The sequence below is a fragment of the Spermophilus citellus genome, assembly GCF_964194105.1.
Source record: "Spermophilus citellus genome assembly, chromosome: 5".
Lineage (NCBI taxonomy): Eukaryota > Metazoa > Chordata > Mammalia > Rodentia > Sciuridae > Spermophilus > Spermophilus citellus.
The window spans coordinates 144,546,531-144,814,062 of NC_138186.1; the positions used below are offsets into that span (position 1 = coordinate 144,546,531).

Genomic DNA, 267,532 nt, shown 5'->3' on the forward strand with positions numbered 1-267,532 from the left:
CATCGTAGCCCGGACGAGTGAACATATAAAATTAACCATCACAAAGTCTTAATCATTCTCAGAATTCAAATTATAATATGGATTAAATGTCACTAAAGAACCATCTTTACCCTTTCCAAAAATAAATTTTTGCTGTTAATCTATAAATTTTCGAGTTCATTTTAATATTATTTGGTCCTTGTTAATTCTGATTGAGTTTATTGAAGTGCTCAAAAATTCCACTTAAATTTCACTTAAGAAAATTTGTTTTAGAGCCAACAGGTTGATGTTCACTTAACCTATTGTTGTTTATCAATGCCAAATATCATCCAGGTTTAAACAGTACAGAGTGAAATAAAAAGTTGAGAAATTTTCTACGATGGAGTAACAATCCTAAATTTAATTCCCATACCTCTAAAGATCAGAAGGAGTTAAGATAAGGCCCTGGTTTCCAAGGTGTTTAAAATCCAACAAGTTAATGAGGAGGCAGTTTTGTAGAGTTGGGGACAAAGCAAAGAGATGAAGCACGTGGGCTGTAACAGACATACCAATTGGGACCAAAGCAATTTTGGAGCTAAACTGACAGAATGCATTTAGAAAACCTCTCTCACAAGCATGAGTTGAACAGTAAATGAGAACATAGTGTGTAGTTCTCACCTGATGGCTGGTGCAGAGAAAGTGGCCAACAAATAGAGCCTGCTGCCACTTTGTTCATATTTGCTTTTTGTTTTGTTTAGGATCATTTTCCTCATTACCCTTTAGAAGGGGTTTGGGTTTGCTCCCATTACTCTCTTCCCAGAGCCCATATTCAGGAGACTCTTTTCCTTGAGCTGTTCTTTCTATATGTCTGTTCAGGGAACAAAACCTCAAGGTGGCAGAAATAAAATTCAAAAAAAGGCAGAATTTTTGGAAAATTAATGGTTAAATAGATTCTAAGGATTATATTAATCACCTCATAATGTCTCTTGCCTTCAAGATAGAGCAAGTAGACATAATTACTCAGATTGGTATCAGAAACTAGTGACTGCATTTGTGTCCTGTGCTAGAAAAGGAAATCTTCTTGGTCCTTCTTATTCATCTCCAAATCTGAGAGAGAAATCAGGCCTGTGTTAGTCAATCTCTCCTCATAAAAGACTAATATAAAAATTTAAGCCCCTTTTAGCATCTGCTGAAGTGCGAATCCACGCTGTACCCCAGCTGTGTCTACTGTTGAAGAAGGCATCAACAATACCAAGTGTCCTTTTCTCCCTTTAGACCATTCCTCCTGTGTGTGTGTGTGTGTGTGTGTGTGTGTGTGTGTTAGAAGACTTTTTCATCACTTTGACAACATACCTGAGAAAATTAAATGAGTAAATATTTATTTTGGTTCAATTTCAGGCTCCATTGCTGTGGCCTAAAGTGAGGCAGATTACCATGGCAGAGAGCCTGGCTTCAAAACAGAGCTGCTCAACTCATGGAGATCAGGGGATCAACTCATGGAGATCACGGAGATCAGGTGAGGGGAAGAAAGGACTGAGGAATATGATGTACCCTTCCAGGGAATCAACTCCAATGACCTACCCTCCAACTAGGCCCTACCGCCCACAGTTTTTACCAACTCCCAATAGTCCTGTCCAATCGTGAACCCATCAGTGGATTGATCCACAGATGAGGTTAGAGCCCAGGATTCAATTCACCTTTCTGTAGAGTCCGTTCTGAATGCTGTTACATTGGGGTCCAAGCTTTCAACACATGACCTTTGGGCAACATTCCAGATCCAAATTATAGCAGGGTGCCTCCTTCTCTTTAGGTGTTCTGTGTTTGTTTATTGTTTTAAATCACAAATAATGATCCTTTTTCAGTGTAAGACCTATCACATTTGGCTTGAATCTGGTTCCAGTGGTTGTTGCTCCTACTGCTGAAAGGCATTTCTGATCACTCAGATTCAGTCTTCTAGCATGGTTCACTCTGACCACAGCTGTTTGTCATTTTATATTTCAATCTGAGAGAGATACCTACCTACTGTATTCAAAACTGACCATCCAAATAAAAGCATTTCTCTTCTTCTAAGTATGTTTGGAATATTCCTGGAAACTATGGGGGATATGGAGGGCAAACCCTGGCTCATTCGCAAACACATGTGACAAAAAGCATCCAATAATCATAAGTGTATCCTTATACATGTATTCAGTGCCCCAAAAGTACAAGGTATTGTGGTAGATATTGTGAACAACATAAAGCTGTGTGTGAGGAGTCCTGAAAGTCACGAATTCTCTGTAAATACATCTTCTCTGGTCTTGGTGAATTTGAGGACATTATGTGACAATTTTTCCTAATTCTTTTGACCCTCAGTTTAAATATTTGTTTCTCTGGTTGAATTACATCTAAAATTTAGCAACTGGTTAATATCTTGCAATGGTCAATGTTTTGACAAATGCCTGTATGATGCTGCCTCAAAAGCAAATTACCAGTTAAATAAACTATTGGATAAAATACAAAAATAAAGAAACACAATCTACTAAGTATTTGCTGAGTAATCTTGCCTGTGGCTGGACAAATATATATGCCAGCTGACATCTGTTTCGATCTATCCTTCTAAATATAAATGGGCAGTTTGACCTTATAGTTCTGTGCTGCTATTAACTGTGATCAAAGCATCCTATGACAAATTTTAAAGGGATCCTCAGGAAAAATAATGTCTGCTAGAGACTAGTAAGATCAAATTATGGGGAGGAGGAAAGGAAACATTTCTTTTAAGTATAAAGTTAGAAATGTCAAAAGGTTTTTATGTTTGTTATCACTACAGTGAATGCAACACGCTTAGCACATTACAGTGAATTATGTTACTTTCGATAATTTCATGTTGTTCCTTTTCAGTTGAACAACACAGTTAATGTTTTATCAGAAATTTATAGTTAATCTTTTATCAGAAATTTATAGTTATTCTTTTTCAATATGTGATTAATTTTTTTCTTGGTAAGTAACATAGTTTTATCTAGCCAAGTATCATCTCTAATTTAATGGTAAAATAACAAGAAAAATAAAACCAGAAACTTTTACCAAAAATTTGGATAGCAAACTTTTAAATTCTATTAAGGGAAGGGTGGGTGAGTGGTCAAGTGTAGCTCAAACTGTCAGATACCTTCTGTAATTAATTAAATGCTCATTTATATGGCATCTACAGATACCTAAGGCACATGAAGAAAGAATCAGAAGTACTCCCAACAGAATTTTCTTTAACTTTTGATTCGGGCCAAGTTCTTTATCCCTGAGAAATAGTTTGTATAGAGAAGTGTCCTAAATTCTTCCACAGTGCACTTCCTAGCAGCTCCAAGTAATACATCTTGTCCTCGTACGTGAGAAAGTGTTTAGTAAAACCAGATGGCCAACTGTTTTCATGTCCCGAGGCACTAAAAACTGGGAAGAATAGATTTAAGGTCAAAAAAGTTACAGATTCTAAGTACATGAACAGACTCTCAAAAACTCTGGTTTGCCCATAGTTAGATTATTTCATTTATTCTCCACCCAACCCGTTCTAAGGCACAGTTTGCTATTTGAAAAATATTATTCTAACACACATTGAGCTCAAATCACCTCTATCCCAAACTTTGTGAAAGTCTATAAAAGATCTATTTTGTTGTTTGAAGCACTAAGAAACCATTGGGGAAATAAATGTAAATTTTCAACCTGCTGTTATAATCAACTCAGCTTTATTATTGGATATCTTCAATGTCATCCCTGAATACTCAATTCAGAGATGTCCAAAAATAAATGGGTCTTCTAGGCTAGTCCTTTCCAAAAACAAATCACCTAAAGATCTTGTCACTAAGAAGAGTGCAGCTTCAGGATCTGCATTTCTAATAAGTTCCCAGATGATGTCCATGCTACTAGACTAAGGGCCATTTTTGAATAACAAGTTCCCAGGGCTAGATGATATTCAAAATTCTACTGCTGGCACTGATTCCAGCTTCTCCCACAATTTTCTTACAACCTTCTTATTCTCTTCTCTATGAGCCATCTTTTATAACCCCTACCCCAATTCCTCTTCTATTTTATATCGATGTGTCTGTCCATGGAGTGTGTAGCTTTGTCTATATCTCCAGTATCTATGTTTCTTATTTCGAATGAAGCCTTCCACTTCTAGTTTCTGCTCTCTGGAATTCCTGCTTCATTTGTTGTCATCTCCAGAGCTCCTCATAAATAAACCAACATTTGGGTAATAAGAATATAAAGAAAGGGTGAAAGCAGACTCTAAAATACCAAAGGAAGTGCGGTATAAGATAGCAATGGTGTCTTTGGGAACCTGAAATCTATTAAAGAGAGATCCTATAATTAAGATTAAAATGCTATTAGGAACGTCAGATCTCATGTATGGGTCAAGAAATCAACCAGTACTTACGAATTCAAAGAGAAGAGCAATTAATCACAGCAATTAATTCTTAGTAGGGAAACTTAGTAAGAAATATAAATTCTAAAAGTTGTATGGGAATATATCTTGGGTTTATAAAAATAGATAAATTAGCTAAATATCATACAAACTTATAAATACAGTTTGTTAATCACTAGAACTTTTCAAAACATGAAATTCAGAGTTGATAAACAGATTTGTAGAAAGTTAATAAGAAGGAATCTTCATCTGCTAGAGTCTATAAACAAGATGGCGCCTGGCATTTTGCAGAGGGAGTGGTTTATGAAGTAATGCCAGTGAGCCATTAAGTGTGGAGATTTCTTATTGGTTGACTGCTGTATCTAGTTTATGTTAATTAAGATAAGCTGTGTGGAATGTATATATACCCCTCTTGTCCAACAATAAACGGCTCCCACTCCTGCTGTATCAATGTACACAAGTTGCTCGTCACCCCCCGGTTATTTTGCTGCAGCCAGACTGCGGCATTCATCTTATTAAAGTATGTCAAGAATTAATGAAGAAGGCAATGAGCAGTATGGGGAGCATATATGGGGAGCTGGTTAGGATGACAACAGTCATGGAAAAATAGGTTAGATGCCAGATACATTTTAGTTGGAGAATCAGTGGGGCTTAGAACCTGCCTGGCTACAAGAAAAGCAAGAAGTGAAGGATGGATTTTGAATTTTAACCTTGGATGCCTAAAAGATATTAGAAATGCAAGAGGGACTGCAAAGCAGGAGAGAGGGTTCAGCAGACATATTGATGGCGTTATCTTCAAGTGAATGTATCCACTAGGTACTTCAATTAATCACTTAGCCTAGAAGCTGCTTCATTTTTCATTTATAGAAGTCATGTGGGTATTCTCTGTTATCTCTAATGTATCTATAAATCCAGAGGGGGGGGAATCTCAATGAGAATTTATCCTTTCCTTTTGTAAATAAATCAAATTTCTAGCTTATGTTCTCAACTTCAGGTCATCCTTCATGGATGTTCAAAACATTGACATTATCCACAGTACTTTTCATGAATTAAGAGGCCATCAATAGGACAATTATCAATTTAAGTTATGCTTTACACTATGTGACCTTAATATCAATCTGTGCCCAAATTCAATGGTATATTAAAAAAAACTATCTTCATTAAAAATTGTAAATGAAAGACAAAAATTGGTCTGATGTACACATTTAAGGATGAATTCTGCTACTCTATTTTCCCAGACTCAATTTATATGAGCTATATTCCTGTTTTATTTTAAACCTGAAACAAATGAGGTTTGATATTACCTGAACCATAAGGGTGTAAGGAACTGGGCAGACAGTATTACCCCAACTATTGAAATTTTCTTGGAGATGCTGCCTTAAATTGGTCCTTTTGTTCATTCACTTGCCCTACACTTCAGGCTTTTATCAGTGTCTTAAGCAAAGACAGCTCAGACTTTGAACCCTCTGGTTTCCCTTGTGCTGGTATAACATTTTCTCCCGTGTTATACCAATATACAACTGCCATATTCAAGGATGCCTTGACTCTTGTTTTTTGTCCTAGTTTCTAACATCATTTCAAACTAAAGCTTTTGTACTCAAGGATGTTTCTGGGCTTTTCACCAGCAGGAAATTTGATGATCTTTACACACAACCTAAACCATAATGTTAAAGTAGTGAGGGAAACATGTGGAATACAGTAATTTTATAGGTGACAATACTGAAAACAGATAGATCTATTAACTAAGCAGGGCCGTAAAGCAAATTTGTGCCAGTTTTAAGCCTTGGAACCAAATGTTATATCTTCTACTTCAATGGTTTGTTTACCACAAAAGTTTATTTATTCTTTACCTATGATCCCAGGGCTAAGACCAAATTTAACAGTAATTTTATGGTAATCATTTGTACATACATCATTCTATATTCCAGCATCTTACTAAGCTTCATTACAAGGTATAGCTAATTCATTTTCACTTCTAAAACTGAGATCTTCCTGGAGTGAAATATAATAGCTACTAAAGCTATTCACTGGGAACAAATTCAAGAAACAGTTAAGTAGCAATATCCATTTGAAAGGATATGGAGAATCTAAATGATGTTGAGTAGCTATCAAAATGTATAAAATGGATACAGCTCAGATATATTGTCACCTTAGTAATGCTCCTGGAGAACTACTACCATCAAGGAGAAGTTTCATGGGGTTTTATAAGAAATTAAAACTTTAACACTTCCCAGGAGCACAGAACTAATTAGTTTGTGTAGTCATGATTCAGTACTATTTCAAAAGGATAATTCTGCATCCCAAATTGCCAAAGGGGTGGTCTAACAAGCTGGAAGCTCATTTTGTCTTTGGATTTCAATTCCTTTTGAAGATAAGTCAAACGGATATCAACAATGACACAAGCATGTTCAACCCTGAGAGGCACAGTGGGTTAAAAATCATAGGAGAATTCCAGAGTCTCAAATCACAGCTTGTTCCAGCAACAACCCACATGAATTTCACCCTTCCCCACCAAAAATCCAAAAAAAGTGCTTTAAAACTAACATGGCTTTGTGTAAAGCATTTATTGGATGCTTGTCATGGAAATAAATCAAGAGATGGTAAGAAAAATGTCTTACACAGAAGAACTAGGATTTACAGTTCAGGTCAATATATCCTTCCTCTACCTTTTCTATTTTCCACAAGTCTCAGAGGAGAATAAGCTCCAATAATGAAACAGGAAGAATAAAAGTTGGAACATCTGACTTTCCAAGCCCTCAGGAGAAATTTATCAGTAAAAAGGAAAGATAAAAACTGAGTCCTGCTTGGTTTCTCATGTACACAGGAAGGCTGACTTTTTACTTTGAACTTTTTATGTGTGCATTTTTAAATAAATTACATAGGGATATAAACAACAAAGTTTCTTATTAAATACCTTCAGAAAATTAACAAAATTAATTTAATCAGAAAGCTTATTAGTTTCCTGTTTTGTTGTTTTGAGACTGGATACAGACTACTGAGTTAGTGAAAAGATAAGAATGTATTTTGCATTTTTGACTAACATTAGAAATTGCTGTTTCTCTGTTGAATGGTTTCTCCATTGTTAAGTAATTTTGGCATTGATGATCTTTTTTCTTATAGTTATACTATTTGCAATATTCATGGCAATGACAAAAATGACTGCACATATATCAATCCCCCTTGCTAGACTTATAAAAATCTCAAGAGGAAAAGTAACCTAATTGATTAAACAATTACTGTGTTCCTCTACTGATGCTAAGGGTATTAAGTACAAGTTTTACAGTAACTTTAGAAAGTATATATTACTGACCTCTGATACCAAAGAGTCTACCATGACACAGCACTCTACAGCCACTAGCAATTGCAGGTGGTCAACCAAAAATGTCAATTAGACGATGATTTTAATAAGCTAAGCTATGAAATCACCATGATGTTTTATTAAGATATCACAGAGCACCTGAGCACAGTGGAGCATGCCTGTAATCCCAGTAGCTCCAGAGGCTGACGCAGGAGGATCTTAAGTTCAAAGCCAGCCTCAGCAAAAGCAAGGCACAAAGCAACTCAGTGAGACCCTGTCTCTAAATAAAATATAAAACAGGGCTGGGGATGTGGCTCAGTGGTTGAGTGCCCCAGAGTTCAATCCCTGGTACCCTCCCCACTCAAAAAAAGATATCACTGATGCACAAATAACTAATAAAACTATTTAGAAAAATCCCTAAATTACTCAATGCACCATTTTCTGAATATGTATTTAATGGCTTTTATCATTCCCCCCATATTTCCCTACTAGAAGGGATAATTAATGGTAAGATGATTTCATAGATGAAATTCCACAGAATTGTCATTAGATGCAACTCTGAGTTGATTTCCAATAATAGATATTAGTTCCAACCTTCAATTTTGAAGAAGTATGTAAGGGATAGCTAACCAGAGATTTGAAGGAAGCCTGTGCCAAGGAACAGTGTGTGCTTCTGTGTGACACTAACTGGCACCTACAGAGAACTAGTCATGTTGCCCTCATAGAAATCAATCTATCATCAACGAAAGTGTCTGGCTCAGATAATCTATGAGCTCCTGACACCCCTCCAAAACCCCACATGTTAGCTATATGTATTAGTTCCCAACAGTCATATATTCAGTTACCAAAAACCTCAGTTGACAAACATGAAAATGTTGAGAAAAATCTTCAAAATTCACTTTCAATTCAGAACCTCCTTCTGCTTTGTAAGAAAATGAAAATATTGTTTGCTCTTTTATCATACTGAAAAAGCAGACATCCACATAATATTCAATGATCAGAAACCTCTCAAAGTGAGAAACTATTCCTTTAAAACCTGAACTTTGCTTTACTTGAGAAAAGAGTGTTTGGCATTAAGCTCATCTTCCTCAAAGCCACATTACTGCTGAGTGAAATAACAAAACTAGATTATTTAGCATGACAACCTGCTGGGCACACTTTTCTGAGTGGTTATCACAAACCCTACCTCAGGTGACGATTGCAAGGCCCACGGCCAAAAGCAAAGTGATTTCCAAGTACTGTACAAATCAACCAGAAATCATTTTGCTTGGCTCTCATATTACTATTATGAAATAGAACGAATACAAACTAAGAAAGAAAAATCTGCTGCAGGCTGAACACTCCCTTTGCCTTTTCTTCATGTTCATGATAGACTTTGGTTCGTAAAGTACCATGGGATTGAAGACGTGTATAAAGTTCTCCAGCTTTATAAGGACATTCTGCAGCTTATATCTGGTTTCTGGTTACTGGCATATACCTGCTTTGGTAGCTCAAAGGACAGACTAATGGGTAGTATACAACTGTATCAAATGTGGAAGTAACTTTTGCTCAACTGGAGTATAGTATATTTTCAAAACATATTGAAAATTAGTTATGTACCAAAAATAATTTGTTGATAACTTCATAAGCATATATTATGTTCTAGGAACTTGGCAATCATTACTTCATTTTCAGTAGGCCTATTTTAACACAGCTCCATTTTAGAGTTGAGGAAACAGGAGAGATCAATTAATATATTCATTCACTTAAATATTATCAATATGAACATAGTTTAATTCATTTATGAGTTGCTAAAAAATTAAGCATACAGTAGATGTTTAAAATATAATTGTTGTTGAATTGATCAATTCCAAAATTGAAGGTAATTTTCTTTGTACTATGCTAATTCTCTAAATAATAAGGGAAAAAAATGAGAGAAAGGGGGAGGGAAGGAGAGAGAAAATATCATCACTTTAGTAAAAAAAAAGATGAAAAAAAGAAACTTCCATACTTTTAATTGTTCAGAACACTCAGGCAATTATTTTTCTATCTTTTCCCTGTCCAGCTAATGTAGTTGTAATTACAATGTAGTTACTGAGTACTGTCAAAATCCTTTTTATATATTTTTGAAACTTAAAAAAAGTGCTTCAAATTTGTTAATGAAGTACAAGTTGAGGCAAAGTTACATGACTTGCTCAAGATCATCATATAAATAGCAGAGCTGGGGTCATCTGATCGTTCATTTTTTTATATGACTATGTACTACACAATGTTCTAAGTGTTGGAGATTTATATGTAAGTGCAGTACAGTGCCTGCCTCAAGAAGTTTACAGGTCTGTGAGTAATACTCTAAAGTAACTAAGCAATGAATATAAAATAATTAAAACCCCAAAGAATCAAAAACATAAAAGAATATCTTCATGACCTTGAGATGGGCAAGAAAACTTTAATCCAGACACAAAATCTACTAATGATGAAGAAATAATCATAAATTAGACTATAACACAGTTAAGAATTTCTGTTCATTAAAGGATAATTAAAAGAGTGATGGTTACTTTTATGTGTAACTTGACTGGACTGAGTTAGCAAAGCATTATTTATGGATGTGTCTGTGAAGGTTTTTCCAGAAGAGATTAGCATTTAGAATCAAAACACTGAATAAAAAAGGAGATTCTCACAAATGTGGGCAGTTATCATTCAATTCACTGAGGCTCTGTACAGGATAAAAAGGCAGCCAGGGGAAAGAGAAGAGTAAATTCACTTTCTCTGTTTGAACTGAAGCATTTGTCTTCTCCTACCTCTGACATTGGCGCTCCTGTTCTCTGACCTTCAGGCTTGGACCAGAACCTGGCACCATTAACTCTCCTGGTTCTTAGTGGTTCACACAGGCTTTGGAATTTTGATTGAATTATGGTATCACTCTCCTGGTTCTCCAGCTTACAGCCTACAGCTAGGATTTTGCAGCCTCTATAATGGAAATAACCAGAGTTACAGGAGATATTCACAAGACATTACAAAATGATAATATTTGTAACATACAAAGAACACACAAATTCATGCAAAAATTATGATATTTCAATAGAAAACACTTCACAAAAGAGGATAGCCAAATGCCCAATACACATATGAAAGATGAGACACTACATTGTGTACGACCAGAGAAATGAAAAGTTGTGCTGCAACTGTGTACAATGAGTCAAAATGCTTCTACTGTCATATATACCTAATTAGAATAAATAAATAAATTAATTTTTTTAAAAATAAAAATTGCTGAATCAGTTCTTTTAAAAACCCCTGTTCCTGATAATGGGGAGAATCCTATCCTTTAGGACAGGAGTCCTCTGTGTTTCTCCTTTTCTAGCAAAACAACAAACCTTCTTTTTCCTTTTTCTCAAAAAGAAAGAAAGAAAATTGTCTGGTGTGGTGGTGCTTGCCAGTAATCCTAGCAACTTGGGAGCCTGAGACAAGAGGATCACTAGTACAAGGTCAGCCTCAGCAACTAAGCAAGGCCCTAAGCAACTTAGTGAGACCCTGTCTCAAAATAAAAAATAAAAGGGCTGGGGATGTGACTCAGTGGTAAAGTGCCCTTGGGCTTAATCCCTAGTACCAAAAAGAAAAAAGAAAAAGAAAGAAAGAAAGAAAGAAAATGAAAACTACAATAAAATATGACTGCATATACACTAGCCTTGATAAAATTAAATAGATAAAATTTAATATGTACAAAATGTATGACAATAATGTGAAACAAAAAAATCGTACATTGCTGGTAAGAGTCAAAATTGGTATCAAACCTTATGAAAACCAAACAGCACTGTTTATTAAAGCTATATGTATATAGCTTTATATACTCTGTTACCCAACCATCCAATTACTATTTATATTCCCAAGAGAAATATATTTAAGGCGTGCATGGTGGTATACACCTGTAATCCCAGTGGCTCAGGAGGCTGAGGCAGGGGGATTGCTCAAAACCAGCCTCAACAACTTAGAGAGGCCCTAAGCAACTCAGAGAGATCCCATCTCTAAATAATATATATAGAAAAAGCTAGGGATGTGGTTCAGTGGTTAAGCATCCCATGTTTTCAAAATCCTTGGTACCAAAAAGAGAGAGAGAGAGAGAAAGAGAAAAGAAAAGAAAATGTTCACCAATACACATGTACCTCCTCAGTATTTATCCCAAAAAGTTTAAAGTCAGCATACTATAGCAATACATAAATATCCATATTTATAGCGACACAAAAAAGTACTTGCCACATAATTGCAAAATTAAAAAGGAGAAGAACCATAGAAAGAAATGAATCTATGCTAAGACTTCCACATTCAACCAAGATATAGTAACAGGGAATTGATTTAATGTTCTACCTGAAACAACTAAATCCTCAGATAAAATATAGGATATAATGATGGATTTTGTAACACTAAGCATGAAGCAATGAAGAAAAGTGATCCTGAGAGATGAAAAACAAATGAGATAAGCCATACCATTGCCCAACTCTAGCCTGGAGAGAGATTTCTGGCCATGGCCCAGGGAAGAAAAAAAGAGCCATATTGCAGAAAGACAGGTGAATTTCCCAGGAACCACTGGTAGCTGGAGTTTGCAAAGCAGAGTAGTAGAGAGCATGGAACTTCACACAGAGAGTTCTCCAGAGCTCTGCAGAGTTTTCCTCCACTCTCCAAACAAGTATACATTATCATAGGATATCTAAAGTGCTACCTATGGCTAGAGAAAGAACCATCAGAAAGAAACAGAGGGAATATTATTGGAATTTACAAAGAAACTGAGACCGTTACTGTTCCCCTACCCAGAGTGCAAAACCTCATGGTTCATGGGTTACTGAGGAGACTACTCAGAAGAGTTTTGCCCAAGTAGTGGGGCAAAATAAGTCCTAGGAAAGGCTGTTCTGGTTCTATCTAACAAATTTTACATAGAAAATATAAAGATATTAATATGTTTCCAAGTAACTTAACAGTTGTCCAGAAGAAAAGTTCAAGAATATTTATAAGAAAAAAAAATGTTCAAAAAACATACAAGGTTAAATTCCTGATGTCTGACAATCAACAACAACAAAAAAAATCACAAAGCATGCAAAGGAACAATACAATCAATAGTAAAGAAAATATCAATTAAAACTGTTAGACAGTTATTAGACATGAGCAGTGGATCAGGAGTTTATGAAAATTATACAGAGCAAATAAATTGATCAACAGCTCTGCTTCAATGGCATTGCAAGGTCTAAAAAGTATAGCTATTTGGGACCTTTGCCTGACCTCAGCCATATAAACTATTCTTCTTACATCAGGAGGAAAATAGATAAATCAGGGGAAGACAAAGATGTTTGCTCAGGAGGACCTAATTATTAAGACATCTTAAGAAAAGCCCTACACAAACAACACAGACTAGAGATTCTCAGACGTATTAATAAGGGTTCTCTAGAGGAACAGAACCAATGGGGGGATATTTGTGTATATATATATATACACATATATGTATATAAAATATATATAAAACAACATAAGGGGGTTTATTTATTAGATTGGCTTACACAACCAGAAGCTGCATAGTTCCATAATGGCCATCAGCAGGCTGGACAGCAGGAAGAACTAGTAGCTGCTCAGGATAAGAAACTGAGCCTCAAAACAAGAGACATCAATGATGCAGCCCCAGTCCAGAACTGAAGGCCTGGAAACTCCCTGGAGAGTCACTGGTCAAGAGTCTACTTTGGAAGCAAGAAGGATCTGGAGATCTATGATCTCAGGTGATCACAGCAGCAATCGAAGAATCCACTCAAGAACTGAATTTTTACTTGCTGCTGCTTCCTTGTTCTTCCAGCTTTCATTCCATATATGCCCCCAACTTATTGGACTATGCAGCCCACACTCAGTGTGGTCTCTGTGTCAGTCTGCTGCCCCATATGGCAATCTTTCTAGAAACACCCACATTAACACACTCAGAAGCCTCTAAATCTTGGACATCTCTTAATCCAATGAAGTTGACAAATCAGATTGACCATCATGCCTAAGAAAGCATGATGATTAAGACTGGAGATCACTGACCATAAATTCTGAAAAACCAGTTTCAATTAGGACCTGTCAGCAATGAGCCAGAATGCAGCACCATCCACTGCCTTCACTAGAGGCCAAACCAATGGAGTCTAGGAAATCTTGGATTCTAAACATCTAAAATTCTAAGATAACCTTTTCCTCTTTATAAATTAGCAGCTTCTGGCATTTCATTATAGTGATAAAACACTAAATAACACAGTAGATTGCTAAGCAAAGAATATTACCAACAATTCAAAGATTCATTTCACAATGATAAAGGGATAAATTCATTAAGATAATATGATAATTGTAAGTTTTTTATGTATCTCATACATGAGTATATGAAATTACATAGAGCAAAAACTGAAAGAACTATAAAAGAAATAGAAAAATTCACAATTATGTTTAGAGATTTCAGCCTTGAAATCTGTCTTGATAGAATGAGCATACAGAAAATCAGTAAAGAGCCAAGAATGTAATCACCTGTCAATCAGTAAAGTGCCTGTAATCCCAGCTCCTCAGAAAACTGCTCCAAGAGGATCACAATTTCAAGGACAGCCTGATAACTTAGTAACACCCTCTATCAAAACAAAAACTTTAAAAAGGGATGAGGATGTAGCAAGGTAGTAGAGTGGCAGGGGGCTTGCCTAGCATTTGTGAGGCCCTGAGTTCAATCCTTAGCACCATATAAAATAAACAAATAAAGTCATTCTGTCCATCTACAACTACAAAAAACTTTTAAAAAAAGGAATCAATAAATGGGATGGAATCAAACTAAAAAGCTTCTTCACAGCAAAAGAAACAAGCAAGAACGTGAAGAGAGAGCCTACAGAATTGGGAGAAAAACCTTGTCACCTGCACCTCAGATACAGCTTCAATATAAAGAACTCACAAAAACTTCACACCAAAAAAAAAAATCAATAAATGGGCTAAGATACTTCATAGAAGAAGAAATATGATTGGTCAACAAATATATGAAAAAATGTTCAACATCTCTAGTAATAAGAAAAATGCAAATTAAAACTACACTAAGATTTCATCTCACTCCAGTCAGAATAGCAATTATCAAGAATACAAGCAACAATAAATGTTGGCCAGGATGCGGGGGGAAAGAGGTGGCTTCTTAATGAAGAGTTTTTGCAAATATAGAACTTATTGCAAAAGTAATTGGAGAACAACTCCTTAGGGTTATGATAGATACATTAAGTTGGTAAAGAAAATAAAAATCTGCATAGCTTGGAGGGCACATAGTGTGCATCATCACAAGGAATAATTCCAAGAATTATTAGGTGAGTTTCAGAGTGCCCTGGAAGCACACACCAAAGGTGGGGCATATGAAAACAGAGCCAGGAAAAAGCACAAATCTGTGTTAGATGTTGGTCTGATGGGAGAATATCTCCTGGGTGGGATTATCAAAGAGTTTAACTTGAACAATATTTATATAAGAAGTAGCTGTTTTGATGAGTCTAGATGATATCACTATCAGCATCTACAAAAATCTGGAGGAAAAATCTGGATTATTCAACAAAAATAATCTTGAGGGAAAATGCAATTACATGAAACAGTGTCAGAGAATGAAAGGAAACAATTTTATGATGGAGTTTAAAATTCAACAGGGCCTCTCTGAAGGTGAAATACAAGAAAGGGAAATAAAATTAGAGACAAACACCCTACAGGTGCAGAACAAGATGTGGAAGAAAATATTGTTACTCAAGACCTGGAACATTTGAAAACTGAGCATAAGAAATAATTTTTTTAAAAGACAAGTATAACGTTTCAACGTGCAGGCCCCTAAGGGGCAGAGCTTTCAGAATAATCAAAAGTAATTTCAGTTTTGAAATCTATTAAGAGTAATTCTTAAATAGGTACCAGTGGAAAACTTCCCTCTCAGCAGGTTTCCGGAGTCATGCAATTTATATCACATAGAAATGAAAAGATACAAAATGAGAAAATGCCTGTTCACAAGATATTGGAACTCTGTACCTGTAGGTACAGTCATCCTCACTAAGGTCTAGGATGCTGGACGTACAAGACTCAAAGGGGAAAACAGAAATTAAAAAGGTTTAAATATGCAAAAGGAAAATAAAGCACCTGAAATGAGACCCATGGGCCAAAGTTACCACCATCATAATTTCTGAACTTGGAAAAATGTACAAAGGACCTGGATCCCTAAATCTGATCATGAGATAATGCCAAAATGAATTCCTTCTAGAAGATATTGCAGTCTTTCAAGTTCATTGTTTAAATTAGTCAGCTTTCTGTTACCATAAGAAAATACCTAAGATAACGAACTAAAAAAGAGGAAAGGTTTATTTTGGCGCAGAGTTTTGGAGTTTTCAGTTCATATTTAGTTGGCCTTTGTTTTGGGGCCTGGGGTGAGGTAGCACATCATGGTGGAAGCATGTGGTAAAGGAAACTGCCTACCTCACAGCAGTCAGAAAGCAGAGAGACGGGCAGGGAGGGGCTGGAATTTCAGTAGGAGTACACATACCTAGTGACCTAAGTTTCTCCCACTAGGCCTTATATCTTAAAGATCCTACCATCTCCCACAGGCTGGAAACCAAATCTTTAATACATGGACCTTCAAGGGACATTTCAGATCCAAACTATGACACTAGTCATGGATTTGAAAGAACTAAAATTATGTATGGGAATCATTTGAGGTGTGAACCTCCCCCCAAAAAATCTACATCTAACTTCCTTCTCTAAAATTACTATTAAGACCTTAGGAACACTAAATTTAAGGATCTGGGAATGCACTTCTTGGGACAACTACTCTAGGAGATAGGAACCAACCCGTTTTTCAAATTGCATGAATGTAGGATTGACGCTCAGATAATATTTTGTTCTACTAACTCTTTCATAAGTGTTTTCATTTAAAGCAAGATTTAAGACTTAACTAAAACAACTGAAAGAGTCATACATATTATAGTGAAAAACTCTGATCACAGATGCTAGTGGAAAAAAATTGACTCTAGACTGGGATTGTGGCTCAATGGTACAACACATGCCTGGCACATGTGAGGCACTGGATTCGATCCTCAGCACCACATAAAAACAAATAAATAAAATAATTAATATTACTTAAGTGGTATAATTTGATTTGGGACTTAAAATCTGTGGCAATTCCCCCAAATTCAATAATTAGAAAGCACTTATATTCAAATTTGGGATATCTCTGTGTGATAGTTTTCTACCAAAAAGTCTTAATGTATCATTGAATCTCATTGCAAAACTTGGACAAGGAATTTTGGACTATCATCATCCTTAGATGCAAAATGTTAATTTAGACAGTAAACTGATCTGACTTATTTCAGGGCCTTGTTCCAAAATGTTTAAAAATTGGTAAGAGGAGACTAGCCCCACAAAGAGAGAAACCTGTCTCAAAAAGCTCATTTTTCTCCCAAAAGGAAAAGCCACACTTCCCAATGAGCATAAGCTAAATGATTAAACCCAAAGGGTTAAAAGCAATGAAGATATTCTATATACTAAGACTATGGTAGAGTGTTTTGGTCCCTTCAGTCTTCCATAGTACAATGTCATAAACTGGGGAACCAGTAAGCAACAGAAACGTGTTTCTTACACTTCTGGAGCCCGGGAAGTCCAAGATAGAAGCACCAGGAGGCTCAGTGTAAGATGGGGGCTTCTTCTTTATAGTTGTGCTTCCCTTAACCTCACATGGCAGAAAGGCAAGAGACCCTCTGAGGCCTGTTTTAAAAGGACACTTACCTCACTCGTGAGTTTGCTGCTCGTGAGGCAATCGGCTCCCAAGACCCTACCTCCTAACACCATCACCTGGGGGCTGAGGATTTCACATGAATTTGGTGGGGGGATATAAATATTCAGGCCATGAGACAGAAGTAGAGGGAAACTCAGCACATTATTATATTGATAAATTTGGGAGCAAGCACTGGACAAGCTGAGTTGAGATTCCTCCCGTACCCTTCTTCCTTTCTTGGGAACAATCCACCAAAGGAGCACACGTTATTCTCTATTCTTAACACAACTAAAATTTTACAAATCTGCCTTTTGGGAAGTGGCCTGCTATAGTACAGGCATGTGGGAGGGAAAACTGGCCTGTTTATGGGTTCAAGATTTATAGGGTTTAATATCTTTATCACATACCCATACAAGTGTCCCAATAGCTCCAGCAGTTAAAAAAAAACAAAAAACAAAACAAAACTAACATTCAGATCCTCCCCAGCTGGACTTCCTTGTCCATTTCAATTTAATCAGAATTAAGACAAGGAATTCTGAGTGATGTTATGTACTGCTCCTCTTTAAACCCCAGCTCTTAAAGGTTCCTAAAGGTCAACCACATGCTGTTGCCCCACAGCAGATAGCCCTGCTACCTGCCTAACGGAAGATAACTTCTGAAAGTTGCCCTTGTACCAGAGTAATCACAGTGGGAGTGAAGAAAAGTTTACTAAATAAGCACGGATAGGATTTGGTGATAGATTATTACAATATTACTGGGTAGTAGATGATGTCAAATGTTTCATTTGGGAGCACAGCGGAGGAATCAGAAAAATGATGGTGCTTCCAATAAGAGAACTAAAAAGAAGAGAAAACAGAGCTCAGCCTGGTATCACTCTTCTTTCAAAAAATTGAATATCTACTTGGTACATGCTGTGTGCTGGCACTGGGTTGTTAGTTAATAGTATACAGACAAAAGTGGATCCAGGGGTGCCTTGCCAATTACCCTTTGCTCCTGCTGGGCTGCACCAGCAGCAAGAACACTGGCATACAACATACAATAAAATACAAGCTCTATACAAATTCTTTACTTAACATTCATTCAGTATCATGAAAATACCAGGCACAGTGGCACATGCCTGTAATCCCAGCATCTTGGGAGGCTGAGGCAAGAGGATTGCTGGTTCAAAACCATCCTCTACAACTTAGCAAGGCCCTAAGCAACTCAGCAAGATCCTGTTTCCAAATAAAATATAAAAAAAGAACTGGGGATGTTAAGTTATTTTTTATATTTTATGGTTAAGCTCCCCCTGGGTTCAATTCCCAGTACAAAAAAAAAAAAAAAAAAACATACAAAGGAGAACCAAATGCATAGCCCACAACATAGCAGAATCCCTTTATATATGATTCTCTTCCTCCCTTCATGTCTCTAAAAACTCTTATTCCCTAAGATCCAATTTCTCAACCCAGAGTTTGTTGTCATTTATTTTTAAACTCTTCCTCTTCCTCCTGGTTCTTCCTCACTCTTCATTTCTGTCTGTATATGATGCTTCGGAGCCTTCCCATAAATCATAGCTTCCCGAGAGATGCCCCCTTAGCATGCATAGATTTCCTCCTGAGAACCAGCCCACTGGCCTGGTTCTTTCCATATCTGCACTTGTTCTCCTGACTTAAAATGCTTAAAATGCTCTCTGGAAATGTCAGAACCCTTTGTAAGGTGGAGGAGGAATGAAGCCAAGTGAGCAGACCCAGAATCCTTTTCAGGGGAAACTAGAGGGGAGAACTGAAAATGTTTAATCAGTTTTTCCCAATCACAAGTCACTAATTAAAGCAATAATTAAGCTGGACTGGTGGCACATGCCTGTAATCCCAGCGGCTGGGGAGGCTGAGGTGGGACAGCATCTCGAGTTCAAAACCAGTCTCAGCAAAAGTGAGAGGCTAAGCAACTCAATGAGACCCTGTCTCTAAATAAAATACAAAATAGGGCTGAGGATGTGGCTCAGTGGTCAAATGCCCCTGAATTAAATCCCCAGTACTAAATCATCATCATCATCATCATCATCATCTTGAATACAAGGACTTATACTGAACATTCTTCCATGGAATTTTCCATTTATTGCAACAATTCTTTGGGATAATTAGTGCTATTATTCACATTGTAGATAGAAAGGAACTGAGATTTAGGGGTCAAACATTACCCAAGTCCACAAAACTAAGTAGAAATGAAATTAGAACTAGAACTTGGGTGTACCTGACATAAGAATCCTTAAAATCTTAATGTTGTACGTGACAACATATTTGCCCCTTTCTTCTTATCACCCTCCAAAAAAAGAATACCAATTTTTTCAACTTTTTCTCACACTAAAGATCAGAAATTTTAAAGCACTTAGAACAACATGACATATAAAAGCAAGCACATGGTGCCAACACATTGTCAGCACTCAACCAATAGTTGTTCATTTGATTTATAATGTCTAAAACAGAATCATATACCTCCATCCAGCTTTACCCTCCAAATCAGTTTCTCTAAGTTTTCATGCTTTTGTTAAGAATATCATCTACTACTACCCTCAGCTTAGGCCACATCACCTTAGACCTTACTGATTTTTACATAGTCTGTTCACTCAAATCTCCTCTAATTCTTGTTTGAGATAGTGCCTACCATTACATGACTACCACCACACATAGCCTGAGGTCTCATCTAGTTTCTAAATTACAATAGATTTGATGAACTGTTTATTACCTTTATACAAACCCTTTAATTAATTCATTGTCTTTAGATGGAAGTACATATTCTTTGATCAGAATCTGGCCCCTGCATCTCTACACTGTAACTCACTCAGTTTCAAACTACCTCACTCATTATTCCCTGAATATATATTTACATTTTCCTAAGTAAAATATGAACAAAAATATATAAAAATGAGCTAATCTTCACTTACTAATTATAACATACTTATAATTAAATATGTATTAACTAAAACCTTGAAGTAACAAGTTTTGATTCGATAGGCAGAGATAAAGCTAAAAGAGATATAACATTCAATGTTAATAAGAATATAAGAAAAGAAGCATTCTCGTTGGCAACAAAAATTACTTCAGTATTTGGCGAGCAGCATCTCTATCAAAAAGACAAACCCGAATCGCGCCCGCAATGTTGGCGCTGCCGTTGCGGCTCCCGCCTGTCTGGCCTGCTCCCGGTCCCTCGCTCCGCGCCGCTGCGCCTCTCGGCGGCCCGCACCTGCAGCAGTGGCGGCGCCCACAACCCACCCTCTTCCTCCTCCGGGAACCCCCTTGTGTACCTGGATGTCGGCGCCGATGGGCAGCCACTCGCCGCGTGGTGCTGGAGCTGAAAGCAGATGTTGTACCAAAAGCAGCAGAGAACTTCAGAGCCCTGTGCACTGGTGAGAAGGGCTTCGGCTACAAAGGCTCGACCTTCCACAGGGTGATTCCTTCCTTCATGGGCCAGGCAGGTGACTTCACCAACCACAATGGCACTGGGGGCAAGTCCATCCACGGGAGCCGCCTTCCTGACGAGAACTTCACGCTGAAGCATGTAGGGCCAGGTGTTCTGTCCATGGCAAATGCAGGCCCCAACACCAATGGCTCCCAGTTCTTCATTTGTACCATAAAGACAGACTGGCTGGATGGCAAGCATGTTGTGTTCGGCCACGTCAAAGAGGGCATGGACGTTGTGAAGAAAATTGAATCTTTTGGTTCTAAGAGTGGGAAGACATCCAAGAAGATTGTCATCACAGACTGTGGCCAGCTAAGCTAACCCGCAGCCAAGGTGCTGGGACGGCAGCTAGGACTTGCCCAGGTTACTGCCCAGGGCTCTTAGTGGAGGTGCCCCAAAGAGCTGCCAGTGCTGGCTCCACTGTCATTGTGTGTGAGCTTGAGGAAGGCTTGGGGACACGCCCCTCCGCAGGACCCCAGGGCACTCTCCTGATGTTCCCCCCTCACGACCCCATTTCTGGGCATCTAATATGACATCAGGCCACACACCCCTCATCAAGCATTGCTGATGATCGCCCAGCCCAAGTTCATCTGTGTCATGGGTGGTGGTGACAGGTCAGCGTCCAGTGAAGGTTTCTACCTTATCCTTGACCTGGGGGACAGCCACTTGCTGCAAAAGGGCTGTGATACCTGTTCAGTGTTGTCTTCCTAATTGTAATAATTTTATAAAATTGCCTAGAAATGAAGCTGTGACACTATAACATGCTGTGATGTGACTGAGTTGGTGGCACAGGACTCAGAACCTGAGAGCCTGACCTTTGAGACATAACTCAGAGCTTTTGTAGAAGCTTCCAAGATGCCTTTCCTTCCATCACTGTGAATCCCATTGGTTTGCTGCTCTCATTTTTGAGGAGGGTCTGCGGGTGGAAGCAGGTGACTCTGGGAACAAACCTATTGCTAGCTGTGCCAAGTCAATGTGAATCACTGTGTCAAAAATGGAAGTGGCTTGTAAGTGCCCTGTCCTCAGGAGGAAAGTATTTCCTGGTGGGCTTTGCTTTTTATGTGTGTTGAATAAATTGAAACTACTGATGATGTATATAAAAGATTTCTAGAACATTTAGTGTTCACCTTAAATGTGATAATAAATCCTATTTTCTACAAAAAAAAAAAAAGACAAACCCGTAACTAAGGATTTGTTCTATAAATATTTTAAAACAATTAAACAAAAAATACAAAGTTATTTACTAAGCACTGTGCTATTAAAAATACTATCCAGTTCAGTTCTATGGCAAGAAGGATGACTATAAATAACAATAATGTACTGTGTATTTCTAAAAAGTTAAAAGAAATCATTTTGAGTGTTTTCACTAGAAATGATAAATGAAGGAATGTATGTTTCTACTGCACATATATCAAAACATTTTATTTTAACCAATAAATATTAATGATTCCTATGTGTCAATTAAACAATTACTACTTGGGAAATAATAATATGTCAAGTAAGAAATAAGCAAGGTTGGGAATGTAGCTCAGTGGTAAAGTGCTTGCCTATCATGCACACCATAGCTCCAGATCCCAGATTCAATACTCAGTACTACAAAAAAAAAAAAAAAAAAAAAAGGAACCAGTGAAACAATTTATGGTGTATACTTCACTTTTGCTTAAAAAGGAGATATGTATAAAATATATATATGTGTATATATATATATATATATATATATATATATATATAATTGGTCTTTATGTGCTGATATGGAAAGATATTTATGATATAATACTAAGGGCAAAGAACAAATTTCTTCAGCAAAATCAATGAGTTTGCAGGAAAATTATACCAAGATAGAAGAAAAGACAACCTCAAAAAAAAGTTTTATACTGTATAATTCCACTGATAGAACATTCATAAAATAATAAAATTATAGAAATTAAGAACAAATTTGTGACTGCCAGAGGTGAGGGATTGGGGCTAAAAGGGGTAGCATAAAGAAGCCTTGTGGTCATGATGGCATTCCCTATATTGATTGCGGTGGTAATTACAGGATGCTACATATAAGATAAAGTTCCATTGAAGTATATACATAGACATTAAAAAATGGGTGCATATAAGGGTTGGGGATATAGCTCAGTCAGTAGAGTGCTGCCCTAGTATGCACAAGGCCATGGGTTCAAACCCCAGCACCACCAAAATAAAAAAAAAAAAAGGTACATATATAGTTGGTAAAATCTGAATAAACTCAAACTTTGTGAATTTTATCAATGTCAATTTTCTGGTTCTAATACTGTACCATATATGGGAGAGAATGGATGAAGGGTGCACGGGACCTCCCTGTACATATCTTTGCCATTTCCTATAAAGATATGATTATTTCAAAATAAAAACACTTTAGAAAAGCATAGGGAACTCCTCTGTGTTTACAACAAATGCAGTATTAGAGTGAAGCTCTTACTAGAATAGAAGCTGAATATTGATAATACTTGAAGATGGTAGGGGTATTATATAAAGGTTAGAAGTGTTAATACATGTTAGCATAATCTTAATAATTCTTCTTGTAAACCTCTTAATAATTCTTCTTGTAAATATGTAAGAATAAAAAGAATAGTTGTAGAATAGATGTATGATTATATCTCATTTTCAATATGTAAACATTTATGTAATTAAAATAGCAGGAATATATGCACCTAATTATTAATGATGTTTCCTTCTAGGAAATGTGAAAGGGAAAATTGGGAACAAGGAGTGGAAAATTTTATTTTTTATTAATTTAATAAAAATTTTATGTTTTCTGTAACATTTAACTTTACTTTGTATTGGTGTATATTTATTTAGTAATTTAATATCGGTCAGGAAATGAGGAGGAAGAAACCAAAAAGGGAAAATAAATGAAAGGAAAAGGAATTCCTCCTCTGAGCCTTTGCCCATCATAATTTTTCAAGACCTGTTTGACAATTTCCTGTGAGAGAGGTCAACAGAACTCTGAACACTAGAGGTATTAGACTTACTGTTCAACACTATATATTTGGGATTTAGGAAAGTGTTCTGTGATTTTATACCTTCAAGTAGTAGGTTCCTAAGAAATGTTCATAATGATAATACTAACACAACATAGCTATAAAAAAGGAGGATAAGTTTTTTAAAATGTTAAAATTATCATATTGATACTTAAAAATGAACTCCAAACATCTAGTCGAATGATCATTAATCCACGGCTGTATCATTTCCTACAAGAAGCTGCCCTGCACTCTTGTGGTGGTTTCTCTCCTTTGCAGCAAACATCCTCAACAGTGTTTATAGTAAAGGGAAGATAACCCTAAATGCATATGCTGATCATTCAGACTTCCTGTACTTATGATCAGGGTTGGGGAAAAGACAAGGATTGTTTAATGTAAATGGAAGTAGTAGACCTTTGAAGAACTCAAACGAAGTACTTGCACTCATATACATCTTCCATTTTGCACTGATAGCTGTTTTGTTATGGTGGTCTTGATATTTAGATATTCATCATTCATTTGAAATAACTGAAAGAATGGATCTTATGCATATCAAATTTTTCCTTATTAAAAATGAAGAATTAGTTTTATAATACCAAGAAAAAGATTATACTAGCAATTTTCAAAAAAAATATTGTATACATTTCAATATCTCAAACATATGATGTAATATCATCTCAATTATTAAATTATAGTGGATAGATAGAAAGGATTTGGTTTTATTCAGATACAGAATAAAATATAGAAAGGTCTTAAGAATGTTCTACTGATTTTCTAGCATAACTGTGCCTTGTGCACCACCTACAGGAAAATATGTAAGATTTTCACTGAACATAACCGCTTGTGTGGGTTATAGAAACAAATCTGATTTGTAAAATAGAGACAATTTCATCTACCTAAGATGATTTTCATGTAGAACTGATAGAATATGACTTCCAATATTATATATATGAAGTCAGATATCAATTAGAATCTAGCACAAATATTTGCAATTACTTAAATTTATCACTCAAATATATTTTAAACTCTCCTTTAATAAATTGGAGACAGCACAACTATATTTTCCTCTAACATTCAAATCTATTGTTATTAATTAAATATATCATTTGTGCTGTCAATAAATAGTTTACACAAGGAAAAAAACCTGTCTTTCCTTTTTTTTTCCTATCTAAACAAGGAAACTGAAACATAGATTAGAAAAACTTCCAAACCTGAACATTTTATTACCAAAAAAAAAAAAAGAAGATCTGAATTTTTCACCAAATATTTTTAGAAATTATTTTTCTAGGCCTCATAGCATCCCTGTAACAAAGTGAGTTGCTTTAATGGTTGAATCACCTCCTATGAGGTGATTAATACGAAACTCTGTACTTGTGGTGTTATTATTTTCTAACAATATTTATTATGAACACATTTTTAATGAGGAAATACCATGTTATGCTATATCAAAAACACCTAATCAGGGCTAAATCTATGCCTTCATTTGTTCTCAGTATTTGCCCTCTCCCTAATAAATCTCATTTAAAATTTCAGTTATATTCCAATGACTCCGAATTAATATCTGAAACAAAGATCTCACCTCTGAATATCTAAAAGACAACTTATGACAGAGCCGCCATAGCCGCCCGCTTTCTTTCTTTTTTTTTATCTTTTTTTTTATAATATTTTATTGTTAGTTGTTCAAAACATTACATAGTTCTTAATATACCATATTTCACAGATTGATTCAAGTGGGTTATGAACTCCCATTTTTACCCCGTATACAGATTGCTGTGTCACATCAGTTACATTTCCATTGATTTATAAATTGCCTTTCTAGTGACTGATGTATTCTGCTGTCTATCCCATTCTCCACTATCCCCCCCTCCCCTCCCCTCCCCTCCCCTCCCCTCCTCTCTCTCCACCCCCTCTACTATAAATCCTTTCTTCCACTTATATAATTTTTATCCTACTCCGCCCGCTTTCTTTAACCCAACGTCCTCGCCGCGGGCTCCGCTCCTCCGCCATGGCCGATGTGGAAGACAGCGAAGAGCCCTGCGCCTTGTCATCCCACTCCGGGAGCGCAGGCTCCAAGTCGGGAAGCGACAAAATGTTCTCGCTCAAGAAGTGGAACGCGGTGGCCATGTGGAGCTGGGACGTGGAGTGCGATACATGCGCCATCTGCAGGGTCCAGGTGATGGATGCCTGTCTTAGATGTCAAGCTGAAAACAAACAAGAAGATTGTGTTGTAGTTTGGGGAGAGTGTAATCATTCCTTCCACAATTGCTGCATGTCCCTGTGGGTGAAACAGAACAATCGCTGCCCTCTCTGCCAGCAGGACTGGGTGGTCCAAAGAATCGGCAAGTGAGAGCGGTAGAAGGCTTTCTTGGTGCAGCTGTTCCCAGCCCTGGTAGATTTGCTGTCAAGTGCCCAGTGAAGGCTAGAACACTCCAGGGAACTAATTCTTCAGATAGGAGTCGCTGGATCTATGGTTCTTTGGGACTCATCAAAGGCATGGTTTAGCATTTCGACAGTTTTAATTTTCAAGATTCTCTAACAATTAAGAAAATAATTTATTAAAGATGGTCTTTCCTACCTCTGTGGTATGTGTCACACACGCTGCTTTTAAAAGTGCTAAAAAGGAGAGAATCCCAGGTGGAATGAAATTTATAATTTACCTATCTATATACAAGGAACCGCGGAAACAGTTCTATTCACAGGAGAACTTTTTGCATGCTTCTGGTTGATCAGTTAAAAAGAGAGAGAATGTTATAGTGACAAATAAAGTGCAGTATAAAACCTAACTCTTTTTTTTTTTTATAAAGAGAGAGTGAGAGAGGAGAGAGAGCGTGAGAGAGAGAATTTTTAATATTTATTTTTTAGTTCTCGGCGGACACAACATCTTTGTTGGTATGTGGTGCTGAGGATCGAACCCGGGCCGCACGCATGCCAGGCGAGCGCGCTACCGCTTGAGCCACATCCCCAGCCCCTAAAACCTAACTCTTATCCTCAATTTGTTACTAATATTTTTATGGGAAGAAGGGACAATTCATGACATCTTTATTTGATATAATGATAATTTTGATTTTGGACCAGTGAACAGGGTAAATAAAATCTTTCAGGCAAATGGAATTTTAATTGCCTTTGAAGTTATTCTCTTATCTTTGACTCATCAAGAAAACTAGAATCTATATTTATCTCACAGTTAAATCATTGAGTGTTAAAGGACAGAGCTATTTTCTAGTCCAGGTCAGATTATGTTGTTATTGTACATTTTAGACAAAATACTAATGAGGGGGAACTGTTTACCAGTGCAGCATTGGATTAAAAAGTTAATCACACAGTGTTTTAATAAATTATTTATTCTGTTTACTTTGAGTTGTTGCGATTTTGTGTATAGCCTTAAACTTAATAAACTTACTTAAGTAAATAATTTGAAAAAAAAAGACAACTTATAATTTATATGTGTATGTCTGAAAGGCATTTCAACTCAACATGCTCAAAGGTATTATGTTGTGTCTCCCAAACTTCAAGTGCACCTCTTTATTCTGTGGCATTATTGAAGTCATCCTTGGAAAACTCTCTACTTCCTTATTTAGTGCATCATCCAGATCGCCAATTTCACTGTAAAGTCACCCCCAATCTGTTCACTCCAGTCCATCTCCACTTCTGCAATTCTAGTGCAAATTATTAACACTCCACACGTGAGCAATTGCCTTAACTATCAAATTCATCTCCCTTCCACACCATTGCCTGTGTCCAGTTCACCACACAGCAGCCATGAACAAGAATGGTAATTTTGTTCTTCATTCTAACGGGAGGAAAAAGATAAAGGACAAAGTTATCTTCTCTCTTTGCCACAAACCAACAAAACTGGTAGTAAAAGTATACACATAATCTCTCTCTCTCTCTCTCTCTCTCTCTCTCTCACACACACACACACACACACACACACACACACACATGCACACACAAAATAGGTTAGGCCAGCAATGAGAAAAAGAGGGGAAAAGAGGGCATTTGAGAAGTAATTTCAAGAAATACTGGGAAGAATGAAAAACGATAAACCAGTGCCTGATAAATAAGGCAATGGAAAGTACTATCAAGTGCTCACATAGAAAAGGCAGAAGTAGCAAGATGTTCTGCCCCACAGAATCCGGGGAACTGAGAACTTTGAAGGGTTGATCAACTTGGAGAACAGAACTAAGGCATAGGCTAAAAATGGAGAGATTAATTGAAAGATTTCAAACAAAGCATGTCACCTTCCCCCAAACCCATCTCTTTCACCCATACGCTTTCTTAGATGGTTCAGCTGCTGCCTAAGATTTACCCCATCACAACTAGAGAGAGAGATAGAGAAGAGAAAAGAAGGAAGAAGGAAGGAAGGAGTAAAACCTGCCATTCTTCTCTATAAAATCTAACATGGTTCTTTGGAAGAAGCAGGACAGCTTGTGTGGGAGTTGGAACTTTGACATTCAGGAGTCTAAAACTATAATATTTAGCTCCCACCCACATATCTTAGAACAAAGCTTGCTAGTGCAATAACAGCACCTGACAGAAACTCACCTGGTTTTTCTGTTACTGCTTTCATAGTGCAAACGGACAGCAAGAACCACCAAAAATGTGGAGGGAAAAAATGCAATATGAGAAAGCTCAAAATAAGCAATAGTGACTCCAGAAAAAAGAGATAATTCATCAACACAGAAAAAAGAAGAAAAGGAAGAAGGAAGGAAGGACGGATGGACAGATAGGTACCTTTCTGATGGTACCATCAAAGATATTTGGGAAGATATTTTTCTTATCTACAGAACAAACAAAAAGTACAAGTACCAGATGTTCTTAGAAATAAGAAAGCCAGGCTTAGTGGCACAGGCCTGTCATCACAGTGACTCAGAGGGTTGAGGCAGGAGGATCACAGGTTGAAGGTCAGTCTCACTCAGCAACTCAGCAAGCCTTGTCTCAAAATAAAAAGGGCTCAGGATGTAGCTCAGATGTGAAGCATCCCTGGATTTAAGCCCCAGTACCCCCACAAAAAAATCAGTATGTTCTTGCAAATTAAAATATTAATATTAAAAAATCTTCAGAATAATAAAATTAAATATGCAATAGAAAATATAAGAGAAAATGAGACATGGTTTACTTGCAGATGTCCAACTTTAGAGAGCACAGAATAAACAGGAAAAGGTGAAAATAATAAATAAAAATAGAAGGAATCTCCTGCAGCTAAAATGCTTCTTACATGGAAGCCAGCAAATTGAAAACATCCATGCCGACACAGGGGCGCATCTCTGTAATCCCAGCAGCTCAGGAGGCTGACACAGGAGGATCACAAGTTCAAAGCCAGGCTCAGCAAAAGTGAGGTGCCAAGCAAATCAGTGAGACACTGTCTCTAAATAAAATACAAAATAGGGCTGAAGATGTGGCTCGGTGGTCGAGTGCCCATGAGTTGAATCCACGGTACAACAACAACAACAAATTTAAAGCATCCATGATGTATCTGATTCAATAGCTAAAAGAAAGACATAGGCTGAGATATATCATTATAAAACTTCAAAACTATAAATATAAAACATACAAATATAATTTATAAATAAGTTGTCCAGTGTGGAGATAAAAACAAATTCCCTAAAAAAAAAAAAAAAAAAAAACAGACTATCATCAGAATTACCAGCAGTACTAGATATCAGGGAAAATCATGAAAGGATGTTTTCAAAATTTTGAGGGAAAATAATTTTTCACCCAGCAAAGTCATTCACCAAATATGAGAGCTGGAGAAAATCAATATCTTCTGACATGTAAATAATGAGTAAGTTCAGTTATTATAGTGCTTTCTGATGAAATTTCTTTAGAATTGATGTAACATATTCATCAAAAGGAGGGAATACACTAAGAAAGAGGAAAGTTCAAAAAAAACAATGAATCCTCTTCGGAAGAGCAATAGTGAGTCCCAGGATGACAGCAGGGTGGATCAGGAAGTTGGAGAGCTCCAAGCAGGAACGAGGTGGCAAAAAGACCTACAATACCAGGGACTTGTGACAGGAAGTTCTAATAAAATTTAAAATCCAAGAAGGATAGATGATGCAAGAGAAAAAAATTAGAAACTACAAGAAAAAAAACAGATATAAAAGAAAGGAAATACAAATATAATGCATTCCTGACATTATATTTCAACAATACTTACAGGATCATAATAGTGTTAACACTCTGTTGAATTTTGTACTTTAGAATCAACTTACAGAGAAAGTATGAAAGTCTTGGTGGCTATAGAGTAGAATGCAGTGGTGTGAACCTCATTAAAAGTGAAAGGTCAAGAGGACTGGGGATGTGGCTTTGTTGTCTGGAGGTAGAAAGGAAAGAAGGGAAAGTAGAACTGACCAGATAAGCAGGGAGGCTGCTCCTGTAGCACAGAGTGGAAAGAAAAGACACTCTCCACAGTTGGAAAAACGAGAGGTCGAGGTAGCATAAAACTGAAAATGGCAGGAACTAAAGTGATTCTATAGAAGACAGATTTTCTTATTAAAACAAATTGCAAGATCAGGATATAGAAGAGCTTGGTAAAAATGAGCTAAATCTTCATCTATCATTGCAAGAAGCCAATAAAGAGCCTTCACAATTGGTAAATCTAGGAATACAAAAGAATATTTTGAAGATACCTTAGTGGTATGCTGGTTGTGTGACAGCTAAGATAAACCACTGTGCATCATTTACTTCATCTATAAAATGAGAATAATAGCGGTACATGTTCATTTTGTGTGGCCTCTTCATGTTTATTAGGAACATTAAATAAGTCAATATATGTAAGTCACTTATAATGTGGTCTGGTGCATTATGAGTGCCACATACAAATTATATATATATATATATATATATATATATATATATATATATATATATATATCAATGTCTTTTGATGAGTGATATGGTGGAGATGGGAAAAGCAGTTACAGGGCTCTTAATTTTCATTAGTCACCTTTCTTTTTTTTTTTAAAGATTACAAAATTGGTTTATTGTAAAAGCAATTCAAGAATAACCAGTTAAAACCTTATCCCCATACTACCCAATACAACCAAAAAGCATTAAACACTTTTACATCAGGAACAAGAACATAAAACAAGAAAGACCACATCAAAGCTATGATTCAAACTCAAAAAGAGAAAGGACTCTTAAATCTCTTCCAGGTCACTACAAGGGTATGATAAGATCAAAGCACTATGTCAGGTACACAGCACTGCTACAACACTGAGGTATAACTGGGCAAATTAAATTTGGGAGGAAACGAAGACTATGTATTTTTGCTTTGTGGGTGTTCTTAAGTGATTGAAATTTTAGGAACAACTGCCTTTAATGATAGCAAGATGCAAGATAAGTCTTTATTGAAGAGAAAGTTTATAAAGTTTTCTATCAAGGTCCCACTAACTCTTCACAACCCACTCCCACCTTCCCACCCTCCCCCTAAGCTAAAGCTACTCTGCTGATATATAAGATATGATTTTAATTTGTGACTTACTGGCAAATTATAGGCACTAAGTAGCTCTGATCTGCACATTAAAAACAACATGCTATCTCATCCAAATGCTCAATTATGCATTCTAGGTAGAATTTCATTATTGTTCTAAAACTCAATGCATTTGCACACTGGCCGTCCCCACCCCAACTTGATTCAACACTGAATCTTTCTGCTATTTTTAAAATAAAAGCTGAGTCAAATTATTATGAATAACAACCCATGAATCATTATATATAATACAGTGATTGCATTTTTCTTGAGCACTGAAAAGTACTTAAAATAAAACTTCTTACTTCCACTTTTGCACTCCTCTAAATTGAAGGGTCAAAATGCTTGGATTTTGTAACTGGAAAAAGGAAAAAAAAATCTACCTTCCAGAGCTGAAGCTTTTTCATAGTAGCTGAACCCAGGAAAACAGATTCTGTCTGTTATAAACCCTTGAAAATAAGGGCTTATGCTAGAAGCACTGAAAGACCCTTAAATCACAGAGATACTAGCTGGTACCACTCTAATTCATAACCACTACTTTATAGCTTATATATTGAAGAGTAAATTCATGCTCACTTTGTTCATTAAAAAATAGTCTTTGGAAACCATTATTACTTCTGTAGACACATACTCTAGTTATATCTCTTCCTGTAAAAATAAAGGTATAATCATGATTATCTCTACTACTTTGCTAAATTCAACAACCAATATACATTTATTAATCTGACCACTTTACCAGCTAACTCATGACCTTATACTAGTCTACATACTACCTAGAGGTTTAATGTTCAGCATGTGAAAGTAGGAGCAAGTTTTGTTAAGAACAATCCTGTAGGGGCTGAGGATGTAGCTCAAGCACTTGCCTAGCACAAGCAAGGCCTCAGATTCGAGCCCCAGCACTTGGGATGGGGTGGGTGGAGGTGTGGCTTCGGGAGGGTTGTCTACTCTGTTTACAAGAACAATTTTATAGAAAATATTTTAATCTAGTTTTCAATGTACTCATTATAAATGAGAACTGAAGTACCAGAGTTTACTTCCAAAACTAAGGCGAGTGTAAATTTCCAAAGCTGAAGGAAGGTGAGTTGCTGTAAAGCTCACTTCTGTCACATACATCATAAACCTACTCAGTGATTTCTAAGACTCAAACTTGTTCAAGGGAGAAAATAAAACCATTTCTAGTCTGCTCCTTTCCAATTCATCAGGTATTTATCTTGTGCCCAGAGAGCAAAGAGTATTCCTTTAGGCACTATCCTTAGTAATAGCCCTTTTAGAAGACAAAACTGTCTCAAACATCTGCAGATTGCCCCAACCAGATTAAAACTGCTTGTGAGATATGCACTACTAGTCATGTATTATAAATGTATACATTCAAAGCTACCATTTTAAAAATAAATTGGAAAGTAGGGAAACTTTAAAAAAAAGTACATTCTGCTATCACACTATTATAAACACTGTGTATGTGTGTGTGTTTAGAGAGCAGATAATCAAGATTTAAATAAGATGGCAAAAAACTCAGGAAATGTAAATTTTATCAAAAGAACTACAATAAATGTCCCAAACTACAACTATAAACAGATTAAACAAATTTACTAATAGAGTAACTTGCCTAAGTTTCAACAAAACCAACCAACCAACACAAACAAACAAACAAACAAAAAAACAAAAAAAAAAACCCAAAAAAACAAAAACAGAAAAACCAGAAAACCCAAAACATCCACAAAAATATCCACCCAAACCTATACTAGAGTATGTGGCAATAATTAATATATTTCTATGGAAATTGTCTCATGCCTTAAACTCCTAAAATAAAATCAAGGTCACTATGTGACTAATGATAGCACTAGGAGGAAAAAACAAAACACTGAAAATAAGTCTTCAGCCTTGGTTTCAACTACCTCTTCAAATTAGCATTAAGTACTTAATATCGGATACAACATTTTTGGCTTGTTAGACCAGTAAGATATGTTTTTCCACTGGCCAAATGCAGCTGAAGAAGCATTTGGTTGATAGTATCACCTAGTTGTGAACAAACTAAACGCTGTGACATGAAGCATCTGATTTCCAAGTCTGAGTCAAATATCTAACTGGGCAAAAGGAATGACATCCATCATCCAAACAGGCTCACTTCCCCCAGCCCCCCAAATAAACAGTAGTTATAATAGCAAAGAATTTTTTTGTTGTTTTGGGTTTTTTTTTTTTTTTTTTGATTCTTTAGGGCCAACTGTGAAAGAGGTCAGCAATATATTAACAGCAGCAATGGACAAGGAAGAGCAAAATAGTGGATGAAAGAATCTTGCTGGACGTTTGTTTGTTCATATATATATATATATATATATATATATATATATATATATATTTTGTTTGTTATTAGCCATAAAATTGCAGCTGGCTTATTTGGAAATTTCAGGCACACGTCTCATCTCCTTAGATCCTTCACAGATTTAGAATTCAGTCTACCTGAGGGCTTTATAGCCATGTAAGAAAGCTTTCTTTATCTAGCTTGGTGGCAGCCAAAACAGATTCCATGTCATTAAGGATGTCAGAACTCAGAGCTTCCTGAAGACTGGGCATCAACTCCTCTCCTTCTATGTTCATTCCATCTCCTTCCAGTGTTCCAGGGTCCACATTTGTCCCAGGAATGGCTTCAAGGTAGTCTGGGAAATGGTTCTGCTGTGAGGGCAGGGTGCTTTGGTTGATAGTATCACCTGTATCCATTTCATCAACACTGTTCAGGAAGTCATCTGGGGTTCGAGGGACACTGTAGCTGCTCATGCTTAGTCCACTGTCTGTACTCTCATCTTGAGAGTGATAGGTGCCACTGTTAAGAAAGGGATCTGAGCTATTGGTCGTCATTGTTCTCAATTCCTGAGACATCCCAGGAGAAGACACCGGATTTTGAGTCCCACCATCCTGCTCCAGTGTTGGTAATTGGCTACGAAGAGCTAATTCCTGACATTTTGGAGAATTTGCTGTGCTGGGATTGATATTCCGCATTGCCTGCCGAAGCAGTTCTTGCTGTTTCAATCGCAGTCTCTCTTTCTCCATCTGCAATTGTTGCAGCCTCATCTGTTGCTGCTGGTTGGAGTTGCCACTACCCATAACACCTCCTTGTGGGCTCTGGGGAGCCAAAGGTGGTGGTTGTTTCACTGGAGCACTCTGACTGATTCTCTGGTTCATGGCAAAACGAGGGTCAAGCCTTGGGTCTAGCCAAGAGGTGGTCTTGTTCTTATGGTTTATATAGTAAATTTCTCCATCCTGATTCATGGCTTGCTCCCATCCATCAGGAAGAGGACCTGAGGGCGTGTTCATCAAATTCTGCTGCACTGGTGGACTGGTTGGGGCTGGAACATTCATCTGAGATAGCATGGCCTTCCTGGGGTCTTGCCATGTTGTAGTCTGATCAATGTGATTTAAGAAGTATCTCTGACCAGAAGATGTCTTGGCCATCTCCCAGCCTGCTGGCAGAGGTACATCATCAGGTATCTCAAAAGAAGACTGCCGAAGATGTTGAGCTGTAGGTGTAGCTGCTGGGCCAGAGACCCCAGTGGGGGTCAGTGTCCCAGGAGAAACTGCTCCTAGCTGCAGGGAAGCTGGAGAGGAATGAGCTCGAACATGCTGTGGAGTCAGGGCTCCTGCAGTGCCTGCATCAGTACTGGCCTGTCGGGAGTGAGATTTGGGCTCCGGCGGCTTGAAGAAGGAGTCAGGCAGTTTCCGGAGCCTCATGGGCACGGTCTGGGGCACGTTGGCCGTCTTGGGGTTCATGACGGCGTTGAAAAGTGCCTCCAGGTCGGTCTCCGAGTCCCCCCGGACGTGTATGATCTGGTGCCCGGCTGGGGGGGGGGGGCCTGCGGCGCAGCCTGGGACGCCGGGGGTGCCGGCTGCCCAGGCCCGGGCGTCGGGCCCTGCCCCTGGGGGGGCTGTGCGGGCGGCTGCCCTTGGCCCTGGGGGGCCTGCTGGGGCTGCGGCTGCTGCCCGGGATCCATGGCTTCGGCCTCCCGCGTCGCGCACCCCCTGGCCAGGCGGCGAGGGCTCCGCCCGGACGCCCCTGCTCCACGGGCCGAGAGGCGAGAATCGGCGAGGGCGGCGCTGGGCGGCGGGAGCGGCGCTATCCTAGCTCTCAGGACGCGGGGGCTGCGCCGCGGCCCCGCATCCCCCGCCCAGGCGCCTCCGCCCCCGCCCTGCGCCCTGGCTCCCTAGTCACCTTTCTTATTATTTTTTGTTCTAACAAAAGATATGTGTTGCTTTGATTACCAAAAAAAAAAAAAAAAAAAAAAAAACTTTTTAAAAAATATTGAAAAGAGTCAATTCCAAAACCTAGAGATGCCAAATTTACATTTATCCCACATTTTTTATTTTTGGTGCTCCCAGCTTCACCCAGGTCTTCACACATCATGCCTGCTGGGGAAGTATTCTACTACTGAGCTACATCCCCAGCCCCATCCCATGAGTTTTTAAGCTCTGCTATAGAACTAATTTAAAAATCTACATAAAGTAAAATTGAATTAAAGCATTAAACATGAGTGCTATTAAATTAAAAAAATTAATTTACCATAAATCTCTTTAATTAAATTGATCAATTTAATTAAACTTGAAATTTTTAATATAAATTTATTTTGGAATAAAATTTTATTTGTTAAAGTTCCAAAGATAACACAAAGTGTTCCTAAATATTCTCCATCCTGTTTCCCCTTATGTTATTTTTACGGTGCCAAGATATATTTGTTAATACCAAAAGACCAACATTTGTTCACTACTATTAAATAAACTACAGCTTCATTCACATTTTATGTTTTCTAACTTCAATATATCTTATTGTATTCTAAGATCCAAGTCAGAATATCACACTACCTATAGTAATTTTGTTTCCTGAGTCGCCTTCATTTTGTGCCAGTTTCTCTGTTTCCCTTAGTATTTTTTCTTGATGTTGGCAGGCTTGGGGAGGACTGGTCTTGTCATTTCTAAAGCATCTTTGTAGTTTGCCTGTTTTTAATACTCAATGGATTCATGCCTATAAAGACAGAATTTCAGACATTTTATTGATTTCTGTAACATAGTTATTAATGTAAATAAAACATTAAATATTATAATGTGCTGTACTTGTTTCCTAACATCTCAGAAGGGACCATGTGTTTTTAATTTAAGAGAATAATTTTTAAATGTATTTAATGATATAACAACCATAATATAGAAATATTCTGAACTTCCAATATCCTAGTGAATCATTTAAATAAATAGGAGAAATCATATGCCTTTAACATCTGTATACTTTTTTGTAAAATTATACCTTCAAGAGAAGCACTTGCTATGTGTTCATATTTTATCTTTTTTTAGTATTTCATTCCAGTTTTATTGTAGAATGATATTACATTGTAAGTATATATCACAGTTTCCTTTTAAAAAATGTTATGAGCTTATTATAAATATAAATAATAGGCCATTGTGTATAGTCGTACCTGAAGTGAACAGTATTTAGTCAGTTTCATTATTTTTTATTTAAAAAAAATAACATTAAGGAAGGGAAGAAAATCTGATCTTAGGAAATGCAACACTCTAAAATACATTCAATAACATAGTTTTTCTAATAATGAGAAATTCTAATGGAAATTAAGAAATTAATCATATTAAAGGACACTAGGGGCCTAGAGAAAGTGGAAACTAGGAAATTAATCACATTAAATGCCATTTGGGATCTTTGAAAATCAGGTTCAGGTTTCTAGTAGACATTTCTCTTAGAGGTGGTCTTTTTCTTCTTGTATTTACAGATCACAGAAGTAACAAATAATGAACACTAGAGGGAGCCAGAGGCACAGGCCAGAGGATAAATGTCAGCAACTATGTTTGGGGAATAGCCTTAAAGGAATGAATCAGGAAGATCAAAATTAAAAAGGCATTATTTATTTTTTCTATCGCTCATAATATAAGAAAGAAATAAAAATAAGTATCCATAAAAATGTATTATGAGTACCATAAAAAATACAATAATTTTTCTTGGGATATGTCATGAAAAATGTTTATAAGGAAATAAGCTTTGTGACGGATCTTGGAGAATGGTAAAAGATCAGTAAATATAAACGCAGAGGTCAAGATGAATAACACTGAGGCAGGAAGAAATAATTGTGCTGAAGCGAGAGATAAATATGAAAGAGTATCTGGAAATTGTGTACCTTGTTAGATGATAAAGATTCCTTCCCTACAATAGATTCCTTCCCTACAATATTCATAACACACTCTGTCTTTTGGTAAACCTCTTTTACCCTTCTGTAGACTTGAAGAGGAAGATTGAAAACTGCAATTACCAATCTTCACTCTGCTTCTTTTATCATTTATAAAAAATTAAAATTGTACTAATTCATAGGGGTATAATGAAATTAAGCAAGTTAATAAAGACAGAGAATTTGTAACTGTTCCTGGAGCATATTAAATACTATAAAGATGCTTCTTCTTGTTGATGCTATTGTTGGTTATTTGGTATCCATTCAAATACTCTGTTCTTTCCATGAAGAGTTTTCTAATCTCTCCAATCCACTCTGATCTTTCATTTCACTGTACTCAAATTCAATTTTACCTAGATAATATTTAATATTTCTCCAATTATTTTGTATGTCTTCATGTTGTGCCTTCACTAGCTCATATTTTTCTTGGAAGGGACCATCAAATACTGGATACTCATTTGATGTGTTGTGGAATCAATAAAATTGAGGTCAGCTAATGGACAGTGAAAGAATGTCGTACATATCTTAAAAATGAAAAAGTGAATAGCATGAGATGTAATTACCCATTAGCTAACGGAAAGTGAACATTATAAATAAGCTCAGGAGACAACTGAGCAAACATGCTCAAATAAACACAGCATTTTACTATTTCAACATTATTCAGTAGTATCAGGGAATATTTATTTGACATCTACAATTTCCTATACATTTACTCACAATAAATTTGAAAATAAATTTATTTAGAATTTTACAACAATCTTAGAGGGTTTTGTAAATGATTGAGGTTCATAGAGTACATTTTTGTTAATAGTGATAAAGTTAAGATTTAAATCTATGTTTACCAAACTTCAAGTATGTACTGTTTTGCCTATTACATCTTCTACTGATATAAATAAATTGGAGAAAAATAATTTTCGTTTTTTAGATTAAGATGGCATATAATTATAGTGAACAAATAAAATGAAAACAAGAAAAATAAAAATGAAGTAGGAAGGATGGATATGATCAAAACATGTATATGAGTTTATGAAAACGTCACAGTGAAACCCTCCATTTATACAATTAATGTGAGTTTATAAATAATGTTTACAAATAATGTATTACATAAAAATCTGCTCTTTTTGTTTATCATTTTCCAACAAATGTTTATTAAGCACTTATACTGTTCCAAGCACACTTCTAGAATTTGGGATTTACATCTGTGAAAAAACAAAGATCCCTATCCTTGAAAGAAATTACGAGTATGTGGGATGGGACATTGAGATAGTTGTAGTATTGAATAGGTTGATCAAGATAGGCCTTATGGAAAATATTACATTTGAGCGAAGACTAAGGGGATTTTTATCTCTAGGAAATATAGGCAAATAGTATTCCAGATGGAGGAAGCTGTCATTAAAAAATTTCTAGGGAAATATGCTCCTGACATGTTTAAGAACAATAAAGAGTCCACTCTATCTGGACAGAAATGAGAGTAGTAAGAGAGAAGCTGGAGGGGTGAGGGTACAGGTCATGGGGAGACAAATCAGGTAGGCTCTTATGGGCATTAAAAGTTGTTTCTTGGAGGCAAATGAGGACCTTTTGCAGAGTGAGCATAGGAGTGACATCTTCTGATGTACAGTTTCAGTTTAAAGTAAATAACATAAAGTCATAGAATTATTTATTTAATTCAAAAGCAGGAAGCTAGCAAAGAGGAAAAATTGGTTTCACCTCTAAAACACCCAGGTAAATTTTTTTTCTTAGGTTATCAAGGACTTTTTATTGCATATTCATTAAACTCTTTTTAAATTAATGACAAATATCACACAGATAATTCTAATTTTAATAAAGGTAAATAATTCTTGGCTCACCTAGGGCAAGAATAATACTTTAATATCTAATCACTATTTTTTTGTTATTAAATACAAATATTAATAATAATTTAAAATGTGTATTAATTTATCCAGTCATTATAAATCAACTGTCATAATAAAATATTTTGGTTAAACTTGTTCTAATATGCATAATAGTTGGGCTTTGGGGACGTCTGGAGAATTTGGTGTAGTTTGAAATCATGAACCTCCTGCAGAGCATACATGAGCAGTCTTAACTACAGAAGTTTCTAGTAATAACAGTGTGCAAGGGAGAGAGAGAGAACAGGAAGAACCAGGACTAAAACTGGCTACAGACCAGATGGGAGTGAACACTGGCAGATCCGGTGTTCGCTGTGTATGGCGAACTTCTCTACTGAGGACAGCACTGACAGATAACCCAAGGCAGGGAAGCCAAATAGGCTGCTACATTGTTCACCTACTATATTAGTGTGCTAGAGTTACTAGGTGGATTAAACAACACAAATCTGTTCTCACAATTCTGGAGATTAAAATCCAAGATCAAGGTGTTGGCAAGTCTGGTTTCCTCTAAGGCACCTTTTGTTGGCTTCCAACTAGCTGTCTTTTCCTTATGTTCTCACATAGTCACCCCTTGCTCTGTGTGTTGTCTGTATTGTATGCTCTTCCAGTCATATTGGATTCAATCGATCCACATGTCCTACTGATATAAATAAATTGGAGAAAAATAATTTTCACTTTTTAGATTAAGATGGCATATAATTATAGAGTGAACAAATAAAATGAAAACAAGAAAAATAAAAATGAAGTAGGAAGGGTGGATATGACCGTAAAGGACCTCATCTCCAAGTATGGTCACATTTTGAAGCACCAGGGTGAAGATTTCAACATATGAATTTTTATGGAGCATGAATCAGCCTATAACACCTTGCATCAAGATCCAAATGATCTATCTGGTTGAAACAAGACTCAGGTCTGGAGTACTCAGTTACCTAATTAAGCTCTAGGTAAAACAGGAGACCCAAAATAGGTTTTTGTTTGTTTGTGGGAGTAGCATATTTGTTATTGCAGATTTTGGTAATTAAAAAAATGTCAAAACAGTTATCCTGGAAAAAGCAGAATTTTGTTTTACTTTCTTGTATTTATTATAATAGTCATAATTTTTTTTAGATTCTTAAGAAGCATTTAATTAATTTTTCTTTATAAAAAGTCTAGGAGAAATTGGAGTAGAAGTCACCTTCCTGTCTGTGACCAGATGGAAGCCTTTATCAGAAATCAGCAGCAAATACCTCATGCCACGGTCGACCAATAAATGCAATTCCATGAAAACCAGGAACAAGACAGGGCAACATTTTTACAAGAATTCTGGAGATTTTAGACAATGGAATAAGGCAAGAAATTATAATAAGTTCCGTAAGTGTAACCACGTCAACGACCCAGTGCCAGGCACTGTCCTGAGTTCATTACATGAGATGGAGAAACTAGAGCACAGAGAGGCACAGCAACTCTCCCAAAGTCACACAGCTTCTGAATGACAAAGCTAGGATTTGAATCCAAGAGATCTGGTTCCAGGACACGGATGTTCCTGACTTAGGAGACGTTGTCTCTCAGGTGTTGGAAGAGAATAGAAAACATCACTTTTTGTAGATGATGTAGAAACCCGGTACCAGACGATCTCGCGCAGGCGACCGTCCGTCTTGAAATTACACTTCAAGGTCACCGCGTCCCCAGCCACCACAGGGGGCAGAGGCTCAATGTTAAGGGTCAGGTAGCCGCGCGCCAGGTCCAGGATCGCGGCGAGCAGCAGGCAGACGCCGCCGCGGAGGCTCGGGGCGGCTCGCATGGTGCCCGGGAGCTGGCGGCGGCGGCGGCGGCGGCGGCGGGTCCCTTCGCCATGGGCTCAGGCGCGCTCCTGCTTCCAGCCGCCGGCGAGGCGGTGGCGGGCAGTGCGGGGCGCCGCGGGGGCGCCCCCATGCCGCCGCGGCCGGGCCGCCGGGCGCCGGGCTCCACTCGGCTCGGGCTCGGCGGGGCGCCGCGACCCTCTCGCCGGCGGCGTCCTCCTCGGGGCGCGCAGAGGCTCCGGGTCCTCGCCGCGCACGGCGCCCACCGTGGCCCGGAGTCCGATCGGCGGCGGCAGCGCCGGAGTTTGGAGCCGAATCCAATAGTCTTAATTTTTAACTGGCCCCTAAAGTCAGTCTGCCTGTGACAAACCACGTGTAAGAGCTAAGAGAGCAGCCAAGCCAAGTGGGTATACACTGGTGGCCCAAATCTGCACCAAATCAGAAAACTGCAGCCCAGTTATAGGCTTGAGAAGAGAAAGAGAAGCAAAGGGAAGGCTACCACTTTGGACTGGGGATGGCAAGCACTTATTCCAGACACATCAGACTTGAGACACCAGGTTTCATCCATCATAGAATAGGCCCATCATAAGATAAATCCTAAACAACATAGTGGAAAGACATAGGCTTCAAAGTGGAAATATTTTGCACGCTTCCAGTATCCTCTCATATGTACATACATATTTCCATACGTAAACATGCTGATTTGTGAGCCTGTGGGAATGTGACCAAAATTCTCTGGATCTCAATGCCCGTAAGTATCTCCATAAATATTAGCTGCTTTTCTCCTCTTGCAGTTGAGTAAGTTTACAGGAGATAGTTACCATAAATTATTAATTGAACTAGTGAAAAATAAAGCATAAAGAAATTAGTCCAAAACAGATATAGAATATATCTTCAGCTACCAATTCCCAAAAAGTTACAAGTAAGATTTAGTTTCCTGATGTTGCATTAACGGTTATGAAAACACCAAAGAATAAAGGTATTTTCTTTCATTTATATCCAATGGTGAAATCTCCCCTGAGCACCAAATATTAGATTATTTTGTCAAGCTTAAATATTTGCTATTGCCATAGAAGCATGATGTTGACATTTCTGGTTGCTAGGAGCATCATAGCCTTGGATGCATATACAATAGCTTTCTCTTGGCTCAAATAGGGGAATTTTTTTTTAATCAGTGTTACTTTCTTTTTGTATGCTGGTAATAATGGAAAATATAGATTTGCTATGTAAATCATTCATGAAGATCTGAATTCACTAATCCAAAGAAATAAAAGCACCAATATTTAAGGATTTAAGCTTGAGATTTCTTTCTTTCAGCCAGTCTTTCTTTCTTTCTTTCCTTCCTTCCTTCCTTCCTTCCTTCCTTCCTTCCTTCTCTCTCTCCCTCCCTCCCTCCCTCCTTTCCTTACTTCCTTCCTACCTTCTTTACCCTCTTTCTTTCTCTCTCCTTTTTTTTTTTTTCAGGATCTTTAAGTGTAAATAAATGCTGGGCATGATAGTACATGCCTGTACCCTAGCATCTGGGGAGGCTGAGGTAGTAAGAGGATCACAAGTTCAAAGCCAGCCTCAGCAACTTAGTGAGGCCTTAAGCAACTTAGGGAGACCCTATCTCAAAATAAAAAATACAAAGGGCTAGGGATGTGGTTCAGGGGTTAAGTGCCCCTGGATTTAATCCCCGGTGGAGGGGGGTGTGTAAATAATTAAATAAATAAGCTCCTTGAAATGAAACAAATGTCCATCAGTAGCCTGGATATATTCTGCTCTAAACACATTGTGGAGCACCATGATATTATTAAAAAGAGTAAATTATAATTGTGCCAATTGAAATAATTTTCACCAAGTGTTGTCAAAATGAGAAAAGCAAAATTCATCAAATTATATATATCAATGTTCATGGTAACACCATTTATAACAGCCAAAAGATGGAAGCAACTAGCATGTCCATTGACAGATAAAAGGATAACAAAATTCAGTGGTGTGTGTGTGTGTGTGTGTGTGTGTGTGTGTGTGTACATATAGGATTCTACCTTATAAAGAAAGAAAATTATAAAACATGCTACAACATGGTTGAATCTTGGGGACATTATGGCAAGTGAAATAAGCCATTCTCCAAAATGAATACTGTATGAACAGATATATATGAGATACAGATATATGTGAGTAATCTAATTTATAAAGTCAGAAAGTAAATGGTGGTTTCCAGAGACTGGGGGAGTGGAGAAATGGTAGTTGTCATGAGAATACAGTTTTACATTTATAATATTAAAAGAGTTTTGGAGATTGTTTACACAACAATATGAATGTACTGAACTACTAAATTGAACACTTAAAAATAATTAACATAGCCAGGCCTAGTGGTGCAAGTCTGTACTTTCAGTGATTTGGAAGGTTGAGTCAGGAAGATCATAAATTCAAGGATAGACCCAGCAATTTAGCAAGGTCCTAAGCAACTTAGACTCTCTATCAAAATAAAAAAAAAAACTAAAAAGCTGGCAATGTGGCTCATTGGTTAAGTACCCCTGGGTTCAATCCCCAGTACCAAAAAAAAAAAAAAAAAAGTTAACATAGTGAACTTTATACAATATATATTTTACCACAATTAAAAGTAAATATAGATTTTTTTTTAGGCAAGTGCAGTGATACACATTTGTGGTCCTAGCTACTCTGTAAGAGTAGACAGGAAGATCACTTAAGGTCAGATATTCAAGACCAATCTATGTAACATAGTAAGACTCCACCTCAGAAAAAAAAAATGTTAAATACCTTTGTATAAAAATAATCCACAAAACCATCTACATGTATGTGAATATATATGTCTGTATATATACATATATATGTGTGTGTGTGTGTGTGTGTGTGTGTGTGTGTGTATATATATATATATATATATATATATATATATATATCTGGTATTAGATTACCAATTATGTCAAAGTTGAAAGGATGCCACCAGGTGTCAAATGAGGTAATTTGTACAAATGTTTGGTAGGTTGTTCCAGTAGATCAAGAAAATAAATGGTATAGAACTTATACGGAGGAAATGGGAGTTCTTCACAGAGTGATGTTAGGAGGTCTTTATCCTAAGAGATTGGAAATATATCTTGGAATATATCCTTAACCACTAATATCTCAAAGGTGCCATGCAATTAAACCTACAATCCAGCACTGAAATTCAGTTTTCCATCTAACTGAACTCATAGTTCAATGTAAGGATCTGTTTTGTTGCTTCAATCTGGAGAATTTTGCCAGATTTACATTCTTGATGACTAAGCTAAGCCAATTTGACTATTTCAGTGATTGGATTTTTTGTAGTCCCAAAGAATCAGAATTAGTGAAAGTCGACTCATTTTCTTTTCACAACGGTACCATCAAGTAGAAGAACTAAGAATCAGTTGCTATTCTGCCATGGTTACAAAGATATGTTACCAAAAATATGCAAAAAGCTAGTCCCCCATTCTATAAACCAGGTGAAGTACACTGATGTTGCAATGTTCCAACATTAGGTCTCAGCAAATGTTCAAGAGAGTTGGTAAAATCTAGATGTATTACTTTCATACTCTAGAGCAGTTCTCTGCCTAGAACCCAGGATTTTAGAAGGCCTTGAATATCCTAATGCATATACTCATTAAGAATCAAATAGGCGGAGGTGGTCTCCTGGAATAAAAATTGGTGTGCCTAGAAGCATATTTTAAAGGTGGTTGCTCTTCAGAACATCTTTCATCATATGGTCTGATCATCTTTATAACACCATGGCAGCGATAGCATTCAAATGGATGATATCAAAGAGAATTCTCTGGAAGCATTTATTTCCAGTTCAAAACAGTGCTTTTTCTGGTGTTTGTCATAAGTCCACATTTTCTTCTCTTCCAGATGCCTATAATTGCAAAGTAGAGCTTGCTTTGACATCTGATGGCAGGACATTAGTATGGTGTCCTATTCTGTGGATATCCCATGTGAACATACACAACCTATTTCTCAACCAGATCCTGTGCACAGTAATGAAGAAACACATGATCAAGTGCTAAAAACCAGATTAGAAGAAAAAGATGAACACCTTGAGCAAGGACCCATGATAGAAAAATTTAGCAAAATGTTCTTTACTACTAAACATCATTGGTATCCTCATGGACAGTATCATAGATGTCATAAGAATCTGAACCAAAAGACAGATGATATTGAGACTCCTGGGAGAATCAAAGAAAAATGTTATCTGGTGTCTCATTTGCCATTTGAGAAAATGCAATCTAGCGTATTCACTAATATGTTATTTGGTAATATAATAAAATGTCTTTTCATATATTAAAAAAAAGAAAGAAATATGCCCCTCTATCACTTGGGATCTAGCACCCAGTGTTGGCATCCTACAGTTCTTAACATCACTCTATCTCCTATGCCTTTGAAATACAAGATTTTAGGTTACTCTACTTTCTATCCATGCCAGAGACAGAACTGTTTCAGAGTAAAAGAGAGTTTATTTTTTGAAGCACTTAATCCATTTGATTTTCTTTCAAAATATTAAATTTAAAATATGATATTTATGTGAATAGTTTTTAAAATTTAAAATTTATTAAATATAATTTATTGAATTTTAATTTTGTAACAATTCTGAATATAACTTAAATTATGAACATACCTAATTTTTCAACATTCAACATTTATTTTTAATAATTTTAGAAAATAGATTGGTTTTTAAATACATTTGTGCTTTTTACCCTTTAAGTGACTTGTACGCTGGATTCAAAGGGACCAATGGGACACCTGTTACTGTGCTAGGCGGGAAACAACTCCTTTTTCCCTATAAAAGATCTGTACCCCAAAGCCCGGTGTGCCAGTTCACCAAAGCTTCGGCTGAGGTTTTGCTGTGCACCCGCAGGCGCCTGTGTATTAATAAACTTGCCTCTTGCTTTTGCAGCCAGTGTGACGCTAGTTCTCTTTTGGACGGGGGATTTGAGGGTCCGGGGGTCTTTCACTTTGAGTGCAATTACATTTTTGATCAATAACATCAATAACATCCATACAACACAGATTATGTAACAATTTTGATGATGACAGCCTAATCAGTGACTTTGTTGAAATAAAATCAAGAAAAAATAATTATATGGAATAAACATGATTTAATAATTATGTCTTTATTCATTAATGATTTTAAACATCACTGTTCCATTAACAGAATACCAGACAATAATAATTAAATTTGATCTTCTTGGATATTTTACCAAACATGTCTTTTTTCTTTTTCTTTTTTGTGCTGGTGATCAAACCCAAAGACCCATGCTACCAGCATTCACTCTACCACATCCCTAACCTATTATGTCTTATGAAAACTATGGCAAAAAAAAGTGTAGGAGAGCCTCCATTTTTACTTTCGCCCCAGAGCACCCAAATGCTTTGATTAAGAGGATAAGAATCCTAAGGTCAGGGACAAGGGCACCTTCAGAAGAAGGGTGTTATTGCTCAAGTATCAGGATTCCCAGTTTAGTCCAAAGTGGAGGTGTACACAGTTTTTAGTAAACACAAATATCCTGAACTTCACTCATTTCACACACAAATTCATTTTCACATATATTATTCTAATTAACAAAACTTTGATGCTGATTTAAAAAAAAAAAGAAAGAATGGTTTCAGAGAGTAGGAATTTGTTACATCTTTCAAATGCTAACCAAATGCCTCTGGAGTGTGTATTCTTAATTAGAGTATTTTAACCATTAACTATCCCCAGGGTGCAAATTACAATTAAGGGTCACACTACATATTACTGTTTAAGTAGGAGTATTTTAGAGTAAATTATAGCAAATCTAACAATCACCACGTATAAGGGCTTTATAAAGCAAGAGTTCTGTCATTAATTAGCAAGTCTTTAATGTGTCCCAGGGAGTCCTTGATTCAGACTTTGATCTAAAAGGTCAGAAGTCATTCAGTTCTATCCTGGCCTTTTCAAGGAAAAGGAAGCTTGACTAAATGGATGGTTAGCACTTATCTGTGTATTCATTGATTTATTCAACTAATACTTATTGAGTTTAATGTATACAAAACACTGTGATAGCTTTGTAGGTGAATGGATGTAATTATGACAGTCTTTATATTAAAAGTATTTTCATAGTCCAGTATAAAAAGGCACATACATTTCAATATGATGTAATAAGTGCTATAATAAAGATCACCAAGGAAGATTTCACCAAAGAGATGAGATCTGCATGCAACTGACCTTGAACGTTAAGGAGGAATTTAGGGTATAATGGGGAACCAGAAAGGCTCTCCAGGAGAGGCAACAGTGGTGGAAATATACAGAGGTGTGAAAGAATGTGACTTGTAAAATAACATCGGTGAAGCAGTCAGGTGTGGCTCAGGCTAAGGTGTGAAGAGTGCTGGACCATGACTCCAATAGTAGGTAGTATCAGAACACTGAAGGTCTTTCATGCCATCTTAAAGGTTTAGACTTAGTTCTGGAAATTATGGGAAGCCACTGAATGACTTCAACGAGAAGATAAGGTTTTCAGATTTGTGTTTTAGAAAGGTATCTGTAGGATTGTGGAGAAAAATGTCAGTTCGTTGAGTTTCACTCTGTGAAGTAAGTATAAGAGGTATTTTCACTCACATTTGATGTAAGAGGCACTAGATCTGGTAAATACCATTCCAAAATGGAGAAAAATCAACACATTGTCCAGAAAGGAATGTAGGTAGAAACCTCTGTGTAGTTCATCTTTGGCTTCAGTCTTCTTATCCTTGAAAATAATTATTAATCACTAAGTCAGGTTACACTGTTGATACCAGATTTTTGCATAATTGATTGGATGAGAATCTGAATCAGGTACTCTGAAGCTTCAATTTCAATGATTGGATGGTTGTGGGGATTGAATAAGAGCTGTAAAGCCCTTGTCATATATAAAAGCTAATCAAAAATCCTTTATTACTTGTATCCCTTCATACATCTGATTTTGTTTCAGCGAATAAGCCAGTGCTGAACACAAAGTCAGTATTCAATCAATATGTGCTCATTGGAAATTATGTACATTTTTTAAAATAGACTATTTTACATATACCTAGGTAGGAAACTAATTCTATAGTGAATTATCTTTATTTGCAAATCTTATTTTTTGCTGACTATTGTAAAAGCTAAAAGTTTAATTTTGCACAATTCTTCATACTTTCAAAGAATTTTTCAGCTATATTATTAGGGAAACTATGGGAAAATATATTCTTATCTCCAAGGAAGAAATGGGAAAAAACCTTTGCAGATACATTAAAGAATTCTTCCAAATGACACAGTACCAGTGTAATTTAACATACATTAAAGTGTCCCTGAAGCTGAACCCAAACTCAGACTTACTTTTTCCTTGCCCAATAATTTTTTCCATATGCCAAACTATTTCGGGTAAATAAAAATGTACCTACAGTGTACCTGAAGAAACAATTAATTTGACTAAAATAATATAAAGTATTAGACAATGAGCTGGGCCTGATGGCACAGGCCTGTAAACCCAGCAGCTCCAGAGGCTGAGGCAGGAGAATAAAAGTTCTGCAATTTAGTGAGGCCCTTAGCAATTTCGGAAGACCCTACATCAAAATTATAATAATAATAATAATAATAATAATAATAATAATAATAATAGACTGGGGATGTGACTCAGTGGTTAAGTGCTCCTGGGTTTAATTCTGTTCCGCCTCCTAAACTCCCCCTCACTCTCCTTACCCCCTCCCCAGAAAAGAATTAGGCTAATTCATTTTAGGCTGGGCACAGAGTAGGCACTGATGTTTGCATAATTATAAACATGTAACAGCATGCCTATTACAGTGCCTGGTTTACAGTAATCCGTATATACAAAATAGTTATTGTTTAAATTCCTCTTTTCGATAAATATTTTAAAGGAGTCGCTTTCCCCTAATTAAACTTTAAGGATAAGGTTCATTACTTTAACAGTTTCTATTTGGGCCTAACACATCACATTGGAAAGCTGCCCTGTGCCTCACGTGATTTATCCCTTCCACTACCCAGATGCAAATTACACTTTGCTTGCTAAACTAAGGACTCAAAAGCCCCTGATGGCTTTTTGTAGCCCTTTCTGACACAGCCAGAGAATTCAATGCCCTTCCCAATAGAAACAACTAAGCGCCTTCTCCTAAGCTGGAGGTCCGCTACAGTGAAACCTCCCATATAAAAGGCAAATAAGGGGCTGGGGATGCGGCTCAAGCGGTAGCGCGCTCCACTGGCGTGCGTGCGGCCGGGGTTCGATCCTCAGCACCACATACCAAAAAAGATGTTGTGTCCCCCGAGAACTAAAATATAAGATATTTCCCATTGTTTGTTTTGTGTATTTTCTGTTTTATTCAATTACTTTAGTAATTTCTATCAGGATGAATAAAAATGAATGAAATCCTTATTTTGAAATAGATCATCTTTATGATACAAAGTTTTATAAAAGTTTGGCCCATTATATCTATAAAAAAATGTTAAAAATTCTCTCTCTCCTCTGTCACTCTCTTTAAAAAAAAAAAAAGGCAAATAAGAAGGCAGCGTCCCCTTTAACTCCCGCCCATCACACCGGCAGCATCTAGTCACTTTTCTCTGTGGCGCGGCCGGGGCCTAGGTCTGGCTCCGCAGAGGACCCGCGCGAGACAAGCGCGCATGGGCGGAGCACAGAGATTTGTCTGTCAGTGCGGTCGCCGGGCCTCCTAGCCTAGCTGAGCGCCCGGCAGGGCTGGGTGGGGGGCGGGGCCCGAGAGCTGCTGCGCCTGCGTGGTGGGCGTTCTCCGGGAGCAGTTGCTGCAGCCGCCGACGCCTCGGCCAGCACCGCCGCCGACGCCTCGGCCAGCACCGCCGCCGACGCCTCGGCCAGCACCGCCGCCGACGCCTCGGCCAGCACCGCCGCCGACGCCTCGGCCAGCACCGCCGCCGACGCCTCGGCCAGCACCGCCGCCGACGCCTCGGCCAGCACCGCCGCCGACGCCTCGGCCAGCACCGCCGCCGACGCCTCGGCCAGCACCGCCGCCGACGCCTCGGCCAGCACCGCCGCCGACGCCTCGGCCAGCACCGCCGCCGACGCCTCGGCCAGCACCGCCGCCGACGCCTCGGCCAGCACCGCCGCCGACGCCTCGGCCAGCACCGCCGCCGACGCCTCGGCCAGCACCGCCGCCACCACCGCCGCCGCTGCGTTGGGGTGTAAAATTCGGAATTTCTGCGGCTGGTTAACGATGAACCAGAGTTGGAACGTGCCGGCTTTCCTCAGCAAGCTGTGGACGTTTGTGGAGGAAACCCACACCAACGAGTTCATCGCCTAGAGCCAGGTATGGTCGGGGCACTGCGGCCTCCGAACGCCTCCTCCCGCTCCCTCCCGCGGGGTTGTCCCTCGCGGCCTGAGGTTCGACGCTCCCTGCCAGGCGCGGGGCGGCTGTGCGGCACCGCGCGGCCTTTGCGCGCAGCCTCTAGAGGACCCTCCCAACCGCCTCCTCCCGCTCCCTCCCGCGGGGATGTCCCTCGCGGCCTGAGGCTCGAGGCTCCCTGCCAGGCGCGGGGCGGCTGTGCGGCACCGCGCGGCCTTTGCGCGCAGCCTCTAGAGGACCCCTGGTATTGGTCACGAGGGGAGCTGGGGCCCAGCCGCACCGCTTGCCGCGGGCCGCGGTGGGGGAGGGGCGGCCCGTAACGGTCCGGCCGGGTCGCGTTCCTAACCGGCCCCGCGCAGCCTAGGCAGAGGACGTACCTAGGGCGCGGGAGCCACGTTATTGCACACTCATCCTCCATCCGGCTCCGGTAGGGATCGGAACCGGAGATCCAGGCCGGGCTCTTCGGCGCGGGGTTAGCTGGGGAAATCTGTACCCTAGGACCTGACCACACGCACACACCCCTCGCTTTGCATCTGGGACCTTTTATGAGGAGAGCTGTCGGGGGAGTAGACAGATGTTCAAACGCAGGCTATTGCTTATCAATCCCTAAAAAACAAATACCAAATGTCTTGTTTGATATAATGAGAGCAATCATGACTAACTTTTTAAGACTGAATATTTCAATGTATATACTACATTTTGTTTATCTATTCAACTGTTGGACATTTTGGTTGTTTCTACCTTTTGGCTATTATAAATAATGCTATTGTGAGCTTCAAAGTTTATGCTTCTTTTTCTTCTTTTAAGTACATATCTATAACAGGAATTGCTGGATATTATAGTGATTGTTTTAATTTTTTGAGGATCTACTATACTCTTTCCATAGTAGCCACACTTTTATATTCCATTGGCAATTCACACGAGTTCAAATTTTTCCACATCTTCATCAATACTTATTTTTTGTTTTTTGCTCATGACCATCTTAATGGCTACGAAGTAGTAGGTATCTCATAGTGGTTTTGATTTTATTTCTAATGATTAGTGATATTGAGTGCCTTTTCATGTGCTTATTGACTATATTTATAAATGTTCTTTGGAGAAAGGTCTACTACAGTCCTTTGTTTTGTTTTGTTTTAGTTAGGTTGTTTGATTTTTGTTGTTGAATTGTAGGAGTTTTGTATGTATTGTGGATATTTATTAGATCCTCCTCCCTCAGCCTTCCTACCCTCTGGGATTACAGGCTTGGGCCCCCTCACCTGGCCACTGTTAACTTTCAGTGTTAATGTAGTAAACATATAGCTTCGAGTTTTGCAGTTGATTTGTAATCAGTGCATCTTAGTATAGTGTCTACTACAGATACTGATAAAATGTGTTTCCTTTTAATTTATCTTATTTATTTTATTGTTATACAAGATAGCAGAAATGGTCTATTTTTCTTATTTAATGGAAATGCTAATGATATAATGCAGTATTTGGTGTCAGGTAGATATCGAAAAATTTAATTGCAGTTTGGCACTTAATTGCAATTTGTTGTTGTTGTTGCCATTATCAGGAATAGAATTTTGATTTGAAGGTATCATGGAAGGACTGGTCAGGACAGATTTGGGATTCATACATATGAGTGTGCCAGAGAACCTTAACTAATTGACCTTTTCTGGTTTTCTTTAGAATGGCCAAAGTTTTCTGGTCTTGGATGAACAAAGATTTGCAAAAGAAATTCTTCCAAAATACTTCAAGCACAATAACATGGCAAGCTTTGTAAGGCAACTAAATATGTGTAAGTATGGACAGCAGTTTATTTGTTCTGCTAACCAATTACTGATTAAACCATTTTTTTTCTCATTAAGATAGATGATAAAGGAAAATTCCACACAAGCATTGTGACTTTTTGACTGTTGTCTAATTCCAGTGTGATTAAATTTTCAATTTTTTTCAGATGGTTTCCGTAAAGTAGTACATATTGACTCTGGAATAGTAAAGCAGGAAAGAGATGGTCCTGTTGAATTTCAGCATCCTTACTTCAAACAAGGCCAGGATGACTTGTTGGAGAACATTAAAAGGAAGGTGAGTTGTTGTTAACATTATTTAGCTAAGATTTTGACATGTATGATTGACCAATGAGCAATTTTAGCTATTGTAATGCAGAATGTACAGAAATTACACAGGTGTTCTTTGTTAGAATGAATCAGACCAATAAAATTTAATTAAATATTCTATCCTCCACCTTTCCCTGTGTTCATCTGTAGTGAGAGCTCATTCTTTATTTTCTTGATGAAAGGAAAATGCTTACAACATTCTGATTGAGGATGAAGAGTCATTATTATATTAGGAAGGTTCATTCCTGTGTTGACTGAAAAAAAGTCCTCACTGTAGGACTTTTTTTGTTGTTTACTGATATATATCCGTTGTACAGAATAAGTACTTTGTACATGGTAGGCATTAATTATTACATTTTTGAATGAATATCTTTTGCTGAAATAAGATATTTTTACTAAATCCATAAAAGGGCTGTAAACCATGAAAGAAAATGACCTGCCATGTAGCCATTACTGTATAAATTTAATTAAAAGTGGAATGTGGTAATAAAAAGGCTTGAGAAAATTACAGGGAATTTGGCAGAAGGAAAAGAAAAAAAAAACCCTAAGATATTACTGCTCATGGAAACTTAAAGAAATTTTTTTTTGTTTTGTTTTCTGATTATTTCTTGCTTTCTCTCTGGATGAGCTGTGAAGTGTATTCTTTTCCTAGAATTCCACCCTGGGCTTTTAGAACAAAATCTCCCTTTGAGTAGATCACAAAAAATTCTTATAATAGGGAAGCTTTGAATTATAATCATGGGTGTGCAGTGTATTTTTGATTTTCTAAATTTGCTTTTTGAAAGGTTTCGTCTTCAAAACCAGAAGAAAATAAAATTCGCCAGGAAGATTTAACAAAAATTATAAGTAGTGCTCAGAAGGTTCAAATAAAACAGGAAACAATTGAGTCCAGACTTTCAGAATTAAAAAGGTAAACCATTCTTCCAAATATAGTACTAATGTGTTGGGTGTTGGAGTTGTCTGGTGCATTGGTTCTTACTACTTTTGATTTGTAGTCATAGACTTAACTTTAATAACACGTTTTAATTGTGATGGTCAGGATCACGTATGAACCTAAGAACATCAAAACAATTTGATAAACAAATATTACTGAAGAAACAATAAATCTCTAGTGTAGGAAATACATTTCTACTTAGGTGTTCACAAACAAAAGAGGGCACACACAAAAAATCTTATGTACTACTCCTCCTCCCCCCCCCTTTAAAATTCTTTCTTGAGTTCTATTAGGAAAAAGTAGGACACAAAAAGTAGGGAATAAAAGAACCCGAGATTTGCCCTACTTGATATTTGCTCTGCATAGGTGTGGGAGAATGTTATTTAAACCTTTTTCTCCAAAAAGATGCTTTGTTTTGTTTTATGACATTACTTGATAGGTTTTCCTAACTTACAAAAGTAATAAGTTTATATATATATATATATATAGAGAGAGAGAGAGAGAGAGAGAGAGAGAGAGAGGGAGAGAAAGGTATTTTACTACTCTTAGTAAGCAGCTGAGATTTTTCCCTTTAATAGTTTCCAAGGGCTTGAGAGTAGTTCCTTGAAGTATTCTTCACCCATTTCAGTTATATTCCTAACTATATTTTAATAGTAACCTTGGGCTTTGGTTCTTTTTTTGAATAAATATAAATTTCTCCATTTTGCATATTTTATTTAATCACTGAGGATGTGTCTGTTCGCTATACTTTGACCTAATTCTTTGAATCTCAGTATAGCTCTTAAGGAAATAAATCCCCAGATCATCCTTTAAGTGTTAGAGGCAATGATCTCCTCCTTTAGTAGGCAGATAATAGCATCTTTAAAGGTGCGTCTGAAAAAATATAGCAGTTATTCAGTAAGTAAGTATTAAAGAAAATCTCCTTTTCATATACCTCTGTATTTAAATCCACATTTCTTTTTGTAATAATTCAGACTGAGAAAAATAGCTTTTGTGGAGATTAACAAAAGTTGAAAATTATTTAATTGGTAGATTATCTTTTATATCTTCTCACCATTTTCACAGTGCAATTTCAATTAAGAAACAGCAAAGGAAAAGAATCTTAATATTGGGCAAGTTATTGGTTTGACATTGTTGAATATTCCATCTTTTAAAAAAATAAAACAGTGGTTTGCATATGCTTGTTTGAGACAGTTATCAAGGTAGTTTGAGAGTCTCACTTTAGTTTGGCTTTAACAGTTATAGAATTATCTGTGTGACACTGGGCAGGTTCCCACAAATTCTCTGTACCTCAGTGTCCTAATCTTTCAAGACAATTATTCCTTACTTGGCTGATTTTAGAGAAATTTAAATGCTTAATTGAAACGTTGAGCATAGTGCCTGAAGCACATCAAGTGTTCAGTAAATGTCACTTTTGTTTCCTAAGGTGATTCACAAATTCTAACCTCACTTAAGTGATGAACATTAAAAAAAGTAATGAACCACATTATCCAAAGGAGTAAATTGCTTTCTACCATATGCATATAGAAGTGTGTTTCAAGTGTTTTTTTTTTTTTTTTGTATATTTTGCCATGAATAGCAGATAATACATTTAAGAAGCACTTGTGTCCTCCGCGACAGGGGAGCCCAGAGCCGGCGGGGCGGCGTGGGGCGGAGCGTCCCTGCAGCGGGAGCAACACGCAGGAGCCTGGGACCCGAGAGGGCGGCGCACCGGCAGCTGGGTGATGCTGAGCCTGGCCAGCTCCGTGCACCCCCGCCCCCGCGCGCGCGAGACGGTCACGTGCAAGGCGCTGCCCCCGCTGGCGGCGGCGAGAGAGGAGGGCGGGGCCGCAGCACTGCGCCGCGCCTGTCGCGCAGGGTCGTTTTGGGCCAGGCGCGCGCCAAGCGCATTCGCCACGCGAGAGTGAGTGTGAGCCTCGCGCGCGAGCCGGGCGCCGCAGCCGGGGTGGGCGGGGGCGGAGCTAGCGCGCGCGCGCCCGCCGGAGGGGGAGGGGCGGAGCCGCCGCGGCGCGCGGGAGACCGGCCGCCGCGACTGTGGGGGAGCCTGGACCGCGGTGCGTTGGAGCAACTGTCTTTCCCCGCGCTCCTCCCCGGCCCCGGTGAGGGCACTCTGCAGCGGCGGCGGCGGCGCTGGAGCCCGCGAGGCTGGAGCAGGCAGCCGGGCTCGGGCATGGTGGTCTGGGGCAACGCGGAAGGTGAGCGACCCCGGGCCGGTGCGGGGTGGCGCCGGACACGCGTCGTCCTGAGACGCCACAGACCCGCGCGGCGGCGGCCGGCCTGAGGTGCGGGTGGCGGCGGGCGCGCCGGCGCGGGCGGCATGGGCCGTGCTCTCGCGGCCTGGGCTGCCCGCAGCGCCCGCCCCTCGGCCGGCGGCCGCCGGGTTATGTAACGCGTGACCTCCCCTTCCCCCTCCGCCATGGCGCGCCGGTCCCTCCGCCGCCGCCGCCGCCGCCGCCGCTCGCGGCCGCCCCGACCCCAGCCCGCGGCCCTTCCCTCCGCGACCCGCCGCGGACGCCGCCCGCCGCCCCGCGCCGCAAACTCCTTCCTCCTGCGCCGGCGCCTCGGCCGGCCATTGAGTCCCGCGCCATTCATTCGTTCGCGCGTTTGGGCGTCCGCTCGTTCGGGCGTACGCTCCCCGAGCGCTGGCAGAATGTCGGCGGGCGCCGCGCTTCTCCGCCTGGCCTCCAGTCACTGCCTGTCCCCCACGCCCGGCCCCGCAGTCCCTGTCGGAGTATCCACAGGCAGTTTTTATCATTCGCGTTTCCATGATACTTCTCTGGCCCTTAATGTGCAGCGCACCTTTCCCCAACTGTCCTTACAAGTGTCCCTTTCACACTTGCACACACTGTTGAAATGACTCAGCCCCGGTGTGGACGGAAAGTGGCATTTCTGTGTGTTTCACTGCTCTTCCTATGTATTCCCAGTTGGAAAAGCAGGAACCTTAACATAGCCTAGCTCCTTCATTGAGCCCCCTTGTTTAATTAAAAAGTGACAGATGATCTAGGTCCAACTCTGTCTTCATCCTCTCAGGTCATGTAGTGGTAGAAATGGTACGTGGGTGACAAGAAATCGTGTAGACTGGCATGCCATAAAAAGCGCTTGTAACTGTTAGCACTTTATGTAACAAGTCTTCATTCTGTGTATCTGCCTAGCCTCTCTGGCTCCTCTAATCTCCAAGAATAAGCCATTATTTGCTCCTTAAGTTGAGTAATACATATCATGGCCTTGGTTCTTGCTATGGAGTGCCCAGTAACTCATTTTTTGGTTTTTACAATCTACCTGCTTTCCAAACGTAGATTTGTGGTTTCTTATAGGCTTGGCTTTGCCTTTGCAAATTCTGCTAGCATAATGTTACCTCATGTCTTAGACTTCTATGCTGGACACTTGGAAACTCACTTAAAGTCTCTCTTTCAAAGATCCAGTCTAAAGGTTATCTTCCCTTCAGTGGTTAGGCTATTTGCCATTTTTCATGTGTTGTGATAATTATCTTTTATCCCTATCCTGTTATAGGTCCTTTAAGGTCAGACTGTACCAAACTCATAAAACTTTACCCTAATTTTATAGTAAACAGTACCTGTGGGTGCCTTTGTATGCTCATCTATCTGTAAGATGACTATAAAGGATTACAGTGAGTAATAATTTGAATTAATACATGTAAGGTGTTTCTGTGAGAGTTATTTTATACTTTTTAAAAAATTACTTGGGGACTGGGAATGTGGCTCAGTTGTAGAGCACTAAGGCCTGGGTTCAGTCCCTAGCACTGCAAAAAAAAAAAAAAAAAAATGTTTTGACTTAAGATTTGGCATGAGATAAAATGTGAAGTAATTGATTTTTTTTATACTTATGACCTTTTTTGGCTGAATTTTTATGGGCTACCAAATTATATTTATGGATTTATGGAACTTGTTTAGTTTCTAATAAGTAGATTTTGTATAGGTCTAGAAAAAATTGAAAAATAAACTCCTGAGAATGATGACCTGTATTTGGTCTTAATGTGTAAGTCAGGTTTTTATTCTCGGATTTGTGGAAGATACTAAGAGTGATTATCTCAACAGCCACCCACCAGAGTGGCTTTTATATATTTCCCTTTGAAGTTCTGCTGGAGATATGATTGTGGTGATGAAAGGACTTGCTGGAGGCTTCCTGTCTTTAGATAGGGAAGCCCTTGATGATCCAGTTAAGGTATGAGTCTTGTAGTATTTGGAAAGGAAAAGATGTTTTATCCTCTTTAGTGTGTTGAATTTCTGCCTTTCATTTTGAGTTTTTCCCCTCAAATTGTGTTTGGTTCTTAATTGGAGCTTAACACAGTCCAACTATACTGTATATCTTTCTTTATCCTTCTGTTCTTTGCATAGTGTAATTGCTTCTTCTTTAGCATTTCCAGAAATAGTAAAGAATTTCTAGACACAGTGACTTTGTAATAATAAATAGTTTGAGCTAAGACAACTTGAGTTATTTTTGTAAACTTAAGATTCTTCTGTTTTAATTATATTTGCATAGTACCAGTTATTTTTACTTGATCCACTTGTCCTCTTTGTAGTAACATGTTTTATTTCTCAGTCTGCCTAGAATCCTCGACTTTGGGCTTTAACTTTTTTAAAAAATTGAAATACTGCTTGTATTTACATTTGTCCAAAATCTAATAATTACTAAATTATTAAATTATTACATTATTAAATAATTACTGGGCTCTTTGCTAAGTGCATTATCTTGTTTAATATTCACAAGACAATATATATAAGGTAGGCACAGTTGTAAAGAGACAGATTTATAGAGATGATGTTGCTTGGCTGGATCACACAGGTAGGTCAGAATATAGCCAGGATTTCTACCAAGTTCCACCTCATTCTGTATTTCAAGGTCATAACCACTCTTCTGTGAGCCACATTAAAAATAACAAGGTTTCTGTTTGGAAACTTGCCATTTTATTTTATCACATTATTTGTGAGTAGGTAGCCTCTTAAACTACTGGCAGTTTTACCATTTTTTATGATTTTAGTTTCTTTGGATTTAACTATCACTATACTTCAGTGCCTACATGTTCCTTATGTGTGAGACATTAAGTTGGTAATATGCAAAATCATTTACATTTTTTTCTCATTCTAAAAAGCCATTAAAGATAAGTCAAAGCATCATACATCTCATGGTACATCAGCTTTGTAAATAGTTTGGAAAGGTTTTGAATGTAATGGATGTGATAGATTTGATTTAAGAAAACAATTGTCTTTAGATTTGCTGAAAATAAGTTTCAGGTAACATAAATATTTAATAAAATATTAATGTCTTTCTGCTGATTACCGAGCAAATCTTTTGTTATCTTTTTTTTTTTTATAAGGAAACATTTGTGGAATATTTTAACGTAAGTTTTAATGATTCTTGATGTCTATTTGTAAAACTTTCTTTTGTAAGAACAACTAAAATAAAAATTGTTGAATTGATGCTTAAGTAGAGTCAGAATGCTGGTGCTAGAAAGAATCTTAGATTGTATCCCTAGCCTTCTGAAGGAAAATGAGATCCAGATAATTTTCAGCTGTGAATGAGGAGAAATTTAGGGCTAGAACCTAGATGGTTTTTTTTTTTTTTTTTTAAATTCTAAAAGTGACGTTTTTTTTTTTTTTTTTTTTTCCTATTACATTCTGCTCTGTGCATGTATCGTCCATGGAAAAATCAACACTTTGAAATCTCTTATTTAAGAGGGCAGAATATTGAACAATATGTTTTTGTAAAATTGTGATTTAAAGGCTTGAATTGTTTTTTATCATTGGAAGTGAGTAGAAAAAAATTTTGTCCTCTATTTATAATGCAGTAAGAAAATATGTTCTCTTGTGTAGAAAGGTAGTTGCTTTATCCACATAGGATGGTTTGAGACTCTTATTAAAGGGCACATTGGTCTCATTAGGCTTAAATTAAAAGAGTGAGAATGGGGGAAAAATATGGCTGTTAAGTAAGTAGTTTGTACTTGAATCCAGTATGTGAATAACCAAAATATTGCTTACTAGCTTCTGTCATTCTTGGTTAGACCCAAGACTTAAGAGAAACTTCTTAGAGGTTTAGTCACAAAATAATGAGTGCACATTACATTTTCTAAACGCCATCATTCCTACATTTGATATTACTCAAAATTGACTTAATGCATTTTTATCTTTTAGACATTAGTCTGAATTATGTAGTTTGAAATTATAATTATTCTTTGCCCTTTCAAATGCCTTTTACCAAGTTAGGAATCTTATTATTATAATAACAGGCTCTAGTTCTTGATGACTTGTTGGCTTGCTATTTTAAGCCTTTTTTTTTTTTTTTAAGCTTGGATAGTCAATTTTATTTTAAACCCCCCTCCTTTTTGGTGGAGGATGAGTACTGGGGATTGAACTCAGAGACACTCAACCACTGAGCACTGAGCCACATCCCCGGCTCCGGTTTTTTTTTTTTTTGTATTTTATTTAGAGAGAGGATCTCACTGAGTTTCTTAGCTATTGCTTAGTCTGGCTTTGAACCCTCAATCCTACAGTCTCAGCTTCCTGAGCTGCTGGGGTTACATGCATGCGCCACCATGCCCAGCTCTCTTTTTTGTTTTAACATGGATGATTTAAGGTAAATTTCTTTAATTTAAAAAACATTTTAATAATTCTTTAATATATTAAAGAACATAGCTTAAAACAAAAAACTTGGTACTAACTGGGATGTTTTATAGCTTAAAGAATGGTTTCACTCAGCTTTCCTCCTTTAAGTCCCAGAGTCCTGGGAAGAGAAGTAGGGCAGTATATTCTGTATTTTAGCTGCTGAGTAATTCTGGTACCAACTTCCCAGAGTTAAGTTAGGCATCACACTGAGGGCAGGGCCTGCCAGAATCCCCTCGCTTTAGTTATCAGTCACAAGCTCTAGGATTTCCAGGCCACTCACAATTCTGATCAAGGCACTATAACTTCTAAAGTCCCCACTATCCCCTAAGCTTTGTTAATTTGCTAGAATGACTCAGAATTCAAGAAAGCTGTTCTTGGAAGAACAGGATCCGATAAATGAGATGTGTGGGGGGAGGATAAAGCTTTCATGCCCTCAAGACTTTATGCTCTCGGTACACCAGCCAGAGAAGCTCACCCAAACCTAAGTGTCCAGAGATTTTATTGACGTTTTATTATATAGGTAAGACTGAACTACGTCTTTAGCCTTGTTCCTTACTTGGAGGTCAGGAGGTCAGGCTGGTATTACCTATCTCAAAGTTCCAGTTCTCTAATAACATGGGTTGACCTTTCCAGCATGACAGCCCCTGACCTGAAACTAGGGGTCCACTGGGAATCACTCTGTTAATATAAATTCATATGTCAGATGTGGTTTGAGGAGCCCACATGGGTTACAAAGACACTGTACCATTTGGGAAATTTGAAACATTGAGTCTTTCAGGAACCAGGGACAAAAGCTAGCCAAATTCATTACTATACAATATTAGCTGAAAAAGTGAGAACACATACTTGCCAAATTTGTTACAGCTAAAACTAGTAGTAATGGTAGAAGCCTAAATTCTACTCATTATATATATTTTGACATATTTATATTAAATATTGAAGCAAGTTGTATTAAAGTATATTTATATAAAAAGATTACCTTCTGTTGAGGATTATAACATTTTCTTTCATTAATACAGTAGAATTAAAGCCTGGGTTTATACTCATTTAAGTCATATATCTTATTTATGTAAATTTTGTTGCAGGTTGGGTTGTAAACTAAATATTTCTTGGTATTTTAAAAGTGCACTAATTTTTTCTGTGAAAAGTTTGATTTTTTATTTCTTTGTGAATTGTTTTTTTTAGTTTTAAATGATTATTTCCTACTACTAAGTGAAAAGAAAATAAATCTATGTGAGATTTTTGTGGGTGAGGTAGAGAGGTTGATGATCTATTTGTTTTTAGAGTTGCAGAATGTTTTGTAGTAACTTAATTGCTGTTTTGAATTTTAGCACTTGAGAGAAAGTTACCAACATGTTTAACTTTATGCTTTTGGAGGAGTTTTTTTTTTTAAATAATTTTTTTTCAGTGTAGTTGGACACGATACCTTTATTTTATTTATTTTTATGTGGTCCTGAGGATCGAACCCAGGACCTCGCACATGCTAGGCAAGTGCTCTACCACTGAGCCACAACCCCAGCTGGAACAGTTTTCTTTTGCATGTTGTTTATGCCCAATTGAAAATCTTATTTCTGATTGTCATTTAAAGATTGTTTTGGAGCTCTCACTGTTACATGGAGCTAGAGTCTATTAGTCAAGTATAGAGTGCTGAATAAATTGTTACATCAAATTAGACTTTTAGTGTCTTGAAGAATGTAGTATGTTGCTGGGGCTGTAGCTCAGTAGTAGAGGGCTTGCCTAGCACATGTGAGGCCCTGGGTTCCATCCTCAGCACTACATTAAAAAAAAAAAAAAGAATGTAGTATCTCCTTATAATGTTATATCTATAAAACTACTGTCTCTTATGTTTTAAAATATATGATAGGGAGTTCTTGGCATGAAGGCAAGGAAAGAGTCCAGAAGCAGTGGCAACTTTTTAAACATTCTATACCTTTTATATTCACTTGCAATTACATTTAATGTAAGGATTTGTGAGAAAAGAGATTGGTGAAAGATGGAACTGATAGCAGATCCAGAAAAGAGTGTTTGACCATATATTTTTAGTTGCATTTGCTCAAAGTGATTTGTTCTATATCACCATTTGCCAGTTTCCTATGTGAGTTCAGAGATCTAATGAATTATATGGGTGGAATGCACAAGACAAGGACATCCGCTAAGACAGGTTTGTGGATCTTCATGTAGACTGGACTCATGAGGCAGAAACTCTCCATATGTATCCAACTCATTGTCTGCTGTTTATATATACAATTTTACAGTTTCCTAAAACTTAAAAAGTAAGGCTCAACATGCTTGGAATGACAATCAAGGCCTCAGTTACCTTGGTTAGTATTACATCTGGCCATGTATTTTGTAAACCAGTCAATTCCAGAATGTTTTCTGTGGTTTTGATGATGAATTTTTCTGACATTGTTGCTCTCCTCTTCTTAGTTCCCTTTTGCTCCTTCAGATCATTGTAATCATTCTCAGCTCAAATCTACCTACTAAGTGATGCTGACACTTAAGTGATAAGGGAGTCTGAGGAGACCTCATCAGAGCCAGAAGAGACCCCCTCCTCAGACCTTCCAGGCTCTTAACCCTATCACATAAAAGGATTTAAGGACAGTCATGTTTTAGCAAACAGGAAAGAGCTTTATTAGAAAGAAAAATGTGAAGGTGTACATTCTCAGAGCAGAATGTGGGCTATCTTGAGAGTGAGAAGTGCTTTGTTTTGTTTTTGTTTTTTTATTGGGGGCATAATAAGGTAGACTATGTTCCAAATGGGCCAGACTTCCTCTAGATTGGGAAATATTAAACAAGATTGTGTTTCCTTTTTGGGTGGTCTGGACTGTTAGGTAGGTGTATTAGCTTTTTGTTGTGATCAAAATACCTAACAAGAATGACTTAGAGGGGAGAAAAGTTTATTCTGGCTCAAGGTTTCAGTGGTCCCAGTCTACGCCCTACTGACTATTGCTCTGGACTTTGGACGAGGCATAACATCATGGTGGAAGCGTATGGTGGAAGAAAACTGCTCAGCTCATGGTAGCCAGGAAGCAGAGCAGGGAAGTGCATTGTGTTCCAGGGACAAAATATAATCCCCAAGAGTATGCCTCTCCCCTCATCCCCCCCCCCCCGAACCTGTGACCTACTTCCTCCAGTCACCCCACCTGCCTACAGTTACCACCCTGTAATCTGTTCAAAGTATTAATCTGTCAGATAGGTTAATCCACTGATTAGATTATAACTCTCAAGATCTAATCATTTCACTTTTGAATAATCTTCATTAACACATAAACTTTTTTGGGGACGCTCATATCCAAGCTGTAACAGTAGGTTTCAGCTTATAACAGTGTCTGGCTTTATTTTTTTTTAATATTTTGTTTATTGTAGTTGGACCCAATACCTTTATTTTATTTTTATGTGGTGCTGAGGATCGAACCCAGGGTCTCGCATGTGTGAGGCAAGCGCTTTACCTCCTTATAGACATGCTGACTTTGAGGTGCACCTGAGATATCCTAATGGAGATGTTTAAGAAAAACTTTTGGGCCATGTGATTTGGAACATAGAAAACAGAAAACTGAGGGAGGGTTTTTGGAAACTGGATGAAGAATTCTCTCCAGCTCTGGAAAGCCAAAAGAGGAAGTCCTCCTTGGTGATTCGTTAAAACAGTGTCTATTTCTTTTTTTTTTTTCCCTTCGGGAATCTGTGATTCCAGGAAAGAAAATAATAATTCTTTCAGAATGCACCCTTCAGTTTGTATCACATGGCCTTGTTAAATCAAATATCATTTTGTATTTTTTTTGTAGTTATATACCAAATGATGAGAGAGAGAAAGCTCTTTTATTTTGAATTGTTTGGGATGGAAATTTTCCTTTCAATAAGATCCACCTCAGCTGGGTGCTGTGGTGTACACTTGTAATCCCAGCAGCTCAGGAGACTGAGGCAGGAGTCTCATAAGCCTCAGCAACTTAGTGAGACTCTTGTCTCAAAATAAAAAGTAAAAAGGGTTGGGATGTGGCTCAGTGGATAAGTGCCCCTGGGTTCAATCCCTGGTATACCCCCCCCAAAAAAAAAAAAAAAAAGATCTGTCTCAAACTAGGGCATTTTACAAGTGTTTCAAATTTGCAACTTCAGTTTTTTTAATATGTGTCTTTTTATCTTTATTTCCTTTAATCTGTTTGGTTTACTTAAATATGGAATCAAAATCATAATAAAATGCTTAAGTATTTTTACATTTTAGGGGACAGGCTAAGCCTCTATAACAGAGACTTCTGCATACAGTGAAATCAATATTGGAAGTTTTCTTCTTGCTAGTAATAGTCTAAAAGTAGGCAGAAAGTACATAGCAGGTGAGCAACTCTGCTTTTTCAGGTCATTCAGGGTCTGAGGTTCCTTCTGTTTTTTGTTGTTGTTTTTTTTTTTAAGCTATTCCTAGGTTATTTTATTTTATTTGGTTCTCGGGATTGAACCTAGAGGTGCTTTACACTGAACCATCCCCCAACCCTTTCTTATTTATTTGTTTGTTTATTTGAGGCAGGCTCTCACTAAGTTGCTTAGGGACTTGCTAAGTTACTGAGGTTGACCTTAAACTTGTGATCCTCCTGCCTCACCTCCTGAGATGCTGTGACTTGAGGCCTGCACCATTGCAACTGGCTATTCCATTGGTTATTGTATTCTTTTCCCATAGTTGAAACTGGGTTACCGCACAACTGTATTCCTGAAAAAGAAGTAAACAACTCCCAGTCAGTCTTGAGCATGGGAAAGGGGAAGAAGAATATAGCATATATATATATATATATATATATATATATATATATATATATTTTTTTTTTTTTTTTGTAGGCATTGTTGTGTTTGTATCTCAATGGTGAGAACTTAGTCACTGCTGATTTGATGCATTTTTATGTGGGCTCTCTCATCCAGCGAGGAGGTCTACAGAACAGGGTAGAGGAGAGTGTGACTATGGAGTCACGAATCAAGACCTTCTGGAGACCAAGCTGGAAGCAGGTCTGATTTTATTGTATAGTTACCATGTATATATACTCTTGGGCAGTAGTTAAGCAGATTATAGGCAGCCACCAATACAATTTCTGGCCAACTATCCTTTCGGTGACCAATCGAGGAGTGGACCGTGGAGCAAGCACTGGGACCACAACACATGGCCTCATGCTCAGGCGCTGTGCATACGGGGTAACCGTTTTGCTGCTCATGTGCCTACCATGAAGGGGGTGGTTTGCCACTCAGGCACCCTTAACATTTGCCAGGTATGCAGTACTCCATGCACCTGTCTCCAAAGATTTTTGGTATTGGTGATTGAACCCAGGAATGCTTTTCCACAGAGCTATATCTCCAGGTCTTCTCTTAATTTTGAAACAGGGTCTCACTAGCTGAGGTTGGCCTTCAATTTGTGATAACTCCTGCCCTAGCTTCCCAAATTTCTAGGATCACAGGAGTGTGCCTTGCGCCTCTCCTGATTTTAAAGAAGGCTGGGAAGTATAGTCTGTAGTTGTCACCCATTTCCCATTAAGAGGGATAGGAATGGTGTTCCATTTTGAAAGAAAGGGAGGGAGGGAAAAAGAGGGGATGAAGAAAGAAAGGAAGAATGAAATTTGGAGGAGAGTGCCATTCTGTCAGCTGACCATCCTCACTTTTGACACCCAACTACAAGTTTGGGGATCCTCATGATTATTTTCTGGTTCAGTAATTCTCTGAATGAGGTCACAGAACTTCTGAAAGTTCTTGTACTGATGCTAAAAGTGCTTGTACTTATGATTGGATTTATTATAGTGGAAAAGGTACATGGGCTGGGGATGTGGCTCAAGCGGTAGCGTGCTCGCCTGGCATGCGTGCGGCCCGGGTTTGATCCTCAGCACCATATACAAACAAAGATGTTGTGTCCTCCGAGAACTAAAAAATAAATATTAAAAAAAATTCCCTCTCACTCTCTCTCTCACTCTCCTCTCTCACTCTCTCTTTAGGGGGAAAAAAAAAAAGAAAAGGTACAGATTATAATAGCCAAGGGAAGAGATACATGGGGCACAAAGAGTTCCACATGTGAAATTTCTGGTTATTCTCCTAGTGGGGTCATGGACAGTGCTAACTTCTGGCACTTAACGTATGACAGTACTGACTGAATATTGACTAAAGGAAAATTCCGGGTCTTGGTGTTCAGATTTTGTCCAACGTCTATATATAATTGATTGCTGGCATGGTTGACTTTTTATAAAGTCTTCAGTTTTTCAGGAGGTTGATAATACATGGTCCAAAGCTGCTACCTTAAATCACATTGTTAGACTATTTGGAGTGGTTTGCAGCCCCTGGTAAACAAAGGCTTTGGATATGCAGGACCTTCCAAGGGTTTACAGATTACTTCCTGAGAATCGAGGGCAAAGGCTAGACTTAATTTTTAGGTAAGGTTAATTCTTTACTACTACCCAGCTGTACTTATGGATAGGCACATCTTTTTTTTTTTTTTTTTGGAAGGTATATAAAAAGTTGCATAATATATATGTATGTGTCTTAAAAGCTGTGTGTGTGTGTTTTAATGGCTACAATAAATGCAAGAGACTAGATTTGTCATGTCCAACTCTGTCCACATAGGAAAGATCTAAAATCTGGCTGATGTATGACTTGCTGGTTGTCAGTGAGCCAATTAGGAACAAAGTTGGTGTTGTCTCTAGGGTCTCTGTTTATCATGAATATAACGTAGATGGAGCTAATCTAGATGGAGCTTACTTGTAGCACCTGTTTTCTTCCCTAGTTCTGTTTGAAACATGGCTCCTACTATGTCTGACTCCTGAACATGGCTCCTACTATGTCTGACTAATGCATAAGCATCTGTTTTGTTGAATTGTATTAGGTGAGTTCAATTCAGTAGGAGTGTTTTTATTCACTTTTTAAGCAGTTCCTGGTGATACCATTGTGATTTTCTCCCTTGAAAATTTGGAAACCTTCCTTGTTTTCAAGATGTATCATTTTGAACCACAAACTGCTACTTCAGCATATCAAACATTTTAACTTCTCTACCCTAGAAAGCAACTGTGTGCAAAATAGTATTTGGCCTGCCTGTCCTATAGAGTGCTATATAAACTATAGGGCTGGGGATGTGGCTTAGTGGTTGAGTGCCCCTGAGTTCAATCCCTGGTTAAAAAAAAAAAAAAAAAAAAAAAAAAAAAAACCACCCTAAAACTCTAGATATAGCTTTTTGGAAAAAAGCGTTGTGGGAATGTGAGGTATTTCTAGTGGTGTAAAGAATTTTAGATTTAAATGTTAAAAAATTTTAAAAACCACGAAAGGAAGGAAATATAGTCAACAGGTGAATTTTTTAGATGGTGTATTATGGGTAATTCTTCCTCCCCCTTACTGGTTTTTGTTTATTACAATCTATACTAAACATAAATTGAGTTTATAAATACAGCAGGGAAAAACTATTCTGAAAAGAAACACCCAGCAAGACTTAGCATAAAAAATAAATGTATAAAACACAAATCAGTGATCAAATAATAGAGAAGGTCCCCAAAAAAGAGAAAGATCAGACTGTAGCCTTTTTAAAAATTTTCGGATAGTATTTTATGTCACCTTCATTTGACAGACTAAAGTTTTTTGTTTTTTTAGTTATAGATGAACACACTGTATCTTTATTTATTATGTGGTGCTGAGATTAGAACCCAGTGCTTTACACATGCAAGGCAAGTGCTTTACCACTGAGCTACAGCCCCAGCCCTAGACTAAAGTTTTTTTTGAGTTCTGTGTTTATTTGGTGTTGATCAAAATGGATCTCAGTGGTGTGTGGTGACCAATGCCTGTAATTCCAGCTACTCCAGAGGTTGAGCATGAGGATCACTTAAACCCGGGAGTTCTAGGCCTGCCTGGGCAACATTCTGGCTCAAAACAAAGCAATCAGACAGATAGAGTATCTCATCTAGTTCAGGAGTTGTTTTATTGCAGCAGAAAAATTGGAAATAGAAAAATGTTTCTGTATACTGAAGGTGAAAAAATTGTAAAAGATGGTTGGTTCTATTAGATTTGAAATAAAATCTAATGTAAATATCTTGGACTTTTATTTTTGTATAGTTTTTAAAAGGTATCTTAAATACATGAAATACTACTTGCATGCAACACTGTTCTTAGAAAACGTACACTTTTCCTTGATTTTAGAACACCTAAAAATCAAGTGTAAAGACTAAAGTTAGGTACTTCTGTGGAAATTGCTACAAGGGCATAGTGCACTCAGGTGTCTGATTTTTTTTCCCCCCTAACTAGCTTCGTGAGAGTCCCTTCAGAGAGGAAACCTGACTACAGTGTGTGCCATGGGTCTGAAAGAATGCTGTACTTCCCTGTTATGAAATTCAGGATTTTCTATAGTGTTCTTCTAATAGCAGCCTGAAAACTATAGCTTTAGACAATGATGGTCTCAAAACAAAATCTCCAATCAGCTATTTTAGATCTGAAAGTTACACAAAAAGCTGCTTCTCTGGTCAAAGCCTTTACCATTTAAGGACCAAATAAGAGCATTGGAGTAGGCATTGTCAGTTTTTTTTTTTTTAGGCCTGTGGTCTAGCACCCCATTTACTTAATTTCTCATAAGAACAGCACATGGTCCTTTTGCAGTTGGCCTCCCACTGCCCACAGTTCCAAGAAAGGATCCAGGTTCTGCAGTACAGATTGCTTGGAGAGGTAGCCTCTTTCTGAGCTTTGCACTCCGCCTCCACACAGTGGTTACACCCCACCTCCCTTTCATGTATTTTACCCATTTCTGTGATCCTAGTGCATCTAGCTTCAGAAGTTCTATTTAAAAAAACAAAAAACAAAAAAAAAATTCCTTTGCTCCTTTAAATATTATTTTAAAAAATTTTATATCTATGTAAAGTAGATACGATATAAAACTTACCATTTGACTGTTTTTTTTTTTAATGTTTTATTTTTTAGTTGTAGTTGGACACAATACCTTTATTTTTATGTGGTACAGAGGATTGAACCCAGGGTCTTGCACATGCTGGGTGAGCGCTCTACTGCTAAGCCACATCCCCAGCCCCGTTTTAACTGTTTTTAAGTGTACGTTTTAGTGGATTAGTTACATTCACATTATCCTACAACCATCACCACGATTCATCATCAGAACCCTTTCTTTTTTTTTTTTTTTTTTAAATACTTTATTTTTTAGTTATCGGCGGACACAAAATCTTTGTTTGTATGTGGTGCTGAGGATCGAACCCGGGCCGCACGCATGCCAGGCGAGCGCGCTACCGCTGAGCCACATCTCCAGCCCCCAGAACCCTTTCACCTTGCCTGAAACTTAACCCATTGAACAATAACTCTTCCCTACAACCACCATTCTACTTTGTCTCTGAATTTATCTGCTTAAAGTAACTCATGAATAGAGTCATACATATTTGTCTTTTTACAATGGCTTGTTTCACTTAGACTTACGTCTTCATGGTTCATTCATGTTGTAGCATGTGTTGGAATTTCCTTCCTTTTTAAGACCAAATATTTCATTTTAGATATATGCTACATTTTCCTTATCCATTTCTCCCATCAACAGACACTTCAGTTTTCCTGCCTTTTGGCTCTTGTTAATAATTAAGGTGTGAATGTGGACTAGAAATAAATAAATATGTGCTTGTGTTCACACTTTATTTTAGGGCCTATATTCAGAAGTAAAATTTCATAATCATGATAAGTCCATTCCTAATTTTTCAACAACTTCTGTACTATTTCGTTTCCTTCCTTCCTTCCCTCCTTCCTTCCCTCCGGGATTGAATTCCCAGGTGCTCTGTCACTAAGCTACATCCTCAGTACTTTTTTAAAAAAATTATTATTTTGAGACAGAAATTTTCTGAGTTGTTCAGGCTGGCCTTAAACTTTTGATTTTCCTGTTTCGGCTTCCTGTGTAACTGGGATGGTAGACATGTGCCACCATACTGTGCTGCTGTAGTATTTTCTATAGAAGCTGCACCATATTTTATTTTCACCAGTAGTGCACAAGGGGTCCCAGTGCCTTTCCATCCTTGGCAATACTTTTCCTTTTTTTTTAATAGCAGCTATCCTATTCATTGTGCTTTCAATTTGCATAATGATTAGTTATGTTGAACATCCTTTCAAGTGCTTATTGGCAATGTGTGTAGTTTTGATGTTAAGTTGTAGAGATTAAAAAAAAAATACAACCCCTTATCAGATATAAAATTTGCATATATTTTCTCCCATTTTGTAGCATTTCCTTTTACTGTTCTGTCCTCTTCCCTCCTTTTTGTGATGCCAGAAATTGACCCAGAAACTTGCCAGTGCTCACTATCACTGAGCACACTCAGATCCCCTGTTGGGTCTTCTGATGTACAGAGAAGTTTTAAATTTTTAATGGGGTCCAGTTTATCTACTTTTTGTTGTTGCCTGTGCTTTTGGTGTCATAGCCAAGAAATCAATGCTTTCTTAGTTCTAAGAGTTTTATAATTTTAGCTCTTATGTTAAGGTTTTTGATCCATTTGGAATTAATTTTGTATATGGTATAAGGTAAGGGTTCAACTTCCTTTGCATGTGATATCCAGTTTTCCTACCACATTTATTGAAAAGATTGTCCTTTTCTCATTGAATGGTCATGCAGAAGTCCTTTTAAACATAGATGTCCATGGGACATCATACCTTAAGTCAGTTCAGTAAATACATTGGCAGAGAACTGACAGCTAACCAATTAAGATAAACCTTGAGGAAAAAAAGAAAGATGTTGAGAGATGGAAGAGAGCCAAAGGCAAGCTTATTTTATTTCAACTTTGCCTAAAGTAGGATAGTAACCACAGGCTGCTGTCCTTGTCACATTCATGAATTGTGCTACACAACTTAAAATGTACACATTTCATTCATTCATTGCATATTTGCATATTAATTTCATAGAGTAAATATGTCTTATGTAACTATTAAATGAAGGTAAGATAACACCATACATTTACAGATGACCATAGTAATGACACTGATTAAAAGCAATTTAAAGGCGGTTTCATTAATCTTAATATTCAGTAGACTTTAGAGTTTCAAATATGTAACCAACAGATTAATACTGGTGAATATTTGGGCATTTTCTCTCTAAATGGGGTGAGTTTTACTTGTTTCTGATGAACTGTTTGTACTTAAAGTGTTAATAATTCTTTTGTAAATACATAAAACATCATTTTTGCATGAAAGTGATTGTTCCTTATGATGAACTTCATTTCCTTGGTATATGTTAAAATCCATCAGTAGCCATAGTAAAGAAGGCAGAATGATAGTCTTTTTAGTGGGATTTGACCAGCCTCTTAAAATGTACAGAATGTGCTCTAGCAAACGATGAACTAAAGTTAGGTAAAATGCAAACATAAATAATCTTGTTATATTTTAAATAATCCGGTCCTTAATGAGAAACTTCCTATAGTTTGGACATCCCTGTTAAAAGAATAGAAGTCAGGAAGTCTTGCATTGTAGGCATTTCAAATCCTTGGCTCTTACAGACACAGCTGCTCTACCATTTGCCTTAAAATTACCTGGGCAGATTTCCAAAACATTAAAAAAAAAAAAAAAAAAAAAAAAAAAAGAAAAGTCTACTTAAATTAAAGGGTTTAGGGAGTAGAATCTTTCTTGCTTGCTGTTTCTTTCCGCCACATCCACTTTACATTCATATATGGCCACCTAAGGGATTCTTCTGAGTGCTGATTCTTTATACTTGTTTTTTTAGATGAAGAGATGTCACGCCAAATGCTTTAGACTTACCCTGTGTCGTAGCTAGGTAGTCCTTTGAACTGGGGTTTGAACCCAGATCTTGTGTCAGTAAATCTTTGCTTTTTGTTATGTTGTAGATAGATCATGGATGTTCATTTAAATAAACTGTTATATACTTCATAGTTTTCAAATATGTAGTCTCAAAATTTGATTTTCACTCTGAACTAGCAAGGTATATTCCTAGAATAGTAGCTAATGTTTATTGAGAACATACTCTATATGCTAGGAATAAGAATACTATTACATATATGAATTCACTCATTTTCCATTTTTAAACAAATTTTTGGAGATCCATAACTGCATTATCTATTAATGTTGCTGGATCAGGAGAAGATGGTAGGTTATTTAGGTTGCACAATACAGGTTTAGAATCCTTTAACGCTTGCCCCAGGGTCATCAAGCATTGTGAAATTGGCTTGGGAACCCAGTCTGCAAGAGTTGGCTTTGAAAACAAGAATGTGATATTTATTTACAAGTCTAATCTTGATAATTGGTTAGTTGTCAATACTAAGAGGTTGCCTCTCAATGAGCAGATTTACTAAATAAGGCATAATTCAAAACATTGCTTGAAACCAAGAATAAAAACAGGGAGCACATTATTTCTGAGGCATATTTCTGTCAAGTAGTATGCTGATTGATTGCCTTACTCCCTTTTAGGGAAATGTCTAATTTGAAGAATCAAATCAGTCACCTAGAGGGAAGAACGTTTCTCTGAATTTATCTATAGGGACATTGGCAGAGCCACTTTCTTTTTGTGATGGTCCTTACTTGCTTGCAGGAACTTAGGCCTTTTACATCTTGACACATTACAGTTTCTAAGAATAGGCACTTTTTATTTGTTTGTTTTTGGGGTACTGGTAGTTAAAACCAGGGGCTCTCTACCAGTGAGCCAAAATCCTCAAACTTTTTATTTATTTATTTTTTGAAACTAAATTGCTGAGACTGGCCCCAAACTTGCAATTCTGTCTCAGCCTGCCTAGTCACTGAGATTACAGGTGTGCACCATCATGCCCAGTTAAGACAGGGTTTTACATTTGCTCCTTCCTGATTTTACATTATATAAGCAGCTCTCTGGATGATTTGCCATTAATTCCCATCTATTGTGTGGTTCTCGTTAGCGTTAGCGTTGAAGGTGTGTTACTTGCTGTTGTACCTGTGTTACCACATTTTGGGGGAGAGGTATCTGTGATTGATGAGTAGATTTAGTAAATATTTGAGTGTGAATATTTCGAAAAATGTTATTAAGAGAAATAAAAGCTAAAATTAAAAACTCAGGATCTTTTCAAATATTGATGTATTGGGCAACCATATATTTGGGATGTATTTCTGTTACTGTGCTTTATAGGTTACCTGTAAGTTTACTTTCTTTACTCAGGAAGTATTTATTGTCTGACTACCTATCGTTTACAGGATTAATGACAATTTTATACATAGTGTATTTTAAATGTTTGCAACATAATGTTTTGAGTATCTGAAAGGAGGTGCATGTGGGTCTCGGTGAAGTATGAATTGTATGTATTAACAGAAGTGTTGATAAACATAGGGTGGTTTGTTTCCTGTTGCAACATCTTGCTTTTATTTGGCCTTACACTTGAGGTGGTCAGATGGTGGCTTTGCTGCATGCTAAAATTTGTCCTCTAAGTAGCATTGTGGAGCTGAATCATGTAGTTTGCTTTGCGCTCCAGGGTGCCTCATCCTGTCTTGCTGAAAATCTTCCATTTGAGTTTATTTGTAGGACTTGTATTTTCTTGCCTTGTGCTCATTTATTTTTTGGTTAAAGTTTAGAACTTTTTTTTTTTTAAAATCTCCTTTAACATAGTAATTATGCTGGTTAAAGTTTGTGTTAAATTCAGTATTTCTAGGTCTGTGATTTTATTATTCTGTTTTTACTTGTACTTTGTGTCACAGACTTTATATTTTATTTGCAAAATTGATCGTAGAAATATGTGAAGTTTAGGACGTTGCTATCATCCATAGTGGATTTACATTTGCTTCTTCTAGTTGTTTTGAAGTTTTAGCAATCCAGGAGCACCTTAACTATTTTCAGAGTAGAAATAATGTAAGGTAGATTTCAGTTTCTGCAAAGTTGTAATCAGTTTACTTTCAGTTTATTTTTCCACCCAAGGCCCTAATCCCAAGCAGGGAGATACATGTGTATCCTTGGAAGATGCTTCAATTCCAGTTCTTATTCTCTTAGCACCATGATTGTCAAAAACATTGCCCAGCCTTTCAGACACTCCTTGAGAACTGGTGAATACCTTCAGAGGGAAAAGTGCCTGCTTTGGGGAGGAGAACTGAGTTGATATATTTTCTTTGTAGATTTTGTCCTCTTGTGATTCTTGGCCAGTAATTTCTACTTTCCCTAGGCCTTCTATATCTGGAGGCAAGTTTTTAAAAAACAATTTATATATAAAGTTCTGCATTCAGCTTTGTTTTATACTTGTCTATTCTAAAACCATCAGTAAAGATTTTCTTATTGGCTTTTTAAAAAAGTATATATTTCTGTTGTAAATGGACTCAACACCTTTGTTTTATTTATTTATTTTTATATAGTCCTGAGGATCTAACCTAGTGCCTCATACGTGTAAGGCAAGCGCTCCATCACTGAGCTAAACCTAGCCCTCTTATTGGCCTTTTGCAGTGGGCCTATAGTAGAACTTAATAAGTGGGATACTTAAATGATTGAGCAAATGGATTAAGCTTTTAAAATATATTTTGTTATTTGATTTACCTTTAAAATTAGTAGTTTAATAGTTTTATTATTGTGAGTTTGCATCCTTGGCCAGAACTCCCAAGCTCTTGACTTGTAAGACTAGGCATATGGATTCAGAGTTTATGTGAAGGTAAGAAATGTTTTAAAACGTTTCTTAAACTCCCTTAAAATAAGGGGTGAAGACTTTGTTGGGGGAGCCTAGGCAAAGAAGAAATATTTAACAGAAAATATGGCACTTCTGGGACTTGATATTGAACACATCAGGTTTCTATGCTCCTGCGTATAGCAAACTTTTAAAGTTCTCTCCAAAGAGTTAATCAGTTTACCTTCTATTTTCAGAGCATTTTGCATATACCCCTAAAACATTTATATTATCCTCTGCTGGGACTTAACTCTTTGAGAATTATTTCTATGTGCCAGTAAAGAGAAACTAAACCCCACAGTATACCAAGAACAAGAGTATTTGAAAGAAAATGCTTTGTCTTTCTCATCATGTTTTAAAGTGGTGTTAAGTAAAAAATTCTCATTAATCATAACAAAGCTCATTTGATGACTTTGATAATTTTTTAAAACAATTTTTAAAAGTCCTCCAAATTTTTTTATTAATTGACGCACTTTTTGTGGTGCTGAGGATTGAACTCAGGCCTCTGTACGTGCTATCAACTGAGCCTCACTTTGATAATGTTTAAGGCTTCATATAGTAACCCATTGATACAAACCTATGCAGTGACTAGAAGAAAATCCTAAATAGACGTTATATTAAATTTGTGAAGGTTAATGCAGTGTGGCCATTTCAGTTAAAAAATTTGACCTTACAGGGAGTTGTATTTAGTGTCATTTTGACATAAATAATTTTGTGTCTTGCAAGACATCAAGCCTGCCTAACACTTGTGATGGCCATCATTTGGTCATCCTGGTGGTTTTTACAGTATAGTTGGCTGGCTAAGTGTTGCCTTAAGGAGAATGCCAGATGTACTCAATTATTATACATGATAATCTTTCTGCATCATGTCCTCTATGACATATTGTTTTAATTGACTTCTTTTAGGGCTTTTTGTAGATTGGTGAATTACACTGTGAGCACAATTGTAAGTATCCACTATGTAACAACAAAGACAGGAGTTGAAGCTGTTACACGATGGTTGATGAAAGGAAATGTTTTATTAATTAATGGTAACAAGTTAATAAGTGTGGCCATGTTTGTTGCATATGATGATGTTTTTATATGAGTGAACGTTAAGATACCTATTCAGGAATGCATAAAAATTTATCTATAAAAATTGAAATTTACAGTAGTTAAACTCTAGGAGGGTGTTTTAGGGACAAATTTCACTTGTAAAGCAGTCTAAGAATAATATATTTTGGAAAAAATTTACTAGGTATTGGATTAATTGAGCATTTGAATTTATTTTAATTTCTTATTTTTCTTAATACTGAAATAAAATGATAATTAGGAGTACATTGTGTTATAAAATTGATGTCCCCCCCCCCAATACAGAAGCTCCACCATGAGGCGAGGTGGATGGAGGAAGCGAGGTGGATGGAGGAAGCGAGCTGAAAATGATGGCTGGGAAAAATGGGTGTGTTTTAAAGAATAAAAATATTTTTCATTCTTTTAGCTTATAATGTGGCTTAAGGCATAAATTTTAAATCACTGTGTTTTAAGTGATAGCTTTTGATATTTTTCTGAGGTTGAAGTTACCTAGTGGAATTAGTGCTACTGTCAAGTAGATTACTTAGATCCAGAATTTAGCCATGGAATCATTCATTGTATTCTTAATTCCCATGTGTAGAGGGCTGCTGGTTTGTTTAATTGATTCATCTTATGCTTCTTATATAGAAATAGTAGAAGGCACTCTAAAAATTTGCTCTTAGACCACTTGTTAAATATCTGATTGTTTTAAACTTTGGTGTAACTCAATCAATTGTATATGTAAATAAGAACAGTATAAATATGATAAATTTAATGTCACAAAAAATTTTATGACATTAAATTTATTATGGTTGACTTTTTCCTTTTAAAAGTAATATCATAAGAGTGTAATAAGGTTATTAATATTAAAATTGAGTTGACAGAGGGAAGAGTTTTATTTGATCTACCTGTTTTTTACCTTGCTGTGTGGTTCAGGTTTAGGATGTCATCATTTTATCCTAGTAACTAGCACAGAATAAGGTTGTCTTATTATTTTTAAAATTTAAGTTTCTTGAGTGGGGAGTGGAGGGAGAAAATATAACCTTTGTAATTGTTTTATCTTTCTATAATTCTAGGGTGCGTATATGGCTGCCAAGTTCCAAAAATTGGAGGAACAGTTTCGAACAGATGCTGCTTTACAGAAGGATGGGACATGATCTACTATTTTTAGTGGAGTTGCCATCTATGTTAATGGATATACAGGTTGAGTACTTTTTATTGTTTGGTACCTATTTTGACATGTACTTTTTTAGGCTTGAGAATATATTTTGTTTCAAATTTTCTTCTTTTAATTATTTGTCATGTATATGAAAATTATTTTTAAATGATTAAAAGAAGTCCTTATTTAGATATTACTCCTTCTCTACCCCTTTTCATCCCACCTTTAATTTTATCAAAGTACATAGTTAAATGAGGTTTAAAGTGAAGAATAGTAGGTGTCTTGCTTAAACAGCAGACTGGGAACTCATTGCATATGGGTGGGCTTGACAACTGCAAGGTGCATATAGGGGAGTCTGACAGGACCGATTTCCTTGGGAAATCTCCAAATGTGATTATTCATTGACCCTCTTTGAGTCTATGATTTCCCAGAGAAGAATCTCTTGTTCTCTTGCCAGGAGAAATATATAAACCTACCTGCCAACATTTTGGTTGTCAAGAGCGGAGAGGAAAGTACCAGAATTCTTAGGGTTTAGGAAGTAAAATTTCACTTAATCTCTCTATCTTTTTTCATCTCCTTTCCTATCATCTGTTTCTATTGTTATTGAGACTGGTATCTGGAGGAGTTTGGTAGTCTTTGTGAGTGGGGGAAGAAATCTGGGAGTTCTAATTTGTCCCTTAAGTAGTTTAAGCCATCAGTTTCCTGTTTTAAGACTTATTCACACAACTACTTTTGGAAGTGCCAAGTACCTGTATTTCATGAATTTCTATTGATTTTACTGGCACCAAGCTGCTTCTCTTTTGGCTACCATATAGCTGCTTTAGATTTATCTTTTTCCAATCTGTAAAGTCAGGTAGCACTTGGCTATTAATTATCAGGTTTTATTCCTCAAGTTTTTTCTTCATTTTCTTAGGGAATTGTCATCTTACGATCACTGGAGAGATAGAGAGAGAGAATGAATAAATATTTTTTTTAATTTTAAGTGAATGGCTGAAAATAGTTTTATTCATGTGTTTTATTTTCCCCTCTCTGCTTTTCAGTTGGCTAATACCTGTATCTTTTTCCCTTGGTTATCTGATTGTCTTCATATACTTTAAGTGATTTCATAGTTTCTTCTGGAGCTGTGGCTCCTTGTGTGTCTGTATCTTACTTACCATTATTAGGCCTTACTTTAGTTGCCTGTTTACTAGACAAGAGCAAGAGCTATATTTTTATCCCTATTGTATCCTTGATGCTTCTGCAGTGACTGTATCTAAATTTGCTAAATTAAAGTATTAATGAATTGATGCATTTGCTTCATTTAGTAAGGGTAGTGTGTATTGGTTGTAATTAGGAGTTTTGTTAGGCTTCATTAACAATGAGTTTCATCTAAGACTGTTATGCTGGTGCAAATTTGGGAAGTTTCAGGAAGTTTCAGTCACATTCAGGAATTTTCTTTTTTTCTTGAAAATATTGGCAAATTTGAGGTTTATTGATTTTCATTATATGCACCATAAAATAGTTGAAATTATAATAAAAGCAGTGGGCATGGTGGCATGTGCCTATAATTCCAGCTGCCTGGGAGTTTGAGGTGGGAGGATTACAAGTTTGAGGCCAGCCTGGGCAATTTAGAGAGACCTGGTCTCAAAAAAGACTGGGGATGTAGATCAGTATTTGCCTAGTATGTGTGAGGCGCCAGCTTCAGCTCCAGTTTAGTTCCAAAAATAATAAATAAACGAGTAAACAAAATATTATGCATCACATGAGCCAGTTACAGAAGTCCTCAATTCATGAGGGATACCCTTATTCACATAAGAGGAAGGAGATGCTTTGTGTAAGGGAGAAAAATACTGCAGTCATTACTTTCTTGTTTGGAAAACTGGAATTCTGATTCTACTTTATGACTGATTTTTGTGTGACTTGTAAGATATTTTCTATTTGGATTCATCATTATTCTCCCTTTCCTTTATCCCTTTTAAAAATATTATGTTATAATTCAGTAGGTAAACTTGTGCTGAATTTTATGGTGATACTCAAGTTGTGATTTAAAATAACTTTCCTTTTAGAAAAAGTTTCAGTTTTAGTGAATATTTCACAACTTTTAAACAGAATTAACAATTCATAAGAATTCTTTTTATTAAGAATTAATTTATGAAATAATTAGCAACTTTTATGTAGTGAATTAGAAAGTAAAAAGAGTAATGCATAAGATGAAGTAAGATAAGACATTGTATTTTTGTTGATTCTTAGCCATCTCTTCACAGACCTTAACTAATATTCTGAATTTTCTTGATTCCCTTAAAACTCCTAATTCTGCCACCAGGCCTTTTTCATAAGCCCTTTTACTCCCAATCCAGTTAGCTTTGAACTTGAACTTAGGAGATCCCTCTGCTTCTGCCTCTGCTTCTGCGAGCCCATTCTTTTTTTTCTCCTCAAAGCATTTGTTCCTTATTAAGGTTAACTTCTTTGTCATAGAACTATTTTTAAGACTTTTTAAAAATAATTATAGATTTATATGCTTCTTTGGTACAGGATTATTTATTAATTGAACTTTAAAAAAATATGGTAGATTCGTAGGCAAATGTGAGAAATAAATATTGAAAGATACTGTGAACCCTTCACCCAGTTTCCCCAATGGTAATAGGCAATAGTACAGTGTCACAACCAGGAAATTGACATTGAGAAGAGTCAATATTTCCATCAGGAGTACTTTATGTGTGGCTGGGTTATAGCTCAGTGGTAGAGTACTTGCCTAGCACATGTGAGATACTGGGTTCAATCCTAAGCACCGCATTAAAAAAATAAATAAAATAATGCTGTCCATCTACAATTACAAAAAAAAAATGAAGAATATTTTATGTTGCCCTTTTATAGCCATGCCCACTTCCCTTTCTGTGCTTGTCATTATCTTAATTTATTACAACCAGTAATCTGGTCTCCATTTCTATATTTCGTCATTTGTCATTTGTTCAACATATAATGATGTTGTATAAATAGAAACTATAGTATGTAAACTTTTGGGATTGACCCTTTTTTTTTTTTTATTAACTCAGCATTTGTATCTGGAGATTCATAAAATTTTTTAGATGTGTAACTTGTTTTTTTCCTTCCTATTGCTGAGTTGTATCCCATAGCATGACTATATGGCAGTGTTAACCATTTGCCCATTAAAGGACATCTGGGTTAGTTCCTGTTTTTTGTTTTGTTTTGTGTTATAAATGTTTGTGTAAAACTTGACATCCTTAGTTTTTGTAAGATAAGAAACTTTTCTGAAGTGTTTACTGTTTTATATTCCCACCAGCAGTGTATGAGTGATGCATTTTCTTTGCATCCTTGCCAGCATTGTTTTTTATTTTATCTATTTTAGTAGGTGTGCAGTGATATCTCATCATGGTTTTAATTTATATAATTTATATTTATATAATACATAATTTATATTTCTTTGTCATATATGTGGTATGTACATTCTGTTCCCCATGCTATAGCTTGTTTCATAATCTTTTTGTGAGAGGTGGTTACTGGGGATTTGAAGTCAGGGCCACTCGACCACTGAGTCTCATCCCCTGCCCTATTTTGTATTTTATTTAGAGACAGGGTCTCACTGAGTTGCTTAGCACCTTGCTTTTGCTGAGACTGGCTTTGAATTCAAGGTCCTCCTGCCTCAGCCTCCCCAGCTTCTGGGATTATAGGGATGTGCCACCATACCCAGCTCTTTCATCATCTTGATTTTTTTGCAGAGCATGAACTTTTTTTATTTTACAAGGTGTAATTTATCCATTTTTACAGACTGTGCTTTCAGATCTAAAAACATAGCTTAGTGCCAGACTCTAAAGATTTTTCTCTGGGTGTGTGCGTGTGTGCACACACAGGAGTTTTTTGTTTGTTTGTTTTTGTTTTTTGTAAAAACTTTTTTAAGTTTTATGTTTTACATTTGTTTTGAGATTTGGATTAGGTTTTTTTTCCCCTCCATGAATGTCCCCTTGACTCAAAACCCTTTGTTGAAATGGCTATCCTTCCTCCCTTGAATTACTTTTTTCTTTTAAATACTTTTTTAGTTGTCAACGTACCTTTATTTTATTTATATGTGGTGCTGAGAATCGAACCCAGTGCCTCACACATGCTAGGCAAGCTCTCTACCACTGAGCTACAACCCCAGCCCTTGATTACTTTTGTACCTTTGTTAAAAAATCATTTGGGTATATCTGAGTGGAACCTTTTTCTGAGTTTCCTACTCTGTTCCACTGTTTCCACTGTTCCACTTTATCAGTACCACACTGCTCTTGTAAGTAAGCTTTATGATGGTGTAGAACAACGTCTCTCAGTTACTACTTCTTTTGTCAAGATTATTTTTGCTATTATAAGGCCTGTGCCTTTCCATATGCATTTTAGAATAAATGATAAAATTCTATTGTGTACCTTGCTAGGGTTTGATAGTAATTAAATTAAACTGTAGTTCATTTGGGGGAGAATTAGCATCTTTACTATGTTGAATTTTCCAATTAATAAACCTTCCATCACATTTATTCTACTTTAATTGACTAAGCAAACATATTTTGGATGCTACTTGTGTGGGAAGATGTGTGAAAAGAGGCAGTTGATAGAGAACATGGATTTTGTGACTTATAAATAATCTCTGTGAATTAGAATAGAGATGAACAGGAAAACGGAAGCAGTTGCTTGTGGGAGCCTTTGTGAATCTCCTTCAATAAAGCAACTGAATTTTTAAGCTGGGTCTTGGATAAATGGGTTGAGGCATTCTAGTCCTAGTCCTTAACCTGCATTTTCACTTGCAAATTCTTAGGTTTACTTTGATTTTCTAGATTTGTCTTTTTACTTTGCTCTCATGAAAAGATTCTTTTCTTCCGATTTCTGTAAATTAGTAATGCAGTGCATCTATGAAGACCCAGATTAAATCAGTTTTTGCCTCTTTCCCTAAGTCAGTTCATAGATGTAAATGTTAATATCATCACTGCTAGAAACATTTATTTTAAACCTGTGTTTTCAGTAGAGAAAGTGGACTGTCTTGAGCAAAAAGCAGCTTCCCCTTGGTCTGGTCTGTTAATATTTATGGAAGTACAGTAGCTAGAGCCTGTTGCAGTTTTCCCTATGCATGCTCATTGCCCTCTCATCGTATTACTTTTTGGGTGCAAACACTTGAGCCAAGGATGTGGTCTGGATTGCTTACCATTTGCTTGTTTTGCATTCTGGTGGTTCATGTGTGTTTCCTGCATGATGGCCACTTTTTGGTGGGATTCAATGTATCTTTTTCTGTATCCCCAAATTCTTAACCAATCTCAGAACCTTAAATTTGCTTTTCTTTTTCTTCATAAACTAGTATTGAACCTAGGGATGCTTTAACACTTGGTTACATCATCAGCCCTTTTTATTTAAATTTTGAGACAGGACTTTGTCAAATTGCTTAGGGTTTTGCTAAGTTGCTGAGGCTGGCCTCAGACTTGGGATCCTACCACCTCAGTCTCCTGAACCACTGCAGGATGGGCCGCTGCACCTGGTTTGTTGTTCCGTTTGTTTCTTCAGATCTTCATCATGCAGACTGTGCCTCTTTAAAGAGACCTTCCTTTTCAGACTGCCTTTATCCAAAATTGGTTTCCATTGCTCTCTAGTTGCTCTCTAACCCCTAATCCAACTTTATTTCTCTTTATTACATTTATCTGTAACAGAACTGATATTATTTTTCTGACCTGTTATTTTGTCTGGCCATGAAATACAAATATCCTGGAGCACAGACTTGAATCTTGTTGATTGCTGTATCCTGTGCCTGGAACTTTACCTAATACATTGTAGATGCTCAATAAATATTAGTTGACTGGGCAAATAAGTAAAATGTTTTTGTATTTGTACATCTGAATGTTGAAATGTTTTCAGTCACATGCTAATTTAACACAGTCGTCTTAAATATTTACTTTTTAATATGAAATGGGCCACATTCTAGGCCTACTGAAGTATAATAATCTCTAGAAGATAGACTGGGGATCTGTTTATTTTTGTGAAAGCTCAAGTGAGACAACGCTTTATATATAGTGGACAGTAATTGCACCACTGTATTATTGGTGGGATTGGGACAGTTAGGGAAAAGAGATGTTCTGGTTATCTTGTGTTAACCACAAGATAACCAGAATATGTGGATAAAATCCAGGTCTTAACGACTTTGGCACGTTGAAGTTTGTAAAAAAAAAAAAAAAAAAAAGGCAGGTGGGTGGGCAAATACTTTGGCACAACTTGCAAAAAGAAATAAGAATATGCATATGTAACAGATGTGCAATTCAAGTGACAGGGATTTGTTTGAAAACTTACAACCATACATTAATGTTTTCTGAACACATGAATGTGATTGTCACCAGAAGAAATCTTCAGATTTTATGTGCTGGAGATAATGATTTTAGTGTGTGGAATCATGTAACAGTTTTATAAGGGACCTTCGTTTTCATCTAGTTTAGTCTCTCATTTTGCAAATGAGGAAATGAGGCTAAGTGAGGTGAGTTGAGTTGCCCAAGATCACATGACTTTTCAGTGTTAACCTGCACCTGGAAACCAATTTCTCATTCTAGGATTGCCACCTGTTAAGGTTGAGCAAGGGCTGGGGAGTGGCGCAGTGGTGGAACACTTGCCTACCACGCTCTAGACTTTGGTTTTGATTGGATTCCCAGCACTGTACCAAAAAGAAAAAGAAAAAAAAATGTTGTTTGAATAAGACTTTCACAAGACTGGACCTGAATCTGAATTTTGGCCATTTTCGTAGCTGCATGTGATTTTGGAAAGTTAACTTCATTTCACCAATCTGATTTGTTTTCCTTTGAAATGGGGATTATATTACTTGGTAGGATTGTCAGGAGTAAACTATAGTATAGAATGCAATGTTAAAGCATTCAGATATTTCCAGGCTTTTTTTTTTTGTTGTTGTTGTTTTTGTATTTCTGATCTTTACACTATGCATAGAATACAACAATGAACATTGATTTTGAAAGGGTTCCAGTACTCAAAATTAATCGGCCTAAAATTAATGCTATTTATAAAAACTTATATCAGGGACATTGAATGAATAATAATTTGTTATGTAAAACCTTAGTAGAACTTTAAGGAAATAGCTCTTTGGCACATGTTCCGTAAAAACCTCATTTGAACCAACACTTTACTTTTTTCTATTGGTAAAGTCACCTATGAAGCCATGAGCCTCAGAAACACTGTTTTATTTTTTTAAGGTCCTCACTAAAAGATTTGTGGGTAATGATTTTGTTGGCTGGAATATTGTCATTTGCATACTCTTATTAATTTAAAAGTAATATGTTCAGAAGGATGTGTAATGAGGGTTTAGGGATGTTAATTTTATCTGCTAACTATTTGAATTGGTTCAGTCTGTTTACTTTCATTAGGTTGTGTGTACTGCTGTGGGAAATGAAATGGTCATTAGACTTCTGAAAAGCTCTTTTAGTTCTGACACTCCCTGGGGTGTGACATTGATTGTAAAGATGGAGGGTTGAATTTCCCTTAGTCTATTTTTGTTTTTTCATTTTCTATTCTTATTCCTTGCCATACATTAAGGACATTCTTAAATGAAAACTTACTGAAGGGTGAGCAATAGAGAAAGATTTGTTAGGAGGAATTGTGAGTTGGAAAAATTTTATGGGTGGAGCAGCCTCACCTGATGCTGCTTCCTTCCTGCTTTGGGATAAGAAATGGTAATGTTAATACTAATAACATAGGTAATAGCTGACATAATTTTTTTTTCTGTTCAAGGTACTTTTCTCAGTCATTTATAAATTTTAATTCATTTAGTCTCCACAACAGCCCTCTGTTGTTATCCCTGTTCTACATATGAGGAAACTGAGGCTCTGTGAAAATAAGAAACTTTCTTGGGGTCCACATAACTAACTAGTGCCAGAGCTAGAATTTGAACGCCCTTCATCTTGCTTTGGTGTCTGTCATCTTAGTAAATGAGTGGTATGTGTGTGGAAGGAAGTATTGCTGCCACATGCATTCCATGTGTGCTAGAGAGGTGGACTCCAGGAGGGCGCCTGTGATGCATTGAGGTTGTCAATTAATTCAACACATACTTACTGCACATCTGCTTTGTGTAAAGGATATGAAAACAAGACAGGGAAAATTCCTGTCCACAAGGAGCATATGTTACAGGGGGGAATTGACAATAAAGTAAACAAATAGAGAAGGTAATTTCAAATTACCAGTGCTATGAAGAAAATTATCTGCTGCAGGCAGTATGTCACACAGTGCATACAGATTTCATGATTTTGGACACTATCTTCCAAATATTTTTTTTTGTAATTAACTCCACATTTGATGAATTAAAGGAGCATCTTACATATAAAAAATGAATTTATTATGTAAACCTTCATAGCTATTTGTTTATATTGTTTTGAGGTTGTAAGATGGGAGCATGCTTTACTACTGAAGAATTAGAACCAGAAAGAAATACTGTTTTGAGAGAGAGAGAGAATGTGTGTGTGTGTATGTGTGTGTGTGTATGTGTGTGTATATGTGTGTTTTGAGAGAGAGAGAAAGAAAGTGTGTGTGTGTGTGTGTGTGTGTGTGTGAGTGTGTGTGTGTGTGTGTGTGTGTGTGTGTGTTTTGCTAGGGATTAAACCCAGGGCCATGTGCATGCTAGGTAGATGCCCTACTGCTGAGTGATAGCCCCTATTTTGAAAAAGTTTTTAAATCTCAAAATAAGAGCAGCCACCAACTACTAGGTATGCTGGAAGATACCATGCCAGGATATGTCTTGATAGAGTAATCCCTAGCCACTGTCCTTAGTACACTGTCAGCAGTTTTTTTTTTTGGAAAGTTAGGGCTACCACATGGTAGTCTATATATCGTCTTCCCCCACCTCTATTTTTATAAGGGTCCAGGTCAGGACCCTCAAATTATATACATTACTTGAAAGGAGTTCTAATGTCATCATGTTGTACAGCAGCTTTCATATTGAGGGCTTCCTATGTGACAGACTTAGATCATTGTTACTCTTTTATTTGTTATTTGTAAGAAAGAAAAAAGCCGAAACAGCTAAAGGGTGTGAAAGCCAAAGTCAGGATTAAAGTTGGGTCAGTCTGATGACATAGTTTATGTGATTTCACCTTTTTTTTAAAAAAAATTTTTAATATTTATTTTGTAGTCTTCGGCGAACACAACATCTTTGTTTGTATGTGGTGCTGAGAATCGAACCCAGTGCCCCGTGCATGCCAGGCAAGCGCGCTACGGCTTGAGCCACATCCCCAGCCCTGATTTCACCTTTTAATTAGATTGGTTTTTATGGTTCACTTCATGCTGAAGAATTTGCAAGAGCTTTCAAACTTGAGCTTCAGATAGGCTGTGTGTCTTCATGCAGTGCAAGAACAATGAACTCTCCAGGTTTTCCAGTTCCAAATTTAATTAGTTTTCAAAGATTTTATTTCAAGTGGTAGAGGGAAGAGTGCTTTAAGAGTATGTGTATGCAAAGTTAGTGGGTTCCTGACTTATCTTTTGACTAACTAAATAGAGGATAGCTAGCTATTTTCTACTTAAATAACTTAAATCCTGTTAAGCCCCAAGTTTTCATTTCTGTGAATATTTCAACAGAGTTGACACAGGTGCATTAAAATAACAAATAACGTTGGAAGTAATAATTTAGAGCTTATTTATCATCATATTAATATCTAATTATAATTATGAAGTTATAAAAAATATATATATATTGTATTTAATTTTTCATAGGAGGTTCACATAGGATGTGGAACCACATCGGTTAATAGGATTGGAATTAGTTTAGGAAAGTCAGAGATTAACTTGCAAAAATGATTTTTTAGATTTTTGTGCTTCTTACTGGATTTGGGGTTCCTATTGTACTGTACTCTAGCCTTTAATTTAGTATTCTTTATTTGTCATTTTATAAGGTCACTTAAGTTCTTGAATCTTTGCTTTAATTTAGAGAAAGTAAGTAAGTGGTAGATTCCCGTCTGTCTAGTTGTTTCACACCACCATTTTATATAGATTTATAAACTAAATGATAAAACTATTATTTAGTTTTGGGGATCTTTAAAAATCTTCCATTGTGAATTTTGAATTCATTTTATTCAGAAGTATAATTTTAATTCTCCACATGTGTTGAGCACTGGAGAAGTGGTTTAAATATAAAATTTAAAGTAAGGAGTGTTTTAAATATAAAATTTCTACTATATTCTGGAGATTTAATATAAAAAAGAATGTAAATCTCAATTTTATATATCGATTATATCCAAAATAGTATTTTGGATCTAATAGATTAAATAAAATATTACTAATATTAATTTCACTTTTTTAAAAATCCACTGAACTACATCCCTAGTGCCTTTTAATTTTCATTTTGAAACAGGGTCTTGCTAATTTCCCAAGCTGGCTTCAGACTTGTAATACTCCTGCCTCAGCCTCCTGAGTTGTTGGAATTATAGGCATGCACTACCATGCCTGGCTTTTTAAAAATGTTTTTAATGAGGCTCAAGAAATTTTTAAATTATATATTGTGCATTGTGGATTTCATTTCTGTTGGACATTGCCAGTACATGTAAAAAGCATGAAATGAATACTGTGCTTCAAGAATTTATCAATAATTAGACAAACCTGGCGCGCGCGCACACACACACACACACACACACACACACATATACATGCTATTAGTTTGTTCCCCACACTCCCTCTTCTTTCTACAGAAGACTGAAACCTAATTAGAGAGGTGTCGTTATAAAAACATTTAAACACTTGGACATACATTGCTTGGGCTTAAGGAAAACTGTTGTTGAATAATAAGGCAGATACATAAGGCTCCTTTGGAAACTTCCCTCGGGTACAGTTGTTAGGGAAGGTGTGATTTAGAGCATTCATTAAGATGATAGGTGAAAGAATCAGAAAAGTGAAAATGGTTTAACATGATACAGCAATGTAGGATACAACATCACTTTAGTTAATCATATTTCTTTTTTATGGGAAAGCATACATCATATTGATTTTGTATTTCTTAAAAGTTTCGGATGTTTAAGATGTTTGCTATAGTTTTACTCAGAATAAAATAATTTCAAACAGTTTTTAAAATGGTGTTTCTTAGTTTTTGTTTGTATTAATGAATTTTATTTTTTGGCCTTGATGAGGTTTTATATTATGGAATTGAATGAGATTAACTTATTCAATTGACTTTAAAATTTTTTTATATTTTAATTTATTTTAATTAGATATATATGACAGCAGAATGCATTTTGATTCATTGTACACAATTGCAGCACAACTTTACATTTCTGTGATTGTACAGCATGTAGCGTTGTACCATATGTGCAGTCATACATATTTAATTGACTTTTTAAGTGTTTTCTTAAATAAAAACTAAAATTGTTAAGCCTCATAAGAGCCAAGTCTATTATAAGCCCTGCAGTAAGTCTACTTATAGTAAGTATGAGTAATTTATCTGATTACTCTTTTATTATTCTGAAGGAGTTAAAAGATTTTTAAAAAACGAGATACCAGTATTAAGGACATATGTTAAATATGATAAAATATTTAAAAAATTGTTTTTTGTAATTTCTGTGTGACTTGAGATCCTTGTTTGCTCTTTTAGGCATCTCTTATTAGAGTAGATGTTTTTGTATTGGTTGACTGTTTCTGGTATCCAGAGGAAGAGGATGTGCTAAGGTCAAATAGCTTTATCACTTTGTGATTTTTCTCCTATCTTTGTTTAATGGCAACAAAGCCAAGGAGAAAGTGAACCAGTGATCTTTAAGTTGGTGTATTTAAGGTATTACTCACCTTAGTGTTCTTCTTTCTCGTACATGAAACTCTTAATGTATTTTAATGTTGACTTTACAGATCCTTCTGCTGAGGAATTGAGAAAGCTAATGATGTTACATGGAGGTCAATACCATGTATATTATTCCCGATCCAAAACAACACATATTATTGCCACAAATCTTCCTAATGCCAAAATTAAAGAATTAAAGGGAGAAAAAGTAATTTGACCAGAATGGATTGTGGAAAGGTAAGTTTAACTTTTGATTAAATTCAAATTAATAAGTTTTTGGAAATATGGAATACTTTTTATTTTACCATACATATTTGATTTAATTGCCTCATAATTGTCATAGTGGAAAATAATTTCTTAATACTACTGTAGTCTTAAACTCACATTAGTTCCGGTAGCCTAAGATTGGCATCCTATTAAAAGTAGTGTGTTAGCCATCACGGTGATAATCAACTTAATGAGAGGGAAAATATTTGAAAAATATTTTGTTCAAATATTTATGCATCGATTATGGGCTAAACTGTTTTGTGTATATGGGAAATATCAGTGAACGAAACAAAGATCTCTCCATTATCTCATGGAGCTTACCTTAGTCAATAAACTTAATATATGAGCAAAGTTCATCATTTTTTATTACATATTATGTATTTTTTTAAGAGAGAGTATTTTTTAATATTTATTTTTCAGTTTTTGGCGAACACAACATCTTTATTTTATTTTTATGTGGTTCTGAGGATCGAACCCAGCGCCCTGCGCATGCCAGGCGAGTGCGTTACCGCTTGAGCCACGTCCCCAGCCCCTGTTTTTTTTAACCTTTACTCTTGTATGTCAGGATAATGTGACCTGGAATGCTGGAAGTAGGGGCAGTGGAAGGAGAGCAGTTTGCAGTATTTTTGTTAGCTTTTACTATGGATTATGTGTGAGAGAGAAATCATTTGTGTTAGTTATTTAACATAATTCTTAGAACCTTGTAGAGGCACAATACACAAGAAGCTATTGTTATGTTTATTCTGTAAACTAAAATAAATTCTAAAAGTTAAAAAGTGCTTTTACTGCTTTCAGAAAACTAAATGTATCTTACAGACTAAGGGAATTTTAATCCTTGGGGGATTAAAATCAAAGGCCTTTCTTAAGAGCGCATCCCACTGATCTTGTTTTGTGCTGTGTTCTCATGACCCAGCTACTGTCTGTCCATTACATAGGATTAACATGGCTTTTAGTTTTTTGTCTCCTTATGAAGTTCTCAGTGTAAGAAGTTAGCATCACTCCAGAGTTGAGCTGTGTTGTCAGAGAGACTATCCTGTCATTGTGTTAGAGCCAGAATTTTGTTCTTGAGGTGTTAGTTTGGTTTGGACAGAATGGGGAAACCAGTGGGTGGTAGGGAAGTCAGGGAGAAAGGGTTCTTTCTGGGTGGGAACCAGATTTGCTTTGAAAACAATTTTTTTTTTCATTACAGCTATTTTCTTTACACCTATTCTTACTGAATGTGGCTAGGGAGATAATGCAGCTGAGATATTAAAAGTTTAAAAATAGGATTTTATTTTAGTCTGGAGTTCTGCTTAGTTATCTGTTTTTCAATAACTGAAAGTGACTTTGAACATTATGATTATATGGTGTGTTGACCTCATTTTGTATATGAGAAGGTAGGGCCAATAAGTTTGATTTGCCCAAGAACAGAACAGAATTGAGAGTCCAAGTCCACATTTTCTGACTCCTGTTTGGGTTACCTCTTTACCATTAATTTTGTTACAGATGAGTAGACCCATGTAGAAATGGATCATTTTGGGCACGTATCTTAATATATAAAATAAATTCTCCAAATGTCTTTATGTCATTATAGCATAGGATCATTTTTGTTAAATCATAGTACTGTTTTCTTTTACTTTTTAAAATATTCTTAATTCTAGATGGACACAATACCTTTATTTTATTTATATGTGGTGCTGAGGAGTGAAACCAGTGGCTCACATGTGTGAGGCAAGCAATCCACCACTGAGCTCCAACCCCAGCCCAGTACTGTTGCAATTCCTGTCTTGTCTCAGCAGGGTTTTAAATGAGATTTTGTTATACTTTTAAATTTTAAATACATATGTTATTTAATGGATGATAAATACTATTCTTTTTATAATTAGTTTTTCTGTGTTCATCTGAGTGGTTATAAAAGGAACTACACCTTAAATATGTAAGGCATTGCTTTCATTAGAATTCTCTTATGCCAGTGTATGTGCCATTAAACTTGAGTTAATACAGGTGTGATCGTAGGGCCCTAATATCCAAGAGGCAGGGGAGTCCTTTAATGAGAAGTCTCTGTATATTAGTTTAAGTATGAGATTATTTTACTAAAATTTATGCTTTGCAAGTCTTATACTCTTTTATGTAGTATAAATTATTTGTTTTCAAAATTTTGTCATCCTTTTCTTGAGACAACTTTACATTAAAATTTGAAATGTAGTAGAGAAGTTGCTGGCTTGCCAAATCTGAGGTGTTCATGGGAGCGCAGTTTAACACCATAGTCTTAAGTTACTACAGATTGGTTTTGTTTTTGTTAATATTGATTTTTGTCTTGGAGTGTGGGAACCTGTCTCCTATGGTTAGGTTCCCAAGTAGATTGTCTCTGAGTTGAGAGATGATGGTGATTTATTGTTCCAGCTAAGCCAGTTCACTTGAGGTCTGTTAATAGTACTGGTTCCCCATCAGAGTTTTTCTTTACAAACTCCCAAACTGACTTTAGCATATTTGTCGTATGCTTAACAATACTCTGAAGATCTCATACTTGAAATGGGTTAAAACTCTGATTTCTAATTAGAGTGATTATTCAACTCATTTAAATGAAAGTTGATCATATCTTCAGAGAATATTTGCAGGATTCTAGTTTCTCCTATAAATTTTTGCTTTTTAAAAAAATTAATCATGATGTCATTTTACATTTTCTCACGAACTAGAAAATTCTAAATTTATTTTTACTAATGTAAACAGTGCAAACATTTCGGGACATCTCTTAATGATTTGTGAGTAATATCTTCATAAAAATATATTCTCGGTTTTAGCTTAACTCCTAGTGTCTGTAGTGAAAACACACGTTTTCATCTTTACTTTTCTAAATACATGGTGTCTTGGTGAGTAGCTGAAACGTTCAGGAACTTGAGGGTGGGCCAAAAGGAGTTTCAGTTTTGAATGCATAAAAATGATTCATTTATTTATTTATTTATTTAGCCTAATGGAGAAAAAATAGGCAAAGAACATCTTCTTTTTTCTTGGCACATAATTAGATCCTTTCTTACCTTAAATTCACTTTTGAAGAAGAAGGTGGATACCTGATCGGTTGTGCAGGTGGATATATAGGTGTTAGATGCTGATTTTCTAATAGAGAAGGACTGGGGGGCATTGACTGGAACTATAAAACTTTTGATTTTCAGAATTATTCCTGAAACACTAAAAAGAAAACACAGTTATTTCAGACTATAATAGAAACCAACACAGTGAATTTCTTTCTTTTTTTTCCTTCTTCTTTTTGGTGCCTTTTTTGTTGTTCTGTGGTGCGATGGATTGGATGCAGGGCTTTGGGCATACTCTTTCACTGAGTTATATTCTGGCCCCTTATATCTTTTTTTTTTTTTTTTTTTTATTGGTTGTTCACAACATTACAAAGCTCTTGACATATCATATTTCATACATGGCCCCTTATATCTTAAGTTTTGAAAAATTTTCTAGACTCTTTATAACTACCAGTTTAAAGTTGTTCATTGACAGTTGATAGAAATAGAATATGACTCAGAAAACTGTTAGATACAGAATTTTTTTTCAGAGATAACTTTCCTTTGCTATAGGACAAAGCAAGAATTGAGATTCCCCCAAGCAGATGAATATTTCACTTGCAATGAACATGTGTCTGATCCATTAGATAGAATGTAAAACACTTTTATATATTTCTGAATATATTTGCAGTGAACAGGAAAAGCTATATACATAAAAAAAACAATGTTGTATTTTTTGGTAAAGTGAAAGATTTCTTTATATTATTGCCTTTGGGTTTTTATCTTTTATTTCTTTTTGGAAGGAAAATGGTAAAAAATGTAAATACATTTTCTTTGTTTTTAGGATAAGCAGGGAAATTAGTAAATGTTAGAAATTAATTCCCGAGAAAATATTTTAAATAAGATCTTTTCAAAATATACTTCCAGATAATGTTTCTAGAGTGCATGCATTGGGCTTTATTTCCTTCTGCTAAAGTAGCTCAGAGGATATCTTACTTGAGACTTGTGGTATTTACGTTTGTCTAATTTTATAATAATCTCCATGGGCTTGCATAAGCCTAAGAATTCTTCTGGGCCACATGGCTCTCATTAGGAGCTGGACAAGGTGTTATCCCTTTGAGTGTGGTCAGTGTTGACCATAGGGAGCACCTGTAGAAGTCTGCAGCACTCTCCATACTGTTAATAGCCTGAAGAAGTGAGTACACTATTTGGGTATTTTGTCTGGTTTCTGTCTTTTGATTTTACCTGAAATGTGTACTAATCCCTTTGTTATAACTATCCACGATGAAAAGTATTAAGTTAAGATGGGATTCTATTTTAAGTTATTAAGTACCTCCACTTTTTGGTAGAAGAGACAGGAGGTGAATTGAGATAGACAATACTGTAAGAAGACAAGAGACTTATAGTTTGGCAATTGAAACCAACTTTTAAGGAAGAAGAGTTGATTCAGTAAAGAATAAAAGTAAAGTAATAAATGGTCTAATTTTAGAATTTTGGTTCTAGTATTTGAATGTAACCTATAATTTTGGTTTGGCCTAATAAATCTATTTGAGTAAAATTGAAATGTCTTGTGATTTGTATATTCTTTACTGCCATAGTTTACATATTTGGATATATTTTAAAGTACTGAGGGTAGAATTATTAAATAATTGATGTAATTGACATAGTTAGAGGACGTAGGCTGTACCATTTTATGGCTCCATCTTTAGGAGGGGAAATTATATCAGTGTATTTTTCTGGATTCGAAGTTGTTGACTCAAGTTTTTAAAAATAATTTTCTATAAGATTATTCTTTCATTTCTTTCAGGGCCCCCCTTTTTTTTTGAGTTACATAGAGTGCCATTTAAGAAAATGAAAGTGTCAAAAATCTTGGATTTATGAGACAAAAAAGTATTTTAGCCTGTTATTTATATGTTCTTTTCCTAAATAATTAAGGGATGACTTCCCATCTTCTCTCTCTACCCCATCTGCTGTAATTCAATTCTCTCCCTTGTTTTTTTTTCCCCCTTTTCCCTCACATCCTCTTATATTTAATTTTGTGTAACAATGAGGGTCTCCTTCCATTTCCATGCGATTTCCCTTCTCTCTCCCTTTCCCTCCCACCACTTGTCTCTCTTTAATGTTAATCTTTTCCTCATGCTCTTCCTCCCTGCTCTGTTCTTAGTTGCTCTCCTTATATCAAAGAAGACATTTAGCATTTGTTTTTTAGGGATTGGCTAGATTCACTTAGCATAACCTGCTCTAATGCCATCCATTTCCCTGCAAATTCCATGATTTTGTCATTTCTTAGTGCTGCGTAATACTCCATTGTGTGTAAATGCCACATTTTTTTTTTTTTTATCCATTCATCTACTAAAGGGCATCAAGGTGGGTTCCACAGTCTAGCTATTGTGAATTGTGCTGCTGTGCACACTGATGTGGCAGTATCCCTATTAGTACGCTCTTTTAAGGTCTTCAGGGAATATTCCGAGAAGGGCTATAGCTGGGTCAAATGGTGGTTCCATTCCCAGCTTTCCCAGGAATCTCCATATTGCTTTCCAAATTGACCGCACCAATTTGCAGTCCCACCAGCAATGTACAAGTGTACCCTTTTCCCCACATCCTCGCCAGTTCTTATTGTTGTTTGACTTCATAATGGATGCCAATCTTACTGGAGTGAGGTGATATCTCAGGGTGGTTTTGATTTGCATTTCTCTGACTGCTAGACATGGTGAGCATTTATTCATGTACTTGTTGATTGATTGTATGTCCTCCTCTGAGAAGTGTCTGTTCAGGTCCTTGGCCCATTTGTTGATTGGGTTATTTGTTATCTTATGGTTTAATTTTTGGAGTTCTTTGTATACTCTGGATATTAGGGCTCTATCTGAAGTGTGAGGAGTAAAAATTTGTTCCCAGGATGTAGGCTCCCTATTTACCTCTCTTAGTGTTTCTCTTGCTGAGGGGAAAAAAAAAAAAAAGAAGAAAAAAACTTTTTAGTTTAAGTCAGTGGAGCCCGGCACCACAATATGTGGATCGGAGCCAACTTTTTCTTCTATGAGATGCAGAGTCTCTGATTTGATATCAAGCTCTTTGATCCATTTTGTGTTAACTTTTGTGCACGGCGAGAGAAAGGGATTCAGTTTCATTTTGTTGTATATGGATTTCCAGTTTTCCCAGCACCATTTGTTGAAGACGCTATCCTTCCTCCATTGCATGCTTTTAGCCCCTTTATCAAATATAAGAAAGTTGTAATTTTGTGGATTGGTCTCTGTGTCCTCTATTCTGTACCATTGTTTCACCCGCCTGTTTTGGTACCAGTACCATGCTGTTTTGGTTACTCTTGCTCTGTAGTACAGTTTGAAATCTGGTATCGCTATACCGCCAGATTCACACTTCCTGCTTAGAATTGCTTTTGCTAATATTTCTCAGACACCTGTAGTTTCTAAAACCACTAAGAGGATTTTTATCAAAATTAATTTTATTAATTTTTTTATTATATAGTTAATATTAAATGATTTAATCTATATTAAATGTTATTTAAATTGACTTTGTTAAATTGTATTAATTTAAATGAAATTTAATGAACTTTTAAATATAAATCAATCTAAAATTTAATCAAAATTAATTTAAAAAATCAATTAAGAAAATAAATTTAAATCAAACAATAGTATTAATAAAATAAATTTAAACAATATTAATTAATAAAATAAATTTAAATTAGATCAATTTATTAAATGATAATATAATTTATATTTAAAAATTTATTAAATTTTATTTGAATTAATTTTAATAAAAATATTCTGAATGGTTTTAGAAACTACAGGTGTTAGAGAAGTATGTGCTATGCAATCTGCTTTTGCTCTTCTCTGATTTCACCTACTTAAGCTAGGAACTTTTGATTATCTTTTACCTTAATTTACGAAAAGGTTGAAACTACTCCTTTTTTAAAGCCTTTCATCTTTCAAAAACTGATGTTAGCTTCTTTCTCTCCCCCAATTTTTTTGATCAAATGTTTTAAAAAATGTGTTGAGAGGCATTATTGTAGAGCCCCCAAAGTATGTAGATAAACAGTCCAGATATTTAATGAAATATTCTTACTAAGTAACTTTTCCATTGGCAATGGATCATGTGATTCCACTTTGGGGTTGACTCATAAAAATACTCTTACTTCTGGACATTTTTAACATCTGGAAAACTGAATTAATGTGAGGTGACTTTTCTATAGAAATGGAAATAAGTAAAATGGATAGGGGTCTTAGTATTTGGATTAAAAGTATCTTAGAATTTATCCACTAAGCTTCATGATAAGGCCCTCTGCACTGGAATTTTCTTTTAGTACTTGTACCAGGTTATTTGGGATAAACTAAATATTCTCAACATTTTGCAACATCATATTTGGTTTTCTTCTTCTCTAAATCTGAGATCTCCTTCAGGTGGTTTGGATTTTTCATCTTTCCTGTTATTTAAATGTATCATTTTTATCTTAATGCCATTAAATTTAACAAATATAATCATTTAAAAAAAAAGAGTTTGGAGCTAATGGTTCACTAATGCTGCTCTGTACAGTTGCTTACAAAAGTACATCAGAATTGAAGACTGGTGATGATTACCTGCTACACTGGAGCAAAATTTTATAAACAAAAAGTGCTACAGCAAACAAAACAAAATTTTTAGAAAGAGCTATAGCAAAAAAAAAAAAAAAAAAACTACAACAAGAAGCAAAAAAAAAAAACCTAGTATCTATATACATATATATATATCAGCTTTTTTTCTTTCTCTTTTTGTCTACAAATACAGAGTTCTTTTGCAAAAGGCCATGCTGTAAAACATCAAAAAGGGTTATGGCTTCTTTAAAGTGCTAAATATTTAGAAGATCCTAGAGTACAAGTCTGGCACTGTTGTCCGGGGACACTGGCAGTGGTGTGAAGGTGGGCTTGAAATCTGCGATGGGTTTAAAAAGAGGATGCCCAGGTTATATTATTTTATTTATTTATTTGTTTGTGTGTGTGTGTGTGTGTGTGTGTGTGTGTGTGTGTTATTCAGATTTGTGAGTTCTTTCTATGCCCTAGAGATTAGTGCTCTATCTGATGTGTGATGGGGCAAAAATTTTCTCCCAAGATGTAGGATCTCTATTCACCTCCCAGATTGTTTGTTTTGTGGAGAAGAAACTTTTTTAGTTTGAATCTATCTCATTTATTGATACTTGATTTTAATTCTTGTGCTCTAGGAGTCTTATTAAGGAATTTTGGGACTAATCCCATATGATTGGAATTAGGGCCTACTTTTTCTTCTGTTACATGCAAGCTCTCTGGTTTTATTCGTAGGTCCTTGATTCATTTGAGTGGAGTTTTGTGCATGGTGAGAGCTAGGGGTTTAATTGCACCTCACTCCAGTTAGAATGTCAGCGTTTGAAAATGGCAGCTATGATGAAGACAACAACGATAAGTGTTGGTGAGGATTTCAGGAAAAATGTACACTCCTACACTGTCGGTGGGACTGTAGATTGGTGGAGCCAATATGGAGAGCAGTTTGGAGATTCCTTGGAAATTTGGGAATAGAACCACCATTTGACCTAGCTATCCCTCTTTTTGATCTATACCCAAAGGACTTAAAAACTGCATACTACAGGGACACAGCCACATCAATGTTTATAGCAGCAAAATTCACATTAGCTAAATTGTGGAAACAACTTAGTAGATGAATGCATAAAAAAATGTGGCATTTATACACAATTAATATTACTCAGATACTTACCCTCTCGCTCAGTCCAGGAGACGCTAGTGCCCTTCACTACCTCTGTCAGAGCCTGGTTCCGACAGCTGGTGCCTCGGAGAGGACAGGCTGATCCTGCCTGCCTCCCATGTACCCTTTGTCACAGGGAGCGACATTAATGTGAGACCAAATAAAATCCAGTCATAGACATTAATAGAATATCTCAAAAAAGTATTTAATAAAAAGGCTAGCAAATACAGGGTCTTTAATGAAACTTTAATAAAATTTATGAGACAAGGAAACTGAAAGCACAATATTTTCTTAGGAACTTTTCTGTTTGGTGTTATTCTTTACAATATAGAAGCTTTTCCTAAGAATGCAGGGAGTATGAAATTTCTAAGGCTATCTTGCTGTTTTCTCCATTAAACCCCTTGTCTTAAAAAGAATCTTGAATCTATATTAATCTTTGTAATTTTCTGAGTACCCGTATAACATATTTTTCTCAAGAATGCAGTGAGGTCGCTGTTTCCAAGAGCTCTTCAATTCTGAAATATAAGAAGTGTGTTTCCAGGCATTGAAACCCAAAGGCTCACCTAGACACAATGGAGTGAGCCGAATATATAAAAATCTCTCATGACACATCTGAACTCTGCTTTTCCCAACCCTGTGAAGTCTACTGGAATAAGATTCCAAGTAATTTGGCAGGTCGAAGCAAAATATATACTTTGATATTCTTCTCAGGAGTAACAACTGATGGCATCTTAATTTTGGTAAAATAATGTAAATGTTAAGGTGAAATTTAGAAATAAGAAAGGAAAAGCTGATATGTGTGTAGCTACTAGGTGTTTTTCTTCCTTTTTTTATTTTTGTAAAGTAAAACAAAAGATAAACCAAAAGGTTCTAGCTTAAGTTAGGTAAAATCAAAGAGGAGAAAAAAGAAGATAATATAGCTAATACTTCCCTGCCACCTGTAATTTCCAAAACAACTAAGAGCATTATTATTAAAATTAAAATTAAATAATTCAACCTATATTATGTTAAATTTACTTTGTTAAATTGTATTAATTTAAATAAAATTTAATGAGTTTTTAAATATAAATCATACTATAATTTAATATAAGTTAATAAACAATATCAATTAATAAAATAAATTTAAATCAAACCATAGTATTAATAAAAGAAATTTAAATAATACTACTAATAAAATTGATTTAAATTAGGTTAATTTATATTAAATGATATAATTTATATTTAAAAATATATTAAATTTTGTTTAAATTAATTTTAACAAAAATGTTCTGAATGGTTTTAGAAACTACAGGTGTCAGAGAAGTATGTGCTATGCAATCTGCTTTTTCTCTTCTCTGATTTCACCTACTTAAGCTGGAAACTTTTGATTCATCTTTTACCTTAATTTATCAAAAGGTTATAACTACTCCTATTTTAAAGCTTTTCATCTTTCAAAAACTGTTGTTAGCTTATTTCTCTCCCCAACTTGTTTTGATCAAATGTTTTATAAAATGTGTTTATGAGAATTATTGTAGAGCCCCCAATAGTATGTAGATAAGCAGTCCAGATATTTAATGATACATTCTTACTAATTAACTTTTCCATTGGCAATGGATCCTGTGGTCCCACTTCGGGGTTGACTCATAAAAATACTCTTCCTTCTGGACATATTTATCATGTGGAAAACTGAATTAATGTGAAGTGACTTTCGTATAGAAATGGAAATAAGCAAAATGGATAGGGGTCATAGAATTTGGATTCAAAGCATCTTAGAATTTACCCACTAAGCTTCATGTTTAGGTCCTCCCCATTGGAATTTTCGCGTGGTAGTTGTACAATGTTATCTTGGATAAACTAAATATTCTCAACTTTTTGCAACATTATGTTTGGTTTTCATGTACTCTAAATCTGAGACATCCTTCTTATGGGTTGGATTTTTCTTGTTTCCTGTAATTACATGTATCGTTTTTACCTTAATGCCATTAAATTTAAGAAATATTATTATTGTTTTAAAAAAAAGAGGTTGGAACTAGTGGTTCAAGAAGGCTGCTCTGTACAGTTGCTCCCAAAAGTACATCAGAATTGATAACTGGTGATGATTATCTGCTGCATTGGAACAAAATTCTAGAAACAAAAAGTGCTACAAAAAACAAAACAAATTTTTTAAAGAGTACTATAGCAAAAAATCACAACAACAACAACTGAAAAAATAAAATAAAATACCTAGCAGCTATACACTTACATATACCAGCTTTTTTGCTTTCTCTTTTTGTCTACAAACACATGAGTACTTTTTCAAAAGGCCATGCTGTAAAACGTAAAAAAGGGTTATGGCTTCTTTCAAATGCTAAATATTTAGAAGATCCTGGAGTACAACTCTGGCACTATTGTCCAGGGACACTGGCAGTGGTGTAAAGGTGGGCATGAAATCTGCAGTGGGTTTAACAAGAGGATGCCCAGGTCCACCAAGTCCAACTCCAGCTAGGTTACTAAGAGGCACAGCTGCAGAACGTGGAACCAAAACAACTCATCCACTTACTGACACCACCGTGATCTTTATTCAACAGCTGCTCCATTTCGTCCTGTGGAATGTCCAGGATGCTCCCCGTCAACTGCAATACTTCACGACGTTTGTCCTTTGGTGTCTGGAAATGACCAATAAAAAGGTTTCGCATGAGGACTTTGTCCACTTTTCCTTCTGCGCTGTTGACCAAAGTCGACAATTTCTGTTGTGCATGGTCCAACATTTCTTTTCGGAGCTCGTTTTGTTTTTTCAGTTCTTCCATCTGTTCTTCCTTGAGATCTAAGTCTTCTCTCAGTCTGGAAGCAGAATCCAACAGAGCATTTGCTTCATCCAAACGTTCCTGCAGTGATGATACTTCTCCTTCCAGCTTTTCGGCCTTGTTCTTCCATTCAGCTATTGACTGTTTTTCTTTGTCTTCTGCAGCCAAAATTTCCTGGGTGTAAGACTCTTCTGATTCCAAGAGATGGCTGCGTAGCCTTTCTAGCTCCCGGTTTAGGCGTAATTCTTGGTCCCGTAAGTGTTGAACCTCTTTTTCTCTTAGGATTTTTACTTTGGTCTCTTGAAAAATATCAGAATTCAATGTTTGAGCATCTCCTTTCTCTCCAGGCAACTGGGCTTTTAGTTCTTCAATAGTCTTCTGCAAGTTCTTAATTTCCTCCTCTTTTTCTAAAATTAACTGGCTATGCGCAGCATTCATCTGCTCATATTTGTACTTAAATTCATCCATTTCCTCCTTCTGCTCCTGTAAAGACTGAAGTAGTTGCATTTTACGCTGGTTCTGGTTTTCAATGATATTCAGATGGTCTTGAATTTCATCTTCCAGATGATTTTTGACTATATTCAGTTGAGATACCTCCAATTCTAGTTCTGTGACAGCATCAAGAGCTGTCGGCTCAGCCACTGGTACAGCTTGATTGTGCTGTTCCCCAAGTATTTCCAATTCTACTCGCAGATAGTTGTTTTCTGCTCTCATGTAGGTAAGACTTCTGTCCTTTCTTTCCATGGATTGCCTTAAAGTTTCATTTTCTCCTAAAGCCTGAGAACACTTATCTAAATCCTTTTGTAGTTGTGAACTTTTTTCTTCGAGTTTTTCAATAAAAACTTCTTTCTCATTTATGACTTGTATCAATCGCTCCTGTTCGTCTACATAAGATGCCAAAATTTCATCAGTTTCTTTTTCATCAGCAGTCATTTGCTCAATATTCTTTTTGAGTCCTGCTATTTCAAAGTCCTTCTCTTGGCTGAGTTGAACTGCACATTCGTGTTTCAGCTTTAAGGCAGAGGTATCCAAATTATGTGCATTGGAGAGTTCCTGAATAGTCTGCCTGTGATTATTTGCTTCTTCCAACAGTCTTTTTTCTGCCTGGTGCAGTTTGGCTTCAATCTCTTCTTTGTCTCTTTTGAGAGTCTCCGTGATAGTGTCTTTTTCTTGAGAGATTTGATTGTAAGCAGCAATAGATTCTTCCAACTTACGCCTTACATCGTCACGTGCTAAAATCAACATTTCATTTTCCGTTTTGAGTTCAACAGCAACTTTCTTTAAATTTTCATTGAGCTGTTCCTCTTCAGAAAGATTTTGCCTTAAGTTGCTAACTTCAGCTTCTCGTTCTTTAAGCATGTCATCCTTACAATGACTGTTAGAGTCTTCATTCAGAGAAGTTCGATACTTGCTCTTAAATCCAGACAGCTCATCTTCAAGTTGTCTAATGTGATCCTTAAGCCCAAGGTTTTCCTGCTGGATGTTTAAACTATTTTTTTGTGACTGATTTAGCTGATCTACTAAATCTTCTACTTTACCTTCAAGCTTCTGCTTAGTTAAATGCAAATCACTGAGGCTCTGTGCGTCCTCAGTTAACTTCTCCTTCTGCACATGCAACTCTTGGGATATGTTCATTTGATCATCCTCAAGTTGATGAACTCTCTTTTTTTCATCATCTAGATCTTGTTCCAACTTCTTGATGACAAGGTCTCCTTCATTTTGTTGTTTTGATAGCTCCTCTTGTATCAAAATCATGTGCTTTGTAGCTTCCTGATTCTGATGATCCAGTTCTTCTAACTCAGCTATCAGCATTTTCTTTTCATTGATAGTCTGATTCAGTTCTTCCTCCTTTGCCTTCAAGTGAAGTTTTAAGTCTAGTAATTGTACATTCAAATTCATGTCTGTTGAAGCTCTGTTTTTCATGACTTGGTAGTCACAGCTCAATTTTGACAGTGACATCTGAAGTTCCTCTTTTTCTTGACTCAGTGATGCCTTCTCTTTTTCTAAAGCTTCAGCATGCATTTTAAGTTTCAGATGGTCTTCAGCAAGACGGTTATCCTGGTTTAAACCATTTAGTCTCACGATTTCCTTCTCCGCATCAGCCAGGGCTTGTTGAAGCCTGAACACTTCTTCCACTGCTGAGCTCTGAGGAAGGATTTTTCCCTTTTCTGCCACAGTAGAACTCTGCTCCCAAACTGAAATTTCATGCTGATGATCATGTATGTCTGGGCTTTGGTTTGGTTGAAGAGTCTTGATAGTATTTTGTACTTTGCAGATTTCACTTGAGTCAGAATGGTGTGTTCCCTGAGCCTCAGCAATCTGCCTCGAGTGGCCAACTTCAGATTCATGTTTTGCAGCTTCAGTTGATAATCTGTTTGTTTCTTGTCGTGATGAGATTATGTCACTAGAGTCCATGTCGTCATCACGAAAGGCTGAAAAATGACTACTGATCAGGGAACCGAACGGAGCCGGTGCAGTTGTTGTTGGCACACCACAAGCTCCCGAGTGTACTGATTGAGCGGCTGCCTGTAGTTGGAAGATCTGATCTTGCAGTACAATCTGTCCTGCTTTAAGATGGCTGATCTCTACCTCTTTCTGTTGCAGTTGATTTTGGTAACTTACAGACTGATGGTTTATTTGTAGCTCTGATGCTTCATGCTTTTCTTCCAGGTCAGTACAATACTCTTTCAGTCTTTCATTCTCACATCTTAGTGTGGAATCAGTAGTTTCCATTTCCTTTCTCCAACAATGATGTAAAGCTGCTTCTGGGTCTCCTAAGTCACCCAGAAGCATTTCCCTGGCGAAGCTGGAGCTATGGCCGGTGAGGAAAGCCAAGCTGCTCCCCACCTGACCCAAGAAGTGGCCCAAGCCTGAGCCCAGGCCTCCAAACCAGGACCACATCGTGGCCACTTCAGTGATCCATCGGACCAGCTCTGAAAAGCGCGTCCATCACCATCCACTTCTGTGCCCCGAACGTCCTCGGGCGTTGCCGGGGTCAATTATGACCCAAGCGCTCAGAATTCCTCAGAGCGCGGGGTTCCTGGGGCTCCACCAACACTAATCATCCCTTCCTGCCTGTAAACTCAGAAGCCTGTCCTGCGCTTTGACCAGGGGCTGGCATCCAGTAGCACACACTCACCCCCTGCAGGGCCTCTGCTTCTTCCCTGCACTTGCCTGTCAGCTATTGGCTCACAGGATTGGGCAGGGTTGGCTGGGAGGAGCTAGAGATCCAGGAAAGTGTTCTAGTTTGAGTCCCAAGGCAGTGTGCTGTGGAGCCAGGAAGAATCAATGTTGTAGATGAAATCCAAAGGTAGTTCACTGGACAGTTCCCTCTTGTCTGGGAGAGGTGGGCTTTTTGTCCCATTCAGTTGCACTCGGTTGACGAGGTGAGGTCTCTCTCCATTACAGAATGGAATCTATTTAACTAAAAAGTCCCCGATTCAAAAGTAAATCTCACCCCATAACACCAGCACAGACACACCCAGAATAAAAGTTGGCCAAGTGTCTGGGCATCGTAGCCCGGACGAGTTAACATGTAAAATTAACCATCACAAAGTCTTAATCATTCTCAGAATTCAAATTATAATATGGATTAAATGTCACTAAAGAACCATCTTTACCCTTTCCAAAAATAAATTTTTGCTGTTAATCTATAAATTTTCGAGTTCATTTTAATATTATTTGGTCCTTGTTAATTCTGATTTGAGTTTATTGAAGTGCTCAAAAATTCCACTTAAATTTCACTTAAGAAAATTTGTTTTAGAGCCAACAGGTTGATGTTCACTTAACCTATTGTTGTTTATCAATGCCAAATATCATCCAGGTTTAAACAGTACAGAGTGAAATAAAAAGTTGAGAAATTTTCTACGATGGAGTAACAATCCTAAATTTAATTCCCATACCTCTAAGGATCAGAAGGAGTTAAGATAAGGCCCTGGTTTCCAAGGTGTTTAAATTCCAACAAGTTAATGAGGAGGCAGTTTTGTAGAGTTGGGGAGAAAGCAAAGAGATGAAGCACGTGGGCTGTAACAGACATACCAGTTGGGACCAAAGCAATTTTGGAGCTAAACTGACAGAATGCATTTAGAAAACCTCTCTCACAAGCATGAGTTGAACAGTAAATGAGAACATAGTGTGTAGTTCTCACCTGATGGCTGGTGCAGAGAAAGTGGCCAACAAATAGAGCCTGCTGCCACTTTGTTCATATTTGCTTTTTGTTTTGTTTAGGATCATTTTCCTCATTACCCTTTAGAAGGGGTTTGGGTTTGCTCCCATTACTCTCTTCCCAGAGCCCATATTCAGGAGACTCTTTTCCTTGAGCTGTTCTTTCTATATGTCTGTTCAGGGAACAAAACCTCAAGGTGGCAGAAATAAAATTCAAAAAAAGGCAGAATTTTTGGAAAATTAATGGTTAAATAGATTCTAAGGATTATATTAATCACCTCATAATGTCTCTTGCCTTCAAGATAGAGCAAGTAGACATAATTACTCAGATTGGTATCAGAAACTAGTGACTGCATTTGTGTGCTGTGCCAGAAAAGGAAATCTTCTTGGTCCTTCTTATTCATCTCCAAATCTGAGAGAGAAATCAGGCCTGTGTTAGTCAATCTCTCCTCATAAAAGACTAATATAAAAATTTAAGCCCCTTTTAGCATCTGCTGAAGTGCGAATCCACGCTGTACCCCAGCTGTGTCTACTGTTGAAGAAGGCATCAACAATACCAAGTGTCCTTTTCTCCCTTTAGACCATTCCTCCTGTGTGTGTGTGTGTGTGTGTGTGTGTGTGTGTGTGTGTTAGAAGACTTTTTCATCACTTTGACAACATACCTGAGAAAATTAAATGAGTAAATATTTATTTTGGTTCAATTTCAGGCTCCATTGCTGTGGCCTGAAGTGAGGCAGATTACCATGGCAGAGAGCCTGGCTTCAAAACAGAGCTGCTCAACTCATGGAGATCAGGGGATCAACTCATGGAGATCACGGAGATCAGGTGAGGGGAAGAGAGGACTGAGGAATATGATGTACCCTTCCAGGGAATCAACTCCAATGACCTACCCTCCAACTAGGCCCTACCGCCCACAGTTTTTACCAACTCCCAATAGTCCTGTCCAATCGTGAACCCATCAGTGGATTGATCCACAGATGAGGTTAGAGCCCAGGATTCAATTCACCTTTCTGTAGAGTCCGTTCTGAATGCTGTTACATTGGGGTCCAAGCTTTCAACACATGACCTTTGGGCAACATTCCAGATCCAAATTATAGCAGGGTGCCTCCTTCTCTTTAGGTGTTCTGTGTTTGTTTATTGTTTTAAATCACAAATAATGATCCTTTTTCAGTGTAAGACCTATCACATTTGGCTTGAATCTGGTTCCAGTGGTTGTTGCTCCTACTGCTGAAAGGCATTTCTGATCACTCAGATTCAGTCTTCTAGCATGGTTCACTCTGACCACAGCTGTTTGTCATTTTATATTTCAATCTGAGAGAGATACCTACCTACTGCATTCAAAACTGACCATCCAAATAAAAGCATTTCTCTTCTTGTAAATATGTTTGGAATATTCCTGGAAACTAGGGGGGATATGGAGGGCAAACCCTGGCTCATTCGCGAACACATGTGACAAAAAGCATCCAATAATCATAAGTATATCCTTATACATGTATTCAGTGCCCCCAAAGTACAAGGTATTGTGGTAGATATTGTGAACAACATAAAGCTGTGTTATATACATTTCCTGCTATGAAGTGCAATTGAATACAGTCAATCAATGGGGAAGATGTTACATAGAGTGATCCTTGAATTATAATGCAAGGTCAGCCATTGATGACTGTGGTGGTGAGGATCGCATATGGGGGAAAAGACTAAGTAAGAAAGAATAAGCCAGAAGTAGAGAGCCCTTAATAATGTGGCTTTGTTAAAACACAGTTGAAGATTAAAATAATGAAAGCTTTTTGAGTCTATAAACATAGGGTGATAAATTCTATGCAAGATATTAAGTTTGTACTTTTTTTTAATACCTCATAATTCATTCAAACATTTTCTTATAGATTTCAGTAGAATTTTTAAATCTCTTTAATATGGGCCTTGTCTCTTCTTGTTTCTTTTTTTAAATTTCTATTGGTTGCTCAAAACATTACAATGATCTTGACATATCATATTTCATACATTTGATTCAAGTGGGGTATGAATTCTTATTTTTACCACGTGTACAGTTTGCAGGATCACATTGGTTATACATCCGAGTTTATACATACTGCCATACTAGTGTCTGTTATATTCTGCTGCCTTTCCTATTCCCTCCCTATCCCCCCTTCTGTCTCCTCCCCTCCCCTCCCATAATCTCTCTCTACCCCATCTACTGTAATTCATTTCTCTCCTTTTTTCCCCTTTCCCCTCACATCCTCTTATATGTAATCTTGTATAACAATGAGGGTATCCTTCCATTTCCATGAAATTCCCCTTCTCTCTCCCATTCCCTCCCACCTCTTGTCCCTTCTAAATGGTAATCTTCTTTTCATGCTCTTCCAGCCTGCTCTGTTTTGAGTCCCCCCTCCTTATATGAAAGAAGACATTCAGCATTTCTTTTCTAGGGATTGGCTAACTTCACTTAGCATAATCTGCTCTCATGCCATCCATTTCCCTGCAAATGCCATGATTTTGTCATTTTTTAGTGCTGAGTAATATTCCATTGTGTACAAATGCCACATTTTTTTATCCATTCATCTATTGACTGGCATCTAGGTTGGTTCCACGTTCTAGCTATTGTGAATTGTGCTGCTGTGAACATTGATGTAGCTGTATCCCTATAGTGTGCTCTTTTTAGGTCTCTGGGAATAGACCGAGAAGGGGAATAGCTGGTGGTTCCATTCCCAGCTTTCCAAGGAATCTCCATAATGCTTTCCAAATTGGCTGCACCGATTTGCAGTCCCACCGGCAGTGTACAAGTGTACCTTTTCCCCCACATCCTTGCCAGCACGTGTTGTTGTTTGACTTCCTAATGGCTGCCATTCTTACTGGACTGATATGGTATCTTAGAGTGGTTTTAATTTGCATTTCTCTGATTGCTAGAGATGGTGAGCATTTTTTCCGTGTATTTTTTGATTAATTATATATCCTTCTCTGAGAAGTGTCTGTTCAGGTCCTTGGCCCATTTGTTGATTGGGTTATTTGTTTTCTTAATGTTCAATTTTTGAGTTCTTTGTATACTCTGGATATTAGGGCTCGGCACATTTGTATTTTTAAGAATTGGCATAATCAATGAAATGTTCCGCACACATTTGTAGGAAGATGAACATAACACTCCAGTGACAATACAATAGTAGAAGGATTGATTTGGACTGAGAAGTTGTTCAGTGAATGATATATTACCCATAAATTTGAATTCTCATTATCATAAAGAAGCAAGGTGAAAATAAGAATTTAAGAGAGTGTTGGGGATATGGCTCAAGTAGCAGCTCGTTCACCTAGCATGCGTGAGGCGTGGGGTTTGATCCTCAGCACTACATAAAAAAATAAATAAAATAAAGATGTTGTGTCCACTAAAGGCTAAATAATAAATATTTTTTAAAACGAATTTAAGATAGTCCATAAATGTTATATACGAACTGTGAAAGTAGATGCTTTCGCATCTAGTGACTTTTATACGTAGGACAAAGAATTAAATGTAGTTCTGCTGTGTACAAAATGATCACAATAAATCACCAATGTCATTTTTTGAAATGGGAAAATGTTTTTTTATTGGTTATTCAAAACATTACCAAGCTCTTGACATATCATCTTTCATACATTTGATTCAAGTGGGTTATAAACTCCCATTTTTACCCCAAATACAGATTGCAGAATCACATCGGTTACACATCCACGTTTCTACATAATGCCATATTAGTGACTGTTGTATTCTGGTACCTTTCCTATCGCCTACTATCTCCTCTCCCTCCCCTCCCATCTTCTCTCTCTACCCCATCTGCTGTAATTCAATTCTCTCCCTTGTTTTTTTTTTTCCCCCTTTTCCCTCACATCCTCTTATATTTAATTTTGTGTAACAATGAGGGTCTCCTTCCATTTCCATGCGATTTCCCTTCTCTCTCCCTTTCCCTCCCACCACTTGTCTCTCTTTAATGTTAATCTTTTCCTCATGCTCTTCCTCCCTGCTCTGTTCTTAGTTGCTCTCCTTATATCAAAGAAGACATTTAGCATTTGTTTTTTAGGGATTGGCTAGATTCACTTAGCATAACCTGCTCTAATGCCATCCATTTCCCTGCAAATTCCATGATTTTGTCATTTCTTAGTGCTGCGTAATACTCCATTGTGTGTAAATGCCACATTTTTTTTTTTTTATCCATTCATCTACTAAAGGGCATCTAGGTGGGTTCCACAGTCTAGCTATTGTGAATTGTGCTGCTGTGCACACTGATGTGGCAGTATCCCTATTAGTACGCTCTTTTAAGGTCTTCAGGGAATATTCCGAGAAGGGCTATAGCTGGGTCAAATGGTGGTTCCATTCCCAGCTTTCCCAGGAATCTCCATATTGCTTTCCAAATTGACCGCACCAATTTGCAGTCCCACCAGCAATGTACAAGTGTACCCTTTTCCCCACATCCTCGCCAGTTCTTATTGTTGTTTGACTTCATAATGGATGCCAATCTTACTGGAGTGAGGTGATATCTCAGGGTGGTTTTGATTTGCATTTCTCTGACTGCTAGAGATGGTGAGCATTTATTCATGTACTTGTTGATTGATTGTATGTCCTCCTCTGAGAAGTGTCTGTTCAGGTCCTTGGTCCATTTGTTGATTGGGTTATTTGTTATCTTATGGTTTAATTTTTGGAGTTCTTTGTATACTCTGGATATTAGGGCTCTATCTGAAGTGTGAGGAGTAAAAATTTGTTCCCAGGATGTAGGCTCCCTATTTACCTCTCTTATTGTTTCTCTTGCTGAGGGGAAAAAAAAAAAAAAAGAAGAAAAAAACTTTTTAGTTTAAGTCAGTCCCATTTGTTGATTCTTGTTATTAACTCTTGTGCTATGGATGTCCTATTAAGGAATTTGGAGCCCGGCACCACAATATGTGGATCGGAGCCAACTTTTTCTTCTATGAGATGCAGAGTCTCTGATTTGATATCAAGCTCTTTGATCCATTTTGTGTTAACTTTTGTGCACGGCGAGAGAAAGGGATTCAGTTTCATTTTGTTGTATATGGATTTCCAGTTTTCCCAGCACCATTTGTTGAAGACGCTATCCTTCCTCCATTGCATGCTTTTAGCCCCTTTATCAAATATAAGAAAGTTGTAATTTTGTGGATTGGTCTCTGTGTCCTCTATTCTGTACCATTGGTTCACCCGCCTGTTTTGGTACCAGTACCATGCTGTTTTGGTTACTCTTGCTCTGTAGTACAGTTTGAAATCTGGTATCGCTATACCGCCAGATTCACACTTCCTGCTTAGAATTGCTTTTGCTAATATTTCTCAGACACCTGTAGTTTCTAAAACCACTAAGAGGATTTTTATCAAAATTAATTTTATTAATCTTTTTATTATATTATATAGTTAATATTAAATGATTTAATCTATATTAAATGTTATTTAAATTGACTTTGTTAAATTGTATTAATTTAAATGAAATTTAATGAACTTTTAAATATAAATCAATCTAAAATTTAATCAAAATTAATTTAAAAAATCAATTAAGAAAATAAATTTAAATCAAACAATAGTATTAATAAAATAAATTTAAACAATATTAATTAATAAAATAAATTTAAATTAGATCAATTTATTAAATGATAATATAATTTATATTTAAAAATTTATTAAATTTTATTTGAATTAATTTTAATAAAAATATTCTGAATGGTTTTAGAAACTACAGGTGTTAGAGAAGTATGTGCTATGCAATCTGCTTTTGCTCTTCTCTGATTTCACCTACTTAAGCTAGGAACTTTTGATTATCTTTTACCTTAATTTACGAAAAGGTTGAAACTACTCCTTTTTTAAAGCCTTTCATCTTTCAAAAACTGATGTTAGCTTCTTTCTCTCCCCCAATTTTTTTGATCAAATGTTTTAAAAAATGTGTTGAGAGGCATTATTGTAGAGCCCCCAAAGTATGTAGATAAACAGTCCAGATATTTAATGAAATATTCTTACTAAGTAACTTTTCCATTGGCAATGGATCATGTGATTCCACTTTGGGGTTGACTCATAAAAATACTCTTACTTCTGGACATATTTAACATCTGGAAAACTGAATTAATGTGAGGTGACTTTTCTATAGAAATGGAAATAAGTAAAATGGATAGGGGTCATAGTATTTGGATTAAAAGTATCTTAGAATTTATCCACTAAGCTTCATGATAAGGCCCTCTGCACTGGAATTTTCTTTTAGTACTTGTACCAGGTTATTTGGGATAAACTAAATATTCTCAACATTTTGCAACATCATATTTGGTTTTCTTCTTCTCTAAATCTGAGATCTCCCTCAGGTGGTTTGGATTTTTCATCTTTCCTGTTATTTAAATGTATCATTTTTATCTTAATGCCATTAAATTTAACAAATATAATCATTTAAAAAAAAAGAGTTTGGAGCTAATGGTTCACTAATGCTGCTCTGTACAGTTGCTTACAAAAGTACATCAGAATTGAAGACTGGTGATGATTACCTGCTACACTGGAGCAAAATTTTATAAACAAAAAGTGCTACAGCAAACAAAACAAAATTTTTAGAAAGAGCTATAGCAAAAAAAAAAAAAAAAAAAAAAAACTACAAGAAGCAAAAAAAAAAAAACCTAGTATCTATATACATATATATATATCAGCTTTTTTTCTTTCTCTTTTTGTCTACAAATACAGAGTTCTTTTGCAAAAGGCCATGCTGTAAAACATCAAAAAGGGTTATGGCTTCTTTAAAGTGCTAAATATTTAGAAGATTCTAGAGTACAAGTCTGGCACTGTTGTCCGGGGACACTGGCAGTGGTGTGAAGGTGGGCTTGAAATCTGCGATGGGTTTAAAAAGAGGATGCCCAGGTTATATTATTTTATTTATTTATTTGTTTGTTTGTGTGTGTGTGTGTGTGTGTGTGTGTGTGTTATTCAGATTTGTGAGTTCTTTCTATGCCCTAGAGATTAGTGCTCTATCTGATGTGTGATGGGGCAAAAATTTTCTCCCAAGATGTAGGATCTCTATTCACCTCCCAGATTGTTTGTTTTGTGGAGAAGAAACTTTTTTAGTTTGAATCTATCTCATTTATTGATACTTGATTTTAATTCTTGTGCTCTAGGAGTCTTATTAAGGAATTTTGGGACTAATCCCATATGATTGGAATTAGGGCCTACTTTTTCTTCTGTTACATGCAAGCTCTCTGGTTTTATTCGTAGGTCCTTGATTCATTTGAGTGGAGTTTTGTGCATGGTGAGAGCTAGGGGTTTAATTGCACCTCACTCCAGTTAGAATGTCAGCGATTTTTGAAAATGGCAGCTATGATGAAGACAACAACGATAAGTGTTGGTGAGGATTTCAGGAAAAATGTACACTCCTACACTGTCGGTGGGACTGTAGATTGGTGGAGCCAATATGGAGAGCAGTTTGGAGATTCCTTGGAAATTTGGGAATAGAACCACCATTTGACCTAGCTATCCCTCTTTTTGATCTATACCCAAAGGACTTAAAAACTGCATACTACAGGGACACAGCCACATCAATGTTTATAGCAGCAAAATTCACATTAGCTAAATTGTGGAAACAACTTAGTAGATGAATGCATAAAAAAATGTGGCATTTATACACAATTAATATTACTCAGATACTTACCCTCTCGCTCAGTCCAGGAGACGCTAGTGCCCTTCACTACCTCTGTCAGAGCCTGGTTCCGACAGCTGGTGCCTCGGAGAGGACAGGCTGATCCTGCCTGCCTCCCATGTACCCTTTGTCACAGGGAGCGACATTAATGTGAGACCAAATAAAATCCAGTCATAGACATTAATAGAATATCTCAAAAAAGTATTTAATAAAAAGGCTAGCAAATACAGGGTCTTTAATGAAACTTTAATAAAATTTATGAGACAAGGAAACTGAAAGCACAATATTTTCTTAGGAACTTTTCTGTTTGGTGTTATTCTTTACAATATAGAAGCTTTTCCTAAGAATGCAGGGAGTATGAAATTTCTAAGGCTATCTTGCTGTTTTCTCCATTAAACCCCTTGTCTTAAAAAGAATCTTGAATCTATATTAATCTTTGTAATTTTCTGAGTACCCGTATAACATATTTTTCTCAAGAATGCAGTGAGGTCGCTGTTTCCAAGAGCTCTTCAATTCTGAAATATAAGAAGTGTGTTTCCAGGCATTGAAACCCAAAGGCTCACCTAGACACAATGGAGTGAGCCGAATATATAAAAATCTCTCATGACACATCTGAACTCTGCTTTTCCCAACCCTGTGAAGTCTACTGGAATAAGATTCCAAGTAATTTGGCAGGTCGAAGCAAAATATATACTTTGATATTCTTCTCAGGAGTAACAACTGATGGCATCTTAATTTTGGTAAAATAATGTAAATGTTAAGGTGAAATTTAGAAATAAGAAAGGAAAAGCTGATATGTGTGTAGCTACTAGGTGTTTTTCTTCCTTTTTTTATTTTTGTAAAGTAAAACAAAAGATAAACCAAAAGGTTCTAGCTTAAGTTAGGTAAAATCAAAGAGGAGAAAAAAGAAGATAATATAGCTAATACTTCCCTGCCACCTGTAATTTCCAAAACAACTAAGAGCATTATTATTAAAATTAAAATTAAATAATTCAACCTATATTATGTTAAATTTACTTTGTTAAATTGTATTAATTTAAATAAAATTTAATGAGTTTTTAAATATAAATCATACTATAATTTAATATAAGTTAATAAACAATATCAATTAATAAAATAAATTTAAATCAAACCATAGTATTAATAAAAGAAATTTAAATAATACTACTAATAAAATTGATTTAAATTAGGTTAATTTATATTAAATGATATAATTTATATTTAAAAATATATTAAATTTTGTTTAAATTAATTTTAACAAAAATGTTCTGAATGGTTTTAGAAACTACAGGTGTCAGAGAAGTATGTGCTATGCAATCTGCTTTTTCTCTTCTCTGATTTCACCTACTTAAGCTGGAAACTTTTGATTCATCTTTTACGTTAATTTATCAAAAGGTTATAACTACTCCTATTTTAAAGCTTTTCATCTTTCAAAAACTGTTGTTAGCTTATTTCTCTCCCCAACTTGTTTTGATCAAATGTTTTATAAAATGTGTTTATGAGAATTATTGTAGAGCCCCCAATAGTATGTAGATAAGCAGTCCAGATATTTAATGATACATTCTTACTAATTAACTTTTCCATTGGCAATGGATCCTGTGGTCCCACTTCGGGGTTGACTCATAAAAATACTCTTCCTTCTGGACATATTTATCATGTGGAAAACTGAATTAATGTGAAGTGACTTTCGTATAGAAATGGAAATAAGCAAAATGGATAGGGGTCATAGAATTTGGATTCAAAGCATCTTAGAATTTATCCACTAAGCTTCATGTTTAGGTCCTCCCCATTGGAATTTTCGCGTGGTAGTTGTACAATGTTATCTTGGATAAACTAAATATTCTCAACTTTTTGCAACATTATGTTTGGTTTTCATGTACTCTAAATCTGAGACATCCTTCTTATGGGTTGGATTTTTCTTGTTTCCTGTAATTACATGTATCGTTTTTACCTTAATGCCATTAAATTTAAGAAATATTATTATTGTTTTAAAAAAAAGAGGTTGGAACTAGTGGTTCAAGAAGGCTGCTCTGTACAGTTGCTCCCAAAAGTACATCAGAATTGATAACTGGTGATGATTATCTGCTGCATTGGAACAAAATTCTAGAAACAAAAAGTGCTACAAAAAACAAAACAAATTTTTTAAAGAGTACTATAGCAAAAAATCACAACAACAACAACTGAAAAAATAAAATAAAATACCTAGCAGCTATACACTTACATATACCAGCTTTTTTGCTTTCTCTTTTTGTCTACAAACACATGAGTACTTTTTCAAAAGGCCATGCTGTAAAACGTAAAAAAGGGTTATGGCTTCTTTCAAATGCTAAATATTTAGAAGATCCTGGAGTACAACTCTGGCACTATTGTCCAGGGACACTGGCAGTGGTGTAAAGGTGGGCATGAAATCTGCAGTGGGTTTAACAAGAGGATGCCCAGGTCCACCAAGTCCAACTCCAGCTAGGTTACTAAGAGGCACAGCTGCAGAACGTGGAACCAAAACAACTCATCCACTTACTGACACCACCGTGATCTTTATTCAACAGCTGCTCCATTTCGTCCTGTGGAATGTCCAGGATGCTCCCCGTCAACTGCAATACTTCACGACGTTTGTCCTTTGGTGTCTGGAAATGACCAATAAAAAGGTTTCGCATGAGGACTTTGTCCACTTTTCCTTCTGCGCTGTTGACCAAAGTCGACAATTTCTGTTGTGCATGGTCCAACATTTCTTTTCGGAGCTCGTTTTGTTTTTTCAGTTCTTCCATCTGTTCTTCCTTGAGATCTAAGTCTTCTCTCAGTCTGGAAGCAGAATCCAACAGAGCATTTGCTTCATCCAAACGTTCCTGCAGTGATGATACTTCTCCTTCCAGCTTTTCGGCCTTGTTCTTCCATTCAGCTATTGACTGTTTTTCTTTGTCTTCTGCAGCCAAAATTTCCTGGGTGTAAGACTCTTCTGATTCCAAGAGATGGCTGCGTAGCCTTTCTAGCTCCCGGTTTAGGCGTAATTCTTGGTCCCGTAAGTGTTGAACCTCTTTTTCTCTTAGGATTTTTACTTTGGTCTCTTGAAAAATATCAGAATTCAATGTTTGAGCATCTCCTTTCTCTCCAGGCAACTGGGCTTTTAGTTCTTCAATAGTCTTCTGCAAGTTCTTAATTTCCTCCTCTTTTTCTAAAATTAACTGGCTATGCGCAGCATTCATCTGCTCATATTTGTACTTAAATTCATCCATTTCCTCCTTCTGCTCCTGTAAAGACTGAAGTAGTTGCATTTTACGCTGGTTCTGGTTTTCAATGATATTCAGATGGTCTTGAATTTCATCTTCCAGATGATTTTTGACTATATTCAGTTGAGATACCTCCAATTCTAGTTCTGTGACAGCATCAAGAGCTGTCGGCTCAGCCACTGGTACAGCTTGATTGTGCTGTTCCCCAAGTATTTCCAATTCTACTCGCAGATAGTTGTTTTCTGCTCTCATGTAGGTAAGACTTCTGTCCTTTCTTTCCATGGATTGCCTTAAAGTTTCATTTTCTCCTAAAGCCTGAGAACACTTATCTAAATCCTTTTGTAGTTGTGAACTTTTTTCTTCGAGTTTTTCAATAAAAACTTCTTTCTCATTTATGACTTGTATCAATCGCTCCTGTTCGTCTACATAAGATGCCAAAATTTCATCAGTTTCTTTTTCATCAGCAGTCATTTGCTCAATATTCTTTTTGAGTCCTGCTATTTCAAAGTCCTTCTCTTGGCTGAGTTGAACTGCACATTCGTGTTTCAGCTTTAAGGCAGAGGTATCCAAATTATGTGCATTGGAGAGTTCCTGAATAGTCTGCCTGTGATTATTTGCTTCTTCCAACAGTCTTTTTTCTGCCTGGTGCAGTTTGGCTTCAATCTCTTCTTTGTCTCTTTTGAGAGTCTCCGTGATAGTGTCTTTTTCTTGAGAGATTTGATTGTAAGCAGCAATAGATTCTTCCAACTTACGCCTTACATCGTCACGTGCTAAAATCAACATTTCATTTTCCGTTTTGAGTTCAACAGCAACTTTCTTTAAATTTTCATTGAGCTGTTCCTCTTCAGAAAGATTTTGCCTTAAGTTGCTAACTTCAGCTTCTCGTTCTTTAAGCATGTCATCCTTACAATGACTGTTAGAGTCTTCATTCAGAGAAGTTCGATACTTGCTCTTAAATCCAGACAGCTCATCTTCAAGTTGTCTAATGTGATCCTTAAGCCCAAGGTTTTCCTGCTGGATGTTTAAACTATTTTTTTGTGACTGATTTAGCTGATCTACTAAATCTTCTACTTTACCTTCAAGCTTCTGCTTAGTTAAATGCAAATCACTGAGGCTCTGTGCGTCCTCAGTTAACTTCTCCTTCTGCACATGCAACTCTTGGGATATGTTCATTTGATCATCCTCAAGTTGATGAACTCTCTTTTTTTCATCATCTAGATCTTGTTCCAACTTCTTGATGACAAGGTCTCCTTCATTTTGTTGTTTTGATAGCTCCTCTTGTATCAAAATCATGTGCTTTGTAGCTTCCTGATTCTGATGATCCAGTTCTTCTAACTCAGCTATCAGCATTTTCTTTTCATTGATAGTCTGATTCAGTTCTTCCTCCTTTGCCTTCAAGTGAAGTTTTAAGTCTAGTAATTGTACATTCAAATTCATGTCTGTTGAAGCTCTGTTTTTCATGACTTGGTAGTCACAGCTCAATTTTGACAGTGACATCTGAAGTTCCTCTTTTTCTTGACTCAGTGATGCCTTCTCTTTTTCTAAAGCTTCAGCATGCATTTTAAGTTTCAGATGGTCTTCAGCAAGACGGTTATCCTGGTTTAAACCATTTAGTCTCACGATTTCCTTCTCCGCATCAGCCAGGGCTTGTTGAAGCCTGAACACTTCTTCCACTGCTGAGCTCTGAGGAAGGATTTTTCCCTTTTCTGCCACAGTAGAACTCTGCTCCCAAACTGAAATTTCATGCTGATGATCATGTATGTCTGGGCTTTGGTTTGGTTGAAGAGTCTTGATAGTATTTTGTACTTTGCAGATTTCACTTGAGTCAGAATGGTGTGTTCCCTGAGCCTCAGCAATCTGCCTCGAGTGGCCAACTTCAGATTCATGTTTTGCAGCTTCAGTTGATAATCTGTTTGTTTCTTGTCGTGATGAGATTATGTCACTAGAGTCCATGTCGTCATCACGAAAGGCTGAAAAATGACTACTGATCAGGGAACCGAACGGAGCCGGTGCAGTTGTTGTTGGCACACCACAAGCTCCCGAGTGTACTGATTGAGCGGCTGCCTGTAGTTGGAAGATCTGATCTTGCAGTACAATCTGTCCTGCTTTAAGATGGCTGATCTCTACCTCTTTCTGTTGCAGTTGATTTTGGTAACTTACAGACTGATGGTTTATTTGTAGCTCTGATGCTTCATGCTTTTCTTCCAGGTCAGTACAATACTCTTTCAGTCTTTCATTCTCACATCTTAGTGTGGAATCAGTAGTTTCCATTTCCTTTCTCCAACAATGATGTAAAGCTGCTTCTGGGTCTCCTAAGTCACCCAGAAGCATTTCCCTGGCGAAGCTGGAGCTATGGCCGGTGAGGAAAGCCAAGCTGCTCCCCACCTGACCCAAGAAGTGGCCCAAGCCTGAGCCCAGGCCTCCAAACCAGGACCACATCGTGGCCACTTCAGTGATCCATCGGACCAGCTCTGAAAAGCGCGTCCATCACCATCCACTTCTGTGCCCCGAACGTCCTCGGGCGTTGCCGGGGTCAATTATGACCCAAGCGCTCAGAATTCCTCAGAGCGCGGGGTTCCTGGGGCTCCACCAACACTAATCATCCCTTCCTGCCTGTAAACTCAGAAGCCTGTCCTGCGCTTTGACCAGGGGCTGGCATCCAGTAGCACACACTCACCCCCTGCAGGGCCTCTGCTTCTTCCCTGCACTTGCCTGTCAGCTATTGGCTCACAGGATTGGGCAGGGTTGGCTGGGAGGAGCTAGAGATCCAGGAAAGTGTTCTAGTTTGAGTCCCAAGGCAGTGTGCTGTGGAGCCAGGAAGAATCAATGTTGTAGATGAAATCCAAAGGTAGTTCACTGGACAGTTCCCTCTTGTCTGGGAGAGGTGGGCTTTTTGTCCCATTCAGTTGCACTCGGTTGACGAGGTGAGGTCTCTCTCCATTACAGAATGGAATCTATTTAACTAAAAAGTCCCCGATTCAAAAGTAAATCTCACCCCATAACACCAGCACAGACACACCCAGAATAAAAGTTGGCCAAGTGTCTGGGCATCGTAGCCCGGACGAGTTAACATGTAAAATTAACCATCACAAAGTCTTAATCATTCTCAGAATTCAAATTATAATATGGATTAAATGTCACTAAAGAACCATCTTTACCCTTTCCAAAAATAAATTTTTGCTGTTAATCTATAAATTTTCGAGTTCATTTTAATATTATTTGGTCCTTGTTAATTCTGATTTGAGTTTATTGAAGTGCTCAAAAATTCCACTTAAATTTCACTTAAGAAAATTTGTTTTAGAGCCAACAGGTTGATGTTCACTTAACCTATTGTTGTTTATCAATGCCAAATATCATCCAGGTTTAAACAGTACAGAGTGAAATAAAAAGTTGAGAAATTTTCTACGATGGAGTAACAATCCTAAATTTAATTCCCATACCTCTAAGGATCAGAAGGAGTTAAGATAAGGCCCTGGTTTCCAAGGTGTTTAAATTCCAACAAGTTAATGAGGAGGCAGTTTTGTAGAGTTGGGGAGAAAGCAAAGAGATGAAGCACGTGGGCTGTAACAGACATACCAGTTGGGACCAAAGCAATTTTGGAGCTAAACTGACAGAATGCATTTAGAAAACCTCTCTCACAAGCATGAGTTGAACAGTAAATGAGAACATAGTGTGTAGTTCTCACCTGATGGCTGGTGCAGAGAAAGTGGCCAACAAATAGAGCCTGCTGCCACTTTGTTCATATTTGCTTTTTGTTTTGTTTAGGATCATTTTCCTCATTACCCTTTAGAAGGGGTTTGGGTTTGCTCCCATTACTCTCTTCCCAGAGCCCATATTCAGGAGACTCTTTTCCTTGAGCTGTTCTTTCTATATGTCTGTTCAGGGAACAAAACCTCAAGGTGGCAGAAATAAAATTCAAAAAAAGGCAGAATTTTTGGAAAATTAATGGTTAAATAGATTCTAAGGATTATATTAATCACCTCATAATGTCTCTTGCCTTCAAGATAGAGCAAGTAGACATAATTACTCAGATTGGTATCAGAAACTAGTGACTGCATTTGTGTGCTGTGCCAGAAAAGGAAATCTTCTTGGTCCTTCTTATTCATCTCCAAATCTGAGAGAGAAATCAGGCCTGTGTTAGTCAATCTCTCCTCATAAAAGACTAATATAAAAATTTAAGCCCCTTTTAGCATCTGCTGAAGTGCGAATCCACGCTGTACCCCAGCTGTGTCTACTGTTGAAGAAGGCATCAACAATACCAAGTGTCCTTTTCTCCCTTTAGACCATTCCTCCTGTGTGTGTGTGTGTGTGTGTGTGTGTGTGTGTGTTAGAAGACTTTTTCATCACTTTGACAACATACCTGAGAAAATTAAATGAGTAAATATTTATTTTGGTTCAATTTCAGGCTCCATTGCTGTGGCCTGAAGTGAGGCAGATTACCATGGCAGAGAGCCTGGCTTCAAAACAGAGCTGCTCAACTCATGGAGATCAGGGGATCAACTCATGGAGATCACGGAGATCAGGTGAGGGGAAGAGAGGACTGAGGAATATGATGTACCCTTCCAGGGAATCAACTCCAATGACCTACCCTCCAACTAGGCCCTACCGCCCACAGTTTTTACCAACTCCCAATAGTCCTGTCCAATCGTGAACCCATCAGTGGATTGATCCACAGATGAGGTTAGAGCCCAGGATTCAATTCACCTTTCTGTAGAGTCCGTTCTGAATGCTGTTACATTGGGGTCCAAGCTTTCAACACATGACCTTTGGGCAACATTCCAGATCCAAATTATAGCAGGGTGCCTCCTGCTCTTTAGGTGTTCTGTGTTTGTTTATTGTTTTAAATCACAAATAATGATCCTTTTTCAGTGTAAGACCTATCACATTTGGCTTGAATCTGGTTCCAGTGGTTGTTGCTCCTACTGCTGAAAGGCATTTCTGATCACTCAGATTCAGTCTTCTAGCATGGTTCACTCTGACCACAGCTGTTTGTCATTTTATATTTCAATCTGAGAGAGATACCTACCTACTGTATTCAAAACTGACCATCCAAATAAAAGCATTTCTCTTCTTGTAAATATGTTTGGAATATTCCTGGAAACTAGGGGGGATATGGAGGGCAAACCCTGGCTCATTCGCGAACACATGTGACAAAAAGCATCCAATAATCATAAGTATATCCTTATACATGTATTCAGTGCCCCCAAAGTACAAGGTATTGTGGTAGATATTGTGAACAACATAAAGCTGTGTTATATACATTTCCTGCTATGAAGTGCAATTGAATACAGTCAATCAATGGGGAAGATGTTACATAGAGTGATCCTTGAATTATAATGCAAGGTCAGCCATTGATGACTGTGGTGGTGAGGATCGCATATGGGGGAAAAGACTAAGTAAGAAAGAATAAGCCAGAAGTAGAGAGCCCTTAATAATGTGGCTTTGTTAAAACACAGTTGAAGATTAAAATAATGAAAGCTTTTTGAGTCTATAAACATAGGGTGATAAATTCTATGCAAGATATTAAGTTTGTACTTTTTTTTAATACCTCATAATTCATTCAAACATTTTCTTATAGATTTCAGTAGAATTTTTAAATCTCTTTAATATGGGCCTTGTCTCTTCTTGTTTCTTTTTTTAAATTTCTATTGGTTGCTCAAAACATTACAATGATCTTGACATATCATATTTCATACATTTGATTCAAGTGGGGTATGAATTCTTATTTTTACCACGTGTACAGTTTGCAGGATCACATTGGTTATACATCCGAGTTTATACATACTGCCATACTAGTGTCTGTTATATTCTGCTGCCTTTCCTATTCCCTCCCTATCCCCCCTTCTGTCTCCTCCCCTCCCCTCCCATAATCTCTCTCTACCCCATCTACTGTAATTCATTTCTCTCCTTTTTTCCCCTTTCCCCTCACATCCTCTTATATGTAATCTTGTATAACAATGAGGGTATCCTTCCATTTCCATGAAATTCCCCTTCTCTCTCCCATTCCCTCCCACCTCTTGTCCCTTCTAAATGGTAATCTTCTTTTCATGCTCTTCCAGCCTGCTCTGTTTTGAGTCCCCCCTCCTTATATGAAAGAAGACATTCAGCATTTCTTTTCTAGGGATTGGCTAACTTCACTTAGCATAATCTGCTCTCATGCCATCCATTTCCCTGCAAATGCCATGATTTTGTCATTTTTTAGTGCTGAGTAATATTCCATTGTGTACAAATGCCACATTTTTTTATCCATTCATCTATTGACTGGCATCTAGGTTGGTTCCACGTTCTAGCTATTGTGAATTGTGCTGCTGTGAACATTGATGTAGCTGTATCCCTATAGTGTGCTCTTTTTAGGTCTCTGGGAATAGTCCGAGAAGGGGAATAGCTGGTGGTTCCATTCCCAGCTTTCCAAGGAATCTCCATAATGCTTTCCAAATTGGCTGCACCGATTTGTAGTCCCACCGGCAGTGTACAAGTGTACCTTTTCCCCCACATCCTTGCCAGCACGTGTTGTTGTTTGACTTCCTAATGGCTGCCATTCTTACTGGACTGATATGGTATCTTAGAGTGGTTTTAATTTGCATTTCTCTGATTGCTAGAGATGGTGAGCATTTTTTCCGTGTATTTTTTGATTAATTATATATCCTTCTCTGAGAAGTGTCTGTTCAGGTCCTTGGCCCATTTGTTGATTGGGTTATTTGTTTTCTTAATGTTCAATTTTTGAGTTCTTTGTATACTCTGGATATTAGGGCTCGGCACATTTGTATTTTTAAGAATTGGCATAATCAATGAAATGTTCCGCACACATTTGTAGGAAGATGAACATAACACTCCAGTGACAATACAATAGTAGAAGGATTGATTTGGACTGAGAAGTTGTTCAGTGAATGATATATTACCCATAAATTTGAATTCTCATTATCATAAAGAAGCAAGGTGAAAATAAGAATTTAAGAGAGTGTTGGGGATATGGCTCAAGTAGCAGCTCGTTCACCTAGCATGCGTGAGGCGTGGGGTTTGATCCTCAGCACTACATAAAAAAATAAATAAAATAAAGATGTTGTGTCCACTAAAGGCTAAATAATAAATATTTTTTAAAACGAATTTAAGATAGTCCATAAATGTTATATACGAACTGTGAAAGTAGATGCTTTCGCATCTAGTGACTTTTATACGTAGGACAAAGAATTAAATGTAGTTCTGCTGTGTACAAAATGATCATAATAAATCACCAATGTCATTTTTTGAAATGGGAAAATGTTTTTTTATTGGTTATTCAAAACATTACCAAGCTCTTGACATATCATCTTTCATACATTTGATTCAAGTGGGTTATAAACTCCCATTTTTACCCCAAATACAGATTGCAGAATCACATCGGTTACACATCCACGTTTCTACATAATGCCATATTAGTGACTGTTGTATTCTGGTACCTTTCCTATCGCCTACTATCTCCTCTCCCTCCCCTCCCATCTTCTCTCTCTACCCCATCTGCTGTAATTCAATTCTCTCCCTTGTTTTTTTTTTCCCCCTTTTCCCTCACATCCTCTTATATTTAATTTTGTGTAACAATGAGGGTCTCCTTCCATTTCCATGCGATTTCCCTTCTCTCTCCCTTTCCCTCCCACCACTTGTCTCTCTTTAATGTTAATCTTTTCCTCATGCTCTTCCTCCCTGCTCTGTTCTTAGTTGCTCTCCTTATATCAAAGAAGACATTTAGCATTTGTTTTTTAGGGATTGGCTAGATTCACTTAGCATAACCTGCTCTAATGCCATCCATTTCCCTGCAAATTCCATGATTTTGTCATTTCTTAGTGCTGCGTAATACTCCATTGTGTGTAAATGCCACATTTTTTTTTTTATCCATTCATCTACTAAAGGGCATCTAGGTGGGTTCCACAGTCTAGCTATTGTGAATTGTGCTGCTGTGCACACTGATGTGGCAGTATCCCTATTAGTACGCTCTTTTAAGGTCTTCAGGGAATATTCCCAGAAGGGCTATAGCTGGGTCAAATGGTGGTTCCATTCCCAGCTTTCCCAGGAATCTGCATATTGCTTTCCAAATTGACCGCACCAATTTGCAGTCCCACCAGCAATGTACAAGTGTACCCTTTTCCCCACATCCTCGCCAGTTCTTATTGTTGTTTGACTTCATAATGGATGCCAATCTTACTGGAGTGAGGTGATATCTCAGGGTGGTTTTGATTTGCATTTCTCTGACTGCTAGACATGGTGAGCATTTATTCATGTACTTGTTGATTGATTGTATGTCCTCCTCTGAGAAGTGTCTGTTCAGGTCCTTGGCCCATTTGTTGATTGGGTTATTTGTTATCTTATGGTTTAATTTTTTGAGTTCTTTGTATACTCTGGATATTAGGGCTCTATCTGAAGTGTGAGGAGTAAAAATTTGTTCCCAGGATGTAGGCTCCCTATTTACCTCTCTTATTGTTTCTCTTGCTGAGGGGAAAAAAAAAAAAAAAAAGAAGAAAAAAACTTTTTAGTTTAAGTCAGTCCCATTTGTTGATTCTTGTTATTAACTCTTGTGCTATGGATGTCCTATTAAGGAATTTGGAGCCCGGCACCACAATATGTGGATCGGAGCCAACTTTTTCTTCTATGAGATGCAGAGTCTCTGATTTGATATCAAGCTCTTTGATCCATTTTGTGTTAACTTTTGTGCACGGCGAGAGAAAGGGATTCAGTTTCATTTTGTTGTATATGGATTTCCAGTTTTCCCAGCACCATTTGTTGAAGACGCTATCCTTCCTCCATTGCATGCTTTTAGCCCCTTTATCAAATATAAGAAAGTTGTAATTTTGTGGATTGGTCTCTGTGTCCTCTATTCTGTACCATTGGTTCACCCGCCTGTTTTGGTACCAGTACCATGCTGTTTTGGTTACTCTTGCTCTGTAGTACAGTTTGAAATCTGGTATCGCTATACCGCCAGATTCACACTTCCTGCTTAGAATTGCTTTTGCTAATATTTCTCAGACACCTGTAGTTTCTAAAACCACTAAGAGGATTTTTATCAAAATTAATTTTATTAATCTTTTTATTATATTATATAGTTAATATTAAATGATTTAATCTATATTAAATGTTATTTAAATTGACTTTGTTAAATTGTATTAATTTAAATGAAATTTAATGAACTTTTAAATATAAATCAATCTAAAATTTAATCAAAATTAATTTAAAAAATCAATTAAGAAAATAAATTTAAATCAAACAATAGTATTAATAAAATAAATTTAAACAATATTAATTAATAAAATAAATTTAAATTAGATCAATTTATTAAATGATAATATAATTTATATTTAAAAATTTATTAAATTTTATTTGAATTAATTTTAATAAAAATATTCTGAATGGTTTTAGAAACTACAGGTGTTAGAGAAGTATGTGCTATGCAATCTGCTTTTGCTCTTCTCTGATTTCACCTACTTAAGCTAGGAACTTTTGATTATCTTTTACCTTAATTTACGAAAAGGTTGAAACTACTCCTTTTTTAAAGCCTTTCATCTTTCAAAAACTGATGTTAGCTTCTTTCTCTCCCCCAATTTTTTTGATCAAATGTTTTAAAAAATGTGTTGAGAGGCATTATTGTAGAGCCCCCAAAGTATGTAGATAAACAGTCCAGATATTTAATGAAATATTCTTACTAAGTAACTTTTCCATTGGCAATGGATCATGTGATTCCACTTTGGGGTTGACTCATAAAAATACTCTTACTTCTGGACATATTTAACATCTGGAAAACTGAATTAATGTGAGGTGACTTTTCTATAGAAATGGAAATAAGTAAAATGGATAGGGGTCATAGTATTTGGATTAAAAGTATCTTAGAATTTATCCACTAAGCTTCATGATAAGGCCCTCTGCACTGGAATTTTCTTTCAGTACTTGTACCAGGTTATTTGGGATAAACTAAATATTCTCAACATTTTGCAACATCATATTTGGTTTTCTTCTTCTCTAAATCTGAGATCTCCCTCAGGTGGTTTGGATTTTTCATCTTTCCTGTTATTTAAATGTATCATTTTTATCTTAATGCCATTAAATTTAACAAATATAATCATTTAAAAAAACAGAGTTTGGAGCTAATGGTTCACTAATGCTGCTCTGTACAGTTGCTTACAAAAGTACATCAGAATTGAAGACTGGTGATGATTACCTGCTACACTGGAGCAAAATTTTATAAACAAAAAGTGCTACAGCAAACAAAACAAAATTTTTAGAAAGAGCTATAGCAAAAAAAAAAAAAAAAAAAACTACAGCAAGAAGCAAAAAAAAAAAACCTAGTATCTATATACATATATATATATATCAGCTTTTTTTCTTTCTCTTTTTGTCTACAAATACAGAGTTCTTTTGCAAAAGGCCATGCTGTAAAACATCAAAAAGGGTTATGGCTTCTTTAAAGTGCTAAATATTTAGAAGATCCTAGAGTACAAGTCTGGCACTGTTGTCCGGGGACACTGGCAGTGGTGTGAAGGTGGGCTTGAAATCTGCGATGGGTTTAAAAAGAGGATGCCCAGGTTATATTATTTTATTTATTTATTTGTTTGTTTGTGTGTGTGTGTGTGTGTGTGTGTTATTCAGATTTGTGAGTTCTTTCTATGCCCTAGAGATTAGTGCTCTATCTGATGTGTGATGGGGCAAAAATTTTCTCCCAAGATGTAGGATCTCTATTCACCTCCCAGATTGTTTGTTTTGTGGAGAAGAAACTTTTTTAGTTTGAATCTATCTCATTTATTGATACTTGATTTTAATTCTTGTGCTCTAGGAGTCTTATTAAGGAATTTTGGGACTAATCCCATATGATTGGAATTAGGGCCTACTTTTTCTTCTGTTACATGCAAGCTCTCTGGTTTTATTCGTAGGTCCTTGATTCATTTGAGTGGAGTTTTGTGCATGGTGAGAGCTAGGGGTTTAATTGCACCTCACTCCAGTTAGAATGTCAGCGATTTTTGAAAATGGCAGCTATGATGAAGACAACAACGATAAGTGTTGGTGAGGATTTCAGGAAAAATGTACACTCCTACACTGTCGGTGGGACTGTAGATTGGTGGAGCCAATATGGAGAGCAGTTTGGAGATTCCTTGGAAATTTGGGAATAGAACCACCATTTGACCTAGCTATCCCTCTTTTTGATCTATACCCAAAGGACTTAAAAACTGCATACTACAGGGACACAGCCACATCAATGTTTATAGCAGCAAAATTCACATTAGCTAAATTGTGGAAACAACTTAGTAGATGAATGCATAAAAAAATGTGGCATTTATACACAATTAATATTACTCAGATACTTACCCTCTCGCTCAGTCCAGGAGACGCTAGTGCCCTTCACTACCTCTGTCAGAGCCTGGTTCCGACAGCTGGTGCCTCGGAGAGGACAGGCTGATCCTGCCTGCCTCCCATGTACCCTTTGTCACAGGGAGCGACATTAATGTGAGACCAAATAAAATCCAGTCATAGACATTAATAGAATATCTCAAAAAAGTATTTAATAAAAAGGCTAGCAAATACAGGGTCTTTAATGAAACTTTAATAAAATTTATGAGACAAGGAAACTGAAAGCACAATATTTTCTTAGGAACTTTTCTGTTTGGTGTTATTCTTTACAATATAGAAGCTTTTCCTAAGAATGCAGGGAGTATGAAATTTCTAAGGCTATCTTGCTGTTTTCTCCATTAAACCCCTTGTCTTAAAAAGAATCTTGAATCTATATTAATCTTTGTAATTTTCTGAGTACCCGTATAACATATTTTTCTCAAGAATGCAGTGAGGTCGCTGTTTCCAAGAGCTCTTCAATTCTGAAATATAAGAAGTGTGTTTCCAGGCATTGAAACCCAAAGGCTCACCTAGACACAATGGAGTGAGCCGAATATATAAAAATCTCTCATGACACATCTGAACTCTGCTTTTCCCAACCCTGTGAAGTCTACTGGAATAAGATTCCAAGTAATTTGGCAGGTCGAAGCAAAATATATACTTTGATATTCTTCTCAGGAGTAACAACTGATGGCATCTTAATTTTGGTAAAATAATGTAAATGTTAAGGTGAAATTTAGAAATAAGAAAGGAAAAGCTGATATGTGTGTAGCTACTAGGTGTTTTTCTTCCTTTTTTTATTTTTGTAAAGTAAAACAAAAGATAAACCAAAAGGTTCTAGCTTAAGTTAGGTAAAATCAAAGAGGAGAAAAAAGAAGATAATATAGCTAATACTTCCCTGCCACCTGTAATTTCCAAAACAACTAAGAGCATTATTATTAAAATTAAAATTAAATAATTCAACCTATATTATGTTAAATTTACTTTGTTAAATTGTATTAATTTAAATAAAATTTAATGAGTTTTTAAATATAAATCATACTATAATTTAATATAAGTTAATAAACAATATCAATTAATAAAATAAATTTAAATCAAACCATAGTATTAATAAAAGAAATTTAAATAATACTACTAATAAAATTGATTTAAATTAGGTTAATTTATATTAAATGATATAATTTATATTTAAAAATATATTAAATTTTGTTTAAATTAATTTTAACAAAAATGTTCTGAATGGTTTTAGAAACTACAGGTGTCAGAGAAGTATGTGCTATGCAATCTGCTTTTTCTCTTCTCTGATTTCACCTACTTAAGCTGGAAACTTTTGATTCATCTTTTACCTTAATTTATCAAAAGGTTATAACTACTCCTATTTTAAAGCTTTTCATCTTTCAAAAACTGTTGTTAGCTTATTTCTCTCCCCAACTTGTTTTGATCAAATGTTTTATAAAATGTGTTTATGAGAATTATTGTAGAGCCCCCAATAGTATGTAGATAAGCAGTCCAGATATTTAATGATACATTCTTACTAATTAACTTTTCCATTGGCAATGGATCCTGTGGTCCCACTTCGGGGTTGACTCATAAAAATACTCTTCCTTCTGGACATATTTATCATCTGGAAAACTGAATTAATGTGAAGTGACTTTCGTATAGAAATGGAAATAAGCAAAATGGATAGGGGTCATAGAATTTGGATTCAAAGCATCTTAGAATTTATCCACTAAGCTTCATGTTTAGGTCCTCCCCATTGGAATTTTCGCGTGGTAGTTGTACAATGTTATCTTGGATAAACTAAATATTCTCAACTTTTTGCAACATTATGTTTGGTTTTCATGTACTCTAAATCTGAGACATCCTTCTTATGGGTTGGATTTTTCTTGTTTCCTGTAATTACATGTATCGTTTTTACCTTAATGCCATTAAATTTAAGAAATATTATTATTGTTTTGAAAAAAAGAGGTTGGAACTAGTGGTTCAAGAAGGCTGCTCTGTACAGTTGCTCCCAAAAGTACATCAGAATTGATAACTGGTGATGATTATCTGCTGCATTGGAACAAAATTCTAGAAACAAAAAGTGCTACAAAAAAACAAAACAAATTTTTTAAAGAGTACTATAGCAAAAAATCACAACAACAACAACTGAAAAAATAAAATAAAATACCTAGCAGCTATACACTTACATATACCAGCTTTTTTGCTTTCTCTTTTTGTCTACAAACACATGAGTACTTTTTCAAAAGGCCATGCTGTAAAACGTAAAAAAGGGTTATGGCTTCTTTCAAATGCTAAATATTTAGAAGATCCTGGAGTACAACTCTGGCACTATTGTCCAGGGACACTGGCAGTGGTGTAAAGGTGGGCATGAAATCTGCAGTGGGTTTAACAAGAGGATGCCCAGGTCCACCAAGTCCAACTCCAGCTAGGTTACTAAGAGGCACAGCTGCAGAACGTGGAACCAAAACAACTCATCCACTTACTGACACCACCGTGATCTTTATTCAACAGCTGCTCCATTTCGTCCTGTGGAATGTCCAGGATGCTCCCCGTCAACTGCAATACTTCACGACGTTTGTCCTTTGGTGTCTGGAAATGACCAATAAAAAGGTTTCGCATGAGGACTTTGTCCACTTTTCCTTCTGCGCTGTTGACCAAAGTCGACAATTTCTGTTGTGCATGGTCCAACATTTCTTTTCGGAGCTCGTTTTGTTTTTTCAGTTCTTCCATCTGTTCTTCCTTGAGATCTAAGTCTTCTCTCAGTCTGGAAGCAGAATCCAACAGAGCATTTGCTTCATCCAAACGTTCCTGCAGTGATGATACTTCTCCTTCCAGCTTTTCGGCCTTGTTCTTCCATTCAGCTATTGACTGTTTTTCTTTGTCTTCTGCAGCCAAAATTTCCTGGGTGTAAGACTCTTCTGATTCCAAGAGATGGCTGCGTAGCCTTTCTAGCTCCCGGTTTAGGCGTAATTCTTGGTCCCGTAAGTGTTGAACCTCTTTTTCTCTTAGGATTTTTACTTTGGTCTCTTGAAAAATATCAGAATTCAATGTTTGAGCATCTCCTTTCTCTCCAGGCAACTGGGCTTTTAGTTCTTCAATAGTCTTCTGCAAGTTCTTAATTTCCTCCTCTTTTTCTAAAATTAACTGGCTATGCGCAGCATTCATCTGCTCATATTTGTACTTAAATTCATCCATTTCCTCCTTCTGCTCCTGTAAAGACTGAAGTAGTTGCATTTTACGCTGGTTCTGGTTTTCAATGATATTCAGATGGTCTTGAATTTCATCTTCCAGATGATTTTTGACTATATTCAGTTGAGATACCTCCAATTCTAGTTCTGTGACAGCATCAAGAGCTGTCGGCTCAGCCACTGGTACAGCTTGATTGTGCTGTTCCCCAAGTATTTCCAATTCTACTCGCAGATAGTTGTTTTCTGCTCTCATGTAGGTAAGACTTCTGTCCTTTCTTTCCATGGATTGCCTTAAAGTTTCATTTTCTCCTAAAGCCTGAGAACACTTATCTAAATCCTTTTGTAGTTGTGAACTTTTTTCTTCGAGTTTTTCAATAAAAACTTCTTTCTCATTTATGACTTGTATCAATCGCTCCTGTTCGTCTACATAAGATGCCAAAATTTCATCAGTTTCTTTTTCATCAGCAGTCATTTGCTCAATATTCTTTTTGAGTCCTGCTATTTCAAAGTCCTTCTCTTGGCTGAGTTGAACTGCACATTCGTGTTTCAGCTTTAAGGCAGAGGTATCCAAATTATGTGCATTGGAGAGTTCCTGAATAGTCTGCCTGTGATTATTTGCTTCTTCCAACAGTCTTTTTTCTGCCTGGTGCAGTTTGGCTTCAATCTCTTCTTTGTCTCTTTTGAGAGTCTCCGTGATAGTGTCTTTTTCTTGAGAGATTTGATTGTAAGCAGCAATAGATTCTTCCAACTTACGCCTTACATCGTCACGTGCTAAAATCAACATTTCATTTTCCGTTTTGAGTTCAACAGCAACTTTCTTTAAATTTTCATTGAGCTGTTCCTCTTCAGAAAGATTTTGCCTTAAGTTGCTAACTTCAGCTTCTCGTTCTTTAAGCATGTCATCCTTACAATGACTGTTAGAGTCTTCATTCAGAGAAGTTCGATACTTGCTCTTAAATCCAGACAGCTCATCTTCAAGTTGTCTAATGTGATCCTTAAGCCCAAGGTTTTCCTGCTGGATGTTTAAACTATTTTTTTGTGACTGATTTAGCTGATCTACTAAATCTTCTACTTTACCTTCAAGCTTCTGCTTAGTTAAATGCAAATCACTGAGGCTCTGTGCGTCCTCAGTTAACTTCTCCTTCTGCACATGCAACTCTTGGGATATGTTCATTTGATCATCCTCAAGTTGATGAACTCTCTTTTTTTCATCATCTAGATCTTGTTCCAACTTCTTGATGACAAGGTCTCCTTCATTTTGTTGTTTTGATAGCTCCTCTTGCATCAAAATCATGTGCTTTGTAGCTTCCTGATTCTGATGATCCAGTTCTTCTAACTCAGCTATCAGCATTTTCTTTTCATTGATAGTCTGATTCAGTTCTTCCTCCTTTGCCTTCAAGTGAAGTTTTAAGTCTAGTAATTGTACATTCAAATTCATGTCTGTTGAAGCTCTGTTTTTCATGACTTGGTAGTCACAGCTCAATTTTGACAGTGACATCTGAAGTTCCTCTTTTTCTTGACTCAGTGATGCCTTCTCTTTTTCTAAAGCTTCAGCATGCATTTTAAGTTTCAGATGGTCTTCAGCAAGACGGTTATCCTGGTTTAAACCATTTAGTCTCACGATTTCCTTCTCCGCATCAGCCAGGGCTTGTTGAAGCCTGAACACTTCTTCCACTGCTGAGCTCTGAGGAAGGATTTTTCCCTTTTCTGCCACAGTAGAACTCTGCTCCCAAACTGAAATTTCATGCTGATGATCATATATGTCTGGGCTTTGGTTTGGTTGAAGAGTCTTGATAGTATTTTGTACTTTGCAGATTTCACTTGAGTCAGAATGGTGTGTTCCCTGAGCCTCAGCAATCTGCCTCGAGTGGCCAACTTCAGATTCATGTTTTGCAGCTTCAGTTGATAATCTGTTTGTTTCTTGTCGTGATGAGATTATGTCACTAGAGTCCATGTCGTCATCACGAAAGGCTGAAAAATGACTACTGATCAGGGAACCGAACGGAGCCGGTGCAGTTGTTGTTGGCACACCACAAGCTCCCGAGTGTACTGATTGAGCGGCTGCCTGTAGTTGGAAGATCTGATCTTGCAGTACAATCTGTCCTGCTTTAAGATGGCTGATCTCTACCTCTTTCTGTTGCAGTTGATTTTGGTAACTTACAGACTGATGGTTTATTTGTAGCTCTGATGCTTCATGCTTTTCTTCCAGGTCAGTACAATACTCTTTCAGTCTTTCATTCTCACATCTTAGTGTGGAATCAGTAGTTTCCATTTCCTTTCTCCAACAATGATGTAAAGCTGCTTCTGGGTCTCCTAAGTCACCCAGAAGCATTTCCCTGGCGAAGCTGGAGCTATGGCCGGTGAGGAAAGCCAAGCTGCTCCCCACCTGACCCAAGAAGTGGCCCAAGCCTGAGCCCAGGCCTCCAAACCAGGACCACATCGTGGCCACTTCAGTGATCCATCGGACCAGCTCTGAAAAGCGCGTCCATCACCATCCACTTCTGTGCCCCGAACGTCCTCGGGCGTTGCCGGGGTCAATTATGACCCAAGCGCTCAGAATTCCTCAGAGCGCGGGGTTCCTGGGGCTCCACCAACACTAATCATCCCTTCCTGCCTGTAAACTCAGAAGCCTGTCCTGCGCTTTGACCAGGGGCTGGCATCCAGTAGCACACACTCACCCCCTGCAGGGCCTCTGCTTCTTCCCTGCACTTGCCTGTCAGCTATTGGCTCACAGGATTGGGCAGGGTTGGCTGGGAGGAGCTAGAGATCCAGGAAAGTGTTCTAGTTTGAGTCCCAAGGCAGTGTGCTGTGGAGCCAGGAAGAATCAATGTTGTAGATGAAATCCAAAGGTAGTTCACTGGACAGTTCCCTCTTGTCTGGGAGAGGTGGGCTTTTTGTCCCATTCAGTTGCACTCGGTTGACGAGGTGAGGTCTCTCTCCATTACAGAATGGAATCTATTTAACTAAAAAGTCCCCGATTCAAAAGTAAATCTCACCCCATAACACCAGCACAGACACACCCAGAATAAAAGTTGGCCAAGTGTCTGGGCATCGTAGCCCGGACGAGTTAACATGTAAAATTAACCATCACAAAGTCTTAATCATTCTCAGAATTCAAATTATAATATGGATTAAATGTCACTAAAGAACCATCTTTACCCTTTCCAAAAATAAATTTTTGCTGTTAATCTATAAATTTTCGAGTTCATTTTAATATTATTTGGTCCTTGTTAATTCTGATTTGAGTTTATTGAAGTGCTCAAAAATTCCACTTAAATTTCACTTAAGAAAATTTGTTTTAGAGCCAACAGGTTGATGTTCACTTAACCTATTGTTGTTTATCAATGCCAAATATCATCCAGGTTTAAACAGTACAGAGTGAAATAAAAAGTTGAGAAATTTTCTACGATGGAGTAACAATCCTAAATTTAATTCCCATACCTCTAAGGATCAGAAGGAGTTAAGATAAGGCCCTGGTTTCCAAGGTGTTTAAATTCCAACAAGTTAATGAGGAGGCAGTTTTGTAGAGTTGGGGAGAAAGCAAAGAGATGAAGCACGTGGGCTGTAACAGACATACCAGTTGGGACCAAAGCAATTTTGGAGCTAAACTGACAGAATGCATTTAGAAAACCTCTCTCACAAGCATGAGTTGAACAGTAAATGAGAACATAGTGTGTAGTTCTCACCTGATGGCTGGTGCAGAGAAAGTGGCCAACAAATAGAGCCTGCTGCCACTTTGTTCATATTTGCTTTTTGTTTTGTTTAGGATCATTTTCCTCATTACCCTTTAGAAGGGGTTTGGGTTTGCTCCCATTACTCTCTTCCCAGAGCCCATATTCAGGAGACTCTTTTCCTTGAGCTGTTCTTTCTATATGTCTGTTCAGGGAACAAAACCTCAAGGTGGCAGAAATAAAATTCAAAAAAAGGCAGAATTTTTGGAAAATTAATGGTTAAATAGATTCTAAGGATTATATTAATCACCTCATAATGTCTCTTGCCTTCAAGATAGAGCAAGTAGACATAATTACTCAGATTGGTATCAGAAACTAGTGACTGCATTTGTGTGCTGTGCCAGAAAAGGAAATCTTCTTGGTCCTTCTTATTCATCTCCAAATCTGAGAGAGAAATCAGGCCTGTGTTAGTCAATCTCTCCTCATAAAAGACTAATATAAAAATTTAAGCCCCTTTTAGCATCTGCTGAAGTGCGAATCCACGCTGTACCCCAGCTGTGTCTACTGTTGAAGAAGGCATCAACAATACCAAGTGTCCTTTTCTCCCTTTAGACCATTCCTCCTGTGTGTGTGTGTGTGTGTGTGTGTGTGTTAGAAGACTTTTTCATCACTTTGACAACATACCTGAGAAAATTAAATGAGTAAATATTTATTTTGGTTCAATTTCAGGCTCCATTGCTGTGGCCTGAAGTGAGGCAGATTACCATGGCAGAGAGCCTGGCTTCAAAACAGAGCTGCTCAACTCATGGAGATCAGGGGATCAACTCATGGAGATCACGGAGATCAGGTGAGGGGAAGAGAGGACTGAGGAATATGATGTACCCTTCCAGGGAATCAACTCCAATGACCTACCCTCCAACTAGGCCCTACCGCCCACAGTTTTTACCAACTCCCAATAGTCCTGTCCAATCGTGAACCCATCAGTGGATTGATCCACAGATGAGGTTAGAGCCCAGGATTCAATTCACCTTTCTGTAGAGTCCGTTCTGAATGCTGTTACATTGGGGTCCAAGCTTTCAACACATGACCTTTGGGCAACATTCCAGATCCAAATTATAGCAGGGTGCCTCCTTCTCTTTAGGTGTTCTGTGTTTGTTTATTGTTTTAAATCACAAATAATGATCCTTTTTCAGTGTAAGACCTATCACATTTGGCTTGAATCTGGTTCCAGTGGTTGTTGCTCCTACTGCTGAAAGGCATTTCTGATCACTCAGATTCAGTCTTCTAGCATGGTTCACTCTGACCACAGCTGTTTGTCATTTTATATTTCAATCTGAGAGAGATACCTACCTACTGTATTCAAAACTGACCATCCAAATAAAAGCATTTCTCTTCTTGTAAATATGTTTGGAATATTCCTGGAAACTAGGGGGGATATGGAGGGCAAACCCTGGCTCATTCGCGAACACATGTGACAAAAAGCATCCAATAATCATAAGTATATCCTTATACATGTATTCAGTGCCCCCAAAGTACAAGGTATTGTGGTAGATATTGTGAACAACATAAAGCTGTGTTATATACATTTCCTGCTATGAAGTGCAATTGAATACAGTCAATCAATGGGGAAGATGTTACATAGAGTGATCCTTGAATTATAATGCAAGGTCAGCCATTGATGACTGTGGTGGTGAGGATCGCATATGGGGGAAAAGACTAAGTAAGAAAGAATAAGCCAGAAGTAGAGAGCCCTTAATAATGTGGCTTTGTTAAAACACAGTTGAAGATTAAAATAATGAAAGCTTTTTGAGTCTATAAACATAGGGTGATAAATTCTATGCAAGATATTAAGTTTGTACTTTTTTTTAATACCTCATAATTCATTCAAACATTTTCTTATAGATTTCAGTAGAATTTTTAAATCTCTTTAATATGGGCCTTGTCTCTTCTTGTTTCTTTTTTTAAATTTCTATTGGTTGCTCAAAACATTACAATGATCTTGACATATCATATTTCATACATTTGATTCAAGTGGGGTGTGAATTCTTATTTTTACCACGTGTACAGTTTGCAGGATCACATTGGTTATACATCCGAGTTTATACATACTGCCATACTAGTGTCTGTTATATTCTGCTGCCTTTCCTATTCCCTCCCTATCCCCCCTTCTGTCTCCTCCCCTCCCCTCCCATAATCTCTCTCTACCCCATCTACTGTAATTCATTTCTCTCCTTTTTTCCCCTTTCCCCTCACATCCTCTTATATGTAATCTTGTATAACAATGAGGGTATCCTTCCATTTCCATGAAATTCCCCTTCTCTCTCCCATTCCCTCCCACCTCTTGTCCCTTCTAAATGGTAATCTTCTTTTCATGCTCTTCCAGCCTGCTCTGTTTTGAGTCCCCCCTCCTTATATGAAAGAAGACATTCAGCATTTCTTTTCTAGGGATTGGCTAACTTCACTTAGCATAATCTGCTCTCATGCCATCCATTTCCCTGCAAATGCCATGATTTTGTCATTTTTTAGTGCTGAGTAATATTCCATTGTGTACAAATGCCACATTTTTTTTATCCATTCATCTGTTGACTGGCATCTAGGTTGGTTCCACGTTCTAGCTATTGTGAATTGTGCTGCTGTGAACATTGATGTAGCTGTATCCCTATAGTGTGCTCTTTTTAGGTCTCTGGGAATAGTCCGAGAAGGGGAATAGCTGGTGGTTCCATTCCCAGCTTTCCAAGGAATCTCCATAATGCTTTCCAAATTGGCTGCACCGATTTGCAGTCCCACCGGCAGTGTACAAGTGTACCTTTTCCCCCACATCCTTGCCAGCACGTGTTGTTGTTTGACTTCCTAATGGCTGCCATTCTTACTGGACTGATATGGTATCTTAGAGTGGTTTTAATTTGCATTTCTCTGATTGCTAGAGATGGTGAGCATTTTTTCCGTGTATTTTTTGATTAATTATATATCCTTCTCTGAGAAGTGTCTGTTCAGGTCCTTGGCCCATTTGTTGATTGGGTTATTTGTTTTCTTAATGTTCAATTTTTGAGTTCTTTGTATACTCTGGATATTAGGGCTCGGCACATTTGTATTTTTAAGAATTGGCATAATCAATGAAATGTTCCGCACACATTTGTAGGAAGATGAACATAACACTCCAGTGACAATACAATAGTAGAAGGATTGATTTGGACTGAGAAGTTGTTCAGTGAATGATATATTACCCATAAATTTGAATTCTCATTATCATAAAGAAGCAAGGTGAAAATAAGAATTTAAGAGAGTGTTGGGGATATGGCTCAAGTAGCAGCTCGTTCACCTAGCATGCGTGAGGCGTGGGGTTTGATCCTCAGCACTACATAAAAAAATAAATAAAATAAAGATGTTGTGTCCACTAAAGGCTAAATAATAAATATTTTTTAAAACGAATTTAAGATAGTCCATAAATGTTATATACGAACTGTGAAAGTAGATGCTTTCGCATCTAGTGACTTTTATACGTAGGACAAAGAATTAAATGTAGTTCTGCTGTGTACAAAATGATCACAATAAATCACCAATGTCATTTTTTGAAATGGGAAAATGTTTTTTTATTGGTTATTCAAAACATTACCAAGCTCTTGACATATCATCTTTCATACATTTGATTCAAGTGGGTTATAAACTCCCATTTTTACCCCAAATACAGATTGCAGAATCACATCGGTTACACATCCACGTTTCTACATAATGCCATATTAGTGACTGTTGTATTCTGGTACCTTTCCTATCGCCTACTATCTCCTCTCCCTCCCCTCCCATCTTCTCTCTCTACCCCATCTGCTGTAATTCAATTCTCTCCCTTGTTTTTTTTTTCCCCCTTTTCCCTCACATCCTCTTATATTTAATTTTGTGTAACAATGAGGGTCTCCTTCCATTTCAATGCGATTTCCCTTCTCTCTCCCTTTCCCTCCCACCACTTGTCTCTCTTTAATGTTAATCTTTTCCTCATGCTCTTCCTCCCTGCTCTGTTCTTAGTTGCTCTCCTTATATCAAAGAAGACATTTAGCATTTGTTTTTTAGGGATTGGCTAGATTCACTTAGCATAACCTGCTCTAATGCCATCCATTTCCCTGCAAATTCCATGATTTTGTCATTTCTTAGTGCTGCGTAATACTCCATTGTGTGTAAATGCCACATTTTTTTTTTTTTTATCCATTCATCTACTAAAGGGCATCTAGGTGGGTTCCACAGTCTAGCTATTGTGAATTGTGCTGCTGTGCACACTGATGTGGCAGTATCCCTATTAGTACGCTCTTTTAAGGTCTTCAGGGAATATTCCCAGAAGGGCTATAGCTGGGTCAAATGGTGGTTCCATTCCCAGCTTTCCCAGGAATCTCCATATTGCTTTCCAAATTGACCGCACCAATTTGCAGTCCCACCAGCAATGTACAAGTGTACCCTTTTCCCCACATCCTCGCCAGTTCTTATTGTTGTTTGACTTCATAATGGATGCCAATCTTACTGGAGTGAGGTGATATCTCAGGGTGGTTTTGATTTGCATTTCTCTGACTGCTAGAGATGGTGAGCATTTATTCATGTACTTGTTGATTGATTGTATGTCCTCCTCTGAGAAGTGTCTGTTCAGGTCCTTGGCCCATTTGTTGATTGGGTTATTTGTTATCTTATGGTTTAATTTTTGGAGTTCTTTGTATACTCTGGATATTAGGGCTCTATCTGAAGTGTGAGGAGTAAAAATTTGTTCCCAGGATGTAGGCTCCCTATTTACCTCTCTTATTGTTTCTCTTGCTGAGGGGAAAAAAAAAAAAAAAAAGAAGAAAAAAACTTTTTAGTTTAAGTCAGTCCCATTTGTTGATTCTTGTTATTAACTCTTGTGCTATGGATGTCCTATTAAGGAATTTGGAGCCCGGCACCACAATATGTGGATCGGAGCCAACTTTTTCTTCTATGAGATGCAGAGTCTCTGATTTGATATCAAGCTCTTTGATCCATTTTGTGTTAACTTTTGTGCACGGCGAGAGAAAGGGATTCAGTTTCATTTTGTTGTATATGGATTTCCAGTTTTCCCAGCACCATTTGTTGAAGACGCTATCCTTCCTCCATTGCATGCTTTTAGCCCCTTTATCAAATATAAGAAAGTTGTAATTTTGTGGATTGGTCTCTGTGTCCTCTATTCTGTACCATTGGTTCACCCGCCTGTTTTGGTACCAGTACCATGCTGTTTTGGTTACTCTTGCTCTGTAGTACAGTTTGAAATCTGGTATCGCTATACCGCCAGATTCACACTTCCTGCTTAGAATTGCTTTTGCTAATATTTCTCAGACACCTGTAGTTTCTAAAACCACTAAGAGGATTTTTATCAAAATTAATTTTATTAATTTTTTTATTATATTATATAGTTAATATTAAATGATTTAATCTATATTAAATGTTATTTAAATTGACTTTGTTAAATTGTATTAATTTAAATGAAATTTAATGAACTTTTAAATATAAATCAATCTAAAATTTAATCAAAATTAATTTAAAAAATCAATTAAGAAAATAAATTTAAATCAAACAATAGTATTAATAAAATAAATTTAAACAATATTAATTAATAAAATAAATTTAAATTAGATCAATTTATTAAATGATAATATAATTTATATTTAAAAATTTATTAAATTTTATTTGAATTAATTTTAATAAAAATATTCTGAATGGTTTTAGAAACTACAGGTGTTAGAGAAGTATGTGCTATGCAATCTGCTTTTGCTCTTCTCTGATTTCACCTACTTAAGCTAGGAACTTTTGATTATCTTTTACCTTAATTTACGAAAAGGTTGAAACTACTCCTTTTTTAAAGCCTTTCATCTTTCAAAAACTGATGTTAGCTTCTTTCTCTCCCCCAATTTTTTTGATCAAATGTTTTAAAAAATGTGTTGAGAGGCATTATTGTAGAGCCCCCAAAGTATGTAGATAAACAGTCCAGATATTTAATGAAATATTCTTACTAAGTAACTTTTCCATTGGCAATGGATCATGTGATTCCACTTTGGGGTTGACTCATAAAAATACTCTTACTTCTGGACATATTTAACATCTGGAAAACTGAATTAATGTGAGGTGACTTTTCTATAGAAATGGAAATAAGTAAAATGGATAGGGGTCATAGTATTTGGATTAAAAGTATCTTAGAATTTATCCACTAAGCTTCATGATAAGGCCCTCTGCACTGGAATTTTCTTTTAGTACTTGTACCAGGTTATTTGGGATAAACTAAATATTCTCAACATTTTGCAACATCATATTTGGTTTTCTTCTTCTCTAAATCTGAGATCTCCCTCAGGTGGTTTGGATTTTTCATCTTTCCTGTTATTTAAATGTATCATTTTTATCTTAATGCCATTAAATTTAACAAATATAATCATTTCAAAAAAAAGAGTTTGGAGCTAATGGTTCACTAATGCTGCTCTGTACAGTTGCTTACAAAAGTACATCAGAATTGAAGACTGGTGATGATTACCTGCTACACTGGAGCAAAATTTTATAAACAAAAAGTGCTACAGCAAACAAAACAAAATTTTTAGAAAGAGCTATAGCAAAAAAAAAAAAAAAAAAAACTACAGCAAGAAGCAAAAAAAAAAAACCTAGTATCTATATACATATATATATATATATCAGCTTTTTTTCTTTCTCTTTTTGTCTACAAATACAGAGTTCTTTTGCAAAAGGCCATGCTGTAAAACATCAAAAAGGGTTATGGCTTCTTTAAAGTGCTAAATATTTAGAAGATCCTAGAGTACAAGTCTGGCACTGTTGTCCGGGGACACTGGCAGTGGTGTGAAGGTGGGCTTGAAATCTGCGATGGGTTTAAAAAGAGGATGCCCAGGTTATATTATTTTATTTATTTATTTGTTTGTGTGTGTGTGTGTGTGTGTGTGTGTGTGTGTCTGTGTGTTATTCAGATTTGTGAGTTCTTTCTATGCCCTAGAGATTAGTGCTCTATCTGATGTGTGATGGGGCAAAAATTTTCTCCCAAGATGTAGGATCTCTATTCACCTCCCAGATTGTTTGTTTTGTGGAGAAGAAACTTTTTTAGTTTGAATCTATCTCATTTATTGATACTTGATTTTAATTCTTGTGCTCTAGGAGTCTTATTAAGGAATTTTGGGACTAATCCCATATGATTGGAATTAGGGCCTACTTTTTCTTCTGTTACATGCAAGCTCTCTGGTTTTATTCGTAGGTCCTTGATTCATTTGAGTGGAGTTTTGTGCATGGTGAGAGCTAGGGGTTTAATTGCACCTCACTCCAGTTAGAATGTCAGCGATTTTTGAAAATGGCAGCTATGATGAAGACAACAACGATAAGTGTTGGTGAGGATTTCAGGAAAAATGTACACTCCTACACTGTCGGTGGGACTGTAGATTGGTGGAGCCAATATGGAGAGCAGTTTGGAGATTCCTTGGAAATTTGGGAATAGAACCACCATTTGACCTAGCTATCCCTCTTTTTGATCTATACCCAAAGGACTTAAAAACTGCATACTACAGGGACACAGCCACATCAATGTTTATAGCAGCAAAATTCACATTAGCTAAATTGTGGAAACAACTTAGTAGATGAATGCATAAAAAAATGTGGCATTTATACACAATTAATATTACTCAGATACTTACCCTCTCGCTCAGTCCAGGAGACGCTAGTTCCCTTCACTACCTCTGTCAGAGCCTGGTTCCGACAGCTGGTGCCTCGGAGAGGACAGGCTGATCCTGCCTGCCTCCCATGTACCCTTTGTCACAGGGAGCGACATTAATGTGAGACCAAATAAAATCCAGTCATAGACATTAATAGAATATCTCAAAAAAGTATTTAATAAAAAGGCTAGCAAATACAGGGTCTTTAATGAAACTTTAATAAAATTTATGAGACAAGGAAACTGAAAGCACAATATTTTCTTAGGAACTTTTCTGTTTGGTGTTATTCTTTACAATATAGAAGCTTTTCCTAAGAATGCAGGGAGTATGAAATTTCTAAGGCTATCTTGCTGTTTTCTCCATTAAACCCCTTGTCTTAAAAAGAATCTTGAATCTATATTAATCTTTGTAATTTTCTGAGTACCCGTATAACATATTTTTCTCAAGAATGCAGTGAGGTCGCTGTTTCCAAGAGCTCTTCAATTCTGAAATATAAGAAGTGTGTTTCCAGGCATTGAAACCCAAAGGCTCACCTAGACACAATGGAGTGAGCCGAATATATAAAAATCTCTCATGACACATCTGAACTCTGCTTTTCCCAACCCTGTGAAGTCTACTGGAATAAGATTCCAAGTAATTTGGCAGGTCGAAGCAAAATATATACTTTGATATTCTTCTCAGGAGTAACAACTGATGGCATCTTAATTTTGGTAAAATAATGTAAATGTTAAGGTGAAATTTAGAAATAAGAAAGGAAAAGCTGATATGTGTGTAGCTACTAGGTGTTTTTCTTCCTTTTTTTATTTTTGTAAAGTAAAACAAAAGATAAACCAAAAGGTTCTAGCTTAAGTTAGGTAAAATCAAAGAGGAGAAAAAAGAAGATAATATAGCTAATACTTCCCTGCCACCTGTAATTTCCAAAACAACTAAGAGCATTATTATTAAAATTAAAATTAAATAATTCAACCTATATTATGTTAAATTTACTTTGTTAAATTGTATTAATTTAAATAAAATTTAATGAGTTTTTAAATATAAATCATACTATAATTTAATATAAGTTAATAAACAATATCAATTAATAAAATAAATTTAAATCAAACCATAGTATTAATAAAAGAAATTTAAATAATACTACTAATTGATTTAAATTAGGTTAATTTATATTAAATGATATAATTTATATTTAAAAATATATTAAATTTTGTTTAAATTAATTTTAACAAAAATGTTCTGAATGGTTTTAGAAACTACAGGTGTCAGAGAAGTATGTGCTATGCAATCTGCTTTTTCTCTTCTCTGATTTCACCTACTTAAGCTGGAAACTTTTGATTCATCTTTTACCTTAATTTATCAAAAGGTTATAACTACTCCTATTTTAAAGCTTTTCATCTTTCAAAAACTGTTGTTAGCTTATTTCTCTCCCCAACTTGTTTTGATCAAATGTTTTATAAAATGTGTTTATGAGAATTATTGTAGAGCCCCCAATAGTATGTAGATAAGCAGTCCAGATATTTAATGATACATTCTTACTAATTAACTTTTCCATTGGCAATGGATCCTGTGGTCCCACCTCGGGGTTGACTCATAAAAATACTCTTCCTTCTGGACATATTTATCATCTGGAAAACTGAATTAATGTGAAGTGACTTTCGTATAGAAATGGAAATAAGCAAAATGGATAGGGGTCATAGAATTTGGATTCAAAGCATCTTAGAATTTATCCACTAAGCTTCATGTTTAGGTCCTCCCCATTGGAATTTTCGCGTGGTAGTTGTACAATGTTATCTTGGATAAACTAAATATTCTCAACTTTTTGCAACATTATGTTTGGTTTTCATGTACTCTAAATCTGAGACATCCTTCTTATGGGTTGGATTTTTCTTGTTTCCTGTAATTACATGTATCGTTTTTACCTTAATGCCATTAAATTTAAGAAATATTATTATTGTTTTAAAAAAAAGAGGTTGGAACTAGTGGTTCAAGAAGGCTGCTCTGTACAGTTGCTCCCAAAAGTACATCAGAATTGATAACTGGTGATGATTATCTGCTGCATTGGAACAAAATTCTAGAAACAAAAAGTGCTACAAAAAACAAAACAAATTTTTTAAAGAGTACTATAGCAAAAAATCACAACAACAACAACTGAAAAAATAAAATAAAATACCTAGCAGCTATACACTTACATATACCAGCTTTTTTGCTTTCTCTTTTTGTCTACAAACACATGAGTACTTTTTCAAAAGGCCATGCTGTAAAACGTAAAAAAGGGTTATGGCTTCTTTCAAATGCTAAATATTTAGAAGATCCTGGAGTACAACTCTGGCACTATTGTCCAGGGACACTGGCAGTGGTGTAAAGGTGGGCATGAAATCTGCAGTGGGTTTAACAAGAGGATGCCCAGGTCCACCAAGTCCAACTCCAGCTAGGTTACTAAGAGGCACAGCTGCAGAACGTGGAACCAAAACAACTCATCCACTTACTGACACCACCGTGATCTTTATTCAACAGCTGCTCCATTTCGTCCTGTGGAATGTCCAGGATGCTCCCCGTCAACTGCAATACTTCACGACGTTTGTCCTTTGGTGTCTGGAAATGACCAATAAAAAGGTTTCGCATGAGGACTTTGTCCACTTTTCCTTCTGCGCTGTTGACCAAAGTCGACAATTTCTGTTGTGCATGGTCCAACATTTCTTTTCGGAGCTCGTTTTGTTTTTTCAGTTCTTCCATCTGTTCTTCCTTGAGATCTAAGTCTTCTCTCAGTCTGGAAGCAGAATCCAACAGAGCATTTGCTTCATCCAAACGTTCCTGCAGTGATGATACTTCTCCTTCCAGCTTTTCGGCCTTGTTCTTCCATTCAGCTATTGACTGTTTTTCTTTGTCTTCTGCAGCCAAAATTTCCTGGGTGTAAGACTCTTCTGATTCCAAGAGATGGCTGCGTAGCCTTTCTAGCTCCCGGTTTAGGCGTAATTCTTGGTCCCGTAAGTGTTGAACCTCTTTTTCTCTTAGGATTTTTACTTTGGTCTCTTGAAAAATATCAGAATTCAATGTTTGAGCATCTCCTTTCTCTCCAGGCAACTGGGCTTTTAGTTCTTCAATAGTCTTCTGCAAGTTCTTAATTTCCTCCTCTTTTTCTAAAATTAACTGGCTATGCGCAGCATTCATCTGCTCATATTTGTACTTAAATTCATCCATTTCCTCCTTCTGCTCCTGTAAAGACTGAAGTAGTTGCATTTTACGCTGGTTCTGGTTTTCAATGATATTCAGATGGTCTTGAATTTCATCTTCCAGATGATTTTTGACTATATTCAGTTGAGATACCTCCAATTCTAGTTCTGTGACAGCATCAAGAGCTGTCGGCTCAGCCACTGGTACAGCTTGATTGTGCTGTTCCCCAAGTATTTCCAATTCTACTCGCAGATAGTTGTTTTCTGCTCTCATGTAGGTAAGACTTCTGTCCTTTCTTTCCATGGATTGCCTTAAAGTTTCATTTTCTCCTAAAGCCTGAGAACACTTATCTAAATCCTTTTGTAGTTGTGAACTTTTTTCTTCGAGTTTTTCAATAAAAACTTCTTTCTCATTTATGACTTGTATCAATCGCTCCTGTTCGTCTACATAAGATGCCAAAATTTCATCAGTTTCTTTTTCATCAGCAGTCATTTGCTCAATATTCTTTTTGAGTCCTGCTATTTCAAAGTCCTTCTCTTGGCTGAGTTGAACTGCACATTCGTGTTTCAGCTTTAAGGCAGAGGTATCCAAATTATGTGCATTGGAGAGTTCCTGAATAGTCTGCCTGTGATTATTTGCTTCTTCCAACAGTCTTTTTTCTGCCTGGTGCAGTTTGGCTTCAATCTCTTCTTTGTCTCTTTTGAGAGTCTCCGTGATAGTGTCTTTTTCTTGAGAGATTTGATTGTAAGCAGCAATAGATTCTTCCAACTTACGCCTTACATCGTCACGTGCTAAAATCAACATTTCATTTTCCGTTTTGAGTTCAACAGCAACTTTCTTTAAATTTTCATTGAGCTGTTCCTCTTCAGAAAGATTTTGCCTTAAGTTGCTAACTTCAGCTTCTCGTTCTTTAAGCATGTCATCCTTACAATGACTGTTAGAGTCTTCATTCAGAGAAGTTCGATACTTGCTCTTAAATCCAGACAGCTCATCTTCAAGTTGTCTAATGTGATCCTTAAGCCCAAGGTTTTCCTGCTGGATGTTTAAACTATTTTTTTGTGACTGATTTAGCTGATCTACTAAATCTTCTACTTTACCTTCAAGCTTCTGCTTAGTTAAATGCAAATCACTGAGGCTCTGTGCGTCCTCAGTTAACTTCTCCTTCTGCACATGCAACTCTTGGGATATGTTCATTTGATCATCCTCAAGTTGATGAACTCTCTTTTTTTCATCATCTAGATCTTGTTCCAACTTCTTGATGACAAGGTCTCCTTCATTTTGTTGTTTTGATAGCTCCTCTTGCATCAAAATCATGTGCTTTGTAGCTTCCTGATTCTGATGATCCAGTTCTTCTAACTCAGCTATCAGCATTTTCTTTTCATTGATAGTCTGATTCAGTTCTTCCTCCTTTGCCTTCAAGTGAAGTTTTAAGTCTAGTAATTGTACATTCAAATTCATGTCTGTTGAAGCTCTGTTTTTCATGACTTGGTAGTCACAGCTCAATTTTGACAGTGACATCTGAAGTTCCTCTTTTTCTTGACTCAGTGATGCCTTCTCTTTTTCTAAAGCTTCAGCATGCATTTTAAGTTTCAGATGGTCTTCAGCAAGACGGTTATCCTGGTTTAAACCATTTAGTCTCACGATTTCCTTCTCCGCATCAGCCAGGGCTTGTTGAAGCCTGAACACTTCTTCCACTGCTGAGCTCTGAGGAAGGATTTTTCCCTTTTCTGCCACAGTAGAACTCTGCTCCCAAACTGAAATTTCATGCTGATGATCATATATGTCTGGGCTTTGGTTTGGTTGAAGAGTCTTGATAGTATTTTGTACTTTGCAGATTTCACTTGAGTCAGAATGGTGTGTTCCCTGAGCCTCAGCAATCTGCCTCGAGTGGCCAACTTCAGATTCATGTTTTGCAGCTTCAGTTGATAATCTGTTTGTTTCTTGTCGTGATGAGATTATGTCACTAGAGTCCATGTCGTCATCACGAAAGGCTGAAAAATGACTACTGATCAGGGAACCGAACGGAGCCGGTGCAGTTGTTGTTGGCACACCACAAGCTCCCGAGTGTACTGATTGAGCGGCTGCCTGTAGTTGGAAGATCTGATCTTGCAGTACAATCTGTCCTGCTTTAAGATGGCTGATCTCTACCTCTTTCTGTTGCAGTTGATTTTGGTAACTTACAGACTGATGGTTTATTTGTAGCTCTGATGCTTCATGCTTTTCTTCCAGGTCAGTACAATACTCTTTCAGTCTTTCATTCTCACATCTTAGTGTGGAATCAGTAGTTTCCATTTCCTTTCTCCAACAATGATGTAAAGCTGCTTCTGGGTCTCCTAAGTCACCCAGAAGCATTTCCCTGGCGAAGCTGGAGCTATGGCCGGTGAGGAAAGCCAAGCTGCTCCCCACCTGACCCAAGAAGTGGCCCAAGCCTGAGCCCAGGCCTCCAAACCAGGACCACATCGTGGCCACTTCAGTGATCCATCGGACCAGCTCTGAAAAGCGCGTCCATCACCATCCACTTCTGTGCCCCGAACGTCCTCGGGCGTTGCCGGGGTCAATTATGACCCAAGCGCTCAGAATTCCTCAGAGCGCGGGGTTCCTGGGGCTCCACCAACACTAATCATCCCTTCCTGCCTGTAAACTCAGAAGCCTGTCCTGCGCTTTGACCAGGGGCTGGCATCCAGTAGCACACACTCACCCCCTGCAGGGCCTCTGCTTCTTCCCTGCACTTGCCTGTCAGCTATTGGCTCACAGGATTGGGCAGGGTTGGCTGGGAGGAGCTAGAGATCCAGGAAAGTGTTCTAGTTTGAGTCCCAAGGCAGTGTGCTGTGGAGCCAGGAAGAATCAATGTTGTAGATGAAATCCAAAGGTAGTTCACTGGACAGTTCCCTCTTGTCTGGGAGAGGTGGGCTTTTTGTCCCATTCAGTTGCACTCGGTTGACGAGGTGAGGTCTCTCTCCATTACAGAATGGAATCTATTTAACTAAAAAGTCCCCGATTCAAAAGTAAATCTCACCCCATAACACCAGCACAGACACACCCAGAATAAAAGTTGGCCAAGTGTCTGGGCATCGTAGCCCGGACGAGTTAACATGTAAAATTAACCATCACAAAGTCTTAATCATTCTCAGAATTCAAATTATAATATGGATTAAATGTCACTAAAGAACCATCTTTACCCTTTCCAAAAATAAATTTTTGCTGTTAATCTATAAATTTTCGAGTTCATTTTAATATTATTTGGTCCTTGTTAATTCTGATTTGAGTTTATTGAAGTGCTCAAAAATTCCACTTAAATTTCACTTAAGAAAATTTGTTTTAGAGCCAACAGGTTGATGTTCACTTAACCTATTGTTGTTTATCAATGCCAAATATCATCCAGGTTTAAACAGTACAGAGTGAAATAAAAAGTTGAGAAATTTTCTACGATGGAGTAACAATCCTAAATTTAATTCCCATACCTCTAAGGATCAGAAGGAGTTAAGATAAGGCCCTGGTTTCCAAGGTGTTTAAATTCCAACAAGTTAATGAGGAGGCAGTTTTGTAGAGTTGGGGAGAAAGCAAAGAGATGAAGCACGTGGGCTGTAACAGACATACCAGTTGGGACCAAAGCAATTTTGGAGCTAAACTGACAGAATGCATTTAGAAAACCTCTCTCACAAGCATGAGTTGAACAGTAAATGAGAACATAGTGTGTAGTTCTCACCTGATGGCTGGTGCAGAGAAAGTGGCCAACAAATAGAGCCTGCTGCCACTTTGTTCATATTTGCTTTTTGTTTTGTTTAGGATCATTTTCCTCATTACCCTTTAGAAGGGGTTTGGGTTTGCTCCCATTACTCTCTTCCCAGAGCCCATATTCAGGAGACTCTTTTCCTTGAGCTGTTCTTTCTATATGTCTGTTCAGGGAACAAAACCTCAAGGTGGCAGAAATAAAATTCAAAAAAAGGCAGAATTTTTGGAAAATTAATGGTTAAATAGATTCTAAGGATTATATTAATCACCTCATAATGTCTCTTGCCTTCAAGATAGAGCAAGTAGACATAATTACTCAGATTGGTATCAGAAACTAGTGACTGCATTTGTGTGCTGTGCCAGAAAAGGAAATCTTCTTGGTCCTTCTTATTCATCTCCAAATCTGAGAGAGAAATCAGGCCTGTGTTAGTCAATCTCTCCTCATAAAAGACTAATATAAAAATTTAAGCCCCTTTTAGCATCTGCTGAAGTGCGAATCCACGCTGTACCCCAGCTGTGTCTACTGTTGAAGAAGGCATCAACAATACCAAGTGTCCTTTTCTCCCTTTAGACCATTCCTCCTGTGTGTGTGTGTGTGTGTGTGTGTGTGTGTTAGAAGACTTTTTCATCACTTTGACAACATACCTGAGAAAATTAAATGAGTAAATATTTATTTTGGTTCAATTTCAGGCTCCATTGCTGTGGCCTGAAGTGAGGCAGATTACCATGGCAGAGAGCCTGGCTTCAAAACAGAGCTGCTCAACTCATGGAGATCAGGGGATCAACTCATGGAGATCACGGAGATCAGGTGAGGGGAAGAGAGGACTGAGGAATATGATGTACCCTTCCAGGGAATCAACTCCAATGACCTACCCTCCAACTAGGCCCTACCGCCCACAGTTTTTACCAACTCCCAATAGTCCTGTCCAATCGTGAACCCATCAGTGGATTGATCCACAGATGAGGTTAGAGCCCAGGATTCAATTCACCTTTCTGTAGAGTCCGTTCTGAATGCTGTTACATTGGGGTCCAAGCTTTCAACACATGACCTTTGGGCAACATTCCAGATCCAAATTATAGCAGGGTGCCTCCTTCTCTTTAGGTGTTCTGTGTTTGTTCATTGTTTTAAATCACAAATAATGATCCTTTTTCAGTGTAAGACCTATCACATTTGGCTTGAATCTGGTTCCAGTGGTTGTTGCTCCTACTGCTGAAAGGCATTTCTGATCACTCAGATTCAGTCTTCTAGCATGGTTCACTCTGACCACAGCTGTTTGTCATTTTATATTTCAATCTGAGAGAGATACCTACCTACTGTATTCAAAACTGACCATCCAAATAAAAGCATTTCTCTTCTTGTAAATATGTTTGGAATATTCCTGGAAACTAGGGGGGATATGGAGGGCAAACCCTGGCTCATTCGCGAACACATGTGACAAAAAGCATCCAATAATCATAAGTATATCCTTATACATGTATTCAGTGCCCCCAAAGTACAAGGTATTGTGGTAGATATTGTGAACAACATAAAGCTGTGTTATATACATTTCCTGCTATGAAGTGCAATTGAATACAGTCAATCAATGGGGAAGATGTTACATAGAGTGATCCTTGAATTATAATGCAAGGTCAGCCATTGATGACTGTGGTGGTGAGGATCTCATATGGGGGAAAAGACTAAGTAAGAAAGAATAAGCCAGAAGTAGAGAGCCCTTAATAATGTGGCTTTGTTAAAACACAGTTGAAGATTAAAATAATGAAAGCTTTTTGAGTCTATAAACATAGGGTGATAAATTCTATGCAAGATATTAAGTTTGTACTTTTTTTTAATACCTCATAATTCATTCAAACATTTTCTTATAGATTTCAGTAGAATTTTTAAATCTCTTTAATATGGGCCTTGTCTCTTCTTGTTTCTTTTTTTAAATTTCTATTGGTTGCTCAAAACATTACAATGATCTTGACATATCATATTTCATACATTTGATTCAAGTGGGGTGTGAATTCTTATTTTTACCACGTGTACAGTTTGCAGGATCACATTGGTTATACATCCGAGTTTATACATACTGCCATACTAGTGTCTGTTATATTCTGCTGCCTTTCCTATTCCCTCCCTATCCCCCCTTCTGTCTCCTCCCCTCCCCTCCCATAATCTCTCTCTACCCCATCTACTGTAATTCATTTCTCTCCTTTTTTCCCCTTTCCCCTCACATCCTCTTATATGTAATCTTGTATAACAATGAGGGTATCCTTCCATTTCCATGAAATTCCCCTTCTCTCTCCCATTCCCTCCCACCTCTTGTCCCTTCTAAATGGTAATCTTCTTTTCATGCTCTTCCAGCCTGCTCTGTTTTGAGTCCCCCCTCCTTATATGAAAGAAGACATTCAGCATTTCTTTTCTAGGGATTGGCTAACTTCACTTAGCATAATCTGCTCTCATGCCATCCATTTCCCTGCAAATGCCATGATTTTGTCATTTTTTAGTGCTGAGTAATATTCCATTGTGTACAAATGCCACATTTTTTTTATCCATTCATCTATTGACTGGCATCTAGGTTGGTTCCACGTTCTAGCTATTGTGAATTGTGCTGCTGTGAACATTGATGTAGCTGTATCCCTATAGTGTGCTCTTTTTAGGTCTCTGGGAATAGTCCGAGAAGGGGAATAGCTGGTGGTTCCATTCCCAGCTTTCCAAGGAATCTCCATAATGCTTTCCAAATTGGCTGCACCGATTTGCAGTCCCACCGGCAGTGTACAAGTGTACCTTTTCCCCCACATCCTTGCCAGCACGTGTTGTTGTTTGACTTCCTAATGGCTGCCATTCTTACTGGACTGATATGGTATCTTAGAGTGGTTTTAATTTGCATTTCTCTGATTGCTAGAGATGGTGAGCATTTTTTCCGTGTATTTTTTGATTAATTATATATCCTTCTCTGAGAAGTGTCTGTTCAGGTCCTTGGCCCATTTGTTGATTGGGTTATTTGTTTTCTTAATGTTCAATTTTTGAGTTCTTTGTATACTCTGGATATTAGGGCTCGGCACATTTGTATTTTTAAGAATTGGCATAATCAATGAAATGTTCCGCACACATTTGTAGGAAGATGAACATAACACTCCAGTGACAATACAATAGTAGAAGGATTGATTTGGACTGAGAAGTTGTTCAGTGAATGATATATTACCCATAAATTTGAATTCTCATTATCATAAAGAAGCAAGGTGAAAATAAGAATTTAAGAGAGTGTTGGGGATATGGCTCAAGTAGCAGCTCGTTCACCTAGCATGCGTGAGGCGTGGGGTTTGATCCTCAGCACTACATAAAAAAATAAATAAAATAAAGATGTTGTGTCCACTAAAGGCTAAATAATAAATATTTTTTAAAACGAATTTAAGATAGTCCATAAATGTTATATACGAACTGTGAAAGTAGATGCTTTCGCATCTAGTGACTTTTATACGTAGGACAAAGAATTAAATGTAGTTCTGCTGTGTACAAAATGATCACAATAAATCACCAATGTCATTTTTTGAAATGGGAAAATGTTTTTTTATTGGTTATTCAAAACATTACCAAGCTCTTGACATATCATCTTTCATACATTTGATTCAAGTGGGTTATAAACTCCCATTTTTACCCCAAATACAGATTGCAGAATCACATCGGTTACACATCCACGTTTCTACATAATGCCATATTAGTGACTGTTGTATTCTGGTACCTTTCCTATCGCCTACTATCTCCTCTCCCTCCCCTCCCATCTTCTCTCTCTACCCCATCTGCTGTAATTCAATTCTCTCCCTTGTTTTTTTTTTCCCCCTTTTCCCTCACATCCTCTTATATTTAATTTTGTGTAACAATGAGGGTCTCCTTCCATTTCCATGCGATTTCCCTTCTCTCTCCCTTTCCCTCCCACCACTTGTCTCTCTTTAATGTTAATCTTTTCCTCATGCTCTTCCTCCCTGCTCTGTTCTTAGTTGCTCTCCTTATATCAAAGAAGACATTTAGCATTTGTTTTTTAGGGATTGGCTAGATTCACTTAGCATAACCTGCTCTAATGCCATCCATTTCCCTGCAAATTCCATGATTTTGTCATTTCTTAGTGCTGCGTAATACTCCATTGTGTGTAAATGCCACATTTTTTTTTTTTTTATCCATTCATCTACTAAAGGGCATCTAGGTGGGTTCCACAGTCTAGCTATTGTGAATTGTGCTGCTGTGCACACTGATGTGGCAGTATCCCTATTAGTACGCTCTTTTAAGGTCTTCAGGGAATATTCCGAGAAGGGCTATAGCTGGGTCAAATGGTGGTTCCATTCCCAGCTTTCCCAGGAATCTCCATATTGCTTTCCAAATTGACCGCACCAATTTGCAGTCCCACCAGCAATGTACAAGTGTACCCTTTTCCCCACATCCTCGCCAGTTCTTATTGTTGTTTGACTTCATAATGGATGCCAATCTTACTGGAGTGAGGTGATATCTCAGGGTGGTTTTGATTTGCATTTCTCTGACTGCTAGACATGGTGAGCATTTATTCATGTACTTGTTGATTGATTGTATGTCCTCCTCTGAGAAGTGTCTGTTCAGGTCCTTGGCCCATTTGTTGATTGGGTTATTTGTTATCTTATGGTTTAATTTTTTGAGTTCTTTGTATACTCTGGATATTAGGGCTCTATCTGAAGTGTGAGGAGTAAAAATTTGTTCCCAGGATGTAGGCTCCCTATTTACCTCTCTTATTGTTTCTCTTGCTGAGGGGAAAAAAAAAAAAAAAAAAGAAGAAAAAAACTTTTTAGTTTAAGTCAGTCCCATTTGTTGATTCTTGTTATTAACTCTTGTGCTATGGATGTCCTATTAAGGAATTTGGAGCCCGGCACCACAATATGTGGATCGGAGCCAACTTTTTCTTCTATGAGATGCAGAGTCTCTGATTTGATATCAAGCTCTTTGATCCATTTTGTGTTAACTTTTGTGCACGGCGAGAGAAAGGGATTCAGTTTCATTTTGTTGTATATGGATTTCCAGTTTTCCCAGCACCATTTGTTGAAGACGCTATCCTTCCTCCATTGCATGCTTTTAGCCCCTTTATCAAATATAAGAAAGTTGTAATTTTGTGGATTGGTCTCTGTGTCCTCTATTCTGTACCATTGTTTCACCCGCCTGTTTTGGTACCAGTACCATGCTGTTTTGGTTACTCTTGCTCTGTAGTACAGTTTGAAATCTGGTATCGCTATACCGCCAGATTCACACTTCCTGCTTAGAATTGCTTTTGCTAATATTTCTCAGACACCTGTAGTTTCTAAAACCACTAAGAGGATTTTTATCAAAATTAATTTTATTAATTTTTTTATTATATTATATAGTTAATATTAAATGATTTAATCTATATTAAATGTTATTTAAATTGACTTTGTTAAATTGTATTAATTTAAATGAAATTTAATGAACTTTTAAATATAAATCAATCTAAAATTTAATCAAAATTAATTTAAAAAATCAATTAAGAAAATAAATTTAAATCAAACAATAGTATTAATAAAATAAATTTAAACAATATTAATTAATAAAATAAATTTAAATTAGATCAATTTATTAAATGATAATATAATTTATATTTAAAAATTTATTAAATTTTATTTGAATTAATTTTAATAAAAATATTCTGAATGGTTTTAGAAACTACAGGTGTTAGAGAAGTATGTGCTATGCAATCTGCTTTTGCTCTTCTCTGATTTCACCTACTTAAGCTAGGAACTTTTGATTATCTTTTACCTTAATTTACGAAAAGGTTGAAACTACTCCTTTTTTAAAGCCTTTCATCTTTCAAAAACTGATGTTAGCTTCTTTCTCTCCCCCAATTTTTTTGATCAAATGTTTTAAAAAATGTGTTGAGAGGCATTATTGTAGAGCCCCCAAAGTATGTAGATAAACAGTCCAGATATTTAATGAAATATTCTTACTAAGTAACTTTTCCATTGGCAATGGATCATGTGATTCCACTTTGGGGTTGACTCATAAAAATACTCTTACTTCTGGACATATTTAACATCTGGAAAACTGAATTAATGTGAGGTGACTTTTCTATAGAAATGGAAATAAGTAAAATGGATAGGGGTCATAGTATTTGGATTAAAAGTATCTTAGAATTTATCCACTAAGCTTCATGATAAGGCCCTCTGCACTGGAATTTTCTTTCAGTACTTGTACCAGGTTATTTGGGATAAACTAAATATTCTCAACATTTTGCAACATCATATTTGGTTTTCTTCTTCTCTAAATCTGAGATCTCCCTCAGGTGGTTTGGATTTTTCATCTTTCCTGTTATTTAAATGTATCATTTTTATCTTAATGCCATTAAATTTAACAAATATAATCATTTAAAAAAACAGAGTTTGGAGCTAATGGTTCACTAATGCTGCTCTGTACAGTTGCTTACAAAAGTACATCAGAATTGAAGACTGGTGATGATTACCTGCTACACTGGAGCAAAATTTTATAAACAAAAAGTGCTACAGCAAACAAAACAAAATTTTTAGAAAGAGCTATAGCAAAAAAAAAAAAAAAAACTACAACAAGAAGCAAAAAAAAAAAAACCTAGTATCTATATACATATATATATATCAGCTTTTTTTCTTTCTCTTTTTGTCTACAAATACAGAGTTCTTTTGCAAAAGGCCATGCTGTAAAACATCAAAAAGGGTTATGGCTTCTTTAAAGTGCTAAATATTTAGAAGATCCTAGAGTACAAGTCTGGCACTGTTGTCCGGGGACACTGGCAGTGGTGGGCTTGAAATCTGCGATGGGTTTAAAAAGAGGATGCCCAGGTTATATTATTTTATTTATTTATTTGTTTATGTGTGTGTGTGTGTGTGTGTGTGTGTGTGTGTGTGTGTTATTCAGATTTGTGAGTTCTTTCTATGCCCTAGAGATTAGTGCTCTATCTGATGTGTGATGGGGCAAAAATTTTCTCCCAAGATGTAGGATCTCTATTCACCTCCCAGATTGTTTGTTTTGTGGAGAAGAAACTTTTTTAGTTTGAATCTATCTCATTTATTGATACTTGATTTTAATTCTTGTGCTCTAGGAGTCTTATTAAGGAATTTTGGGACTAATCCCATATGATTGGAATTAGGGCCTACTTTTTCTTCTGTTACATGCAAGCTCTCTGGTTTTATTCGTAGGTCCTTGATTCATTTGAGTGGAGTTTTGTGCATGGTGAGAGCTAGGGGTTTAATTGCACCTCACTCCAGTTAGAATGTCAGCGATTTTTGAAAATGGCAGCTATGATGAAGACAACAACGATAAGTGTTGGTGAGGATTTCAGGAAAAATGTACACTCCTACACTGTCGGTGGGACTGTAGATTGGTGGAGCCAATATGGAGAGCAGTTTGGAGATTCCTTGGAAATTTGGGAATAGAACCACCATTTGACCTAGCTATCCCTCTTTTTGATCTATACCCAAAGGACTTAAAAACTGCATACTACAGGGACACAGCCACATCAATGTTTATAGCAGCAAAATTCACATTAGCTAAATTGTGGAAACAACTTAGTAGATGAATGCATAAAAAAATGTGGCATTTATACACAATTAATATTACTCAGATACTTACCCTCTCGCTCAGTCCAGGAGACGCTAGTGCCCTTCACTACCTCTGTCAGAGCCTGGTTCCGACAGCTGGTGCCTCGGAGAGGACAGGCTGATCCTGCCTGCCTCCCATGTACCCTTTGTCACAGGGAGCAACATTAATGTGAGACCAAATAAAATCCAGTCATAGACATTAATAGAATATCTCAAAAAAGTATTTAATAAAAAGGCTAGCAAATACAGGGTCTTTAATGAAACTTTAATAAAATTTATGAGACAAGGAAACTGAAAGCACAATATTTTCTTAGGAACTTTTCTGTTTGGTGTTATTCTTTACAATATAGAAGCTTTTCCTAAGAATGCAGGGAGTATGAAATTTCTAAGGCTATCTTGCTGTTTTCTCCATTAAACCCCTTGTCTTAAAAAGAATCTTGAATCTATATTAATCTTTGTAATTTTCTGAGTACCCGTATAACATATTTTTCTCAAGAATGCAGTGAGGTCGCTGTTTCCAAGAGCTCTTCAATTCTGAAATATAAGAAGTGTGTTTCCAGGCATTGAAACCCAAAGGCTCACCTAGACACAATGGAGTGAGCCGAATATATAAAAATCTCTCATGACACATCTGAACTCTGCTTTTCCCAACCCTGTGAAGTCTACTGGAATAAGATTCCAAGTAATTTGGCAGGTCGAAGCAAAATATATACTTTGATATTCTTCTCAGGAGTAACAACTGATGGCATCTTAATTTTGGTAAAATAATGTAAATGTTAAGGTGAAATTTAGAAATAAGAAAGGAAAAGCTGATATGTGTGTAGCTACTAGGTGTTTTTCTTCCTTTTTTTATTTTTGTAAAGTAAAACAAAAGATAAACCAAAAGGTTCTAGCTTAAGTTAGGTAAAATCAAAGAGGAGAAAAAAGAAGATAATATAGCTAATACTTCCCTGCCACCTGTAATTTCCAAAACAACTAAGAGCATTATTATTAAAATTAAAATTAAATAATTCAACCTATATTATGTTAAATTTACTTTGTTAAATTGTATTAATTTAAATAAAATTTAATGAGTTTTTAAATATAAATCATACTATAATTTAATATAAGTTAATAAACAATATCAATTAATAAAATAAATTTAAATCAAACCATAGTATTAATAAAAGAAATTTAAATAATACTACTAATTGATTTAAATTAGGTTAATTTATATTAAATGATATAATTTATATTTAAAAATATATTAAATTTTGTTTAAATTAATTTTAACAAAAATGTTCTGAATGGTTTTAGAAACTACAGGTGTCAGAGAAGTATGTGCTATGCAATCTGCTTTTTCTCTTCTCTGATTTCACCTACTTAAGCTGGAAACTTTTGATTCATCTTTTACCTTAATTTATCAAAAGGTTATAACTACTCCTATTTTAAAGCTTTTCATCTTTCAAAAACTGTTGTTAGCTTATTTCTCTCCCCAACTTGTTTTGATCAAATGTTTTATAAAATGTGTTTATGAGAATTATTGTAGAGCCCCCAATAGTATGTAGATAAGCAGTCCAGATATTTAATGATACATTCTTACTAATTAACTTTTCCATTGGCAATGGATCCTGTGGTCCCACCTCGGGGTTGACTCATAAAAATACTCTTCCTTCTGGACATATTTATCATGTGGAAAACTGAATTAATGTGAAGTGACTTTCGTATAGAAATGGAAATAAGCAAAATGGATAGGGGTCATAGAATTTGGATTCAAAGCATCTTAGAATTTATCCACTAAGCTTCATGTTTAGGTCCTCCCCATTGGAATTTTCGCGTGGTAGTTGTACAATGTTATCTTGGATAAACTAAATATTCTCAACTTTTTGCAACATTATGTTTGGTTTTCATGTACTCTAAATCTGAGACATCCTTCTTATGGGTTGGATTTTTCTTGTTTCCTGTAATTACATGTATCGTTTTTACCTTAATGCCATTAAATTTAAGAAATATTATTATTGTTTTAAAAAAAAGAGGTTGGAACTAGTGGTTCAAGAAGGCTGCTCTGTACAGTTGCTCCCAAAAGTACATCAGAATTGATAACTGGTGATGATTATCTGCTGCATTGGAACAAAATTCTAGAAACAAAAAGTGCTACAAAAAACAAAACAAATTTTTTAAAGAGTACTATAGCAAAAAATCACAACAACAACAACTGAAAAAATAAAATAAAATACCTAGCAGCTATACACTTACATATACCAGCTTTTTTGCTTTCTCTTTTTGTCTACAAACACATGAGTACTTTTTCAAAAGGCCATGCTGTAAAACGTAAAAAAGGGTTATGGCTTCTTTCAAATGCTAAATATTTAGAAGATCCTGGAGTACAACTCTGGCACTATTGTCCAGGGACACTGGCAGTGGTGTAAAGGTGGGCATGAAATCTGCAGTGGGTTTAACAAGAGGATGCCCAGGTCCACCAAGTCCAACTCCAGCTAGGTTACTAAGAGGCACAGCTGCAGAACGTGGAACCAAAACAACTCATCCACTTACTGACACCACCGTGATCTTTATTCAACAGCTGCTCCATTTCGTCCTGTGGAATGTCCAGGATGCTCCCCGTCAACTGCAATACTTCACGACGTTTGTCCTTTGGTGTCTGGAAATGACCAATAAAAAGGTTTCGCATGAGGACTTTGTCCACTTTTCCTTCTGCGCTGTTGACCAAAGTCGACAATTTCTGTTGTGCATGGTCCAACATTTCTTTTCGGAGCTCGTTTTGTTTTTTCAGTTCTTCCATCTGTTCTTCCTTGAGATCTAAGTCTTCTCTCAGTCTGGAAGCAGAATCCAACAGAGCATTTGCTTCATCCAAACGTTCCTGCAGTGATGATACTTCTCCTTCCAGCTTTTCGGCCTTGTTCTTCCATTCAGCTATTGACTGTTTTTCTTTGTCTTCTGCAGCCAAAATTTCCTGGGTGTAAGACTCTTCTGATTCCAAGAGATGGCTGCGTAGCCTTTCTAGCTCCCGGTTTAGGCGTAATTCTTGGTCCCGTAAGTGTTGAACCTCTTTTTCTCTTAGGATTTTTACTTTGGTCTCTTGAAAAATATCAGAATTCAATGTTTGAGCATCTCCTTTCTCTCCAGGCAACTGGGCTTTTAGTTCTTCAATAGTCTTCTGCAAGTTCTTAATTTCCTCCTCTTTTTCTAAAATTAACTGGCTATGCGCAGCATTCATCTGCTCATATTTGTACTTAAATTCATCCATTTCCTCCTTCTGCTCCTGTAAAGACTGAAGTAGTTGCATTTTACGCTGGTTCTGGTTTTCAATGATATTCAGATGGTCTTGAATTTCATCTTCCAGATGATTTTTGACTATATTCAGTTGAGATACCTCCAATTCTAGTTCTGTGACAGCATCAAGAGCTGTCGGCTCAGCCACTGGTACAGCTTGATTGTGCTGTTCCCCAAGTATTTCCAATTCTACTCGCAGATAGTTGTTTTCTGCTCTCATGTAGGTAAGACTTCTGTCCTTTCTTTCCATGGATTGCCTTAAAGTTTCATTTTCTCCTAAAGCCTGAGAACACTTATCTAAATCCTTTTGTAGTTGTGAACTTTTTTCTTCGAGTTTTTCAATAAAAACTTCTTTCTCATTTATGACTTGTATCAATCGCTCCTGTTCGTCTACATAAGATGCCAAAATTTCATCAGTTTCTTTTTCATCAGCAGTCATTTGCTCAATATTCTTTTTGAGTCCTGCTATTTCAAAGTCCTTCTCTTGGCTGAGTTGAACTGCACATTCGTGTTTCAGCTTTAAGGCAGAGGTATCCAAATTATGTGCATTGGAGAGTTCCTGAATAGTCTGCCTGTGATTATTTGCTTCTTCCAACAGTCTTTTTTCTGCCTGGTGCAGTTTGGCTTCAATCTCTTCTTTGTCTCTTTTGAGAGTCTCCGTGATAGTGTCTTTTTCTTGAGAGATTTGATTGTAAGCAGCAATAGATTCTTCCAACTTACGCCTTACATCGTCACGTGCTAAAATCAACATTTCATTTTCCGTTTTGAGTTCAACAGCAACTTTCTTTAAATTTTCATTGAGCTGTTCCTCTTCAGAAAGATTTTGCCTTAAGTTGCTAACTTCAGCTTCTCGTTCTTTAAGCATGTCATCCTTACAATGACTGTTAGAGTCTTCATTCAGAGAAGTTCGATACTTGCTCTTAAATCCAGACAGCTCATCTTCAAGTTGTCTAATGTGATCCTTAAGCCCAAGGTTTTCCTGCTGGATGTTTAAACTATTTTTTTGTGACTGATTTAGCTGATCTACTAAATCTTCTACTTTACCTTCAAGCTTCTGCTTAGTTAAATGCAAATCACTGAGGCTCTGTGCGTCCTCAGTTAACTTCTCCTTCTGCACATGCAACTCTTGGGATATGTTCATTTGATCATCCTCAAGTTGATGAACTCTCTTTTTTTCATCATCTAGATCTTGTTCCAACTTCTTGATGACAAGGTCTCCTTCATTTTGTTGTTTTGATAGCTCCTCTTGTATCAAAATCATGTGCTTTGTAGCTTCCTGATTCTGATGATCCAGTTCTTCTAACTCAGCTATCAGCATTTTCTTTTCATTGATAGTCTGATTCAGTTCTTCCTCCTTTGCCTTCAAGTGAAGTTTTAAGTCTAGTAATTGTACATTCAAATTCATGTCTGTTGAAGCTCTGTTTTTCATGACTTGGTAGTCACAGCTCAATTTTGACAGTGACATCTGAAGTTCCTCTTTTTCTTGACTCAATGATGCCTTCTCTTTTTCTAAAGCTTCAGCATGCATTTTAAGTTTCAGATGGTCTTCAGCAAGACGGTTATCCTGGTTTAAACCATTTAGTCTCACGATTTCCTTCTCCGCATCAGCCAGGGCTTGTTGAAGCCTGAACACTTCTTCCACTGCTGAGCTCTGAGGAAGGATTTTTCCCTTTTCTGCCACAGTAGAACTCTGCTCCCAAACTGAAATTTCATGCTGATGATCATGTATGTCTGGGCTTTGGTTTGGTTGAAGAGTCTTGATAGTATTTTGTACTTTGCAGATTTCACTTGAGTCAGAATGGTGTGTTCCCTGAGCCTCAGCAATCTGCCTCGAGTGGCCAACTTCAGATTCATGTTTTGCAGCTTCAGTTGATAATCTGTTTGTTTCTTGTCGTGATGAGATTATGTCACTAGAGTCCATGTCGTCATCACGAAAGGCTGAAAAATGACTACTGATCAGGGAACCGAACGGAGCCGGTGCAGTTGTTGTTGGCACACCACAAGCTCCCGAGTGTACTGATTGAGCGGCTGCCTGTAGTTGGAAGATTTGATCTTGCAGTACAATCTGTCCTGCTTTAAGATGGCTGATCTCTACCTCTTTCTGTTGCAGTTGATTTTGGTAACTTACAGACTGATGGTTTATTTGTAGCTCTGATGCTTCATGCTTTTCTTCCAGGTCAGTACAATACTCTTTCAGTCTTTCATTCTCACATCTTAGTGTGGAATCAGTAGTTTCCATTTCCTTTCTCCAACAATGATGTAAAGCTGCTTCTGGGTCTCCTAAGTCACCCAGAAGCATTTCCCTGGCGAAGCTGGAGCTATGGCCGGTGAGGAAAGCCAAGCTGCTCCCCACCTGACCCAAGAAGTGGCCCAAGCCTGAGCCCAGGCCTCCAAACCAGGACCACATCGTGGCCACTTCAGTGATCCATCGGACCAGCTCTGAAAAGCGCGTCCATCACCATCCACTTCTGTGCCCCGAACGTCCTCGGGCGTTGCCGGGGTCAATTATGACCCAAGCGCTCAGAATTCCTCAGAGCGCGGGGTTCCTGGGGCTCCACCAACACTAATCATCCCTTCCTGCCTGTAAACTCAGAAGCCTGTCCTGCGCTTTGACCAGGGGCTGGCATCCAGTAGCACACACTCACCCCCTGCAGGGCCTCTGCTTCTTCCCTGCACTTGCCTGTCAGCTATTGGCTCACAGGATTGGGCAGGGTTGGCTGGGAGGAGCTAGAGATCCAGGAAAGTGTTCTAGTTTGAGTCCCAAGGCAGTGTGCTGTGGAGCCAGGAAGAATCAATGTTGTAGATGAAATCCAAAGGTAGTTCACTGGACAGTTCCCTCTTGTCTGGGAGAGGTGGGCTTTTTGTCCCATTCAGTTGCACTCGGTTGACGAGGTGAGGTCTCTCTCCATTACAGAATGGAATCTATTTAACTAAAAAGTCCCCGATTCAAAAGTAAATCTCACCCCATAACACCAGCACAGACACACCCAGAATAAAAGTTGGCCAAGTGTCTGGGCATCGTAGCCCGGACGAGTTAACATGTAAAATTAACCATCACAAAGTCTTAATCATTCTCAGAATTCAAATTATGATATGGATTAAATGTCACTAAAGAACCATCTTTACCCTTTCCAAAAATAAATTTTTGCTGTTAATCTATAAATTTTCGAGTTCATTTTAATATTATTTGGTCCTTGTTAATTCTGATTTGAGTTTATTGAAGTGCTCAAAAATTCCACTTAAATTTCACTTAAGAAAATTTGTTTTAGAGCCAACAGGTTGATGTTCACTTAACCTATTGTTGTTTATCAATGCCAAATATCATCCAGGTTTAAACAGTACAGAGTGAAATAAAAAGTTGAGAAATTTTCTACGATGGAGTAACAATCCTAAATTTAATTCCCATACCTCTAAGGATCAGAAGGAGTTAAGATAAGGCCCTGGTTTCCAAGGTGTTTAAATTCCAACAAGTTAATGAGGAGGCAGTTTTGTAGAGTTGGGGAGAAAGCAAAGAGATGAAGCACGTGGGCTGTAACAGACATACCAGTTGGGACCAAAGCAATTTTGGAGCTAAACTGACAGAATGCATTTAGAAAACCTCTCTCACAAGCATGAGTTGAACAGTAAATGAGAACATAGTGTGTAGTTCTCACCTGATGGCTGGTGCAGAGAAAGTGGCCAACAAATAGAGCCTGCTGCCACTTTGTTCATATTTGCTTTTTGTTTTGTTTAGGATCATTTTCCTCATTACCCTTTAGAAGGGGTTTGGGTTTGCTCCCATTACTCTCTTCCCAGAGCCCATATTCAGGAGACTCTTTTCCTTGAGCTGTTCTTTCTATATGTCTGTTCAGGGAACAAAACCTCAAGGTGGCAGAAATAAAATTCAAAAAAAGGCAGAATTTTTGGAAAATTAATGGTTAAATAGATTCTAAGGATTATATTAATCACCTCATAATGTCTCTTGCCTTCAAGATAGAGCAAGTAGACATAATTACTCAGATTGGTATCAGAAACTAGTGACTGCATTTGTGTGCTGTGCCAGAAAAGGAAATCTTCTTGGTCCTTCTTATTCATCTCCAAATCTGAGAGAGAAATCAGGCCTGTGTTAGTCAATCTCTCCTCATAAAAGACTAATATAAAAATTTAAGCCCCTTTTAGCATCTGCTGAAGTGCGAATCCACGCTGTACCCCAGCTGTGTCTACTGTTGAAGAAGGCATCAACAATACCAAGTGTCCTTTTCTCCCTTTAGACCATTCCTCCTGTGTGTGTGTGTGTGTGTGTGTGTGTGTGTGTGTGTTAGAAGACTTTTTCATCACTTTGACAACATACCTGAGAAAATTAAATGAGTAAATATTTATTTTGGTTCAATTTCAGGCTCCATTGCTGTGGCCTGAAGTGAGGCAGATTACCATGGCAGAGAGCCTGGCTTCAAAACAGAGCTGCTCAACTCATGGAGATCAGGGGATCAACTCATGGAGATCACGGAGATCAGGTGAGGGGAAGAGAGGACTGAGGAATATGATGTACCCTTCCAGGGAATCAACTCCAATGACCTACCCTCCAACTAGGCCCTACCGCCCACAGTTTTTACCAACTCCCAATAGTCCTGTCCAATCGTGAACCCATCAGTGGATTGATCCACAGATGAGGTTAGAGCCCAGGATTCAATTCACCTTTCTGTAGAGTCCGTTCTGAATGCTGTTACATTGGGGTCCAAGCTTTCAACACATGACCTTTGGGCAACATTCCAGATCCAAATTATAGCAGGGTGCCTCCTGCTCTTTAGGTGTTCTGTGTTTGTTTATTGTTTTAAATCACAAATAATGATCCTTTTTCAGTGTAAGACCTATCACATTTGGCTTGAATCTGGTTCCAGTGGTTGTTGCTCCTACTGCTGAAAGGCATTTCTGATCACTCAGATTCAGTCTTCTAGCATGGTTCACTCTGACCACAGCTGTTTGTCATTTTATATTTCAATCTGAGAGAGATACCTACCTACTGTATTCAAAACTGACCATCCAAATAAAAGCATTTCTCTTCTTGTAAATATGTTTGGAATATTCCTGGAAACTAGGGGGGATATGGAGGGCAAACCCTGGCTCATTCGCGAACACATGTGACAAAAAGCATCCAATAATCATAAGTATATCCTTATACATGTATTCAGTGCCCCCAAAGTACAAGGTATTGTGGTAGATATTGTGAACAACATAAAGCTGTGTTATATACATTTCCTGCTATGAAGTGCAATTGAATACAGTCAATCAATGGGGAAGATGTTACATAGAGTGATCCTTGAATTATAATGCAAGGTCAGCCATTGATGACTGTGGTGGTGAGGATCGCATATGGGGGAAAAGACTAAGTAAGAAAGAATAAGCCAGAAGTAGAGAGCCCTTAATAATGTGGCTTTGTTAAAACACAGTTGAAGATTAAAATAATGAAAGCTTTTTGAGTCTATAAACATAGGGTGATAAATTCTATGCAAGATATTAAGTTTGTACTTTTTTTTAATACCTCATAATTCATTCAAACATTTTCTTATAGATTTCAGTAGAATTTTTAAATCTCTTTAATATGGGCCTTGTCTCTTCTTGTTTCTTTTTTTAAATTTCTATTGGTTGCTCAAAACATTACAATGATCTTGACATATCATATTTCATACATTTGATTCAAGTGGGGTATGAATTCTTATTTTTACCACGTGTACAGTTTGCAGGATCACATTGGTTATACATCCGAGTTTATACATACTGCCATACTAGTGTCTGTTATATTCTGCTGCCTTTCCTATTCCCTCCCTATCCCCCCTTCTGTCTCCTCCCCTCCCCTCCCATAATCTCTCTCTACCCCATCTACTGTAATTCATTTCTCTCCTTTTTTCCCCTTTCCCCTCACATCCTCTTATATGTAATCTTGTATAACAATGAGGGTATCCTTCCATTTCCATGAAATTCCCCTTCTCTCTCCCATTCCCTCCCACCTCTTGTCCCTTCTAAATGGTAATCTTCTTTTCATGCTCTTCCAGCCTGCTCTGTTTTGAGTCCCCCCTCCTTATATGAAAGAAGACATTCAGCATTTCTTTTCTAGGGATTGGCTAACTTCACTTAGCATAATCTGCTCTCATGCCATCCATTTCCCTGCAAATGCCATGATTTTGTCATTTTTTAGTGCTGAGTAATATTCCATTGTGTACAAATGCCACATTTTTTTTATCCATTCATCTATTGACTGGCATCTAGGTTGGTTCCACGTTCTAGCTATTGTGAATTGTGCTGCTGTGAACATTGATGTAGCTGTATCCCTATAGTGTGCTCTTTTTAGGTCTCTGGGAATAGTCCGAGAAGGGGAATAGCTGGTGGTTCCATTCCCAGCTTTCCAAGGAATCTCCATAATGCTTTCCAAATTGGCTGCACCGATTTGCAGTCCCACCGGCAGTGTACAAGTGTACCTTTTCCCCCACATCCTTGCCAGCACGTGTTGTTGTTTGACTTCCTAATGGCTGCCATTCTTACTGGACTGATATGGTATCTTAGAGTGGTTTTAATTTGCATTTCTCTGATTGCTAGAGATGGTGAGCATTTTTTCCGTGTATTTTTTGATTAATTATATATCCTTCTCTGAGAAGTGTCTGTTCAGGTCCTTGGCCCATTTGTTGATTGGGTTATTTGTTTTCTTAATGTTCAATTTTTGAGTTCTTTGTATACTCTGGATATTAGGGCTCGGCACATTTGTATTTTTAAGAATTGGCATAATCAATGAAATGTTCCGCACACATTTGTAGGAAGATGAACATAACACTCCAGTGACAATACAATAGTAGAAGGATTGATTTGGACTGAGAAGTTGTTCAGTGAATGATATATTACCCATAAATTTGAATTCTCATTATCATAAAGAAGCAAGGTGAAAATAAGAATTTAAGAGAGTGTTAGGGATATGGCTCAAGTAGCAGCTCGTTCACCTAGCATGCGTGAGGCGTGGGGTTTGATCCTCAGCACTACATAAAAAAATAAATAAAATAAAGATGTTGTGTCCACTAAAGGCTAAATAATAAATATTTTTTAAAACGAATTTAAGATAGTCCATAAATGTTATATACGAACTGTGAAAGTAGATGCTTTCGCATCTAGTGACTTTTATACGTAGGACAAAGAATTAAATGTAGTTCTGCTGTGTACAAAATGATCACAATAAATCACCAATGTCATTTTTTGAAATGGGAAAATGTTTTTTTATTGGTTATTCAAAACATTACCAAGCTCTTGACATATCATCTTTCATACATTTGATTCAAGTGGGTTATAAACTCCCATTTTTACCCCAAATACAGATTGCAGAATCACATCGGTTACACATCCACGTTTCTACATAATGCCATATTAGTGACTGTTGTATTCTGGTACCTTTCCTATCGCCTACTATCTCCTCTCCCTCCCCTCCCATCTTCTCTCTCTACCCCATCTGCTGTAATTCAATTCTCTCCCTTGTTTTTTTTTTCCCCCTTTTCCCTCACATCCTCTTATATTTAATTTTGTGTAACAATGAGGGTCTCCTTCCATTTCCATGCGATTTCCCTTCTCTCTCCCTTTCCCTCCCACCACTTGTCTCTCTTTAATGTTAATCTTTTCCTCATGCTCTTCCTCCCTGCTCTGTTCTTAGTTGCTCTCCTTATATCAAAGAAGACATTTAGCATTTGTTTTTTAGGGATTGGCTAGATTCACTTAGCATAACCTGCTCTAATGCCATCCATTTCCCTGCAAATTCCATGATTTTGTCATTTCTTAGTGCTGCGTAATACTCCATTGTGTGTAAATGCCACATTTTTTTTTTTTTATCCATTCATCTACTAAAGGGCATCTAGGTGGGTTCCACAGTCTAGCTATTGTGAATTGTGCTGCTGTGCACACTGATGTGGCAGTATCCCTATTAGTACGCTCTTTTAAGGTCTTCAGGGAATATTCCGAGAAGGGCTATAGCTGGGTCAAATGGTGGTTCCATTCCCAGCTTTCCCAGGAATCTCCATATTGCTTTCCAAATTGACCGCACCAATTTGCAGTCCCACCAGCAATGTACAAGTGTACCCTTTTCCCCACATCCTCGCCAGTTCTTATTGTTGTTTGACTTCATAATGGATGCCAATCTTACTGGAGTGAGGTGATATCTCAGGGTGGTTTTGATTTGCATTTCTCTGACTGCTAGACATGGTGAGCATTTATTCATGTACTTGTTGATTGATTGTATGTCCTCCTCTGAGAAGTGTCTGTTCAGGTCCTTGGCCCATTTGTTGATTGGGTTATTTGTTATCTTATGGTTTAATTTTTTGAGTTCTTTGTATACTCTGGATATTAGGGCTCTATCTGAAGTGTGAGGAGTAAAAATTTGTTCCCAGGATGTAGGCTCCCTATTTACCTCTCTTATTGTTTCTCTTGCTGAGGGGAAAAAAAAAAAAAAAAGAAGAAAAAAACTTTTTAGTTTAAGTCAGTCCCATTTGTTGATTCTTGTTATTAACTCTTGTGCTATGGATGTCCTATTAAGGAATTTGGAGCCCGGCACCACAATATGTGGATCGGAGCCAACTTTTTCTTCTATGAGATGCAGAGTCTCTGATTTGATATCAAGCTCTTTGATCCATTTTGTGTTAACTTTTGTGCACGGCGAGAGAAAGGGATTCAGTTTCATTTTGTTGTATATGGATTTCCAGTTTTCCCAGCACCATTTGTTGAAGACGCTATCCTTCCTCCATTGCATGCTTTTAGCCCCTTTATCAAATATAAGAAAGTTGTAATTTTGTGGATTGGTCTCTGTGTCCTCTATTCTGTACCATTGTTTCACCCGCCTGTTTTGGTACCAGTACCATGCTGTTTTGGTTACTCTTGCTCTGTAGTACAGTTTGAAATCTGGTATCGCTATACCGCCAGATTCACACTTCCTGCTTAGAATTGCTTTTGCTAATATTTCTCAGACACCTGTAGTTTCTAAAACCACTAAGAGGATTTTTATCAAAATTAATTTTATTAATTTTTTTATTATATTATATAGTTAATATTAAATGATTTAATCTATATTAAATGTTATTTAAATTGACTTTGTTAAATTGTATTAATTTAAATGAAATTTAATGAACTTTTAAATATAAATCAATCTAAAATTTAATCAAAATTAATTTAAAAAATCAATTAAGAAAATAAATTTAAATCAAACAATAGTATTAATAAAATAAATTTAAACAATATTAATTAATAAAATAAATTTAAATTAGATCAATTTATTAAATGATAATATAATTTATATTTAAAAATTTATTAAATTTTATTTGAATTAATTTTAATAAAAATATTCTGAATGGTTTTAGAAACTACAGGTGTTAGAGAAGTATGTGCTATGCAATCTGCTTTTGCTCTTCTCTGATTTCACCTACTTAAGCTAGGAACTTTTGATTATCTTTTACCTTAATTTACGAAAAGGTTGAAACTACTCCTTTTTTAAAGCCTTTCATCTTTCAAAAACTGATGTTAGCTTCTTTCTCTCCCCCAATTTTTTTGATCAAATGTTTTAAAAAATGTGTTGAGAGGCATTATTGTAGAGCCCCCAAAGTATGTAGATAAACAGTCCAGATATTTAATGAAATATTCTTACTAAGTAACTTTTCCATTGGCAATGGATCATGTGATTCCACTTTGGGGTTGACTCATAAAAATACTCTTACTTCTGGACATATTTAACATCTGGAAAACTGAATTAATGTGAGGTGACTTTTCTATAGAAATGGAAATAAGTAAAATGGATAGGGGTCATAGTATTTGGATTAAAAGTATCTTAGAATTTATCCACTAAGCTTCATGATAAGGCCCTCTGCACTGGAATTTTCTTTCAGTACTTGTACCAGGTTATTTGGGATAAACTAAATATTCTCAACATTTTGCAACATCATATTTGGTTTTCTTCTTCTCTAAATCTGAGATCTCCCTCAGGTGGTTTGGATTTTTCATCTTTCCTGTTATTTAAATGTATCATTTTTATCTTAATGCCATTAAATTTAACAAATATAATCATTTAAAAAAACAGAGTTTGGAGCTAATGGTTCACTAATGCTGCTCTGTACAGTTGCTTACAAAAGTACATCAGAATTGAAGACTGGTGATGATTACCTGCTACACTGGAGCAAAATTTTATAAACAAAAAGTGCTACAGCAAACAAAACAAAATTTTTAGAAAGAGCTATAGCAAAAAAAAAAAAAAAAACTACAACAAGAAGCAAAAAAAAAAAAACCTAGTATCTATATACATATATATATATCAGCTTTTTTTCTTTCTCTTTTTGTCTACAAATACAGAGTTCTTTTGCAAAAGGCCATGCTGTAAAACATCAAAAAGGGTTATGGCTTCTTTAAAGTGCTAAATATTTAGAAGATCCTAGAGTACAAGTCTGGCACTGTTGTCCGGGGACACTGGCAGTGGTGTGAAGGTGGGCTTGAAATCTGCGATGGGTTTAAAAAGAGGATGCCCAGGTTATATTATTTTATTTATTTATTTGTTTGTGTGTGTGTGTGTGTGTGTGTGTGTGTGTGTCTGTGTGTTATTCAGATTTGTGAGTTCTTTCTATGCCCTAGAGATTAGTGCTCTATCTGATGTGTGATGGGGCAAAAATTTTCTCCCAAGATGTAGGATCTCTATTCACCTCCCAGATTGTTTGTTTTGTGGAGAAGAAACTTTTTTAGTTTGAATCTATCTCATTTATTGATACTTGATTTTAATTCTTGTGCTCTAGGAGTCTTATTAAGGAATTTTGGGACTAATCCCATATGATTGGAATTAGGGCCTACTTTTTCTTCTGTTACATGCAAGCTCTCTGGTTTTATTCGTAGGTCCTTGATTCATTTGAGTGGAGTTTTGTGCATGGTGAGAGCTAGGGGTTTAATTGCACCTCACTCCAGTTAGAATGTCAGCGATTTTTGAAAATGGCAGCTATGATGAAGACAACAACGATAAGTGTTGGTGAGGATTTCAGGAAAAATGTACACTCCTACACTGTCGGTGGGACTGTAGATTGGTGGAGCCAATATGGAGAGCAGTTTGGAGATTCCTTGGAAATTTGGGAATAGAACCACCATTTGACCTAGCTATCCCTCTTTTTGATCTATACCCAAAGGACTTAAAAACTGCATACTACAGGGACACAGCCACATCAATGTTTATAGCAGCAAAATTCACATTAGCTAAATTGTGGAAACAACTTAGTAGATGAATGCATAAAAAAATGTGGCATTTATACACAATTAATATTACTCAGATACTTACCCTCTCGCTCAGTCCAGGAGACGCTAGTGCCCTTCACTACCTCTGTCAGAGCCTGGTTCCGACAGCTGGTGCCTCGGAGAGGACAGGCTGATCCTGCCTGCCTCCCATGTACCCTTTGTCACAGGGAGCAACATTAATGTGAGACCAAATAAAATCCAGTCATAGACATTAATAGAATATCTCAAAAAAGTATTTAATAAAAAGGCTAGCAAATACAGGGTCTTTAATGAAACTTTAATAAAATTTATGAGACAAGGAAACTGAAAGCACAATATTTTCTTAGGAACTTTTCTGTTTGGTGTTATTCTTTACAATATAGAAGCTTTTCCTAAGAATGCAGGGAGTATGAAATTTCTAAGGCTATCTTGCTGTTTTCTCCATTAAACCCCTTGTCTTAAAAAGAATCTTGAATCTATATTAATCTTTGTAATTTTCTGAGTACCCGTATAACATATTTTTCTCAAGAATGCAGTGAGGTCGCTGTTTCCAAGAGCTCTTCAATTCTGAAATATAAGAAGTGTGTTTCCAGGCATTGAAACCCAAAGGCTCACCTAGACACAATGGAGTGAGCCGAATATATAAAAATCTCTCATGACACATCTGAACTCTGCTTTTCCCAACCCTGTGAAGTCTACTGGAATAAGATTCCAAGTAATTTGGCAGGTCGAAGCAAAATATATACTTTGATATTCTTCTCAGGAGTAACAACTGATGGCATCTTAATTTTGGTAAAATAATGTAAATGTTAAGGTGAAATTTAGAAATAAGAAAGGAAAAGCTGATATGTGTGTAGCTACTAGGTGTTTTTCTTCCTTTTTTTATTTTTGTAAAGTAAAACAAAAGATAAACCAAAAGGTTCTAGCTTAAGTTAGGTAAAATCAAAGAGGAGAAAAAAGAAGATAATATAGCTAATACTTCCCTGCCACCTGTAATTTCCAAAACAACTAAGAGCATTATTATTAAAATTAAAATTAAATAATTCAACCTATATTATGTTAAATTTACTTTGTTAAATTGTATTAATTTAAATAAAATTTAATGAGTTTTTAAATATAAATCATACTATAATTTAATATAAGTTAATAAATAATATCAATTAATAAAATAAATTTAAATCAAACCATAGTATTAATAAAAGAAATTTAAATAATACTACTAATTGATTTAAATTAGGTTAATTTATATTAAATGATATAATTTATATTTAAAAATATATTAAATTTTGTTTAAATTAATTTTAACAAAAATGTTCTGAATGGTTTTAGAAACTACAGGTGTCAGAGAAGTATGTGCTATGCAATCTGCTTTTTCTCTTCTCTGATTTCACCTACTTAAGCTGGAAACTTTTGATTCATCTTTTACGTTAATTTATCAAAAGGTTATAACTACTCCTATTTTAAAGCTTTTCATCTTTCAAAAACTGTTGTTAGCTTATTTCTCTCCCCAACTTGTTTTGATCAAATGTTTTATAAAATGTGTTTATGAGAATTATTGTAGAGCCCCCAATAGTATGTAGATAAGCAGTCCAGATATTTAATGATACATTCTTACTAATTAACTTTTCCATTGGCAATGGATCCTGTGGTCCCACTTCGGGGTTGACTCATAAAAATACTCTTCCTTCTGGACATATTTATCATGTGGAAAACTGAATTAATGTGAAGTGACTTTCGTATAGAAATGGAAATAAGCAAAATGGATAGGGGTCATAGAATTTGGATTCAAAGCATCTTAGAATTTACCCACTAAGCTTCATGTTTAGGTCCTCCCCATTGGAATTTTCGCGTGGTAGTTGTACAATGTTATCTTGGATAAACTAAATATTCTCAACTTTTTGCAACATTATGTTTGGTTTTCATGTACTCTAAATCTGAGACATCCTTCTTATGGGTTGGATTTTTCTTGTTTCCTGTAATTACATGTATCGTTTTTACCTTAATGCCATTAAATTTAAGAAATATTATTATTGTTTTAAAAAAAAGAGGTTGGAACTAGTGGTTCAAGAAGGCTGCTCTGTACAGTTGCTCCCAAAAGTACATCAGAATTGATAACTGGTGATGATTATCTGCTGCATTGGAACAAAATTCTAGAAACAAAAAGTGCTACAAAAAACAAAACAAATTTTTTAAAGAGTACTATAGCAAAAAATCACAACAACAACAACTGAAAAAATAAAATAAAATACCTAGCAGCTATACACTTACATATACCAGCTTTTTTGCTTTCTCTTTTTGTCTACAAACACATGAGTACTTTTTCAAAAGGCCATGCTGTAAAACGTAAAAAAGGGTTATGGCTTCTTTCAAATGCTAAATATTTAGAAGATCCTGGAGTACAACTCTGGCACTATTGTCCAGGGACACTGGCAGTGGTGTAAAGGTGGGCATGAAATCTGCAGTGGGTTTAACAAGAGGATGCCCAGGTCCACCAAGTCCAACTCCAGCTAGGTTACTAAGAGGCACAGCTGCAGAACGTGGAACCAAAACAACTCATCCACTTACTGACACCACCGTGATCTTTATTCAACAGCTGCTCCATTTCGTCCTGTGGAATGTCCAGGATGCTCCCCGTCAACTGCAATACTTCACGACGTTTGTCCTTTGGTGTCTGGAAATGACCAATAAAAAGGTTTCGCATGAGGACTTTGTCCACTTTTCCTTCTGCGCTGTTGACCAAAGTCGACAATTTCTGTTGTGCATGGTCCAACATTTCTTTTCGGAGCTCGTTTTGTTTTTTCAGTTCTTCCATCTGTTCTTCCTTGAGATCTAAGTCTTCTCTCAGTCTGGAAGCAGAATCCAACAGAGCATTTGCTTCATCCAAACGTTCCTGCAGTGATGATACTTCTCCTTCCAGCTTTTCGGCCTTGTTCTTCCATTCAGCTATTGACTGTTTTTCTTTGTCTTCTGCAGCCAAAATTTCCTGGGTGTAAGACTCTTCTGATTCCAAGAGATGGCTGCGTAGCCTTTCTAGCTCCCGGTTTAGGCGTAATTCTTGGTCCCGTAAGTGTTGAACCTCTTTTTCTCTTAGGATTTTTACTTTGGTCTCTTGAAAAATATCAGAATTCAATGTTTGAGCATCTCCTTTCTCTCCAGGCAACTGGGCTTTTAGTTCTTCAATAGTCTTCTGCAAGTTCTTAATTTCCTCCTCTTTTTCTAAAATTAACTGGCTATGCGCAGCATTCATCTGCTCATATTTGTACTTAAATTCATCCATTTCCTCCTTCTGCTCCTGTAAAGACTGAAGTAGTTGCATTTTACGCTGGTTCTGGTTTTCAATGATATTCAGATGGTCTTGAATTTCATCTTCCAGATGATTTTTGACTATATTCAGTTGAGATACCTCCAATTCTAGTTCTGTGACAGCATCAAGAGCTGTCGGCTCAGCCACTGGTACAGCTTGATTGTGCTGTTCCCCAAGTATTTCCAATTCTACTCGCAGATAGTTGTTTTCTGCTCTCATGTAGGTAAGACTTCTGTCCTTTCTTTCCATGGATTGCCTTAAAGTTTCATTTTCTCCTAAAGCCTGAGAACACTTATCTAAATCCTTTTGTAGTTGTGAACTTTTTTCTTCGAGTTTTTCAATAAAAACTTCTTTCTCATTTATGACTTGTATCAATCGCTCCTGTTCGTCTACATAAGATGCCAAAATTTCATCAGTTTCTTTTTCATCAGCAGTCATTTGCTCAATATTCTTTTTGAGTCCTGCTATTTCAAAGTCCTTCTCTTGGCTGAGTTGAACTGCACATTCGTGTTTCAGCTTTAAGGCAGAGGTATCCAAATTATGTGCATTGGAGAGTTCCTGAATAGTCTGCCTGTGATTATTTGCTTCTTCCAACAGTCTTTTTTCTGCCTGGTGCAGTTTGGCTTCAATCTCTTCTTTGTCTCTTTTGAGAGTCTCCGTGATAGTGTCTTTTTCTTGAGAGATTTGATTGTAAGCAGCAATAGATTCTTCCAACTTACGCCTTACATCGTCACGTGCTAAAATCAACATTTCATTTTCCGTTTTGAGTTCAACAGCAACTTTCTTTAAATTTTCATTGAGCTGTTCCTCTTCAGAAAGATTTTGCCTTAAGTTGCTAACTTCAGCTTCTCGTTCTTTAAGCATGTCATCCTTACAATGACTGTTAGAGTCTTCATTCAGAGAAGTTCGATACTTGCTCTTAAATCCAGACAGCTCATCTTCAAGTTGTCTAATGTGATCCTTAAGCCCAAGGTTTTCCTGCTGGATGTTTAAACTATTTTTTTGTGACTGATTTAGCTGATCTACTAAATCTTCTACTTTACCTTCAAGCTTCTGCTTAGTTAAATGCAAATCACTGAGGCTCTGTGCGTCCTCAGTTAACTTCTCCTTCTGCACATGCAACTCTTGGGATATGTTCATTTGATCATCCTCAAGTTGATGAACTCTCTTTTTTTCATCATCTAGATCTTGTTCCAACTTCTTGATGACAAGGTCTCCTTCATTTTGTTGTTTTGATAGCTCCTCTTGTATCAAAATCATGTGCTTTGTAGCTTCCTGATTCTGATGATCCAGTTCTTCTAACTCAGCTATCAGCATTTTCTTTTCATTGATAGTCTGATTCAGTTCTTCCTCCTTTGCCTTCAAGTGAAGTTTTAAGTCTAGTAATTGTACATTCAAATTCATGTCTGTTGAAGCTCTGTTTTTCATGACTTGGTAGTCACAGCTCAATTTTGACAGTGACATCTGAAGTTCCTCTTTTTCTTGACTCAATGATGCCTTCTCTTTTTCTAAAGCTTCAGCATGCATTTTAAGTTTCAGATGGTCTTCAGCAAGACGGTTATCCTGGTTTAAACCATTTAGTCTCACGATTTCCTTCTCCGCATCAGCCAGGGCTTGTTGAAGCCTGAACACTTCTTCCACTGCTGAGCTCTGAGGAAGGATTTTTCCCTTTTCTGCCACAGTAGAACTCTGCTCCCAAACTGAAATTTCATGCTGATGATCATGTATGTCTGGGCTTTGGTTTGGTTGAAGAGTCTTGATAGTATTTTGTACTTTGCAGATTTCACTTGAGTCAGAATGGTGTGTTCCCTGAGCCTCAGCAATCTGCCTCGAGTGGCCAACTTCAGATTCATGTTTTGCAGCTTCAGTTGATAATCTGTTTGTTTCTTGTCGTGATGAGATTATGTCACTAGAGTCCATGTCGTCATCACGAAAGGCTGAAAAATGACTACTGATCAGGGAACCGAACGGAGCCGGTGCAGTTGTTGTTGGCACACCACAAGCTCCCGAGTGTACTGATTGAGCGGCTGCCTGTAGTTGGAAGATTTGATCTTGCAGTACAATCTGTCCTGCTTTAAGATGGCTGATCTCTACCTCTTTCTGTTGCAGTTGATTTTGGTAACTTACAGACTGATGGTTTATTTGTAGCTCTGATGCTTCATGCTTTTCTTCCAGGTCAGTACAATACTCTTTCAGTCTTTCATTCTCACATCTTAGTGTGGAATCAGTAGTTTCCATTTCCTTTCTCCAACAATGATGTAAAGCTGCTTCTGGGTCTCCTAAGTCACCCAGAAGCATTTCCCTGGCGAAGCTGGAGCTATGGCCGGTGAGGAAAGCCAAGCTGCTCCCCACCTGACCCAAGAAGTGGCCCAAGCCTGAGCCCAGGCCTCCAAACCAGGACCACATCGTGGCCACTTCAGTGATCCATCGGACCAGCTCTGAAAAGCGCGTCCATCACCATCCACTTCTGTGCCCCGAACGTCCTCGGGCGTTGCCGGGGTCAATTATGACCCAAGCGCTCAGAATTCCTCAGAGCGCGGGGTTCCTGGGGCTCCACCAACACTAATCATCCCTTCCTGCCTGTAAACTCAGAAGCCTGTCCTGCGCTTTGACCAGGGGCTGGCATCCAGTAGCACACACTCACCCCCTGCAGGGCCTCTGCTTCTTCCCTGCACTTGCCTGTCAGCTATTGGCTCACAGGATTGGGCAGGGTTGGCTGGGAGGAGCTAGAGATCCAGGAAAGTGTTCTAGTTTGAGTCCCAAGGCAGTGTGCTGTGGAGCCAGGAAGAATCAATGTTGTAGATGAAATCCAAAGGTAGTTCACTGGACAGTTCCCTCTTGTCTGGGAGAGGTGGGCTTTTTGTCCCATTCAGTTGCACTCGGTTGACGAGGTGAGGTCTCTCTCCATTACAGAATGGAATCTATTTAACTAAAAAGTCCCCGATTCAAAAGTAAATCTCACCCCATAACACCAGCACAGACACACCCAGAATAAAAGTTGGCCAAGTGTCTGGGCATCGTAGCCCGGACGAGTTAACATGTAAAATTAACCATCACAAAGTCTTAATCATTCTCAGAATTCAAATTATGATATGGATTAAATGTCACTAAAGAACCATCTTTACCCTTTCCAAAAATAAATTTTTGCTGTTAATCTATAAATTTTCGAGTTCATTTTAATATTATTTGGTCCTTGTTAATTCTGATTTGAGTTTATTGAAGTGCTCAAAAATTCCACTTAAATTTCACTTAAGAAAATTTGTTTTAGAGCCAACAGGTTGATGTTCACTTAACCTATTGTTGTTTATCAATGCCAAATATCATCCAGGTTTAAACAGTACAGAGTGAAATAAAAAGTTGAGAAATTTTCTACGATGGAGTAACAATCCTAAATTTAATTCCCATACCTCTAAGGATCAGAAGGAGTTAAGATAAGGCCCTGGTTTCCAAGGTGTTTAAATTCCAACAAGTTAATGAGGAGGCAGTTTTGTAGAGTTGGGGAGAAAGCAAAGAGATGAAGCACGTGGGCTGTAACAGACATACCAGTTGGGACCAAAGCAATTTTGGAGCTAAACTGACAGAATGCATTTAGAAAACCTCTCTCACAAGCATGAGTTGAACAGTAAATGAGAACATAGTGTGTAGTTCTCACCTGATGGCTGGTGCAGAGAAAGTGGCCAACAAATAGAGCCTGCTGCCACTTTGTTCATATTTGCTTTTTGTTTTGTTTAGGATCATTTTCCTCATTACCCTTTAGAAGGGGTTTGGGTTTGCTCCCATTACTCTCTTCCCAGAGCCCATATTCAGGAGACTCTTTTCCTTGAGCTGTTCTTTCTATATGTCTGTTCAGGGAACAAAACCTCAAGGTGGCAGAAATAAAATTCAAAAAAAGGCAGAATTTTTGGAAAATTAATGGTTAAATAGATTCTAAGGATTATATTAATCACCTCATAATGTCTCTTGCCTTCAAGATAGAGCAAGTAGACATAATTACTCAGATTGGTATCAGAAACTAGTGACTGCATTTGTGTGCTGTGCCAGAAAAGGAAATCTTCTTGGTCCTTCTTATTCATCTCCAAATCTGAGAGAGAAATCAGGCCTGTGTTAGTCAATCTCTCCTCATAAAAGACTAATATAAAAATTTAAGCCCCTTTTAGCATCTGCTGAAGTGCGAATCCACGCTGTACCCCAGCTGTGTCTACTGTTGAAGAAGGCATCAACAATACCAAGTGTCCTTTTCTCCCTTTAGACCATTCCTCCTGTGTGTGTGTGTGTGTGTGTGTGTGTGTTAGAAGACTTTTTCATCACTTTGACAACATACCTGAGAAAATTAAATGAGTAAATATTTATTTTGGTTCAATTTCAGGCTCCATTGCTGTGGCCTGAAGTGAGGCAGATTACCATGGCAGAGAGCCTGGCTTCAAAACAGAGCTGCTCAACTCATGGAGATCAGGGGATCAACTCATGGAGATCACGGAGATCAGGTGAGGGGAAGAGAGGACTGAGGAATATGATGTACCCTTCCAGGGAATCAACTCCAATGACCTACCCTCCAACTAGGCCCTACCGCCCACAGTTTTTACCAACTCCCAATAGTCCTGTCCAATCGTGAACCCATCAGTGGATTGATCCACAGATGAGGTTAGAGCCCAGGATTCAATTCACCTTTCTGTAGAGTCCGTTCTGAATGCTGTTACATTGGGGTCCAAGCTTTCAACACATGACCTTTGGGCAACATTCCAGATCCAAATTATAGCAGGGTGCCTCCTGCTCTTTAGGTGTTCTGTGTTTGTTTATTGTTTTAAATCACAAATAATGATCCTTTTTCAGTGTAAGACCTATCACATTTGGCTTGAATCTGGTTCCAGTGGTTGTTGCTCCTACTGCTGAAAGGCATTTCTGATCACTCAGATTCAGTCTTCTAGCATGGTTCACTCTGACCACAGCTGTTTGTCATTTTATATTTCAATCTGAGAGAGATACCTACCTACTGTATTCAAAACTGACCATCCAAATAAAAGCATTTCTCTTCTTGTAAATATGTTTGGAATATTCCTGGAAACTAGGGGGGATATGGAGGGCAAACCCTGGCTCATTCGCGAACACATGTGACAAAAAGCATCCAATAATCATAAGTATATCCTTATACATGTATTCAGTGCCCCCAAAGTACAAGGTATTGTGGTAGATATTGTGAACAACATAAAGCTGTGTTATATACATTTCCTGCTATGAAGTGCAATTGAATACAGTCAATCAATGGGGAAGATGTTACATAGAGTGATCCTTGAATTATAATGCAAGGTCAGCCATTGATGACTGTGGTGGTGAGGATCGCATATGGGGGAAAAGACTAAGTAAGAAAGAATAAGCCAGAAGTAGAGAGCCCTTAATAATGTGGCTTTGTTAAAACACAGTTGAAGATTAAAATAATGAAAGCTTTTTGAGTCTATAAACATAGGGTGATAAATTCTATGCAAGATATTAAGTTTGTACTTTTTTTTAATACCTCATAATTCATTCAAACATTTTCTTATAGATTTCAGTAGAATTTTTAAATCTCTTTAATATGGGCCTTGTCTCTTCTTGTTTCTTTTTTTAAATTTCTATTGGTTGCTCAAAACATTACAATGATCTTGACATATCATATTTCATACATTTGATTCAAGTGGGGTATGAATTCTTATTTTTACCACGTGTACAGTTTGCAGGATCACATTGGTTATACATCCGAGTTTATACATACTGCCATACTAGTGTCTGTTATATTCTGCTGCCTTTCCTATTCCCTCCCTATCCCCCCTTCTGTCTCCTCCCCTCCCCTCCCATAATCTCTCTCTACCCCATCTACTGTAATTCATTTCTCTCCTTTTTTCCCCTTTCCCCTCACATCCTCTTATATGTAATCTTGTATAACAATGAGGGTATCCTTCCATTTCCATGAAATTCCCCTTCTCTCTCCCATTCCCTCCCACCTCTTGTCCCTTCTAAATGGTAATCTTCTTTTCATGCTCTTCCAGCCTGCTCTGTTTTGAGTCCCCCCTCCTTATATGAAAGAAGACATTCAGCATTTCTTTTCTAGGGATTGGCTAACTTCACTTAGCATAATCTGCTCTCATGCCATCCATTTCCCTGCAAATGCCATGATTTTGTCATTTTTTAGTGCTGAGTAATATTCCATTGTGTACAAATGCCACATTTTTTTTATCCATTCATCTATTGACTGGCATCTAGGTTGGTTCCACGTTCTAGCTATTGTGAATTGTGCTGCTGTGAACATTGATGTAGCTGTATCCCTATAGTGTGCTCTTTTTAGGTCTCTGGGAATAGTCCGAGAAGGGGAATAGCTGGTGGTTCCATTCCCAGCTTTCCAAGGAATCTCCATAATGCTTTCCAAATTGGCTGCACCGATTTGCAGTCCCACCGGCAGTGTACAAGTGTACCTTTTCCCCCACATCCTTGCCAGCACGTGTTGTTGTTTGACTTCCTAATGGCTGCCATTCTTACTGGACTGATATGGTATCTTAGAGTGGTTTTAATTTGCATTTCTCTGATTGCTAGAGATGGTGAGCATTTTTTCCGTGTATTTTTTGATTAATTATATATCCTTCTCTGAGAAGTGTCTGTTCAGGTCCTTGGCCCATTTGTTGATTGGGTTATTTGTTTTCTTAATGTTCAATTTTTGAGTTCTTTGTATACTCTGGATATTAGGGCTCGGCACATTTGTATTTTTAAGAATTGGCATAATCAATGAAATGTTCCGCACACATTTGTAGGAAGATGAACATAACACTCCAGTGACAATACAATAGTAGAAGGATTGATTTGGACTGAGAAGTTGTTCAGTGAATGATATATTACCCATAAATTTGAATTCTCATTATCATAAAGAAGCAAGGTGAAAATAAGAATTTAAGAGAGTGTTGGGGATATGGCTCAAGTAGCAGCTCGTTCACCTAGCATGCGTGAGGCGTGGGGTTTGATCCTCAGCACTACATAAAAAAATAAATAAAATAAAGATGTTGTGTCCACTAAAGGCTAAATAATAAATATTTTTTAAAACGAATTTAAGATAGTCCATAAATGTTATATACGAACTGTGAAAGTAGATGCTTTCGCATCTAGTGACTTTTATACGTAGGACAAAGAATTAAATGTAGTTCTGCTGTGTACAAAATGATCACAATAAATCACCAATGTCATTTTTTGAAATGGGAAAATGTTTTTTTATTGGTTATTCAAAACATTACCAAGCTCTTGACATATCATCTTTCATACATTTGATTCAAGTGGGTTATAAACTCCCATTTTTACCCCAAATACAGATTGCAGAATCACATCGGTTACACATCCACGTTTCTACATAATGCCATATTAGTGACTGTTGTATTCTGGTACCTTTCCTATCGCCTACTATCTCCTCTCCCTCCCCTCCCATCTTCTCTCTCTACCCCATCTGCTGTAATTCAATTCTCTCCCTTGTTTTTTTTTTCCCCCTTTTCCCTCACATCCTCTTATATTTAATTTTGTGTAACAATGAGGGTCTCCTTCCATTTCCATGCGATTTCCCTTCTCTCTCCCTTTCCCTCCCACCACTTGTCTCTCTTTAATGTTAATCTTTTCCTCATGCTCTTCCTCCCTGCTCTGTTCTTAGTTGCTCTCCTTATATCAAAGAAGACATTTAGCATTTGTTTTTTAGGGATTGGCTAGATTCACTTAGCATAACCTGCTCTAATGCCATCCATTTCCCTGCAAATTCCATGATTTTGTCATTTCTTAGTGCTGCGTAATACTCCATTGTGTGTAAATGCCACATTTTTTTTTTTTTATCCATTCATCTACTAAAGGGCATCTAGGTGGGTTCCACAGTCTAGCTATTGTGAATTGTGCTGCTGTGCACACTGATGTGGCAGTATCCCTATTAGTACGCTCTTTTAAGGTCTTCAGGGAATATTCCCAGAAGGGCTATAGCTGGGTCAAATGGTGGTTCCATTCCCAGCTTTCCCAGGAATCTCCATATTGCTTTCCAAATTGACCGCACCAATTTGCAGTCCCACCAGCAATGTACAAGTGTACCCTTTTCCCCACATCCTCGCCAGTTCTTATTGTTGTTTGACTTCATAATGGATGCCAATCTTACTGGAGTGAGGTGATATCTCAGGGTGGTTTTGATTTGCATTTCTCTGACTGCTAGACATGGTGAGCATTTATTCATGTACTTGTTGATTGATTGTATGTCCTCCTCTGAGAAGTGTCTGTTCAGGTCCTTGGCCCATTTGTTGATTGGGTTATTTGTTATCTTATGGTTTAATTTTTTGAGTTCTTTGTATACTCTGGATATTAGGGCTCTATCTGAAGTGTGAGGAGTAAAAATTTGTTCCCAGGATGTAGGCTCCCTATTTACCTCTCTTATTGTTTCTCTTGCTGAGGGGAAAAAAAAAAAAAAAAAAGAAGAAAAAAACTTTTTAGTTTAAGTCAGTCCCATTTGTTGATTCTTGTTATTAACTCTTGTGCTATGGATGTCCTATTAAGGAATTTGGAGCCCGGCACCACAATATGTGGATCGGAGCCAACTTTTTCTTCTATGAGATGCAGAGTCTCTGATTTGATATCAAGCTCTTTGATCCATTTTGTGTTAACTTTTGTGCACGGCGAGAGAAAGGGATTCAGTTTCATTTTGTTGTATATGGATTTCCAGTTTTCCCAGCACCATTTGTTGAAGACGCTATCCTTCCTCCATTGCATGCTTTTAGCCCCTTTATCAAATATAAGAAAGTTGTAATTTTGTGGATTGGTCTCTGTGTCCTCTATTCTGTACCATTGGTTCACCCGCCTGTTTTGGTACCAGTACCATGCTGTTTTGGTTACTCTTGCTCTGTAGTACAGTTTGAAATCTGGTATCGCTATACCGCCAGATTCACACTTCCTGCTTAGAATTGCTTTTGCTAATATTTCTCAGACACCTGTAGTTTCTAAAACCACTAAGAGGATTTTTATCAAAATTAATTTTATTAATTTTTTTATTATATTATATAGTTAATATTAAATGATTTAATCTATATTAAATGTTATTTAAATTGACTTTGTTAAATTGTATTAATTTAAATGAAATTTAATGAACTTTTAAATATAAATCAATCTAAAATTTAATCAAAATTAATTTAAAAAATCAATTAAGAAAATAAATTTAAATCAAACAATAGTATTAATAAAATAAATTTAAACAATATTAATTAATAAAATAAATTTAAATTAGATCAATTTATTAAATGATAATATAATTTATATTTAAAAATTTATTAAATTTTATTTGAATTAATTTTAATAAAAATATTCTGAATGGTTTTAGAAACTACAGGTGTTAGAGAAGTATGTGCTATGCAATCTGCTTTTGCTCTTCTCTGATTTCACCTACTTAAGCTAGGAACTTTTGATTATCTTTTACCTTAATTTACGAAAAGGTTGAAACTACTCCTTTTTTAAAGCCTTTCATCTTTCAAAAACTGATGTTAGCTTCTTTCTCTCCCCCAATTTTTTTGATCAAATGTTTTAAAAAATGTGTTGAGAGGCATTATTGTAGAGCCCCCAAAGTATGTAGATAAACAGTCCAGATATTTAATGAAATATTCTTACTAAGTAACTTTTCCATTGGCAATGGATCATGTGATTCCACTTTGGGGTTGACTCATAAAAATACTCTTACTTCTGGACATATTTAACATCTGGAAAACTGAATTAATGTGAGGTGACTTTTCTATAGAAATGGAAATAAGTAAAATGGATAGGGGTCATAGTATTTGGATTAAAAGTATCTTAGAATTTATCCACTAAGCTTCATGATAAGGCCCTCTGCACTGGAATTTTCTTTCAGTACTTGTACCAGGTTATTTGGGATAAACTAAATATTCTCAACATTTTGCAACATCATATTTGGTTTTCTTCTTCTCTAAATCTGAGATCTCCCTCAGGTGGTTTGGATTTTTCATCTTTCCTGTTATTTAAATGTATCATTTTTATCTTAATGCCATTAAATTTAACAAATATAATCATTTAAAAAAACAGAGTTTGGAGCTAATGGTTCACTAATGCTGCTCTGTACAGTTGCTTACAAAAGTACATCAGAATTGAAGACTGGTGATGATTACCTGCTACACTGGAGCAAAATTTTATAAACAAAAAGTGCTACAGCAAACAAAACAAAATTTTTAGAAAGAGCTATAGCAAAAAAAAAAAAAAAAACTACAACAAGAAGCAAAAAAAAAAAAAACCTAGTATCTATATACATATATATATATCAGCTTTTTTTCTTTCTCTTTTTGTCTACAAATACAGAGTTCTTTTGCAAAAGGCCATGCTGTAAAACATCAAAAAGGGTTATGGCTTCTTTAAAGTGCTAAATATTTAGAAGATCCTAGAGTACAAGTCTGGCACTGTTGTCCGGGGACACTGGCAGTGGTGTGAAGGTGGGCTTGAAATCTGCGATGGGTTTAAAAAGAGGATGCCCAGGTTATATTATTTTATTTATTTATTTGTTTGTTTGTGTGTGTGTGTGTGTGTGTGTGTGTGTGTGTGTGTGTGTTATTCAGATTTGTGAGTTCTTTCTATGCCCTAGAGATTAGTGCTCTATCTGATGTGTGATGGGGCAAAAATTTTCTCCCAAGATGTAGGATCTCTATTCACCTCCCAGATTGTTTGTTTTGTGGAGAAGAAACTTTTTTAGTTTGAATCTATCTCATTTATTGATACTTGATTTTAATTCTTGTGCTCTAGGAGTCTTATTAAGGAATTTTGGGACTAATCCCATATGATTGGAATTAGGGCCTACTTTTTCTTCTGTTACATGCAAGCTCTCTGGTTTTATTCGTAGGTCCTTGATTCATTTGAGTGGAGTTTTGTGCATGGTGAGAGCTAGGGGTTTAATTGCACCTCACTCCAGTTAGAATGTCAGCGATTTTTGAAAATGGCAGCTATGATGAAGACAACAACGATAAGTGTTGGTGAGGATTTCAGGAAAAATGTACACTCCTACACTGTCGGTGGGACTGTAGATTGGTGGAGCCAATATGGAGAGCAGTTTGGAGATTCCTTGGAAATTTGGGAATAGAACCACCATTTGACCTAGCTATCCCTCTTTTTGATCTATACCCAAAGGACTTAAAAACTGCATACTACAGGGACACAGCCACATCAATGTTTATAGCAGCAAAATTCACATTAGCTAAATTGTGGAAACAACTTAGTAGATGAATGCATAAAAAAATGTGGCATTTATACACAATTAATATTACTCAGATACTTACCCTCTCGCTCAGTCCAGGAGACGCTAGTGCCCTTCACTACCTCTGTCAGAGCCTGGTTCCGACAGCTGGTGCCTCGGAGAGGACAGGCTGATCCTGCCTGCCTCCCATGTACCCTTTGTCACAGGGAGCGACATTAATGTGAGACCAAATAAAATCCAGTCATAGACATTAATAGAATATCTCAAAAAAGTATTTAATAAAAAGGCTAGCAAATACAGGGTCTTTAATGAAACTTTAATAAAATTTATGAGACAAGGAAACTGAAAGCACAATATTTTCTTAGGAACTTTTCTGTTTGGTGTTATTCTTTACAATATAGAAGCTTTTCCTAAGAATGCAGGGAGTATGAAATTTCTAAGGCTATCTTGCTGTTTTCTCCATTAAACCCCTTGTCTTAAAAAGAATCTTGAATCTATATTAATCTTTGTAATTTTCTGAGTACCCGTATAACATATTTTTCTCAAGAATGCAGTGAGGTCGCTGTTTCCAAGAGCTCTTCAATTCTGAAATATAAGAAGTGTGTTTCCAGGCATTGAAACCCAAAGGCTCACCTAGACACAATGGAGTGAGCCGAATATATAAAAATCTCTCATGACACATCTGAACTCTGCTTTTCCCAACCCTGTGAAGTCTACTGGAATAAGATTCCAAGTAATTTGGCAGGTCGAAGCAAAATATATACTTTGATATTCTTCTCAGGAGTAACAACTGATGGCATCTTAATTTTGGTAAAATAATGTAAATGTTAAGGTGAAATTTAGAAATAAGAAAGGAAAAGCTGATATGTGTGTAGCTACTAGGTGTTTTTCTTCCTTTTTTTATTTTTGTAAAGTAAAACAAAAGATAAACCAAAAGGTTCTAGCTTAAGTTAGGTAAAATCAAAGAGGAGAAAAAAGAAGATAATATAGCTAATACTTCCCTGCCACCTGTAATTTCCAAAACAACTAAGAGCATTATTATTAAAATTAAAATTAAATAATTCAACCTATATTATGTTAAATTTACTTTGTTAAATTGTATTAATTTAAATAAAATTTAATGAGTTTTTAAATATAAATCATACTATAATTTAATATAAGTTAATAAATAATATCAATTAATAAAATAAATTTAAATCAAACCATAGTATTAATAAAAGAAATTTAAATAATACTACTAATTGATTTAAATTAGGTTAATTTATATTAAATGATATAATTTATATTTAAAAATATATTAAATTTTGTTTAAATTAATTTTAACAAAAATGTTCTGAATGGTTTTAGAAACTACAGGTGTCAGAGAAGTATGTGCTATGCAATCTGCTTTTTCTCTTCTCTGATTTCACCTACTTAAGCTGGAAACTTTTGATTCATCTTTTACGTTAATTTATCAAAAGGTTATAACTACTCCTATTTTAAAGCTTTTCATCTTTCAAAAACTGTTGTTAGCTTATTTCTCTCCCCAACTTGTTTTGATCAAATGTTTTATAAAATGTGTTTATGAGAATTATTGTAGAGCCCCCAATAGTATGTAGATAAGCAGTCCAGATATTTAATGATACATTCTTACTAATTAACTTTTCCATTGGCAATGGATCCTGTGGTCCCACTTCGGGGTTGACTCATAAAAATACTCTTCCTTCTGGACATATTTATCATGTGGAAAACTGAATTAATGTGAAGTGACTTTCGTATAGAAATGGAAATAAGCAAAATGGATAGGGGTCATAGAATTTGGATTCAAAGCATCTTAGAATTTACCCACTAAGCTTCATGTTTAGGTCCTCCCCATTGGAATTTTCGCGTGGTAGTTGTACAATGTTATCTTGGATAAACTAAATATTCTCAACTTTTTGCAACATTATGTTTGGTTTTCATGTACTCTAAATCTGAGACATCCTTCTTATGGGTTGGATTTTTCTTGTTTCCTGTAATTACATGTATCGTTTTTACCTTAATGCCATTAAATTTAAGAAATATTATTATTGTTTTAAAAAAAAGAGGTTGGAACTAGTGGTTCAAGAAGGCTGCTCTGTACAGTTGCTCCCAAAAGTACATCAGAATTGATAACTGGTGATGATTATCTGCTGCATTGGAACAAAATTCTAGAAACAAAAAGTGCTACAAAAAACAAAACAAATTTTTTAAAGAGTACTATAGCAAAAAATCACAACAACAACAACTGAAAAAATAAAATAAAATACCTAGCAGCTATACACTTACATATACCAGCTTTTTTGCTTTCTCTTTTTGTCTACAAACACATGAGTACTTTTTCAAAAGGCCATGCTGTAAAACGTAAAAAAGGGTTATGGCTTCTTTCAAATGCTAAATATTTAGAAGATCCTGGAGTACAACTCTGGCACTATTGTCCAGGGACACTGGCAGTGGTGTAAAGGTGGGCATGAAATCTGCAGTGGGTTTAACAAGAGGATGCCCAGGTCCACCAAGTCCAACTCCAGCTAGGTTACTAAGAGGCACAGCTGCAGAACGTGGAACCAAAACAACTCATCCACTTACTGACACCACCGTGATCTTTATTCAACAGCTGCTCCATTTCGTCCTGTGGAATGTCCAGGATGCTCCCCGTCAACTGCAATACTTCACGACGTTTGTCCTTTGGTGTCTGGAAATGACCAATAAAAAGGTTTCGCATGAGGACTTTGTCCACTTTTCCTTCTGCGCTGTTGACCAAAGTCGACAATTTCTGTTGTGCATGGTCCAACATTTCTTTTCGGAGCTCGTTTTGTTTTTTCAGTTCTTCCATCTGTTCTTCCTTGAGATCTAAGTCTTCTCTCAGTCTGGAAGCAGAATCCAACAGAGCATTTGCTTCATCCAAACGTTCCTGCAGTGATGATACTTCTCCTTCCAGCTTTTCGGCCTTGTTCTTCCATTCAGCTATTGACTGTTTTTCTTTGTCTTCTGCAGCCAAAATTTCCTGGGTGTAAGACTCTTCTGATTCCAAGAGATGGCTGCGTAGCCTTTCTAGCTCCCGGTTTAGGCGTAATTCTTGGTCCCGTAAGTGTTGAACCTCTTTTTCTCTTAGGATTTTTACTTTGGTCTCTTGAAAAATATCAGAATTCAATGTTTGAGCATCTCCTTTCTCTCCAGGCAACTGGGCTTTTAGTTCTTCAATAGTCTTCTGCAAGTTCTTAATTTCCTCCTCTTTTTCTAAAATTAACTGGCTATGCGCAGCATTCATCTGCTCATATTTGTACTTAAATTCATCCATTTCCTCCTTCTGCTCCTGTAAAGACTGAAGTAGTTGCATTTTACGCTGGTTCTGGTTTTCAATGATATTCAGATGGTCTTGAATTTCATCTTCCAGATGATTTTTGACTATATTCAGTTGAGATACCTCCAATTCTAGTTCTGTGACAGCATCAAGAGCTGTCGGCTCAGCCACTGGTACAGCTTGATTGTGCTGTTCCCCAAGTATTTCCAATTCTACTCGCAGATAGTTGTTTTCTGCTCTCATGTAGGTAAGACTTCTGTCCTTTCTTTCCATGGATTGCCTTAAAGTTTCATTTTCTCCTAAAGCCTGAGAACACTTATCTAAATCCTTTTGTAGTTGTGAACTTTTTTCTTCGAGTTTTTCAATAAAAACTTCTTTCTCATTTATGACTTGTATCAATCGCTCCTGTTCGTCTACATAAGATGCCAAAATTTCATCAGTTTCTTTTTCATCAGCAGTCATTTGCTCAATATTCTTTTTGAGTCCTGCTATTTCAAAGTCCTTCTCTTGGCTGAGTTGAACTGCACATTCGTGTTTCAGCTTTAAGGCAGAGGTATCCAAATTATGTGCATTGGAGAGTTCCTGAATAGTCTGCCTGTGATTATTTGCTTCTTCCAACAGTCTTTTTTCTGCCTGGTGCAGTTTGGCTTCAATCTCTTCTTTGTCTCTTTTGAGAGTCTCCGTGATAGTGTCTTTTTCTTGAGAGATTTGATTGTAAGCAGCAATAGATTCTTCCAACTTACGCCTTACATCGTCACGTGCTAAAATCAACATTTCATTTTCCGTTTTGAGTTCAACAGCAACTTTCTTTAAATTTTCATTGAGCTGTTCCTCTTCAGAAAGATTTTGCCTTAAGTTGCTAACTTCAGCTTCTCGTTCTTTAAGCATGTCATCCTTACAATGACTGTTAGAGTCTTCATTCAGAGAAGTTCGATACTTGCTCTTAAATCCAGACAGCTCATCTTCAAGTTGTCTAATGTGATCCTTAAGCCCAAGGTTTTCCTGCTGGATGTTTAAACTATTTTTTTGTGACTGATTTAGCTGATCTACTAAATCTTCTACTTTACCTTCAAGCTTCTGCTTAGTTAAATGCAAATCACTGAGGCTCTGTGCGTCCTCAGTTAACTTCTCCTTCTGCACATGCAACTCTTGGGATATGTTCATTTGATCATCCTCAAGTTGATGAACTCTCTTTTTTTCATCATCTAGATCTTGTTCCAACTTCTTGATGACAAGGTCTCCTTCATTTTGTTGTTTTGATAGCTCCTCTTGTATCAAAATCATGTGCTTTGTAGCTTCCTGATTCTGATGATCCAGTTCTTCTAACTCAGCTATCAGCATTTTCTTTTCATTGATAGTCTGATTCAGTTCTTCCTCCTTTGCCTTCAAGTGAAGTTTTAAGTCTAGTAATTGTACATTCAAATTCATGTCTGTTGAAGCTCTGTTTTTCATGACTTGGTAGTCACAGCTCAATTTTGACAGTGACATCTGAAGTTCCTCTTTTTCTTGACTCAGTGATGCCTTCTCTTTTTCTAAAGCTTCAGCATGCATTTTAAGTTTCAGATGGTCTTCAGCAAGACGGTTATCCTGGTTTAAACCATTTAGTCTCACGATTTCCTTCTCCGCATCAGCCAGGGCTTGTTGAAGCCTGAACACTTCTTCCACTGCTGAGCTCTGAGGAAGGATTTTTCCCTTTTCTGCCACAGTAGAACTCTGCTCCCAAACTGAAATTTCATGCTGATGATCATGTATGTCTGGGCTTTGGTTTGGTTGAAGAGTCTTGATAGTATTTTGTACTTTGCAGATTTCACTTGAGTCAGAATGGTGTGTTCCCTGAGCCTCAGCAATCTGCCTCGAGTGGCCAACTTCAGATTCATGTTTTGCAGCTTCAGTTGATAATCTGTTTGTTTCTTGTCGTGATGAGATTATGTCACTAGAGTCCATGTCGTCATCACGAAAGGCTGAAAAATGACTACTGATCAGGGAACCGAACGGAGCCGGTGCAGTTGTTGTTGGCACACCACAAGCTCCCGAGTGTACTGATTGAGCGGCTGCCTGTAGTTGGAAGATTTGATCTTGCAGTACAATCTGTCCTGCTTTAAGATGGCTGATCTCTACCTCTTTCTGTTGCAGTTGATTTTGGTAACTTACAGACTGATGGTTTATTTGTAGCTCTGATGCTTCATGCTTTTCTTCCAGGTCAGTACAATACTCTTTCAGTCTTTCATTCTCACATCTTAGTGTGGAATCAGTAGTTTCCATTTCCTTTCTCCAACAATGATGTAAAGCTGCTTCTGGGTCTCCTAAGTCACCCAGAAGCATTTCCCTGGCGAAGCTGGAGCTATGGCCGGTGAGGAAAGCCAAGCTGCTCCCCACCTGACCCAAGAAGTGGCCCAAGCCTGAGCCCAGGCCTCCAAACCAGGACCACATCGTGGCCACTTCAGTGATCCATCGGACCAGCTCTGAAAAGCGCGTCCATCACCATCCACTTCTGTGCCCCGAACGTCCTCGGGCGTTGCCGGGGTCAATTATGACCCAAGCGCTCAGAATTCCTCAGAGCGCGGGGTTCCTGGGGCTCCACCAACACTAATCATCCCTTCCTGCCTGTAAACTCAGAAGCCTGTCCTGCGCTTTGACCAGGGGCTGGCATCCAGTAGCACACACTCACCCCCTGCAGGGCCTCTGCTTCTTCCCTGCACTTGCCTGTCAGCTATTGGCTCACAGGATTGGGCAGGGTTGGCTGGGAGGAGCTAGAGATCCAGGAAAGTGTTCTAGTTTGAGTCCCAAGGCAGTGTGCTGTGGAGCCAGGAAGAATCAATGTTGTAGATGAAATCCAAAGGTAGTTCACTGGACAGTTCCCTCTTGTCTGGGAGAGGTGGGCTTTTTGTCCCATTCAGTTGCACTCGGTTGACGAGGTGAGGTCTCTCTCCATTACAGAATGGAATCTATTTAACTAAAAAGTCCCCGATTCAAAAGTAAATCTCACCCCATAACACCAGCACAGACACACCCAGAATAAAAGTTGGCCAAGTGTCTGGGCATCGTAGCCCGGACGAGTTAACATGTAAAATTAACCATCACAAAGTCTTAATCATTCTCAGAATTCAAATTATAATATGGATTAAATGTCACTAAAGAACCATCTTTACCCTTTCCAAAAATAAATTTTTGCTGTTAATCTATAAATTTTCGAGTTCATTTTAATATTATTTGGTCCTTGTTAATTCTGATTTGAGTTTATTGAAGTGCTCAAAAATTCCACTTAAATTTCACTTAAGAAAATTTGTTTTAGAGCCAACAGGTTGATGTTCACTTAACCTATTGTTGTTTATCAATGCCAAATATCATCCAGGTTTAAACAGTACAGAGTGAAATAAAAAGTTGAGAAATTTTCTACGATGGAGTAACAATCCTAAATTTAATTCCCATACCTCTAAGGATCAGAAGGAGTTAAGATAAGGCCCTGGTTTCCAAGGTGTTTAAATTCCAACAAGTTAATGAGGAGGCAGTTTTGTAGAGTTGGGGAGAAAGCAAAGAGATGAAGCACGTGGGCTGTAACAGACATACCAGTTGGGACCAAAGCAATTTTGGAGCTAAACTGACAGAATGCATTTAGAAAACCTCTCTCACAAGCATGAGTTGAACAGTAAATGAGAACATAGTGTGTAGTTCTCACCTGATGGCTGGTGCAGAGAAAGTGGCCAACAAATAGAGCCTGCTGCCACTTTGTTCATATTTGCTTTTTGTTTTGTTTAGGATCATTTTCCTCATTACCCTTTAGAAGGGGTTTGGGTTTGCTCCCATTACTCTCTTCCCAGAGCCCATATTCAGGAGACTCTTTTCCTTGAGCTGTTCTTTCTATATGTCTGTTCAGGGAACAAAACCTCAAGGTGGCAGAAATAAAATTCAAAAAAAGGCAGAATTTTTGGAAAATTAATGGTTAAATAGATTCTAAGGATTATATTAATCACCTCATAATGTCTCTTGCCTTCAAGATAGAGCAAGTAGACATAATTACTCAGATTGGTATCAGAAACTAGTGACTGCATTTGTGTGCTGTGCCAGAAAAGGAAATCTTCTTGGTCCTTCTTATTCATCTCCAAATCTGAGAGAGAAATCAGGCCTGTGTTAGTCAATCTCTCCTCATAAAAGACTAATATAAAAATTTAAGCCCCTTTTAGCATCTGCTGAAGTGCGAATCCACGCTGTACCCCAGCTGTGTCTACTGTTGAAGAAGGCATCAACAATACCAAGTGTCCTTTTCTCCCTTTAGACCATTCCTCCTGTGTGTGTGTGTGTGTGTGTGTGTGTGTGTGTGTTAGAAGACTTTTTCATCACTTTGACAACATACCTGAGAAAATTAAATGAGTAAATATTTATTTTGGTTCAATTTCAGGCTCCATTGCTGTGGCCTGAAGTGAGGCAGATTACCATGGCAGAGAGCCTGGCTTCAAAACAGAGCTGCTCAACTCATGGAGATCAGGGGATCAACTCATGGAGATCACGGAGATCAGGTGAGGGGAAGAGAGGACTGAGGAATATGATGTACCCTTCCAGGGAATCAACTCCAATGACCTACCCTCCAACTAGGCCCTACCGCCCACAGTTTTTACCAACTCCCAATAGTCCTGTCCAATCGTGAACCCATCAGTGGATTGATCCACAGATGAGGTTAGAGCCCAGGATTCAATTCACCTTTCTGTAGAGTCCGTTCTGAATGCTGTTACATTGGGGTCCAAGCTTTCAACACATGACCTTTGGGCAACATTCCAGATCCAAATTATAGCAGGGTGCCTCCTGCTCTTTAGGTGTTCTGTGTTTGTTTATTGTTTTAAATCACAAATAATGATCCTTTTTCAGTGTAAGACCTATCACATTTGGCTTGAATCTGGTTCCAGTGGTTGTTGCTCCTACTGCTGAAAGGCATTTCTGATCACTCAGATTCAGTCTTCTAGCATGGTTCACTCTGACCACAGCTGTTTGTCATTTTATATTTCAATCTGAGAGAGATACCTACCTACTGTATTCAAAACTGACCATCCAAATAAAAGCATTTCTCTTCTTGTAAATATGTTTGGAATATTCCTGGAAACTAGGGGGGATATGGAGGGCAAACCCTGGCTCATTCGCGAACACATGTGACAAAAAGCATCCAATAATCATAAGTATATCCTTATACATGTATTCAGTGCCCCCAAAGTACAAGGTATTGTGGTAGATATTGTGAACAACATAAAGCTGTGTTATATACATTTCCTGCTATGAAGTGCAATTGAATACAGTCAATCAATGGGGAAGATGTTACATAGAGTGATCCTTGAATTATAATGCAAGGTCAGCCATTGATGACTGTGGTGGTGAGGATCGCATATGAGGGAAAAGACTAAGTAAGAAAGAATAAGCCAGAAGTAGAGAGCCCTTAATAACGTGGCTTTGTTAAAACACAGTTGAAGATTAAAATAATGAAAGCTTTTTGAGTCTATAAACATAGGGTGATAAATTCTATGCAAGATATTAAGTTTGTACTTTTTTTTAATACCTCATAATTCATTCAAACATTTTCTTATAGATTTCAGTAGAATTTTTAAATCTCTTTAATATGGGCCTTGTCTCTTCTTGTTTCTTTTTTTAAATTTCTATTGGTTGCTCAAAACATTACAATGATCTTGACATATCATATTTCATACATTTGATTCAAGTGGGGTGTGAATTCTTATTTTTACCACGTGTACAGTTTGCAGGATCACATTGGTTATACATCCGAGTTTATACATACTGCCATACTAGTGTCTGTTATATTCTGCTGCCTTTCCTATTCCCTCCCTATCCCCCCTTCTGTCTCCTCCCCTCCCCTCCCATAATCTCTCTCTACCCCATCTACTGTAATTCATTTCTCTCCTTTTTTCCCCTTTCCCCTCACATCCTCTTATATGTAATCTTGTATAACAATGAGGGTATCCTTCCATTTCCATGAAATTCCCCTTCTCTCTCCCATTCCCTCCCACCTCTTGTCCCTTCTAAATGGTAATCTTCTTTTCATGCTCTTCCAGCCTGCTCTGTTTTGAGTCCCCCCTCCTTATATGAAAGAAGACATTCAGCATTTCTTTTCTAGGGATTGGCTAACTTCACTTAGCATAATCTGCTCTCATGCCATCCATTTCCCTGCAAATGCCATGATTTTGTCATTTTTTAGTGCTGAGTAATATTCCATTGTGTACAAATGCCACATTTTTTTTATCCATTCATCTGTTGACTGGCATCTAGGTTGGTTCCACGTTCTAGCTATTGTGAATTGTGCTGCTGTGAACATTGATGTAGCTGTATCCCTATAGTGTGCTCTTTTTAGGTCTCTGGGAATAGTCCGAGAAGGGGAATAGCTGGTGGTTCCATTCCCAGCTTTCCAAGGAATCTCCATAATGCTTTCCAAATTGGCTGCACCGATTTGCAGTCCCACCGGCAGTGTACAAGTGTACCTTTTCCCCCACATCCTTGCCAGCACGTGTTGTTGTTTGACTTCCTAATGGCTGCCATTCTTACTGGACTGATATGGTATCTTAGAGTGGTTTTAATTTGCATTTCTCTGATTGCTAGAGATGGTGAGCATTTTTTCCGTGTATTTTTTGATTAATTATATATCCTTCTCTGAGAAGTGTCTGTTCAGGTCCTTGGCCCATTTGTTGATTGGGTTATTTGTTTTCTTAATGTTCAATTTTTGAGTTCTTTGTATACTCTGGATATTAGGGCTCGGCACATTTGTATTTTTAAGAATTGGCATAATCAATGAAATGTTCCGCACACATTTGTAGGAAGATGAACATAACACTCCAGTGACAATACAATAGTAGAAGGATTGATTTGGACTGAGAAGTTGTTCAGTGAATGATATATTACCCATAAATTTGAATTCTCATTATCATAAAGAAGCAAGGTGAAAATAAGAATTTAAGAGAGTGTTGGGGATATGGCTCAAGTAGCAGCTCGTTCACCTAGCATGCGTGAGGCGTGGGGTTTGATCCTCAGCACTACATAAAAAAATAAATAAAATAAAGATGTTGTGTCCACTAAAGGCTAAATAATAAATATTTTTTAAAACGAATTTAAGATAGTCCATAAATGTTATATACGAACTGTGAAAGTAGATGCTTTCGCATCTAGTGACTTTTATACGTAGGACAAAGAATTAAATGTAGTTCTGCTGTGTACAAAATGATCACAATAAATCACCAATGTCATTTTTTGAAATGGGAAAATGTTTTTTTATTGGTTATTCAAAACATTACCAAGCTCTTGACATATCATCTTTCATACATTTGATTCAAGTGGGTTATAAACTCCCATTTTTACCCCAAATACAGATTGCAGAATCACATCGGTTACACATCCACGTTTCTACATAATGCCATATTAGTGACTGTTGTATTCTGGTACCTTTCCTATCGCCTACTATCTCCTCTCCCTCCCCTCCCATCTTCTCTCTCTACCCCATCTGCTGTAATTCAATTCTCTCCCTTGTTTTTTTTTTCCCCCTTTTCCCTCACATCCTCTTATATTTAATTTTGTGTAACAATGAGGGTCTCCTTCCATTTCCATGCGATTTCCCTTCTCTCTCCCTTTCCCTCCCACCACTTGTCTCTCTTTAATGTTAATCTTTTCCTCATGCTCTTCCTCCCTGCTCTGTTCTTAGTTGCTCTCCTTATATCAAAGAAGACATTTAGCATTTGTTTTTTAGGGATTGGCTAGATTCACTTAGCATAACCTGCTCTAATGCCATCCATTTCCCTGCAAATTCCATGATTTTGTCATTTCTTAGTGCTGCGTAATACTCCATTGTGTGTAAATGCCACATTTTTTTTTTTTTTTATCCATTCATCTACTAAAGGGCATCTAGGTGGGTTCCACAGTCTAGCTATTGTGAATTGTGCTGCTGTGCACACTGATGTGGCAGTATCCCTATTAGTACGCTCTTTTAAGGTCTTCAGGGAATATTCCCAGAAGGGCTATAGCTGGGTCAAATGGTGGTTCCATTCCCAGCTTTCCCAGGAATCTGCATATTGCTTTCCAAGTTGACCGCACCAATTTGCAGTCCCACCAGCAATGTACAAGTGTACCCTTTTCCCCACATCCTCGCCAGTTCTTATTGTTGTTTGACTTCATAATGGATGCCAATCTTACTGGAGTGAGGTGATATCTCAGGGTGGTTTTGATTTGCATTTCTCTGACTGCTAGACATGGTGAGCATTTATTCATGTACTTGTTGATTGATTGTATGTCCTCCTCTGAGAAGTGTCTGTTCAGGTCCTTGGCCCATTTGTTGATTGGGTTATTTGTTATCTTATGGTTTAATTTTTTGAGTTCTTTGTATACTCTGGATATTAGGGCTCTATCTGAAGTGTGAGGAGTAAAAATTTGTTCCCAGGATGTAGGCTCCCTATTTACCTCTCTTATTGTTTCTCTTGCTGAGGGGAAAAAAAAAAAAAAAAAGAAGAAAAAAACTTTTTAGTTTAAGTCAGTCCCATTTGTTGATTCTTGTTATTAACTCTTGTGCTATGGATGTCCTATTAAGGAATTTGGAGCCCGGCACCACAATATGTGGATCGGAGCCAACTTTTTCTTCTATGAGATGCAGAGTCTCTGATTTGATATCAAGCTCTTTGATCCATTTTGTGTTAACTTTTGTGCACGGCGAGAGAAAGGGATTCAGTTTCATTTTGTTGTATATGGATTTCCAGTTTTCCCAGCACCATTTGTTGAAGACGCTATCCTTCCTCCATTGCATGCTTTTAGCCCCTTTATCAAATATAAGAAAGTTGTAATTTTGTGGATTGGTCTCTGTGTCCTCTATTCTGTACCATTGGTTCACCCGCCTGTTTTGGTACCAGTACCATGCTGTTTTGGTTACTCTTGCTCTGTAGTACAGTTTGAAATCTGGTATCGCTATACCGCCAGATTCACACTTCCTGCTTAGAATTGCTTTTGCTAATATTTCTCAGACACCTGTAGTTTCTAAAACCACTAAGAGGATTTTTATCAAAATTAATTTTATTAATTTTTTTATTATATTATATAGTTAATATTAAATGATTTAATCTATATTAAATGTTATTTAAATTGACTTTGTTAAATTGTATTAATTTAAATGAAATTTAATGAACTTTTAAATATAAATCAATCTAAAATTTAATCAAAATTAATTTAAAAAATCAATTAAGAAAATAAATTTAAATCAAACAATAGTATTAATAAAATAAATTTAAACAATATTAATTAATAAAATAAATTTAAATTAGATCAATTTATTAAATGATAATATAATTTATATTTAAAAATTTATTAAATTTTATTTGAATTAATTTTAATAAAAATATTCTGAATGGTTTTAGAAACTACAGGTGTTAGAGAAGTATGTGCTATGCAATCTGCTTTTGCTCTTCTCTGATTTCACCTACTTAAGCTAGGAACTTTTGATTATCTTTTACCTTAATTTACGAAAAGGTTGAAACTACTCCTTTTTTAAAGCCTTTCATCTTTCAAAAACTGATGTTAGCTTCTTTCTCTCCCCCAATTTTTTTGATCAAATGTTTTAAAAAATGTGTTGAGAGGCATTATTGTAGAGCCCCCAAAGTATGTAGATAAACAGTCCAGATATTTAATGAAATATTCTTACTAAGTAACTTTTCCATTGGCAATGGATCATGTGATTCCACTTTGGGGTTGACTCATAAAAATACTCTTACTTCTGGACATATTTAACATCTGGAAAACTGAATTAATGTGAGGTGACTTTTCTATAGAAATGGAAATAAGTAAAATGGATAGGGGTCATAGTATTTGGATTAAAAGTATCTTAGAATTTATCCACTAAGCTTCATGATAAGGCCCTCTGCACTGGAATTTTCTTTCAGTACTTGTACCAGGTTATTTGGGATAAACTAAATATTCTCAACATTTTGCAACATCATATTTGGTTTTCTTCTTCTCTAAATCTGAGATCTCCCTCAGGTGGTTTGGATTTTTCATCTTTCCTGTTATTTAAATGTATCATTTTTATCTTAATGCCATTAAATTTAACAAATATAATCATTTAAAAAAACAGAGTTTGGAGCTAATGGTTCACTAATGCTGCTCTGTACAGTTGCTTACAAAAGTACATCAGAATTGAAGACTGGTGATGATTACCTGCTACACTGGAGCAAAATTTTATAAACAAAAAGTGCTACAGCAAACAAAACAAAATTTTTAGAAAGAGCTATAGCAAAAAAAAAAAAAAAAAAACTACAAGAAGCAAAAAAAAAAAAAAACCTAGTATCTATATACATATATATATATATATCAGCTTTTTTTCTTTCTCTTTTTGTCTACAAATACAGAGTTCTTTTGCAAAAGGCCATGCTGTAAAACATCAAAAAGGGTTATGGCTTCTTTAAAGTGCTAAATATTTAGAAGATCCTAGAGTACAAGTCTGGCACTGTTGTCCGGGGACACTGGCAGTGGTGTGAAGGTGGGCTTGAAATCTGCGATGGGTTTAAAAAGAGGATGCCCAGGTTATATTATTTTATTTATTTATTTGTTTGTTTGTGTGTGTGTGTGTGTGTGTGTGTGTGTGTGTTATTCAGATTTGTGAGTTCTTTCTATGCCCTAGAGATTAGTGCTCTATCTGATGTGTGATGGGGCAAAAATTTTCTCCCAAGATGTAGGATCTCTATTCACCTCCCAGATTGTTTGTTTTGTGGAGAAGAAACTTTTTTAGTTTGAATCTATCTCATTTATTGATACTTGATTTTAATTCTTGTGCTCTAGGAGTCTTATTAAGGAATTTTGGGACTAATCCCATATGATTGGAATTAGGGCCTACTTTTTCTTCTGTTACATGCAAGCTCTCTGGTTTTATTCGTAGGTCCTTGATTCATTTGAGTGGAGTTTTGTGCATGGTGAGAGCTAGGGGTTTAATTGCACCTCACTCCAGTTAGAATGTCAGCGATTTTTGAAAATGGCAGCTATGATGAAGACAACAACGATAAGTGTTGGTGAGGATTTCAGGAAAAATGTACACTCCTACACTGTCGGTGGGACTGTAGATTGGTGGAGCCAATATGGAGAGCAGTTTGGAGATTCCTTGGAAATTTGGGAATAGAACCACCATTTGACCTAGCTATCCCTCTTTTTGATCTATACCCAAAGGACTTAAAAACTGCATACTACAGGGACACAGCCACATCAATGTTTATAGCAGCAAAATTCACATTAGCTAAATTGTGGAAACAACTTAGTAGATGAATGCATAAAAAAATGTGGCATTTATACACAATTAATATTACTCAGATACTTACCCTCTCGCTCAGTCCAGGAGACGCTAGTTCCCTTCACTACCTCTGTCAGAGCCTGGTTCCGACAGCTGGTGCCTCGGAGAGGACAGGCTGATCCTGCCTGCCTCCCATGTACCCTTTGTCACAGGGAGCGACATTAATGTGAGACCAAATAAAATCCAGTCATAGACATTAATAGAATATCTCAAAAAAGTATTTAATAAAAAGGCTAGCAAATACAGGGTCTTTAATGAAACTTTAATAAAATTTATGAGACAAGGAAACTGAAAGCACAATATTTTCTTAGGAACTTTTCTGTTTGGTGTTATTCTTTACAATATAGAAGCTTTTCCTAAGAATGCAGGGAGTATGAAATTTCTAAGGCTATCTTGCTGTTTTCTCCATTAAACCCCTTGTCTTAAAAAGAATCTTGAATCTATATTAATCTTTGTAATTTTCTGAGTACCCGTATAACATATTTTTCTCAAGAATGCAGTGAGGTCGCTGTTTCCAAGAGCTCTTCAATTCTGAAATATAAGAAGTGTGTTTCCAGGCATTGAAACCCAAAGGCTCACCTAGACACAATGGAGTGAGCCGAATATATAAAAATCTCTCATGACACATCTGAACTCTGCTTTTCCCAACCCTGTGAAGTCTACTGGAATAAGATTCCAAGTAATTTGGCAGGTCGAAGCAAGATATATACTTTGATATTCTTCTCAGGAGTAACAACTGATGGCATCTTAATTTTGGTAAAATAATGTAAATGTTAAGGTGAAATTTAGAAATAAGAAAGGAAAAGCTGATATGTGTGTAGCTACTAGGTGTTTTTCTTCCTTTTTTTATTTTTGTAAAGTAAAACAAAAGATAAACCAAAAGGTTCTAGCTTAAGTTAGGTAAAATCAAAGAGGAGAAAAAAGAAGATAATATAGCTAATACTTCCCTGCCACCTGTAATTTCCAAAACAACTAAGAGCATTATTATTAAAATTAAAATTAAATAATTCAACCTATATTATGTTAAATTTACTTTGTTAAATTGTATTAATTTAAATAAAATTTAATGAGTTTTTAAATATAAATCATACTATAATTTAATATAAGTTAATAAATAATATCAATTAATAAAATAAATTTAAATCAAACCATAGTATTAATAAAAGAAATTTAAATAATACTACTAATTGATTTAAATTAGGTTAATTTATATTAAATGATATAATTTATATTTAAAAATATATTAAATTTTGTTTAAATTAATTTTAACAAAAATGTTCTGAATGGTTTTAGAAACTACAGGTGTCAGAGAAGTATGTGCTATGCAATCTGCTTTTTCTCTTCTCTGATTTCACCTACTTAAGCTGGAAACTTTTGATTCATCTTTTACCTTAATTTATCAAAAGGTTATAACTACTCCTATTTTAAAGCTTTTCATCTTTCAAAAACTGTTGTTAGCTTATTTCTCTCCCCAACTTGTTTTGATCAAATGTTTTATAAAATGTGTTTATGAGAATTATTGTAGAGCCCCCAATAGTATGTAGATAAGCAGTCCAGATATTTAATGATACATTCTTACTAATTAACTTTTCCATTGGCAATGGATCCTGTGGTCCCACTTCGGGGTTGACTCATAAAAATACTCTTCCTTCTGGACATATTTATCATGTGGAAAACTGAATTAATGTGAAGTGACTTTCGTATAGAAATGGAAATAAGCAAAATGGATAGGGGTCATAGAATTTGGATTCAAAGCATCTTAGAATTTATCCACTAAGCTTCATGTTTAGGTCCTCCCCATTGGAATTTTCGCGTGGTAGTTGTACAATGTTATCTTGGATAAACTAAATATTCTCAACTTTTTGCAACATTATGTTTGGTTTTCATGTACTCTAAATCTGAGACATCCTTCTTATGGGTTGGATTTTTCTTGTTTCCTGTAATTACATGTATCGTTTTTACCTTAATGCCATTAAATTTAAGAAATATTATTATTGTTTTAAAAAAAAGAGGTTGGAACTAGTGGTTCAAGAAGGCTGCTCTGTACAGTTGCTCCCAAAAGTACATCAGAATTGATAACTGGTGATGATTATCTGCTGCATTGGAACAAAATTCTAGAAACAAAAAGTGCTACAAAAAACAAAACAAATTTTTTAAAGAGTACTATAGCAAAAAATCACAACAACAACAACTGAAAAAATAAAATAAAATACCTAGCAGCTATACACTTACATATACCAGCTTTTTTGCTTTCTCTTTTTGTCTACAAACACATGAGTACTTTTTCAAAAGGCCATGCTGTAAAACGTAAAAAAGGGTTATGGCTTCTTTCAAATGCTAAATATTTAGAAGATCCTGGAGTACAACTCTGGCACTATTGTCCAGGGACACTGGCAGTGGTGTAAAGGTGGGCATGAAATCTGCAGTGGGTTTAACAAGAGGATGCCCAGGTCCACCAAGTCCAACTCCAGCTAGGTTACTAAGAGGCACAGCTGCAGAACGTGGAACCAAAACAACTCATCCACTTACTGACACCACCGTGATCTTTATTCAACAGCTGCTCCATTTCGTCCTGTGGAATGTCCAGGATGCTCCCCGTCAACTGCAATACTTCACGACGTTTGTCCTTTGGTGTCTGGAAATGACCAATAAAAAGGTTTCGCATGAGGACTTTGTCCACTTTTCCTTCTGCGCTGTTGACCAAAGTCGACAATTTCTGTTGTGCATGGTCCAACATTTCTTTTCGGAGCTCGTTTTGTTTTTTCAGTTCTTCCATCTGTTCTTCCTTGAGATCTAAGTCTTCTCTCAGTCTGGAAGCAGAATCCAACAGAGCATTTGCTTCATCCAAACGTTCCTGCAGTGATGATACTTCTCCTTCCAGCTTTTCGGCCTTGTTCTTCCATTCAGCTATTGACTGTTTTTCTTTGTCTTCTGCAGCCAAAATTTCCTGGGTGTAAGACTCTTCTGATTCCAAGAGATGGCTGCGTAGCCTTTCTAGCTCCCGGTTTAGGCGTAATTCTTGGTCCCGTAAGTGTTGAACCTCTTTTTCTCTTAGGATTTTTACTTTGGTCTCTTGAAAAATATCAGAATTCAATGTTTGAGCATCTCCTTTCTCTCCAGGCAACTGGGCTTTTAGTTCTTCAATAGTCTTCTGCAAGTTCTTAATTTCCTCCTCTTTTTCTAAAATTAACTGGCTATGCGCAGCATTCATCTGCTCATATTTGTACTTAAATTCATCCATTTCCTCCTTCTGCTCCTGTAAAGACTGAAGTAGTTGCATTTTACGCTGGTTCTGGTTTTCAATGATATTCAGATGGTCTTGAATTTCATCTTCCAGATGATTTTTGACTATATTCAGTTGAGATACCTCCAATTCTAGTTCTGTGACAGCATCAAGAGCTGTCGGCTCAGCCACTGGTACAGCTTGATTGTGCTGTTCCCCAAGTATTTCCAATTCTACTCGCAGATAGTTGTTTTCTGCTCTCATGTAGGTAAGACTTCTGTCCTTTCTTTCCATGGATTGCCTTAAAGTTTCATTTTCTCCTAAAGCCTGAGAACACTTATCTAAATCCTTTTGTAGTTGTGAACTTTTTTCTTCGAGTTTTTCAATAAAAACTTCTTTCTCATTTATGACTTGTATCAATCGCTCCTGTTCGTCTACATAAGATGCCAAAATTTCATCAGTTTCTTTTTCATCAGCAGTCATTTGCTCAATATTCTTTTTGAGTCCTGCTATTTCAAAGTCCTTCTCTTGGCTGAGTTGAACTGCACATTCGTGTTTCAGCTTTAAGGCAGAGGTATCCAAATTATGTGCATTGGAGAGTTCCTGAATAGTCTGCCTGTGATTATTTGCTTCTTCCAACAGTCTTTTTTCTGCCTGGTGCAGTTTGGCTTCAATCTCTTCTTTGTCTCTTTTGAGAGTCTCCGTGATAGTGTCTTTTTCTTGAGAGATTTGATTGTAAGCAGCAATAGATTCTTCCAACTTACGCCTTACATCGTCACGTGCTAAAATCAACATTTCATTTTCTGTTTTGAGTTCAACAGCAACTTTCTTTAAATTTTCATTGAGCTGTTCCTCTTCAGAAAGATTTTGCCTTAAGTTGCTAACTTCAGCTTCTCGTTCTTTAAGCATGTCATCCTTACAATGACTGTTAGAGTCTTCATTCAGAGAAGTTCGATACTTGCTCTTAAATCCAGACAGCTCATCTTCAAGTTGTCTAATGTGATCCTTAAGCCCAAGGTTTTCCTGCTGGATGTTTAAACTATTTTTTTGTGACTGATTTAGCTGATCTACTAAATCTTCTACTTTACCTTCAAGCTTCTGCTTAGTTAAATGCAAATCACTGAGGCTCTGTGCGTCCTCAGTTAACTTCTCCTTCTGCACATGCAACTCTTGGGATATGTTCATTTGATCATCCTCAAGTTGATGAACTCTCTTTTTTTCATCATCTAGATCTTGTTCCAACTTCTTGATGACAAGGTCTCCTTCATTTTGTTGTTTTGATAGCTCCTCTTGTATCAAAATCATGTGCTTTGTAGCTTCCTGATTCTGATGATCCAGTTCTTCTAACTCAGCTATCAGCATTTTCTTTTCATTGATAGTCTGATTCAGTTCTTCCTCCTTTGCCTTCAAGTGAAGTTTTAAGTCTAGTAATTGTACATTCAAATTCATGTCTGTTGAAGCTCTGTTTTTCATGACTTGGTAGTCACAGCTCAATTTTGACAGTGACATCTGAAGTTCCTCTTTTTCTTGACTCAATGATGCCTTCTCTTTTTCTAAAGCTTCAGCATGCATTTTAAGTTTCAGGTGGTCTTCAGCAAGACGGTTATCCTGGTTTAAACCATTTAGTCTCACGATTTCCTTCTCCGCATCAGCCAGGGCTTGTTGAAGCCTGAACACTTCTTCCACTGCTGAGCTCTGAGGAAGGATTTTTCCCTTTTCTGCCACAGTAGAACTCTGCTCCCAAACTGAAATTTCATGCTGATGATCATGTATGTCTGGGCTTTGGTTTGGTTGAAGAGTCTTGATAGTATTTTGTACTTTGCAGATTTCACTTGAGTCAGAATGGTGTGTTCCCTGAGCCTCAGCAATCTGCCTCGAGTGGCCAACTTCAGATTCATGTTTTGCAGCTTCAGTTGATAATCTGTTTGTTTCTTGTCGTGATGAGATTATGTCACTAGAGTCCATGTCGTCATCACGAAAGGCTGAAAAATGACTACTGATCAGGGAACCGAACGGAGCCGGTGCAGTTGTTGTTGGCACACCACAAGCTCCCGAGTGTACTGATTGAGCGGCTGCCTGTAGTTGGAAGATTTGATCTTGCAGTACAATCTGTCCTGCTTTAAGATGGCTGATCTCTACCTCTTTCTGTTGCAGTTGATTTTGGTAACTTACAGACTGATGGTTTATTTGTAGCTCTGATGCTTCATGCTTTTCTTCCAGGTCAGTACAATACTCTTTCAGTCTTTCATTCTCACATCTTAGTGTGGAATCAGTAGTTTCCATTTCCTTTCTCCAACAATGATGTAAAGCTGCTTCTGGGTCTCCTAAGTCACCCAGAAGCATTTCCCTGGCGAAGCTGGAGCTATGGCCGGTGAGGAAAGCCAAGCTGCTCCCCACCTGACCCAAGAAGTGGCCCAAGCCTGAGCCCAGGCCTCCAAACCAGGACCACATCGTGGCCACTTCAGTGATCCATCGGACCAGCTCTGAAAAGCGCGTCCATCACCATCCACTTCTGTGCCCCGAACGTCCTCGGGCGTTGCCGGGGTCAATTATGACCCAAGCGCTCAGAATTCCTCAGAGCGCGGGGTTCCTGGGGCTCCACCAACACTAATCATCCCTTCCTGCCTGTAAACTCAGAAGCCTGTCCTGCGCTTTGACCAGGGGCTGGCATCCAGTAGCACACACTCACCCCCTGCAGGGCCTCTGCTTCTTCCCTGCACTTGCCTGTCAGCTATTGGCTCACAGGATTGGGCAGGGTTGGCTGGGAGGAGCTAGAGATCCAGGAAAGTGTTCTAGTTTGAGCCCCAAGGCAGTGTGCTGTGGAGCCAGGAAGAATCAATGTTGTAGATGAAATCCAAAGGTAGTTCACTGGACAGTTCCCTCTTGTCTGGGAGAGGTGGGCTTTTTGTCCCATTCAGTTGCACTCGGTTGATGAGGTGAGGTCTCTCTCCATTACAGAATGGAATCTATTTAACTAAAAAGTCCCCGATTCAAAAGTAAATCTCACCCCATAACACCAGCACAGACACACCCAGAATAAAAGTTGGCCAAGTGTCTGGGCATCGTAGCCCGGACGAGTTAACATGTAAAATTAACCATCACAAAGTCTTAATCATTCTCAGAATTCAAATTATAATATGGATTAAATGTCACTAAAGAACCATCTTTACCCTTTCCAAAAATAAATTTTTGCTGTTAATCTATAAATTTTCGAGTTCATTTTAATATTATTTGGTCCTTGTTAATTCTGATTTGAGTTTATTGAAGTGCTCAAAAATTCCACTTAAATTTCACTTAAGAAAATTTGTTTTAGAGCCAACAGGTTGATGTTCACTTAACCTATTGTTGTTTATCAATGCCAAATATCATCCAGGTTTAAACAGTACAGAGTGAAATAAAAAGTTGAGAAATTTTCTACGATGGAGTAACAATCCTAAATTTAATTCCCATACCTCTAAGGATCAGAAGGAGTTAAGATAAGGCCCTGGTTTCCAAGGTGTTTAAATTCCAACAAGTTAATGAGGAGGCAGTTTTGTAGAGTTGGGGAGAAAGCAAAGAGATGAAGCACGTGGGCTGTAACAGACATACCAGTTGGGACCAAAGCAATTTTGGAGCTAAACTGACAGAATGCATTTAGAAAACCTCTCTCACAAGCATGAGTTGAACAGTAAATGAGAACATAGTGTGTAGTTCTCACCTGATGGCTGGTGCAGAGAAAGTGGCCAACAAATAGAGCCTGCTGCCACTTTGTTCATATTTGCTTTTTGTTTTGTTTAGGATCATTTTCCTCATTACCCTTTAGAAGGGGTTTGGGTTTGCTCCCATTACTCTCTTCCCAGAGCCCATATTCAGGAGACTCTTTTCCTTGAGCTGTTCTTTCTATATGTCTGTTCAGGGAACAAAACCTCAAGGTGGCAGAAATAAAATTCAAAAAAAGGCAGAATTTTTGGAAAATTAATGGTTAAATAGATTCTAAGGATTATATTAATCACCTCATAATGTCTCTTGCCTTCAAGATAGAGCAAGTAGACATAATTACTCAGATTGGTATCAGAAACTAGTGACTGCATTTGTGTGCTGTGCCAGAAAAGGAAATCTTCTTGGTCCTTCTTATTCATCTCCAAATCTGAGAGAGAAATCAGGCCTGTGTTAGTCAATCTCTCCTCATAAAAGACTAATATAAAAATTTAAGCCCCTTTTAGCATCTGCTGAAGTGCGAATCCACGCTGTACCCCAGCTGTGTCTACTGTTGAAGAAGGCATCAACAATACCAAGTGTCCTTTTCTCCCTTTAGACCATTCCTCCTGTGTGTGTGTGTGTGTGTGTGTGTGTGTGTGTGTTAGAAGACTTTTTCATCACTTTGACAACATACCTGAGAAAATTAAATGAGTAAATATTTATTTTGGTTCAATTTCAGGCTCCATTGCTGTGGCCTGAAGTGAGGCAGATTACCATGGCAGAGAGCCTGGCTTCAAAACAGAGCTGCTCAACTCATGGAGATCAGGGGATCAACTCATGGAGATCACGGAGATCAGGTGAGGGGAAGAGAGGACTGAGGAATATGATGTACCCTTCCAGGGAATCAACTCCAATGACCTACCCTCCAACTAGGCCCTACCGCCCACAGTTTTTACCAACTCCCAATAGTCCTGTCCAATCGTGAACCCATCAGTGGATTGATCCACAGATGAGGTTAGAGCCCAGGATTCAATTCACCTTTCTGTAGAGTCCGTTCTGAATGCTGTTACATTGGGGTCCAAGCTTTCAACACATGACCTTTGGGCAACATTCCAGATCCAAATTATAGCAGGGTGCCTCCTGCTCTTTAGGTGTTCTGTGTTTGTTTATTGTTTTAAATCACAAATAATGATCCTTTTTCAGTGTAAGACCTATCACATTTGGCTTGAATCTGGTTCCAGTGGTTGTTGCTCCTACTGCTGAAAGGCATTTCTGATCACTCAGATTCAGTCTTCTAGCATGGTTCACTCTGACCACAGCTGTTTGTCATTTTATATTTCAATCTGAGAGAGATACCTACCTACTGTATTCAAAACTGACCATCCAAATAAAAGCATTTCTCTTCTTGTAAATATGTTTGGAATATTCCTGGAAACTAGGGGGGATATGGAGGGCAAACCCTGGCTCATTCGCGAACACATGTGACAAAAAGCATCCAATAATCATAAGTATATCCTTATACATGTATTCAGTGCCCCCAAAGTACAAGGTATTGTGGTAGATATTGTGAACAACATAAAGCTGTGTTATATACATTTCCTGCTATGAAGTGCAATTGAATACAGTCAATCAATGGGGAAGATGTTACATAGAGTGATCCTTGAATTATAATGCAAGGTCAGCCATTGATGACTGTGGTGGTGAGGATCGCATATGGGGGAAAAGACTAAGTAAGAAAGAATAAGCCAGAAGTAGAGAGCCCTTAATAATGTGGCTTTGTTAAAACACAGTTGAAGATTAAAATAATGAAAGCTTTTTGAGTCTATAAACATAGGGTGATAAATTCTATGCAAGATATTAAGTTTGTACTTTTTTTTAATACCTCATAATTCATTCAAACATTTTCTTATAGATTTCAGTAGAATTTTTAAATCTCTTTAATATGGGCCTTGTCTCTTCTTGTTTCTTTTTTTAAATTTCTATTGGTTGCTCAAAACATTACAATGATCTTGACATATCATATTTCATACATTTGATTCAAGTGGGGTGTGAATTCTTATTTTTACCACGTGTACAGTTTGCAGGATCACATTGGTTATACATCCGAGTTTATACATACTGCCATACTAGTGTCTGTTATATTCTGCTGCCTTTCCTATTCCCTCCCTATCCCCCCTTCTGTCTCCTCCCCTCCCCTCCCATAATCTCTCTCTACCCCATCTACTGTAATTCATTTCTCTCCTTTTTTCCCCTTTCCCCTCACATCCTCTTATATGTAATCTTGTATAACAATGAGGGTATCCTTCCATTTCCATGAAATTCCCCTTCTCTCTCCCATTCCCTCCCACCTCTTGTCCCTTCTAAATGGTAATCTTCTTTTCATGCTCTTCCAGCCTGCTCTGTTTTGAGTCCCCCCTCCTTATATGAAAGAAGACATTCAGCATTTCTTTTCTAGGGATTGGCTAACTTCACTTAGCATAATCTGCTCTCATGCCATCCATTTCCCTGCAAATGCCATGATTTTGTCATTTTTTAGTGCTGAGTAATATTCCATTGTGTACAAATGCCACATTTTTTTATCCATTCATCTATTGACTGGCATCTAGGTTGGTTCCACGTTCTAGCTATTGTGAATTGTGCTGCTGTGAACATTGATGTAGCTGTATCCCTATAGTGTGCTCTTTTTAGGTCTCTGGGAATAGTCCGAGAAGGGGAATAGCTGGTGGTTCCATTCCCAGCTTTCCAAGGAATCTCCATAATGCTTTCCAAATTGGCTGCACCGATTTGCAGTCCCACCGGCAGTGTACAAGTGTACCTTTTCCCCCACATCCTTGCCAGCACGTGTTGTTGTTTGACTTCCTAATGGCTGCCATTCTTACTGGACTGATATGGTATCTTAGAGTGGTTTTAATTTGCATTTCTCTGATTGCTAGAGATGGTGAGCATTTTTTCCGTGTATTTTTTGATTAATTATATATCCTTCTCTGAGAAGTGTCTGTTCAGGTCCTTGGCCCATTTGTTGATTGGGTTATTTGTTTTCTTAATGTTCAATTTTTGAGTTCTTTGTATACTCTGGATATTAGGGCTCGGCACATTTGTATTTTTAAGAATTGGCATAATCAATGAAATGTTCCGCACACATTTGTAGGAAGATGAACATAACACTCCAGTGACAATACAATAGTAGAAGGATTGATTTGGACTGAGAAGTTGTTCAGTGAATGATATATTACCCATAAATTTGAATTCTCATTATCATAAAGAAGCAAGGTGAAAATAAGAATTTAAGAGAGTGTTGGGGATATGGCTCAAGTAGCAGCTCGTTCACCTAGCATGCGTGAGGCGTGGGGTTTGATCCTCAGCACTACATAAAAAAATAAATAAAATAAAGATGTTGTGTCCACTAAAGGCTAAATAATAAATATTTTTTAAAACGAATTTAAGATAGTCCATAAATGTTATATACGAACTGTGAAAGTAGATGCTTTCGCATCTAGTGACTTTTATACGTAGGACAAAGAATTAAATGTAGTTCTGCTGTGTACAAAATGATCACAATAAATCACCAATGTCATTTTTTGAAATGGGAAAATGTTTTTTTATTGGTTATTCAAAACATTACCAAGCTCTTGACATATCATCTTTCATACATTTGATTCAAGTGGGTTATAAACTCCCATTTTTACCCCAAATACAGATTGCAGAATCACATCGGTTACACATCCACGTTTCTACATAATGCCATATTAGTGACTGTTGTATTCTGGTACCTTTCCTATCGCCTACTATCTCCTCTCCCTCCCCTCCCATCTTCTCTCTCTACCCCATCTGCTGTAATTCAATTCTCTCCCTTGTTTTTTTTCCCCCCTTTTCCCTCACATCCTCTTATATTTAATTTTGTGTAACAATGAGGGTCTCCTTCCATTTCCATGCGATTTCCCTTCTCTCTCCCTTTCCCTCCCACCACTTGTCTCTGTTTAATGTTAATCTTTTCCTCATGCTCTTCCTCCCTGCTCTGTTCTCTCCTTATATCAAAGAAGACATTTAGCATTTGTTTTTTAGGGATTGGCTAGATTCACTTAGCATAACCTGCTCTAATGCCATCCATTTCCCTGCAAATTCCATGATTTTGTCATTTCTTAGTGCTGAGTAATACTCCATTGTGTGTAAATGCCACATTTTTTTTTTATCCATTCATCTACTAAAGGGCATCTAGGTGGGTTCCACAGTCTAGCTATTGTGAATTGTGCTGCTGTGCACACTGATGTGGCAGTATCCCTATTAGTACGCTCTTTTAAGGTCTTCAGGGAATATTCCCAGAAGGGCTATAGCTGGGTCAAATGGTGGTTCCATTCCCAGCTTTCCCAGGAATCTCCATATTGCTTTCCAAATTGACCGCACCAATTTGCAGTCCCACCAGCAATGTACAAGTGTACCCTTTTCCCCACATCCTCGCCAGTTCTTATTGTTGTTTGACTTCATAATGGATGCCAATCTTACTGGAGTGAGGTGATATCTCAGGGTGGTTTTGATTTGCATTTCTCTGACTGCTAGAGATGGTGAGCATTTATTCATGTACTTGTTGATTGATTGTATGTCCTCCTCTGAGAAGTGTCTGTTCAGGTCCTTGGCCCATTTGTTGATTGGGTTATTTGTTATCTTATGGTTTAATTTTTGGAGTTCTTTGTATACTCTGGATATTAGGGCTCTATCTGAAGTGTGAGGAGTAAAAATTTGTTCCCAGGATGTAGGCTCCCTATTTACCTCTCTTATTGTTTCTCTTGCTGAGGGAAAAAAAAAAAAAAGAAGAAAAAAACTTTTTAGTTTAAGTCAGTCCCATTTGTTGATTCTTGTTATTAACTCTTGTGCTATGGATGTCCTATTAAGGAATTTGGAGCCCGGCACCACAATATGTGGATCGGAGCCAACTTTTTCTTCTATGAGATGCAGAGTCTCTGATTTGATATCAAGCTCTTTGATCCATTTTGTGTTAACTTTTGTGCACGGCGAGAGAAAGGGATTCAGTTTCATTTTGTTGTATATGGATTTCCAGTTTTCCCAGCACCATTTGTTGAAGACGCTATCCTTCCTCCATTGCATGCTTTTAGCCCCTTTATCAAATATAAGAAAGTTGTAATTTTGTGGATTGGTCTCTGTGTCCTCTATTCTGTACCATTGGTTCACCCGCCTGTTTTGGTACCAGTACCATGCTGTTTTGGTTACTCTTGCTCTGTAGTACAGTTTGAAATCTGGTATCGCTATACCGCCAGATTCACACTTCCTGCTTAGAATTGCTTTTGCTAATATTTCTCAGACACCTGTAGTTTCTAAAACCACTAAGAGGATTTTTATCAAAATTAATTTTATTAATTTTTTTATTATATTATATAGTTAATATTAAATGATTTAATCTATATTAAATGTTATTTAAATTGACTTTGTTAAATTGTATTAATTTAAATGAAATTTAATGAACTTTTAAATATAAATCAATCTAAAATTTAATCAAAATTAATTTAAAAAATCAATTAAGAAAATAAATTTAAATCAAACAATAGTATTAATAAAATAAATTTAAACAATATTAATTAATAAAATAAATTTAAATTAGATCAATTTATTAAATGATAATATAATTTATATTTAAAAATTTATTAAATTTTATTTGAATTAATTTTAATAAAAATATTCTGAATGGTTTTAGAAACTACAGGTGTTAGAGAAGTATGTGCTATGCAATCTGCTTTTGCTCTTCTCTGATTTCACCTACTTAAGCTAGGAACTTTTGATTATCTTTTACCTTAATTTACGAAAAGGTTGAAACTACTCCTTTTTTAAAGCCTTTCATCTTTCAAAAACTGATGTTAGCTTCTTTCTCTCCCCCAATTTTTTTGATCAAATGTTTTAAAAAATGTGTTGAGAGGCATTATTGTAGAGCCCCCAAAGTATGTAGATAAACAGTCCAGATATTTAATGAAATATTCTTACTAAGTAACTTTTCCATTGGCAATGGATCATGTGATTCCACTTTGGGGTTGACTCATAAAAATACTCTTACTTCTGGACATATTTAACATCTGGAAAACTGAATTAATGTGAGGTGACTTTTCTATAGAAATGGAAATAAGTAAAATGGATAGGGGTCATAGTATTTGGATTAAAAGTATCTTAGAATTTATCCACTAAGCTTCATGATAAGGCCCTCTGCACTGGAATTTTCTTTTAGTACTTGTACCAGGTTATTTGGGATAAACTAAATATTCTCAACATTTTGCAACATCATATTTGGTTTTCTTCTTCTCTAAATCTGAGATCTCCCTCAGGTGGTTTGGATTTTTCATCTTTCCTGTTATTTAAATGTATCATTTTTATCTTAATGCCATTAAATTTAACAAATATAATCATTTCAAAAAAAAGAGTTTGGAGCTAATGGTTCACTAATGCTGCTCTGTACAGTTGCTTACAAAAGTACATCAGAATTGAAGACTGGTGATGATTACCTGCTACACTGGAGCAAAATTTTATAAACAAAAAGTGCTACAGCAAACAAAACAAAATTTTTAGAAAGAGCTATAGCAAAAAAAAAAAAAAAAAAAACTACAGCAAGAAGCAAAAAAAAAAAACCTAGTATCTATATACATATATATATATATATCAGCTTTTTTTCTTTCTCTTTTTGTCTACAAATACAGAGTTCTTTTGCAAAAGGCCATGCTGTAAAACATCAAAAAGGGTTATGGCTTCTTTAAAGTGCTAAATATTTAGAAGATCCTAGAGTACAAGTCTGGCACTGTTGTCCGGGGACACTGGCAGTGGTGTGAAGGTGGGCTTGAAATCTGCGATGGGTTTAAAAAGAGGATGCCCAGGTTATATTATTTTATTTATTTATTTGTTTGTGTGTGTGTGTGTGTGTGTGTGTGTGTGTCTGTGTGTTATTCAGATTTGTGAGTTCTTTCTATGCCCTAGAGATTAGTGCTCTATCTGATGTGTGATGGGGCAAAAATTTTCTCCCAAGATGTAGGATCTCTATTCACCTCCCAGATTGTTTGTTTTGTGGAGAAGAAACTTTTTTAGTTTGAATCTATCTCATTTATTGATACTTGATTTTAATTCTTGTGCTCTAGGAGTCTTATTAAGGAATTTTGGGACTAATCCCATATGATTGGAATTAGGGCCTACTTTTTCTTCTGTTACATGCAAGCTCTCTGGTTTTATTCGTAGGTCCTTGATTCATTTGAGTGGAGTTTTGTGCATGGTGAGAGCTAGGGGTTTAATTGCACCTCACTCCAGTTAGAATGTCAGCGATTTTTGAAAATGGCAGCTATGATGAAGACAACAACGATAAGTGTTGGTGAGGATTTCAGGAAAAATGTACACTCCTACACTGTCGGTGGGACTGTAGATTGGTGGAGCCAATATGGAGAGCAGTTTGGAGATTCCTTGGAAATTTGGGAATAGAACCACCATTTGACCTAGCTATCCCTCTTTTTGATCTATACCCAAAGGACTTAAAAACTGCATACTACAGGGACACAGCCACATCAATGTTTATAGCAGCAAAATTCACATTAGCTAAATTGTGGAAACAACTTAGTAGATGAATGCATAAAAAAATGTGGCATTTATACACAATTAATATTACTCAGATACTTACCCTCTCGCTCAGTCCAGGAGACGCTAGTGCCCTTCACTACCTCTGTCAGAGCCTGGTTCCGACAGCTGGTGCCTCGGAGAGGACAGGCTGATCCTGCCTGCCTCCCATGTACCCTTTGTCACAGGGAGCGACATTAATGTGAGACCAAATAAAATCCAGTCATAGACATTAATAGAATATCTCAAAAAAGTATTTAATAAAAAGGCTAGCAAATACAGGGTCTTTAATGAAACTTTAATAAAATTTATGAGACAAGGAAACTGAAAGCACAATATTTTCTTAGGAACTTTTCTGTTTGGTGTTATTCTTTACAATATAGAAGCTTTTCCTAAGAATGCAGGGAGTATGAAATTTCTAAGGCTATCTTGCTGTTTTCTCCATTAAACCCCTTGTCTTAAAAAGAATCTTGAATCTATATTAATCTTTGTAATTTTCTGAGTACCCGTATAACATATTTTTCTCAAGAATGCAGTGAGGTCGCTGTTTCCAAGAGCTCTTCAATTCTGAAATATAAGAAGTGTGTTTCCAGGCATTGAAACCCAAAGGCTCACCTAGACACAATGGAGTGAGCCGAATATATAAAAATCTCTCATGACACATCTGAACTCTGCTTTTCCCAACCCTGTGAAGTCTACTGGAATAAGATTCCAAGTAATTTGGCAGGTCGAAGCAAAATATATACTTTGATATTCTTCTCAGGAGTAACAACTGATGGCATCTTAATTTTGGTAAAATAATGTAAATGTTAAGGTGAAATTTAGAAATAAGAAAGGAAAAGCTGATATGTGTGTAGCTACTAGGTGTTTTTCTTCCTTTTTTTATTTTTGTAAAGTAAAACAAAAGATAAACCAAAAGGTTCTAGCTTAAGTTAGGTAAAATCAAAGAGGAGAAAAAAGAAGATAATATAGCTAATACTTCCCTGCCACCTGTAATTTCCAAAACAACTAAGAGCATTATTATTAAAATTAAAATTAAATAATTCAACCTATATTATGTTAAATTTACTTTGTTAAATTGTATTAATTTAAATAAAATTTAATGAGTTTTTAAATATAAATCATACTATAATTTAATATAAGTTAATAAACAATATCAATTAATAAAATAAATTTAAATCAAACCATAGTATTAATAAAAGAAATTTAAATAATACTACTAATTGATTTAAATTAGGTTAATTTATATTAAATGATATAATTTATATTTAAAAATATATTAAATTTTGTTTAAATTAATTTTAACAAAAATGTTCTGAATGGTTTTAGAAACTACAGGTGTCAGAGAAGTATGTGCTATGCAATCTGCTTTTTCTCTTCTCTGATTTCACCTACTTAAGCTGGAAACTTTTGATTCATCTTTTACCTTATCAAAAGGTTATAACTACTCCTATTTTAAAGCTTTTCATCTTTCAAAAACTGTTGTTAGTTTATTTCTCTCCCCAACTTGTTTTGATCAAATGTTTTATAAAATGTGTTTATGAGAATTATTGTAGAGCCCCCAATAGTATGTAGATAAGCAGTCCAGATATTTAATGATACATTCTTACTAATTAACTTTTCCATTGGCAATGGATCCTGTGGTCCCACCTCGGGGTTGACTCATAAAAATACTCTTCCTTCTGGACATATTTATCATGTGGAAAACTGAATTAATGTGAAGTGACTTTCGTATAGAAATGGAAATAAGCAAAATGGATAGGGGTCATAGAATTTGGATTCAAAGCATCTTAGAATTTATCCACTAAGCTTCATGTTTAGGTCCTCCCCATTGGAATTTTCGCGTGGTAGTTGTACAATGTTATCTTGGATAAACTAAATATTCTCAACTTTTTGCAACATTATGTTTGGTTTTCATGTACTCTAAATCTGAGACATCCTTCTTATGGGTTGGATTTTTCTTGTTTCCTGTAATTACATGTATCGTTTTTACCTTAATGCCATTAAATTTAAGAAATATTATTATTGTTTTAAAAAAAAGAGGTTGGAACTAGTGGTTCAAGAAGGCTGCTCTGTACAGTTGCTCCCAAAAGTACATCAGAATTGATAACTGGTGATGATTATCTGCTGCATTGGAACAAAATTCTAGAAACAAAAAGTGCTACAAAAAACAAAACAAATTTTTTAAAGAGTACTATAGCAAAAAATCACAACAACAACAACTGAAAAAATAAAATAAAATACCTAGCAGCTATACACTTACATATACCAGCTTTTTTGCTTTCTCTTTTTGTCTACAAACACATGAGTACTTTTTCAAAAGGCCATGCTGTAAAACGTAAAAAAGGGTTATGGCTTCTTTCAAATGCTAAATATTTAGAAGATCCTGGAGTACAACTCTGGCACTATTGTCCAGGGACACTGGCAGTGGTGTAAAGGTGGGCATGAAATCTGCAGTGGGTTTAACAAGAGGATGCCCAGGTCCACCAAGTCCAACTCCAGCTAGGTTACTAAGAGGCACAGCTGCAGAACGTGGAACCAAAACAACTCATCCACTTACTGACACCACCGTGATCTTTATTCAACAGCTGCTCCATTTCGTCCTGTGGAATGTCCAGGATGCTCCCCGTCAACTGCAATACTTCACGACGTTTGTCCTTTGGTGTCTGGAAATGACCAATAAAAAGGTTTCGCATGAGGACTTTGTCCACTTTTCCTTCTGCGCTGTTGACCAAAGTCGACAATTTCTGTTGTGCATGGTCCAACATTTCTTTTCGGAGCTCGTTTTGTTTTTTCAGTTCTTCCATCTGTTCTTCCTTGAGATCTAAGTCTTCTCTCAGTCTGGAAGCAGAATCCAACAGAGCATTTGCTTCATCCAAACGTTCCTGCAGTGATGATACTTCTCCTTCCAGCTTTTCGGCCTTGTTCTTCCATTCAGCTATTGACTGTTTTTCTTTGTCTTCTGCAGCCAAAATTTCCTGGGTGTAAGACTCTTCTGATTCCAAGAGATGGCTGCGTAGCCTTTCTAGCTCCCGGTTTAGGCGTAATTCTTGGTCCCGTAAGTGTTGAACCTCTTTTTCTCTTAGGATTTTTACTTTGGTCTCTTGAAAAATATCAGAATTCAATGTTTGAGCATCTCCTTTCTCTCCAGGCAACTGGGCTTTTAGTTCTTCAATAGTCTTCTGCAAGTTCTTAATTTCCTCCTCTTTTTCTAAAATTAACTGGCTATGCGCAGCATTCATCTGCTCATATTTGTACTTAAATTCATCCATTTCCTCCTTCTGCTCCTGTAAAGACTGAAGTAGTTGCATTTTACGCTGGTTCTGGTTTTCAATGATATTCAGATGGTCTTGAATTTCATCTTCCAGATGATTTTTGACTATATTCAGTTGAGATACCTCCAATTCTAGTTCTGTGACAGCATCAAGAGCTGTCGGCTCAGCCACTGGTACAGCTTGATTGTGCTGTTCCCCAAGTATTTCTAATTCTACTCGCAGATAGTTGTTTTCTGCTCTCATGTAGGTAAGACTTCTGTCCTTTCTTTCCATGGATTGCCTTAAAGTTTCATTTTCTCCTAAAGCCTGAGAACACTTATCTAAATCCTTTTGTAGTTGTGAACTTTTTTCTTCGAGTTTTTCAATAAAAACTTCTTTCTCATTTATGACTTGTATCAATCGCTCCTGTTCGTCTACATAAGATGCCAAAATTTCATCAGTTTCTTTTTCATCAGCAGTCATTTGCTCAATATTCTTTTTGAGTCCTGCTATTTCAAAGTCCTTCTCTTGGCTGAGTTGAACTGCACATTCGTGTTTCAGCTTTAAGGCAGAGGTATCCAAATTATGTGCATTGGAGAGTTCCTGAATAGTCTGCCTGTGATTATTTGCTTCTTCCAACAGTCTTTTTTCTGCCTGGTGCAGTTTGGCTTCAATCTCTTCTTTGTCTCTTTTGAGAGTCTCCGTGATAGTGTCTTTTTCTTGAGAGATTTGATTGTAAGCAGCAATAGATTCTTCCAACTTACGCCTTACATCGTCACGTGCTAAAATCAACATTTCATTTTCCGTTTTGAGTTCAACAGCAACTTTCTTTAAATTTTCATTGAGCTGTTCCTCTTCAGAAAGATTTTGCCTTAAGTTGCTAACTTCAGCTTCTCGTTCTTTAAGCATGTCATCCTTACAATGACTGTTAGAGTCTTCATTCAGAGAAGTTCGATACTTGCTCTTAAATCCAGACAGCTCATCTTCAAGTTGTCTAATGTGATCCTTAAGCCCAAGGTTTTCCTGCTGGATGTTTAAACTATTTTTTTGTGACTGATTTAGCTGATCTACTAAATCTTCTACTTTACCTTCAAGCTTCTGCTTAGTTAAATGCAAATCACTGAGGCTCTGTGCGTCCTCAGTTAACTTCTCCTTCTGCACATGCAACTCTTGGGATATGTTCATTTGATCATCCTCAAGTTGATGAACTCTCTTTTTTTCATCATCTAGATCTTGTTCCAACTTCTTGATGACAAGGTCTCCTTCATTTTGTTGTTTTGATAGCTCCTCTTGTATCAAAATCATGTGCTTTGTAGCTTCCTGATTCTGATGATCCAGTTCTTCTAACTCAGCTATCAGCATTTTCTTTTCATTGATAGTCTGATTCAGTTCTTCCTCCTTTGCCTTCAAGTGAAGTTTTAAGTCTAGTAATTGTACATTCAAATTCATGTCTGTTGAAGCTCTGTTTTTCATGACTTGGTAGTCACAGCTCAATTTTGACAGTGACATCTGAAGTTCCTCTTTTTCTTGACTCAATGATGCCTTCTCTTTTTCTAAAGCTTCAGCATGCATTTTAAGTTTCAGGTGGTCTTCAGCAAGACGGTTATCCTGGTTTAAACCATTTAGTCTCACGATTTCCTTCTCCGCATCAGCCAGGGCTTGTTGAAGCCTGAACACTTCTTCCACTGCTGAGCTCTGAGGAAGGATTTTTCCCTTTTCTGCCACAGTAGAACTCTGCTCCCAAACTGAAATTTCATGCTGATGATCATATATGTCTGGGCTTTGGTTTGGTTGAAGAGTCTTGATAGTATTTTGTACTTTGCAGATTTCACTTGAGTCAGAATGGTGTGTTCCCTGAGCCTCAGCAATCTGCCTCGAGTGGCCAACTTCAGATTCATGTTTTGCAGCTTCAGTTGATAATCTGTTTGTTTCTTGTCGTGATGAGATTATGTCACTAGAGTCCATGTCGTCATCACGAAAGGCTGAAAAATGACTACTGATCAGGGAACCGAACGGAGCCGGTGCAGTTGTTGTTGGCACACCACAAGCTCCCGAGTGTACTGATTGAGCGGCTGCCTGTAGTTGGAAGATCTGATCTTGCAGTACAATCTGTCCTGCTTTAAGATGGCTGATCTCTACCTCTTTCTGTTGCAGTTGATTTTGGTAACTTACAGACTGATGGTTTATTTGTAGCTCTGATGCTTCATGCTTTTCTTCCAGGTCAGTACAATACTCTTTCAGTCTTTCATTCTCACATCTTAGTGTGGAATCAGTAGTTTCCATTTCCTTTCTCCAACAATGATGTAAAGCTGCTTCTGGGTCTCCTAAGTCACCCAGAAGCATTTCCCTGGCGAAGCTGGAGCTATGGCCGGTGAGGAAAGCCAAGCTGCTCCCCACCTGACCCAAGAAGTGGCCCAAGCCTGAGCCCAGGCCTCCAAACCAGGACCACATCGTGGCCACTTCAGTGATCCATCGGACCAGCTCTGAAAAGCGCGTCCATCACCATCCACTTCTGTGCCCCGAACGTCCTCGGGCGTTGCCGGGGTCAATTATGACCCAAGCGCTCAGAATTCCTCAGAGCGCGGGGTTCCTGGGGCTCCACCAACACTAATCATCCCTTCCTGCCTGTAAACTCAGAAGCCTGTCCTGCGCTTTGACCAGGGGCTGGCATCCAGTAGCACACACTCACCCCCTGCAGGGCCTCTGCTTCTTCCCTGCACTTGCCTGTCAGCTATTGGCTCACAGGATTGGGCAGGGTTGGCTGGGAGGAGCTAGAGATCCAGGAAAGTGTTCTAGTTTGAGTCCCAAGGCAGTGTGCTGTGGAGCCAGGAAGAATCAATGTTGTAGATGAAATCCAAAGGTAGTTCACTGGACAGTTCCCTCTTGTCTGGGAGAGGTGGGCTTTTTGTCCCATTCAGTTGCACTCGGTTGACGAGGTGAGGTCTCTCTCCATTACAGAATGGAATCTATTTAACTAAAAAGTCCCCGATTCAAAAGTAAATCTCACCCCATAACACCAGCACAGACACACCCAGAATAAAAGTTGGCCAAGTGTCTGGGCATCGTAGCCCGGACGAGTTAACATGTAAAATTAACCATCACAAAGTCTTAATCATTCTCAGAATTCAAATTATGATATGGATTAAATGTCACTAAAGAACCATCTTTACCCTTTCCAAAAATAAATTTTTGCTGTTAATCTATAAATTTTCGAGTTCATTTTAATATTATTTGGTCCTTGTTAATTCTGATTTGAGTTTATTGAAGTGCTCAAAAATTCCACTTAAATTTCACTTAAGAAAATTTGTTTTAGAGCCAACAGGTTGATGTTCACTTAACCTATTGTTGTTTATCAATGCCAAATATCATCCAGGTTTAAACAGTACAGAGTGAAATAAAAAGTTGAGAAATTTTCTACGATGGAGTAACAATCCTAAATTTAATTCCCATACCTCTAAGGATCAGAAGGAGTTAAGATAAGGCCCTGGTTTCCAAGGTGTTTAAATTCCAACAAGTTAATGAGGAGGCAGTTTTGTAGAGTTGGGGAGAAAGCAAAGAGATGAAGCACGTGGGCTGTAACAGACATACCAGTTGGGACCAAAGCAATTTTGGAGCTAAACTGACAGAATGCATTTAGAAAACCTCTCTCACAAGCATGAGTTGAACAGTAAATGAGAACATAGTGTGTAGTTCTCACCTGATGGCTGGTGCAGAGAAAGTGGCCAACAAATAGAGCCTGCTGCCACTTTGTTCATATTTGCTTTTTGTTTTGTTTAGGATCATTTTCCTCATTACCCTTTAGAAGGGGTTTGGGTTTGCTCCCATTACTCTCTTCCCAGAGCCCATATTCAGGAGACTCTTTTCCTTGAGCTGTTCTTTCTATATGTCTGTTCAGGGAACAAAACCTCAAGGTGGCAGAAATAAAATTCAAAAAAAGGCAGAATTTTTGGAAAATTAATGGTTAAATAGATTCTAAGGATTATATTAATCACCTCATAATGTCTCTTGCCTTCAAGATAGAGCAAGTAGACATAATTACTCAGATTGGTATCAGAAACTAGTGACTGCATTTGTGTGCTGTGCCAGAAAAGGAAATCTTCTTGGTCCTTCTTATTCATCTCCAAATCTGAGAGAGAAATCAGGCCTGTGTTAGTCAATCTCTCCTCATAAAAGACTAATATAAAAATTTAAGCCCCTTTTAGCATCTGCTGAAGTGCGAATCCACGCTGTACCCCAGCTGTGTCTACTGTTGAAGAAGGCATCAACAATACCAAGTGTCCTTTTCTCCCTTTAGACCATTCCTCCTGTGTGTGTGTGTGTGTGTGTGTGTGTGTGTTAGAAGACTTTTTCATCACTTTGACAACATACCTGAGAAAATTAAATGAGTAAATATTTATTTTGGTTCAATTTCAGGCTCCATTGCTGTGGCCTGAAGTGAGGCAGATTACCATGGCAGAGAGCCTGGCTTCAAAACAGAGCTGCTCAACTCATGGAGATCAGGGGATCAACTCATGGAGATCACGGAGATCAGGTGAGGGGAAGAGAGGACTGAGGAATATGATGTACCCTTCCAGGGAATCAACTCCAATGACCTACCCTCCAACTAGGCCCTACCGCCCACAGTTTTTACCAACTCCCAATAGTCCTGTCCAATCGTGAACCCATCAGTGGATTGATCCACAGATGAGGTTAGAGCCCAGGATTCAATTCACCTTTCTGTAGAGTCCGTTCTGAATGCTGTTACATTGGGGTCCAAGCTTTCAACACATGACCTTTGGGCAACATTCCAGATCCAAATTATAGCAGGGTGCCTCCTTCTCTTTAGGTGTTCTGTGTTTGTTCATTGTTTTAAATCACAAATAATGATCCTTTTTCAGTGTAAGACCTATCACATTTGGCTTGAATCTGGTTCCAGTGGTTGTTGCTCCTACTGCTGAAAGGCATTTCTGATCACTCAGATTCAGTCTTCTAGCATGGTTCACTCTGACCACAGCTGTTTGTCATTTTATATTTCAATCTGAGAGAGATACCTACCTACTGTATTCAAAACTGACCATCCAAATAAAAGCATTTCTCTTCTTGTAAATATGTTTGGAATATTCCTGGAAACTATGGGGGATATGGAGGGCAAACCCTGGCTCATTCGCGAACACATGTGACAAAAAGCATCCAATAATCATAAGTATATCCTTATACATGTATTCAGTGCCCCCAAAGTACAAGGTATTGTGGTAGATATTGTGAACAACATAAAGCTGTGTTATATACATTTCCTGCTATGAAGTGCAATTGAATACAGTCAATCAATGGAGAAGATGTTACATAGAGTGATCCTTGAATTATAATGCAAGGTCAGCCATTGATGACTGTGGTGGTGAGGATCGCATATGGGGGAAAAGACTAAGTAAGAAAGAATAAGCCAGAAGTAGAGAGCCCTTAATAATGTGGCTTTGTTAAAACACAGTTGAAGATTAAAATAACGAAAGCTTTTTGAGTCTATAAACATAGGGTGATAAATTCTATGCAAGATATTAAGTTTGTACTTTTTTTTTAATACCTCATAATTCATTCAAACATTTTCTTATAGATTTCAGTAGAATTTTTAAATCTCTTTAATATGGGCCTTGTCTCTTCTTGTTTCTTTTTTTAAATTTCTATTGGTTGCTCAAAACATTACAATGATCTTGACATATCATATTTCATACATTTGATTCAAGTGGGGTGTGAATTCTTATTTTTACCACGTGTACAGTTTGCAGGATCACATTGGTTATACATCCGAGTTTATACATACTGCCATACTAGTGTCTGTTATATTCTGCTGCCTTTCCTATTCCCTCCCTATCCCCCCTTCTGTCTCCTCCCCTCCCCTCCCATAATCTCTCTCTACCCCATCTACTGTAATTCATTTCTCTCCTTTTTTCCCCTTTCCCCTCACATCCTCTTATATGTAATTTTGTATAACAATGAGGGTATCCTTCCATTTCCATGAAATTCCCCTTCTCTCTCCCATTCCCTCCCACCTCTTGTCCCTTCTAAATGGTAATCTTCTTTTCATGCTCTTCCAGCCTGCTCTGTTTTGAGTCCCCCCTCCTTATATGAAAGAAGACATTCAGCATTTCTTTTCTAGGGATTGGCTAACTTCACTTAGCATAATCTGCTCTCATGCCATCCATTTCCCTGCAAATGCCATGATTTTGTCATTTTTTAGTGCTGAGTAATATTCCATTGTGTACAAATGCCACATTTTTTTATCCATTCATCTATTGACTGGCATCCAGGTTGGTTCCACGTTCTAGCTATTGTGAATTGTGCTGCTATGAACATTGATGTAGCTGTATCCCTATAGTGTGCTCTTTTTAGGTCTCTGGAAATAGTCCAAGAAGGGGAATAGCTGGGTCGGTTGGTGGTTCCATTCCCAGCTTTCCAAGGAATCTCCATAATGCTTTCCAAATTGGCTGCACCGATTTGCAGTCCCACCGGCAGTGTACAAGTGTACCTTTTCCCCCACATCCTTGCCAGCACGTGTTGTTGTTTGACTTCCTAATGGCTGCCATTCTTACTGGACTGATATGGTATCTTAGAGTGGTTTTAATTTGCATTTCTCTGATTGCTAGAGATGGTGAGCATTTTTTCCGTGTATTTTTTGATTAATTATATATCCTTCTCTGAGAAGTGTCTGTTCAGGTCCTTGGCCCATTTGTTGATTGGGTTATTTGTTTTCTTAATGTTCAATTTTTGAGTTCTTTGTATACTCTGGATATTAGGGCTCGGCACATTTGTATTTTTAAGAATTGGCATAATCAATGAAATGTTCCGCACACATTTGTAGGAAGATGAACATAACACTCCAGTGACAATACAATAGTAGAAGGATTGATTTGGACTGAGAAGTTGTTCAGTGAATGATATATTACCCATAAATTTGAATTCTCATTATCATAAAGAAGCAAGGTGAAAATAAGAATTTAAGAGAGTGTTGGGGATATGGCTCAAGTAGCAGCTCGTTCACCTAGCATGCGTGAGGCGTGGGGTTTGATCCTCAGCACTACATAAAAAAATAAATAAAATAAAGATGTTGTGTCCACTAAAGGCTAAATAATAAATATTTTTTAAAACGAATTTAAGATAGTCCATAAATGTTATATACGAACTGTGAAAGTAGATGCTTTCGCATCTAGTGACTTTTATACGTAGGACAAAGAATTAAATGTAGTTCTGCTGTGTACAAAATGATCACAATAAATCACCAATGTCATTTTTTGAAATGGGAAAGTGTTTTTTTATTGGTTATTCAAAACATTACCAAGCTCTTGACATATCATCTTTCATACATTTGATTCAAGTGGGTTATAAACTCCCATTTTTACCCCAAATACAGATTGCAGAATCACATCGGTTACACATCCACGTTTCTACATAATGCCATATTAGTGACTGTTGTATTCTGGTACCTTTCCTATCGCCTACTATCTCCTCTCCCTCCCCTCCCATCTTCTCTCTCTACCCCATCTGCTGTAATTCAATTCTCTCCCTTGTTTTTTTTTCCCCCTTTTCCCTCACATCCTCTTATATTTAATTTTGTGTAACAATGAGGGTCTCCTTCCATTTCCATGCGATTTCCCTTCTCTCTCCCTTTCCCTCCCACCACTTGTCTCTCTTTAATGTTAATCTTTTCCTCATGCTCTTCCTCCCTGCTCTGTTCTTAGTTGCTCTCCTTATATCAAAGAAGACATTTAGCATTTGTTTTTTAGGGATTGGCTAGATTCACTTAGCATAACCTGCTCTAATGCCATCCATTTCCCTGCAAATTCCATGATTTTGTCATTTCTTAGTGCTGCGTAATACTCCATTGTGTGTAAATGCCACATTTTTTTTTTTTTTTATCCATTCATCTACTAAAGGGCATCTAGGTGGGTTCCACAGTCTAGCTATTGTGAATTGTGCTGCTGTGCACACTGATGTGGCAGTATCCCTATTAGTACGCTCTTTTAAGGTCTTCAGGGAATATTCCCAGAAGGGCTATAGCTGGGTCAAATGGTGGTTCCATTCCCAGCTTTCCCAGGAATCTCCATATTGCTTTCCAAATTGACCGCACCAATTTGCAGTCCCACCAGCAATGTACAAGTGTACCCTTTTCCCCACATCCTCGCCAGTTCTTATTGTTGTTTGACTTCATAATGGATGCCAATCTTACTGGAGTGAGGTGATATCTCAGGATGGTTTTGATTTGCATTTCTCTGACTGCTAGAGATGGTGAGCATTTATTCATGTACTTGTTGATTGATTGTATGTCCTCCTCTGAGAAGTGTGTGTTCAGGTCCTTGGCCCATTTGTTGATTGGGTTATTTGTTATCTTATGGTTTAATTTTTGGAGTTCTTTGTATACTCTGGATATTAGGGCTCTATCTGAAGTGTGAGGAGTAAAAATTTGTTCCCAGGATGTAGGCTCCCTATTTACCTCTCTTATTGTTTCTCTTGCTGAGGGAAAAAAAAAAAAAGAAGAAAAAAACTTTTTAGTTTAAGTCAGTCCCATTTGTTGATTCTTGTTATTAACTCTTGTGCTATGGATGTCCTATTAAGGAATTTGGAGCCCGGCACCACAATATGTGGATCGGAGCCAACTTTTTCTTCTATGAGATGCAGAGTCTCTGATTTGATATCAAGCTCTTTGATCCATTTTGTGTTAACTTTTGTGCATGGCGAGAGAAAGGGATTCAGTTTCATTTTGTTGTATATGGATTTCCAGTTTTCCCAGCACCATTTGTTGAAGACGCTATCCTTCCTCCATTGCATGCTTTTAGCCCCTTTATCAAATATAAGAAAGTTGTAATTTTGTGGATTGGTCTCTGTGTCCTCTATTCTGTACCATTGGTTCACCCGCCTGTTTTGGTACCAGTACCATGCTGTTTTGGTTACTCTTGCTCTGTAGTACAGTTTGAAATCTGGTATCGCTATACCGCCAGATTCACACTTCCTGCTTAGAATTGCTTTTGCTAATATTTCTCAGACACCTGTAGTTTCTAAAACCACTAAGAGGATTTTTATCAAAATTAATTTTATTAATCTTTTTATTATATTATATAGTTAATATTAAATGATTTAATCTATATTAAATGTTATTTAAATTGACTTTGTTAAATTGTATTAATTTAAATGAAATTTAATGAACTTTTAAATATAAATCAATCTAAAATTTAATCAAAATTAATTTAAAAAATCAATTAAGAAAATAAATTTAAGTCATACCATCAATGTGTATCACAGTTTCTTGAGTCAGAGGCTGGCTAACTATGTTCAAAGGCATCTTTTGAAGGGATGAGCTGGAGGGAGAGGTGGAGGTACTCTCAACTTCACTTGCAATCCTAACTCTATATTGCCCTGGTGAAACAGCTTCTATTGCTTTTCTCAGCATTTCTGGAGTGACTGAGCTTGCATTGTACTTTACAACGGCAGACCTATTCTCTAAAGAAACTACTATGCTGCTTACATATTGGAGTGTAGATAAAGCGCTTTCAATATTTGACACACACGATTTACAATGCATGCCATCTATGATGAAAGTAGCTGTTGTATCATTGGTATATGATGATGATGGACTTCTTTGCTGTGATCCTTCTGGAGATTTCACTGGTGTGTTCTTTAGACGTTCTACATCAATAGCTCCCAATTTAAGGTACTTGGGCTGTTTTTTGATGTATGCTGGAAAGCCTGCAGCTTCGATCTGCTTCTTTATTTCCTCTACTGTGATAAGATGAGGTTGGTAAACAACAGTGGCTTCTTGGTTGTCTAGGGAAACTTTAATTCGCTGAATACCTTGCAGTTTCCCAATTTTTCCTTCAATAGTGCTAGTGCATGAATGGCAGGTCATTCCTTCCACTTTCATCTTCAACATGACTTCCCCTGCTGGAGCCATACTGTGGTCTTCATAAGGTCCTGTTTTTTTCTCTACAGTTCCCACCACTTGTCTCTCTTTAATGTTAATCTTTTCCTCATGCTCTTCCTCCCTGCTCTGTTTAGTTGCTCTCCTTATATCAAAGAAGACATTTAGCATTTGTTTTTTAGGGATTGGCTAGATTCACTTAGCATAATCTGCTCTAATGCCATCCATTTCCCTGCAAATTCCATGATTTTGTCATTTCTTAGTGCCAGGAAATAAAGGGTCTGCAGGTGACAGAGTAAACTAAGGATTGGCTCTTCCACTGCATGAGTGGAACCCAGGAGAGATCCTGGGGTACAGTGTTCCAGCATGGACTGACAACTTCTTGGCCCTGCAGATATATAGATTTAAAATTTTCAGACCAATTGTCAATCAAGAAGAAACCAGAGCCTACTCAAGACTAAACCTCATCTCCAGTAGCTCTGCCTATGGGATTTTCTTTCACAGAATATTCCAGTGACCCCATCCTGAGGGTAGAGCAGACATCACACTCCATCCCACCCCAGCAATCACTGCTGAGAAAGGAAGATCAGAATCAACTCCAACAGAATCAGTTCTATAAATTTTCATCAATTTTTTTTCTATTTCTTTTCTTTTAATTTTATTTACTTTTTATTTTTTCTTTCTTTCTCTTTAATTGTGACCTGAACAGTTTATGGACATTTATACATATTCATGTTTGTTTCTTTTTTCTCATCTCTAGAATTTTTTGAAGGTAGTTATTTTTCATTGATCAATATTTTAAAGACTAGGATGTTTTATTAGTATATTGTGGTTTTGTTTTGTATTCTTTTATTTTTATTTTTAAAATTTTTATTTTATATATTTTGTTCTCACTTATCTGTTTCCCTTGATTCTATTTCTCTTTTTATCTGCTAACTACCAATATTTATTACTGTATCATTCACTCTCCCAATAATATTTTATTTTTATTTGTATCCCACCTATAATCAACACATCCTCAATCACTCCTAGTTTGCTCCCTGTTCACCACTCAAAATTGTAAACCCATTTGCAATCTTACTGTTTTTACTGTGGATAATAATTGTAGATGTCATAGCAGGAACTATTTGGTTTAATGCCGTATATTGTTTACATTGGTTGTTGTTATTATTTGTCTCCCACTAAGCAGTTACATACTGCAATCCTTCAGGGACACTATAATCCCACAGGATAGAAACTCTGCTGCCTCAAAACCACACTGTTAGAGTGGACTTCAAACAAAAGATAATAGGAGGGACAAAGAAGGTCACTTCAAACTGCTTAAGGGAAATATGCATCAACAAGACAAAACATTTGTAAATATTTATGCCCAAACAATGAAGCATCTATGTACATCAAGGACTGGGTGACTTTAGCACATCTCTCCCAAACCCAGATAGATCCTCCAAACAAAAACTAAATAAAGAAACTATAGAACTAAAAAAATACAATTATTAATTTAAACTTAACAAACATACATAGAATATTTCATTCATCAGTGACTAAATACACTTTCTTCTTAGTAGCACATGGATCCTTCTTTAAAATAGACCACATCTTAGGCCAAAAAGCAACTCTTAGAAAATACAAAAAAAAAAAAAATAGACATAATGCCTTGCATTCCTTCAGATTATGATGGAATAAAATTAGAAATCAATGAGAAAATAAAAAATGGAGAGTCTCACACACCCCTGGAGACTAAATAACATGCTATTAAATGACCAATGTTCATCTGAAGAAATGAGGGATGGAATTTAAAAAATGCTTAGAGGCAAATGAGAATAGTGACACACATATGAAATCTCTGGGACACTATGAAGGCAGTTCTAGAAGAAAGTTCATTACATTGAGTTCATTCATTAAAAGAATAGAAATTCAACAAATAAATAACCTAACATTACATCTCAAAGCCCTAGAAAAAGAAAAACAAATTAACACCAAAAGCAGTAGAATACAGGAAAACTGAAAATCACAGTTGAAATCAATAAAATTGAAAGAAGAAAATTTTAAAAATCAACAAAACAAAAAGTTGGTTCTTTGAAAAAATAAATAAAACCCTTAGACAACCTAACCAAGAGAAAGGGTAAAAGACCCAAATTCCATGATGAAAAAGCAAATATCACAATGGACACTACTGAAATACAGAGGATTATCAGAAACTATTTTGAAAACTTATAATCTAATAAAATAGAAAAATTTAAAGACAAAATTGAATCTGAAGGATATAGAAAATTTAATCAGATGAATATCAAGTAAAGAAATTGAAAATGCTCTCAAAAACCTACCAAGAAAGAAAAGCCTAGGATAAGATGAATTCTCTGAATCTGTAGAATTTTTTTCTTTTAAAGAAGAAGTAACATCAATCCTAAAATTATTCCATGAAGTAGAGAAGAAGGAAAGATTGCCAGACTCATTCTATGAACCCACTATCACCCTAACACCAAAACCAGACAAAGACACATCAAGGAAAGAAAACTTCAAACCAATATCCCTGGTGAACATAGATGCCAAAATTCTTAATAAAATATGGGCAAATCACACACAAAAAATATTAAATAGATAGTGCACCATGATTAAATGAGTTTCATTCTGGGGATGCAATTTTGTTATTCACATGGAAATCAATAAATGTAATTCACCATATCGAAGAATAACATGATTATCTCAATAGATGCAGAAAAAGAATTTGACAAAATTCAGGATTCATTCACGCTCAAAACACTAGAAAAACTAGGGATAGTAGGAACATACTTCACAAATGCTATGTAGATGGAAACCAAGGCCAATATCATTTTAAATGGAGAAAATTGAAAGCATTCCCCCCGACATGGAACCAGACATGGAAGCTCTCTTTCGTCACTTCTATTCAAGAAAAGTGAAGCAGGAGGCATCACAACACCAGGCCTTAAAATGAACAAACAAACATACAACAACAACAAAAATTCTACATAGCATTGGTACAAAAACAAACATGGACACAATGGAACAGAATAGAAGAAACAGAGACAAACCCAAATAAGTAGAGTGCTCTCGTACTGGACAAAGGTGTCGTAAACATACATTGGAGGAAAAAATGGCCTCTTTAACAAGTGATGCTAGGAAAACTGGAAATACATATGTAGCAAAATGAAATCACCAATCCCCCCCTCTCATTCTGCACAAAACTCAACTCAATGTGGATCAAGGACCTAGGCATTAGACCAGAGATCCTGTGCCTACTAGATGTAGGCCAAATCTCCATCACATCAGCTTAGGAAACAAATTCCTCAACAAAACTCCCAAAACACAAGGAGTAAAATAAAGAATCAATAATTGGTATGGTATCAAACTAAATGACAGAAATACAATGAAAACTACATTGAGATTTCATTTCACTCCAGTCAGAATGGCAATTATCAAGTATACAAGTAATGATAAATGTTGGAAATAAGCATGTTGAGGAAAAGGTTCACCCATATATTGCCGATGGGTGTCCAACCAATCTGGAGAGCAGTCTAGAGATTCTTCAGAAAACTTGGAGTGAAACCACCATTTGACCCAGTTTTCCCACTCTTTGGTTTATACACAAAGGACTTAAAATCAACATACTATAGGGCCATGGCCACATCAATGTTTATTGTGAATTGACCTACTATGAGCAGAGCTATCAACCAACCTGGCTGCCCTTCCACGGATGAATGGATAATGAAAATGTGGTGTATATGTACATAGGGAATATTACTCAGCCATAAAAAAGAATGGTTATGACTTTTGCTGGTAAAAGGATGGTTCTGGAAACTATCATGCTATAAATAATAATTATAAAGAGGAGACAGAGACAAGGTGCAGAGGCAGGGAAGGTAGCAGAGTGGCTCTTTGTCCAATAGGCCACATTTATTTATACCAATAGGTTACATTAGGTCATTAGTACCATAACTACATTATTGTTTAGAGTAGCAGTAAGGTTGCTTATACTGCAGTTACATTTCACAGTTACAATATTCAAGGTTAGGACTTTGTGCAGTTGTCAAGAAAGTCCATTGTCTGAAGTTACTGTTAGGCAGGCAGATCCAGGAGCACCAGGGCTTGATAAAACATTGTAATTATCTATCAAACAAGTTTCTTTATTCCCAGAAGCTATGTGCCTACAACCAAGATCCAGGCTTGATGAGACTCTAACACAGAGGCTTCTCAGGGCATTGCAGACGAGCTAGACATTGCACATATATTAGCTACATTATTGGATCCCAAGAGAGATTGCATGGCTTTCTAAGGGTGAGAAACAGGGTACCTATGATCCCCTGGGAGTTTGCTCACCAGGGAAACACTCCCCTGTACATTTCCACAATCAGAATCCTTTCATGTCCCCTTTCTTGTTTTTTAAGGCCTTTCAGATGAATACTAATTGTTTGTCTTTTTGTTAATGTCACCATGGGCAAAAAAGTAGGGCAAACATTGGCAACAGCAAGCACAACATAATAATCCCAATATTAATAAACAAGTACCTATGAATAATTGTTTGACCCAAGTAAAGTTGGATAAACAAGAAATTAGCCAATCCAATAAATCTAAACCTCCATTGTCTTCTTGAACCTTTTAAATGATATCTTTAAGGTAGTCTAACTCCTTTGCGATAGAGTTACTATTATCACTTAAATTGAAGCAACACATATTAGTAAGCTCCTGACATCCTTTATGATGTAATAGCAACAACTAATAAATTGTGGCCTGATTATCAAGAAGAGTTTGATGATGTTGTTTTTGTTCTACATTAAGCATATCAATTGTCATATAGAGGTATGATTCATATGTTTTTACAATAGCACAGGCCAGTTTCATAGTGATTTTGTAAGTCCCGACAGCTAATGTAGGGATATCCACTAAGGAAAATGTCAAAGCATTAAATTTTGTCTTAGAAGGTTTACTGAATCATCACAGTTTTGTTTTAAAAGGCAAGTTTTAAGAATACGATGTGCTCGTTTAACCAAAACCTGTCCAGTAGGATTAGGAGAAATTTTATGAATTAAAATTATATTTTATTGATTACAAAATTGTGTGAAAGTGCAAGAAGTATATGTAGGGGCCTTATCCATTTTTAAATAGATAAACTCGTCCATGGTGGCAAAGCAGAGTAATAAATAAGAAATGTAATCAGATATCTTTTTAGATCTTTGGGCACTAGCCCAAATGAATGCAGAATGAGTATCAATAAAAACATGAAGAAAGGATTAAGGATGAAAAGGAGGGAAATGGGTAATATCCATTTGTCAAAGTGCATTAGAATGTAGGCCTGGTGGATTTACAGATTTTCACATAGGGGCCCAAAAGTTGAGAACAGTTGTTGACTATAGCATGAACCTGTTGAGAAGAAATGGAAAACATTTTTATTAGTGATTGAGTATTTTGATGAAAAAAATCCAAGGGATTTTACAGTATCTGAAAATAAAGGACAAAGGGATTTCATAGCTTTATTCGTGCGAGTGTTACCTTCTCTCAAAGGTCCAGGAATTTTGGTGTGACTGTGTATAGGAGAGAGGAAGATAGAAGACATATGGTGCTGCAAAAGAGTTTAAAGGGTTAAAAAAAAGAGAGATAGTAAGTTGGAATCCAAACAAAGGCAAAACACAGCTATAAAAATAAGAGGAACAAGTTTAGTTATAAATTTAGAGTCTGGGCTGGGATTATAGCTCAGTGGCAGAGTGCTTGCCTAGCATGTGTGAGCACTAGGTTCGATCCTCAGCACCACATAAAAATAAACAAATAAGATACATTTAGAATCTGTAATAATGTTTAAAGTATTAGAAAATAGTCTTGGCGCTAAGATAATGGCAGCTAATGCTCTCACTGTGGAGAGATTTGAGGTAGGGTATAATAGTCCATTTATCATTAATAAGAACAGATATTACTCCTCTTTATTTAATTTTATCTGTATACACCTTTAATCCATTTATAAGAGGAATGGTAGAAATTAAGATGGCTATAGTTAAGAAACCTGATATAACAGAGAATTGTCCATCATGAGGCATGTGAAAATCAATTGGTGTTAAAATATCTGTTCATATAACTTGATAGTAGAGGAAATCTGTAAGTATAGAGATATGAAGTTTTTTCTTTTTTTAATATTTTAATATTTATTTTTTAGTTTTCGGCAGACACAACATCTTTGTTTGTATGTGGTGCTGAGGATCGAACCCAGGCCGCACGCATGCCAGGCCAGAGTGCTACCACTTGAGCCACATCCCCAGCCTGAGATATGAAGTTTTTTCATAACTAAGGTGTAAAATATGAATGTCCAAGGCGGGTAAGGATAAAGTTTTGGTATGATTATCAGTAATTAATTGAGCATACATGTCAGTAAAAGGCAAAATATCATAGCCTGAAAAAATGAGGACAATGTAATTATTTTAATATATTTTTATTATAATTAGCAAATACTGTTGTGAAAGCATAAGGTGTTTTAACAATAACTTTCAATGACAATGGCACATTAGATATTGAAAGTTGATCCACCATTATTGTTGATAATCTTTATTAATTTTTTGTAAAGCCTATTTTAAAGAAGGAGTTAAATAAAGAAAGGAGTCAGTGTCCTTTTTTTAACAACTGGAAAAAATGAGAGATCAGTTTGGCATCAGCTGTAATTTTTAATTTATGTATTTAAGAAACTATAGTTACGAAGGTTAATTTCTTTTATGTTAAATTTAATTTACTTACTTTAATTGTAACAAAAAACATAAGACAAACATGATTTATAGTATTAATCATCTTTGTTGAAGAAAAATTTTACATGTAATGAATATTATATATATTTTTTTAGAAATTAAGATGTCATTGTTTGGTCACCTAGAAAAACCCATAAGCCAGAACCTTAAAGACATCTATATTTTTATTTGATTACTTGATTTGAATTAAGTTATTTGGATCCATTTTTTTAATTTAAATTTTAATTGATGAACACTTATTTGTTTAAGTGTCAATTTAATATCAAGTACATAATATATAGATTTAAGACAGGCCTGTACAATTGGAAATGTCAGGTATAGAACTTAATAGCCATAATGGACCTTGAAATCAAAGGTTTTATATAGCCAGATATATGTCCTTGATGATTATCATATTCATCCCCAATATAACATGTTTCTATCTTTTTAGGATTTATTAAAAGGAATTTTGAATGTATATGAGAGTTAACTCCAGAGAAATTGGCCTTTGTTAAAACCTTTATAGTTAGATAAAACAAGACCAATCAGAAAAATACATCAACTTATATAGAATATTTAAAAATTTACATTGCTGAAATACTTTTTATTAGGTCAAAATGTACTTTCGGCTCAGATAAGAGCCAGTTGAAAGCCTGTGAAATTTTTAAGAAAAAACTTTTTTTTCAAAAAGAAGCTTATACTTTTAGAATGTTTCTACTTTTCTCTTTCTGTGTTATAACACTAGGGAGGAACTGGTTAAGAAAGCTGGCTGAAAACAGGTAAGATAGCTAGCCAAGCAGTTTGGGTTTAAAAGAGACACTTTTTTTCTTTTGTTTTAACTGGTTTTTCATAAGGTAAATCTTGTAGGTCCTGTAATTTACATTTTAAATATAAAGCTAGGAAAATTAGAGATCCAGCAGAAGTTTCAAGGGAAGTAAAACTGTTGTAACCATTTTTTCTTTTCTTTTATAATTTTCTTAAATCTTGGTGTTGTAGTTTATCTACTTTGTGGAGAATTATTTTTTCTTTTTTTCTTTTTGTTTTAAATATTGTAAATCTTGTAACAGTTTCCACACATGGTTGGTTATAAGTAATGATTTGTTGTGGATTGGAAAGGATAGAGCATGGTAGCCACAGGGAGCTTTTGAATACTTGTTTATTTTATTTCCTTTGCCCCAGACCATGGTGGCCTCTTAAGGCCATGCATAAAGCCATACCATAAAAGTATTTATTACCATGACATTAGTATTTGTGTCTGATAACCCTTGACTGCTCACTTAAACAGAGTTAAGTTAGGTCTACTTATAGTAACTGATAAAAATGCTTCAATGACAGTAGAGTCAAACCCTGTATTTTTCCTTTCATTTAAACATTTTAACTCTTTGAATACATCAAAAGGGAACTGTTCATATTTATATTTAGGTTTATTAGCAGAATTTATCTCAGTAGGACAGACAGGTAAGTTATTAGGCTCCCCTTCCTCCACAGATTGTCCCAAACACTCAATTAACTGGGATCTAGCTGGGGGCAGCACAGTTCTATAGTAGACCACAGAGGCAATGGCAGTGAATTAATTAGAGGCTTCTTATGCATGGGAGGCTCCAGGACAGCTCTGGGCAGAGTTAGTTGTTGCCAGGGCTATGTCAATGCTGAGGGAGGAGCAGTGGGGGATTTAAAGGTGCCACATAACCAGGCACAGAAGGAGGAGAGCAGGCAGGTTGGGAAATAGAGGTTTTATCAAGCACATCTAAAAAAAAAAAAAAAAAAAAAACTTTGAAGCATAGATATAGAAGTTTGTGGCTTCTCATGAAGTGTTTCGCCTATTTTCTCCCAGTCCTTTAAATTTAGTTTCTCACTTTCTGGATAAAAAGACAACAAGAGCTTATGTCTGTCAGCAAGGCTGTAAGATCAGCATTATTTATGGTATGTCCAGCCTTGCAAATAAGAGAGAAAGCTCTACCTGATGATGTTGTTGAGTGACAGATAGAGATGGAGAATTACCCATAGCCTACTGATTAGGGGTCAGTACTAGCTGGTGAAAGCGATGCATGTCAGAAGCCTGTTCCAGGCATGAGTAAGCTACTCCCTTCCCTATTGCCTGTCAAGGTCAACAAGGGTCTCTATTAAGGCAGATTCTGTTGTCCCAAACTCTCTGTGGATTGAGAGGATTTAGGGGGGAAATAGCTTGTCTTGTGCCCCAACATTGGTCACCAGTTGTAGGGAATAATAATAAAGAAGAGACAGAGACAAGGTGCAGAGGCAGGGAAGATGACAGAGTGGCTCTTTGTCCAAGCTGCCACATTTATTTATACCAATAGGTTACATTATGCCATTAGTATCTAACTACATTATTGTTTAGAGTAACAGTAAGGTTGCTTATACTGCAGTTACATTTCACAGTTACCATATGCAATGTTAGGAGCTTCGTGGAGTTCTCAAGAAAGTCCATTGTCTGAAGTTATTGTTAGGCAGGGAGAGTAACAGAGCTTGATGAAACATTGTAATTATCTAACAAACTAGTTTCTTTATTCCCAGGAGCTATGTGCTTGCAATCAAGGTCAAAGTTTGATGAGGCTCTAACACAGAGGCTTCCCAGGGCATTACATACCAGCTAGACATTGCATATATATTAGCTATATTACTAGATCCTAAGAGAGATTGCATGGCATTCTCAGGGTGGGGAAAAGGGTGCCTGTTAACCCCCAGGAGTTTGCTCATTAAGGGAACGCTTCTCTGTACATTTCCACGGTCAGAATCCCTACATCATGCTAAGTGAAATAGGTCAATTCCCAAAAAGCAAAGGTTGAATGTTCTCTTTGATATGTGGATGCTAACAGGCAACAAGAGGTAGGGAGGGAAAGAATAAAAATTCAGTAGTTTAGACAAAGGGGAATGAATGAATGGGAGGGAGATAGGATTAGGAAAGACAGTAGAATAAATAGGATATTTCTTTACAAGTTTATATATGAACACCCCACCAGTGGAACTCTACTTCATGTGTAACCATAAGAATGGAATCTTAATTAGAACAAGTTATACTCCATGTATGTATAATAATACTGTCATGTATATCTGTAAAGAACAAATTAAAAATGTTTTTAAAAAAAGAACTCAAGAAGGCCAGTGGTCATCTAGACTATCCATAGATCCATTCTTAACACTGAATTTTTATTATTTTAAATATGTTTTGTTTTGTTTCTACAATTCAGGTGTGTATCACTGTTTATTAAGTAGGTTATCATAGGTGATTTGACCCTGGCTCAATCTTATAGAGTTCATTCAATTTGTATATTTTAACAATTTCATTACTGGCTCACTTAAAAGTCTCCTAAAGCATTTCCCTAGTACTAAATTAATTCCTACACTACTTAATGTTAAGTTAGATGTTTTAAATGAGCCAACCACTTTCTTCAATGGATTTCTGAGAATTCTTACCCAGTTCAATGGTATGATATTAAAGTTATCAAAAACTTGTACGTGCCAGTGTTCTTTCCATAAATCTTCTCAGTACTAAAGATCTTAGGTTTATACTTCCATGCATAGCTTTCAGAAGTATACCAAAATTAAATAATTAACTATCAGCTGATGACAAGGTTTTATATAACCATGGTTAAAGTTCTGATGAGAGTTTATTAGAATGCAACTGACAGGAAATTTTGTTATTTCTTCAAAACACAATATTTTAAGATAATAATTAGTATGCTGACTATAACTACACCTGGACTCTCAGATTTCATACATTTTTGAAACACACACTGGTTACATACTCAACATACTCAATATAACTTAAAGAAAGCTAAGTATAATTTATTATTTTACAATGTTTCTCATGCAATTTAACATAGCAAATCATCTTAATTAATTTAATAGTTCTATTTTTATAAGGAGAATTAATAAAGTTTTTTTGTGATATTTTAGGGAGCCATAAGAAACCAATACTCCAAAAATATCTCATCAGAATTTCTTTAAAATTTGTTTTGGAGAAATTATCAAAAATTTCAAAGAGTTTAAAGCTCTTGATTAAAACAGAATCACAATAGTTATTTGATTAATCAGATGACTAAAAAAAATACTTCAAAGGCAAGTAGAGAAAGTTACATAGTTATAGGGGGGAACCCCTTATCTCATTTTACAAAATTCAGTTTTCTTAAGTAATAAATGACCTAATAAAGACAAAGTGAAACAAAGGAATATCTTTAAATATGTTTTGTTTTGTTTCTACAATTCAGGTGTGTATCACTGTTTATTAAGTAGATTATCATAGGTAATTTGACCCTGGCTCAATCTTATAGAGAAAACAGATAAATATCTTGATTGAAACAGAGCCTTTGTTTTCTAGTTCAATTATCTGAAATACAGAGAAAATCCTTTCTTAATTCCCTATTTAGAACAGACAAACACTTCAGGAAAAAAAAATTTACTTAACAGAATCAGCTTCTAGTTTCTCATTAATGTAATTTTGATATCAATGTTCAATTTTTAGAAAAACTTATAATTTACTTTTTATCTTAATCAGCTTGGTCAGACACAATTCATTTTCAAAGATTACTCTTCGATAAGTCTTGCAAAACTTTCTTATATCCATTCAGTTTTTGTCCCGTACCTTTCCTCTTTTTCACTTTGAATCCATTAGTCTTTCTACTTTAAAACAAAAATGATCCTCTGTTTCCCTTAACATTCTCATGCCTTTTAGATTTCCTAAAAAGTACATCTTCCCTTCTTTGTATTCTTGCATATGATATTGTTTCCTTCATTACTTCCATTGAATTCAACTACATATATATTAGTTAGAATTCTTAACCCTTATTTACCTTAATTTTCAGTGAACACTGGCAATTTGTGAACTGTCAGTCACACCAACAATGTGTGGATTGGAAGTCTATGAATCATAATTTCTACAAGTATATGTTTTCTTACAGCACAATTTGCATTACATCACAGAATATGTTTAATAACTGTTCCAAATATCTTCAGTCTCTCTTTAATAAGATACTGTAAAGGAGGAAAAATTTTATTTCAATTCTCTTAGCTTTTTCTTTTTTTTTTTTAAGTTAGGTCTGAGAATTATATAGTTAATAGAGATTTCCCTCAGCCTCAACTTTCTGTGCATCATGATAAGAATAGTAGAACATTTTGGTATAGGAAAATCATCTCTCACATGGGAATTTTATCTTACTTACATATTTTAAGACACTAGCAATTTTGCTACTATTGCTTATGAAAATGAGACAATGCATAGTTAGCAATCATCTTGAGTTATTTTCCTTGCTGAAAAAATTTTGTATTATAGAGATAACATCAGCTTATTTTACTAATAAACCTAGATAGGAAAAGTTTCATTTCTATATTTATTTCTGACAACTCAAAACACATGTCTATTTTAATCAAAATGACACATTTTAGATGTTTTTCTTTTTCCCAAAGATTATCCCAGTACAATTGGAAAACAATTTGGGTTAATTTATATCCTTGTAAGAATTTAAGGTATACTTAATTAATGTAAGCACTTATTATTATATTTAAGTTAATTAAATAAAGTTCTATGACAACTTAATTTTGGCAATACTACAAAAAGTAGAAAAGTTTACATATAGATAACATATAAACACATATAAATAAAGACATATTTTATATATTTTATTTAAAATTTTTATCTACATGCCAAATATAATAATACGAAGCTTACTAATTTATTAAAGAATATCTGGAGCTGAATTGCTTTTCTGGGCAATGAACAAGATTACTGGCCCAGATGGTCAAAGCTTGTGACTAATACTTGTGAAAAAAAATTTGGGTATACTTGCCATTTGCCTTCTAAAAGGAATCTTTTAGAGGCAATCTTGGATTCATTTAATTTTAGAGATGACTCTGTGTATCAGTTAAAGACTGCATTCCATTTTTATCTTTTGATGTTTTTGGATTTTTTTCTTTTCTAATATGACTTTCAAGTGAGCAACTTTATCTAGATTAAAACTTTCCCTCAGTGTCTGCTATAATTAAAAGTTGTTCTTAGTATGGCTAATCCATTTTTCCAAACATATATAGATTCTAGGATGGTAATTCTTGCCTAAATCAGCCAGAGTCCCAGAAAATGAAGGTCCAAGCTCTTTAGAATCGAAAAAACCCACATTCAAATGGTACCTACCTAAGGCTTCTAACTGGAGGCAGCTCAATTATTTATCAGCTCCAATCTAATTTAGACTCCTATCCAATAAAAAAAAAATGTTCAAATAAAGTCAAAGCATTCAAAATACCCACAGAATGAATTCAAGAAATAACTCACCCACAGTTGCTGTGAAAGAGCTAAGTACTAAATAGGTTCTTTTTTTTTTTTTTTTCAGAAAAGCACTTGGCAAAAGTACTGATGAAAGTAAAAGAATAACAACAAAATCTTACGTTTTTAGTGCTATTTTTTATCTTCAAAGTACTCTTCACAGAAGATTTAATTACTTCTCATAGAATAACTTGAAGATACTAGGAACAATCATGGATTTTATTACTGAGAAGGAAAAACAATTACAAAAATTATGTCTATTTCCCTCTAAGTTTATGGATGACTGCTATTTATTGTTTTCTAAAGTCAAGATTATCTTTGAGTCCTTTAGTTAGCAATTTCAGAAAAATCTCACAATTTAAAACCTAAATAACACTTCATACGAATGCTTCTAGACAATACATTTATATTTTAACCCAATATATGTGTCGATCTCATGAGTTTCATCATGTCATTGTAGAAATGTATTGTGAATTAAAATATCTAATTTAACATACAGAAAATTAAACTAGAAGAGTCCCTGACCTAACTTTTTTTAATTTTTATTTTAAAGATGAGGCAACTTAAAGTTACTGTAAGCATATACTCTCATAATTAGGAACAAGAAATTGCATACAAAAATACCAGTAGTTCTTCCTATCTTTTAGACTACTCCAATTTCTAGAACATTACTCATTTTTAGAAACCAAGAGATTTTGTTCACATGTTCAAAGTACATCATATGCTGTGATTATAGTCTACATAGTTTTAACTGAAACAATATTTACATTTAGAAGAACTTTATCATTTTAAAGCTTGCATTTCTAGGGCTACCATTTTAAGGCACTATTTGTCCATTTGTTTCTGTATACAATATTTTAGGACTCTACATTGCTTGAAAATTCCATTGTCATTTTCATATGCTCTGTTCTTATATCTATCTGAAATTTATCACTTGAGCTTCAAATCTTTGTTCATTTGATTTCAATTTAATGGGTATGAACTAAAACTTTTATATATATATATATATATATATATATATATATATATATATATATATATGATATAGATTTGTATAAACTATAAGAGATTAAAAATGAATGTAACATAAGTCTTTACCCTTAAGGACTTAAAATCATTGGGAGAAAACCACTATATATAGAAATAACTAAAATATGAATTTCAACATGGAAAGTCTTGATACAGAAGTGTAAAAATAGGCATTGGGGAAGGTAAGCGAAGAGGTCAATTTATCCTCTAGAGAACATCACAAATATAAGACAACTATGGCTAGCTGCCGTGATTTTCCTCCATTATCAAGAGAAAATCAAATTCTAATAAATTAAATATTTCCTCTTATTTTCATAACTTAATTTAAAATTTTTAAGCATTCAGAATCTACCTTATGTTCTGATTTATCTCTTTCCATTCTCTACTTAGTTTCTCCAAAGTGGCCCCACTAGTTGAAGCCAGGATTATGATCTAGGCTTTTCTATAATGAAGTAAGAATAATATCATCATTCAACACCATCAAAGGTACATCATGCAAGATTCAAAACACTCTGAATCCTATATTTCTTATTAAAAAATATTACAGCACTAATTCTAGGTTTAGTTAAACAAGAACTAAAGAATATTGAAATAAAATACATAACCACTCTCCTTTTAATGTGTGTACATTAGTGCCGCATATGATAACACTCCAGTAATAAAATCAGGGCCTTTGGAATTTAGTATTAATTATGGCAGCTTCTTACAGGGCTATTTTCTGCCTTAGGAACACTTTTTGCTCTTTAACCATGGGGACAGTCAGAGCAAACAGAAATGGCACACTTTTTGCTCTTTAACCATGGGGACAGTCTGAGCAAACAGAAATAAATGTCTTTTCAGGACAGCTTCACCACCGAAATACCAGCAAATTCAATCCAATTGTTTGGAGTGAGAGAAATTTCTCATCAAGTATTAATCATCTTTTCCAAATCTTGCAGAAACTTTGTATTCTTCTCTTGGCACATTGAAACATTCCACACTGTTAGCTGGGAATATCAAAAGCCATGTCACTCACAAACCTTTAACTCAACTAAACTTTACAAATGTATCTTTAAATGTGTTAGTTTGCTCTTCAAAATAAATATGAACATCAGATCTGATTCGTTAGATGAAATAATGAAGACTCAATAAAAATGAATGTGCAAATTTATCAAAACTTGTAGAATGCAGCTAAAAAAAAAAAAAAGGATTTGAAATCAGTAATGGTATCTCCCACATAAGAAGATCAGATAAAAACAGAAAAACAAATGTAAATCAGTGTAGAGGTAATATAAATGAGAAAAATCACTGAAGCAGAAAATTTAAAAACTGGAAATGCTCCATGAAATTAAAATTTAGCTCTTTTACAAGTTTAATAAAATTGACAAACTTGTTGCTAGACTGAACTAGGTAAAAAGAGATGAAAATTGCCAGTTTTAGGAATGACAGAAAGCATTAATACTCTAGTGCTTTGCCAACAGATTAGATAACTTAGAAGAAATGGGCAAATTTCTAGAAAGAAATATTCAAAACTGATTGAAGAAATTTTTTTTTCCAATAGAAGAGGAAACAAAAAAAAAACCTGAATAGATCTATAAGAAAAGAAATTAAAATAGTAATTAAAAATCTTCCCACAAAGAAAAGCCCAGGCTCAGGTGGATTTTATGAAAATGGCTCTCCCAAGGACCCCTTTGACCTTGCACATCTCCACAGGCCCTTCTGGCAGGTCTTGAAGGCAGGGTCTGACTTCAGTCTAACCCCAATTTTGGTGCAATGGCCTGTAATTCCTCCTGGAGCAAGGAGAGATAGGCCTGATGAGGTTGAGGCAAGGCAATTTCTCAGTCCTATCTTGAGGGAGACGGCCATCACCCTAATTTCAGTTGAGTGAAAAACTTTCCAACTGGCACACCTTAGGATACATCTTTATATTTATCTGGAAATCTATAAAAACTCGATATAGTTTAAAGTCTCTTTCTCCATGAAAACACTACTTGTTGTCTGTCAGCTGCACTCTGGTCTGATGTCATCCAGTGGGACTAAGGGCATAGGGAGTTGACATAATTCTTATCTTGTTTTTGTTGTTTAAATACTAAATTATCTGCCTTCATTTAGGCTTGTTGTCTTTTCATACAATTAAACTATGAAATGTGTGAAGAATCAACTTAACAGTGGCAGTAGTACATGTGACTTACATCAGCCACTGCACTACCGTCTGACTGCCTTACTGTGAATTCTATACATATTTGAAAAGTAGAAAATACCTAATCCTGCCCTCAGATAATACAGGCAGTGGGAGAATGTACCAATTGTAACTGTTACCTTGATACCAATTACTCTGAAACCAAAGTCAAATGAAGACATCACAAGAAAAAATAAACTATGGACCAATATTGCTCATACAAAGACACAAAATCCTTAATAAAATATTGGAAAGCAAATACAGCAGTATTTACGAAAGGTCCATCATAAATAAGGACTTATCTCAGTAGTGCAAGGAGGCTTTAGCATTCAGATTCAGTTGATGTAATACAATCTGTCAGTTGAATAAAAGACAAAACTCACCTGATTACAATAGATGCAAAAAAAAAAGTATCTCAAAAATAAAACACACAATCACAAATAATCTATTAACAAATTGGGGAGAGAAGGGAATTGTTTGCCTGATAAAGGATATATACAAAACCTGATGGCTAAATCATATTGATTAAAGACTAAATGCTTTTCTCCTAACAGAGGGCAAAACACAAGAATGTCTGATCTTGATGCCTCATTCAACATTGTACAGGAGGTTTCAAACTCAAAGGATGATGATGAGGTTGATGATGATTAAGACAACCATATTGAAAAAGAGGTATAAATTGATCTTACACAAAAATGACATGTTATTTTATGCAGAAAAATCTAAAATACACATACACCCCAACACAAAATCTGCTAGAACTAGTAAATGAAAAATAAACCAAAAAATGTTGAAGATTGCAAGACACAAGATTAATAAATAAAATACAATGGTATCCATTTACACTATAGTCTTAGCTTTTTCACTGCTGTAACTAAAAGACTGGACAAGAATAATTTTAGAAGAGGAAAAGTTTATTTGGGGTCACGGTTTTTTCAATTTGCGTTTTCCTGATTGCTAATGATGTTGAACATTTTCTTCATGTATTTGTTATTCATTTTCATTTCTTCTTTTGATAAGTGTCTGTTTAAGTCATATGCCCACTATTAATTGGTTCCACTTCATGGTCTACCTTGTGTAGTACAAATCATTTGAGAGCAGGGGGGAAACATGTGACAGTGGGCATAGGACAAGGAAATTCAAGCAGTAGTCAATAAGGCTAGTAGAATGTGTCATCAGTTCTAGATAGAGTCGAACTTTTCACCATGAGTCCGTATTCACGACTGCCCAACACTCACAACTCTTTTAGACCCTAGAATAAGCAGAACTTCTGTGTGTTCTCAGGATGAGGAGTGGACTGCAAATCTCAATAAGTTCAAAGTAGTATGATTTTTCAGGCCCCAAAGGAGTTTGTAATAAAGGATAGTCAAGACAGACTGAGTATTTCAGATACTGAACTTTCTGGGACCAAGTAAATAGATAGGATAAAGCAGAGACTAAGGAGGATAGTATGCCCCAGCCTGTGGGCCTGAGTAGGTAGATATGTTAGAATAGCAATGTAATTTTCCAGTAGAGTGTGTCTGTGTTGTGTGTGTATGTGTGTATGTGTCTGTGTTTCTATGCATGTATATGTTCATGTACCTGAAGTTTTATTCCATAAATTTCCTCATTAAAGAGTTATAAGGTGAAAGTAGCTCTTTATAGTAAAACATACTGTAATTTAAAAAGTTTAATGTTGTTTAAGTATAGATGTATCAATAAAGCACAATATGTACTAAAAATATTGATTTTATATATTGGCTTTAATAATGTCCTACATATTACCCTGAATAAAATCAAAAAAGAAAAAAGAGAACTTGCAATAATTAGCTCTGGGACATTTAGTTATTTGGGGGAAATATCATTTTATCATTCCATATATCAAAATATATTTCTTTTACTATCTCTTAATAAGGAAGGACGTTTAATTTTAAATACATTGTGAGAATTTCATAAACAAGTAATAGATTTGAGTGTAAAGAAATGTCAAATTTCAGTGCAAAAGAAATAGCAAAACCAATTAGCTAATTAACTATTTCAAAAGCTTGAATGTCTTCAAACACAAAGCAGATGAATCATTCTTCAAGAAACTAACAGTTTCACTTTTCATTTTATTGAATTTTCTCTCTGGTTGTTGAGAGACAAAGTTCTATCTCCTCAGTTATAAGTTCCAACTTTTTCTGATGATTGAAAATGTACAAGTCAAAATAGTAATTTTGATATCAGATTCAAGTAGGTATTAACATAACCAATCAATAAAATATTTTTCTCAAAAATTAATTTTGAAGCATCAAATATCTAGTGTAGGGGCTGGGGATGTGGCTCAAGCGTTAGCGCACTTGCTTGGCATGCACAGGGTGCTGGGTTTGATCCTCAGCACCACATAAAAATAAAATAAAGATGTTGTGTCCACTTAAAACTAAAAAAAAAAAAATTAAAAAATTCTCTCTCTCTCTCTCTCTCTCAAAAAGTGTATTTTTAAAAAATTAAATTTTAGAAAAATCACTGTTTTTTAAACTATTCTTTTATTCAATCACTAGAAAATTTTTATTAATATAAGATGTTTAATTTCTAATTATTAGTATTTCTTGAAGTGTCTCTTCTTGGCATCTCAGTCAAAAAATCGGTAACCATAAATGCATGTTTTTATTTTGGAATTCTCTATTCTGTTCCACTAGTTTGGGTGTCCTTTTTTTTTGTGGGGGATGTTACCAAGGTTTGAACTCAGGGGCATTTAACCACTGAGCCACATCTCCAGCCCAATTTTTGTATTTTATTGGAGACAGGGTCTCACTGAGTTACTTAGCACCTCATGGTTGCTGAGGCTGGCTTTGAACTCTCAATCTTCCTGTCTCAGCCTTCCAAGCTGCTGGGATTACAGATGTGCGCCACTGTGACAGCCCATTTTTTTTTTTTTTTTAATATTAGCACTATGTGGTCTTGATTACTATAGCTTTATAGGACATTTTGAAGTCTCATGGCATGATACCTCTAGTTTTATTCTTTTTGTTCATAACCGCTTTGGCTATTCTATGACTTTTGTGGAGATCTATCTATCTATCTATCTATCTATACATATATATATATAGAGAGATATATATCTCTCTCTCGAGAGAGAGAGAGAGAGAGAGATATAATTTGGGCTATTTTATTCTGTGATGTCATTGAATTTTTAACAGTGATTGTTATCAAGTCTGTATATCACTTTGAGTAGTATGGACATTTTAACCATACAAATTCATCTAATTCAAAACACAAGATAATATTGTACCTTCTTAAATTTCTTCCATCTATGTTCTATAGTTTTCAGTATATATTTCTTTCACTTTCTTAGTTAAGTATACTCTTAAGTACTTATTATTTTTCACAGCTATTGTAAATGGGATTATTTTATTGATTTCTTTCTCAGGTAGTTCATTGTTAAAGTATAGAAATACCAATACTTGTATGTTGGATTTGTATTCTGCAACTTTACTGAATTCATTTATTAGTTCTAATAGTTTTTTTATGGAGTTTGGATATCCACATGCAGAAGAAAGAAAATGGGCAACATATACAAAATTTAATGTGAAGTTTATTTAGGGACTAACTGTTGAACTAAAACCTTATAACCACTAGGGAAAGGCAAAGTAAAAACACAATGAGATATCATCTCACTCCAATAAGAATGGTTAGCATAAAAAAAATAAGATAACAAGTGTCGGTGAGGATGGGGAGAAAAGAGGACACTTGCACACTGTTGGATGGAATGTAAATTAATTCAGACATGATAGAGAAAATAGTGTGAAAGTAGAATACCATATGATCCATCAATTTTACTACATTTCTTTCACTTTCTTGGTTAAGTATACTCTTAAGTACTTTATTATTTTTCTTAGCTATGGTAAATGGGATTGTTTTCTTGATTTCTTTCTCAGGTAGTTCTTAAATCAACTTCACACTAAATTTTGTGTATGTTGTCCATTTTCTTTCTTAGGCATCCAAAGAAAATAAAATCAATATATCAAAGAGAAATCTGCACTCTCAAGTTTGTTGCAACATTATTCACAATCTACATGGCCATCATTAAGTAAATAAACAAAGAAAATGTGGGATATATACAAAATACAATACTATTTAGCCTTAGAAAAGAAAAAAAAATCTGTCTTTTGATAACCCTAGAGAACATTGTGTGTTAAATTAAATAAGCCAAGTACAAAGAGACAAACATTACATGATTTCACTATGTGTATATACAATGTAAAAAAGTTAAACTCATACAAGTAGAGAGTAGAATGGTGGATATTAGGGGCTCTGGTGGGGGTGTCGGGATCTGGATGCTGATCAAGTGACACAAAATTTTATTTATATAAAAGAAATAAATGCAAGAGGCCTATTGTAGAGCATGATGACAATAGTTAATAATAATGTATTGTATTCTTGAAATTTACTAAAGAAATTTTAAGTTTGCTCATTACAAAAATATCTGATAAGTATGTAAGGTGGTACATATATTGATTAGCTGAATTTAACCATTTCACCATGTATTTACATTTTTAAAACATCACATTGCATACTATAAATATATACAATTGGCATTTATCAATAAAATATGAATAGGAAAAAAAGAACTATGATTTCTAACTTTCAGTCATGGAACTTTGATCTTAAACTGAAAAACCCCATATGTAATTTTTATTGTAGCAGTCCATGTTATTTGACAAGATGATTTCATATAGGGGACAAACAACAAGAAAACAGCTCCTTAGAAATAAGGCTCTTTACTCAGAAAACAAAATTCATGTGCTTGATTAAAAAAAGCAAAGAAAAAATGATTCCCAAACACAAAAGAATTTATTTTAAAAACAATTTCATGTCAACAGAATTATTGTTCCTACACATTTTTTTATTTGATGTCAGCATGCTTTTTCAACAGTTACCACCCTTTCTGTTAGAATTCTTATTTTTGGATGAGTGATCAATTGCTTCATGTTGATTCTCCCCAGCAAGGTATAGGTTCACCCCAGCTGCAAAAATTTTCAGAACTCTAAACAAAGCTCCATAGGCAAAGTCAGGCTATGATCTTTCAAAGGTAAACAGTGTGACTCTGTAGGAGTCTACTTAGGAATTTGAGCAAGGGATTCTGTGAGAGTAAAAAGTTTTTAGCTTTTATCACAGCAGAGTTGATACCAAAAAGTGATTAAAATGCTCATAAATTACTAACTTTTATCAGGACTTCTGATAACCTAAATGTATTTAATTTACCAATTTTTCTCCTATATATTATTAGCTAAACCTTGACAGAAATAACATGGGAAGTTTGGAGCCAGTTATTCAGGGAGCACCCATGTTAGTGCCAAATTTGGTATATAGCTTCTAGCCTTCTGATCCAAAGTCAGTAGTGCTGGGGGTATCCCCATAAGCAAATGTTGATAACACAGAGTTCTGCCAAAAAATTGGATTTATTCCCTGTCATCTTCTCAAAAAGGACTGGAGTTTAATGTTTGGGAGTCTGAACACAGTAGAGAGTGTTAAAGATAACATATGTTTGCATAATTATCATCTTGTCACAGAAATCTGAAGAAAATAAGATTAAACTTATTTCCTTGTGAGATTCTGCAGATATTTATCCAGCTCTACTCTACTCTTCTAGTGGAAATGGATACTGCATCCTGAAGGGGACTCAAAAACACTCCAAACCCAGATGACATCAGCAACAGAACTGTATTACCTTCCACTTGTGATGCTCGTGCTACAGGGCAAGTTACCTAACTCCCTCTCACAAATGGCCTCTTTCTTTTGCCTTTAGCCCAGTCTATCATAAAAGCATATTCTGCATTAAAAATTGAAACTTCATTTCAGAAATGGGTATATGTGCTGGAGCAGAGATTTTCGCCCCCTACTTTCCTTTCTCTCTTTCTTTCTTTCTTTTAAGGAACATTCTTGTCCTCCAGATGTAGCCAACCAGAGTCACATTTCCCATCATTTCTAGCAATGCTGTGTGCTCATGTGATGGGTTCCTTGCTAACAATATTTGAGTAGGAGCAACATGCATCAGTTCAACCTTCCCACTTGAAAAGAAAAAAGAAAAGAATACCTTCATTTTCCCATATATCACAGCCTAGAAGGAAAGATGGCTGTGAGCCAATGTCCTCCTGGCCTTTGAAGTTCATCTAGGGAATAGCTGAGTAACAATAGATTTAGAAACTGGGGTCTTGAAGGACTCAGCCATCTCCCCCAGGTGTGTTATACTGGGTATCTATTCCATTTGAGCCACTATGTTTTGGTGTCTCTGTCATAACATCATGCCTGTATCTCAAAAATACAATTATTCAAATTGGGACTTTGTTCATGTGAAAATAAAATGAACAAATAATTTAAAAAAAAAAAAAGAACTTCCTGCACCTCATTCCAAACATTTTTTAATGTGTTGAAATGCTGCTGGTGAGAGCCTTACCAAGGTATGTGGCAAAAGAATATGATGGGACTAGTGTTTCTTCTCTTTCTGAACAAAGAAAAGCTGCTTTGTGATGTGTGTCTTGAGCCACCAGGCCTAAACAAATTCGCAGTATTTAGGCTGCTGTCCTTGGGCTCCATGGCATTTGTTTTTCATCATTTCATGACCTCATTGGAGTTGTTTGAAGCTTTTTTCATGCTTTCTTGCACTGAATCTTATTTCTGCCTGTTTGATTATCACCACAGAACATGCATTTGTGTGTCTGTTTATTATCTGTTCTCTGCATGTCTGACCAAGGGCAATCAAGCAATGAAAGTATTATTTTACTAATATTTACCAGATTTCTTGACATTTTATAGATCTTCTGAAGTTCTCCCATTAGAATTATGCTCAGCATACAATACCTACTGTGACAACGTGTTTGCAGGTGTTACCCGAGGTGTTGTAACTCAGTTATATATGTTTCTATCACTGATGTAAGCTTTGTTGATAATATTCTACAACCTGGATTAATTACAAACAAGAAGATCATTCTTCTCTTTTAGTCTTTAATTCCCTTATTTAAAAAAAAGATAAAAATTAAAGTTTCAATAAAATAATGGGCAATTTGAGAGGGAGGGTCAATAAAGGGAGGTTGGATAACAGGCACCAAAAGACATAGATAAAAATTCTGGTGTCCCATAGCCCAAGGAATGACTATAGTTCACAACAACCTAATATATTTATTTTATGAAGATCTAGAAGAAAGGAGCTTCATGGTTCAAACATAAAGAAATGATGAGGAGAAGGAATGCTAATTACCCTGATGTGATCAGTGTGCATTACTAAATACATGTATTGAAATATCATACTGAACCACATTAACATATAAAATTAATAAATGTCAGTCAATCAATAAAATATATATGAAAATAATGTCCAACTGCATCAACAATGTTTAACATTATATCTATGATTTCTAATCCTTAGATCTGGGAAAAATGACTTTCATCTTTGGTCTCACAAATTAGAGTATTTTCAAAGGGAGATGAATTTTAAAGATGATCTGATAGAGCAGTTATGAAATTGTGCTTCTGGTGCTCTACAACTCCGCAGAAGTAGCTTAGGGTATTGCCTGCAGTGGGATGGAGGGCGGAGCTTGAATGGGAAGAGCAAGTCTCCTCATCCTGCTTCAAGGGTAGAAGCTTTTCTTACATCTTTTAATATGTTAAGTTTCAGTCTGAGATTTCATTTTTAAAAGGGGCCTCTTAATAAATGTTTGAAAAGCATTGATATAGTCCAAAGCAGATGAGAGAATTAGCTCAAGAATGTAAGATTTACAGAAGATCAGAGAGAGCTGACTGGTGGTGAAGCTCAGATGAGATGCTGGTCTTCTGACATCTGGTCCAGAATTTTTATGCCTAAAATACAGAAATTTATTAATAAAATGTAGGCACCCAACCACACCAGAGTTAAACTGACATAGCTGCTCTTAGGTGCACATGTGACTGTAAGAGCATCAATATCAACTTCAAATTTCTAATATCCATTTAGCTTATATTTTAGAATAGTGCTAAATATATTAATACCCTATTTCTGAGCCCAGTAATTAAGATGCTAATGTTAGTATTTTTCCATTGTTTAAAAAGCAACATTTTTATTAGAAAGATATTTATGATGTGACATAAAGAACAGGACATCAAGTTGGGAAATGATTCAAATAGCACCCTGCAACCAAAGAAATAGCTTTGGGTCCTCACCTCACCTTGACAGAACTCAAGTTTCTTAGCTTTTGGTGAAGTTAGTCTGTACAATTTATGAGGTTTCTTTAGCTTGGAAAATCTCAATTTGATTTTCCAAGTGAATTCTGTTTATCATTACATCAAAGAATAAAATATATAACTACTCATCTGTATCTCTCTGTGTGATTTATGTATGCATTAGCATATGCCTGCTAATGAGTGAAATCTTGGGCTTCTCATTTTATAGTTCTAGTTTATGTTTTCCCACTTTTTAGACTAAACAGTTACTTATATACAGTGAATTCACATCTTAAGTATACGGTTCTGTGAATTTTGACAGTTTTGTTATCATAAATATCAACGTATGTAACAGTTCTATCATTCCCCAAAGTTCCCTTGTGCCCCTGTATAGTTGATCACATCACATTTCTTTTCCCGGGCAACAGTTGCTCTGTTTTCTGTCACTGTAGTTACACCACTGGAAGGTTTTGTATTTTAAATCTTGAGCCTGCTTATTTTCTTTCTTTTTTTTTTTTTTCTAGGATTCTGAAAGTTGAATAATATACACTGAGCCAAATCTGATAGTTGCCTTATATAAGTTATCTTATTTAATTTCAATATCACCTTTATAATGCAAGTGCCCCTGAACCAATTTTATTTATGAGAAAACAGACTCATAACAAGAAGCCGTTTTTTAGGTTCCTGCAGCTAGTTTAATGAGGGAGCTCAGCATCTTAATGTCCATTGCACTACTGGTCCTGGTTCAACCCAATTCCCTGATTTCTATTATGTAAGACAAAATAAATATCTACTTGTTAGAGCCTCTGTTAGCTTTAATTTTCTATTAAGTGAAATCATTTTCTATTAAATGTAGCCTCATTTCTTTGGAGTTCTACTTTTTGCATCACCCTCTTCTCAGAACCTGAACTACTGACCTCTACCATGACCGTCTCTAAGCCAGGGAGAGATCATAGATTGTGCCCACAAGTAATGGTGTATTCTCAAATTCACACTTTTAAAAAATTCATGCAAACTCTTTTCAATTAGTTCCAATCCCAGAGGACAAAAATGATATTTATGAGAGAATTTGGAGACCCTAATGTTCAACATTCATGTGGATTTCAAATTTACCAATGACACCCTGTTCTTCAATTCAACTTGTGCTACATAGGATTTTCAAAAACTACTTAGTCCTGCTTTAGTGCACACATCAACGATCCATTTTACACTATACTCACATTTACAACAGTAGATTTGCTTTATAAATTCAACTCTGAAGTACACACATAAAAAGACAGTCTATTTCAATCATAAATGCAAGGTCCAGAGGCCAAGTCTGCATATATTTTTATGAAAGATATTGGAAAAGCACAATTAATGCATCAACCACTAGGTAAATAGTACCTAAGCAAGCTACTTGTATGAATACCTTAAAAATTAAGGAAAAGTGTCAATTTTTAAGTGTTAGAACCACTAACTTGGGAAGGAAAAATAATGTTATCTGATATTATTAGATGATAACATTATTTATCTCATGGAAATAGGGAGGAGGTCATACTATGCATATTTCTGAGAAATGGATTTCTCTGCTTTTAGTATAGAAAAAATATTGTATTTTGTGTGTGTGTGTGTGTGTGTGTGTGTGTGCAGTAGCTTTGTTTTTAGCTTATAACCTTTTCGACTGTTGAACCTGGTTATATTTTCCTCTTTTTTTGACTCCTAAAACTTGGGGGCATATTTATGAGACCCTTTTAGAAAGCCTGTATCAATCATTCCAGAGGCCAGCTTTTCTTCCTCAATCTTATTTTCCTTTTTCTTCTTTGAAGTTATTTTAAATCTTTAATGTTTTTAAATATAGATATTACTGAACTGTTTCTGATGCCAATTTGGAACAATGTCAGTTCCAATTTAATTAACTAGCACATTATGCTAATATTTGGCATGTTTAATTATCCATTAAGACACCAAATATAATACAATTATTAATATGGAGTGAGAATGATAATTATATTACCTTCTTATCTCTGAGATCAGTAAGCATAGGGCATTGCAATTAATCAGGTTTATTATTTTAAATATGTTTGTAAAGACTTTGGGCAAAAGATGCATAAATTCTGCTTAACTCAGAGAAAAATAAAGACATAAGAAAGAAATAATGCCAAAGGTTCATAAACCAAAAATCTGATATTATGCATTTACTTCAAACTAACACATTAGTTGTTCATCAGCAGGATGAAAGTTAATCAGTTTTATTGCTTTAAAAGCGTAGATATACTTAACTATAGCCATATCAATGTGATTTGGTTGGCTCAATTTCTTATTTTAGATGAACTCAAATTAAGAGCCAATACATCTGCTATAATATCAGTGTGGATATATGAATCTATATAACAATATTTTAAATGAATAAAATAACAAATCAAAATTCTTAGTTTGGGGAGAGTTTTCACTGATAATACAGAAGAAAAAAGAAGGAAAATATTTAACATATTTTTAAGAATTATTTGCCTTTATTAGGTCCCTAAGCAATTTTACTCCAAATCTTTCTAATTTATGTAAAGACTTTCTTTTTTTTTTTTTGAATTTTAATATTTTATTTTTTAGTTATTGGCGGACACAACATTTTTGTTTGTATGTGGTGCTGAGGATCGAACCCGGGCTGCACGCATGCCAGGCGAGCGCGCTACCACTGAGCCACATCTCCAGCCCCAAGACTTTCAATATTATTAGATAGTTTAACTGAAATGCTAATTTTCAAATGCCTCTTCTTTCCAAAAGGCATTTGGTTTAAATAAACATCATCACCCTAAGTATGATGAATTTTCATAGTTTCCAAGAACAGTTCACAATATGGGACATTTTAAATCCTTTGTGTTTTTAAATGTAGATAATACTGAATTGTGTCTGATACTATTTTTGGAGCCAGAATCCAAACCTAAAATGGGCATGATTCTGTCTCTGAGAATCAAATTAATGATAGTAAAAGGGAAAGAGAGGCTCACTTTCTGAATATTATGCTAAACATATTCATAAACTATCATACAAATTATCTGGGCTTAGAGGCTATTCAGGGATTTCTGTAAAAAGTGCCTGAAAATAATTCTGGTGAGAATTAAAATCTACTAAGTCTCTCCTTCTATGTGTCTCAGAAACTATACTAGACACTTTTTTAAAATTATTTCATTTATTACTCAAAATAGACTTGGAGCTACTTTTACTACTACCACCATTTTACACATGAGGAAATCAAAGTGCAGAGAAAAGGTAATTTACTCAAGTTATACAGCTAGCAAGTCACTGGGCCAGAATCCAACCCTAAAATTGACACATGGGCTGGAATTCTCTACGACTAGTTATGCTGGTATCCCATGAATACATGAGATGTTCATAAGTGGAATCACGCCACCAGCTAAGACCTATCTCACCAGCCAACAACAACTCCAAGCCAAGGTACTTCTAAATAATCCCAGGATTCTATCCTTCAGAAAACCATTCTCTCTGTTTTTGTTTAGCTAACATGTAGTGGACATTTTGTAATCCTTTACCTACCCTCTTCTCTTCCCCTACTTAAATAGTTTCTGATTTAAATTTACAGATTCATGTGACTCTGATGAAGCTGATGCCACCTTCATAATCAAGAATGGAACGCAGGACATTAGATCAGTCTGTTCAATGCATTGCTATCTTTTGATCATAAGATTGGCACAAAGAGGATCAAATGACAAAATCAGAAAGACTCAGGAGTTATAGTCAGAATATGGAATGTAGACTCTTTTTCATATTAGATATGAACAAGAACATGAACTGGCATGCATTTAGTAATCTTACAGATAATGGTAACACCACAGAATGCAGAGCTAAGAAATGGGAAAAAACTGAGGCATTTAATAGTCCACTGGCACAAACTTCATCTGTCATTGGCTTTTCAGTTATGTGAACAAAACAATTTTGTATATTGTTTAAATAAGTTTGTTAGGTTTCTATTATTACAACTGAATTCACCTGAATTAATATATAGGGAATTGGACCTGTAAGGTGGCTAGGTCTCAGAAGGATATTTAAAGAATTGAGATATATAACATATCTCAAATTTGCCAAGGACTGGCAAGATTACAATGTTTTCTACATCATTGACTCCCTCAGTGCAGTCAGCTGCCTATAAAACTATTTTTAAAGCTAAATTTCTTATTGTCTGCTATCTTGCAAAGGATATTTCCATATCTTATAGCATTCTCACCTCATAACAATGCTATGAGATAGGTATTATTCCAGCTTTATAGCTAAAAAAGCTGAGGTGATTTTCCCAAGATAATAAATCTATCAAGTATCTGAGAATAAGGATTTAAAACCAAATCTTCTGAATCAAATCCTTTTTTATTTCTGCTACCCCAAGCAAAACTGGATTTCACCTACACATAAAACTGAATGATGGACCTTAGTTCTCTAAGGTAACTGGAAACCATGGCAGGTGCCATCATTGTATCAGCACTTTGTAATGTTTCCTGGGAACACAACACATAAATGATGCTTTTAAAAGAAACATGTACTGAAATCTCTATCCTACCTTTAATACCTACTAAAAGCCTTAGATCCTACCCTTGAATGACCTAAGTGGACCCTGTCTGGTTTCATCCACAGTAATCCTCTCACCAGTGGATTCTTCATACACATAAAAGCCTCTTTGACAATCCGTGTTTTTGCTAGTCCCTTCCATAAAATAGAAATATCTCAAATTTCCAAATAAGAATGATACTAACAATTTTAAAATAACATTTTATGCACATCAAAATGAATGATATAGGTATTATTACAATGATTGAGATATAGGGAAGGAGATGAAGGTTTACAGAAAGTAAATGAGTTTCCCAAGGTCACCCAATATGTCAGAATCTAAAGACTGTGCTTTTAAATCTCTCTACTATAATTACACACTTTGTTATTATTGCCCAAGCAACAATTCATTAGAACTTTGTCCTACAAGAACTGGCATTCTGTTCTCTCACTGCCTAGATCAGCATTCTTATTGTAAGATCACACTAACTAGTTTCTACTGTTCTTATTCTCTGCCAAACCAAAATTTACTTTTTTTCCTCATGACTATGATGAGATTTGTAACAGGTGATAACAGATAATTACATTAATTAGCCACCACTAATGGGTAGAAATTTATTGTGCAACAACTTTAAAGAACATATTTTTACAAATATACATAGATGTTACAACACATTAACACATTAATTATAAAGTTATTATGGGACATAATACATGCTAGAAAATTAAATATGTTAGTGGGGCTGGAGGCAATAGGAGTCAGGAAAAGGCCAGTATTTTAAGTAAACTGCATTCTGGTGTTTGTAAAAACTGTGGCATGAGCCTTTATGTAAGTCAGTTCTAGCTATTGCCCATTCATCACTAGTTATAAGAATAACTCAAGTAGAATTATAAAGACAAAAAAACTTTAGCTTAACGTGCCTTCCCCCCCAAAATATAAAGTATTGTCATAGGATTTGCATGGGCCTAATCTAAGAGCTCAGTTGTCTGCCTGCACTTCATTACACCACATAACTGCAAAAAATAAACAACTTTGTGATCTTTTACAGGTTTACTGATTTTGTGAGAAAGTAAGCAGGATTAAGTGAAAGATATTTCTAAGATTAAATATTTAGAATTAATGGTCTGTAAAATCTCAAGTTCTATACTATAGAATGATATTGCAAATCACTTTTTAGATTTCTTCTGCTTTTGCAAAATTTTTATTCATTCCATATTTTAGTGTTCTGTCCCTATATCCTAAAAACATTTTGACCCCTCAGAGGCAATCTCTTCATTTCTGTCACAGCTTTTCAAATTACTAAGCTGAGAACATATCCTGTAGCTATGGGACATAGATCCCCAGGAAAATGGAAGAAAAGCAAAATTCATTCAGTTTAATTTTAGTGTAATGCTTTAGTCATTTTCGGTCTGTAGCCTTGATTTTCATTGCCTTTTTAATGAGATTTGTATCCTTGCCCATTCTTTTTGCTAAAGCTTATTTTTATGAAAATGCTAGTAATGCTAGTATTCAGCAGGCCATTCCTGTAGATAGACACAGCATCACCAAGAAGGGGCACTGTCTAATCCTTGAAGTAGAGGACAGTTTCCATCAATAGATGACTTATACCCAGATCAAATTCAGGCAAAAGGTGCTGAAAGAGTTCCAGAAAGCCTAATTTTAGACATCACAATAGGCATGATGCTATTGTTTGCAAATTCTGCAAATTATTCCGTATAGTTGGGCAATTTTACAAGTCAAAATACCCTTCAAAAATTCACTGTGAAATATATGCCTTCTTGTACACTCCACTGAACTGAATTTTAGGATTTTCTGAGGTCTTACCCATCATATAATACTTGTTTGAAACCTATGACATCAAGTTTGTCCAGAGGATTTAAACTCTTAAGAGTCAGGGAAGCATAATTTTCAGACAGAGATCAAGCAATAAAACTGGCACTCTGTATCATTCAAAAAGACAGTCAGGTATTATATTTGATAATGCCTCTAAGGTTACTTGGGTTTATTTGGAGCCATCTCTATCATGTCCAGGACTTGTTTCAAAAAGTGTGAATTATTTACCTGCTTGCTCTAAGGTGTTCAGAAACCTGTTCTTAAAATGTCTTCTTTCCCTAAAACCTAGTAATACCTTTTGATTCTTTAGATTTTTATTATACCATGGACAAGGAGAGAGATTTTGAGGGAAATAGATGTCTAAGCCATGGTTTAATACTGATGGTGCTGCCTCCCACTTCTCTCAACCCCATTTCTCTCCCCACCACTGCTACCATCCTCATCCAAATGACCAGGATTGTTCACTCATACTTTGCAGTATTTTTATAACTGAACCCCTTTCTTCTAATTACATCCACTTTTCACTCTGAAAGTGAATTTAAGATAAGAGTTGTGTCACGTTGTGTATGCTCTCTGTGAAGGCATTTCCCTAGCTTTTCATTTTCCTTAGGATAAGGTAAGAATAAACCTGAATACATAATGAAGGCTAAGAGGGTCAAGCTCTGCCTACATTCCATCATCGATTTCTCTTGTTTTTCTGATCTTTCTGCTCCCCATATTCACTATGTTCTTTTTCCTATAGGACTTTGAAATACTGATCTAAACTATTATCAACACTTTCACCCCATTTCTAGAATCCCTGCAACACCTATTGACTCACTTCCACTCATCCCACAAAGTCAGCTTTAACTCTGCCTCCCCAGAGTCTTTCCATGACCACTGTCCTCATCAATTCCTTGTGATCCATTCTCATTGTACCTTGCACCTCACCTTTCATAATATTCTTAACAGTTGAAATGATTTATTATCTTTATTTCTTGCTATTCTGTAAGTTTTGTGACATGAGGGACTGTACTTATACCATTCTGAGCATCATGTATTCCCAATGCTTAGTACATAAAGAATATAATAGCTTTTGAAGGAATAAATGAAGGTGATATAACTCTTTGATTTCTACTAAGAAAACTTGCCAAATCCCAATTTGAGTTCCTACTCACTTGTCAGTGTTCTCAGGCAGACTCAAATTTTATTGAATTCGAAAGTCTCAATGTCCCATTTTTAAGAGAAAATAAAATGCAAAAATCAAGAGTATTTTGAAGTCAGTTATGTGCTCTTCCTAGAGAAAAATGCATCCAAATACCTGTGAATATTTATTCTTATGAATGTGTGCTTATTGCTTATAAGAATAGTTAGAAAAAGTAAAATCATGTCTCTGTGCACACGTGTGCACATACATACACACACATAGAGGTAGTTAAAAATGCCTGCATGTTAAAAGCATATAGGTTACCAATCCTGACTTGTCTCACTTGAAGTTTGAGATGGACTTAATGAACTTTCTTGCTTCGAATATGAAAAGTAACTTTACAGTAGAGAAATCTGAAAGACACTATATTACTTCAGCCTTGTGGTCAATGACAGTGTCAATAGTGACAAAGAAAAAAGAAACAGCAGACTCAAAATGCAGTCGCTCAAACTAATCTTCCACACCACAAAACTGAAACCTAAACTGTTAATCTGCGAAATCTGATTTTTCAAGAAATGAGAGAGATTTAACTTTCTTAGAATCAGAAGAGAGATGATAACCAAACCCCATTAAGACAAGATTTCATTGACATCCCTAAAAGGAAAATAATTTGAAACAACCAATTCACTATTTGATGATCCTTTCTGCTTTCTCCTGTAGGTAAAATTAACCCACTCTTTCTCGCTCATTGGAACTCCTTTCTGTTTTGTACACTGGATGTTATTCCATTGATGAATCACTACTAAAAAACAATTAGATCTTTGAAACTAAAATTGTTGATATTTTGTTCTGTAACAATATTGATCTCATACTTATAGTGTGTTTTGCCTGATGTAACATAGATTGTCATTTCACCTCTGTGGTCTTTTCACCCAAAAGCCTTTAATCCCTGTCTAATCATGAGAAAATATCAGAAAGCCCTAAATTGAGGGACATTCTCCAAAATCCCTGATCATGTCACTCAAAACTATGAAGCTCATGAAAAATAAGGAAATATTTCACAGACCTAAAGATAATCAGGAGATATAATGAAGTGCAATTTCTATCCAAGTGTAAATTCTGGAATAGAAGAAAGGCATTCATAGGAAAACTAGTTAAATGTGAAAAAAAATCTTGAGTTTAGTTAATGGAGTTTTTTAATGTATTAATGTTGGTTTCTTAGTTGTGACAAATACAGCATGATTAAAATAAAATATTAAGAATAGGGGAAACTAAATAATAAACATATGATGGTTCTCTATACTACTTTTGTTACTTTTCTGCAAAATAAATTTATTCCAAAGTTAAAAGCTTAGTAAAATCAATTTTGAAAATACAAAGAAATTATTAATCGTAAAGATAATTAAGCAAAATAAAATGCAGCTAATTATAGTTTCATTTCATCTTCATTTAATCAAAATATTGAAGATTTTATTAAAGTATAAACTTTTCTGCCATATTACCTACATTATGAATTATTAATTTGGTTGTTACTTTTGAAGAAGGATCTACATATTCCTGACAGCTCTGGAGAAGCAGTAACTTCAGGTTTGGTTCATAAGCAAAAGGATGAATCAGTAAATATTGTCCATATGTGACTAGGTAACCTGACTTTTAGAGAATTCATCAACATGATCAGACTTACAGGGACACCTCATCACTTACCTATCGAATATTCTACATCATATCCTGTTATTGTAAAAGAAGCATGCCGTAGAATCTGCTCCATCTCTTGATTATATAAAACAAAGTCTGTTCACACTACTAAGTCAGGACTACCTAACTACAGAGGCCAAACATCTGCTCTGTTGTACTGCCTGCTTATTAAGCCAAAAAGGATTTAAGGCCACTTGTCCACGTAGATAGGAATGACGAAATTCTAGTAGCAATTCTTCTAAAAAAGAGAGAAAAAAAAGTTCAAACAAAGCCAAGCAGACAATAATAAATGAAAGTTATTTATTCATTTTTTTTCCAAACGCCTTTACCTACAGTCTATGAGCTACCTAAGCCATGGAAATACCTGGCTTTAAATATTGTTTTTGTTTTTTTTGTTTTTTGTTTGTTTGTTTGTTTTTTTTTTTTTGATGCTGCTCTTTTAAAAAGAAAACAACAACAATAGAATTGTTTGAAACAACTTCAAAACCACAAAGAAAATGTGTTTCAATTTAAAGGTCTGTGTCAATTTAATTTTGGTAACCAAATGGCAAGCCTGAATTAGAACTCAGAGTTCTGGACTTCTTGTTCAGTGCGCTTGTCCTTGGGGGACTTCTAGAACTCACAGAAACAGTAACAGTCATACAAGCACAGCTAAGGAAAAGGAGTTCATTTAGAAAGGCTTATCAAAGAGGAAAATGTCCTTTATTTTCATCAACTCAGGATTCTAGCAAACTTTTCTGCCAGCTTACATGTTTTTACCATTATTATTCCTTTCAATTGAACTTATTGCATCTCCCATCAGTAAAACCTCTGGGCAAGTCTACAGGGTTGTGAAATCAAGACCAATTCCTGCTGCTAAAGTTTACAATTAAAAAAAAATGCCACAAAGGCCTAGGATTTATCTATTACAAAAACCTCAAGTGAAGGGTTCATTTCAGAAAAAGAAGAAATGGTCATGGGAAGGAGATAAGTATAAGGTCTAAACTATTAAAACCATAGGTTTCTTTTCCAGAATACTATTGACAGATACTCAGGATCATACTTTTACAGAAGTGCATTATGCCTTTTGGAAGAAAATGCTGTAATCTTCAGCTCACTGAATTTTTCAAGGCAAGGTCTGAATCTCAGAGCTTCCATAATCATGGATAGCATGGACCATTAGAAATGACAAGGTCCCTAGGAGTCTGGTCTTCTATTTTCTATTTACATACCCAAAGAGACCTGTCCAAGTCACTTTCCATGCTGCAAAACTTAGAAGTGTTACTGAAGGGATGCTTCTTCTAGAAACATTTCTGGTAAGTTTAAAGAAACAGATAAATATGCAGCTAGCAATGGGTGTGTAGCAAACATCATCTGTCCACAGAATCTGTCCACAAAACCCATATACACTGACCTACCCAATTCATTGCCATATTCAAATGGAAAACTGTTTGTAGATTTCTTTGCACAGAGCTGACTACACAATGAAAACTCAGTAAATCTTGGCTATTATTTGATTACTGTTAGTTTTTCATGATGCCTGCTCTTACATTAATGTTTGAAAGAACATCTTCATAAAATCACACGTAGAAACAATTAAACTTGATCTATCAGTTTGTAGGTGAAACTAACACATGCCAAAGATTTATTTTGCTATTTATTAAGGGAATAAAAGAATATAAGAAGATTTCACAACTGTTCTTCCTGATTCATTTCAGTGTTTAACAATGCTGTCAGGAAATATTTCAATTATTCTAACCTGACTAGCTCATATTGCTGTTTATTTCCTCATGTTCTGGCTTGAATGCAGATAGAAAACAGATGGTCACTATCCTTTGCATAATCCTAATAATAGTGTTTTGTAGGTTCAAAGATTCACTAAATCTTTCCTTGATTATTTTTTCATTACAACAAATAAGTTTAGTTCATTAAACACGACCAGTAGCACTATGTTTCAATATAACAAACAAGAGCTAAATATGAAGGAAAAACATATCCATCATTATTAATATGCACAAAATATTCTCAAATTTGGCTGTTTTGAGCAAACATACATTATACAACAGAAACATAGCAAATAATTTATTTGCAGATTATTTTTGAAAAGCTTTCTGTGAACTAAACACAAAATAAAATTAAGAATTTCCTTTTAGTGTGTGTCTCCCAGAATTTTTATAAGTGCAAATTGCTTACTAAATGTATTTTAACTAATATATAAAAACTTTAAAAGTGTACATATTAATGAGCTGCCGTGTGATGTTTCAGTACAGGTATACATAGTGTAATGTTTAAATCAGGTTGAACATATTTACCATTTCATTTGTTAAATAACATGAAAACATTTAAAATCCTTTCTTCTAGCTTTTGAAAATACACAGTACATTATTCTATAGTTGTCCTCAGTACCCCATGGAGATGGTTCCAGGACTTCCTGCAGATACCAATATTTTCAGATGGTCAAGTAGCTTATGTAAAGTGGATATTTGCATATAAATTACACACAACTTATCATACACTCTAAATCATATCTAGATTATTATAATACTAAATATGATATAAATACTATATAATAGTTGTTATTCTTTGTTATCAAGGAAATAATGACCCAAAAATCTGCAATATTTCTGTATAGAACATTTCTTTTCAAACATTTTGATCTAAAGGTGGTTGAGTCTACAGATGTGGAACTCACAGATAGATAACACACATATGGAGAACCAACTCTAGTAGAATAACTTCTGCAGAAAGGCAAATTGATAGGATATTTTAAAATTCATGTTCAGCTTAGAACTGAATGGTTTTTAAATCCATTTACCTAGGCTAATATATACAGAACAAGTTATAGAGAATTGAACCTTCTAAAAACAAAAAAAAAAATTGAATAAAAAATGCATATCATCAAAGAAGCCTTGATAAAATTGATAAGAAAAGTAAACATTTGTTAATTCTGACGACAAGATGTAGGAGCATGTCAAGGACCGAGTAGATGAAATCAGAAAAATGTACAATAGTTAGAGCATGTTTGAATACATCCCAAAAGTGAAAGAAAGCTTTCTGGTTTCAAAAGGACAATTTGTTTATCTGCATCTTCAAAGATTAAATTTTGTCATTTTGGTTTTTCTGTCATTTTATTGTGTTTCTCTGTTTACTGTGTGCTTATTTTGTACTAAATTTGTTGCTGACAGTCATTCTCTCAAGCATGCCTTCTATCTTTTTGGTGCTTACAAAAACTTCTAGCAACTGTTAAGCTTAAAAAAAAAACTGTTCCATTATTAAAATCAAATTCTACCACTGTTAACCAATTCTTTATTTTAAAAATTACTAGAATTTAATCTATAATGTGTGAATGGCTTTTTGTCTCTCTCATGCTCTGAGATGAAGTGTTTGTTTTACAAACCTGATCTAATTTTCATAGGCATGAACAAACCTATACACAGGACTGAGAGTCATATATTTTCCTAAACTGTTTTTCTACAGATTTTTGTTCATCCAAATTCAATGTGCATGTTCCTAGGAAATAGTCTCAATTTTTAGTATATTCATTTTCAGGAAAACTTAATCCACTCATTTATCTCCATGCAGTGAATCATAGTACAAAATAACACAAAAAGCAATTTTTACTTTATTTAAATGACAGTGAACTAAATTTCTATAAAAAATGTATTTTCTCCATCTATATATGTCCATCTTACCTGTGTATGAGATTTGTAATAGATGTGCCATAATATAACTTGCCTACTTCTTTTTTCTAATTCATGTATATTCTGCTCTTCAACTTATTTTATAGTCACACTTCATAAAAGTAGAGCTTCTATTTATCTGTGCAAATAGGTAAACTATGTATACATAAAAATCTTATTTTATTTTAAAGATTTTAAAATAAACATTAAGGAACTTTTCTTTTAACTCTAAAATTGTCCTAGACTCTTCAACTGAATGTTTTCATGACTTTCATATTTCTTTAGTTTAAATAGGATGGTTATACATTTTAAAAATATTTTGCAGTTAGTAGTTTATAACTCTTTAAAATTTGAAATTAGTTGTTTAAGCTGCCTGTCCCCTGAAAAACTATATATTCCTTGGGCATGGAAACCATATCTCTCTTGTTCCTTAGTACATTGTTTACATGAAATAGGCACTGGACTATTTATTGAATGAAAGAATTAGTTAATGGAATTCAAGTTTCCTACGTGCTATTAAAATTGAGAATTATATCTTGTGGCTCTAAGAAATGGCCCATAGAATGTTTGATTGTTGTTACTAAACCCAATTCCTTTGGATCATGGATACTCATTATTTTCAGCTCTGTTATTGACCACAATGCTGGTAGAAATAAAGTGAAGGTATCTTTCTCTGGTTCATTAAACACTTTTATAAAACAGAGAAACTGACTATCCTAATAGTCTCTTTTATTTAAAACAATTAAAAATGGTTAAATGGAAGTTCTATAAAACAAAATTATTCCATTTACAATGCTACTATAAGATGATTTTTCAGTGTTAATCATATCCCTAGAGATGTTTTATAAAAACACTACTTCACTAAGTCAACAGAAAGCAGATGTTTCTTTTGTCCTTATATGTCAGAATTGTAAAAGCATCCAACAATATCAATTGTGTTCACTTTATGATCATTGTGTCCATGACAGTATAAAGTTAATTGTAGGGTAAATCCCTGGAGCTCATTAGCTTTCATCTTCCTTTTAGGAACAATTATGTAAAGAAATGAGTTTCCACAAATAAGTGCTTTGGATTCATTTCATCTCTAATTTGGCCTCAGTAAACATAAATATTTACTTGAATGTGCCAATTCTGAATACTGTGTCCTGTTTTCAAAAAATATATATATATTTATTTATTGGATTCTGGTCCTCTGAAAATTTTTAAAAAATAAAATAAAAACAGACATCAGAAACCTGCATGCTATAGCAATGCCAAAACTTATCTGAATAGTATTCCTAGAACAACCCCTGGAGGATCAGATCCATAAAAAGTTTCTCTCTGTTTCTTTAAAGTAAAACCATGCTGGGAAATTTCCCAGTGTTTAGGGCCTGGAGAGCTAATGTTCTAATTCTTTTAAAATGTATTAATTGAAACATCCTTTTTCATCAATACCAATTATTCAATCCAAAGAATGGTATTCAAAACAAGAAGTTATCTTAATAATAGCCATCTGAATATTTCTACGTATTTAACATAAAAATATGAAGCAGCCAAGATATTTAAGTAAACTTACTCAAAGGACAATAGGAGTATGTATGACTTTTTTCTTTGACAACTCTAATAAAGCCTTCAGGAGCAAGGCAACCTGTGCCATCAGTGGCTTCAATTTGTCTAAAACACAGCAAAGGGCTTCACTGGTCTCTCTGGTGAATGATTTGACAAAATAAAACTTTCGATTTGAACCATCTTACTGAAACACTTCCATCTTATCTAAATTCTGTCCATCCTTCAAGATTCAGCTCAAATCTCCTCTAAATAGAACCTTTAACAGAAGACTATATCATAGTTATCAGCTTTATTGTTGCCATGAAAAATATAATTTTTTATTATATACTTATATTCATTAAAAATAATGTGTGAATATATATACACATATGTACATGTGTATAGTGTATAAATGTATTGAGTGTATACATACATATATATGTATACATATTATACATATAAAATCTATCTTGAGTGCTTGCTATTTAATGCCAGGCATGACATGAAAAAAGAATAAACAAATTCCAATCTGTGAAAGTCTCATATTTTAGTCTGACTAAATATTTTTATTTCATTTTGGAGGTGTGCAACTAGATTATTAATTCTTCATGGACTAATACTTTTATCAGTGTATCAAATCCATGCCAGGATCTTGAACTAGTCTATGTAAACAGTGAAGGTTAATGATCAGCACTAAAAAGATAATTGCAGAATCAAACTAATATATATTAATCTTACCAATTAATATCACCACGTTTTTCTAAATACAATAAGGAAATATAATAAAATAGCTTTCTCTCATTTGTTTTATTACAGAACCATGGAGACAAAAGCATACTAAAATCCCAGGCATTTTCCCAGAACTCTGCTCTGTCTTTTCTATTTAAAAAATTTTCTCTTCATTTAGGAAAAAAACAAAAAACAAAGAAACCTGGAATGGTGGTGCACACCTATAATCCCAGACACTTGGGAAACTAAAACAGGAGGATTGCAAGTTCAAGGCTAACCTCAGCAACTTAGTGAAACCCTGTCTCAAAATTTAAAAGGGCTAGGATATAGTTCAGTGGTAAATGCCCCTGGGCTCAATCCCATTACCCCCAATTTCCTGCTATACATAAGAAAGAAAACAAAACAAACAACAACAACCAAATATCTATTAACCAAAAGTCATCTGCTTCAGTTATATACCAATATGATGCTTATAGCAGTTTCAAAGAGATAAAAGATATGCTCTCATTGTTGAAGGTAGAAGTTCCTGTTTTTAATGGTGAAGACAGAAAGCAGTGGACTACATTTTAGCCCCAGAGCTATTCTCATTTGGGGCTGGATAATTCTGTGTGTCAGGGGCAGTTTCTTATGAGCCATAGGATGCTTAGCAGCATCTCTGATCTTAACCTAACAGATACATAAAAAATGTCTCCAAATGAAAAGATAGCCTCTTCAATAAATGGTAATGGGAAAACTGGAAATCCATATGTAATAAAGTGAAATTAGACCCCTATCTCTCACCCTGCACAAAACTCAACCCAAAGTAGATCAAGGACCTACGCATTAGACCAAAGGCCCTGTGCCTACTAGAAAAAAAAAAAAAATAGGCCCAAGTCTCCACCATTTGGTTTAGGAAGAGAATTCTCAGCAAGACTCCTAAAGTGCAAGAAGTTGAATCAATAAATGGGATGGATGGCTTCAAATTAAAAAGCTTCACAGCAAAGGAAACAATCAAGAACATGAACAAAGAGCCTACAGAATGGAAGAATTTTGCCACCCACATCACAGATACATAATTAATCTCCAGGAC

The 267,532-nt window shown here is 36.5% G+C and overlaps 8 protein-coding genes and 1 pseudogene across 9 annotated transcripts; 3 read left to right on the plus strand and 6 right to left on the minus strand.

Moving 5' to 3' along the window:
• The first annotated feature begins 20,507 nt into the window (after window positions 1-20,507).
• Window positions 20,508-21,917, plus strand: LOC308650100 (peptidyl-prolyl cis-trans isomerase-like). The gene has a single exon (XM_081296045.1). It carries the CDS (start codon window positions 20,515-20,517, stop codon window positions 21,136-21,138), a length of 624 nt encoding a protein of 207 aa, XP_081152171.1. The 5' UTR covers window positions 20,508-20,514; the 3' UTR covers window positions 21,139-21,917.
• A 3,846-nt stretch (window positions 21,918-25,763) lies between these two features.
• On the plus strand, window positions 25,764-26,546 carry LOC308650103 (RING-box protein 2). Its single transcript, XM_081296047.1, has one exon. It carries the CDS (start codon window positions 25,810-25,812, stop codon window positions 26,149-26,151), a length of 342 nt encoding a protein of 113 aa, XP_081152173.1. The 5' UTR covers window positions 25,764-25,809; the 3' UTR covers window positions 26,152-26,546.
• Window positions 26,547-33,626: 7,080 nt separating this feature from the next.
• LOC308650099 (transcriptional coactivator YAP1-like) lies at window positions 33,627-35,311 on the minus strand (annotated as a pseudogene). Its single transcript, XR_014024431.1, has 2 exons — window positions 34,276-35,311; window positions 33,627-34,227 (listed from the first exon to the last, which is right to left on the minus strand). The product of XR_014024431.1 is annotated as a transcriptional coactivator YAP1-like (transcript).
• A 14,994-nt stretch (window positions 35,312-50,305) lies between these two features.
• LOC308649514 (uncharacterized protein) lies at window positions 50,306-88,876 on the plus strand (the record flags this gene model as incomplete). The annotated part of the gene is made up of 6 exons (XM_081295047.1): window positions 50,306-50,439; window positions 52,144-52,252; window positions 52,412-52,539; window positions 53,357-53,481; window positions 55,126-55,700; window positions 88,728-88,876. The coding sequence occupies exons 2-6, from the start codon at window positions 52,222-52,224 to the stop codon at window positions 88,874-88,876; spliced, it is 1,008 nt and encodes a 335-aa protein (XP_081151173.1). The 5' UTR covers window positions 50,306-50,439; window positions 52,144-52,221.
• Window positions 88,877-100,065: 11,189 nt separating this feature from the next.
• LOC308649516 (thyroid receptor-interacting protein 11-like) lies at window positions 100,066-132,414 on the minus strand. The gene is made up of 6 exons (XM_081295054.1): window positions 131,796-132,414; window positions 129,233-129,338; window positions 115,110-117,109; window positions 114,698-114,803; window positions 100,991-101,079; window positions 100,066-100,618 (listed from the first exon to the last, which is right to left on the minus strand). Exons 1-6 carry the CDS (start codon window positions 132,375-132,377, stop codon window positions 100,103-100,105), a joined length of 3,399 nt encoding a protein of 1,132 aa, XP_081151180.1. The 5' UTR covers window positions 132,378-132,414; the 3' UTR covers window positions 100,066-100,102.
• An 11,272-nt stretch (window positions 132,415-143,686) lies between these two features.
• LOC308649517 (thyroid receptor-interacting protein 11-like) lies at window positions 143,687-176,026 on the minus strand. Its single transcript, XM_081295055.1, has 6 exons — window positions 175,285-176,026; window positions 172,845-172,950; window positions 169,468-169,523; window positions 158,255-160,728; window positions 154,661-154,668; window positions 143,687-146,185 (listed from the first exon to the last, which is right to left on the minus strand). The coding sequence occupies exons 1-6, from the start codon at window positions 175,987-175,989 to the stop codon at window positions 143,724-143,726; spliced, it is 5,811 nt and encodes a 1,936-aa protein (XP_081151181.1). The 5' UTR covers window positions 175,990-176,026; the 3' UTR covers window positions 143,687-143,723.
• An 11,271-nt stretch (window positions 176,027-187,297) lies between these two features.
• Window positions 187,298-188,342, minus strand: LOC308649518 (thyroid receptor-interacting protein 11-like; the record flags this gene model as incomplete). Its single annotated transcript, XM_081295056.1, has 2 exons — window positions 187,298-188,006; window positions 188,223-188,342. 2 exons carry the CDS (start codon window positions 188,340-188,342, stop codon window positions 187,335-187,337), a joined length of 792 nt encoding a protein of 263 aa, XP_081151182.1. The 3' UTR covers window positions 187,298-187,334.
• Window positions 188,343-188,494: 152 nt separating this feature from the next.
• LOC308649519 (thyroid receptor-interacting protein 11-like) lies at window positions 188,495-190,566 on the minus strand (the record flags this gene model as incomplete). Its single annotated transcript, XM_081295057.1, has 3 exons — window positions 189,825-190,566; window positions 188,622-189,773; window positions 188,495-188,512 (listed from the first exon to the last, which is right to left on the minus strand). The coding sequence occupies exons 1-3, from the start codon at window positions 190,527-190,529 to the stop codon at window positions 188,495-188,497; spliced, it is 1,875 nt and encodes a 624-aa protein (XP_081151183.1). The 5' UTR covers window positions 190,530-190,566.
• Window positions 190,567-201,840: 11,274 nt separating this feature from the next.
• LOC308649520 (thyroid receptor-interacting protein 11-like) lies at window positions 201,841-219,631 on the minus strand. The gene is made up of 5 exons (XM_081295058.1): window positions 218,902-219,631; window positions 216,988-218,868; window positions 216,450-216,555; window positions 202,766-202,854; window positions 201,841-202,393 (listed from the first exon to the last, which is right to left on the minus strand). Exons 1-5 carry the CDS (start codon window positions 219,592-219,594, stop codon window positions 201,878-201,880), a joined length of 3,285 nt encoding a protein of 1,094 aa, XP_081151184.1. The 5' UTR covers window positions 219,595-219,631; the 3' UTR covers window positions 201,841-201,877.
• Between the last annotated feature and the right edge of the window lie 47,901 nt (window positions 219,632-267,532).

Excerpts from the sequence above, each read along its gene's own strand:
- LOC308649517 (XM_081295055.1), bottom strand. The coding sequence starts at position 175,989 with ATGTGGTCCTGGTTTGGAGGCCTGGGCTCAGGCTTGGGCCACTTCTTG. Across the intron at positions 172,951-175,284 it reads ATCATCAGCATGAAATTTCA|ACACCAAAGGACAAACGTCG; the intron begins GTTTGGGAGCAG and ends GGTCATTTCCAG. Across the intron at positions 160,729-169,467 it reads CGGACAACAGTGCCAGACTT|TCTACTGTGGCAGAAAAGGG; the intron begins GTACTCTAGGAT and ends TGGGAGCAGAGT.
- LOC308650103 (XM_081296047.1), top strand. The coding sequence starts at position 25,810 with ATGGCCGATGTGGAAGACAGCGAAGAGCCCTGCGCCTTGTCATCCCAC.
- LOC308650100 (XM_081296045.1), top strand. The coding sequence starts at position 20,515 with ATGTTGGCGCTGCCGTTGCGGCTCCCGCCTGTCTGGCCTGCTCCCGGT.
- LOC308649520 (XM_081295058.1), bottom strand. The coding sequence starts at position 219,594 with ATGTGGTCCTGGTTTGGAGGCCTGGGCTCAGGCTTGGGCCACTTCTTG. Across the intron at positions 218,869-218,901 it reads CAGACATATATGATCATCAG|GTGGCAGAAAAGGGAAAAAT; the intron begins CATGAAATTTCA and ends CAGAGTTCTACT. Across the intron at positions 216,556-216,987 it reads CTGATATTTTTCAAGAGACC|ACACCAAAGGACAAACGTCG; the intron begins AAAGTAAAAATC and ends GGTCATTTCCAG.
- LOC308649516 (XM_081295054.1), bottom strand. The coding sequence starts at position 132,377 with ATGTGGTCCTGGTTTGGAGGCCTGGGCTCAGGCTTGGGCCACTTCTTG. Across the intron at positions 129,339-131,795 it reads AAGTTGGCCACTCGAGGCAG|ACACCAAAGGACAAACGTCG; the intron begins ATTGCTGAGGCT and ends GGTCATTTCCAG. Across the intron at positions 117,110-129,232 it reads TAAAGATCACGGTGGTGTCA|AAAAGGGAAAAATCCTTCCT; the intron begins GTAAGTGGATGA and ends CTACTGTGGCAG.